Here is a 266,806-nt window from a genome sequence, read left to right as displayed (position 1 = left end):
ATAATTTTAAAAGCTTGTCAAATCGCTTGTACTTTTTCTAAACTATCTTTTCAGTGCAGAAAAATAGGGAGTAGAATCAAAGCTGGAAGCTGGCGGGTTTCGGGTGAGGGGAGGTCGGATTGGAATAGGTGGTCAGACGTCTTCACCTTCCGCAAAAAAAAGCGAGAGGGGATGCAGGGGGGAGGGGGGAGGGGGGAGGGAACAGGCTGAAGTGAATGCATTTACCAAAGAATGCTTTTTAAAAAAAAGCAAAGTAGTTAAGCATGTTGCATGGAAGACGCACGATGAAGGAATTTTATTAGGAAGATACAACACAAAAACGAAACTGCAGATGTTGGAAATCTAATAGAAACAGAAAATGCTAAAAATGCTCTCCAAGTCTACGCGTGTGTAGGCAGAAAATTAGAGTTAACATTTCAGATCAAAAAACCATTCAAATATAGCTTCTAGGTAATTAACGCCCCCCCCCAAAAAATCAAGGGTGTTTTGAAAGAGTGGTTTTATGCCTGCTGCCGACTCTCAGCATAAATTCCAGAACCAGGCTCCTTTCGCACCTGAATGGGGTAAAGGTAAAAATGTTTGGCGGGGAGAGGAAGTTTAAGTCAAAGAGAAGCCTTATAATGGCTTTGTCAAAGCCAAATCGTGCTCATAGTTGTGGTTATGAATGAGATGTGAAGGTTGTGAACAACTTTTCAAGGTGTACCTTAAGGCCACCTCAAACAGTACCAATCCTTATGTGATAACTGAAATTGGCAATCGATACCTTGCCACCCTCAACAACCATTTAAGTAAAATTTATCAACCTCCTTCCTATCCCACAGACCAATCCACTGCAGACTCAACAAGACAGTTGAAATATTGGTCCCTTTGCACCTCTCTCCTGAATTTTCATTTGTACGGCAAAACCTTTACATCCATGATCTTTTGTGGATGACCATACTGATATTATGGTTTTGATAAAATCTTGGCTTACAAATGACAACTTTGCTCTTCTGGAACTCCCCTCTTCCTGTCATTTCCAACAGTTTCTCCTACCTGCAAATTGAATTGTATCTCTTTCCATCAAATGCTACTTCCCGTGTTATCAATTGAAAATCGATTTTGTTTTGTGTGGAGTATATGTCATAAAGGGCATTGTTTTGTGTCAAGCTGGAAGTTTGATTAGGGGTTTCCTGGCACATCTCACTCTTGCATCCAAATTCCACATGGGAGTTCACATTATTCCCCTTGCAACAGTCCCTTTAGAGAAGGAGCGCCTGCTGTTGAGTACTTCGGTACAATGCGGTCTTCCAGTACAGAACCAAACCACGACATCTGCCAGATAAGTTAAAGAGCTATGCAGCAAGGAAAACAGGCCCTTTCACCCATGCCAACCAAAGTGCCAACCTGAGCTAGTCCCATTTGCTTGTATTTGGCCCTCTAAACCCACCCTATCCAAGTACCTGTCCAAATGTCTTTCAAACATCATAATTGTTCCTGCCTCTACCACTTCCTCTGGCAGTTCATTCCATATACCCATTATCCTATGTGTGGAAAAACTTTTCCCTCAGTTCCCCTTTAAATCTTTTCCCTCTCACCTTAAACTTGTGCCCTCTAATTTTAGACTCCCCTAGCTTTAGAAAAAGATTATGACCATCCACCTCATGACTATGCCCCTCATGATTTTATAAACCTCTATAAGCTCACCATTCAGCCTCCTTTGTTGCAGGGAAAACAGTCCCAGTATTTCCAGTTTCTTCTTGTAACCTAAGCCCACTAGTTCTGGCAGCATCCTTGTGAATCTTCTCTGCACCTTTTCTAGCTTAAGTACATCCTTCCTACAGTATGGTAACAAGAGCTTCCATTAACTTCTCAACGCTAAGTATAGACGAGATGTATTCATTGAAGACCTCACTTTATCACCCATGGCTTGACACATAGACAACCACATTGATCCTTAACAGGACCTTTAGGATCAGCGAACTACTTTGGACACCCTTTCCTCCCATTACCCTTCCCCTGCTGACCTTGCACCCAACACTGTGATACACTAAGGCACAGGTATCAACGTCACAGTACTACCATCCAATCAGTCCTATAGCCATGGCCATCTGGAACCCAGCTTCTAAATGGAGGACCAGACAGTTTTCTGGTTTCTGCCCTCTTCCTTTCCAGTCATGAAATGTCGGCTGTTTATTTCCCTCCATAGATGCTGCCTGACCTGCTGAGTTCCTCCAGTATTTTCTGTGTTGCTCCAGAATAAAAGCCAGTCAGTTTCAAGACCATGAAATTTTCAGTGGGGCCAATAACTGAAATGGTTGTTGGCACCCTGCCACTGTGCTTTTGTAATGCAACCATTAGCAGCTACTAGCATTCAAGGCACTATTTTCAATCACCTTCATAAGGGTCTTTCATCCACTCTCTTTTCCCACCTCAAGGGAGCTTCCAATTTTGATCAGAATAATCCTTGCAATTACATAAACTGCATAGTACAGAACCAGGCCATTTGTCCCAAAGAGCCCATGCCGGCATTTATGCTCCACACAGGCGTCATCGCATCTTTCCTCATCTAAATCTATCAGCAAAATCTCATTCACTTCTCCATCACATGTGTTTCCAGCCTTTGCTTAAAACCATCTATACTATTTGCTTCATCTGCTCTCTGGGATACAGAGTTCCAAGTGTTCACCAATCTTTAGGTAAAGAAGTTTCTTCAGAATTCCCCATTGGATTTCATGGTGACTGTCCTAAATTGAAGGCTTTTAATTCTGCCCTGCTCCAGAAGTGGAAAAATTTAAAATCATTTCAATAATGTCAAGAATATTACAATTATTTTAAAAATAATTAGAAGACCAAATAAAAAGCACATGCACAAAACAAATTAAAACATTTAAATTAACATAATTAAATCATAAAACTCCACTTATCTTTCTTCTAGCAATCAAGTTCATTCTAATGGGACAACTGTTTTTATGTCAGGTTTAACCTGGTACAGAGTTAATGGGCAGCTCTGATGTCCCTGGGCTGCCTTCCGCCAAGCTGAAAGGCTGCATTTCAGCCTTTGTTCAGAAATAGCCCAGTTACAGGCTTATCTGGCAGTTCCAAATCTATCTCAGCAGTGGATAAGACCATGAGACATAGGAGCAGAATTAGGCCATTTGGCCCATCGAGTCTGCTCTGCCATTCGATCATGGCTGATTTATTTTTCCCTCTCAACCCCATTGTCCTGCCTTCTCCCTGTAACCTTTGACACACTTACTAATCAAGAACCTATCAACCTCCACTTTAAATGTACCAAATGCCGAAGCCGTCTGTTGAAATGAATTCACCACCCTCTGGCTGAAGAAATTCCTCCTCATCTCAGTTCTAAAGGGACGTCATTTTATTCTGAGGCTGTGCCCTCTGGTACAAGACTCTCCCACTAATGGAAACATCCTCTCCACGTCCACTCTATGCAGGCTTTTCAATATTCAGTAGGTTTCAATGAGATCCCCTCCTCATTCTTCTAAACTCCAGCAAGTACAGGCCCAGAGCCATCAAATGCTCCTCATATTTTAACCCTTTCATCCTCAGCATCATTCTCATAAACCTCCTCTGGACCCTCTCCAACACCAGCACACCTTTCCTTAGATATGGAGCCCAAAATTACTCACAATACTCCAAAAGTGGTCTGACCAACGCCTTATAAAGCCTTAGCATTACATACTTGCTTTCTAGTCCTATTCTAATCCTCTCAAAATTAATGCTGACATTGCATTTGCCTTCCTTACTACCAACTCAACCTGCAAGTTAACCTTTAGGGAATCCTGCACTAGGACTCCCAAGTCCCTTTGCGCCTCTGATTTCTGAATTCTCTCCTTGTTTAGAAAATAGTCTACACCTTTATTCCTTCTACCAAAGCGTATGACCAAACATTTACCTATGCTGTATTCCATCTGCCACTTCTTTGCCCATTCTCCCAAGCTGTCCAAGTCTTTCTGCAGACTCTCTGCTTCCTCAACACTACCTGCCCCTCCACCTATCTTTGTATCATTCACAAATTTGGCCACAAAGCCATCAATTCTGTCATCCAGGTCATAAAAACATAACGTGAAAAGTAGTGGACCCAACACCAACCCCTGTGGAACACCACTAGTCACCAGCAGCCAACCAGAAAAGGCCCCCTTTATTCCCACTCTTTACCTTCTGCCAGTCAGCCAATCTTCTATCAATGCTAGTACCTTTCCTGTAATACCATGGGCTCCTATCTTATTTAGCAGCCTCATGTGCAGCACCTTGTCAAAGGCCTTCTGAAAATCCAAGTAAACAACATCCACTGACTCTCCTTTGTCTATCCTGCCTGTTACTTCCTGAAAGAATTCCAACAGATTTGTCAGGCAAGATCTCCCCTTAAGGAAACCATGCTGACTTCAGCCTATTTTATCATGAGTTCCAAGTACCCCGAAACCTCATCCTTAATAATGGACTCTAACATCTTACCAACCACTGAAGTCAGGCTAACTGGCCTATAATTTCCTCTCTTTTGCCTCCCTCCCTTCTGAAAGAGTGGAGTGACATTTGCAATTTTCCAGTCCTCTGGAACCATTCCTGACTCTAGTGATTCTTGAAAGACCACTACTAATGCCTCCACAATCTTTTCAGCTAACTCTTTCAGAACCCTAGGGTGTAGTCCATCCGGTCCAGGTGACTGATCTGCCCAATGATGTGACATTTCACTAGCATGCCAATATCTCTCAGCTCCACCTCACTATCACCTCTTGTCAACCCATCCACTGCTCCATGTTCCTTTAAACTGTCACCATTACAGCCTATCTCAGAGCTGGGCCCAGTGTGACACCAGAACAAAGTGCAGTAAGACTCCCTTAAGATTAGTGTGCACCACCTCCAACCTCATCTACTGCATTCGATGCTCCTGATGCGGCCTCCTACATCGGCGAGACCAAACGCAGACTAGTCAACCAGTTTGCTAAGCACCTGAGTTCTGTTCACAATGGCCATCCTGAGCTCCTGGTTGCATGTCATTTCAACTCCCCTTCCTGACCTGTCTGTCCTTGGCCTTCTGGTCTGTCAGGGTAGGGCCCAACACAAACTAGGAAAACAAACATGTCATATTCCGCCTGGGTGGTCTGCCACCCAGTGGAGAAGCAAAGAACTGCAGATGCTGGAATCTAGATGCTAGAATCTCTCCTTACCTTGAACCCATCCCCCAGTAGATCTGCTCTCCCCTCCTCCCCTGCACCTGTCTATCACTATCTCTTACCTGCATCTACCTATCACCACCTTGTGCCCACCCCGCCTCCCCTCTTTTGTCCACCTATCACTGCTCTGCTTTTCCCTCCTATATATTGGGCTTCCCCTTTTCCTATCTCCAGTCCTAAAGAAGGGTCCTGACCCGAAACGTTGACCGCCTGCTTTTCTCCACAGATGCTGCCTGGCTTGTGAGTTCCTCCAGCATCATCGTGTTTTTCATTTCCAACCCAATGGCATAAATATTGAATTTTCCAATTTCAGATACCCTTACCTCCTGTGTTTCCTTTCCCCTCACCTTCTGATCCACCTGTAGTCCTCCCATTTTTGTTCCCTTTCCTATACCACCATCTCTCCAGTTTAATCCCCCTCCCCCTCCTGGTTCCATCCACCTACTACCCACATACTTCACTGTATCCCCTCCTCCATCTGGTTCTGCCTGCCCTTCATCCCTCCCTTTATGGTTCCAATTATCACCTTATCAGATTCCAGCAATGGTAGCCTTTGTGTCCCCACACATCACCCTATGGCCTCTGTCTCCAACCTCACCTCCTTCCGCCCCCCGCCTAACTCCATTTGTCTTTTTTTTTCCTTGTCTGCTTCCACCCATCACCCACCTGCCTCCCTCTCCCAACTCCATATCTCCCCCTCATCCACCTAGTTCCTTCTGCCCATCATTGCTTCATTCTTCCTCTGTCCACATACCGGTCCCTCCCTCATCCCTCTCCCTCTTTTTACTGGCATCCTTTCCTTCCACTCTCAATCCTGATGCAAGGTCTTGACCCAAGACGTTGATAAATCCTCTCCCCCCACAGATGCTGCTCGGCCCACTGAGTTTGTTCTTTTTTGCTCCAGATTCCAGCACCTGCTGTCTCTTGTGTCTCCCCGAAGTTGACTATCTCATTTCACTGAAAGTTTAACATCAATGTGAACAGAAACTATTTCATACTGATATTAAACTTGAAGCTTTATGATTATATCATAAAATTATTGCAGCACACATTCAGCTCAATAAGCCAGTGCCCACTCTTTGCAAGAGAAACTTATTTCTATTCTTCAGCTTTTTTCATACAGCCCTGTAATTTTTGATATTTTGTTAAGTGTCATGAAACACATAAAAAATTGTTTAGATGCCACAACTGTTGGCTTTATCTAGAAATATTCACGAAAAGTTGAATCTATAAAGTGAAATATAAAATACGTAAAACATTTAAACCAGGAGAGGGAAGAAAAATATGTTAAAATATTATAGCAGGAAAACAGGTTAGAGCATGCAAACAGAGGAACAGGAACAAGTTCAGTGACTACCTGGCTCAAATCCAATTTGGTTGAATTAAACCATTTCTGAGTCATGGCTGCATGAACTGTCAGGGCAAGGATCGGGATATGATTAAATCACTCCATTAACGAGAGAATATATAAAGAGGTAAGTTGGCAGTGAAGACTTGAGTAGAATTAAGAAATAGAAAAAAATAATGCACCCGGGAATGTGGAAAGGCTCTCTGGCAACAGTTGTGAAGTAATAGAATACAGAAATACAAAAATAAATGAGGACCTTGGACTAGTACAAGGTGTTGCATTTTGTTAAGTTAAACCAGGGCAGGACTTACACACTAAATGGTAAGGCCTTGGAATGTATTGTAGAACAGAGAGACCTAAGGGTACAGGTTCATAGTTCCCTGAAAGTAGCGACACAGATAGCCAGGATGGTGAAGGAGGTATTTGGCACACTTGCCTTCATTAGTCAGGGTAATGAGTACAGGAGTTGAGATGTCTTGTGTGCATTCTGGTTGCCCAGCTAGAGGATGTTATTAAGCTTAGAGAGGGTGCAGAAAAGATTCATGAGGATGTTACCAGGGCTGGAGGACTTGGGATAATAAGGAGAGGCTTGATAGGCTGGAACATTTTTCCTTGGAGCATAGGAGGCTGAGGGGTGACCTTATAGGAGGTATATAAAATCATGAGGAGCATAGATAAGGTAGATGCTCACTGTCTTTTCCCCAGGGTAGGGGAGTTTAAAACTAGAGGACATAGCTTTAAGGTGAGAGGGTGAAGATTTAAAAGGGACCTGAGGGGAAACATTTCCACGTAGAGAATCAGAATCACTGACTTACATGTGATGAAATCTGTTGTTTTATGGTCGCAGTACAGTGCAAAGACATAATATTATTATAAATTACAAAATAAGTAAATAGTGCAAAAACAAAAAGGAATAATTAAGTAGTGTTCATGGATTGATGAACCGTTCAGAAATCTGATGGTGGAGGGGAAGGAGCTGTTCCTAAATTGTTGAATGTGGGTCTTCATGCTCCTGTACCTCCTCCTCAATGGTAGTAACGAGAAGAGGACATGTCCCAGATGGTGAGGGTCTTTAGTGATGGATGCCACCTTCTTAAGGCACCACCTCTTGAAGATGTCCTCGATGGTGGGGACAGTTGTGCTTTTGACAGAGCTGGCTGAGTCTACAACCCTCTGCAGCCTCTTGCAATCCTGTGCATTGGAGCCTCAATACCAGCCTGTGATGCAACCAGTGAGAATGTTCTCCACCATAAAGGCAGTTCCAATTACAATGTTTAAAAGACATTTAAACAGGTACAGGGACAGAAAAGATTCAGAGGGTTATGGGCCAAATGAAGGCAAATGATACTAGCTTGAGTAGAATCTTGGTTGGCATGGATGAGTTGGGCAAAAGGGCCTGTTTCTGTGCTATATGATTCTACGAGCAGGAAGAAAAAGCAGAATGGTTAGAAAGAATGATTTTAATGTTCTCATAAATTGGGGTGAGCAAACTAATAAGTGTGGAAAGTAGTGGCTAGAAATTATTTGAGGTGGCGTAACGTTTTTCTGAGCCACACAAAGGAATTTAATGTAAAATCTAAATATGGTTGGATGATTTGTGGGTGGGTCTTGCTGTTTCAAATTTTTGTTCACAGTAAACCTGGCAAAAATGCTAATGGATAAAATCACATTTGAGCAGTAGAGGATGTTCACAAATAAAATTTCTATGAATATGAAGCCAGTTTTAGGGGCAAAAGTTCCAGTTGCCAAAAATTAATGTCTGAGTTATGGACTACACAGATATAAAGAAAGGTGTAATAAGAGGAAGACTTAGCTTGTATCCTTCGACAGATACAAAGATCCTTGTGAGGACATATATTAACTGTTATTATTGTTATCCCGATCTCTTTGCACCATATGTATAATCATTAATGTTATGTATATTAATTTGAATTAGTTTGAAATTCAATAAAAAGATTGAAAAAGAAAAGAAAGAAGATACAAAGATAAGATAGTAAGGACTATAAAAGGAGTATGAAATAAAAGGTGCAAGGTTCATAAAGTCAACATATGATTCTGCAGTTCAGGAAAAGGCTGTTCAGGAGCAATGGCGACATGTTGAACAATTAACAAACAAACAGAAAATGCTTTTTCAATCTCAAACACTAACACTGTTTCTCTTTCAACGGATGCTGCCTGATCTGCTGAATGTTTCCAACATTTTTAATTTCAGATTTCCAGCAAAATATTTGATTTTCATTAAATATTTACATAGAGGAGTAAAAGAATTAGAGAAAAATAATTCAGCCTGGTGTGTGGATAAGAGCAGAAGGAAAGCACCACAGACACCCTTAGAAAACTAAAAACTGGGAATATGGACTCATCAAAATTAAAAACAAGGTAACAGTGATGACGAAAATAATGGCACTAAGGAGTAACAAAGGACTTGTTAAATTTTCAACAATAACTGTTCACAGTGCCAAGTTACACATTAAGATTTAAACAACTTCTTGTACTTTGTTTTAACCGAGTAAATGTTAACTGTTTCCTTAAATTGTCAATAAAATTTCAAAAATACATTTAAGTAAAATTCTGTTTCTCTTCTTCCATCCTCATTGACCTCTTAATTTGCTGAGTTAAAAAAAACTTGTCATCCACAGCCAGAGGCATCTGCCAGCAGGTGATCTCTTAATGTCCAACCCATTTAAATTATTACATAATCTGATCCTCCTGGGGTCACTCGGGATGATATTCTCATTGAGTTTATTTGCACTGCCTATTATCTCACTAAGCGTGCCTACAATTTCTTGGCTGAGCTCTCAGCACAGTGGAAAGCTTTGCAAAGGAAAGCAGGTAACAATCCTTGAGCAGTTTCCTGGGGAGTACTGCAATGTTCCCGCCAACCTGTCCAAGCAGGTGAAGCATGACATTTACACAGCAGTTGTCCTCTCCACCAGCATAGTTGCACTTCTCCTGAGCCAGATTACTGGCCTGTGAAAAGGATCATAAAGCATGTCAATAAACTTCTCAAAAATGAAAGTCTATGGTCTATTCACTTTACCAGGTCATGGCCAGTTGACGTTGAAGATACATATTTGAATGTTGCCTTCATCATCTGATGGACGTGTACCTTTGCTGCACTCTGTGTAGTGTTGCACTTATCAACAGACTTGAAGGACCTAAGTGCAATGGAACTGGTGCCATCGTCTCTATCATGGTCAATGTCAGTGTTGTGACTGACTAAACCGAGCCACATGGAAGCCTTAAAGTATCAGTTAAAGTTAAATTGTGAACAGGCTTTATTTGCTGAAGACTGGTTCTCATTTTAAGTAATATCTGCTATCCATAATTTCATAACTCCAGAATAATCCCCAACATACCCACCTCTTGGCCCCTGGACAGAAATCTGTCCCACGAAGGCCAAACTTTAAGGAAGATCTAATTAGGTAGGGCAGCGAAAATGCCTTTCACTTAGGATTCCCTCCCCCAATTACTTGGCTACCATGTCCCCATGTGGACCTACATCTACACTATCTATTGCCTCTAACTGGCTTTCTTCAAGACTCTAGCAAAGATGGCAATAAAAATGTTTCCAAGCATTTGAACACATCGTCTTCTTGGATACATTTGTCCTCTCAATTTCAACCAGTCTTTAAAATGCAGCTTTGTCGTTCATGACACTTGTTGCCTCCTTCCCTGCTGGCCCACTGCTGCACACATTGCATTCTTATCTTCCAACCATTCAATCTCTGCTAACTGAAACTATCAGAATGATCATCAGAAGTTACTATGTGGGCAAGGGGCACCAGCTGTGCAACTTATTTTGTCTCAGGACTACAGAAAACACTTCACGTTCTGTGCCATGACAGAAGATTGTCAGAACAGTGGGCAGGGGTATGTCAGTTATCGATACTGCTGGCACTGTGCCCACTAACATATCTCATTGCTGGCCCCCTAATAAACCTCTAGTGTAGATCTGTGGGTGACCAGTACTCACAACTGAGGCTGCCGCCAGCCGTTTTTCTGACCTGGATGCTGTCCTTACCAGCTCTGTGATCTGGTCGGTAGTCAGATTGGACAGAGAGGGCGCTGCTGTGGTTTCTGACTGTTTTGGTGGGTGACTCTCACACCTTCCTCCCTTATTAGGACACCGCCTCCAACCATGACCTGAGAGACCACAGCTGTAACATATCATCTCCTTCATCTTTCTATATCTACTCCAGCATTCCCTTGTTAAGTGCCCCCATTACTGGAACACAAAGCAAGTCCTCTGTGTCCTTGCAGCAGCTATACTCATTACAGCCACCTTGTGACACCTCTTCTCTCTCCTCCAGTCTATCTCCCCAGCCCATGAAACTATCGCGGGGTAGGTCGATTTCACAGCTATTCCCAAGTCTAAAACTTCCTGGTGGGCTGAGCTCAGTCCTTCCTTCAACATTTTCAGGACGACTGGATCATCCTTTCCTGGACTGTCCAGCCCTGACTAATCCTCATATGCCTGATATTTACGCTTCACATAATCGGGGCTCATCAGCTTTCTGAACCACTGACGTTATCATTCCCCAATTACTCTCACCTCCCCCCAGTCGCTGCCTCATTTCTTCCTTAAAGTTCCGATATCTCTCCTCATTACTGACACTCCCATTAGACGCCCATGTACCATCCCGCACCCCCTGGGCCATACTCTCCCACATATTCCTTGGGCATTTGGCTTTAATCAACATGTGTATATCTTTGGGGTGCATCTGGCGAACTTCAATCATTTCTTCGAGCCTAACCAAAATTCTGCTTTCTCACAAGCAACTTTAGGTGAAGGCAGCTCATTCAAAATGCTCTGCTTCTCCCCAGGGGTGAAGGGTTTATGGATGGTGGTAATCAATGTCTGGGGCTGGCTAGGGTCATCAGGATACTCAGCCTGCCTTTGTCCGACCTTAGTAGGTGCCATTCTGAAGGGCACATCAGGGTATAACCTCTCCCTCAGATATTTCCACATTAATTCCCATATTAAACAAAATTAAGGGAAGGACAGAAATAAAACAGCACATACTTAAAACCAGAGTATGTACTCTGCAATCTCCCACTTCCGCACCACTGAACTCATAATGGCTTTTGTATTCCCTTTCATATAAAACTGCTACCATAAAGTTTCAAAGTTATTCTTAACACACACCAAACACACTCACAAAGGCAGACACGGTAGTGTAGAGGTTAGCGAAATGCTATTACAGGGCCAGCGACCTGGGTTCAATTCCGGCCGCTGTCTGTAAGGATTATGTACGTTTCTCCTGTGCCTGCGTGGGTTCCTCCGGGTGCTCCGGTTTCCTCCCGCATTTCAAAAGACGTACATGGTAGGAAGTTGTGGGCACGCTATATTGGCGCCGGAAACATAGCGGACACTTGTGGGCTGCCCCCAGAACATGCTATGCAAGATGCATTTCACTGTGTGTTTCAATGTACATGTGACAAATAAAGAAATCTTGTCTTGTTTTCTGAACAAGTATACACACACCCCTGTAGCGTCCCGAACAGTCAGTAACCACCTTTTGCAACTAGTGGCCCTGTGTCACCAAACTACCCAGTGCTGTCTGATAGCTGGTCCCTTACACAAACACACAAGCACACAAACACACACACACACACACACAAAATACCACTTTTATATCTACCAGTTCAGCTCTCCGCCGTGTTCTTTGATACTTCGTGATCTCGTGGTCATTGGCCTGAACTGATCTAGGGATGGGTGCTATTCTTAAAAATACTCACCTCTTTAGACTGCTGAGGTTGCTGGCCACGTATTTGGTCATGAACGTATCCCGGATGAGCCCAAATGTTGTAACTGACTAAACTGAGCCACAGGGAAGCTGTAACTAGGAGATATAGAAGTCTTTATTCACACAGCAGATTTTCTGGAGAGAGTCTAAGAGAATCTCACTCTCCTGACACTATGCTTTTATACTGTTTAAACACAGAGATAACAATAAACAATTAACTACAGTTTGAATGGCTATAATCACCTACTTAACTTGAACATTTTGAATATAGACAGGTAACTTTGCAGAATTACATATTTACAATGGGCGCCCATCCCAACAAGCAGAACCTCCTTGAATATTCAGTACTGGTGTCTATTCCAAAAGCTTCTGTGCACAAACTCCAGACACCCAAAATATACCTCTTTTGTTACAGTGTTGACGGATGGCACCATGAATATACAATGAGCCAGAATATTAAGTGACGAAACAGATATGTCCTGAACTGTGCACTAAGTGGCAGGGAAATACCTTTAACCATGTGCTAATACAGGAGATGGCCACTTAATGCCTTCCCTGATCTCATCCTGAAGTTTTCAATGAGCACCAATTAACATGAATTGTCTTCCCCTGCGTATTTTCAATGGGACAGAATCAGAATGTCCCATACCCAATGATTTGTTTCAATAGCCTAAAGAATCAGTTAAGTTAAATTGTGAACAGGTTTTATTTCCTGAAGACTGGTTCTCATTTTAATTTTACTACTGTCTACCATATCTATGCTTCTCGTAATTTTGTATACCTCTATCAGGTCCCTCCTCAACGTTTACCATTCCAAGGAAAACAAATCCAGCCTATCCAGTCTCATAATTGAGACATTCATCCCAGGCAACATCCTGATGACTCCCTTTCCATACCAAGACTGCACACAATATTCCAGATGTGGCTTCACCAAGTTTTTATAAAGCTGTACCATAACTTCTGTACTCTAAAATTCTCTGCTCTGTCTAACGAATTTTGTATGCCTTCTTTACCGCCCCATCTATCTTTGCTGCTATCTTCAGGACTTTTATACCAAGGTTCCTTTGTTCGTTAATACTCCCTAGGGCCCTACCATTAATTGCGTATGTCCTACTCTTATTTGGCCTCCCACATTCATCATTTAATGTGGCTGAAGGTCATTCTTGGTGATCTCAATTAGATGACCAATTGCCTTTTTTTGTTTATTTGAACAATCTTACACAGAACTACTGTGGAAAAAAACAAAACCAGATATTTCAGGAGTGAGATCATAAAGACTTCTACACTCAGAGGATGGCAGGAGTTTGGAGCTCTCCTGCACTTGCTACCATGATTTTACATCTGAGATTTTTCACAAAGATATTAAAGATACAACAAAAAATTGGGTACATGGAATAGATCAAAGATCAAGCATGTTATTGCTTGCAAAACAAGCTGGAGGATTTAAATAGCCTTTTGCTTTTGTGCTTCTATGCTATTACATATATATCATTAAAAACATGGCTCTGTCTGTGTCTTTCTCACTTGTTCTCACTCCTCCATTTCCCTAATGATCCTCCTTTGCCGTTACTATATGCTTTCTACACATTTGGAAGAGACAATACGGAGCACTGTTCTTACTGTTTTTGAAAACTGAGCCTTTCCTGTCGTTGTTGGCATTGGCACAGATGCACAAAGTTACACAGAAATTGTTTTGGTTGGAGACGGAATCCAAGGCCCCATCTGACATACGGATGCTGATATTTCCAACCACAGATGGCCTGAAATATGTACATTGCTCATAGATGGCCTGATAGATCTCCACCTTTTCATGGGCTCTGTCTGTATCTAAATTATTGCAACCAGAACTGTAGATCATCCTCACATCATCATAACCCAATAACTTTTGGGTGTGGCCCCCTAGCAATTATAACCTTTACACTGAATACAGAATTCATGAATGCGGCATCTGCTAATATCAGTGGGGACTTTACAACTGGCCTCAGACTCTGGATGTTCAGCAGGTCAGATGAAGATGATAATGTATTGGTTGTAAGCACAGAGGGGAATGATTGGAGGCCTAATGGACTGAGAATCAGAAGATCATTTAGCCTATCATATCTCTGCTATTTCTTTGCCAAAATTATCAGATGAATTCCATTCTCCAGTTCCTTTTCTGTAACACTGCATTTTTATTTCCTTTTCGCATTGGTATCCAATTCTCTTTCTAATGCATAATAAGTTGAATTTACTTCAACCAACTTCTCAGGCAGTGCATTTCAGATCACAAATTGCTTTGTAAAAATTATTTCCTCATGCTGCCTCTGGGACTTTTGAAAATTATCTACGTCTTCTCATTCCTTATATTATCACTGGTAACAGTTTTTACTTATTTACCCATTCAAAACTATTCATGATCGTGAATGTCCTGTCAAATCTTCTCTGAGCCATCTATGCCCTGCAGAATCATAGAAATGTATCATACAGAAAGGAGGCCACTTGAGCCATCAAATCCATGCCTGTCAAAAATGGAGCTATTCAGGATTACACTCATTTCCCAGCTCCATGTCCATAGCTTTTCCCAGCTCCATGTCCAGCTCCATGTCCATAGATTACAGCTTTTCTGGATAAGATAAGGGTTTCTGAGGAACTCCTCTTTTAGGCAATGTTGAGTGGTGTTTTTTTTCTTCTATCCTTTTGTCGATTTACTTCAATCTATGTTTCCTAATTATTGACCTCTATGCTAAGGGAAGTAGATTCTTTCTGTTTGCTATGTCCATTCCTCTCATTTAGACTGTCAATCTTAAAATTTCAATTTAGACTGTCTCTCCTCTTAACTAAAATTCTGCATCCCTTTCAAAACTCCTTTGCACTTTTGCTGGTGTTATCTCAATTTTCCAATGGTTCTGTGACCAGAATTATATATATTACTTAACTGTGGCCTAACACATCTTTTACAGTTATAATATGACCTATCTCTCAGTATCCTGCCTGCTTTCTTAAGCACCTTACCTATCTGAAATTTTTTTTAAAAGCTGCAAATGCTGGAAATCTGAAATAAAAGCAGAAAATACTGGAGGTACTCAGCAGGTCCGACTGCATCTCTGGGAAGAGAAACAGAGCCAACGTTTCAGGTCAAAGACTCTTTGTGAGAACTGGGAAGGAGACAAAAGAACCTTGTTAAGCTGCAGGGAGAGTGGGGGAGGGATGTGTCTCTAATCAGATAAAACCAGGGTGACCATGAGGATAAGCAAACCCAAGCCTCTAAGATCCTGAACCAACTTTTAAATTCTTCCTACCTCCTCTCATTCTTCCCACCAAAATAGATCTCTTCGGATTTCTCTGCATTAGATTTTATCTGCCATGTGTCTGTACAGTACTTTTCTATCTGTCTATAAGCCTGTCTATATATCTATCCTTAAGTCTGATATTAACTCCTCATTGCTGAACTAAATTTCCAAGTTTTCTTTATTATTTACAAAATTTAAAATTTGGCCTGATATGTCCAATTCCTTTGTCAAATACCTTTTAAAAATCCAGATGTGCAACATCAATCACACCACCTTTATCAGTCCTGCATGTCAGTTCATCAAACAATTCAATTGTTAGGCATGCACTATTGCAAAAGTTTTTGATGAAAAATCATCAGTCTGAAATGTTAGTGAAAAATAAACTGCTGGAAGAACTCAGTGGGTCAAGCAGCATCTGTGGATCCAATGGGACTTGTGACATTTCGGGTCGAGACCCTGGATCAGAACTGATACAGGGTCTCAACCTGAAGTGTCAACCATCCCTTTGCCTTCACAGTTGCTGCTTGACCCGTTGAGTTCTTCCAGCAATTTATTTGTGCTCCAGAATCCTGCATTGGCATTCTCTTGTGTCTCCAACCTGAAACCTGTTAACCTGTTTCTCTCTTCACCACTGCTACTTGACCAGCTGAGTATTTCCACCATTTCTGTTGTATTTAAGTCAAACACTATCTGACTCATCTGTGCTGATTTCTGTTTATCGGGCCACACTTTCCCAAATGCCTATTAATTTTATCCTGGTTTGTTATCTCTAAAACTTTCTCCACTACTAACATTAGCCCAACTGGCTTACAATTGCCAGTTTTATCCCTCTCCTCTTTTGGCAGGGATGTTACTTCACAGTTATCTTGATCATTGGCACCGTGTCTTATTGTATCAAAGCTCCCATGTTTTGATGATTACTTCCAGTAGTAGTCCAGAAAGCATTCCAACTTTATCAGTGCAATTTTCTACTTTGAGAACTGCTAACTGTTATCTTTCTTTTTATTTGCCTCTTTCCTTACAACTTCATTGTCAGAATACTCTTTTAGTGAAGATTGACCCAAAGAACTCATTGAGTATTTCCGCAATGCTCTTTACTTCTACTTGAATGTCTCCAATTTGACCCCATTGTTCTGTTAACAGACTTCTTAAAAAATAATTTATGTGCTTTTAAGTTCCCTTTTATGTTAGCTAACAACCTATTCTCAGTTTCTCTTTGACTTTAGGTACATTAACTTTGAGCATACAACTGCATTAAGAACACTTTGATTGCACGGAAGTTAGTAATGCAAAATAAGTTAGTTTTTTTTAAATTAGTGACATAAAATGTCTGGAGCTCAGATTTTCTGGTGGAATATAAGTGACCAGAAAGGCCTTGGGTAATATGATTGGTGAATAAAAATGAAAGATATCCAATTATAAGGAAAAACATGCAGGTATTAACAAATGATGGAGAAAATTGATCAACACCCTTATATTGATGACTGTTGAGAGATTAAAGTTACAGAGATTAATGTCTAAGTGGTCATCTACCAGAATTTTATGATATAACTATGAATGTTGCTTTTGGGAGGTGATTTTAATTTGGTTTTGAGTGCAGTGGTTTTGTTTCCTGATTTATAATAAACGATAATCATACCATTACTGGAAATTTATCAAGTACTAAATGTCACCTGATTCCCATGCTATTCATTGGGCAAAGCATGTTATGAAAGGTACGTATGCAGGCTATTCCTGGGGAATGATCAAGTTCTGTTTTTACAGGTAGGTGGATTTTGTTCATGTGTTGTAAAGTACACAATAAACACTCGATATGGTGACCATACCACCACAATATTGTAATATGTGGTATCAAAAACTTGTAAGACTGATAAGAAAGAACAATTACTACAAGTGGAGAGAGAGGGAACTAGATCTGCTGGTGTAGGAATGAACATACGTATGTATATCAGGTTTTTGAATTAAATAATATTACGGGAGCTCATTTCTATGTAGGGATGTCCATAAATCAGCCATTCATAACCTGGGATGGCCTGAAGTGAATATTAGATGGTCAATACATAGAATGGTGAATTCCATTGAAAAAAAATTGCTGGATAAACAATCCCAAAATGTAAATATTAAATTTTAAATTAGGAAAGAGTGAGTTTCAGGCAATATCTGTTTCTGCATTTATTAATTAATGATACAAACTTAGCTACTTATATGAATCATATGTAGTCTAGGTAACAATACATCTTAATTAAATCTTAACATTGAAACATTCTATACAAAGATTTTTTTGAATAATTAAGTGATAATCTGAAATAGGTAGTCAATCAATATCTTCCTGAAAGTTTGACTGGACCTTTCGTTTTTTCTGAAGATTTCTGTCATTGATATCTGGCTGTCAACAGAAGAAAAAAAGTTATTAACCATCAGCTTAACTAATACTTTTATGAACTGCAAATTGCTCTCTACAGATCTACTCATTACCTCTACTATAATCGTTCTTCACTGTACCTCGGTACAAGTGACAATAATAAACCAATAATAATAATGAAAGTGACAAAAAATATGAACCACAACAAATGAACAGTACTTCTTGTTTAGTTCCACATTTTATTGGTTTCACAACTGATATTGTTAATAAAGTACAATCATATAATACCAAAAGATCCTCTGACCTCTGGTGCCTTATGGTGTTTACGCATTCTTCCTGTGACCACCTAGATTTCCTCCCACATCCCACAGACATATGGGCTGATAGGTTAATTGGTCACTATGGGTAACTGAGTGTTAGAATTTGAGAGGAGTTGATAGAAATATGGGGAAGATAAAGTGAGGTTAGTGCTTGATAATTGGTACAGAGCTGGTGAGCTGAAAGGCTTGTTTCAATGACGTATATCACTCTATACTTCTTTCAACATCACCATGGAAACATAAATATTTTATAATCAGTGATACTTACTGTAAAAGCTTGAGGACTCTTCACCTTCTCATATAAATATTGAAATCTGGGTATCTCAATTTCACCTACAATATCTTCATCATTGATCATCTGAAATTGAGAAGTAAATTTGACTAAATAACATTTTCAGGGATTGACTCATCTAAAATCTTCCACTAGAAAGTGGCAGGTTCTGGTAGCGTTATTAGGGATTGATCAAAGTCTGTGAAACTGCACCCTAGCAAGATATCCATGCTTTTGGTAATGGAGGAGGGGGAAAAAAGTTACCAAGATATAAAGGTACAGAATATTACTATGATACATTTCTAGAAAAGGAACAGTGAACAGCTCCTGACTTCAAAGTACTCCAAATTTTACTTAAGGAGTATTTTTCACATAGCAAAATGTGTGTTGCAATATTTAAGAAAGATAAGCAGGTTATTCGTCTCATTATTCTTTCTAGTACGATACTATGTACAAAATGGCTGCCATTTTGATCCATATAACAGTTGCTAAGTTAAGTCATTTTTTATGTAATTAATTATATGTGAAGAGCTTAAGATTTTCCTGAAGCATGAAAAGATTCTCTATGAATGCACAATCTTTTTTTTCTTGATATGAAGCTGGGGCGGGCAGAGGAATTTATACTTGACTTTTGGAGCAAGTCATCCACATACACTTTCTTGCATATGCCTCTGTATCCTTAACAATTATTAGGAGTGTTCGTTCATGTTCCTGTTGTCCCTCCCCTACCCTGTATTTAATTTTGCATATTATCATGGATCATAGGACACACACCTGCAACATTCATTACATTATTCATGCACAATTTAATCAATTGAAATAATCTGTGTAATTAGATAAGGTGATTGACTCAAATATCTAATGATTAGGAAAAACTACTAGACAAGCAAAAAAAGTGTTAATGTAATCAAGAGCAGCAATCCGCACAAGACCAGCTAGCCTATTTGCTTAAATGTCTTCAGCCTGCTTTAATCTGACATTTTATTTCCTTACTTATACCAATCCATACAAATAAAATGATACATAAGAAATTCACAATTGTGAAAAACATTCTGTGATAATAGTATTGTTTCTACCTGCAGGAATCTTTTGTAAAGTAAAACCTGATCAGTTAGCTGGAAATTGTTGGAAGAATAACTGATTTAGTTTCACAGACTGAACAACATCAGCTGTTTCAAGAAGCTTTACAAAATCTACGTATATATAGGGGTGACCTTAACTCTGCCCATCCAGTGGATGCCTACTCTAACTTTGTCCTGTTTGGTTTCAGGCAAGCACCTAACTGAAGGCATACAGCAGTAAAAATCTTCTAAAATTAGTACTTTCAAGGTTAAGGGAGTTTTGCTGCCTCACCTTGTGAGTACCATATGATATTAGCCGTATGGTAAATAACAGAGTACATGTGTGCATCCTTTTATGTATGGGTATGAGCACATTTCATGTGAACAGCAGTTTACACCATTCTCCTATAGGAACTGTATTACCACATGAAGTGGAAATTTATAACTATCATTGGCAAGGTCCAAGCAACAGAAAAGAATACCTGTGCATAATTTCACTCCAGAAATTCAGTGAGAATCTGTACTGAAAGGAATTATAAATTGGGTTTATGGCTCCAACCCACATCCTGGCTATCTGTTGAAACCTGGAAGATTCACACTCAAGAATGAAATGCCTCTTCATTAAGAACTTTATTTAGTTTAAGAATGCATATGAAATTTCTGAACTAGAACAAATGCAATTTCATATGTGTCAGTGAAGGGTCATGTTTGTACTGTGTGTGTTCGAGGTGGCTTGATGTTAGCCTTGCATGTTATGGCTGGAGATAGTCAAGATGACCTGGCCTGTTGAAGGTGCTGGTCAATGGATACTATATAGCAGGGAAGTTTCCTCTGTTGCAGGGACTACAGGCAGGAGCAAAAATATGATGACAGCTGCCTTCCTCCCACCCCACAAACACTTGGTTGCAGTCAGGTAAATATCTGGAGATGAAGGAAGAATTTTTAAAAAGTAAGCAAATATTTTAAATCCTTTGTGACAATAAATGTAATAAAAAAAGTTTTATTGTAACTAATTGGTAATAAATGATGAACAAATTTACAAACATCTCAAATAAGTTTTACAAAGTGGTAGGTAAAGATTATCCTGAATATGATGGCTGCAAAATTTGGTTTTGCAGTCTATAAATTTTTGGTTACATGTTATCATGTAAATCAGAATGCAATGTTGAGTTGACAGCAATACTGCAACTTTGGAGTTCAACATATCAACTCATACCCTCTTGCACATTCATCAGCATGGAGAGTCCTCCAGCAGTGTACCTAAAGGGTACATGTACTGTTTGCAGTTGCTGACTGTTTTTGACTGTTCTTTGTTACAAGCCTAAAGGTATTTAGTAGTTTCTAGTTTTCTTCAATGTTGCTGCAATACGTAAGGAAAGGTGTGCTAGGTACTAAAGAACTTAGTTTTAGTGCAAGGTTTCTGCTCAAACCAGTTCCTTCCCAGATGTGGTTAGCTCAGTTGGCATTCTTTTCAGACTACAGGACCACTGGAAGGTTGATTAGGGAAGATCAGATCAGGATAAGCTCTGTACTGGCAATGTGTTGATGAAGTGATGTGTAGGAGTGAGGCTAACAGCAGTGGTAAATATGTGAGGGTGTGATGGAGCATATTAAAACCAGGTCCATGTTGTGATTTGTCAAGATTATTGGTTAGTGAGTGACGTGAATGTGGTGCATTGCGCAGGTCTGAAGCTGGGTGTGGTACCCGTGGCACTTGATGATTCATTCTCCAATCTTGGACACTTGTGTGAGATCACTAAATACTTTGTAGCAGAGCATCTAGGTCATTGCGTCCAAAGCCCCACAATAACCAACACAGCTATAATTTTTCCCTTCTTTTGCAGTGTTTGTCTGGAAGGTTTCCTGATTCATTGCAGACTCAGGACATTTCTCCTTTACATCCCCTCCATCTTCCACCTGTGCAATGTTTGAAAACTATAGATTCCACTTGCTTCTTTGTGTTACACCTTTCTTCAGTGTGCCCTGGGCCAGAATGATTCCCGTTAGCAGCCACAAAGAGATGCAGCTGGCTTAAGTAATGCAGATTAACTTCAAGTGATACTATCCACTCACAACTCTCCGCTGAGGCAGTCAGCCAATGAAGAGTTTTATTAGTTCTGCTAAACACGGCAAACATAAACGAGGAAGCTGACATGCTGCCTGCATCGGAATTAACAGGCATGGTCCAGTCATACATTGTGACCTCCACATCTATTTTCAAGGACTATCCAATATAGCCCCCCCTTAGAACAAAACAAGAAAGCAGAGGAGTCAGGACACATCATGGGACTGAATAAGAATTTGACTAACAATCACAGAGACTAATCATGAGACCTAATGCCAGACCAGGTAAGTTAAATGGTATTGAACTTGTAGTACATTCTTTTCAATCTCTATTGATAGCAAACATACTGGGCAGCAAGTAATAAAGATTAAAAAAGCATAATAAATTGTTTGGACAAGGTTTTAGACAATGTTCAATTATCACTCAAGGACTTGTTCAGTTACATTGAAATTATGAAAATCCTACAAATTCCAAGCAGTATGATCCTTTCATGTATTCATCAAACTTAAACTACCTATGATACAAGTAACTTTCTTCCTTCCTCCTCAAAATGTCTTGTTTCTAGTGATGTCCATAAATATTTTTTTGTTCTTCCATCTTTGGTGGATTAATGGTGTTTGTTTAAAATTCAACTGAGTTATTTATTCTTCAGCTTCCTTCTCCAAAGTTTCCCTTCCTTTTCTCATTTACTTGATGTTTCAAAAATATTTTTCCTTCCCTTTTATTTTCCACAAAGGATTTAAGTTGCTATTGAAGCTATCGATAGTGTGACCTTACCAAGGGAGATTTTTCCCTTGTTTGAACCTCTGTTGCTTACTTAGTAGTTGTTTATTCAGATCTGTTACCAAAGTTTGAGGTCTACACCAAAATATATTAAAATACTCCTCTCTCACCCCAGTGCTGATATGAATCTTTCTCAGTGACAAAGGAAACCTCACCCAAAACAATACCTCTGGCTCTTAACTTGTTTTGATTGCTTGATGTTTTTTCACTGTTTGCAATTTCTCAGCCACACATTGCTGGTGATGATCATGCAGTCTGGGTATTACGAGCTACTTTACTCTTGCTGTGAGCTCCCAACATACAACTAGCACCACACACAAACACCTCACTACTCCCCAAAGCTTGCCACTCTGAAATACTTATCTGTCGGAATTACCAAAGTTAACTATTAAAAAGACCAGGGTAAAAAAATGTTTTTCTATATATATATTTATTCAGCTTTTTGTCCTTGTACTTAATGGCAAAGATTTCCAGACATCATGTCACAGCAACTTTTACATTACAAATACTGTCTGCTAGAAGCAAGTCAAATGTAATTTAATATCTGATCATCTGTTTAATTATGTAAAAAATAACCACATTGATTAGTTCTAATTGAGATTTCCAGCTAATATTAGAAATCACTCTCCCATTTTTCAACATCTTCATCCAGCTGACAGATTTAAGAGTCAAGCTGAGCTTTTAAACCTTGGTGATTGGTAGCTAGGTTCTTAATTGTGCACTCATTTTGGAAATTGAATAGAACATTTAAAGCACCTTACTAAAATGGAGATTGAATTATATTAGAAATTATGTTAGGGAAAATAAACCTAGGAATTATTGGCCTCAGTTCCTGACCTATAGTAAGTAAACTAAACACAGCCAAGATAGTTTGGTAGATTGAAGAGATCTTGATGCTGAAATTCCATGAGGGCTCAGCATGTCTCTTACTGAACACTACCAGGACACCACCAAAATTCCAGATAAATCATTCCAGATTCTGCTATTGCCTTGGAATTTGATTATGAACAGTTATAGCAAGAGGCAGGTTGTTCCTTTGCAGAATTCTAGCTCTCTCCCACTTAGTGTTTGTGGCCCTGAGGTAGATTGGGCAAAATTAGTTAGGGATGTTGTATCTATCTGTGATTTTACTGTCTAGTACATATGAGGATGCCAAGCAAGGACTGCCAGAAGCTTGGTGGAGGTTAGCTCCTTTGGTCCGCTAACTAGAAAACATACATTTTCTGAGAAAGATGAACAATCTCTGCTGAAGGGCCATTGACCTAAAGCATTAACTCATTTTCATTCTCAACATGTGCTGCCTGACTTGCTGAGTATTTCCAGCAATTCCTCTTTTTAATTCATACCCTAAGATTGCACACAATGAGAACTTGAGTGAGGCAGCAGCAACTTAGTGCTTGGGAACTGTAGTTCAACATTTTAGTGCCTTTGACATTGAAAAATTCGGATGAATTTTGTGTTTGTCAATAATATAACCAATGACAATTAAATAATGACTGGGTCTTACCTGAACATAAGCATCCATACTTACTGCATTCCTTTTACCTCCAGGCAGCCAGCCATGTGACCAGTGTTGTGATTTACAACCATGAGCAGTGAAAAACACGATGATCAAAAAATGCATGAAAATTATTTTGAAAACTTCCATTGCAAATCAGAAGAAAAGGCTTCAGAAAGTAGTAGAAATATCTCTATAACTTCTATAAAAAGAGTAAAGAAATAGAAATTAGTTCTGAAGAAAATATACATCACAAATTGTTTGCTATTGATTGATAATAGAGTAAAAAGTACAAGCTGTGAGTACAGGTTACTTAGCAAGAGGCTTCACAGAGTTTTTCTTTTCATCTGAAAATAAGATTCTGTTTGTTGCTCTTAAATATATAGCAGTTCTTTGTTGCATCAAGAGTTTCCAACAATGCAATTTCGTTATTCTTCAAAACTAATCCTACAACTGGTGTATAATCTGTTAAGTGCATTAAGATATAAATGCATTTGTTTTTAGAAGAACAATCCCTTGGTGCACAGAAGTGCACCTTAAAACATTTTAGTGAGATTTAAAGCTTATAGATTCATTAACTACATCGCTGGGGTGATGGTTGGAACTTTATTTAATTTGCACAACAGTCAATGGTAGTATTCTCAGAAGATAATATTATTTCCTATTATTGAACAACAGCAATGTCCAAAGTGCTCTGACATCAGGCATCTTACACTTTTGCAATCTGTTTTCTTTAAATTTACTATGCATGAGTCATATATATGTTTTACACTTTCTAAAAAGTTAAATGCCCTATCTCAGAGCCTGCTTATGGATATATTAGCCTGTGAGCTGTAGCCAGTCACAAACTTACTATTTTCTATCCAAATCAAAATATACTTCTCAGATTTAGTTCAATTGAAGCATTTTCACCTCTCAAAGCGTGTGGATTTAAGCTCTATTCCACGTAATGAGTACATAATCTAAGTAGGAATAATGAGAAAGTGGTGCATCACTGTAGGGGCAAGAAAAAGAAAGCAAATAGGTCAGGATTTCAATTGGTGTGTTGTACATGAGGGGTCCAAGGAGATGCCTGGGGTACTTAGGGTGGGGCACCAGTCTAGGGGAAATTGTGTCTTTGGAGATCAGGTTGGGGCATCCATGGTGGTGGATGGAAGTTGCAATCAGTTGTTGGCTGTGTTTGGTTTGTGATTGGCTGCTGAAGGTTGGTTGGGTTGGCTGTCAGAAGGTTGAGATAATGATCAAGGTAACATCCCAAGGATTTCTGCCACATTGGCTAATTTTTTCACTTAAATGGTATTTACCTGACCAGCTCCCATCACTAGATGCCAGAAATATTCCCTTTAAATTTCACCAAAGCAGACTTCACACATTTTGTGAAGCCTTCCTGTTGTGTCAGTGTCTGCGCTGTCCAGTTGGCTATTCATGCACGAATGTATTTTAGGGAAGTACTGTTCTGTGCACTGGAAATTAGTACATATGTCTGAGCTTCTCCATACATTGGTGTGTCAAAAACGTGCAGAAACCAGCGAGAAAATCGCAGACGTTGGAAACCACACAGTGAGTAGAATGTGATTGATTTTCTAATGAAGTGCTGTTGTGTGGTGCACATATACTTTGGACTATGAGACAGAATTTCTAGGCCACTCTTTTTGATGAGATTTAAGTTGAGGTCATATTCTCTCCCAGTGAAAGAAAAGGATCCCACAACAGTACTTTTTCATATTCATATTTTCTTATGAATTTGAAGGAGGCCATTCTACCCCTCAAGTCCATGCCAGCTCTCACCGATCCCATCAGTTACATTCCCCAGTTTATTTCCCTGTAATCCATCCTCTCTCACATGACCATCAACAACCCCCTGCCCTCCCTCCACATCTCTCCTACCACCAGCTCACACTATGTGTAACTTATAGTAGCCAATTAGCCTACTAGCATGTCTTTGAGATGTGGGTTGAAACTGGAGTATGCATGGGAAATCCACTCAGTCATAGAGAGAACACGAAAATTCCTCAGAGGTAGCACAAGAATTCTTTCATTGTTTACCTTGAAACAAGTTCCCTAATTGTCATGTTTTGACGATGTGTCATGGTAAATTTGCACTATGTGAGAGTGACTAGTAAATATTTCACAATTTTCCATGCTAAGGCTACGTTTTTATTACATTTAAGGATTTATTGTTTACAAGGTATATGGCAGCAATCTTCAAAACTGGACAAGTGGGAATGAATGCCACAGGAAAGGGATTCATTGAATTTTTCATCAGCTATTCAGTGCAAATCGTAATCTAGTCTAATTAAATGTCTCTTCTAAAATAATTCCACAGAAAACTAAAACAATTGTTGCCCAAGCAATAAGAGGATTACTCAGGTAAAACATTCTTTTATTTTCAAACTCTATAAGTTCCTTCAAACCATGGTCAATTTAGACAAACTTAAGGGGAAATCACAAGACACAAGAGATTCTGCGGATGCTGGAATCTGGAGCAACACACACAAAACGCTGGAGGAACTCAGCAGGTCAGTCAGTATCTATGGTGGGAAATAAACAGTTGACGTTTCGGGTCGAGACCCTTCATCAGGACTGGAAAGGAAGAGGGCAGAAGCCGGAATAAGAAGGTCGGGGGAGAGGGAGGAGCACAGGCTGGCAGGTGATAGGTGAATCCAGGTGAGAGGGAGAAGGTAGGTGGGTGGGGAGGGGGGGAGATGTAAGAAGCTGAGTGGTGATAGGTAGAAGAGGCAAAGGGCTGAAGAAGATGGAATCTGGTAGGAGAGGGCAGTAGACCATGGAAAAAAGGAAAGGAGATGGGGAATAGATGGGCAGGTTGTGAGGGTAGGGGAGCGGAAAGAGAAGGGGTGAGGAGGCCACAGGAATGAGGGAAGACAAATGGTGGGGGGGGGGGTGGGGGAAGAAAAGTTGGGGGGGAAGAGGGAAGGGGTTACCGGAAGTTAGAGAAATAGATGTTGAAGCTGTCAGGTTGGAGACTACCAAGGCGGAATATGAGGTGTTGTTCCTCCAACCTGCATCTGGCCTCAACGTGGCAGTAGAGGAGGCCATGGATAGACATGTCTGTATGGGAGTGGGACGTGGGAAAATCATAAGATATGAATGATATGTAAATACAGGCCTTCTCCCATACAGGCTGATTTTCCAAATTAGGCTTTTCTGACAAACAATGCCTAAAGTGGGCTAGGCTTCACCAAGGCAGCCCTCACTGAGATCTGTGACATTTTGCAGCCTCAGATACCATTCACAGAGTGCCTGGACTGCTTTGCCCATTGGTGTTGGGGTCATGATCGCCCTCAACCTCCCAGTCTCAGCACCATCCCAGAGTGCTGTAACTGATCTGTGCCAATAAGTTTGGTGTTTGCAGCTCTTAAGTTCACCCCCTGAACACACTCAAAGAGAGATTTTCATCTATTCCTTCAGCCTACTGAGAAGTAGAGAGAGTGGGTATGAGGATTTTCTGCAGTTGCAGCCTTCCCCAAAGGACATGTATTCATAGACTGCACTCATGTTAACATTGTTCTTCGTAGAGATTTCCATGGCAACTTCCTGCCAGGCTTGGGTGCAGCTCTGGAGGGCCTATGTAGCCCCCTTGAGAAAAGAACACCAAGTCATGTTGTCCTGGAATTTGTGGTTATAATGACAACAGCCTTATCATTCTTAGTGTTATTATTGTGCAAGACCAGAGGTTGCTGTCACTGACATCCTGCTCCTCCACATGTTGCATTATTGCAGTCTTCAAAGCATTATGACCTGGTGCAAATTTTCTTTGCACCATTCTTACTACAAGAGCCATTGTAAAATTTTAAAACATTATTGAATTAATTTAAAACTGAGAAGTTAGTGGTGTGTAAGTAAACCTTTCTGATAATGCGCCGAGTGTCATTCTCTCAGAAAATTAAACAACAATTAAACAATTGCTTCTATTAACAATTCTTTTTACTTCCTAGTTTTCTCTCTGTGAACTCTTTCATCTGACTGGCTGCTTAGACTCTTGTTGACATGGTGATACTAGATGCATAAGTCACCTACAGAAGTTGCAAATCATTTTGGAACAGGGGAAATCACACAACAGAATCAGTTTATCTATTTGAGTAAGAGCACCATCCTACTACTGTTGACTGTAAAATCTGAGCCATTTCAGCTCCACATGATGGATATAGGAAATTCTATGGAGCACCATCAAAAGGTAAATATTACTGCCTGGGACTTCCTGGAGATCCGCAGTATTTGTAACAGTGTATCTGGGCTGTGAATCCACTTTTACATCACAGAAGTGCTTCTTAATTTTGGCCAAAGTTTCTGATGCTTCTTTAACTTTAACCTTTCCTGGGACTTTTATACCTTTCTGTCACTTTCTTTGCTAAAATAGTGAAGTTAATGAACATAACACCAGCCCCTTTAAATCAATGGCAATTGTAAATTAGCCAAATTAACTCTAATTTCATTGTTACAGTGGTATTATTTATTTCTCCAAAAGTCTTTGCTGTAAACATATTATTCAAATGATTTTCACTAGTTCTGAGGAAAAGTTTCCACTTTTATTTCAGATTTCCAGCATCTGAAGTATTTTGAATTTCACAGAAATATCTCCTTCTTTACCTCTTCTCTTTACCACATCCAGTGCACCACACACTCCTTCCACAAAGAACGAGTCATTGTACTGATTTCAATTTAATAACGTATTTCACTGCCCTCAGTGCATTCTTCGCTGCATTAGTGGGAGTGATTGCAGATTGGGTGATGCTTTGCTGAATGATTTGTTTCTGTTTGCAAGCATGACCCTGATCTATCAATTGCTTGCCAATTTAATTCTCAGTTTAATTCTTAGTCCCACTCCTAGTCTAAACTCCTTGACCTCAGCTTCCTACACTCTTCCAATGAGGGTCAATAGAAGAAAGGAGAGAAACAGTACATCTACCAACCTGACACTTTCCAGCCTTTGAGAATCGATATCAAATTCAAGAATTTCAAATCATAATCACTATTGCTATTCTGTTGTTTCTATTTACACCTCCTTTAGAAGCAATATCGAATTGTTTACCTGTCCTTCAGCTTGTACCATCAACTCTTTTATCATTTCATCTTTACTCCCTTTCATCCTTTCAGTTCTTTTTTGCTCTTTCCTGCATTTCACTTTTTTTTGTCCACTAGCTTAAAACATTTTATAAATGTAACAGGTTTTAGGTCCGATGCGGTCACAGACATGAAAAAATAACTCTTTATCTGACCTGAGTTATCTTTTCCTGTTTATCTTTTAGATCCCCAGTATCTGCAATATTTAGCCTTTGTTTTATAGTTGTGAGTAAAGGTACATGCATTTTCGTAACAGAAGACTTATGTAATTTGAAAAGTAGTTTTTAACTTATCTTGCCATTTACTTAGATGAATATAACATTTCCAACTGATGCTTTGCTCAACAAACCTTGCAAAAAATTTCAGCCAACAGCAGCACCACAAACATTACAAGGTTTTGTTTCATTAGCAACAGGCTTTCTGCCACGAGTCATTGGCCAGCTCACAGGGGTATTTACCAATCAGGTTTCCAGCAAGCAAACTCTGAGAATTCAGGTATATAAAACACTTGTCCAGGCTGTCACTTTAGGAAATTCCAAACCAATGTGTAAATATGGATTCAGGTACAACTCAATCCACAACTTGCATGATTACATAGCAACTTTTGAAGGAGTAGTTATTATATATTTAAAATAGATTGATGTGATTAAATGAAAAGCACACACACAAGGATAACTTAAGATTCTGGTTTGCCATTTATTAATGGATTCAAACTGCAAAAATATTATTTAGCAAAACTGGATAAATAACATTAAGATGACATTTAGCCACCATAAACAAAATATGAGCATGCTAGCTTGCAAAAAGCCTTAAATTGCAACTTAACATAGATATTATAATACATTAATAATGTCTTCTACTGTATAATCATATTTCAATAAAAAGAAATGATTAAAACAGTATTCATATATCATTTTAGGGAAGCTATAATATTGGGGTTAATACAAAGTGATCAGAAAATTGACATTAACCTTCTTCCCCTATTCAATTATATTTCTTATAATCCTGTTAAGATGTATCAAATACTTGTGATAATCATAGCAAAGCCTTTTTACACAAATAAATTTCCAAGAACAGTAGTTTATCATCTATACATGGAACAATTTTTTAAATGATTATTGTTGTACCGTCAAAAATTATGGCAACCATATACAACACATTTTTCAAATTAAAGCTGCATGATCTGTTTTTGTATACATATGTTTTCATTTTAGGATAATTTCACATATTCAAAATCAGCACAGTGACTTTTATGTATTCTGAGCAGTAAAGAAGCATGACAGTCAGTAGATTAGTGCAATGAGGAGAATCTCAGGACCAAATACTTAATTGTATAATTTCAAAAAGAACTGTACAAAAACTCATTCTCTCATTTAAATAAAAACACAATATGGACTTATAAAAGGCCAAAAGAAAGAAATATAGCAATTTAGATATCTGCATTTTCCCTTTCACTTACTTGGACTAATCAGACCAAGTATTTATAATTGTAATTTCATGTACATTATTCTCAAAAAAACACAATAAGTTTATCCATTTGTGCCTCTTTTGGAATTTCATAAGAGATAACAAAAAATGATGGAAATGCTGACACTTTCAACCCTTACAGCTAAAACAGTGCAATATTCCTAATATTGTGTTATATTCTTCCACACTAATGTGCGGAGTTGCTCCATTGGAGTTTATTCTGGGTTCTTGGATTGAGACAGATTAGAGTTGCCAAATATAAATGACATCTCACGCCAGAACATCTCTGGGAACAGGCCAAGTCTGTCCTGTTACCAATGCTACAACATGCTGACTAATACTCCAAGCTAGACATCATTCTCACATTCTCACTTGAGAAAGCAGTGATTTGTTTGGAAGGTTTTTGATGCTTTGCTGCATTCCAAAACCTTAGCTGGGCACCAGAATTGGCCCAGATAACCTTAGATTTTGATCAATAACTGGAGATGCTTTGGGTGTCTAGCCATGAAAGATAGGGCACCAAAGGTCCGATACTGAATAATTTGCAACCAGTAAAGAGCTGTCACTATCTCAAATGGTGCTGTCCTCCTGGAACCATCTACCATGTTTATTTTGACCACAATGAAGGAAATTCTCTAAGAAGATTGGTCTTTTTTAACAAAGTTGTTTTTGTAAGAAAGTTTGAAAATAATTAGGAAATATAAAGTGCTTGATCAGGTAACATGCTTGTACTTTTTTCATTTTGTTATTCCAGAGTTATTCAATTGGTCTCTGTATATTTATCAGTGTAATACAAAACTAACTCCACCATTTAAGGGCCTGATGGTTAACAGAACCATATTTTTCCGACCTTTTGACTCCCCTACATTGTTTCTAGTCTACATTAGGTAGGTTTCCAATTTTGAAAAATTGTGTTAACACCACTCTGATTACTTTGTTACTAACCCTCATCTCTTTATATGTGTGAACCAATTTGTAAACATGTTTAGAAACAATGCCCTTAACTAATTGGCACAATGGAAATTATTGTTCTGAATACAGTCTCATTGACATTTTCACTAAGGAACTCCATGAGCTACAGTGGGTGTCACCTAAGGCAAACAAAACAGTACTCAATTCAATTTGCAATAGAAATTGATGTAGAAGGGGAGCAGATTGGAAACTGTATCCTTCAAATAGCTTTAGTCACTGAGTAACTGAAGTAGATGAGATAATCAGGTTTGACCTTTTATAAGTACTGTCCCTTATAACTTAATGTAAAATAAAGAAAGCATGTGAAATGTATTAAAAATGAACAGTATATGTGCACTTCATAAATGTAATATGAGCACAATAAAACATCCCACATTAAATCTGTATTTGTTACCATTACCACTTTAACTGTATATATTCTACAATTATTCAGTTGTGTATTTCACAGAAAGATAAGCAATTCACTGGGTAGACTAGCAGTAATAAATGGCAGTATACACATGGTAGTGTGCTTTCAGGTTCACTTGCTTGTTTGCCTGCAACTTCTCTTAAAGGTTGGGTGTAACAGTACCCACAGTTTATCAAAAATTATGGCAACATTACATTCACTTTCATGCTTAATTAATGCATGCATCCTTCCCCAGGCAACTATGGCACAGTGGAAGCAGATATTATAAAATATGCTAAGTTATTCTCAGGCATAACTATTCAAAAGTTAAATCAGTAACCTCAGCATTTTTGCAAGTGGCCATTTAATTTAAAAGGAAAGACAAAATATAGGAATTTCTGTGTGTATGTAATCTTGTTGCTTTGTACTTGATTACAGAACATCAAAGGCTAAAAATGTCCAACCATTAGAAGAGACAATTCACTATATAATAGTCTAAGAGAAGACATAATGCATATACTTAAGGTATCTAAGCTATATAAACTAAAGTTGGCAACAGAAAGAATTGTTTGGTTTTAATATTAATATGAAATATTTTTTTCTTGAAAACATTTTTAAAAATAGATTGTTTTTCAGTTGTGTGCTTATTTACATATAAAGAAATCTGGTGATGCAGCTTTTCAATTCCTTCAGTTTAATAATTTGAAGATCAATGTGTAAAAGGTTACATGTGTTCTGAATGAGGGATATAATTGCAAATTAACTTTGTATGCTCGTATGTCATTTTTAAATATAGAGTATCTAATACTGTACAAATTTATATCTCTCCAAGTATTTAAAAGAAGAAAACATATAAGGAAAGATGCATTTGGTAATAAAACGCCACTGTACCCAATGTTAAACTTTTGGATAAAGATTCTCATCTAAAATACATTGGCCAGACTATATTGTATCCTGGACTTACAATTGTCAGTCTGGTCTCCACCTACTTTGCCTCATATAGAAGGAATCTGCTTAAAACAGGCATTTAGACCTTTATGTCTAAATGAGGGGACAAATGCCAAATGAGTCTTATTTGCCAAATATTTTTGCCAGAGTGGGGCTTGTCTGCTTCACACAGAATTGTTCAAAGTTTACTGTGGCAAAAGGTGAGTTTGAAAGAAGTTATCACTACAGCTGGATCCTCTTGAGAGCTATTGGCAACATGTGATCAATTTCTATACACTATCCCTTCACCTACCTATTCACCTCGCACTCATTCCCCTTCCACCCTGGCTATTTAGTAACCAATTTCTTGCCAGCACGTTGCCAACAGGCTGCAGATGGCAACCTGCCTTTTGAAGTGCCAGATGCCAGCAGCTCAGCCACATCATTTGTCTGGCTTTTGGGGCTCTTGGTTTAGACATGCACTGCATTCTCCAGCTGCCTTTACGGTTTGAACAGAGCGGAAGATTTGTGCCTCAGGAGCTGGTGCTTGAAATGGAAAGAATTTCAGCAACTCCTGAATCACCTCCACTAATAGTACTCCTCAGCTTGATGAACAAGAAATATAACAAGGTTTTATGATGTCTCACCTCACCACAATACACACGTTAATGATAATATTTACCTTTTGATTACTAACTCACTGAGTTCCTTATGTTGGTGCAAGGAAGAAGGGGAAGGAAAGCAAGTGGTTCCAATAAACCACCTCCCAATGAGAGTGCTGAGCAGTAATGAGGTCACGAAGGAACCAAATCAATAACAATGCATATTGTTTACCGACTACAGGTACAATGGAATTTGCAAGTCGGCAAAGCATTACGAACAATGTGTTCCTTATTGATATTTAAAAATGATAGTCATTGTGGCAACTCCACAGTTATGACAGAACACAACCATGAATGATAGCTTCTGAAATAATGATATTTATGAACTAATTTTCAATTCTTTTGTACACATCCATGAATTAAGTGTGTTCCTAATGTAAAGTAAAATATTAAATGAACTGAATATTCGCTATTTTCTTAAATAAAGCCCAAAGAAAATCAGTAGTCTATAAATCTGGTCGAAAATATTTGAACACTGTATTTTAATTTTAGATTAACCTTTAAGTATTGAAAAGTGCTATTTCAAATTGTTTGAAAGATATCATTTTTTCCCCATTATTTAAATGCAAAGGTAAGTATATCGGACCAACCCTCTAGTATGCATAAGTAACAGTGAGGACAAGTAAGGTAATTGCAGTAGATGTGGTTTATGTGGATTTTCAAAAAGGAATTGGTAAGGTAATTGCACACACAATTATGAGGGAATACAGTCACATGAAAGGCAATGGTTGGCATCCAGAAAAATTAGCTTATCCAAATAAAAGATGTGGTAAGGAATATTCTTTGGGACACAAAAGTGAAGCTATTGTTGTTAACAATACAATGTCGTGAACAGGGACTAATGGAAACATAATAAAATATGAAAATGCATGACAAGAAGTGAGAAAGATGATAGACAATAGGTGAAGAGATGTGGATGAATATGTGGGCAGGTGATTTAAATGTAGAAAATGGTAAGTAATGAATTTAGTATGGGTAGGAAAAAGAAATAGAAATCAAAGGGCAAGATTTGAAATGAAATATGCAAGCAGAAGGAGCTTAGCAGTTGCAAAAGTCATGAAAGGTATCAGTGCAAATAGGTAGGGCTCTTCAAAAGACAAAGGCAATTGTTTATTTTGCATCTAGAGGCACAGACTAGAGAAGAAGAGGGAATGTTTGGCATATACAAGACTTTAGAAGTGCAGTTTATCCTGGAATGGATTTCAGGTGGATGTTTAGAAACAACACATATTTACCAGCATCAGTTCCATTCCTGGGGTATTCTACCTCCTGGGTCCTTTCCAAAGACCTCAGATCAATTTCCACTTGAAAAGGAGGGAAAGCAGCACTTAGCTTGCATGTGAGGAAGGATAATCTGCCAGCCTAGATGCCAGAAAGGATTACTAGCACACACATAAGTTATGAGGGAGGCATGTTTTTGCTGGGGTGTTGCAGAAATAGGAGTGATCAGCAAGCTTGGGAAACTTGTAGACTTTCATTGGGGAGTGCACAGGAATCCGCTTGGAATGCCACCACTGCTTTCAGACTAGGGCATTTTGATGTCAGAGTATCCCAATGGGTATTTATCTAGGAAGTTCCTGGCTGCGCTATCAGAGATGGGAAGTGCGGACAGGAATTGCTGCAGTTTCACTGATCCAGCACTCTCTTGCCTGAACACTGAGCTGGAATCTACCCTTTGAATGCATTGCAGCTGATGTACTGCACTGAGATAGGGAAACCCCACCACAGGAAGATTAGAAAGCCAATAGCAAGTGTAGATTCACCAGGATTTTAGGGGTGGGAGAAGTTAAGACAGTTCTTGGGTGGAAATGAGATGATTAAAATGTAACCAGCTAGTCATCAAGATGATGAATTAAGTAACGTTTATAATAGTTGACAACAAAGGAAAACTTAAGATATTCACAGAGATTAAAAACAATTAGGAAAATAGATAATACAGAACATTTTGCCACAAACTGCTGCTAAAGAAGAGTGCATAAAGATTTTTTTTAAAGAATTGGCAAGTTGTTTAAAGAAGCAGTGGTACTGAGTGTTGCAAGAATGGAATTAAACTTGGAACCTCAAAGAAAGAAACCTCATAACAAACAAAGCTTTTCTATATATTTTCATAATCTATGATGACAAGAGGAGCAGTTGGATTCTGAGTAATTGGGTGGTGAGCTAGATTGTGAGAAGTAACTTCATATTTTTCCTTCAATTTTATAAAGTATTCCTTTGGCTCTGTTATTCACATTTTCTCCACATTTCTAGAAGGCTAACAAAAAGGAGAATACTGACTATAACTTTGGCTTTATCATCATTTATATTCACTTGTTTGCTGAGTATACTTGCACTGGACGTAAATGAAATCCTTCACTGGTGATATCACATGTCACTTGGCTCAAGTTCAAAAAATAATTGGCAATTACACTCATTCTCTAAGTTGGCATCTCTCATTGGCTACAAATATTTCAAATTATCCTTTCACAAACATTGAAAGTGGTTGCAGCTGTTTAATAAAGTTATTTATTAGACAGAAAACTCATGAAGAAGTGTCAAACAGGAGTGACTTTATCACCCGGAGAAGCTCATCATCCTGCTGTATTTTTCACAATTTCCACTGGGAAACATAATCATTCCAACAAGTGAAAACATGGAACTTTGGATAAAAAGGGAACCACCTATACAAATTTTAACAAAGTTATGGCAATACCATTTTAACAAGCATATAAAATTTATGAGTTATTTAAAACCCTTCCAAAAGTCTGTAACAGAGGTGAGAATGTGATACACAACAACCAGGGAACTGTTGTAAAGTTTTAGATGGTTGATTGGTGGAGTGTGCTGATCGGCTGCTGGTCCATGTGACATAGAGAGATCCATGAGTTTGAGGTTTCGGCCTCATTTACATCAGATTGGCAAGATCCGAGAAGCCAAATGGGTATTCTGATGCAGTTGGCCAGATTAAGGCTGCCCAATATTGGGCTGAATTAACCAACAGCAAAAGGGATGAAGAAGACATAGTTGTGGGTTGTTGTGGAGAGAGGTGGGGTGGTCCCAGGGCTGCACCAGCCCAGGTTACGTCTGTGCAATTTGGAGCAACAGGAGTAACTTAAAATATAAATAGATAAAAGGAGCGACTTCTAAACAACAGTGTATTATCATTAATCATATTTACCAAAAAAAACCTTCAGGTAAGCCAAAGCAATATCCGAACTCATGATATGCAACTAACATTGTAACATTGTAAACTTTTCATAGAAAAATATATCTATTATATATGTATAACACCCAACCTTTTGAAACAAAGCAAACTGTAATGCACATTATAAATTCACATTATGTAACACTTAGAGGGGCTTCAGATATTGTTGGTATTTTTACAAAGCAAATGATGTTTTATCAGTAGATTTTCACTTTTATGTACATTCAAGATTCAAAATAATGTGAGTGATAATGACCTATTCTGTTTAAATAATATTCTTTCAGGAGGTTAAGAAAGACTGTAAATATATTCTGTTCACTCAAATAGAAAGATCACATGGCTGCTAATTGAAGTGTGACTCCCCAGTTACTGTAATCTAAATGCTTCCAAAGCACAGTCACAAGACAATGAAGGATTGCCCTTCAACTTATTAGTAATATTCTTCTAAACAACAAGTGCATAGCAAAATACAAAATAAATTCTTGATAATTTAATGTACAAAAAATGCTTTACTGGCCTGTCAGCTAACAATTTAAAAGGTAAAAAAAAATCTGTAAGGCAAACGTATTTATTTGAAGTTGGCATAATCAGAGTGTATGTCAAGGAAATCTTGCACCACCTTGTAGCAGAAATCATACTGCTCCTGCAATGAAAGAGTAGCACAATTTATTAAAGAAATTAAAATGTAGGGGATGCCCCACAATTTTCTTAAACAAAATATAAGGATTATGTTTTGCTTCCATTTTTTTTTGCTTTAGGAAATCCAAAACAAAAAAAATCATACCAATGTCTGCACCATATGGGGTCGTTGCATTCGTAAGCTCTTAACAGTCTGGAAAACATCTAGAAGGCCTTCAGCTTTCACTCGCTCCAGAATGTTACTCAGTGCAATAAATGTACCTGTTCTGCCAGCACCAGCACTGCAAAATAAGTGGATTCATGTCTCACTTAAACCATACAATCACATGGATCGGATTAACTTTTCTTCAGTCTAATGTATATAATGAATATCTTAGTTTACAGCATTACAATACTAAGAGCAGCATGGACCAAACACTGGATCTCGTAATTAGCAATTGTAAAACACCAGACTCAACCTTTGGTGAAAAACAATCATTTTCAACATTTTTCCCTAGTGGTTCTTCAGATCTTAGTGAATGGGTGAGGAGGGAGGAGGGGAGGGAAAAATAGGAGGGGAGGGTGGGGATTGGTTGGCTAACTATTTTGAGTCCGAAAATTATTGTGTGGCAAACTAGCATGTGGGGTAAATTGCTTTCTCCACTACTTTGTGAATGTGTTAGTCCCTATTAATTCATGGATTATATTGTTCAAAATAAAGGAGAAATTTGAAGTCATCACTCTCAGATGGAGTTTTCGATACTTAAGTGAATTTGGTTACAAGCTTCAGTGTCAGGCCAGCCCCCACACAAGTCTCTCACATGGGGGTGGAGAGATGGTGCATCAAACACTGCCCACAAAACTGATGTCCAGCTAACCATGCCACTGGCTTCGCTGGCTGCTAAAGCTGTCAAAACAAAATTGATGTTTCTGAATGTTTCTGATATTTGAAAACATTCAAAATCATTCCAAAGCTATTAAAAATTACTCAGGCTATTTTGAAACTGAAAAAAATGTTGAGAAAAAAATGAAACTAAAACCACTAGGAAGATTTATATAAACAATTAAACAGGTTTAATAGTTAACCAAATCCTTCATAACCATTCTTTTCCATTGAAGTCCCTGCACCAGCTCTATGGAGACCCAATCCCACCAACCTGACTGTGATTTGATCCTATCCCCACAGCATCTGATTGTGACTCTGATCTCCTCCTTCCCACTCCAAGCATCCATTTGTGACACCCACTTGATGCCCAGAGGTAACCTTTACAGTCTCAATCTTCCTCCTAACTGTTGGCACCATCCTCCCTCTTGCCTCCAAAACCAAGCCAGAAACCAACCTGTTTTCATCTATGCTTTTCTTCATTACAGTGTAAGTGGAGGAAAGACATTTGAGCGTATTAGATATCCAAGGTTGGTTCTTTTGTACAGAATGCATTGGACTCTGTGCATGATAGAATTTTGAAGTGCCAGGCCCCTATTGAAAATCACCTATTGGCCTGGCACTCCAAAGTTCTATCATGCACAAACTTCTATGCACCCCACATGTTTAAAACACCTTTCCAGGTGCTGAAGAATTTTTTAAGGCCATTGAATTACATACAAGTTTTTGACTATTACGGAATTTGGGCTTTTTCTCCTTGTGATGAAATAAAACACTGGATGTGACTTTACGTAGTTTGATGAATGCAGTGGAAAATGAAAATGCAGCTGAAAAGTTTTATTTTGAGAAAGGACGTCACTTGAAATAAATTCAATATATGTTTGCAGGAATACAGTGTAAAATCTGCAATCCTACTGTGCCTGCACCACATCTCACCATTGACCAAAGTGATTTAAAGGAAGCTAAATCCTTTTAAAGCAAACATGAGAGGAAGTATTCCCACTCGACACTGTAGGACTTTAAATGTTACTCAGTTCTCTAGGATGAATTGGTAATGAATGTTAACACTGGTATTTGCAGCTGCTGACCCAGTGGAAAATACGGATTTAATGGCTTAAGAATATGCTTTACATGATGTAAGTGTCCATATTTGTCTTGCACTAATTGATTTTCAATCCTACCATTTAGTAAATTAATGTCATGTAGGAACAAATCAACAGTAAGTTAACAATGATGTACTGTGCACTGTTAATTGGAGGATAGAACAAACACATTTTTTTCTGAATTATCGAATGCATAACATGGTAAGTTGTACAATTTTTGCACTTTGAATCAATTCTGTCCCAAGTAAACATACTGCCAATGATGGAGCCAATGAGGATCATGACACTCTTTGAGGGTGTCAGATTTCGTTATCAAGACTTCTCCAAGACATCCACATCATTTAAACTTCCAATTGTGATTTTGTCATTATTTTGAATTGGATGTGAACAGCAATGATCCCTTCCTCCTCTTTGTGTCAACATCCATTTGGATGCCTGCATTTCTTACTTAAATAGTTCTTAATGCCTACATGCAACATTATAGTTCAGACAGGTACAACAATTAAAAACAAACTGGAACAAATTTGTTCTGTTATTCCATTCTGTGTAGAGCCTAGATTTTGCTATTAGCATGGTAGCTATAGATTTGAATCAACCTATTAATTAGAGTCTATTGCACAGATAAGTAAATGATGAAGTGTTTTCAGCATTTTGTGTTACTATTTCTTATTTCCAGCATCTGCAGGTTTTTTTAAAAATATTTTCAATTACTCTTCATTTGCAAGTCCTAGTTCTAAACTTCAGAGACCTTCCTAGAGTGAGGAATTTCTGACTTGGTGCCACTGACAGAGACACCCTCCTTCAAGTTAGATATAGCAGGAATTCACAGCTCTGCTGCTCACAATATCTTATCAATGAAGGAAGGAAGCTCATTTGATTTTCCATGAGGTGCTGATGATATGTGATGCTCATGACTAGCAGCACGAACTTGTCTTTCTGTGCCAACATTACTTTAGAAAGCCTGTTGTCAACCCTCATCAGTGGCTATGTATTGGATCATGAAGTACCTGCAGTGCACTATGATTGGATGATTGCCGGACTTTTGTTGCTGTTTCTGGACTGCTGCGATCAGGTCTATCATCCCTTTACCTTCCGATGGAATGCCAATCTCAGGCCAGTCGTGAAAGTGGAATTGTCGAACTGTCCTCTCCTTGTTTTCCTGAATTTCAATTACAAATTCATTTTGTTTTATGGAACATTAACTGGCATTGGCCATTCTTCACATCCACATATTTTCATAATAAAAATTAAAGTTCAGAAATACTTTTAGCTTTAGTGCTACATACAAATTTTGTGGTTAACTATATGCATAAAATATAACCTTCTTGGCAGCAAACAAAACTATTTTGTTTTGTGTGCTGCCAACAAGAAGGCAATAATTGTTATTCCTGATTTACTTAATGCATGAAATAATTTTATGACTTAATGAATACACCTATTAGAATAAGTACTTTATAGGTTACTAACACAGGAGTGTGAAAGGAAATAAAGGATTTACTAATAATGAGAGATGAAGTAAGGTGCATGAAACAACTCCAGCATAGACCCAGAATAAACACAGAAGTAACTATAATACACAACAGATCAGGTAGCATCTGTGGAGAGAGAAACATTTTTAGTCTTTGGTTTTTCGTCAGAAGGTGAAAACTCATTGACTTGAAATGTTATCTCTCCTTCCATCTCCACATACTGGTCACAGAACAGGAGGTCAGATGAGTTGTTCTAATACTTTCCATAACATAGTGCATGCAGAATTTTTACATGTATCTGCTGACATATTTATTGAGCTTTAGGCTCTTACTCCCCCTTATCCCACTTAATCTGGGCTGGCACTCTGGGATAGTGCTGAGTGTGTGCACTGTTGTCAAATGTGTCACATTTACCTCTTCTGATGATCTAAACAAATGTTACTGATCCTGTACCACTACTTTAAAAAAACAGCAGGAAGTGTATTCAGTGCTCTGGTCAACATTAGATCCCTGAGTAAAGCCAGGTTGTTTATTTGCTTAACTGCTGTCTGAAGTCTGCCTCTGTTTGTTTGGACATTTCAGAAGTTATTTATGGTAAACTAACTACTTTGAGTTCTTTTTGAAGGAATTGATAAGCAACTATAAAAATGCAAGTTCTTCCTGATTCTAAATGCTTTATCATCAGTTTTCCATGATTATCTTAAAACTGGTTGGATAAGCGTCAGTGTGAATCCACATAGGAACTTGTTTACTTGTGGGTAAACTTATGAGCCTCACCCTGTAACTGACATTCCTGGGCTGGACCTTGGGCTTTCTGACTGGGAGGGAATTACTTGGTGTTCAGACCACTGAAATGTCTATCTTCACCATTTTGGATCCAACTGCATTCCACACTAGATCCACAGTGGCACTAATCTTCTGCGGTTGCACGGTGCCCAAGGACATGCCAGCATCACTGTAATGACCCTTTCATGAAGTGGAATGGTCCATGAATGGTGACTAGGACACAGGGGGCAGAAGTGATGGCACTGGGTCCAGACCCAAGCTGTCAAGGCCTCTTCCATCATTTCTAAATGTCTCCAATAATCAGAGATATGTGGAAACAGCAGAAATAAAATTATTAATAGAAAAATTAAAAATATAAACTCACTTGAAACCACATTTAATGGATATAAATTAATTAAAACATTCAAAAAGATAAAATAAAAAAAACACATATTTACCCTCATTTGCCCAGAAGTACTGAGTGCGCTGAACATCAGAGGTGAGCAAGAGATCAGGCATGCTCACTCACCTCTGATGTTCAGCGCACTCGGTTCTTCTGTGATTCAATGTGCAGCCACACAAGTCCTGGTGAGCTGATAACTGCACTGTACTGAGCCAGTGGTTCTCTCTGTACCAGTTGTTAGTACAGACCAACCTTCATCAAAAATTATAGGGAAGTGTATCAGCAGTTTTAAAATGAAACAATAGCAGTCCAGTATTTATGATTTATTCTTCTATTATGGTTAGAATGAAATCTTAAGCGATACATACAGTGGTATTTGTGACTGTGAGATCTCTGAGACTGAAAGCATCAGCGATGTTGTCACTCTTCAGCTCTATTGTGTATGTTCCATACGTTACAGAACCCTCAGAGGGCCAATACTGGGAACACTTTTCCTGCAGAAAGACATATGTGTTCTAATAGCATTTTAAACCATATCCGGGCATTTCATTAGAAAGTTTACTCTCTGTCCTATGAGGAAATGGGGATGGCAGGAATGTGTTTGCAGATTTCAGTGGTCAGTGTAAACACAGCAGTTGTTCTGGTCAATAACTAACTTAGCACTGGAGTCTAATTAATGTCTGCCTCAACATTTTGCTGTTTGTCTCAGCACGGTCATGTTAAAACTGCTCCAGTGGGACAGAGCTGCTCACTTTTAATTATTAGGTGGAGGTACTTTTTACCACCTTATCACTTCTGTTGTCTGACCACATGCTGAACAATCCTGGTTTTAGTCATAGCATTGGTTGATGGTTATTTTTATTGATGAATATGTGGTATTTGCAATGCTTCCAATATTTAAGATAATTTTGCAGCTTCATCTACATTTCTCAACTAAATCACATGTGTTATTACCTTAAATTAACACTTGAATCATTTTTTACTTTTATACACCATTCTGGCTATTCATTGTAAATTTATCTTCCAAGCACTGATAGATTTATCCTCTGTCAGAGTATACTGTACATGTTTTCTGACATACTGTATAATGAATGGGTAGGCAGAGGTGTTAAGATATGATAATGACCTTGTAGTCTTTTCAAGAAAAATACTCCACTGCATAGGTCAGTGATGTTAATTGTGATTCTATAACATTATACCTGCTCTCTTTCTCTCAGTTCTGTCAGCATTACAATTGTGTGTGACTTGCAATCCCAGACCATTCTCCAAAAATCTTCCACTGTATGAACAATGGGACCTTGAGTTGCAACAAAATAATCCTTCAGTCGATAGCCCTGTCATAAAGAAATTCAGTGACAAAGGTAACCATGAAAATTGTGCAAGTACTAATTACAAATGATTTTCAGAAAGAAAATAATAAATCGATAACAAGCAATAATTTTCATTTCACTTCTATTAGCAAGACCTTGCACATTATTGAATAAAATTGGGAGTGTGCCTGATGTGCCACCAGTGGTATTTTAGTTTTCTTACTGACGTAATCACTGTTTTAATGTCAATCACATTAAGTGAAAGTAGAAACTAAAGCCAGACCAAACTACAAATTTACAAAATAGTATACAATCTCACCACCAACACCGGTGGAACTCCTCTTTCAAACACCTGTACAAAATGATGCTGCAACTATACACCGCTTGATATACAGTTATTTTTGAAAGCTCATCTCAGTAAATATAAACTGCTTGCTGTAAAATTTCACATAAAGATCACAGAATATTTTATGTCTAATCACCCATTTAAACTACTGAATTGGCAGCTGGATGGGCAGATGGACTTCAAGATATATGTGCAAATTAGCCATTTTTGCCTGTAGCTTTTGAAATCTTGAATCACAACTAACATTACATACTGTGATATTACATAGCAACACATGCTTTGAAGTGTACTTACATCTATGTATGAAGCATTGATATAGTCTGAGAATTCTTGTCCCCTTTTCCTGGGCAGAACAACTCTGTTGAAATCATCTTAAAAATATAAAATAAAATGCAAACTGAATTGTCATCAGTTTGATAGAAGGACATGTGAAGAAGATATTATATTCCATCAATGAAAATAATTCTAGCCCTTTAGTCGGCTCTGTAAGGGAAAATACCAATTGTGAGAATTTCTACTTGTGGAATGATACTTCTTTTTACGGGTGAAGGATAGAAAAATTAATTTTGTGCACTAATAAAAGTATATGTAAATAAAGTATGCACTACCATCCAATAACAAGGATGCCACCAATAAGTACACTGAAATACAAGGTTTATAAAGGGAGTTATGGACTTAGATATCCTAAGACTGGAAGCAGGTTCCTGTCTTGCACTGATGAGGCAGCCTTTCTTAATTCAGCAGGGATACACACTTAACTGTTTTAATATGCATAAGAAATCTGAACCAAGACACTGACAATACAGGCAAAGGGATAAGTACCACTGATGGTCCCATATGAATATGAATGTCATCAATTGAAAACTAGTTCCTATTCAAGTCTATAAATAATGCGGTATTCCACAGTGTATTCACCTACTTAAAAATAAAATCAGTGGCAATGAGTTTTCTTACAATTTTAAGCCATATTCTTAAGGGGCAAGAATACGCAGATAATAATTTAATGCACGGACTAACAGCATTGCCCCTCCTCCGCACTCCCACATGCTCCCAATCAACCCCTTTGAATACTACAACAGAAGCTAATGGTCTGGAAACACAGTTACCAGCCCTTCATGCACTTAATCATTTAATTCATATTAGAAGTTTTCAGACTGAATATAATCTATTGTAAAATGCCTTTGCCAAGTTATTGGATCCAATCACGCTGTTTTTTTTATCAATGGGATCCATAATGGATCAGTAACTGGAAAATAAACAGTAGCTACCACATTTTTCTGTTTCATTTAGTACGGCACTGAAAATTTGACCAACCATTTCAGATGTATGCCGTTCATGTGATCAATTCATGAGCAAAGTTCCTTTTGGAACATTTGCAGGAAACTGAATCATGATTTTCCAGGAATGATCCTCAACTGATAGTCAGTAACTCCCATATAAGGTCAGCCCCTTGGCACACCAATGTATTCAGACCTGATCTCTAATGGAACTGAACCCTTCCCAACTCCTGATCACATTCTCCCCATTGTTGACTCCTGGTCACACCATCCCAACCCCAGTGCCTCAATACCAAGGTCTGAACCATACCCTGGTCCTGACACATTGTTTCTCCTCTTCCCTTCCTATCCCAGCTCATAATCCCCACAAAACCCATGATCCAGCTCACTTCAAGCCCAGCACCTGACATCGCACCCCCAGGCCCAGCCACTCTGATACCAAAGCACCAAGCCCTCATGTGCTAGGATCACCATCACTTATCGACAGTCATAGCAGATGGCACATTTTCAACTCTGAAAATTGTCAGCATCTCTGGGTTGAGGCAAAGTTCTGAGGCCTTCAGCCGTAGCTAAGATTACAACAATGGGTCCACAACTTAAATAGTCATAGGTCCATCATGTTACTCTCTCTGCATGCTGTCAAGACAGCATGGTGGAACCTAGGTATGTTTAATTAGTGGTGTTCCTTGAATTCTTATTTCCTTATTTTGTTATTTTCCTTATCTCACACCAACATTAGATGAGGCTGCAGGCAGAAGAGTGGTCAAAGCTATTTTCTGACAAAGCTATCTTCTAGCTCTCTCTGGGATGAGCAATGAAAAGCTCCTCTGATAGAAATCACAGACACTTTTCCACTCTCCTTTTGTGGAATGCACCTCGTTATTTATGCCTGCTGCCTCCCTCACACAGTGTGGAGCTGATGTGAGAAATTGTGAATGAGAACTGATGAGATTTCTTTGAAGGAATGTGTCCCTGGGTAACATTCTCCTGATGAGTAATGGGAATTATTCCAATATATCTGGAGATTGAACAAAAGTAAAGAAATAATTAATTAATTTTTGATTTAGGTCACTTACAGGGAATGATCTGAAGGACTCTGGCTTTCTTCATGTTTATTGGTTTATTCCCTGTTCTCATATTGTCCTTCCTTATTCGGACTGTAGTCAATTTCTGCAGTAACGACATAGAATAGAAATAGTCAAGGCAAAGTAACAATCAAAAGATAGAAATTTTAACAATCAAAAGGTTTAAAATTTTAAGAATGATATATCCTGAAAATTAAAATGAAAAAGAAGCAAAATAAAGAACAGGAAGGATATATTTTTTAAAATTTTATTTACAGCGTGGTAACAGGCCCTTCCGGCCCAACAAGTCCACGCTGCCCATTTTAAACCCAAATTAACCTACCTGTACATCTTTGGAATGTGGGAGGAAACCGGAGCACCTGGAGGAAACCCACGCAGACATGGGAGAACGTACAAACTCCTTACAGACAGCGATGGGAATCAAACCCCGATCGCTGGTGCTGTAATAGTGTCGCGCTAACCGCTACGCTACCGTGCTGCCCACAACACTACTGTGCCACCCACTCTGCTACCGTGCTACGCTACACTATGCTAAGATAATAACTGGGGCAAATTTCTCTGACTCTTTCAGGCACTAAAGAGTTTCTGTGGCAGCCAAGATTGAGATTTGAGTTAAAATACAAGGTTAGCGTGTGTTTGATGCAAGACCATATTTTGAGAAGGAAGATTATGCTTGGGTTAGGAATGACCACCCAGAGGATTATTTGGAGGCTGATGCCTGTTAAATTGCCATCCAAAACTGATTGTACTAGTTGTAGGAGGGAAGGACAGGAAGTTGAGATTACTCCACCTCCCCTACAGCTTTTCTCCTCCCCTGGGACTCCTCCACAGGACTTTAAGTGCCACGTCAGAGAGGTAGGACACCCTTCTCCTCAGTCCATGTTGCTGTATATCAGGCAACACAATCCATACCTCGTGTCGCAATGGGTTTGTGAGGGCTGCCATCAATACTTTGCGAAAATTGTTTTGATTAAGTGGTGAAGTGCAAAATTTGCAGGTGCCTGTTCCAGCACCTCTGGGAAAGGTCCAGTTTTGATAATTAGCAATTAGACGCAAAAATGCACTGCCTAATTTTCAAACAGACATACCCGAATAGCGCAACATCCACTTAGTACCCATTTCATGCTTTCAACAAAGACTGTCATTAATTTTCTTCTCCTGCTCTACTCAGATTTTAGGCGAAGAGCCACCGTATCTGCTTTCAGTGTTGCTCCACAGCCATCAGTAGAAAAGTGCAAAATCATCTGGGTTTACTTCATGCCTGGTGTAAGGTTGAAGAATTCACCAGAGCGTTCACCATGTACCCCAACGCCACTTACTCAGGGTAACCAGGGCAACAACTCTCACCTTGCCTACACCTTCTGCATTCTCATATCGAACTAAAATTTTTACCAAAAGAGGGTAGTGTAGCGGTTAGCGCAACGCTATTACAGCGCCAGCGACCCAGGTTCAATTCCAGACGCTGTCTGTAAGGAGTTTGTACGTTCTCCCCTTGTCTGTGTGGGTTTCCTCCGGGTGCTCCAGTTTCCTCCCACATTCCAAAGACGTACAGGTTCAGAAGTTGCGGGCATGATATGTTGGCGCCGGAAGTGTGGCAACACTTGCGGGATACCCCCAGAACATTCTATGCAAAAAGATGCATTTCACTGTGTGTTTCGATGTACATGTGAGTAATAAAGAAATGTCGTCTCATCTCATCTAAATTGCATAGACTCAGTAAGCGGGTGTGTGAGGCAGCAGCTTCTGAGAAGACAAACTTTCCTCGGTTCCTAAATATTCTACAATTTAAAATTTCCTTGTAATAGCACATTGCAGAACACAAGAGGATTTAAGATTATTTTTGAATGAGCGAAATCCCGAGAGTTACTTAGTTGTTCATTTATTCACTGCAATGAAAATCCCTAAGACTAAATCTGCAAGTTTCACAGTATTTTACTGTAGCATTTTAATCAATGACAGATTTATTATGACCTGGATTTTAGTGGTTTTGCCAGCAAAAGTACAATGAGATTTTTGTACGTCTGCACCTGCACAGAAGGTTAAGTTCTGCTATATTCTACATGGCAGAGCAGGAGTTTACTGAAATTCCCCTGCATCCACTGAGAAATCCTGGAGAAGATCAGACTGGCACAGGGTCTGTGAGCCCATTGATTTGAACAGGTTCTAGGGCCTCAGAGAAGAAGGTAAGAATAAGATGATACTTTTTGAACCATTTATGTTTAATTCAATGCTTTTGATTATTTAAGCACATTTTCAGAATAATTTTTAGTTGCTTATATCATTTTTAATAGCTTTTAATTTGCTTTTGAATATCAGAGACATTTAAGAAACCTTGGCAGCTGGGGGCAGGCTGTTGAAGATCACCAGAGGGCTTTCAAAAGCACCTTTGATCTGGGCCTACTGTCATTCAGGGCCTTACCCCTTGGCTCCAGCACTGACAGTGATTGGGCCTGGACTAGGTTTGAGGGAATGGAAAACAGAGGTAGCATAGTGGGCAGCAGTTTCTGCTCAGCAAAATCAGTCCCAAGGGTAATTTTTGTTGTAACACTGAATGCCTGGCCTTTCTTTAGTGACCAACTTAATGACTTACGTTAAATTCTTCTTCTAAGCCAGTGATGTCGAATTTCCCTGTTTTATTTCGGAGCTTCTGTATGTGCTTCTCCAAAGAGCTCACATCCAGCTCTGTGTCACCGTACAAGTAATGTTCAAGCAGGGCTTGATAAATGAAGGAATACTGCATCTATAAGGAACAATAAAGTGAACAAAACGACATTAATAAAAACCTCCCAGACATGTAGCACAGTTATATGATATATTACATTGTACCAAAGCCTATTAAAACTACAGGATAGTTCCTGAGACAGCAACAGAGCTGTGTTCATGCATGATCAACAGGCAAAGCAATGAGAGTATATTAAATAAACTGGGCAATCAGCTGCCCATAGAAAATCTTTACGGAACTTGAGGACTGGTTATTTGTTCTCCTTTAAAGCACTATTAATATCATTACCAAGCAGCAAAAACTAATATAAACAGAATAGTGCTTACGTCAGTTTGAACTAGCTGTGGCCGTTGATTGCGAATTCGGGACACAAAACCAAAGACATCCACCTTCTGCTCTGCATCCATCATATCAATCATAGCATCGATAACAATGAAGGTACCAGTCCTGCCAACCCCAGCACTGCAATTGAAAAAGAAGGGGCGTGTTAGGTTTCAAATATCTTCCAAATATCTTCCAAGTCTCAAGAATTGGCCATGTATCATCAGAAGCAATAAAATTCATGTTCAGTCCTCTCCTTCTCATTGAAACCCTTTGCAGCATTCCAAGTCCATGGGTGAAGAGATGTGTCACATGCTTCTAGGCCTTCCCAGTTATAGAAGGGATAATTTTTGGTTAATTCATACATGTTTCCCATTTTTCTACAAGAATGTAGAAAAATTTCTCTTCTGACACCCACATCTTTCAGACCCCTGATCTTATATTAGGAATTCACAGGTGTGGATGCTCGAATATTTATCCGAGTCTTGATTAAGTTCACTGACACATTTATATTCCACCAGGCCACAGGTTTACATTATTTGTCAGCAACTGCAATGCAATGGATTCACATAAAGGATGCCGCATGTCCTAAGTTAAGTTATTGGTAAGGTTACATGTACTTACAGACACAAGTGTTCACTGGATATCACAAAAATTTCAGAATCATATGTTCATTTTTATAACTTCATCTAAGTTCACTCTCACTCCCTCTTGTACAAAACTATTCCAGGCACAACCCATGGAAATTACTACACCTGTCACTTGAATAGATGAGATATGTGCTGAGCCATTCCCACTATTCCAAGAATTAAAAATGTATTTTGAATGATGCTTGAAAATTAAACTAGAGTGAACCATTCTCTATAACTTTAGTGCTGGAATAACAAATTGTACACTACAACAGCTACAAATGTTAAATAGAAGACTACCTACTTGAAAATAGTGGAGCAATTATATTATGCAATTAGATTAACTGTGGCATCAAAATGGATACACAACAGGAATTAAACCCATATTTCTATGGTTAATTATTTTGTGCTCTCTTCATTTGGTTCTTTTTCATTGCCAAGTTTTCTTTCTCATTCCTTTTATCTAGTTTTCTTCTTTCTCGTATTTTTCATTCTGTATTTCCAGCTCTCCGTCACAGTTAATGTACCTGAGCAGCACTCTCTGCTAATAATCTTACACCTTCCATGATGATGAAGCCCTGGGTGGGTATTTGTGGTAGCACCAGTGTCATTGTCTGTTTGTATTGTCATCAGATTCCAGAAAATGCATCGCCGGTTGACTTCCCTTCCCAAGAGAAAAGTAATGCATTCACGTCTAACATTAATTTCCTTACATTGCAATTAATTCAAAAATGATTGCCTAGTTCAGTGAAAGAAAATATTCTTTTGAGTGAAGAGATTCTGCATGTTGATCTGTAAATTGGAATTGTATGTATGAACAGCTGCCAATCATATCACTCAGAGTTTCATCTCAGCCAGAGAACTGCTACATTCTGCTAACAGGAGGCCCAAATGCCTACTTTGGAGAAAATTACAGAGATAAGTATATCTGCAGGAAAATCTTTTGCTCATTCACTAAATGTGGGCATTGCTGGACAGACCAGCATTTATTATTCATCCCTGACTGATGTCAAGAAGGTCATGGTGTGATGCCATTTTAAGCTGTTGCAGTCCATCCAGTGTTACTTCTATTACATTTAAGCATTATATGTTAGTAGAAATGAGTGGGTGGCTCAGCCATTTCAGAGGGCAGTAACGAGGCAACTAAATAATGTTTTGGAACTATCACAGGGAACAGATCTATGCCATGGATTGGGGGGTGGGGGGTGAGGCAGGCAGTGGTGTGGGGTTCTATCAGTTGCATTATTTTGTGACAAGTAGACTTCTCTAAAGTCTTCTCTTAACCTCTGTGCATTGAATATTTTTTGCACCAAAATATGACCCAAAATGGACATCTTCAAAATATTTTACAAACATTAATTCCCAAAACAACTTACAGGTTTATTCGGACAGAAATTAAAAATGCACATGGTAGTGTCATTCAAAGAGCCAACAAGAATCCTATTACAATCCATTTTAATCACTCATTATAATATTAATGTTCTAGTAAGGTGGGGTCCAGTCAGAAGATGAAAGCATTTATAAAATTTGTTTTCAGAAGGTAAGTTAATGATGCTGATATTTACTTTAGATAACATATCCATCTTGGAGACATTCTCTTAAAGTAATCTGCTGAGTTTCCTGTTGTGCAGATGGACTGACCTTTCAGGAAAGATTGTTGTCTCGTAGTCTGGTATTAATAGAGCATACACACTACTGCCTTTTGGACCAGCCTTTGACAGTAGTGTTCTCTGGAAAATTTTCAAGGGTCAAACACAATTGCTTGAGTTCCCTGACTGCAACATAAAAGAGCATCACATATCTCTGAAGTGAAGGCTATATTCCACTTCTGAAGGCAAGGAAAGGCATAGTGAGATTGAGGAATTGTTTCCTGAAACAATTGAAAAGGCTTTAGAATTGGATTAAAGCAAGCACAATCTTGTGCTACACAAGGAGGAGCCAACTACTCACATATGACTCTAAGACTTTGTTTACAGATACAACACATTTTTCAGTATTGATTTCTGAGATAGTAACTTCATAAAACATAAAAACAGTTCACAGAATTAATATATAAGGTTGTATAAGTCAAAAGTTCAAATCCCATGTTAGGATTAGCAGAAGTATAGAAATTTGATGGATCTAAAGTCTCCTCAAGAAGGTAAAAATGAAAGGATATTCAGCAATGGATTTTCCTTCAAGGGGAATGTGTATAAATAGATGTAGCTACTGATTAGAGCTGGAGTTTACACATTCTATTATATCCGAAATGAAATATCTGATATCAGGAGAGCTAAATTGGATGGCCCATGAAAATGGCGACAGGGAGAGAGATGCATGATCAACCCACAGCCACTGCTTCTGATGCAGAGAGCACATCAACTTCATTCGATCTGTTCTTTTCAAAGATTTTGGCACACACACTGATTGAGTCATGAAATGGAGGGATGCATCAGCAAGCAGAAAATATCAAGAATGGAAAGTTCCAATTAACGCTAGCCTGTAACTCTTAAGCAGAAGGAGTACCTCATGATAAGGGAAGTGAATCTGACCTGGAAGGCACTGAAGATTGCAATTGCAGGGTCAAGAATGGGAACCAAGTTTTTCTGATGGTGTACCGGAGGTGCTGGTAGAAGAGGTACATAGTAGGGGAGACCTCCTGTATCTGCAGGGGAACAGGAAGCCTTCCAGGTACATGCCCAGAAGGCATTGGGAAAAGAGAATGGTGATGGGTAACACTGGAAATCAAGGCCTAAGGATCTGAACGCAGTGCTGCCAAAAATTCAGTATCCTTACACAATTGTCACAGTCAGTGAATGCAAATTCAAATGCCCTATCATATGAGCTAGCCTCAGAACCTTCATGGATCATCACACCAATCACTTCCATGGACTCTGATTACACTTCTTGCTGCCTTGGTAAAGCAGCCAACATAATTAAAGACCCCTCCCACCCCGGACATTCTTTCTTCTACCCCATCCCATTAGGCAGAAGATACAAAAGCCTGAAAGCGCGTACCACCAGGCTCAAGGACAGCTTCTATCCCACTGTTATGAGACTATTGGACGGACCTCTTGTATGATAAGATGGACTCCGACTTCACAATCTACCTCGTTATGGCCTTGCACCTTATTGTCTGCCTGCACTGCACTTTCTCTGTAACTGTAACATTGTATACTGCATTCTGTTATTGCTTTACTCTGGTACTACCTTGATGTATAATGTGGTGAAATGATCTGTATGGATGGCATGCAAAACAAAGTTTTTCATTGTGCCTCAGTACATGTGACAATAATAAACCAATTACCAATTATCTAGCAATAAAGGCTCATACCTAAAACCGATGTGCTTCACCTCACACTTGTATAATTTGCACCAAAGTAAGCCTGGTCTGGGTAACACTCAATGACTCCCTCTCACTTGCCCACAACCAGAAGCAGCAGGAGCTGCATTGAGACAGTAGCAAGTCTTACGGCTGAAACCACAGAAGGTGATGGTATCCTAATACATAACCATCTTTCCTACATCTCACCCCTCCATTGTTCATTCTTTTCTGCAGATTATGTAAGAATATCCCTCTTATTCCTCACCTCTTCCTAACACTCTCATTCACTACTTTACATTCATGCTTTTTTTGTTCAGGTATCCAAGAATCAGAATCTGCTCAGGCAGTGGAGGAAAAGCAAGAAGATTGTTCTGATGAAGTCACCCATCACTCGATTTCATGCTTGCGGTTACCAGATCAGAAATTGGCAATGCATATAATTGAGAAAAAGGCAAAGTGGTGGGACCATTCAAGGCTATTCTCAGGACACAAGTTTCCGAGAGTCAAGGCTTTCATAATTTAGGAGGGTTAAATAACTGACAGGGATAACCCATTGACAGTCCCCTAGTTCACTTACACCATAAGCATCAACTGGAAAATAAACATCAACTCAAAGGATTTCAGGGTAGTTGGGTAGAAGATTAAATTCATACTATTTAGTGGCAATCTTGTGCAGAAAAAAAGTTGTATATTTCAGAGTATAACATTAATTAAGCTGCATCTTTTGGTTGTCAGTATGTTCTCTCTAGTCTAATGCACTAAATAATCACTAGGAATTTCCTGCTTTTGAACAAGCAGGAAATTATAGGCTGGAGAAAACAACAGTGGAAAACCCCAGACAATTTGTTCAATATCAAGGTACTTCATAACGTGGTGCCAAGTTGTTGCCAAATTATTAAGCAACATTTACAGACAGTAAAACATATTTTGGCTGATTCAGCTAAACTAAATATAGTTCATGGCATTATAAAGTCAACTAAAATGGGTCACTTGTTACTGTAGAATGATGCAAACTAAGCACAACAGTTACCTGCAGTGCACCACAATAGGCCCTGAATAGGAAGGGTTCAATGCTTTAACCTTCTTCAGAAATTTGAGCATTCCAATGGGTGCAAATGGCACGCCAAAGTCAGGCCAGCTGGTGAAGTGAAGCTGTGTCACCAGTCTTGGAGCTTTGTTGCCAACTGTTTGCTGTAATAATGCAATGAAGACACAAAAATTGTAAATTTCACACAATGAAATACAAGAAGTTCTAAACAATTCTGGCAATCACCTATATCAGTCATTCTCTCCTAATCAGATATAAAAGGAAAGAAATGTATACATCTTAAAGCTTTAAGAAGAGCTTGATCAAAATCAATTACTTCCAGGATGAAAAACACATTGAAAGGTATTACCATGTGTTCAAATGAAGCATAATGCTAACTAAAATGGGATGGGTCAACAGAATGCACTCAATTCAATCTAACCTAACAACATGACTAGGTTGTAATTCTTTCACGAAAAGCACCAAACCAAAACCTGTCTTAGAAAATCTTAACATTTTTCAAAGACTGATTGAAGTTAAAAACTTATTTGATATTTGTTTTAAAAAGGAAGTGATAAAATGGCGCTTTTGGATCAATGGGGAGGATGTGGTGAAACGTATATGGAGAGCAAGACTCAGCCTTTGGTGTGTAATGCACCAAATTATCATTTCACTGCAATTGAACTAGAAGTTAGAACAAAAGATCTGTCATGTTTATGGCTACTGAGCATCAATTATATATTTTGCCTTTCCATGCTTTAGTATCATAAATGAAAATGGCCTCTTTGGCTGTGTGCACCTTTCCTTGACTACTAATCCAGACACTCCCAGCAGGTTACATACTAACCAGAAAAATATTTAAGCAAGTGGGCTTTGCACCAAGGGGGACGTCTGGCTTGTTCGAAAGCAATCCGCACCAGTCCTGACAATGCTTGGAGTTATTAGGGTCAGCAAACACTTTGAATCCTGGGCAATTCCAGTGTCCCATTAACCTAACTCAGCATCTCCCATGAGATGCAGTCCCTCCTGCATTGGCATCAATGGTCAACCAGATTTTCAGCAGGGTTGAATTATTTGGTGTGAATGTGGAGGTTTGTTATCACTTTTATAGTGCAACCCTACAGAGACGAGGAACTGGATTTCAGATATTTGAACATCTTTCACAGATACCCCAAACCCAAAGCTTCTAATAATAGACAGTACATGGTACATTGAAATACTGATCCGAGAACAAAGATGTTACCAAGACTGGATAGGCTGCGACTGTTTTTGCCAGAGCATGGTAGGCTGACAGATGACGTTATAGAGGTGTATAAAATCATGAGGGGCATAGATAAAGTGGATAGTCACAGTGTTCTTCCTAGGGGAGGGGAGTCTAAAACTAGAAGACATAGGTTTAAGGTGAGAGGGGAAAGATTTAAAGGGGACCTGAGATGCGAGTTTTTACACAGAGGGTGGTGGGCATATGGAATGAGCTGCCTGTGGTGGAGTTGGGTATAATTACAACGCTTAAAAGGCACTTAGACATATTCATGGATAGGAAAGGTTCAGAGACAAATGAGCCAAATGCAGGCAAATAGGATTAGCTCAAGAAGGCACCATGGTTGGCATGGACAAGTTGGACCGAAGGGCCTGTTTGTGCGCTGTATTACTCTCTGACTCGAATCTAGACAGATTAATACCTTGGGGAAGAAATGGTATCCATTTTTGTCTTTTTATGACAACATATGAGTTTAATGTTGTAAACATACATTACATCTATCATAGGTCTGGTGATGCATTCATGTTCCCTCTCAGAACAAGCCAAAAAATGAATGAGATTTGACTTAATTGTTAGCTGCAGTTAATTTGGGACATCTAATAGACCAGGTCCCCAAGGAGAGAAAGTTTCATAACATTTAAGGATATCATGCAAATTAAAATTTTTATAAAGTAAAACAAGGATCTTCCTTCTGGGAACTAAAATTGACTTATTGATCCTGGAGTTACTGAATGTGGACAAACATCCTGAAGGTTGTAAAATATCTGTCAGCTACAAAATAAAATGCAATTTCTTTTCTTCTTAAATTGGATATATAGTAGACAAACAAATAATCTGTGCCAAAAGCAACAAAAAAACAAATGAGATAAACTTCTTTTCCTGCAAATAATTTGGTTCAAAAGTTAGAGGGAAAACTGGAAAATACTTGCATTTTGTATGGTGAACTTGCGTATGGTATAATCCACAAGCACTGTGACATCTTCCACTGAGACCCGTATTGCTCCATATGTCCATAAACCCTGATCAGGCCAGTACTTATAACACTTTTCCTGCAGGAATAAGTAGATATTTTGTGTTCATTGGAATATTAGAAATAAATCAAATCCTTTTAAAAATGTTTGCTACAGTAACAAGAACCATGTTAGAGGAAGTGCTTCCTGTTTATTTATCGGGGCTTACGAATGACACTGCAACATAATGGATTGTAATATTAAAGATCAGAACATGGCAATAACATGACAAATCATAATTTTATAATCAGGCAATATACTTCACAATAATCATTTTAGATTTTTGGAATGAATTAATGTTGGTCAACTTATAGCACAACTTGTAAATCTCTTCTGGTGCCATTCTAACCAGCCACAAGTGCTGTCCTTGTAGTACAACAAACTTCCTGTCATCTAAGTCATGATAATAAATCTGATTCTGATTCTGACTCTGATAACTTGTTGAACCAATTTGCCTGGATGCCAACTTCATTCATATATGTTGATTAATGCACACATTTTATGGGGCAAGATCAGCGGTACTACATACTGATGTTGATATTACCAACTGCTAGAAGTGTGCAGAGAAGGCACATGGTGGTGCTGATTTGATGTGTGTTGCCATTTCGGAGCTCAAGTGTGCCCTCTCTCAACAGTGCACACATTAATATGTGTCAGCAGCAGGAAGGATTCCAACCCACCTATTGCTGCCATCACCCCACTGGCGCTTTTCAAAAGAATCGTCAAATATTTACATTGGCTTGGTGTCGATTGACCTAAATGGTTGTCGTTTTGACTCTATAAGTGTTTGGAGTGCTCCAGAATTCTTTAAGAATGTTAAAACGTACAGCAAGTAGAGTGGGAAGTGCTGAAGGACAACAACCAAAAGGGAATTCATGCCTTCAAAGTGCAATTGGCATGTAACCACATGCAGTGTATTATAGAAGCCAACACCTGGTATCCTGCCAGCAGCCACAATGCCCTCGTTTAGCAGCAGCCTGAACTAAAGCTTCCATGATAAGCCAAAACCGACAACATGTTTCATGACTCTGATGCCCAACATACATGTGCATGCTATTGGTGAGAGTCTTCATCTCAAATCATGCCATAGCAGCTATTTAAAAAGCTTGGCTTTTGTAACCCACCTGGTTTAATACCATAGCCTCCATCCAACTCAAACCTCAGCTTGCTACTCCATCCATTTCCAAGCCCTGCTTCTAGACCACTAACACCAAGGTTACCAACATTCATATCTTATAAAAATGTCCCATACTTAGATAGAAAATTGGCTATCCCATAGTGAATCAGTATAGGGCACTCTATAAACTGTATTTTTATTCTAGCCACTAAAGCAATAAATGGAAAATGAACAAAAAGAGTCATCCGTACAGTTAGCTGGAAACAACATTCCCTCTGAAGGGAAGCCATACCTACTGGAGTCCTTTAAATATGTTGGAATGATCTCAGGAATTCACTTTGATCAAATTAATGCATTGGGGGTCTGTGTCTGATATCTGAAATGTGTTCAAAAATAACTACTTTTTGGGAGGCTGAGCAGATTTAGCACAATCTGCTTTTTTTTTGTTGATTACATCGAAATATTGCTGCCCCTAAAAACTTTAAGAAAATCCAAAATGTTGACCAGGGTCGAATGCTTTACTGTTTGGGGTTTTTGTTTTGTCCTCACAACAGATCTGATTTGAAATTTAAATGTGGTTTTGTTCAATTTTCTTTAAAATCAAAACAATATGTAATTGCACCATTTTTAGTGTGCAGTGAGGAAATCATAAAACAGCTGGTGGCCTTAACCGGACCTGATAAAATTAATGTTTTCCTTTTTTTCTCCTCCTCCCAAATTCAATTCAAAAATGATTGACTTTTATAGTACAAGATGCTTAATTAGGTTACCACATTAGGCTACATAACAAGCTGTTACCATGCCTGGTTAACATGCCTAGTTACAAACGACAAAAAAGGGAAAAATATTTTTCTAAAACTTTTCTTTTGAAGCATTCATATAAGGTGGAATTTCCATGCAAGCTTAATTATTATTTAGGATCCAAAGGTGTACTTTAAAATTTATGTTTTGATGCTGCTATTGTTTAACAGTGTACGTTAATGGAATTTGTCCTGTCTTCCACATATGATGATTTTTAAATGATTTCCTTCATTGACTAGAATAAAAATGAAACACAAGGTAAATCCTATGGGATAAAAGTTTCAGAGATGAAAATAATTGACTTTGATATCTGCTAATATAGCAGTCATCCAAGTCATGAGATTGTATTGATCATTTTTGCCACTGAAACATAAATGAAACTAGTGCCTAGAAAATTAAGTTCTTTTTGGTGCATTAAATGGCTGCTGCTTCTTACCTTAATGCCCAAATATGGGACCCATTAAAAATCATTAAATTAGTGAAATTTACAATTCATAAAATGATTACAACTTTGCAATTCCTAATACAGCTGCCTTGTCATTGTTGTTGAGGTCATGGGCAAGGACATGGAGTACATTCTCCGTGACATGCACTGCAATTGTACAAAGGAGAAGGGTAAATTTGGGAGAGGGTTTAAACATGTCAAGATTGTGTCTGGTGACCCTTCCAATCCAACTGATCCCATCAATTCCTATGTTGTAAGTTGCCCCACACCACTATAAGCCACCTTCTACATGATGGAAAACGTTGACCTCTGCAGCGAAAAGCTTCTGCAGGCAGTCAGATACATGGAAACTACCTTCAGTACTAGTAGTAGAGTGATCAGCCACACCAGTATAATTAGAGATGAAAATCTCAATGTCCCAATAGGGACACTTTAATTCACATACGGCTGATGACTTACAACAAAGTTTGTGTCTTGTTTTATTGAGAATGAAAAATACTCGTTGCACACTGTATATTCTTACACTAATTTCAAATGTTAATTGTGAAATTAGTGAAGCACACATTAATGATACCATCACATGCACAAAAGACAATGAAGAATTGACATGTTACACCAAGGTGAATTATGCCCAGAATTGCACAGTACAATTTCCTGATGGGTGAGATTTCCATTGAAAGTGACCACAATCAATTTCAAACAAGTACAAAGTTCTTTTTATGCATATTTTACATACAAATGGGTGCAAATGTGTTCTATTTCCAGGTATAAATATCTTAGATGAGATTAGATTAGATATCTTTATTAGTCACATGTACATTGAAACACACAGTGAAATACATCTTTTTGCATAGTGTTCTGGGGGCAGCCCGCAAGTGTCGCCAAGCTTCCAGCTCCACTTTTAACTTAAGTGTGTTGAACTTCTATGGACATAAAGAACTGATGCTCGTCAAAACTGGATTCAGCTTTGCAGTTGCGGTAGATGTATTTGTTTTTCAAGATCATTATTATAAATTAGTGGATGATTTGGTTTTGAACCTGAAGGACTAATTCATGAAGAAAGTGCCTTCTGATGCTTATTTAGAAATTGCAGCTTTCCACATCAAAAGGGAAATTATTAAGATCAGGAAGAGAAGTAATACTGGAATGTTAGGAGAACAGTTAATTTTTTTTAGATATTTTGTTGGAAATCCTGTTCAAGATGCTTTTGGGCCTGAATTCCCTTTCTGGCTTATGAAGGAAGGAATTGGGTACAATATTCTAAGTGCAGCAAGAACAAATTGTTCTGTGAAACTATTACTGTTTACATGGATTGGTACTACATGAACCCGGCTGTACACAAGTTCCTCCCTCAGATTCTGAAGATCATGTTGTTATTTCCAAATCTATTTCTTTTTTAACTCTTTCTACTCAAAGTTGGCACAGTGAAGCCATACTTAGCCCCACACAAACCTATTTTGCACACTCACACTTGCTTACAGTTGTCTGCCACTCACACTCTAATTCTATTGCCCAACAAATGGTGATGGAACATTTGCTCATATTTTATTTAAATTACATACTCAAGTTATACAAAGGATTTAATATTTCTGATTATGTGCAACTGCTACACCTTCACAGCAGTTTGATAAAATCTGATAAAATTGACTAGATTCCAGTTTATGAGCAATTCAATAAAAACAAACTTATAAGAAATATTTTAGAAAGCTGATTTATCAGTGAAAACATCAAAGAAATAATCTCCAGTTTAATACATGGTACATATTCCTCACAGCAAGAAGCGTTCAAAGCAGTTGTCATATTGTGGGTAACAATATAATTTTTGTATATTCACGTCCTCACCTCCTTTTTCTCTTTTACATTTGTTAACATAACAATGGTGGCAGATTTCTGTTCCCATATCATTCGCCAGTAATCAGCTACAGTCTCTTCTTTGGGACCTTTAGGGAATAGAGATAGAACTGAGTGCCTGCTTCAGAAATCATTCTGCATAAAAGACACAGGAAAAAAACCTTCTGCTTTTACTTGATACTATTTTTACATGATCCCAGTTCAAATGAAATGGTGGACAACTATATATTACCTAGAAAAGCCACAGGCACCCCCACCTGAAGTAACTCTTTTTAACAAAGAATTTGCTAAATAAATTGAGCTTTGTCTTATTCAACTTAAAGCTGTTTTTGTGTAATGCACAAAAAGCTGGAGGAACTCAGCAGGTCAGGCAGCATCTATGGAGGGAAATGGACGGATAGCCAGTATAAAAGAGTCGGGGGGAGGAGGGTTGGAGCATGAGCTGGCGGGTGATGTGTGATAGGCAGGTGAGGGAGGGGGAGAATGGGAATTATGTAAGAAGCTGAGAGGTGATAGGTGGAAGTGAAAGGGATGAAGAAGATGGAATCTGATTGGAAAGGACAGTGGATCCAAAGAGGAGGAAGTAAGGAGGGGAACCGGTGGGAGGAAGGTGTGGGTGATGGGCAGATCAAGAGGGCGGGGGAGGGAAAAGAGAAGAGGTGTAGGGGGCCAATGGGATAAAGGGAAATAAAAGGGGGAAGAGGGCAGTAGTTACCAAAAGTTAGAGAAATCGATGTTCATGCCGTCAAGTTGGAGACTACTAAGGCAGAATATGAGGTGCTGTTTATGGTTTGCAGTTTTCCAGCACACAGAATAGAGGTCAACATTTGATGAGGAAAAAATGCAGATTCGGATAACAGTTGCTGGAAGGGTACAGGCCAAGTTCGAGGATGTCTGTATATGTCATGGAGTCATACAGCATGGCAAAAGGCTCTTCAGCCCAACGTCCATGCCAACCAAGGTTCCTATCCAAGCTAGTCCTATTTGCCAGTGAGAGTTTAAGAGACCTTAAGGAATATAATGATTGTATAATTCAGTAGTTGAATGATGACACAAAAATAGCTTTGCACTAAGAGAGCACATATTAAATCTGTTCCCAATTATCACAACATGTCGTAGGTATATTCCTTTGTATTGAGGTGCAGGAGAGGCAATGGCTACTGATGTACCTCTGCTTCCCCCACTGATGGAATTACCATTTAGTGTGGTTGGGTGTCCTGTTTGAGGTTGAGAGAATAGGGACATGGCCTGGATCAAGCTTAGAGTGGTGCTGTAGAGAGTGGCAGTCTGTCTTCTGTTCTTTCATAACTTCCATTCAAGCAGAGTGCAATGCTGGTACATCAGAGCTTCTGCACCACCACTGGATTCAGCACTAAGTTTCAGGGGCAGAGCACTGAAATGTTGCGGAAAGAGGTTGCATGCACTTCACAACCAGCCCCTCACCTTTACATGAGTGTTAGATAGTACAACCCCCATTCCACCTCCATTTTATTTTTTTAATATTTTTAGCTAGGATTATGGTGTTTATCATTAAATTTAACATCTGTTTTAATTGATTTACCATTTGTTAGTTTTTGAATTGTTTCAGTATAGTTGAATAGTTTTTAAGTGACCGTGACTATAAGAGATAATTAAAATCTGTCCCAAAGGTCTTTTGACAGCCGCAAGCTGTCAAATGGCATCAGGTCATTCTGGGATATTGTGGGAGTGGAGTCTCAGCGTCCAATCACTGAAGTCTTGGCTACCCCTCTGTAGTCCAAATGAGTTGGTGCATTTGGGTGGGCACTATCACTGGGGATTTCAGGTAACAGGCCTAACATGTCTTTGTATATTATGGTAAGTTGTGTTCTCACCACAGCACTGTTGAGGATCTCCTGGCACATCTTATCCACCTACCATAGGCTCAAACTAGGCTGTTCCATCTTGTCACCATCCATACAGGACTGGGGAAGGTAAGAAGTACCTCTAGGGTTAAGGTGAATGAAGGGAACCACCATTTGTGATAGAAGTTAATGAAAAGCTCAGTTCTCCTTATCAAGCTCGTAATTTGATACATGACCCAGGCTGATTGACAATACTGCAGGACTCTGATTATGATGGACCAATCAGCCTCATTCACACATAAAATCTGTCACTGCTAACTGGGAATCTTCCTAGTTAGCTCAGCTAACCTGGGAACCAATAATTTTGCGGGTAGGGTGGTTCTAAGTATTCAAGCAATTAGCCCTGATAAATTTTAAGAGCACCCACATGAACACTTTGGAGACATTATCTTCATCCAAGCGCTCTGAACTTTAGTATTTGTGTACCTCTGGACTCCATCCTGGGCAAACAGACCCCTACTCAGGGTAGATTTTGAAACATTTTCAATTGGACACTCTTAAACATGCTTGTGGCTTCCAATAAAAGCTAGATATCTTCTCAAAGTACCAGGTACTGACTCATATACTCTAGTTAAGACTGATGTGGCCCTCACAGTATTATGAGCATATCCACGAAACAATACTCATTTGAATAATTTTTTAAAGCTGCACTTACAAATCTAATTATAGAAACTATGTATTTTTTTTCTTTTTGAACAGAAAAGCATAGGAATAGGGTGGTGGTGGTGGAAGGCTCAGCAGATTGACCATTAATCAAAATGGCATTTATATGGCATCAAAAGACACAATGTAATGTAACATGTATTGAGATGCAACAGACCTGATCCTAGCGAATGAAAGGGATCACAGTGCCAAACATTGCATTCGTTCTGTTTATCATTTCATGCTACTAATAGCAATTATTACCAGTCATCTTGCATTTATAGTTCTCCAATTACTGTATCAATAACTGGATTATACAAGAAAGAAATGACAAATGAAATAACTGAAGCTTACCTTGAGCTGCTATGAATTTATTCTTCACTTTAAAACCCTAAGGGGGGAAGAAAATCAATGTTTGTGATCAAGATACTATGATATTATGGCCTTCCATGTACACACATCATGTAACTTTTCTTCATTTGTTGTAAAGACATTCTTTGCCAATATGCTGATTAGATCTAAATGGTTTAATAAAACAAATGAGCACTTACATCAACGTAAGAGGCGTTAATGTAATCTGAGCCTGGCACTCCATCTATAGCTGTCAAAGTCACTCTGAAATTGTCATCTGGAAGAAAGTTTACAAATCAATAATGTCAGAGGTATTATAAGGCCAAAAATGAATTAATACTATTATGGTATAAAAGAACTCCAAACAATTACCAAACAAATCAATATAAACCTCTCCACAAAATACAATTACAAACAGAACATCAGATGTGCTGTCCTGATAAGCATGGATTGGTGAATTTACCCCTCATCTTTTGTTCTGGGGTGAATTTGCTACACATTCCACTTCAGACGAAACGTGATTGAGTCAACATTTCAGTTAGATCAATATCCTGTGTCTGCCATCATCTAGGAACCCTTAGGTGATAGAAATATAAAACTTCACAAGGTAAAAACAAATCAGTGTGAATCTATCCAGCATATTTAATCTATCCAGTGTCTTCAGTAAGTCCCGTTAAAATTACTTCAGATAATAACAAGATGAGTACAATATCTTCTTTACCAAATATCTTCAACACTTACATTAGTTCCCAATAATCATTACTGATCCCTTCTGTGCATGCAAATCATAACAGCATGAGGTACTTAATAATCGGCATCCACATTTCTCATTGTATAGTAATCGATTAATATCTCAACATAAATCTTGGCCATATAGCACGGATATACTCTGTGTTTTCACAATATAACTTGTAACGGTACAAGACGGAATGTAAGATCGGTCTGAGAAAATGGAAATATGAGGGAGTTACCAAGGAGTAACTTTACCTGGCAAAATGTTGGGGTATCGGTTTTTGTCCTTGTTCTCCTCCTTATTTGCTGCTTCACAGCCCGCTGGTGACGTTCCAACTGGCAGAGACTGTGGCAAAACAGGCAAAGATTAGATTGATAGAGCAGTGCATTTGAGCAGCTGGTGGTACTGCTGCTTCACAGATCTGGCAACCTGGGTTTGATGCTCGCTTCTGGTGCTGCGTGGGGTTTGTATGTTTTCCCCATGACAGTGTGGGTTTCCTCCAAGTGCTCCAGTTTTCACCCAAAGATGTGCTGGTTGGTAGAGAGTAGGTTAATTGGCTACTCTAAATTACCTCCAGTGTAGGTGGATGGTAGGAGAATTCAGAATGTGAGAGGGAGAATTGGTTGTGGGAGAATAGGATTGATGGGATTGCTATGAGAGCTGGAAACACACTCAATTGGCTGAATAGCTCTCTATGCTCTATCATCGTTACCACAACTGTGCTTTACTACAAATTTATTGTAAATCAAGAAGCCAATTGCAATTTATGTGTTGTAAAGAACTCAAATCATATTGTAATTGTAGTAATGGATCATTCAAAACCTTATTTGCAAACAAAATAATAAGGGTAAAAATGTGTAAGAGTAGCAGTGCTCAAGTTTACCAGGGTGAGGCTTTCACCCTCTGAACATCCCATTCCAAAACCTTGTAGAGGCAAACCAAAGGGAGCAGGCACTGTGTCATTTACCATGCTTCTACAGTGCGGACCAAATAGCACTCCACTTGGTGTAGTCACCCTTGGTGTGGTCTATCAAGACAAAGTTTATCTGGAGATTTCTTTCATTGTTTAGCTGAATTTTAACAACAGTCAATCTCTATTGGACCCATGTAGGACAATTATATCACAAATACGCCTGGAGTCCCTGGTTGACTTTTACCAGTTCCAGGCCAGGTTTGTGGGGGTCCTGCTGTCATCACCTTAATCAATATCAACTAACTTAAATGATGTCACTTACTAATTTATTTATTTGATAACATGAATAATTATTGATATTCAACAGTGCAAATTATTAACAGTCAACATATAAGAAGTATGCTTACACATTTCCTATGTTTCCACAAGTGAGTGGTCCCAAACTTCGATTTGCACTTGGAAATGGCATGGAAAGGACCATTCCAAACCCACATCAAGTTCTTTCCTTTAGGTTTGGGGCCTTCTTAGAGCAATGGGTCCAGGATCAATTAACAGCAAAAAGAGGATAGCCATTTAAGTCTTTCCTTCTCTTCATTGAGTTCCATTGGACCTTCAGGCCTTGGGTAATTGTAGCTGCTCATTATCCACAGTAACTGGAAAGCATTGGGATCTGAAGCTGTGGCTGGGTTCCCACTTGAAATGGTCTCTGCTAGTCTAATGCCTGGGTGAAGGGGAACAGGATATAAATTCCTACTACTATGCAAATGAGAAAATGTAGAATGATAACTTCTTAACTAAAGTAGTAAAATCAGTTAAGGTACTTTGTGTTTGTTTTCATTCTGTTTTGAGGCCTTACAGGCTACCTGGGTCTACCGTTCTCCTCTGTTGTCAATTTGGTCAGTGGTGCAGCAGGTAGTACTGTTTCTTCAAGGCTTCAGTGATCTGGATACAATCAAACCTCTTGTGCTGTCTGTAGTGTAGTTGGGTGGTAGGAGAGTCAGGGTGGACCTTATGGGCAATACTTCACAGGGAAATGAGTGGAGGAAAAGCAATTAATAAGATTGCTCTGACAGCTGGCATACACTTAATGGGCTGAATAACCTTTCTGTGCCATCAGACAGTATGAGAAGCTATATACAGAGATGTGTCGATGCTAGAGATTCACTCAGTGGATTTTCTTCCAGGCTTTTAAACAACTATCTCAGCAAGCTTTGGTGGGTTTACTGAACAAAATAGTGTTATCAGGAACCTGTGGCTTCACACTCACATTCCACCCTGTGGCAGCTTTGCAGCACTGATCCAACAGGCCAACACTTCACTAGTCAAGAATTCCCTTTGAAGAAAACTCTTTGGTGCAGAATCAAATTTCACCACTTAGAACTGCATTTCTAAGAAGTCCACAATTTAATGAAAATACAAATCTTAGAGGTAAATTAACTTTGAAAGAAGCTTTCAAAACTGAGGAAACAAGCTCTGGAGAAACAAAGCTGTCCTCTGTGCTTATGGTATTCCAGACCACAGCCAAAATCCACCGAGTCTGCAATTCCTTCATTTTATCAAAGAATCATATAAAGACTCACATTGAACTCCTCCCGAAAAAGTTTGCCCTCATCAGCTGAGCGTTTCTGGACTTCATGTTCCAAAGCTTCTAGTGGAATAGGTGGGTACCTCTTTGAAACTGTGGGTGATCTGTTAAGTAGCATCACTGTCTGTTGCTCTGCTTGATCAGAAATTGATTGAAAAGTTTAATACAAGGCTACAAACAAGGGAAGATATTACTATATTACTGGATAAATATGTTTATTTTTGTCACTCACAAAAGCGGAATAAATACAAGTACAAGAATCAATAACACATCAGAGTCAACTTTTTGACTTTATGATCCATGTGCTGTAAATTTGGCTGTACACCTCTTCTGATTTTAACTTGATAATCTTGGCAGTGCATGCTGAATTTTCCATTTGGTTTACTATATGTAAAAGGGTTCCCGCTGAACTTAAAGTCCGAAAAAAATCCATACTTGATTGAAGTTTAGACTTCCACCATTCTTAAGTACATTTCCTTCCACATGTAGAATTCTAGTCCCTGTTCAGTGTACATTCAGTATATGGCACTCAGTACAATGCCTACCTATGCTATTTGTATTTGATGGTGCACATCATTATCTTGAAATTGATGTACACCCTTTTCTGGAATGCTGAATGAGTACCACAGCAGTTCCGGCATCCCATCAGGTGACCCCCAATAAATGACAGATCTGGCTATGTGAGAATTGTTCCTAAAAGTTACTTTGGCAAGCCAGTTTAAATAAAACTGAATTTAAGAAAATGGCTCAGTGGCAATACAGATCAGCTATTGCTGGTGCTGAGGCAGTATCACATTTTTGCACTGAGAGTGCAGTGTTGCTGAGCGATTCCTGCAAATAGATCCACATATAAGGAGCTCCAATTTAGGCTATACCTTTGCAGAAACAAAGTAGGTAGCTGAAGTCCAAATTTGCCTAAACTTGACTCCTAATGATCATTTAGGGAGTCCCGCAGACAGAGGCACCAGCTGTCTAGCTGGGTTATTGGATAGCTCAGGGATAGTGTCAAATAGCTTGAACATGGAGAGAAGAAATTTAAAAAAAACGCGCTTCAATTATTTCATCCAGCTCCATGTGCTGCCTGGATAGATCAAAACATTGAAAATTCAGGAATAATTAAAGAGGTCAAAACCTGGGCAATGTGATTGCAGAGCTCATCCCCAGCAACATCTAATTAATTTTACAATCTTAACTATAAAAGCATGCCCTTTGTAGAATCCCTAATTTAGTATGTTAGTTATTTTTCGTCAAAAGAACGTAAAGAATGAATCTGAGCTTGGTACTGTCAATTAAACTTCTATGATTTTTCCCAAGAGACGGAACAAGGAAATAAAATGAAAGATTTCATTATTAGGGATATGATGATTTCATCATCTTTATCTCTGAAATGTTTAATTTTTGTCACAAGCCTATAAAATATGTAATAAAATGTTAATTGATCTCAGTCACATTTATACAATATATTCACTGACATTGATTACGTGAAATATAACCATAACAAAAAGTACGCAAAGAGAAATTTTGTGTTAACCTTCTTGGGGTAAAAAATAAGAAAATACAGCTTTGATCATTCAGGTTAATTTACAGATCACATTGTATAAGACTCAGTGTTTTTTGTCCACAAATCAGTTAGTATTCATGACCCAAGTATCATATAGCTAGAAATTTGTAAGCTCATAAGGAGGTATGATAAAATGGTGGTGAACAATGGAGATGCAAATCATGATGACTTTCCCATTAATGACCGTTAAATGTGAGTAATTTCAGAATTCTAGTTCACCTTTTGAAACTCACCAATGCTGACTGATATGTTAACAACCATACAACCACAGCAGCCCATGCACATACACACACGCGCACGTACTCACATCTTTCAAACAGCAGAGTAGAAAGCAGCGTTATTGCAGAAGAGAGTCCTGACGGTCATCAATTTGGAGATCATTAACATATAGTTGTTCCCAATCTGCCTTTTCACATTCCATCTTCCAGATGTTTCCAAAATGCCACTCTTACCTGCTCCCTTTTCTCAGCATGAACATGCCTGCAGCTTTCTCATCTCAAACTCTCAATAAACACCATCCTGGTTAGACCCTGACAGGATGATAGCCTAACATCACTTTATAAGAGCCTAAGGATGTGGGAAACAGAAACAATAATCCATTTTTGCCTTCATGCCTGCTCTGTTATTCAATACAATTGTGCCTTATGTTTTATCTGAGTGTCACTTTCTTGCACTGATCCCATATCCCTTGGTTTCCTTAATATCCAAAATCCACCAATCTCTATTTTGAACGTACTTAGTGGCTGAGCCTCCACAACCCGCTCAGACAGAGAATTCCAAAGGTTAGCTACCCAACAGCTGAAGAACTCTTTACTCATCCTAGTTGTGAAAGGCTGACATCTTATTCTCTGACTCTGTGGTCTGTGGTTCTTGACACCCCAGCCTGGGAAACATCATCCTTGCATTTATTCTGTCAAACTTCATCAGAATTTTGTTTGTTTCAGTGAGCCCAGACTGCTTAATCTCTACTCAGACAACAAGCCCTCTAATCCAGGTATCAAAGTGGTGAACACCTCTATCAGATGTGAATCCGTTCTTGGGGAGGGAGACCAGACCCATACATAATACCCCTGATGTGAATTAGTGCAGGAAAGTGGCACTGAAGTTCAGGATCAGCCATAATCTTATTGAACGGCAGAGGAGGCACAAGGGGGCAAAGGACCTACTCTTGCTTCTATTTGTAATGTTTTTACATCCTTATGTTGCAGCAACATAGCATTAAGAACATTTTTAAATGCCTGCTAAATTGTCTTATTAAACAAGTATAAAGGGGCCCTCTTCAGTGTTATTCTGAACCTCCAAAGCCTTCAGAAACACTGGTTTCACACCTCCTGTGTTTTAAGATGTCCTTGCGTGAAAATCAGACTTTTATGATCCTGAAGCCTCGAAGAGTAACTCAGCACATTTTCACTCTTTGATAATTCCTTTGGAATCAATTTTAATTAAAATGTTGTTGATTTAGGTTAAAACAAGATCCACTTAGAGAAAAAAAATCCTTTGTATCAGAACGAGAGGTGGTCTCACTGAAATGTACAAAATTCTTACAGGATTGACCGAGTAGATCCAGGGATGATGTTTCCCTTGTCCTGGGGTGGTTGGAACCAGAGGTCATACTCAAAATAAGTGTCTGGGATTCATCACCTAGAGGGTAGTGAATCTTTGGGATTTTCTATCCAGTTGGTCTGTGAAGACTCCATTGCTCTAATTTACTTTTATAACATTTTGTTTGGCACCTTATCAAAGATTTTCTGAAATTCTAGGTACAGCACATCACTGGTTCACTGTTATCTATTCCGCCACAAACTGAAAACACGCTAAGAGATTTATCAAACCCAGAGTCATACAGGTGGAAACAAGCCCTTTGGCCCATCAAGTCCTTGCAGACAATCAGTCACCCACTTACACAGTCCCATTTTATTCTCCCCACATTCCCATCAACTCCCCCCAGATGCTATCACCCACCTGAACACTCCGTCAATTTAAGTGGCAAATTAACCTGTCAATCCACATATTGATGATGTCAGAGAAAAGAGAGCACCCGGAAGAAACTCGTGGTTACAGGGGGAATGTGCAAACTCCGCATGGACAGCACCGGTTGCTGGAGCTGTGAGGCAGCACCTTTACTAGTTGTGCACTGTGCTGCCCGTCAGTCTTGTTTTGCAAGTCATTGTTGACATTGCCTACTATTATCTTCTAAGTGCATTGTTACCACTTCCTTAATTATTGATTCCAGCATTTTCTCTGCCATTGATGTCATGCAAGCAGGTTGTTTCCTGTTTTCTCTCTCACTCCTTCCTTAAATGGTGGGAGTTAGATTTGCCACCAATCTGTGTCAACAGTTCTAGAACCTGGGGAATTCTGTAAACTGACAATCAGTACTTCCACCACCTCACGACTAAGTCTTTCAAAACTTTGTGATGCAGGTTACTAGGTCCCCATTATCAAGGGATCCAAGGTTGAAATGTCAATCCTGTGATATATCCTCCAGAGTAGTGCTAGAGCAGTTGGATCTCAAACCCAGGTCAGTGCCAGTGACCTGAGGAGTATAAACCTATTATCTCTCAGGACGACAGCATTCATTCTGTTGGCCAACCCAGACTGCTGTATTCACCAAGGGAACAACTGCCCACCAGCAGGGCAGCAGTCACCAATGCTCCCCACTGCAAAGTAGGATACCAGGAAAAGCTTGGAGTGTACAAGGGTAATTAATCAATGATTGTAAGGTGCTGCTCTTGATTGCGAGTAGAAAATGTTTGCATTTTGATTTACTTGGTTCTGGCTTTCATGATTTGAGTGGAAGAGGGCAGTACAGATGGATGTCAACATGGGAACTGACATATAGGGAGAGGTTGGGCAGGCTAGGACTTTATTCCTTGGAGCAAAGGAAACTAAGGGGTGACCTTACAGAGGTGGATAAAATCAAAAGGGACATAGATAGGGTGAATGCACACAGTCATTTTCCTAGGGAAAGTGACTCAAAAACTAGAGGGCATAGATTTAGATATCTTTATTAGTCACATGTGCATCGAAACACACAGTGAAATGCGTCTTTGCATAGTCTTCCGGGGGCAGCCCGCAAGTGTCTCCACGCTTCCAGCGCCAACATAGCATGCCCACAACTTCCTAACCCATACGTCTTTGGAATGTGGGAGGAAACCAGAACACCTGGAGGAAACCCATGCAGACACAGGGAGAAACTCCTTACAGACAGCGGCCAGAATTGAACCCAGGTTGCTGGCGCTGTAATAGCGTTATGCTAACTGCTACACTACCATGCCTGCCCTAGGTTTAAGGTGAGAGGGGAAAGGTTTAAAAGGGACCTGAGGGGCAACTTCTTCATGCAGAGGGTGGTGCGAATACGGAATAGGCTTCCAGAGAAAGTAGTTGAAGCAGGTACAACAACAACATTTAAGAGGCGTCTGGATAAGTATATGGATAGGAAAGGTTTAGAGTGATACAGGCCAAACACAGGCAAATGTGTCGAGCATAGGTGGGCACTTTGGCTGGCATAGATGAATTGGGCTGAAGGGTCTGTTTCTGTGCTGTATGACTCTATGACTCTATGGGAACTATACCACCATGATGATTCAGTTACTCTTTAGTTATTAGTTCTTCTGGGTGCTGTGTGTTGGTGGGATTCAGCAATTGTTCCTCATCCCTAACCACTATTGAGAGTGTTGGGGCCCTAATTTCCAGAACATAAGAAACAAAAGCAGTAATACGCCACATGCTCCACCAATCAATAGGACCATGGCCAATTCTATATCTGAAGTCCAGCTCAGAGGGCACTCACACAAACTCAAGAAAGACTCGCAATCTTCTGCTCCGTGGATTGAAGAGAGCTCAGTTCGAATGACTCTCCAACAAAACTGCAAGACTGTATAAGATTTAGGTTAGCTATAGAAAAAAAAGGAGCAATCCAAAGCAAACATAATTAATCGGAAGAAGGCTAATTTCAATAAGATGAGACTGGATTTGGCCCAGGTAAATTGGAACCACAAGTTGAAGAAAAAACTATAACTGAACAAGGGTTTGTGATTTAAGAAAGAAATGGTTCAGCTATGGTTGATTCACACGAGGGGCAAAGAAAGAATAAGCGTATCCAGAGCTCTCTGAATAATAAAAGAGAGATCAAGAAAGATAAAGCCAAAGAGTTGAGTGTGACAAGCGTTAGGATGTAGATATCAGTGAGTACCAGCCTCATTAGGAAAGAAGGAAAGTTAAAATTAAAACACAAGGCATGGAGAGTGTATGAGAAAAAATCAGTTGTCAACACAAATGGGAATCCAAAAATGTTCCGTAGGCATATAAATAGTACAATGTTAATGAATGGAAAAGTAGGCCCATTAAGGACAAAAATGGTAACTTGTGCATGGACGTTCAGGGCAGCGTTAAAGTACTAACTGAATCTTTGCACCTGTCTTCACCAGGGAAGAGGGTGCTTCAAAAGTAATAGTGAATGTGGAGACAGTTGAAACACTGGATATGTTACAAACTGATAGCATGAAGGTATTAGAAAAGTAGGCTGAATTTAAAGCAGGTAAGTCACCAGGGCCCAATGGCACGCATCCTTGGAAACTGAAGGGAGTATGAGAAAAATTTGTGAGGGACACTGACCACAATGTTTCAATACTCCTTGGATACTGAGGTAGTGGCAGAGGATTGGGGAGCAGCAAATGTTACTCTCTTGTTCAAAAAAGGGAGGAAGGATAAACCCAGCAACTACAGGCTGATCAGTTTAACCGAGGCGGTGGGAAAGCTTTTAGAAACATTGGCCTACAACAGGATTAATAGTCACCTGAAGGAAAGGGATGAATTATGGTAAGGCAGCTTGGATTTTTTAAGGGAAAATCATGTTTAATCAATTTGGTAGAATTTTTTTTAATGAGGTAATGGATAGAGTTGATAAGGGTAATCAGCAAGGCTGATGCATATGGCACAAAAGGGACATTGAAAACATGGATCTGAATTTGGCTGAAAGAAAACAGAGGTCATGGTCATTGGTTGTTTCTTGACTAGAGACCTGAATAGAAGCAATCCTCAGGGGTGTGGCGTAGGGGCCAAATTAATAATCTACACTTGATGATGCAAGGCCACAATTTCTAAATATGTGGATAATATATAAAAACATAGTATTGTGAACTGCAAAACCGATAGTGATGGATTAAAGCAGGATACGGTCAGGCTGGTGGAATGGGTGGATGGATGGCTGATGAAGTTTAATCCAGAGAAATGCGAGGTGACATATTTTAGTGGGAAGAACAAGGAGAGGCAATAAAAAGTCAAGGATCCTGTTCTAAAAGGGGTGCAAAAGCAGGGGGGACCTGGAGGTGTGTGTGCATGTCATTGAAAATGGCTGGGCAGGTTGAGAAAGCAGGTAACAAGGCATAATGCTGAGCTTTACCAGAAGTATCAATGAGTCCAAAAGCAGTGAAGTCATTATAAAACATTGGTCGAGGCTCAACTGCAGTACTTTATTGACTTGTGGTCTCCACATTATAGGAAGGATGTGAAGGCAGTAGAGAGGCTTCAGAAAACATGTTAACACGATACTCCATTTGAAGCTGGACAAATGTTTATAACAATGTCCCTGCTTTTGTACTCAAGAATGGTTCCTAGAATTAGGGCCTACAGTGACAAGGATAGATTAGAAAGGCTGACACTTTTTTCTTTGGAGATAAGAAGGCTAAGAGGTGATCTGACAGAAGTATATAAAATTTACCACCCATTGTGAGAAGAAATCTTATGCATAGTTTCAAATGACGGTCTCCTTATCTTGTCACTATGTTCCCTCATTTGAGACTCTCCATCTGGTGAAAATATCTCAATGCCTTTGTTGTCAAGTCCCCTTAGTATCTTATATGTTTCAGTAAGATCAGCCATTGTTCTTCAAAACAGCATGGAATTTAGGTCTACCTTTTTTTTTAAAACTGTTTTTGATAAACAACCCTCTCATCCCAGGAATTAGCCTTGTGAATCTCTTCTGGACTTCCTCCAATGTGAGTATCCAATTTCTTAAATAAGGAGGCCAACAATTCACACAGTTTTCCAGCTGCAGCCTCACTAACACCCCTGTACAATTATAATACATCCTTATTTTTAAACTCCAACCCCCCAGCAAGAAAGGGCAATATGACATTTGCCTTCTTAACTACTTACTGCATCTACATGTTAACTTTTTTATGTTTCATGCACAAGAATAACTAAATTCCTCTGTACCCTATTTATTTGCAGTTTCTCTCCATTTAGATAATAGCCTGCATTTTGATTGCCCCTACCAAAGTGCTTGACCTTACACTTTCTTATATTAAAGTCCAATCAGGTTCCATTGTGATTTTCAAGAGGGAAGCGGATAAATATATAGTGGAGAAAGATCTGCAAGGCTTCAGAGAAAGGGCCAGTAGGTGGAATTAGAGAGGTGCTCTAGTAGAGAACCAGCACAGTCATGATGGGTTGAATGGCCTCCTTCTGTACTGTAATGTTTCTATGAGCTCTTTCAATGGCTTAGGTACAGGGCACAACCCTAGTGTAAAGTCTTCCTTTCTGGAGCGTGGTCCACACTAAATATTAATTACATTTCTGTGATTTAATTTTGCAGGGAAATCAGCAATTGGGTGCTGTACCTAGATGGATATTCCCCTTGCATAGTCCATGCCATGTATGGGCACATCATGCACAAGGAAGTCGGTAATTGAGAATCACATTATATGCCCCAAGGACTGCAAGAACAAGATCACATCCTGTGACAGATTTCACACTCAAAGTCAATCTCCTGACATGTGCTCTGGAGTTGAATTTCTAGACTATGATCTTTTAAAGTCGGGCAGATGCTTTAAAACAGAATGCGATTCACAAAGCAATAATATTTGCACATAAAGGCACATTTGCCGCTATTTTGTGTGGTTTACTTGATTAACTAGTCAAAAGAAATGCACCAAGCGTTGTAAATATGCTCACAGGCCATCCTTTGTGGTTTTTGAAACACAAAAGGTTATGCTGTGCATAACTTGTATCAGCCATTGTCAGCAGCTCAATGTATATCCTAATACTCCTCAGTACATATTTTAAATCCAGATTTGAAACGTGGTTGAGACCCAAACTCGAACATATAAACTGCAGCAAATTTAAGCAAACAAAAGCTGGAAATACACAGATACTCATTTGGAACACCAGTATACATCGATATAAAGAAAGGATTACAGTTTTGGATGGGAAGTTGTTTCATCAGGTTGAAAGGGCAGATTTTCAATTTGGAGAAGGGCCTCCTCCTGAAGTATTGAACCAACATTTTCTTTCTGTTTGACTGCTACTAAACAAAATTGGTAGATGTTTCCTGGTTATATTTCGTATTTACTGCACAAAAAAAACTCAAATTACCTTGTTCTTCTAAAATACCATTTGGAATCTTCTTCTCGCCTCCAATGACGACGTCTTTTTTTCTTCTTTTCAATCTTAAGAAAAACATAAACCATAAACATGTACGCAGAGATTTCCTACTTTTTTTTAAAAAAAGTAATTGCTTTAAAGCAAGTTTACCATGATTTCTTTTTAAGTTTCACACTATTTAAATTCACATTTTCTTTTTAAATTTGTTACACCTAACCCTTTTAATGTGGTGGCTGGGCACAAAATAAAACTCAATTATGGGGTGGTTTTCAACCATAGGACTAGAACAGATTCATCTCTCAGAAAGGTAGTAGATGTAAATCGCACAATCTGTTTACAACTTGATACGTGGAAACAGACCAATAAAATAAAGCCAGTTGTTCTAAGATACATGCCCAAAAAAGAAAACTAGAAATTTGTCTGTTAGGCCCAGGCGAGGTTCAACCTGCAGAAAAGGAAATGACTAATTGAGTTGAGATAGGAAGCAAGTCTCCACAAGCAGCTTAGAACCAGTTATGTTAACACTCGTTACCCCTGTGAAAGAAGCAGGAACCTTTTAGAATTCTGGTATGTCACGCTTCAAATTATTTCTGTCTTCAGTGCTGTAAAAGACCGTTTCCTCCAGACAGCTCCAATCCACCCTCCTGGGACCTTATCAACAGCATCAGTGTTTGAATTGGTGGGTTGGGCTTTGAAATTTTACATTTCCTATTCAGTGGAAACGTAATTTGAACTGCTCCACCTTTTGGCGAATGGAGATTTTAAACCAAGCTTTGCTGTACCTCTGATTAGTCATTAAGGATGTATGTGTTTCTTTTGTTCCGTGTGTGGATTTTGTTGGTCCAAAACCAGAAAAAGCAGAAAAAAACGGTGACCAGGGCATCTCCAGCACTGCCCACCTACTGGAAAAACTATGCAAGCATGTGTTTATAACACTCCATATGTATAAACAGTTTGGTCAATGTGCCATGAAGAGTTCTGTCAGTGTTCTGATCTGGTGCAGTTTGCTTATTGGCTTCACTTTCATATGGAGAGAACTATTAATAATCCATATGCAGTTTTGTATATGTACAGTTAATAGCCCCGATTGGTGTGAAAAAAGGATGGGCAATAAATGAGAAATTAGTATTTAGGTGAAACATGACAGTCCAGGTTTTTACAATCTGTTAAATAATAACATTGTTCAATCCTGATGTTCAATTAAATTGCCCACAATATCCAGCAATTTTATCTTTTCAGATTAATTTCATTCTGATGTCAGCCACTAGGGAATTCCAATGCACACAAACTTGGACGGCATCCAGCCGACTTAGCAACCAATCAGGCTGAAGAATTCTCACAGCCAGCAAATCAGGAAGTACAAAGCTGTAAGCCTAAAGATTGTGCTGTGGTGCTTCCTGGTATCACACCCCACCATACCAGTTTCAGAGTGGTCTATCCTGTCGATCTATTACCAATTCTCGCAGCTGTCGACACTTAACCTGGCAGCTATGACCTTGACAACCAACTCTGAAAGAGTCATATGATGATACAAGCAGTATTCTTCCAGCTGCAGAGGAGTGATGTTACTTAAAAAATGAATCCTGCAATGTTGTGAGGGAGTTGTGAGGGAGCTGTTCCAGAGGTCCTGGCTGTTTTTTTAACTGCAAGCTGACACTCCCACACAAGATGAATATGGAATTAATTCGGAAGTCAGCTCAAATAGGGGGAAGTTGACATCAAATTTTGGCCTCATACTTAATCTTAGCAGTCCCTTGGAGTCGAGGATGACTTACTTCTACTCTGGTTTTCTTTGGGGTTAGGAAGACCTATTTCTACTCTGGTTTGTGGGTTCTGAGCAGTTAGTGAGCCCAATGTGGGAACCTCAGGCCCCTTCCACAGATGGGACAGGAAGAGGGAGGGTGGATGGTTTGTGAAGTGGTTCATTCCTTTTGCCACTTACACAGAATCTCTGTGTGCTCCCAATGCATGGCCTCAATGCTCTCTATGCCAACCCCAAATGCTCCTTCTCCACTCGGAGCAGTCAACGGCCAGAGATTCCCAGGTGCTAATGGGGATGTTTTATTTCTTCAAGGCGGCTTTGAGCATGTCTTTGAATCCTTTCCTCGGTCCACATGCTAATGTCTTCCAGGACAAAGCTTGGAATAGAATGCTTGTTTCGACAGTCTAGCTTTGGGCATATGAATGTGGCCCAGATGACCTGCGTGTAAGCCTTAATGCTGGGGAGGACACGGACATTGGTTCATTTGTCCTTCTGTGACTTTAGAAGATTTTGTGGATCCTCCGTGGTAATTTGAGTACATAGCATGCCCCAACAGCAGCCATTTCCCAGCTCCACTAGAATAAAATGATATGGGTGGGAGGTTCAGGGGAGATGTCAGGGGGACGGTTTTTCACCCAGAGAGTGGTTTGTGCATGGAATGCACTGCCTGGGGTGGTGGTGGAGGCAGATACATTGGACAGGTTCAAGAGTGTGTTGGATAGGCATATGGAGGAATGTGAGATAGAGGGATATGCGGGAGGAAAGGGTTAGATAGTGTGAGGGTGGTTTGATGGACGGCACAACATGGTGGGCCGAAGGGCCTGTTTTGGTTGTATGGTTCTATGGTTCTATGGCTTTTCTTGCTGCACTTCTTTTAGTGGGTGTTTGCACATGAAAATGAATTTGCTGTTAAAATATTGTCCTCTGATAAGCGACGCCAGAGCATCAAATGCTATGTAAATGAATGGGCTTCATTCCTCCCACAATCCATTTATGTACTAATCTACACTAGTTCAACCTTCTGCTCTTTACAGATCTAAGTTGGCTTCTAGTGCCCTAATGCTTCAAGTGTATTATTCTCATCTTCCTCTTTAAATCCCTTCACAGTCTTCTCACTCTCTATCTGTAACCAACCAATCCTCAAATCACCTTCCTAATCCCCTACACCATGCAATCTTTCTCGTCCTTCAAGGGCCTTTTCAATACCCATTTCATTGGCTATCATGTAGGTTCTCACTCCTCATATCTCTTCCTTTAAATCAGGTCTCATCTTTTCTTTGTGCCACTGTAAAGGACCCTTTTCCAAATTAAATGCTGTGAAAAAAATGTTACTGTTGTTGGTCTAACTGTTACCCAATCTCCATTATCTGCTTTGTGCTGGACCACTAGATTCTGCATTAATATGCCAGTTCACTTGCAAGGGTTTACACACATGATTAATATAACAAACATGGGGAACTTAATACATGTAGACCTAGAAATCAAACTTCCAGTAATCGTGTGGATGATGAATTTATAGAGTCTGAAAGGGATTTTTTTCTGGCATAGATTTTGTAACAAGAAAGGGTTAATAAGGATCTGGTAGTTAAAGGGCCTGAGGGAACAGTGATCATAATATGATAGAATTTTACTGTCAAAATTGTAAGTGATTTAGGTTAATCTTAAACCTGAATAAAGCAAACTGTGAAGGCATGAGGCTGTGAGTTGACTTTGGTAGACTGGGAAACTATATTGAAAGACATGACAGTAAACAAGCAATGGTTAATACTTAAGGAATATTTTAGAAGTCACATATATCCCTTTAGAGCAAAAGAAAGGGATAAATGCTCCAGTCATCTCAATGAGCAAAAATTGAAGGTAGCATTAGATCAAAGGAAAAGCTATTCAAATGTTGTTCAAAATAAGCAGCTAATCTGATGTTTAGGAGGAGTTCAGAATACAGCAGAGGACAAGTCATTGAGCATAGAAGGGGAAACTGGAATACAAGAATATCCCAGGAAAAATAAAACAACAGGTAGTAAGACCATATTTAGAAATGCAAGGAAAAGGGTGCCTAAAATTATGTGGCTCCCATACAGAACAATAAAGGAGAAATGGCAGAGAAATTAAACAAGTAATCTCTTTGTCAGACCTCATGGAAAACACAGAAAACCTCCCAGGAAATAGTGGAGAAGAACAATTCTTCAGTAGCTGAAAAAAAAATTAACATTAGTTTAAAAAAGAGTACTAGTGAATTGATGAGATGGAAAGGGATTTTTTTCTGGCATAGTAAATCTCCAGGACCTGATGACCTGCATCCCAAGGTTTTGAAGGTAGCAGCGTTGGAGAAAGTAGATGCCCTTGGTGTCACCTTACAAAATTCTATAGATTCTAGAACAGTTCCAACAGATTGGAAGATAGCAACTGTAACCCCCACCATACAAGAAGAAAAAGAGAGAGGAAACAGGGAACAGGGAAGCTATTTTAAGGAAGTAATAACAGTGCACTTAGAAAACAGTAAGATTGGGCAAAGACAACATAGAAATACGAAAGGGGAAATCATGTTCAACTAGTCTGTTGGACCTTTTGAAGTCTGTAAAGAGCAGAGTATGTAAGAGTGAACCAATAGATGTAGTATGTTTGGACTTTCAGGAGGCTTTCAATATGGTGCCAGACAAGAGGTCATGAAACAAATTAGAAACACATAGGATTTACAATAATACATTGGCACGGATTAGAGATTGGCTAACCAACAGAAAACAGAGAGTAGGAATGTGTCATTTTATTTTTGGTTAACAGGCTGTAACTCATGGAGTACTATAAGGATTAGGGCCAGTGTCCCATTTGTTCATAATCAATTTCAATGACTAGGATGAAGGAATTAAATGCAATATCTCCAAGTTAGCAGATGATACAAAACTGGGTGGTAGGTTGGGTTGTGAGGAAAATTCAGAGAGGCTTTGTGGAGAAATTGTGGATGGGCTAGGAAATGGAAGACAGAATATAAGATGGAAAACAGAGAGAAAATAGAATCACTATATACTTCCTTAAATGGAAAGAGTTTAAAGGTGTTGGTGTTCAGAGGGCCCTAGGAACTTGTCATGCAGATACAGCAAGCAATTGGAAAGGCAAATAGTAGACTGGCCTTTATTAATTGCAGAAGGATTTAAGTACAGAAGTGGAGATGCCTTGCTCTGATTATATAGGTCTCTGGTGAGATTGCATCTGGAATATTGTGTACAGGTCTGGTCTCCCTACACAGGGAAGGATATATTTGCAAATGAAGGAGTGCAGTAAAGGTTTGCTAGATTGAATCCGTGAGTGCTGGGTTTATTAAGGAGAGATTAAACAGAGTAGGTCAATGTTCCCTTGAGTTTAAAAGAATGAGAGGTAACTTCATTGCAATGTATTAAATTCTTAAAGAGCTTGACAGACTAGATGCAAGAATGATGTTCCCCTTGGGTGGAGTTTGCAGAACCAGGTGCCTTACTCTCAAAAACTGGGATAGTGATGAGAGAGAATTTCTTCACTCAGACAGTGGTGAATCTTTGGAATTCTCCACCCAAGAGGACTGTGGGGGCTCAACTTCTGAATGTATTCAATTAAGAGATTGATGGACTTTGCATATTACAGGAATCATCGGATATGGGGTTAGCCTAAGAAAATAGCACTGAGGTAAAAGATCAGTCATGATCTTATTGACTCTGGAGCAGGCACAAGAGGCCAAATGGCCGCCTTCTGCTTCTGCACAGCAACATGGCAGTAAGAATTTTTTTAAATGGCCTGCTAAATTGTTTTATTGGTCAAGCCTTTTTATTTCTCCCCCTTTTGTTCTAAGGAAGAATGAGAGGAGGGTCAAACTCAGTGCTACTCTCAACTTCCAAAGGCTTCAGAACACTGGTCTTATGCCTCCCAAGTCCAAGATGCCCTTGCATGGAATTGAGACCTTTGTGTTTTTGACCATGACGCATCAGGGAGTAGCTCAATATGATTTCAGTCTTTGCTAATTCCTTTGGACTCAATTTTAATTAAAATGTTGGTTCCATTTAGATAAAAAAATTCTGGGAGAGTTTAGATAAAAAAAATCTACTGTATCAGCAAGTGTGAGAATGCCAGATGATGTATAGGAAGTACTAAGCTCCCTTGTCAGTACTGCAGGATTATTAAAAACGATTGGCAAAAGACTTGAGAATAATGCCTTCACCATATACTTCATAAATCTCAAAAACAACTCATTAACACTTTACAATGGGGAGCTTAGTATGAGCACGTCGTGTAATATGCAGTAACATTTAGATTGCATAAAAAATCTTGGCCCAGAAAATGCAAAATATTTTCCATAGATGTATAAATACATAAATTGTAATATAAAAAAATCCAAAACCTTACCGCAAATAAAGAATAGTTCCGATTAAAATCACTACCAGTAGTGGCACGATTACATATACAGCAATGTATGGATCTGAAGAGAGAAAATCATTTTGAAAACAAGTTTAGATGCATTAAAATCGCACACCAGGTTTTTTTTCAATAAGTACAGAACTTGATACATGTTCCAGATTTAGTGGTTTGAAGTCAAAGTGTTAGTTAATCTTTTCCCAATTGCTCCTCCCCAGAAGAACTGGGCTATAGGAAGCCTAAAGTAACATGGTCATGTGATTGTTCCTCATGTGAGCGCACATGGTGGGTACCAGTAGGCTATTTGGGCACAGAGGACATTATTATTGGTCTCTATTTTGCCCTGATTATAAGCCTACACAATCCAGCAGAGATCGTCAAGTAGTGATCTGGGGCAGAAACATATTTAACCCTGTCTGTTGACACTGCAAATACCTGTATCTCTCCTCCTTCTTCACTTAAAATCAACTGTAACAGCCCAGAAAGTTTCTGGAGTTAGACGGCAGGTGCAGTATATCATTTTTCTTTTCCTGTCACTTCATTTTTAAATGGGAACCAGTTGAGATGAAAATTGCAAACATGCTTTACAACCAACTTTCTGTCATTTCATGCTTCATGTGGTTTTGCAAGGGCTCAAGTCATCGACACCTAAACTGAAGTCCTGTGATATTTTGGGTGTTGTTAGTGGGAGACAGCACTGTGTCGCTGCACAATGGAACAGAATGTGCAGCTGACCATCAATCCTCTTTAAAGTGAGTGCATTGACTACTTTTAGTGGATCGCAGAGGAACAATATCATTTTGCCTGTTGTTAGTCCCGCACAGCTTTTCTCATAAAACTGCCTGCTCCAACTTTGTTATTTTCTGAGAAATATTGGAATACCTTCCCACCTCTAATTAGCAATTTTGTGTGAGATCTTTAGCAGTGATATTCAATTGCATGCAAGTTCCAAGATGAGGTAAGGCCTTACACATTCCACACACTTGCATATGTGGAATGCCCATTCCCTCCATTTCATAATAAAAATTCTACAGATTTTGTAAAATAGATATAAGATATTTATTTATTAGTCACATGTACATCGAAACACACAGTGAAATGCATCTTTTTGCATTACTGAAAATGTGCTGGGGGGTAGCCTGCAAGTGTCACCACTTTTCCGGCGCCAACACGGCATGCCCACAGGTCCTAACCTGTACGCCTTTTGGAATGTGGGAGGAAACCAGAACAACCCGGAGGAAACCCATGCAGACATGGGGAGAACATATCAACTCCCTAACATTATAAATATGTTTATGATATTTTGTCTTCTCTCTTAATTGCATGCATCTTTAGTTTGTTCACATACCACAGGTCAAATATTAATTGTCCAGGATCAGGGAGGAAAAGTGATTAAAATTTTAACTTTAATCCAAGGCTATTATTTCCTGGTGTACTGTCTAAGAGAAATCTTCAGTCTGATTGGCTACTCTGGTTGATTGGTTGCTTCATTGTTCCAAAATATTCGAGAAATTCTAAAGTTGATATCAGATTAAAATTCACATCAGAATTGGGGAAATCAATGGCACAGAACTTAATAAATCTTCCTGGGCAAACTATTTTGAGTTAGCTTGTTCATATCCTCTACTATTTCCGTAAAACAAAATTTGAACAAAATATTTATTACAAGATGCATACTTTACAAATTTAAGCATAAAAATAAAAGCAGTGCTGAGGTGATCTGAAATCCCATTTGAGCACCATTCTTTCATCACTAAGCACAAAATTTGGGCCATGATTTCTCCATTAGAAACAAAATGTGCAAGAACGCAAGTGGAGCCAGATTGTTAGCAGTGTCGGATCACTGTGCATTAATTACTTAATTCTTTTTTTTAGCACCTTTTCCTGAATACTTGTCTCTTTCCAACAACTGCTTGCTTTATAATATGTTTACCAAATGAATGAACTTTGTATAGCTGACTGTGTTCTTTAACAGTGCAGGGCCATTTCAGGGTGTTTTGGCCAGCTGTAGTTCTGGTGAACAATATTGCTGGGATAAACAGCCCACATGCCACCACAAGATAATGAAGCAACATGCCAGGACATGCTGAATCAAAATTCACAGATTACAGCTGTAGGGCAACCAAATGCAGGCACAACCTTCAGTTTCTAACCTCCCCTGTGAAAGACCTGGAGGTAAAGTCTGTAGTTTTATCATTGTTGTTATCCACAATGAGCTGAATTGTGCTGGCTGTGGCTGATGGTTCCAAAGGCACCCGCCAGCATTCAGGACTCACAGTAAGATGCTGGTGCATCTGTCACTCTGCTCTATCAATGGACTCCACGTGGACTCAATGTTTTCAGGAACAGCTTCTTCCCCTCCGCCATCAGATTTCTGAATGGTCCACAAATCCGTGAACACTACCTCGTTATTCCTCTTTTGCACTATTTATTTATTTTTGTAACTTATAGTAATTTTTATGTCTTCCTGTCTTGCACGGTACTGCTGCCACAAAATGACAAATTTCATGACATATGTCAGTGATAATAAACCTGATTCTGATTTTGATTCTGATCTCCCATAGAATCAGAGAGCCCATTCATCTGAATGGGTATTCCCAGTCTGGAAGTTAGAAGGAAAAGGTCGGTAATTTTTCTAAGTTATTTCTTAATATTTTAATTCATTTTGGGAAAGAAAAATTTACTTTAAATAACTGAAAGTTAAGTTTTAATTGTCTCTGAGTACGACACATTTAAAAACTCTTTAAAAGCCTTGATAACTTTGATGGGAGAAGATACTCTGCCTCCGCCCTTGAACCCTTTGAATGTTTGTCAGGGGTTTCCGGGGGCAGGGTCTCAGCAATATGTCACCTGTGGCCTACTTGCTGCTGAATGCTTGCCACACTGTGTTAGATATCTCTGGGCTGCAGTGGCTCGGCTTGTTTAGCCTTCCACATCAGTCCCAGGTAAGTGAGAATGGATTGGGACCATGGGTGGTGTGTCTGGGCAGATTGCCAAGTTCAGCCCAAACCAGCCATAGTGAAATCATAAACACTTTCATCTGCCAAAAAGACTTTCCTTATATAACACCTGGTAGTCACACTCAACTGAGTTGTATTTCTTGCAGACAGAAGGATCCTATACAATTTTGATAATCAAGGATTTGCATTATTTTCTGTTCATTTGTTTGTATTACTTTACACAAGTACAACTGATACGCAGTGGTTCATACTGGCTGACAGACAAAGGGGTAGCTTGGTACTATAACTATTTGACTCAAGAAGCAAGAATGGAAAGGTGGCATTCTCACAGTACAACAAGTTCAATCAACAGCAGTTTTTCTTTTACATGGAAATTCTGGCTTGTTTTGGGGGAAAAAAATTGTTGTAATGTTCTGTAAGTAGCAGTAAATTATCCCAGTGGTGAATTATGACAAAGAAATGAGCAAAATTAATGTGCAAAGATATAAAATGCTTCCTCTAAATATTCCTCTAAAATAGTAATGTTTCCCCCTTAAAAAAACAATAATGAGGTTTTCCCAAAGTTATTAAAAACATTAAAAATAGTAGCCTAGACAGAATGCAGGAATATTCAATGAAACAGATAGGTTGATGGATACAGGTTGTGATGCAAATGTGTATATTTTCATTTTTGGAACACATGAATAAAAAATAATCAGAGCATTTTGCATCTGAGGTTCAGTTTGACTGCATTGAAAACCCAAGGATTCCCATTTAGTTTGCAGTTACAATGCGTGCATGCACTGGCAAGCACTGTCTTGCCAACCCTCAGCCTACCAGATGGAATTCCCTTCATGTGATTGGTAAATGATTGGTAATTGGTAACTGTCAAAACTCTCAAAATCTGTGTATATCCCTGCCATTCAGAAATATCCAAAATCTTCTAGAAGTTAAGTCAAATTATTAAAAGTATTAAAAATAATTGAATATTTTAAAATAATTCACTTGAAACTCTCAAAACGAAAGCAATTAAAAACACTTGTCACCCAATTAATTAAAAATGCATATACTAACCTGGAACTCTATCCATTGAAATCAAAGGATGTGCAGTTCCTGGATCAGGTTAAATTTGCAGTTTCAGCAGGCTATATCCCCAGCATATTTGCTGGGAATTACAGGGACCACCACTCCTCAGCTGGCTGGAGTCCAATGAGGACATGTAGTCCCCATCACTTGTCAGGAAGATGGGAACTATTGTGCTCCATAAGAATTATAAATTCACTAACAACTGGGGTGGGGAACTAGTGGTATTGTCAGGTAAAGCCAGCCCACCATCACTTCGTAGGAATGCTGTCGATACAATCTTAATCTAAGAAAAGGCAAAAACATTGAGTTCTGAGGGAACCTGGTTATCGAGTCTCAAACTCCACCAACAGAGATGGTGCAGCGAGCGGTGGGGGGTGCAGGGGGGGTTATATCATACAGGAAGATAAAGTCCCACAGATAAGTGATTGATCACTGAGCAGGGATGACAAGTGTCTGGGCTGACATTACAGATGATGTCAGTGGGGGAGATGGTCGGTGGGAGTAATTGATCAATGGCGAGGAGGGTGGGGTGCCGTCAGGATTGTGGAAGCTTGGAGTTTAGGATCTAATGGCATGCGGAGGGGAGGGGGAGGGAGAGGGAGACATTATTCAAAACATAATGATGCAAACATTACTGGCCAAAGTCTGGTATGGGGGAGTTTGCTTAAGAGGGATGAGGGGTTATGTTAATAGGAGTTAAGAGGTTTGATGGTGGATGGGAGAAGGGTCAGCTGCCAGAGCCAGATCTTGGAGATAAAGGCTCAAATATGTTGGGATCAGTGATCAAGATGGTAACAACCTTATTCTCCAAATATTCGGGTGCGGTTAGGCTCGATGCAATCTGAATTTGTACTAACTGTCTCTGGGCAGAGCAACACTGACAAGCAGATCACTGGTTGTTGTTTGATCCTTTTTCTATATGTTCAAATAGCCTACACACTCATCAGGCTGGGGATAGGACAATCCTCGTTAGTGCTTAACAAATGGTAGGTTGAGAGAAATGATCAGTCACTAGTTTCTTTCTTGAACAAACTGGCCATCTACTTTGTTATCAATTCAATACAAATTCAGATTCAATTGAGCCTAACCACACCCTAACATTCGGAGATTAAGGACAGTTACCTTCTTGATCACTGATCCCAATATTTTTGAGCCTTTATCTCCAAGAGATGACCGCTGACCTTCTGACCTTCCTGCCATATTGTGGAAGTAAGAAGTAACTGCACTGACACTGAAATAAGTTGGAAAGCAAGTTCCCTCAAAAGGCATTCTGCAGAGATTGCCAGTGAAATGTTATTCATCAAAGTTTGATTCATTCTGCACAAAGCTGTGGATTAAAAATTGCTGATGATGTGCTCATGTTTGAATTTATGTGCAGAATATAGTTCCATCATGAGAGGGTATGACACAGATTTGAGTGCTGAGGTATTCAACAGTCCACAGGACCAACCACCAGGTAACAATATACAATGATCAGTACTGGGAGCATTGAATTGGTCCACAGTGAAGGAGAGCAGCTTATTGTTTCTGTTGGATGGGCAATGCAGTCCTCGATTCCAAGTCCTTAGATAATAGAAGTACGTCAACCCACTGAATGAGTATAAATGAGTTAAAATACATTTAGTTTAAAAAAATATTGAACACTGTGAATCACTTTGAAATATCATTGGCATGTGCCCATCATTATCAAAACAAATATTTTTCTTAATGAAGATTGTACCCCTATAAAACTTTTGTAATGTGGAGTAAGGTTCCAAATGAACACATTTTAATGATCCCTTCATGGTACAACTCCCAACAAATATCAGAGCCACATTACTTACGCTTAGAGTTAGCAGGTGATTTTGTTGATTTTGTGGGTGTTGGCAATGATGAACTCAAATCTCCAGATGTATTACTCATCATGGCACTGCAAGTATAAGAGCAGAGAGTTAGAACCTCATTGGAACTTGTCTTAAAAATACACTATTTAACTAGGACATAATTTTGTTAATTCCAAATATTACCCCAGTGACAGCTGATTAAATTATGCAATATCCACCTCGTCCACAGTGCATTTTCAGGCCACATCAACAACAACTATACCTTTGTATTCCATTACCTGATATAATTAAACTGTTAACTGCTGCCTGGGTTAAAACACATTTTCTTTGCTGTGATGAGAGAAGCTTTAAGTTATTAAGCTCATTAAGGTTTTGAATTAAGCTTCATCACCAGCGGAGCACACATGAGAATTCTCTTTCTATTTTCACCATATTCCCTGCCCTTTGTGGAATTCACTCTTGGAAAGTTGTATGAATTTTACTTCAAGTAACCATAGAATCTTATATTACAGGAGGCTATTCAGGCCATGGTGACTGTGCCAAGTCTTTGAAAGCCACTTTCAGCCCTGTGCTTTCAAGTAACCTTGCAAATCAATCCTCCCATTGCCTTTTGAAAGTTCTGATGGAATCTGCTTCTAGCATTCAGGTCATATATCCCAGATCTTCATAGCCCTTCCAATGTTCATCTAGTTCTTCTGGAAATTATCTTAAACTTATGGCTTCTATTGACCCACTTGTGAGAGAAAATACTGCCTATTTAAATGTTCTATCATGGAGAAACTAAACTGTACCAGGTGTACTCTTAGGAATATGCACAATATTTCTGAGGGGTACCGAGGCAAAGTTGTGCCATAGCAGATTTGTAAGGTCATGGGTACTTACCATGGGTGCAGGTATCACAGAGACAATCATGGTAAATAACTAGGCAAATGACTGATGGACAATTTGGGGCAGAATGATCAATGAAGACGGTGGGCAAACTCTCAGGGAGGAGAAGGACAGATGATGGAGTGTGGGGAGAAGTTGCTCAAATAATAATAACTGGCATATAAGGGTTGAAACATTAATCATATTATGGTAGGGATATGTAGGTAGCTGGTAAGTCTGGAGGGAATATGCAATGAACAAAAGCTTGATCATAACACGTTATAATTTGGATTTCTCTTTTCTGTCTCCCCTTACCCCTTCATTGTTCTAAGGAGATCAATCCCAGCTTCTCTATTCTCTCTTTATAATCAAATTTCTTTATTCATGAAAACATTTTTGCACACTTCTTCTGTTTCTTCTCTAAGACTTTAACGTCCTCCCTGAAACATGGTGACTAGAATTACACCAGGTTCAACTGGGGTCCAGCTCATGGTTTGTAAAAGGTTTCAACAAAATTTCCTTACTTTTGCACTTAATGCCTCTTTTTACAAAGCTGATTATTCTGCATGTTTTCTTAACTGTTTTTGCACCTATCCTCGCCATTTCAAGTATTTGTGGATTTTCATCCCGAGATCCCTTTTCTCCTGCATCATACTCAAAATACTATAATAATTATTATAATATGATAGTACAATTATTACAATATTTGTCATAAATATTAATGATTTGGTTAAGAGTTTAGGTGTCATGATTAGTAAGTTTGCAAATGACACCATTTATAGTGACAGTAAAGAAAGTTGTCTAAGGTTACAACAGGATACAGATCAACTAGGAAAGTGGAAAAGGGAATGGCAGATGGAAGTTAACTTGGACAAGTATGAGATGATGCACTTTGGAAAGTTACACCAAGGCAGGACATACACAGTGAATGGAAGGGCCCTGGGGAGTGCAGTTGAACAGAGACACCTTGGGGTACAAGTACATAGTTCCCTGAAAATGGGAACATAGGTAGTCAGGATGGTGAGAAAAGCGCATGGCACACTTGCCTTCATCGGTCAGCACATCGAGTAGAAGAGTTGGGACGTCATGTCACAGTTGTACAAAATGTTGGTTAGGCCACCCTTGGAGTATTGTGTGCAGTTCTGGTCACCACACTATGGGAAGGATGTGATTAATCTAGAGAGGATGCAGAAAAGATTCACAAGGATGTTGCCTTGTTTGGAGGGCTTGTGTGATCAGGAGAGATTGGATATGCTGGGTCTGTTTTCCTTGGAGCAAGGGAGGCTGAGAGGTGACATGATAGAGGTATATAAAATTATGAACGGCGTAGATAGGGTAGAGAGCCAGTATCTGTTTCAAATGGTAGGGGTGTCTAAAATTTGAGGCCATAGGCTTAAGGTGAGAGGGAGGATGTTCAAAGGGGATCTGAGGGGTAAATTTTTTCACAAAAGAGTAGTTGGTATCTGAAAACAGCTGCCAGAGGAGAAGGTGGAGGCAGTAACACTAACAACATTTAAGAGGCATCTGGACAGGTACTTGAATGTTCAGGGCATAGAGGGATATGTCGACACCTTTTACATGACTTGTCACACATCACCACAGCCAGGCTGGGTAACTGACTTGCATGTCAAAGACTGCTGTGGACCTCCATCGGTTTCCTTTGGTTTTGCAAGATGAATTTTGGAATGCCAGTCATGCTGGATAATTGCAGAAATCTGGCTCATTCAATAGTAAGGCCTATAGTGGTTCCACTAACAGCTGGAATGAGCTACAGGCCAGTGACAACATGCTGGCATTCACGTTTCTAACAGCAGTGGCCAGCACGAAGCCTATGCATCTGATTCAGCTGATGAGCTCCTTTTTAATCTTGCATGTGAAGTCTCTGCCAATTCCATCTCCCTTACATGCTTGTGCACTAAGTAATTTCAACCTTGGCTCAGTTTCAGCCTTGTATGTTTTTTTTGCCTCAAACAAGAAAAGCGGCTGCTCTCTGATCAGTGGATTCAGGCCAATCAGGGACCATTCTTTTGGGTGAAATGGCTTGGCTGTTACCAAATGTCAAGTGATAAGGAATTTAAATAGCTGACGTTAAATAATAGAATAAAATTGATGGGACTCCGACAGTTACCCACGCACAAACCAAACTACCATTGTTGCTTATGATGGGGTTTAACAGCACTGTAGTTACATTAATGAACTAGTAATCCAGTGCCCTCAACTAATAATCTGAGAGGCCGCAGTTTAAATCTCATCAAGGTTGGATGGAGTTAATTAAAGAGAAACAAAGGACTGTAGATGCTGGAATCTAGATGAAAAACACAATGATGCTGGAGGAACTCAGCAGGCCAGGCAGTATCCGTGGAGAAAAGCAGCGCGGTCAATGTTTCGGGTCAGAACCCTTCTTCAGGACTGAAGGTAGGAAAATGGGAAGCCCAATATATGGGAGGGAAAAGCAGAGCAGTGATAGGTGGACAAAGGAGGGGAGGCAGGGTGGGCACAGGGTGGTGATAGGTAGATTCAGGTAAGAGATAGTGATAGACAGGTGCGGGGGAGGAGGGAAAAGCCGAGCAGTGATAGGTGGACTAGCCTTGGCAGTGGGAAGAGAGGCAGTGAACGAATATGAAAAATTAATAGAGGAAGGAAGACAACATCCACATTTGCAACAATGTGGACTTTCAGTAGCAAGACAGACTTTGGAAAGTTTAGTCACAGAGGGATTACAGGCAGCTAACATGAACAACCACACATGGCCAAATCTGACTGTTGCAATTTCCTGAATATTCACATAAAAGCAACCTGACAAGCCCAAAAACCCCAGGACCATCCCTAGTAAGCTTATACTATCACCATGTATTTTCTGTATTTCATTATTCTTTATCATCAGTGCACCATCCATACCAAAAAAATAAACAGTGGAATTTGGGAATGGATGTTAAAAGTAAAGAAACTATTCTAACCATATCCAGCCAGAAACATTTCAACCTTTGCACGTTATCCTAATAATAATTTGAACAACAATGACCCAGAACTTGCTGGGTAAATATTTATAGTTCTACAGCTGATTTCTGGCATTTACCTATGTGTATGCTGATGAGTTTGCAATGGAGCAAAACTTATTGGAATTCCCCAGCATTTAAGGAATCCTATTCCAGCCCACACAGCTGCTCTTCCATGCTAAGTCTTTGTGCCTTTCTTATACTGCCAGATTTTGCTGATTCAGACTGTGAGAAATGCAACAGCACAATCAATTATAAATTGATAACATTCCCCAGCTGAAAGAAAAAAAAGTATCAGGGTCCTTAATCTGCAGCTACTGAGCACTTCAATTACACAGTGTTCAGTACAAAAGATACGCATGTTCCTGTGATATCCTTCCCTGCCACAAGAGACCCCTAGCTACATTGCTGGTTCAAATAGTACAGATGTAAATCAGTATGTATGTGCCTGCACAGAATACCGTGAACAATTTCTTTTCACTTTACTGTATATGGAGCCCACAAACATTAGGTTCATCCGTTTGATCAATGTTCCACTGTAAGGTTCAAGCTTTGGAAGGTGCCAAATGACATCTCATGGTGAATAATTAGAACTGCAACCAGATTACCTTTTAGAAATTTGTAGCCTAGAAATTGCACAATGTATTGTGAGCGCCCTGACAAAAATAAGCATGCTGTTGAAAATCAGTTTAACCCAGAGTTCATCAATTTTGCTTACACATCTGGGAGTCAGCACCTATCGGAAATTTGTCTCCTCCTTTCCCTGTATCTTTTTTCCGGCATTCCACCAAATGACATAACAGTAGTGCAAAGTGCCAAGTTCAGTAATGCAGTAAGATTTTCAACTAGGTTCTTACTTACTCACAGAAAAAAAATCAGGTGTTACGACCCTGCTTCCCTGAAATTGTAATCTTTCCAGGGTCAACATTTGAATGGCATTCTTTGTCCTCCAGTGCAATCTGTGACCCACAAATACAGTCTTCACACATGTGCCTTGACTACTTTGGCCATGAAGGTTAGGGCAATGGTTGCTCTCAGCTTCCTGGGATAAGAATCATTTAAGGCTGCTGATCTCTGCCACATCTCACAGTTTACTGCTCACTGCTACATTAAGGAAGTCATCCAAATGCAATACTCAAGGAGAGAATACTTCATCTACTTTTATTTTGGCCACAAGAGCTGGCAGAGTAGGCAGAGGCACTTGTTTGCAGTTGCAGACTTCCACAGGGTTGGTAGGTTAATTGGCTGCCTCTTAACTGCCTCTAGTTCCAGTGGTGAGTGGTAGAATCTGGGGGCAGTTGATGGGAAAGAGGGGAGAGTGAAATGAGGATTACTGCAAATGGTCGTTTGATGGTTGGCTCAGAATCAGAAAGTTGAAGGTCCTTTTCCTGCGCTGTGTTACACTATGACCTCTAAAGTGCAGACATTCACAGATTCTACTCATGTCCTTTGAGACTTTCCTGGCAACTTCCTGACACGGGATTGGTTGTTGACCTGAAAGGTCTCCCTGGCCTCTGTGAAATTTGGGAGCATTTTTTCCACCTCACTCCCGTCATTGCAACATCCACTCATCCCGTAGCAACAATTCCTAGTCGCTGGAAAATTGTTGCCTGAATATCCCTCTAAATATTGGCTGAAAAGATGATAGCTGCTGTACTATATGCTGACAACTGTAAGAACTAGCAATAACTCAATAGAAAATTCTGCACTGAAACCAACACCATTGGTTTCAGCAGATTATTATATGGGGACAGCTGGCAGTCTAATGCTAGAAACCTCAAAATCAAAGTCTTGCTCTTTACGTAACTTTCATAAATAGCGTCAGACACTGTTTCAATGGCAAAAAAATCGGCACTGAGCAATTTCCAGAGCCCAGGTTATAGAACTGCACTACATCTCGACATGTTTTAACTCTAGCAATTGTGCAGCAGCAGAAGGGAAGGAAGTGGACTGTTGGAAAATGAAAGGGTGGGAAGACTAGCAACTTCCTTTTAAGATGAATAGATATAACACATTACCGATATAAAATGAAAACAGAGAATACTGGAATTAAGAAAAACAAGACACAAAAACTGGTGGCATTGAGCTGTTACTTTTGAGAAAAAAGCAAAGTGATGTAAGATGTTGGTGAAGAACAAGAAAAGTACAGAAACAAAAGACAAATCTGAATCGCCACCGAGTTTAATGATGTGTTCTGTCAACAACCAACTCCAGCTAAACCATGTGAAAAAAGTGGTCAGGTTAGTCCTCAATAGATAATCACGGTCTGAGTCTTTCAATTAAAAATTGGGACAGTTCAGAACTGTTGGCTTTTCCCTATGTAACTTAATGGGGCTCCTAAACAAGATGTAATTGAGACCTTACAAGCGTACATAGTGTTGATAAACCTCTCTGACAATGAAAATTACTTTTATGATAGAATGTCATTTCTTCTGTTCTACCATAAATTACATGTTTATTAAAAGAAAAAAAGTTAATTTTTAATATTTTAGTTTCCACCTTAATCCCTTATGATTCGTAATCAGTGTGTTCTTTGCTAAATGTGAGAATTCTTCATCTGATTGGCTGTTCACTTTGCTTGATAACTTCATAATTTCAAGACATCGTGAAGCATTGAAAGATTACACCAAACTGTTAGTCATATTAGAATGGGGGGTATCAATGCCACAAAGCCACTAAAACTTTTTTTTAGTGAATGGCCAGTGATAGCCTTTTGCTATTGACTATATGTGTTTTGGAGACCTCATTGACCAAAGAAAAAAGAATGTTAAGGCTGTTCAACCAATCAGTTTGAAGAATCTTCATTGAGACTGTCTAAACTGGGAAGAATACGCTAGGAAGACTAAATCATGCACAGAAGGCAAAATAAAGAATAGGAGAGATGGCACTAAGAGGACGAAAGAAACAAAAGAAAGTGTAAACTTTAACATTAATTGGCTTCTTAAGGAACATCACACAATTTATTTAATTAATTTACTCCTGAAGGCACCAGCCTAACAATTTACTGGAACATTTAATAGGTGCAAAGTGGGTGACCAACACAATGTTTTATTGTTGTGTTGTCCACCATATTAAACCTATGAAGTGATGTTGTAGAACAGATAGTGGATGAACAGGGTAACTCAATTCCCATATTCCATTTTTAACTACACTGGAACTATTCCAGAGGTTCTCTTACTTTCTCCATTGTAAAGGTGAGTTTCTCCATGTTACCATTATTAGTAGTACAATAACCTGGCCAACATATGTCAAAGATTGTACTCAGAAAGCTAGGTTTTGGGAAGCTTGAACTTGTTCATCATTTCTTACGTATGCATTCACAAACTGAGTGATCCCTGTTATGAAGGATAAAGGTCCTGATATCAGGGATCAAGTTTATAATAAATTAATAAATCACTTTATTCAGACCCGAAAATGCAAAGGGCATGCTGTGCTTTTACAGGCATTGGTATTGGTTTATTTTGTCACTTGTACCGAGGTACAGTGAAAAACTTGTCTTGCATACCGATCGTACAGGTCAATTCATTACACAGTGCAGTTACATTCAGTTAGTACAGAGTGCATTGATGTAGTACAGGTTAAAAACAATAACAGTACAAAGTGTCACAGCTACAGAGAAAGTGCAGTTCAATAAGGTGCAAGGTCACAACAAGGTAGATTGTGAGGTCATAGTTCATCTCATTGTATAAGGGAACCGTTCAATAATCTTATCACGGAGGGGTAGAAGCTGTCCTAAGTCTGGTGGTACGTGCCCTCAGGCTCCTGTATCTTCTACCTGATGGAAGAGAGAATGATCCAGGTGCGTGGGGGTCTTTGATTATGCTGGCTGCTTCACCAAGACAACAAGAGGTAAAGACAGAGTCCAGGGAGGGGAGGCTGGTGTCCGTGATGCACTGGGCTGTGTCCACAACTCTCTGCAATTTTCTTGTGGTCCTGGGGAGAGCAGTTGCCATACCAAGCCGTGATACATCTAGATAGGATGCTTTCTATGGCGCATCAGTAGAAGTTGGTGAGAGTGATAGGGGACAAACCAAATTTCTTTAGCCTCCTGAGGAAGTAGAGGCGCTAGGTGGGCTTTCTTGGCCGTGGCTTCTACGTGATTTGACCAGGACAGGCTGTTGGTGACGTTCACTCCCAGGAACTTGAAGCTCTCAATCCTCTCGACCTCAGCACCATTGATGTAGACAGGTCCGTGTACACCGCCCCCTTTCCTGAAGTCAATGACCAGCTCTTTTGTTTTGTTGACATTGAGGGAAAGGTTGTTGTCATGACACCATTCCACTAAGCTCACTATCTCCTTCCTGTACTCCGACTCATCGCTGTTTGAGATACAGCATGAACTGATTTATGCACCAAAGCTTTGCTATTTTGACGAAATCTGCCATTTTCCTTCAGGAACCTTTTTCCTAATTTCAAGGTAGGCAGTGATTCAGATTTCCCAGCATGTCACCGCTTAGTATGTCTCTTCACAGATTTCTTCCTACAAATCTTTGCAGGATTCAGCACTACTCCTCCTCACAGTGAGATGGAGCAAGAGACTGTTAATAGAAGATGAAGCTATACAGTTTCTCCAGTGGAAGGCAGAGCATATAAGCAACATTAATAACAGGCTGATATTTGGCATCTTGAGGCTGGGCAGAAGATGGTGTCAAATATATAATGAAGGATTGAGAAGTAAGGGGAGATAGCAAGTGAGAGAAAAAACTACAAGTAGATGCATGAAAAAGGAGAGGTGTGGAGGCACACTGAGGAGAGGCAGGAATTAAAGCCATAATTCAGAAAGACTGAACTGCTGGAAGAGTGCATTTTCAGTTCCATAAAATAGATGTGGCCAGTAATCCGTCTCTGAACACAAGTTATCTATGCTCTGTCCAAATTGAATGTAGGGCACAGGCTGACATATTCCAGGAAGGCAGAAGAGGGACAGAAGCCAGGTGAACACTGAGAGTCCAGCTGCAGGGGTAATTGGCAGAAGTCTTGAATCGGGATATGTGTCTTCTCTTTGGCACAGATTTAAAAAGGCAAGCAACTACAAAACCTAAAATAGGAAAACCTACCAAACACCTCAAAAAATAATACTAATGCAGACAACAGGGAGAAACAGAAGCAGTAAGTAGACACAGAGGTAAATATCTAACTTACTGTTCTTTCTCATTTCTGCATTAAATCTAATTAAATATAATGATCAACAATAGAAAGATGAATTCCAACATAAAGGTGAAGGGTATATTTTTCTGGTCTGTAATTCTGAATGTAGTTTACTTTTCTGCGTGTAATTTTTGTGGCATTAATTCTGCGAATTAACAAATTTTCAGTTCAGACACAAAGTCAGGCCAGAGATGAAGCACAGCTTACAATAAGTAAATTTGCCTCCCTCCCAGCAGTGCAAAGTGATTTCCCAATGTGTTAAGTGGACAAAATCAGAACCCAGTTTTAGAAATGGAGTACAATGTGCAGCTGCCACTGTGTACAAACAAGACAAGTTTTTCACTGTACATCGGTACAAGTGACAATAGTAAACCAATACCAATACATGCTTGGTGCAAGTGACCAAGGACAAATTGGATTTTGCTAAACTTTGCACCAAGTAGAAAAGTTCCCCAAACTTCAGAACAAGTACTTCCTATTGCACATTCTCCACTGGCCACACACCATGCTGGCATCTCAGTGACATTACCCATGTAACACTAGCAGCCTAAATTGTTACAGCTTTAACCTATTAGCAAAATTATAGGTGGTAGTGGAAGAATAATTGAAGGATTAATTCTTCATTCAAATTTCAGAAATTCTGTGGGGATGACTAAGTAACAGGTTTTGGAGGAAGATCTTTGTTTCTGTAGTCCAAAAGGGAATCTGCCTTTGGACAGTCTACAGTACAGAGCCAATTAAGATTAATGCTTTTATTTTTCTTGTCTATCATTGGTGCCATATTTTTGTGGTGGGCAGAGACAGAAGGCTCACAGTGCCTTCTATGTCCCACTAAATTCACTACTGAATGACAAGAGGCATGCTTCCCGAATGTAAGAGTACAGCTTGCCACCTCCCTATCACAAGGAATCACCATAGCTTAGTTTTCTCTGTAATGAGTCTCCTGCTCCCACTGTGTTCTTCTCCCTGCCCCCACATTCTCCCTTACTTCCTCGCCACTGTCCTTCATTCTTGGTCCTCCCCCAATGACCTACTCCAATAGTCCTCCACATGGCTGCACCTTCTTGCTGCACCTTGGTCTCAGTGACCTCCAGTTCGGCTCTACTTGCTATCCACCTCCCACTCTCCATTACTTCACAGCTACTCAATTCACATTTTTGCCTAGCTTGGAATTTGTCTGCGCTAATGAGCGTAACTGAACTATGGACCACGACCCACCCATAAGCAATGACACGGGAGATCAGTCAATGATTTTATCTTAATTACATGGAAATTGCAGAGAATTTGAAGCATTTAAACAGCCACTGGACCAACAGGTTAAAATTACTTAACTAATCACTGGCACAGCAAAGGTGGGGGTCAATCAGTATGACATACTTGCGAGTTGACTTCAATATAAAATGTTTTAAACTAAAAAAAACCTATGCCTAGAATTTGGATTACACCCATTTTAGGTGCACTAAAGGAATGCTGCATTTTCCCCAAATGTAAAACAGTCCAGTCACAGGAAAAATCATCAGATTGGGATTTCCTTGCTTTAAGAAATCATAATTATGGTTTTTCTCCTATATATAAATGATTGGACCTGACATGTGCATTTGAAGGTGGTAGTTGTTAACCAAGCTCCCAGCTCACTGCTGCTATCCCATTCTCAGTCTGCCCCTGGGAAGGGGACGGGGCTGTTACAGTGAACTCCCCACGACACCAATGGAGATGACGAAACATGGAGAGAAGGAAAATGGTGTTGGGGAAAGTGGACAGGAGGTAAATGGAGAGGGAGAATATCAAAGGCAGGGAGGGGGAAACTGGGGGAAAGGAAAAATTGGCGATGCAAAATGTTAGTGTGTGATGGGTTGCCCTCAATCTATGGAGTAGTCCAATCAGCTCCCATGCTGCAATTGGTCCAATGTCATGTTCAAGCCACTGCCACTGCATTCATAGATCACAGCATATTGCACTGAGGTACATAGATGCCACAATCTTTGCAGGTACTGGAAAAGGGCACCATGTGGAAAATATTACAGGGAGACTGCACGATGATAAAATCAAAGTCTTCATGGGAACCCTTAAACAAACTGAAGTTCCTCATTTACTGGCTGATTTGCTCCTTGTTTAACGGTGGATAAAAATCACAGGAGATTGGCCATGACCTTCTGATCCAACTCTTGTCTGTAATGCATGTTACTGACATCATCATGTGTGTGAAAGCTGACAAGAAAATGCTACCTGCATTGTGGTGATTTGTGTCAGAAAGTGTCTGGTCCAATTTCCTGACAGGTAGGGCTTGCATTGGAAATGGGTCCACCATCTCGACTTAGCACACAAAGTAGGCATGATTTATACATTAAAATAAGGGCACAGTGTTCTTAGCAATCCAGATTCCAGGATACAAGTGCTACTGTATTGATGTGGAGCGATCCTTTTACAATCCTCCTCGTGAAACTTCTGAGGTCTAGGATTGTTGCACCTGGCAGTGGAATTATGGAGCAAAGGACAAGGAGGGGCGGGGAGTGGGAAGATCTATTGATATCAGACAGAATTTCCTGGAATCCAACAGATGAAGCAGAAGCAGGGCCAGGAGCGACTTTTTCCCAGGACGTAACTGGAACTCACAATTATACCATGAAAACCACTTTTCAGGTTCCATAACGTATCAAGTCTTGCTTAAAGTATAATTACTGTCAGTCATATTGGTCACTGTTGAAGCACTGGGCATTCAGGTTAATTAAGCAAATAGTGCACCTTCAGAAACAGCAATTGGAATTCACAGCAATAAGGTCATAGAAAGTAAATTTTACTAACTACAAAAGATAAATAAGAGGAGCAGAATCAATACTAATCCAACAATTATCAAAATAGTTTTACAACTTATTCACTAGCTCTTTTCTGGCCTTTAATCCTTATCAATTAGTTTATTTGGTCCTTTTATGCAACATCACTCACTAACACTGTATAATTAATACTGCATACAACCTATCTCAATTCATCTTTCATTTCTGGCCGGGGTATTTGCAAACATTTTTAACTTCTCACTGCTTCGATCTGAGGTTCGCATCCGCTTTAAGAAGACCACTGTCATCCCGGTACCTAAGAAAAACTAGGTAACGTGCCTTAATGACTAACACCCAGTGGCTCTGACATCCACCATCATGAAGTGCTTCAAGAGGCTGGTCATGGCACACATTAACTCCAACCTCCCAGACAACCTTGACCCACTGCAATTCACCTACGGCTGAAACAGGTCCACAGCGGATGTCATCTCCCTGGCCCTATACTCATCTCTGGAGCATCTTGACAGTAAAGACACCTATGTTAGACTATTATTTATTGACTACAGCTCTGCCTTCAATACTATAATCCCAAGTAAACTCATCATCAACCTCCAAGACCTGGGACTCAACACCTCCCTTTGCAACTGGATACTTGACTTCCTGACCAACAGACTGCAATCAATGAGAATAGGCAGCAACACCTCTGCCACTATTATTCTCAACACTGGTGCCCCACAAGTCTGCATCCTCAGCTCCCTACTCTGCTCCCTATACACTCATGATTGCATGGCCAGATTCTTCTCCAACTCCATCCACAAGTTTGCAGATGACACCACTGTCATGGGCTGTATCTCAAATAACAATGAGTTGGAGCACAGGAAGGAGATAGAGAGCTTAGTAACATGGTGTCATGACAACAACCTTTCCCTCAATGTCAGCAAAACCAAAGAGCTGGTCACTGACTTCAGGATGGGGAGCGGTGCAATGCTTGTGTCTACCTCAATGGTGTTGAGCTTGAGAAGATTAAGAGCTTCAAGTTCCTAGGAGTGAACATCACCGATAGGCTGTCCTGGTCCAACCACATAGACACCATGGCCAAGAAAGTTCACGCTCGCCTCTACTTCCTCAGGAGGCTAAAGGAATTTGGCATGTCCCCATCGACCCAAACCAATATTTATCGATGCACCATAGAAAGCATCCTGTCTGGATGCATCACAGCTTTGTATGGCAACTGCTCTGCCCGGGACTGCAAGAAACTGCAGAGAGTTGTGGACACAGCTTAGCACATCATGGAAACCAGCCTCCCCTCCATGGACTCTGTCTATACCTCTCGCTGTCTCAGTAAAGCAGCCAGCAAAAGTAAAGACCCCACCCAGCCCAGATATTGTTGCTTCTTCTCTCTCCCATCAAGCAGAAGATACAAAAGGCTGAAAGCATGTACCAACAGTCTCAAGGACAACTATTCTGCTGTTGTAAGACTATTGAACGGTTCCTCAGTATGATAAACTAGACTGTTGACCTCACAATCTACCTCGTTGTGATCTTGCACCTTACTGTCTACTGCACTGCACTTTCTCTGTAGCTGTTATATTTTATTCTGCATTTTGTTATTGTTTTACCTTGTACTGCCTCGATGCACTGTGTAATGAATTGATCTGTATGAACGGTATGCAAGACAAGTTTTTCGCTGTACCTTAGTACATGTGACAATAATAAACTAATTCTAATTTCAAGTGCCATTCAGGAACAAGCAAAATCACACATGCAGAATTCTTAGTCGTTCCCGTTCTATGAGCAGTGGTCCAGTTTTGGATTCAAGTTGTATGAAGTATGTGCCACAGGGAAACAATGTTGCACTGGACAGGCATCAACTTACAAAGAAAAGCTGCCTTTGGACAAACAGAAGTGTTTAAAAATGATTGGTCTTAAACTTGAAAATAACACTACATGTACAATGTTCCCTGGTATCTGTTTTAACTTGACTTGGAACCATTATTAATGAGTTTACTTAAAGTGTTTTGCAACTACCACAATGATTTTTTGCAATTATAATTTTTGATGCAAAGTTATACATTTTAGGCAAGGTCAGAAAGGACTGGTGTAGTCTTGCATGCTTAGCCTCTGCTTGGAGCCGATTTGTTGAATGCATGTGGCAAATGGGCACAGACTATGAGCTGCATCTGCCATTGCACTGGATGCAGGACGTATTCTGTGTATCATTAGCTTAGTCATCTGAAGAAAGAAGGCACAAAAACTCCCTTTTGTGATGTAATATCTTAATCTGTGAAAAGCATTTTTGATTTGTGAAAAATCGTTCCCTTTATTTTTCTGAAGTGGAATTGAAATATTAAAAATTGAGAACAAAGCTTCAAACATGAAGGAAAGTAGTATTTAAACCAAAAGTGTACAAAATTGCAGGATTTATTTAATTTTGGACACCAATTAATTCAACAGGTCTTTTAATGCTACAAGTCAATGTACAGAAAGCTTGGGTGATCTAAGGAATGGCCACAAGGTAATAGTCAACACTATCGATCCTCGCAGCACCACAAGCTGGACACTGAAAGAAACCTGACTCTATACATATAGTTTCCTCTCCCTGGTTTCCCTTATCCCCAGTTCCATCTCAATCTCTCAGCCCTGAATTAACGAATGTGATGCAAGACCAGAGTTGCTGCCTTTGTTCTTGGAGAACAATTTAATTTTGGTTTGTCAATCATACTAGAACTAGTTAATAACCAACAAGAACAATGGTCAAAATTTGCTTTTATGATGCATTGATTTATCATATTCTTTCCTATTGACCCATTATACATAACCAACATGGATAGTTTGGTAGTAGTTGATACTTTCCTTTCTCCACCCAAGGTCAGCATTGTGGTAGATTGGTGTTAGGCTGCTCCAGCCTCAGACCCAATGTCCAACAGGGTCATTCAGTGTGAGAAGTAGCATTAACTTTAAGCTAAAATAATAACATGGATCACCAGTACTTAGTGCAGCATTACTTTTGAAAAGATTTTGCACTGATTTAACATGGACAGAAGATGAAAAAGCAGGAAAACTTTAATATCCATTTTTGCCATGAAAATTTATTCCTACCTACTAATCAAGCAATAATATGGTTACAAGATACAAACATAAAAACGGAAGCAGGAGGAGATCTTGTGACCCCAGAGCTTGTTCTGCTATTCAACAAGATTATAGCTGATCCTGTACCTCAAGCCCCTTTTCCTGCCTGATCCCTGCATCCCTAGATTTCCAATAAAAAATGTTGGTCCCGATCTCAATCACTGATATCATCATTTTCTGAGCATCCAACAAAGTATGGAATTCTGATAATTTACAACAGTCCAAGAGAAAAAAGATAATTTTACTTCTAAATGGCTGTTACTTTATTCTGAGAAAATACTTCCAAGTTCTGGACCTTCTAACCAAAGAAAACAGCCTCTCATCATTGATTCTGTCAATCCTTCTCAGAATCTTTTCTGTTTCTGTGTTATCTCCTCTCATTCATCTGACATCCAGCAAACACAAGCCATCTTTATTCAATCTCACCCCATAGTAAAATCCTCTAATCCCAGGAAATAATTTAGTGAAGTTGTAATGACTCTGCAGGTGGTATTTCATGTGTGGTCTCACCAAAGTCTTGTACAGCTGCAGCAGGACTTCCTTATTTTTGTTTTCAATTGCTTGCACCACCAACATATTAACTTTTTAAATTTCATAAGCCAGAACACAAAGATCCAAATATACATCAATTATTAGTTTCTTAATTTTTAAAAATTATGATGCTATTATTATATTCTTCCTAATACAGTCAGGAGACTGGATATGTCCGTGTTGAATTAATACTATTAGGAAGTATAATGCTATGAAGGAGGAATCAGTGAATGTAGTATAGTATATCTGTATTTTCAAAAAATGTTTGATAAGATGCCAGGTGTTCGTGGACGACCAACTGTTGGTTATTATACACCTGTTCATAACTTTTCCCAGAGAAGTTTTGGTTTCTGCCTGATAAGTAGATATCAAATATGAATTTATTTTGATATTTATCCTTTCACAAGGACCATCCTTTACATAAGATTGACATTGGAGATTAAAGTTAATTAATTAGTTTTTATTTTTATTTCTTGTTAGTTTTTGAACCCCATCTGGCATCTTCTTGCACCTCTTATATTTCCTATTTATATCCCTCTACAGATTCATTGAACTTCCCCTTATAACAACTCACTTTCCCTCCCAATTTTATACAGTTAGTAAACTTGGAGATAGATTGTAAATAGCTAAGCGCCTAATAGATCACTCAGCCATAACCAGAAAAAACACATTAATTCTTATTCTGTTTTCTGTCCTGCAAGTCAATCCTCTATCCATTCTATTATCCTCCAACCCCTGGCATCTTACCAAATATCTTTTGAAAATACAGATATACTATACTACATTCACTGATTCCTCCTTATCTACTCTGCTAGCTACATACTCAGTATATTAGCTTAAATTTGTCAAAGATAATTTTCCTTTCATAGGACCATATTCACTGTGCCTAATTACTTCTTATTTTCTTAATATCCTGTTACCACATCCTTAATGACGGTTTTCAGCAATGTCTTAACAGTGATATCAAACCAGTATTTTCTTTCTTCTTCCTTTCTTGAATAGGGTCACTACATGTGCTGCTTTCCAATAGCCTGGGACGGTTCCAGAACAAAGTGAATTTTTGGAAGATCATCACTCTCCCTTTTGCCACCTCTTTTGGAACCTCAGATGCAAGTTATCATGCTCAAGGATCTGAGTACCCTTAATTTCTAATAACAGTGAAGAAAGGGAAAATACTTTTAAAATGGAAAGAATATGAATGGGACTAAAGTATTTCATGAAATGAGATAAAGAAAGTTACCATTCTGATTTTTCATATATCACTCTACAAATTGCATGGTTTCCAAGATAGATTTGTATTTTTTATTTTGATATCATATTTTTTACCAATGATGACAATTGAGATTAATGTCAATAAATAATATTTCATTTTAAAGTTCTAACAGTTTTTAATTCTTGTGCTCTGATTTCACATTGTGATGCTGTTTGGTGAAGATTGGACCACATCATTATATCTTTGCCTGTAAAGTGGATAAACACTACCTCGATTGCTTGTTGACTTTTGACAGTAAACCAGAAACAGAGAGCATATTTTGAAACCTTTGAGCTAGTAGCAGACTCGTTGTTCATGGGTCCAGGGGAATTTAACATTGAAATTCATTATACCATCAAAAAACAATCCAGAAATAAATCCTTGTCTCTTGTTTTCTATAACTATCAACACATGATGAAGAAATACATCAAGGAGCAAATTGATTCTCAGAGGAGGCTGAAATGATCTCAGACACTTCAATGTAACTCGTAAATTAAGTGAGTGCCATTAAGCTTCCCCTCCCACCATCCAGTAAACAGTTAAAATAACCTCACTTCCTTTTCCTGCTCTACCCTTTGGTAAAAATATTCACCTTTAGCAAAACCAAGAAAAAATGTTAATTCCCTTTTGTCAAAAAAATTAACTAACAAAATTAGTGAGAACCAGTTGCTCTTCTAACAAATGAGAATTTACCAAACCACTGGAGTCATAACTTCAAACTTTCTTTAAATTGATACTTCACAATGAAATATTTATTTTCTTTGAGCTGTTGAAGTATGTTACATTTTCAAGTGTGAGTCACCCAGATTTCTAACTGCAGTGTACACTCAACTTGTGAATGGTACTCTAATAAGGTATCACATGATAAGGTGAAATTTCATGACCTGAGCTTTATGGCTTTTGTCACAGGTAGACCAAGCAAGTATGGTCAATGAAGATAGAATTTGTGGTTGCAAATAAGATCAGTGTAGGATTTTGGATTCAGACTGCCTTCCCCGTTTGCACATTTCATCATTCCTAAATAATTACATTCAGCATTGCTCTCATTTCACTTTCTTCCAATTTGGTCGTGAAATGCTTCAATGGGTCATCCATAATTTCTTTATAGTGATTCCGGAGATTAACCCCTCTTTGTGAAAAGAAATTCCTACACTCCTCAGTTTTAAGTGACTGCCCCTTACCTTGTCACTATGTCTTCCATTTGAGACTCTCTGACCAGTGAAAGCATATCAACATCAACATTGTCATGTCCCCTTTGTATCTTATATATTTAAGTAAGAGCACTCCTCATTCTTCTAACTCCAAAGAACATTGATCAAACTTTTTTAGTTGTTTGTGATAAGTCAACCTCTCATCCCAGAAAGTGGCCTAGTGAATCTCTCTGGACCACCTGCAATGATAGTAAAACCTTTTTTAAACAAGGAGACCAAAATTATATGCAGTACTTCAGATGCAGTCTCACCAACACCCTATACAATTCTAACCTTACTTCTCTGATGTTCGATTCCAATCCCCTGGCAATAAATGACAATATGGCATTGTCTTCTTACTTACTTGCTGCAGCTGCATGCTAGCTTTTTGTAATCAATACACAAGAACACGTGGACCCCTTTGTATTCCTCATTTAGGTAATAGTCTGCCTTGTGATTCTTCCTACAAAAGTATATGATCTCAAACTTACCTACATTAAACTCCATTAGCTAATTTTTCACCCATTCATTGAACCAATCTAAATCCTGCTTCAGAATCCAAATATCCTTGTCACAACATGCTCTCCCACCTATTTTCATGTCATTGGTAAATTTAGATATCTTACACTCTGCCCTCTCTTCCAGATCATTAATATACATAGTAAATAATTGAGAGCCAAGAATTGATCCCTGGGATACTCCTCTAGTTATATATTTCCCCAGTCTGAAAAAGTTGCATTTATTCCAACTCTGTCTTCAACGTGATAACCAGCTTCTATTTATGTTAACATTCTCCCCAATACTGTAAGCTCTTATCCTATACACCAGCTTTTGTTGTGGAACTTTACTGAATGCCCTCTGAAAGAACAAATACATTACACATCCAGGTTCATATTTATTGATTCTGCTTGTTATATCGACAAAAAACTCTAGTAAATTTGTCAAACATGATTTTCCTTTCATAAAACCACATTGAATTAGTTTGATTGCATTAAGCTTCTCAAAATAACTAGTTATTTTTTTCCTACATTGTAGACTCCAGCTTAAAAGCTGTTAAACTAACTGTCTATAGTTTCCAACTTTTTGTCTCCCTCCCTTCTTGAGCAGTGGAGTTACATTTGCAGTTTTCCAATCTACAGGTATCCTCCTGGAATTCAGTGAATTTTGAAAATCTTCAACCAATGGCTCTACTATCTCTGCAGCCAATTCCTTTAAAAGCATTAGCAGCAGGTCAATATTCTTTCCTATTGACCCATTATACTTAACCAACATGATGTTTAAGGTAAAGTAGGCTTCTGCTAATCTTAGAGGCACACTATTCTATTGTTCATCTTTAGTTTCCTTTTGACCTTATTTCCGATTCAGTCTTTAAGCAAAGGTGACCTTTTACCTAATTTCTTCATGTGAATGGTGATTGTTTGGCTTACAGAAATATAAATTAAATTGTGATGTCAAGGAAAAGTCAATTGATGTGAAGTGATTTACATTATAAACTATCTCTTGTCATCCATTTCATATTCCATGAAAATAAGTCTGAAGTCGGTGTGGTCATTCCATTGAGTGGCATGTCAAGAAGTAGGATACCAGCTGTTCCTTGCTTTACAAAATTGATGTGTTCCTGGCAAACATTATGTTAAGCAAGATTTTGAATATCAAAAAGGCTGAGTGAAATGCTTTGTGAGTATTTTGTTACACAGTATTCCTATGAGCAGAGGGTGGTGCACTATTCGTAATGGTGGAAGACAGGTTTGTAACAAGAAGACCTGTAATTCAAAAATCAATGGTATTATACTGAATTTTTAAAAGCTTGAATGTTGGTACATTGAGGAATACCTATATTCAAAGAGGAAATCAAAATACTTGCAAGGTGAGATTAGATATGGGGAACATACCAATGTTGACAAAACACAGGCAGGCTTGTGTGGTGGTAAAGAGTTCTCACTGCTACAATGTGATCTTAATTCTGAAGCCCAACCCCCAGCTACACAAAACCCCTTCCCTTCATCCGTACCCACACACGCATACACATACATGTCTAAAAAGGAAATAAACCGATACAACCAATTGAACTACTTACACATGTGAAATTATACAAACAATTACATATTTAAATTAATATGCGGTCACACATTCAACCAATCCTGAATTACTTCAATCTCTTGGTCTCCTTATTCACCAAACTCTTCACTCCAGGCACAGGTAATTTCAGTCAATCACTTTTCCATGTAGATCTTATATACATCAAGTCTCACATCCTGTTCTGCAATTGTTCCCTCTATATAATTGTCTTCATATTGCATTCATATCTTTGAGCATATTCTGTATCATCATCTTCTTGGTGTCAACTGACTTTGTAAGCAAATAACAACAATAACCCATTACCATCTGTATGCATTAAGGCATCCATATAAGACTTAGAGTCCAATAACTCTTAGCAGCAACAACTGTAGTTGCAATTATACATGGTGTCCAGCAATATAAAACACAACAAACTCAGCACCAACAAAGTTTACCATCATTGATTGTTAAAGCACTCCATCTTATTGCCTCTATTTTCACATCAACTTGCAGCCTAACTCCCACTCTAACCCACTGTAGACATGGGACCTTTTATTTTTGCTGTGACCTTTGACGTCATTTCCTCTGACTTTCGCCTTTTGGTTTGTTTTCAAATTCTCAACTCTGACATGTGTGTTTTAAGTCTGTCCTGTCGCATTCTGGCTATGCTGTCTGGGGTTGATATTAGAAAATCCATGCATGCTGTAATGTCTTTCACAAGATCTCAGAGCTTTGGGACTGCCTCCACATTGCAATGAAATCCTCTTTCAAGAAATCCAACATAATCTGTCCTTGATTCAGCCCATTTAGCAATTCTGGAAGTAGCAAGGATCTCATAGACACTCAACTCTTTTTCAAAACTCATGCCATCTCTCTAATTCCAAAAGTAGCATCTTCACTCAACTGATGTTCCTTCACTGCAACAGCCTGTTGATTATCAGCTTGTTTGTAGACTCCTGTAGTGACACAGCTGCTTTCCTATACCTTCTGTGAACGGACTCTTTAATGCTGTTCAAACAGACTACAAACCCTTCCTCTGAACTTCAAGGTTTGTGTAAAGTCCCATTATGCTGAAATTGCCAAGCTACTGTTACTGAGTTGCTTTTGACTGAAGCTACTTATCAAGGGCCATCCTTCACTGATCTGGACTCAGAATATCTTTTCCTCTGGGACACCTCATGCTGGTCCAACTATCTGATTAATTAGTTACTATGCCTTGGAAATCTGTTTCTCAACCTCATGGTCATCTTCGCAGCTACTAATCAATATCTTTTGTACTAGTACTTCGCTGCCATCGTGATGAAATACTTCTTTACCTGTTGACAAGTGGCACTATATATATCTCCAGCGTTCACTATCTGCCACCTGAACAGTGAGCACTGTGAATCCATTATACTCAAAGAATGCCTTCAATAAGCTCTTTATGGCTCTGAAGGCACACCTTTTGTTCATATTGCCCATTCCATTTGCTTATTCCCATTTACTGCCATGAGGAGTTTCTTCATTTCCCTCGGGGCAACTCCCACCCCCGACACACACACACACACACACACACACACACACACACACACACACACACACACACACACACACACACACACACACACACACACACACACACACACACACACAGACAGCATGGCCAAATCACTTGCTTAGCTGCTCCCAGGAAGGTCTCATATTCAACTGCTTGGCTTTCTCCTCAACCCATGCTTCACAATCTCTGTCATATGGACTGGAAAAACAATTAACGCCAGTTCCAAGACAGGTCTTGTATTATGCTGTTCTGAGTCTGGCATTAGGAGCCACATGTCCTGTTCGCAGCAACTTTCCTTATAGCTCTGACTCAAAAAGTAGCCCTTAAAGGGGCAAATTACCAGCTACTGGGGAAGGTTAGCAAGGAATGAGTGCAGCTACAATGATGTGAAAGGGAAGGATTGGGGTTGGGGTGAGTATAGTGGCAATGTCCCTGCAGGTGGACAGAGAAACCTGCACAGGCTTCTGAAGAACAATGCACATTCATGGCACCTTCCTTGTGCAAAGGACACTTATGGCAGGAAGTTACCCAGCCTGGTGTCTAGAATGCCAGAAGTCATTTCTCTGGGACCCTTGCAATGTAGCCAAATGTCTCTTCTAGGTGTGAATGCAAAGGCTGTTTATATCAAAAATGGAAGGTTCCACACTTTGCAGTAGAGCTCTTTTTGATTTCTGCATCCTTGAGACAAGCCTTCCGAGAGTGATAGCGACCCTGGTTTCCATCATGACTGCAACATAAACACTTAAATGTCTTTGCTACTAGAACTTTTTCTATCAGGTGGAGATGGGAAGGATGCATTGGGGATTGGGAGGAGAAAGACGGAATGAAAATCTAATGAATCTATTCATTGGTCTGAGTTAAGTCTCAGAAGTTACTTGGATGTGACAAGCACAGCAGTTACAACGATATGAAACTCCAATATTAGGAAAATCAAGAATGATATGAATGGAAAGCTGACCACAATCAAACAATGTTTCATTTGTCATTCTATAATATTGTTGTTACACAAACCTTATGATGAAGACATGTTCAATTTTGACCTATAAGTGGATCTATAAATGTCTAGGTACAACTAGCACATACAAATACAAGTAGAAGGGAGAAAGACAGACACATGTATGGTCTATCATTCACTAAGACACACTAATTTTTTTGTTACTGCACGTTGAAAACATTTGCCAGTCAATTAAGTCTACTTTAATAGCGACAAAAATCTTTAACAGTGACTAATGTGAAAGTAATTAAATGAGTTCGAAATGCCCTGAGGCATTCCTGTGCAAATGTAAATCCTTTTTAGCATTCAAAATGATGGTCACATATAAATTATGAAAATGTTTTAGAATGTAAAATACCTCAAAGTTTGCAAATGACGGTTTTGCCAGAATGAAATATTTTAACCATTCGCTCTGCCCTCCATTTCACCCCACCCACTGTCTGCCCATACTCTGTTCTGCAATTCTTAGCTGTTTTGTGGTAACTCAGTCAAATAGCCATTCCTCCCCTGTAAGCCTAGATATGTACACAGTAAAACTGCAGAGGATGGATGTTATCATAGCAGTGACATTGTGTAGTGTCAATAGTGTGAACAGAAAAATGAAATAATTTATTTTATTGCTATCTTTCTCAAGGATACCAAGTCCCAAATTAGGCACTTCAGATGGGGCTGTTTCAGTTGAGACCAGTTCACCCAATGTCAAGCAGGATTGAATGCAACACCTTCTGCTCTTAGTTTAATGCAATAGTGCCAGTATAACCTTCAACCAAGGACAGAAGCTCTGTAAGTATCTTTATATTGTGTTTGTTCAGACAAGATAGAAGTTTGCTTCAAAGCAATTTGTTAAATTACTGTGATATAACCAGTGAATAACTTAGAATGCCTTTGAATTCAATTCATTAGCAAGGCCTGGATTTGTACATAGATATAAATGCATGATACATGATTATATACAATACTTGGGCCCAGGAACTAACACACTGAATTTAGAATAACTCATCTTCTGAACTAATCATTAAGTCACCAGACAATTTTGAGAAAATAAAATCCTGCTTACTACAAGGATTAATTCCTTCCACTTTTCTTAAATAAAAAATAGAAAACTCTATTTTATCTTCTGCACAGAACTCTTCACCTGATGTAAAGTTTTGGAAAAATATTTCCCTGAAATTGTGGATTTAGAGCAATAAAGGAACAGCCTTTATTCACCAATTAGAAAGCAAGTTTCTTCAATCGTCATCAGTAGTCGGAGAAATGTCTTTGGGGTATCCAAGGGAAGCTTCAACAATCACCATAGGGGGTGAAAAACAGAAGAGTGGACTGGGAGTTAAGGAGACAAAGGTTACAGAGGGCAGTGAAACTCATTGTGGGTGGTTACTGTCACCCAGCTCCAACATGTGTTCTTTCCTGACCTCACGTACTGTCTGTGTAGAATTTGTACCCTGTCCCAATGACCACAGGGGTGTCCTTTGGGTGCTCCTGTTTCCTCTCACATTCTAAGAATGTGTTGCTTGGTAGGCTAATTGGTGAATGTAAATTATCCGGTGTGTAGTTAGGTGGCAGGGAGAAGTTGACGGACATATGAGAATAGGTTAAAGGGAAATACATGAGGGAACGGGACTGGTGGGAATGGTCCGAGGGCTGGCGTAGCCTCCATGGGTCGATCGGCTTTCTTTGATGTAAGAAGTTATAAGAAATATGAGAAATCTTTGAGAAAATAAGTTTGATGCATTTTATGAGGATAATAACAGAGGATTAATGCAAAACCAACATCCTTATACACTGGCATCTGGAAATGAACACTGGTGCAGAAAAATTACAAAAAGGCCAATGTTATCAGAACTTCCCAGATTATGTTCCTGAAGATTTTGCAAGGGACCGTTCACCTGAAACAATGGTGTTCTTCTGGCATTTCACATATCGATCGCAATACTGTCAATTAAAGCCCAGCTTAAACAATTTGGGAAAATAATATGAACAAAATTCTCAGTAAAGAGTGGGTCAATGTGATTCACAAGCTTCTTGTAGAAAGTCCATTCTTCTCCTTTAAGAATGCTTTGGGAATGGTACATAAATTCTGTTCATATTGTCATATACAGCTTCCCCTTCCTGCCCTTTATAAAACCATTTACTGCTTCACCTTCAGTTTCCTCAGAACCCACAGTCTGTGGTGCATTATTACGACCTCACAAATGGTTGATTTGTTGCCATTGAGATTCACGAGGAATTGATGATTTAACTGTTTCAAGAGCTCTTTAGACAAAGCATGCTACTGGCAAAGGAAATTGCACCAGGTAGAGTGTTATTTTCTAAGGCTCCTTTGCCTTCTTTCTCAACATTTAAAAGAGACAGTAAGACCATCCAGTGTGCTGCCTCCATTTTTTCACAGGGACAATCTTCTAATATTTCCCACAGACCTTCATCTAAATTGGCATGTTTCTTTAGCTTCTCCTCATCTTCACTCGTGCCCAGGGTGAATTCATCTCACCTTCCGCCCACTCAATCCTGCACTATCGTCTTACTACACAAGTACCTAATCTAATTCATCTCTTATCATGTCCATATACTTTCACCTTGCTTTTGAAACAACCATCAAACTCTCTATTAGAATGATTTATGGATTCTGTTTCAACAGTAGATTTTGGCAGAGGATTTGGCAGAGATTTTGGCAGAGCATTGCAACCATCCTGTGTATATTTTATTTCCAATCTCCCTTTTGAAGTGATTAGTTGTATGCTAAATGATAAATTACTGACTAATAGAATTTCTGTCATCATAACTTTGAGATGATCTCCCGTGATACAGTCTAAATTACTCATGTCCTTCAGCATTACAACAATTCCTTCACTCCTGGTAACATCAATACGAATCTAAGTTGCACTTTTTCCAATGCTTTTATTTTCTACATTTAAGGAAGCACTTGATGAAACATTATGGAAAGTGCCTAGATTTCTTATCTGGAGACTGTAAAGTTATCTAAAGATCACAAAGAAGGAAAGCTCATCCATTTAACTCTGAGAAGAGAATTGTTTTCATCCCAGCTTCACAGATAGAGCACAGAAGTACTCCTCTCGGTATGCTATCACTCTAACAAAAAACAACTGCCTTTGTATGTCAATAGCAAAAATCTCAAAACTCTTAAAGATAACTTTGCCAGCAATCCTATTTTACAACCTGCATACAGTATATACTGCAATGAATTATTCATGATTTCATGAATATTGGGACCATTCCTTAAATACTTTCACTACATTTTTTGAAATAAATTTACTCCAATTGCAGTTCTTTTTAATAAATTCTTAGCTTTGGTGTTTGATTGTGCTTTCTTGTTTTTTGTTGTAGTGTTTTAATGTTTTTTTTCTGAATATATGTGCATGAGTAGGTGTTGTTGAGGGGACGGGGAGGTGGGGAATGGAGTTTAGGCCAGACTCACCGTACACATCACAGTGTGCATCATATTTTTAGAGCAATTACTCACCTACAAATCAATCTGATTAACAAATGTGGCTCTGTCCATCTGGGGGAGTGGGAATCCTGCAGGTGAGATTTCAGACTAGAAATTTGAAGGAAACCTGCAGCTGGGACTTGGATTAGTGGCGGAGTAGGTTTGGGCATGGTTCTTGAGGATGGAGGGAGTGGGTTGGTAACCCTCCCATATTTCATCACCGTTAAAAGCACAACTGGGCAGCTGGAATCAAGTCTGAGACTCTAAGTCTTTAAACATCCCACAGAAACAAACGCCCATATTTTTGGGAACTGAAATTACCACCATTGTTTCATTTCTTACATAATGCAGAAGTTCACAAGAGATGCTGGGAAATTATAAACTGGCATTGATTGACAGCAAAGACTTTATTCATCCAATCAATTCTCAATGTCTGCTTTAAAACAATAAATGGCTTAACTGCCCCATTAAAATAATACATTAAGTGCTTCAATAATAACATCAATGACAGTACTTCTCAGGCTTAAATCTATTAAAAGGGTCTGAAGGATAGATGCAAAAGGTGCAGAAGATTGTCAGGCAGAGTAGTTTAAAGTATACCTTGGTTTCTAGCTCTTCTATGAAGCTCACTTCAGTTAAGATTGTGAAACATCTGGATTTTTCAAACACCCAGTACCAAGCAATAATATATTTAGGTTCTCGTGATTTTAAGTCCTGGGCCCTCAGGTCTTTTACTATGATTTGTATATATTCCATTAATATCTCTCCTCAGGCTCTAAGTTTTAACTTAATTGTCACCTTTGTCTCTCAGCAAGCAATATACAACTCAGAAATCTAATTTTCCTTGAACTGATAACCAAGTCAAAGACCAAAATCTAATTGGGTAACACTTCAATTGCTTTTCATCCACTCCTCACTAGCTCTTGGATCAAAGTGCAGATCTCTTGATGCAATAGGCTGCTATCAGATTGTGATATGTAAAGTTGTGCTGCAAATCCTTTGGGAATTAAGCATAGTGATTAACTGCTTAATACTGACCTAATGTCTAATGTGGGTCAATGCAAACAACTGCTCTCCCAAAGTGGGTACATAAAAACATAGTCTATGTAAAGTTCTCCTATTTAGAGAAAATGACTCGCTGCAATTTTTATGAGGCACCTAAATAATCAGAAACAATTTCATGAAGAACGACATCCTAGATAATCAGATCTTGATAGGAGGTCGTATCTTGGTTGCTGCAAAGCACAGGGAAAGGTCTGGGACCAGAAATAATATCCATGTTTCTCTTTGCACGGACACTGAATGTCCTGCTGAGTGTTTCCAGCATTTTCTATTTTTATTACATTAAGCTGACCACTGTTTTTCAAGATAGTGATGTCATATGTGTCCAGTTCAGTTAAGCGATAATCAACACCTTGAATACAAAATCACCAGTTATGTTTTTATTAAAAATATCACCTGGAGTGTGATGTACAATGCAAACCATGAAAGTATTATACACTACAGTACCTTAATTACAGATGAATTATGGTAAGTCAGCCCAACAAAAATAGTGTCAATACATATTTAAAAAGTTATGCTGTATGGTAATGAAAATTATTATCATTAGACAGAAGTCTGATATTTGGATGAGCTAAAAAGTGAAAGTTATAATTCATGTTACTACAATAATTAATGGATGTTAGTCACCTCAATGCTCCAGAGTTCATTTAACAGGTCACAAAAAGATTTCCTTGACCATTCATTCTTATAAAATTAAAATAAAACCTCACCAGGCAGCAGGATCCAAGCACACAGGTAATCTTTCAAATTTCTTTAGTGTCCTGCATTTTGAAAACTGGACCTTCACACAGTCCTATGGCATCAGTGGAATAACATTTTTTAGTTGACTGACTTGGATATTAATAACTAGACTGCAAATTAACTGTTTCTCTTGGGGCGTGCCACTAATTTTGACTGGTATGTTAGAGCCAATAGCTTTAAATTGGAGAAATAATCAAATTTATTTAAATATTTCTTATGCCTGTTATTTAAAATATTCAAGTTATTGGATCGCATCTCAAGACAGCACATTCAATATATGGGATAGGATCCTGCAAGTCAACATGAGGTATCAAGGCAGAGGGCTTTGCATGGTGGTCTCATCACATGGCTGTGAAATGTAGTGATGTAGTACAGAGAGACCAGATTTAAAACTGGTGTTGAAGTTCAGAAATTTCCAGAAATTGCCCAAGATGATAATTTCATTGAACTCAATAGAAATGAGAACAGTTCGATGAGAACTAATCCGGAGCACTAGTTACGTGCCTGGTGACAACTAAAATCTGTCCCCTAGTCTATGCTTAGGAGATGAGAAAATTAAATGCTGCCTTCCTACTGAGCTTGTCCTGCCTTCAATTTCCCACTGGCACAGCAAAATCATGAGGGCTTGGGGAAAGCCACCACCTTTAGAAGGTGCTCACAGAGGCATCTGGCCCAGCAAAACCTAATGGCAGGATATGCACTAAGGGGATGCAAGGAAGGGATATGTCTTTCTGGTGGGTGTGTGGAGTGGGTGAGAAAGTACAACGATCTTAAGATCACCCATTCAACGGTCAGAAAGCCAGTCTTTTTTTGTGTATCTCTGCTGGGTCGTGGTTTCTCCAAGGGATGGACTGTTTCCTGTGCTTTGCTTAGAGGCTATTTATCTGGTGGCAACCCAAAGACTCCAGCATAAGGCAATGCAGAACACTCAGAAAGGTAAATCTGGCTGATTTTCATTTACCCAGGCCACGTTGGCTGACGTTAACAGTTATGTGTTCGGATGAGAAAAATGACCCAGAACCCACATGGTGGGCCTTTGTGGAATGCACACCTCAGTTATAGACTGAGTACATTCACCAAAATGGGGAATGTGACAGAGATACTTCACAATGGAAATTAGCTTAGAGCAAACATTCCAACAGGACAAAGTGACTTCAGAGCAGTTTCAGATTTAATTAGGCAGCGATACTAATTTAAACACTTTAATTTATTGAAGCTAATTTAGATTACACTGTTGAGGCTTGATTCATCATAGGGAAGTTCAAAAATGGAAGTGGTTCATCTTATCTTCGTGAATGCTTCTGAATATGTGCTAGTTAGTGAATCTATGTCCCACATATGAAACTGCACAGGAACTTCCTCAGTCCAAATAAAGACAGCATATCCAATGCGATGCTTGCCTCTAATTTCCAAATTTGTCTATGTATTGCATTGCGATGAAACAGCTTGCTCCTGAAATTCTCTGGGGAATGCTCTGAGATGGAGCTGGCTGCTTCTCCCCAATATTGCTCACTGCTGGATTTTGCTGGAGTAGGTCTCACTTGCACAGGGCAGATGATCTCCGATGTTACCTCATTTGCATCTATTGACCTCTGTGTCCCATACACCTGGAAACTGAGCATTTTTATCCCAGTAGGGAGAATTTTCAATCTCCAAGATTGCCCAACCTGCTTCTATCCAACCAGACCCCTGTTGATCTGATTCATTAAATCATTTCAGATGTCCAGATTGTTTCCCAGTCAAACATGGAGCTTATGGAGGCCTTGGCCTGGTCTGCCAGCTGTCTCTACCATGCGAGTCCACTTCCATGGCTAGGACTGTTTCATCGTATACTACATTCCACCCCTTACTGATCAATGTGGAGACACATAGGAACCTCATTTCCCATTTCAGCAAGAGTTCTCCCAATCTCCTTATTGAAGTAGGAAATCCAGAAGAATTTGCTGGCCCCTTTCTTGCAATCAAAACAAAACCACATATGAATAATTCTTAACTAAATGTTCACCCCCAATTCCCAATCCCATTTACTTTTCCGTCCTTTCCTGGATAACTTGCAAAGTTTTCCTGCTTAACTTCTTCACATGAATTTGGTAGCAACAGCAACTCAGTGGCTATGTCATTGGAGAGGTGAATTCAAAGCTCACCAATGTAGTTCACAAATTCAAATTTACTTAGTTAAATAAATCTGTAATTAATAGTTGGTATTAGTAAAAGTGATCGTGAAGCTATTGGACTGTTGTAAAACATAATTTATTCAATGGTGTATTTTAGGAGATAAAATATGCCACCTTTCCCTGCTCCAGACCCAAGCAATGTGTCCACTTACTCCTCTGATACATCCTAGCAAGCCACACAGCTACATCAAACTGGCATAAGGAGACTTAAAACCAGATCATCCAGCAATGACCTAGATATTGTACTCAGACGTAACAAAAAGCACATCCTACATAACTGAGCCAGCAAGGCCCTCCTCAAAAACTCTGGACGTTTGTGTCAAAATTGATTAGCTGATCTACTGACCATGGCTTAACATAATCAACCTCACAGAATCATATTCAACAGCTAACCTCTCAGATCACATTGCAGTCCTTTGGGTGACAATATCCTGCTTCACATTTCTGTTGTGTACCTCTATCATTGCTTGAATGGTATCGTTTCAGAATAAAACCAACAGTTTAAATCAAGGAAGCCATAATGCACTTGGGGCCTTCAACAGCAGAACAACATCTACCACAACTTAAACCGCACATATCTCGGTTGTCAACGGTACTTTTTTTAGTTATGGGATTTCTGAAATGTTGTATCCTGCACGATTTTGAAAGAGGATGCAAATTCCCCTGTATCATCAACAGAGTTGTAGAAGCTGGAAATCCCCCAATCAGTCCAAACACCATAAAAGGAGTGATGAAAAACACGATGATGCTAGGGGAACTCAGCAGCTTCCGTGGAGAAATGTAGGCGGTCAACGTTTCCGGTTCTTCAGGACTGAAGATAGGAAAAGGGGAAGCCCAATATATAGGAGGGAAAAGCAGAGCAGTGATAGGTGAACAAAAGAGGGGAGGTGGGGTGGGCACAAGGTGGTGATAGGTGGATGCAGGTAAGAAATAGTCATAAGGAGAGAGAAAAAATGGGGAGGGAGGGATAGAAAAAAGAGAGATAGGCTAGGAAAGGGAAGAAAAGAAGAGACATGGTGGGGGGGGGGAGGTGTGGGGATTACTTAAAGTGGGAGAATTCAATGTTCATCCCATTAGGCTGCAAGACTCCAAGATGAAAATGAGGTGCTGTTCCTCCAGTTTGCGCTTGGAATTCTCCTGGCAGAGGAGGAGGCTGAGGACTGACAGATCAGTGATAGTGGGAGGGGGAGTTGAAGTGACTGGCAATGGGGAGATGCAGATTGCGGTTACGGACAGAGTGCAGGAGTTCTGCGAAACGGTCACCATGTCTGCATTTGGTCTATTAAATGAGGTTCTGGTGATGTAACTATACATTTTAACTTTGAATCCCTACTAGGATTACTTGTGAGGAGTGAGGCTGTGTTTGGAAATCAGAGGTGGGAGGACTTGTTCTTTTCAGTCATACAGTCAGAGTCATAGATCACAGAGCACAGAAACAGGCCCCACAACCCACTCTGTCTATCAAACTACCTACTTATTCTAATTCCACTTACCAGCACTTGGTCTATTGTGTACTTTGCCTTAGTAATTCAAGTGTTCATCCAGATGCTTCTTAAATGTTGTGAGAGTACCTGCCTTACCTGTACTACCTCAATGCACTGTGTAATGAATTGATCTGTATGATCTGTATGCAAGACAAGTTTTTCCACCGTACCTCAGTGCAAGTGACAATAATAAACCAATACCAAGACCATCACCTTCTTAGGCAGTGTGTTCCAGAGTCTAACCTGAGAAGAGGTACCCTCTCAGTAAACCTCTCAACTTCTTACTTCTCATCTTAAACCTATGCCTCTGGTCTTGGACACCTCTGTTATGGGCAAAAGTTTTGTACTATGCCTCTCATATCTCTGTCAGGTCCCTGCTCAGCCTTCTCTGGCCAAGGAAAACTGTGTGGTGTGACTCTATGAGCCTCTCCAGTCTCTCCTCATAATGGAAACACTCCATCCCAGGCAACATCCTGGTGAGTTTTTTCTCCATTGCAATTTTATCCTTCCTATAGTGTGTCGACCAGAACTGCACACAATATTCCATCTGTGGCTGAACCAATATTTTATAGTGTTGTACGAAGAACTCCAAGCTCTTATACTCTATGCCCCAGCTAATAAAGGCAAGCATCCATATGTCTTCTTCAGCACCCTGTTTACCTTTGTTGCTATATTCAGGGATCTTTGGACTTGTACACCAAGGTCCCTCTGTTTTTCAATACTCCCTAGGGCTCCACCATTCATAGTATATGTCCTACCTTTATTAAACCTCCCAAAATGCATCACCTCACACTTGTCAGAATTAAATTTCATCTGCCATTGCCCTGCCCAATTTATCATCTGATAAATATCATATTGTAGCCTAAGACTATGTTCCTTACTACCAACAGCACCATCAATTTTCATGTCATCTGCAAACTTACCAGTCATACCTCCTACATTCACTTCTAGATCATTAATCTAAATAACAAACAGCAAGGGTCCCAGCACTGAGCCCTGCGGTACACCATTGGTCACAGGCTTCCAATCACAAAAGCAACCCTTCTCCTTTATCCTCTGTCTCCTATTATTAAGCCAATATTGGATCCAATTTGCCAACTTGCTTTGGATCCTATGAGCTCCAACCTTTTGGACAACCCTCCCATGTGGGTCCAGTCATTTATTCTTGGGATACAAAGCTGACAACCTGAGCATTATCCCTCATACCCATCACCTATAAGCCAGACAACCAATCCTGGTTCGATGCGAAGTGTAGAAGATGGTGCCAGGTTCAGAACCAGGCATTTATAAAAATGAAACACCAACCTATCACTTGCTAAAGGCCAGAAACAAAACGATCTCTCAGCAAATGAATTGGTTCAAAGATCTAAATTTCCCACAACTGGCTAACCCAATGGTTAAACACACAATACAAATATGGTTTCAATTTCGTACATTTTTTGGATTCAATAAATTCATTTTATCAAGTCCTATCCAATCTAATATTTTTCTTTCAACCATCCAAAATTGACTTAGCCTTTTCTTTATGGAAAATGAAGAGAATAACATGCTTTTGTGATTTATTCATTGATAACTGTTTTATGTCTTTTGAACAGCTGTCTAATAAATACAATTTGCCAGGATCACATTTTTTTTCTCGATACTTACATATTAGAAACTTCTTAAAAGTCACTTTACCTTCTTTTTCGATACTATATAAAACTGAAATTACGGGAAAAATCTTAGGTTTTAATCCTTATCAGAAGGGCTTGATAGCAATAATTTATGATCTGATTATGAAAATAAGTCTAGAGACACTTGATAAAATTAAGAATGAATGGGAAAGAGAACTCCAGATACTCTTACCTACAGAGACATGGAAGAAAATTCTCCAATTAATTAATACATCTTCAATGTGTGCTAGACACTTTTTGATACAGTTTAATGTGGTTCACAGGACCCATATGTCGAAGGACAAGTTAGCCCGTTTTTATCACCATATAAATCCTATATGTGACAGATGTAATTCTGAGGTGGCATCCCTGACACATATGTTTTGGTCCTGTCCTCTTTTGGAAAAATATTGGAAAGACATTTTTAATATTATTTCAACTGTATTGAATATTGTTCTACAACCACATCTTATTACTGCATTTTTTGGGTTACCAATGATGGATTCTGGCCATCTATCCACTTCTGCTTGTCGTATGATTGCTTTTGTTACATTAAGAGATCTATTCTATTTAAATGGAAGGACCCTATACCCCATACCACATTTCAATGGTTTTCTCAAACTATAACATGTTTAAACTTAGAAAAAATTAGGAGTGGTACTGTTGATCCTTTGCTTAAATTTGAGGAAGTTTGGAGTCCATTTATTCAATATTTTCATATGATATAAGTTGACCTTTTTCGAATCCCTTTCAATAACCTTTGAATATAGAGGAGCGGAGCTGACGACATAATAATTTTTTTTTAACCGAAGAAATATCAGTCCAGTTTTTTTTGAAGTTTTTGGTTTGCTTTTGTTTATTATTATACTTCTTTTTGATTTGGGGGTTTTCTTTTCATATAATCAAATTTCTTTACAATTTCTTTTGTTTTGTATCATGTTCACTTAGCAAGAGAGCGGGAGGTCCAGATTACATATTTTACTCCTTGTGAGTATAAATTTACTGTTATTATTGTTATCCCAATCTCTTCACATCATATGTATAATTATTAATGTTATGTATATTAATTTGAATTAATTTGAAATTCAATAAAAAGATTGAAAAAGAAAGGATTCTGCCAGGACAGGAGGACGTGAGTTATGAAGAGAGATTGTTTAGGCTGGGACTGTTTTCCGTGGAGCAAAGGAGGATAAGGGGCGACCTTATAGGGTAGGGGAGTCTAAAACTATAGGTCTTAGATATTAGGTTTAAGGTGAGAGAGGAAAGGTTTAAAGGGGACCTGAGGGGCAGAGGGGTGGGTATAATGAAAGAGCTGTCAGAGGAAGTGGTAGAGGCAGGTAAAATTACACCATTTAAAAGATATTTGGACAGGTACATCAACAGGAATGGTTCAGAGGGATATGGCCAAACGCAGGCATTTGGGTCTAGCTCAGGTAGACATCTTGGCTGGAGTGGTCAAGTTGGGCCGAATGGCCTGTTTCCATGCTGTATGATTCAATCAATATTCAACTGCTGGTGGACATTTAAAAAGCTAATAGATATCTAATCCCAGAGTAATACAGCAGGGAACATGGCCTTTCAGCCCACTGAATCCATGCTGGCAATTTACACTAATCCCATTTTATTCTCCCTGCATTCCCTTCACTTCCCCCACCCAAGATTCTATCGTTCGCTCATACTCTAAGAGCCAAGTAACCTAATAACTTGCATGTCCTTGGAGTCCAGGAGAAAACTGGCACAGGCAGAGGAAATCCACATGGTCACAGCATAAAAATTCAAACTCCGCACAGACTGCACCAGAGGTCAGGATGGAACCTAGGTTGCTGGAGCTGGGAGGCAGCAGATCTGTTAGTTGTGCCCCTGATTGTTCCTTTGGATACCCCAAATGTGCTGAGTGGATGACCCATCTCAGACTTCCTCATGAGACATCCACCACATTGGAAGCCAGTCTTCAGTCAATTCAGCTCACTCCATGTGATATCAAGTGCACTTGATCCCGCAAAGACAAAAAGCTCAGACAACATCGAGGCTGCCATGCTGAAAACCTACTAGTCGCACCTCTGGACAAGCTGCTCCAATACATCTGCAAGATTGTTCAGATGTGTCCAGACCATAAAAAGGCCATAAAAATTCCAGCCAGTCAAGTTGATAAGCCAACTGTCACTCATTCGCAAAGTGATGGAAATTGTGGTCAACAGTACTATCAAGTACCAACGACTCACCGATCAGCTCCTTAACAATGCACACTTTGGATTTTGACAGGACCACTCACCTCCAGGCCTCATTACAGTCCTGGTCCAGACATGAACAAAAGAGTTGACTTCCAGAAAGAGAGGTGAAAGTGGCTGCCTTTGACCTCAAACCAGTCAAGTTGAGCTTCAAGTAGCATTAGTAAAGTTGAATTCAATGAACACCAGTGTGAAAGTCTCCACTGGACTGTATCAAAGGAGATGGTAGCAGCTGTTGGAGACCAATTGTATCAAGCCAAGGAAATTACTGCATAAGTTCTAGGGCCCACCTTTGCACACCAACTTCATCAGTACCTTCCCTTCATTCTAAAACCAAAAGAGGGATGTTCATTGATGATTCAGAAATGAATAGTGTCACTTATAATTCTCTGGGCATTTATTGATTAACCCTAACTATTCTTGAACTATGTGGCTTGCTAGGTCATTGCAGAGGGGCAATTTAAGACTCAGCAGCCCACCAATTGGCTCCCCATCAATTTTGTTGAATACTCGTTCCTGACATGATTGGTGCAACATGGCTGCAGTTATGCATTGCCCACAAAGAGCATTGCAACAGCTCATAAACATTTTTTGACAGCATCTCTCAACCTATAACCTCGGGAGCAGCAGATACATGGGGGTAGAACCATGTTCTCTTCCAAGTGACACATCACTTCGGCATACATATTCATATTTTTATTTTCACGCATCTAAATCTTGGAACTCCCCACCACCAGTATCACAGTATAGCACCACCAAATGGAATGCAGTTCATCACCACAAGGGCAAATAGGAATAGTCAATTAATGCTGGCCTATGAATAAACAATTACGTAAATGTGAACATGAACAGCAGCAGATTATTTGCTTATGGATAAAAGTGTTTCTTTCCACTGAGGTCCACCTTTTCCATACACATATCTTATTAGGTAAAACCTTTTGATGTGCTCTCTGAATTTATTGACAATGGAGATAATCCCCATTTTTAGCAAAGCACCTTATATGGACTATTTGACAAACAATGAGAGAGTAAGTATTGTAATTAATCAGGATATTATACCGCAGCCACTGAAAGAGATGTCATAATCAGAATAAACAATTCCAAATGAACATTGAATATTTTCAGAGCGAGGCTTATCATAGTATTACACAATCAGAAAATCTTGCCCAAGTTATCTGTTCTTCGCAAGCTATAATATCCAAAGAAAATTCTCAGCTTTCTTTCTGTCATTACATGGCCAGTGTCACTGTGGCCGGTTTGAATAAAATAAGTTTATTCTAGACCCCACAGAGAAAAATGTTCTTCATGAATTTACGAATTATTTCTCTTATGTACAGGTCATGCAGGCAAGTAAAAGCTTTACAAAAAAAAAAGAAAATTCATTAACGGATCTTGATAAATTCATTAACCTCTTAATTATATATTTAAACAATTCCAAAACAACACTCATTTGAATACTTTAAGATATTATTTCAAATTAAAACAGAACAGCCTGTACTTACCACAGTAAATGCATGGAACAAAGGAGAACAACATTTCACGGAATGCAAACAAACCAAGATCTATCGTTTCTGTCAAGACTAATTGTCAATGGATAGGTTCTCAGAAAGCAAACACAAGCAGAGTTTAGTACCTTCCTGCAGCTCCGTTATCTCATGCATATCTCCTCAAATGTTGCCACTCTTGACTGAGCATATTGGTCGGTGGACTGCCTTCATAATTCATTTAGTCACTGCTCATTAGATAAGACGCAGGCTAGTCGATGTGTGTACATACACAGAAGTTACGTTGCAAGAAGTACATTTGAACTGGCAATTGAATCCCGTGTAGATACTGTATGGAATTGGACTAAAATCAAAAGCTTTGCCATCCAAATGCCTCTCTTATTGAACCAAAAGCCAGGACTGTAGGATTATATTGCAACAACATCCACACTGCTATGCTGTTTATAATTACTGTCACTTTCCTTCAGGCTTCCTTCAGCCCGAAACCGCTGAAAAAAACTTTAACTTGAGGGCATGATGAGCCCATATTTCCACTGCTTGTTTCTAACAAAACAACCCACATTTCTGTGACATTTAAAAAATGTGAATCATAGGATGAATCACAAAATATATTTGAAAAATAAACAATAATAAAAAAGAATCACAGTTATAATCAATGAGATCCACAGGAAGAAACTGGACATCAATATATTTGGCCTTCAGGCACTAATTAGGCAAAGCAGGGTCTGAAATCTGCTTGAGTGTATGCTGACCCCATTGTGCTCTTCAGGCAAAACTGAATCAGCCTTAAAGGGACCGTGGTAGATTGCTGGTTTAAAAAAAGATTCAAAGACTTTGTAATCTGTGGATTGGGGAAAACAAAACATAAGTGCTTTTCATGACTTCACAAAACAACAGAGGGCCATTGCTTTTACCCTCTCAACCATCTGAGAACTTATCCAAGGTTTTCCATGGATGCCTCCTCCAGCTCCTCATTTGCATGATCACTGAATATGCCCAAGGACGCTGTTGACCAAAGTTCACCTCTCCACCCCTACAAGAAAGCCCCACTGCCTGATCTCACACACTCCAGCATATTCCCATCACTCTCACTAGATATATCCAGTGCCTGAGAGCTCACTCCTCTTGCACACCCTCTTCACCTTCACTGGATGTACCCAATGCCTGAACTCACTCTGCCTACACAACCTCTCCACCTTCACTGGATATATGCAGGACCTGAGCTCACCCCATCCACCCTCACTGTACTTATCCAGGGCCCAGTCTCACTCACTCCAGCATATCCTTGCCATCCCTCAAGAGACATATGCCCCAAGTTCACCACCTCCAGTACATCCCCAACAACCCACCCAGAGTGTCATTCCTGACAAATTAGTGGCTCAGATTAGTGCCTTTCATATCAGTGAGCTGTTTCTGGTCAGCTATAAGCACTTTAGTTCACCAATTAAATGAACAAAGTATCTAATTCCACACGTGCTGGACCCTCATACTGGCATGACCTCTCCTACTGGCATGACCTCTCCTAAGTTGCCAAACATTTCAGTTGTATCTGCACCATGTCTATGAACTCACTAATAACTGCACTGCTGTTGACACCAGAGACAGCTATGTCTATCACTTTACAGTATGAGAAAGAACCATCCATCTCAACAAAAGTCCTTGCCAGATTGGTTATGATGGGCTTCCTTTCCACATCATCTGAGAATCTCCCTTCGTTAATAGCTGCTATGTTCCTGTCCTTGAAAACAATGTCTGGTATTGTTATAAAAAGCCTATACAGTGCTCACTCCTCCTGATGATGCTACAAGTGCAACATAATCAAAAGGTTCTTCAAGAAAACCATTTTGATTTAAACTTGTGTCTGGCACGGGGTAAAGAATCCCTCCCACTGGGAACTAATGTGTCCATTAGTGAGGAGGAAGCTTTCCTTCCAGACAGTCAGCACTGCCAATCACTGAGATCATGGCTGCTTTATCAGTGCCATTCTCTAGCATTATCCCTGCATCCCATGATTTTGTTAATGTCCAGAAATCTATTGATCTCCGTTTTGAATGAATACTTTCTACCCTCTGGGGTAGAGAACTCCAAAGGTTCACCACCCTCTGAGTGAAAATAATTCTCCTCATCTTGGCCTATCCCTTATTCTCAAATCATGCCCCCCCACCACCCCCCACCATCCCCCCGCCCCGACTCATCAGTCAGGAGAAACATGCCACATGTTGAGCCCTTTAAGAATGTTGTTTTTTTTGATGAGACCCCCTCTCATTCTTTTAAATTTAGTTCTGTCTACTCAATCTCTCATAGTTCAGCAAACCTGCCACCCCAGGAACTAGTCAACTGATAATTCACTGCTCTCTTCTGTTGCAAGTAGGGGCACAATACTCCAGGTGCACTCTCACCAAAGGCCTACACAATTACAAAAAAACTTCTTCATTCAATATTCAGGTCCTTACATAATAGGGACTCGCACACCATTTGCCCTCTTAATCATTTGTTGCACCTGCATGTTGGAGTGACTTGTGTACGAGCAAACCTAGATCCCTTTGAACATGATCACTACCCTATCTCTCACCATTTAACAAATACTTTGCTTTTCTTGTGCACCAAGGTGGATGATGTCGCATTTTTTGCACATTATATTCCATCTGCCAAGTACTTGCTTTTTCACTCAGCCTGTCCAAATCCCCTTGAAACCTTTCTACATCTTTCTCCTCACTCATAATCCCGTCTAGTTTAGTATTGACATCAAACTTGGAAATATGCAACTTGTCCCCTCAGCCAAATCATTGATATAGATTGTGAAAAACTGGGCCCAAGCATCGATCCTGTGGTACCCCACTATTCATAGCCTGCCAATCTGAGAATGATTTGTTTATTCCCACTCTTTGTTTTCTGCCTGATGAGGAATTCTCAATCCATGTCAGTATATTATCCCCAATTCCACATGTTCTAACCTTGTTGCAGAACCCCATCCAATACACCACATGCACAGGTTCCCCCTTGTCTGTTTTACTTGTCACATCTTCAAAGAACTCCAGCAGATTAGAAAAACATGATTTCCCTTTCATAAATCTTTACAAGGTATTTTGTTATCCTTCATTATAGATTTCAGCATTTTCCTACCACTGTTTGGTAGTTGTCCATTTTCTGTTTCATTCTTTTCCTAAATAGCAGGGTCACACTTGCTACCCTCCAATCCACAGGAACAGTTCCAGAATCTGTAGGATTTGGAGATGATAATCAGAGCACCCATCATCTGTTCCAAAACTTTGGGATGTAGATTTCAGGTTCTTGGGATTTATTGGCTTTCATTCTCACCAACTTTTCTTTTTGTTTTGCTAATACAAATTTCTTTCAGTCCTTTATTCTTTCTAGACTCTCGGCTTTCTAATATTTCTGGCAGGTTTAACATGCAGGTACAGCAAGCAATTAGGAAAGCAAAAGCTATGTTGGCCTTTACTGCAAGAAGAATTGAGAACAAGATGTTTTGTTCCAATTATATAGTTTTCCTATTGTGACCCAATCCAAGTGACCATGCCTATACACACTATCCTACATTAAACCCATGTCAAGCAAAACCTCAGCTATAAGATTCTCATCCTCGAGCACAAGTCCTTCCATGGCCATAGTTCATGTATCTTTATAGCTCCTTCCAACAATACTGCCCTCTAAGAACTCTAATTACCATCCTCCACACCCCCCAATACCGTTTTATTGGGCATCTCTGACTTTTTTTGTCCTTCAAGTAATGTTTGTACCTAAAGTTGGTCAAGCCCTTGCGAAGACATGAATAAAATGTTGCCTGTATCAAAGACCAGAGCGCAAAGCAAATGAATCATAAGAATAAGCAGTTATGCGAATTGAAGGTCCTTGAATATCCCAGTCTCCTAACCACTGCATTCCCACCCACAGAAAGCATCTGGCCCGATGGTGTCCCTGGCCATGTCCTCAGATCCTGTGCAGATCAGCTGGAGGAGGTATTTGCAGACATTTTTAACTTCTCCCAGCTTCAATCTGAGGTTCTCACCTGCATTAAGAAGACCACTATCATCCCCGTACCTAAGATAAACAAGGTAATGTGCCTTAATTACTACTACCCGGTGGCTCTGACATCTGCCATCATGAAGTGCTTTGTGAGGTTGGTCATGGCACGCATCAACTCCAGCCTCCCAGACAACTTTGACCCACTGCAATTGGCCTACTGCCAAAACAGGTCTAGGGCAGATGCCGTCTCCTTGGCCCTACACTCATCTCTGGAGCATCTGGACAGTAAAGACACCAATGTTAGACTATTGTTTATTGACTACAGCTCCACCTTCAATAATATAATTCCAAGCAAACTCATCATCAAACTCTGTGACTTGGGACTCAACAACTCCCTTTGCAACTGGATCCTTGAATTCCTGACCAATGGACTGCAATCAGTAAGGATAGGTAGCAACATCTCCGACACAATTATTCTTAATACTGGTGCCCCACAAGGCTGCGTCCTCAACCCCCTTCTCTACTCCCTATACATTCATGACTGCGTGGTCAGATTCTGCTCTGACTCCATCTACAAGTTTGCAGATAACACCACCATGGTAGGCCATATCTCAAATAATGATGAGTCAGGAGTACAGGATGAAGATAGAGAGCTTAGTGACAATGGTGTCATGACAACAACCTTTCCCTCAATATCAGCAAAACCAAAGAGCTGGTCGTTGACTTCAGAAAGAGGGGTGGTGCACATGCTCCTGTTTACATTAACAGTACTGAGGTCGAGAGGGTTGAGAGCTTCAAGTTCCTAGGAGTGAACATCACCAACAGCCTGCCCTGGTCCAACCATGTAGGTATCATGGCCAAGAAAGCTTACCAGCATCTCTACTTCCTCAGGAGGCTAAAGAAATTTGGCATGTCCCCTTTGACCCTCACCAACTTTTATCAATGCACCACAGAAAGCATCCCACCTGGATGCATCACAGCTCGGTATGGCAACTGCTCTTCTTGAGACCGCAGGAAACAGCAGAGAGTTGTGGACACAGCTCACCACATCACGGAAACCAGCCTCCCCTCCATGGACTCTGTCTACACTTCTCGCTGCCTCGGTAAAGCAACCAGCATAATCAAAGACCCCACTCACCCCAGACATTCACTCTTCTCCCCCTCTTCCATCAGGTGGAAGATATAAAAGCCTGAAAGCACATACCACCAGGCTCGAGAATAGCTTGTATCCCACTGATATAAGACTATTGAACAGTTCTCGGATGGACTCTTGACCTCATAATCTACCTTGTTATGACCTTGCACTTTATTGTCTACCTGCATGGCACTTCCTCTGTAGCTGTGACACTTTACTCTGCATTCTGCATTGTTTTACCTTTTACTACCTCAATGCACTGTGTAATGAATTGATCTGTACGAACGGTATGCGAGACAAGTTTTTCACTGTAACTCGGTACAAGTGACAATAATAAACTAATTCCAATTCTAATTGCTTTACATGTGGCAGACATCACGCTGGGAAGATACCACCAGTACCTTAATAAAGTAAAATGGTTGGATCGACAGTCTTAATACTCTGAAATCTGCATGGCACTTCAAAAATTCATTGACAATTGTCAAAATATCGACAAGTCATTTGTAAACTTGTTTCGATATCAAGGTATGCTAACAAATTATCTTGAATTCCTATTGAGCAAATTCGTGAGATGAAAGAAAAGTTTTTTTGAAATTTAGGAAATGTAGTCCTACTTTTAATATGTGGAACAAGCAGAAAACCTAGAAAGCTACTAATTATAAATACTGTTGGGAATGTCATGTGCTGCAGATGTGATTTTAAATAGTTTTGAGAAATGGGCTACATATTGTAGGTAAAAATAAATGGAAGTCCTGAAGCATTAACCTTTTCATCAAAAGGTTGTGCTTATTGAAACTGGCAGTGGGTTCAGGGTGGTCTGCTGAGTTACCCTGAAACATAATTGCTCCAGTAACTCCAATGCTCTTGTTAGTCGCTGCAATTTCTGCCCTATGAAGCCAGGTAAATGGGGGAAAGAAAATCTTAATGACATTTTATGTTACATTCCTCTGCATTAATGAAGGTTGCAAAGGCATTACCTGTCAATTATAACTGTGCGGCTTTACTAATGTAAAATGATCTTTAGCTAAGGCATGGGGGAAGAGATGATGACAAATAATTTAAATATGAACAACAATTTGTATAGCGTTACGAACACAATAAATTATCCCAAGGATCTTCAGAATTCAGTCTATTATCAGACAATATCTGTTGCCAAACCATACATGAATATATTGAGGCAGGTGACAACAAACATGGCCAAACAGCGGGTTTTCAAATGAACATCCTAAATGAGGACAAAAAGATAGGAGGGCAATGAGGCTGAGAGAGAGACTTATAGGGAGTTTTAGATCAGCAGGCATCATGCAGGTTCTGTATGCTCAACATTAGGCCCTGGTATTTTGTTATAAAAGTGAAAGACTTGGACTTACATGCAGGGGCCATGATCATGAAGTTTGCTGATGATCTCAAAGCTGTAATTGTGGTTGCTAATGGGGAAGAGTTCAGAAGAACATAGAACATTAGAGCACAGTACAGGCCCTTCGGCCCACAATGTTGTGCTGACATTTTATCCTGCTCTAAAATCTATCTAAACCTTCCCTCCCACATCACCATTTTTCTATCATTCATGTGGCTATCTAAGAGTCTCTTAAATTTCCCTAATGTACCTGCTTCCACAACTTCTGCCAGCAGTGTGTTCCACCCACCCACCGCTCTCTGTGTAAAAAAACTTACCTCTGACATCCCCCCTGCACTTTCCTCCAATCACCTTAAAATTATGCCTCCTCGTGTTAGCCATTTTTTCCCTGGGAAAAAGTCTCTGACTGTCCACTTGATCTATGCCTCTTATCATCTTGTACACCTCTATCAAGTCACCTCTCATCCTCCTTCTCTCCAAAGAGAAAAGCCCTAGCTCACTCAACCTATCCTCATAAGACATGCTCTCCAATCCAGGCAGCATCCTGGTAAAGAAGGACAGGAGAATATTAGTGGACTTGGTAGCTGGACACAATGGTTGAAAATAGAAAATAAGTATTGAATAAGGAAAGTCGAAATAAGATAATATATAATGTATAGCAGGAACAACAAGCCAAGGCATATGATGATAGAAGTCATGACAGAGCAGTTTAAACACTTTTTAGGCCGCACCTTGTGTACTTCTGGAGACCGCGCCACCAGAAGGGTATAACACTGGTGAGGATGCAAAGGAGGTTTAGAAGGAATGTTGCCTGAACTGGAGAATTGCACTTATGAGGAGAGACCATCTAGGTTTTCTTTAGAACAAAGGAGACTGAGAAGGGATTTAATTGAGGTGTATTTAGTTTTGAGGCCTAGGTAGGATGAATGGTAAATATCTATCTCCTTTGGCAGAAAAACTATTGAGCACAGATTTACGTTAATAAGTGGAACCATAAGAAGGAAATTGAGGATTTTTTCACCCTAAAAGTACTGGGTGTACAGAACTCACTGACTGAAATTGCTAGTGGAGGCTGACACACTCTTCACATTTAAAGGAACCTGAATGAACAACACAGGTCAATGGACTAAGAGCTGGGAAACAGCAGTAACCTCAATACTTAAAATGAACATGACGAGCTAAGAGGCCTCCTTTCATGGTGTAGATTCCTACAGTTCTAAAATTCTATGGTTTTGCATAAAACAGAAGAAGAAAGTGAAGACTGCTTCTCCAGATGTAAAAAGGCTTTTAAGAAGACAATCTGAATTTGGTAGTTTGCCACTCAATGTTCTGCACTGAAGAGGTCCTGTATGTAGTATAACTGTAACTGAAGGCTAGTGCCCATTCCTTCCCCTTTTTCTTTCTCAAAGAATGTTTCTTTCACCTACGCATTCTGCTATTTGGTTACTAAGGAGGTACCACAACCTTGTATGCTGAATGCGTACTTGCAAGGAGAATGTTGCTGATTTCAATGGATGCTTTTTCTATCGTACTTGCATAGGCAGCCTGCATATCTGACTTCCCGAGGCCAGACAATGGTGTCTGTAGTGCTTGAGGAAGGGAAGCAAGTTACAATTCCATTAGAAAGGCACTAGCTTTGGTGGAGCAGGGCAAATTGCCATTATATTATCTATGGGATAAAACAGACAATAGAGCAGGGGCAATAAAGTTACTTCTATTTAAACATTGGTTGTGCTTATCACTGTCAAGGAGAACCTTGCATATCTACCTCTAATTGCCCCTGAGAAAGTAGACATGACCTTCTTGAACCATTACCACAATTCTGGTGTAGGAACTTCCACCATGTTGTTGGGTAGAGAATTCCAAGAAGACCAATTGAAGATAAAAGGATCTTCGATATATTTCAACCCATGATCTTGTGCAACTTGAACCTTTTCCATACACCTGCTGCCCTTGCCCTACTAATTATTAGTGATCTCATGTTTAGGAGGTGCAGTCAAAAAAGCCATGGCAGGCTGTTGCAGTCTATTTTGTAGATATACCCTCTGCAGCCACAGCACAACAGTGGTGGACACTGAATGCTCAGAATAATGGGTTGGATGCTAAACGAGGAGACTATTTTGTCTTAGATGGTGTCAAGCATCTTGTATGGTTTCAGAGCTGCATCTACCCAGGCAAATGGAAAGTGTTCCATGTGCCCATGACTATGCCTTGTAAATAATGGAAAGACTTTAAGGGCCACCAACTGTAGAATATCCAGTGGAAATTATGAAAAAAAATTATAATGAGTCACTCACAGTGACCCAGATCCTGCCTTTTTGTACAAACATTTTAGCTTATTAGGTTGACATCAGATTGTCTGAAGATCGTTGTGCAAAATGACAGAATTAACTAAAGTATGCTACATTGTATTAGAAGCCAGCATTAAAGATATTTACGTTCAATGTACCGGTTAGTTTTAAGGAAAACTAAACAATCAGAACCTTAATTGTTAGTAAGAAAATGGCATACATTCTGATCATACTGTGGCATCCTATTGAAATGTCTGACTTATTACTCTAGCTGGCCCCACCAATGTAATTTAGATCACAGTCCAGATATGGCTCAAATTGGCAGACACTATAAACCTCTCTATTAAAGACTGAACTATTTTGTTGTCTTCTAGCACAGATGACTCCAGATAAATATGCAGATCTGATAAAACATCAATTTTATCCAAGTACAGAGTTCTAATGTATTCACTTCTCAGTCCTGAAAAATAACAGTACAATTCTGTCCAGTAGTATAATTCCAAATTATTGATATTTTCCAGTTTCAGAATATCACAGATTTTTAATACAACATATATCAATCTTGTTCTCACTCTTCACAACTTCACATCCAAGGTCAGATGATGTAACAATAAAGGGAGCTTAATTTGTTGTTGGCAGACATATGGGACAAGTGCAATTATTGCAAAACAGAAATGCTTGATGCAAAGAGAAGATGAAATGGACTCAGAATTTAAATCCTATTTTTTGGTACTTCAGCAAATATCTACGTACAACAGACCTTGCTGTCTTTTAGTTATAAATTACTGTGTGAAGTGCAGGGTTTTATTTATTTGTTCACAGGATATGGGTGTTGCTGGCTAGGCCAACATTTAATCCCAAATGCACCCATGATGAGTGTCTTACTAGGTCACTTCAGCAGGCCATTAAGAATCAACCACACTGCTGGCGCTCTGGGATCTGGGTAAGGATGGCAGATTTCCTTCCCTGAAGGATATTAGACCAGCTGTGTTTTTATAACAATACCATCATGCTGATGCTAGATCTCTACTTTGCTTTATTTAATTATTTGAGTTTAATTTCTCCACCTGCAATGCTAGGATTCAAAATCATGTTACCAGAACAATAGTTCAAGACTCCAGATGCTACTCCATTAACTTAATCGCTAAGGAAAGTTATGGTGCAGAGGATATGTAGCCTCCAGTTTAATAATGTGCCCTCACTCAAGATGCCTCAGTTCAAAACTCAAGGGATATCTGCAGTGCACCTTAGAGGAGGAAAATTAAAGACCTGGTATTTATCCCTGTTACTTTTCTTCTCTGATATCTTCCCCCATTTCAAGCGATTGCTTGGATGGCAGAATGGAGAGTAAATGGGACTGAGGTCTTCATGTAGGTTGATGGACCAAATGTTTATTTTCCTTGTCTATAGATCTGTGCTTTACTGCATATGAAGTTTGGAGACTCGTTAGAAGCTGAAAGCACCACAAAGAATCTGAATGGCATCTAGGAATAACTAAAAGGAGTTCACAGCACAACATTTTTTACAAGACTGTTTCTGTTGAGAGGCGAGGTCTATTGTTTGTGGCAGGCAGATAATCTCAAGATAGTCTCAAACTAGTGCTATGTTCTTCATGACAGTTAAAATTACCACAGTACTAAATTATCCTGATTCTCTAGTCATCCACTGGAGAGTATCCTGGCCAAATCTCCATTCAGTCTTATGTTCCCTCATTATCAGAAGCTATTAGCAGCAAAATAAGTAAACAAATTGGTATTGCTATGCTAAGTTGCTTAGGTGACTTAAAAATCAATGATGGGACATTTTAACATAAGGCATACATCAACTGGATGTGAATTTGCTCCATGCATTCACTAAGCTCTGTGACAACTACAATAGCATCATGTACAGATGGGTCAGGACTAGGCTCAGTGCCCAGGGATAGTTTGAGGGAGATGTCAGTAATTAACTGGGCAAGGTTGGTAGTGGTACTGGGAGTAGAATTTGGAAAATGTAAAATATCAGGTAATTGGAGGAGTGGTGTTCAAGTGTGGCTGGTGTTTGGTTAGGTTGGGCTGTCAGATCAGTGATCAGAAAAAGTGGTGATTTGAGTAGGGTTTCATATCAGTGAGGAGGGGAAGTGATAGGGGTTGGATTGGACTGTCAGACTGGTGGGTGCAAGAAGTAAATGCTGTGGGTTTGGCTATAAATCACCCTGAAACAGGCTTCACAAGAAATCTCACAAGTGGTACCCTGGATGCCACAGCACCTACCCTGTCTCCTCTGTTCATTAGCACATTAGATGCACAGAGGACAAGGAAAGAAACAAAATGTGGACGCTGCAATTCACAGGAAGCCCCCAATTTTCCATCATGTTTTATTTATCACTGAAATTGAATCCTAGGCAACAACATTGAGCTTTTAGGCACTGGTAGTTTCTCTGCACCGCTGGCTTATGCAATTACATTGTTAAACATAGACCAATAGAACAGCAACATTTTAAACATTCAGACTGGTCTGGGAGATAAGTATTACAATATTTACTGACTGTGTAATACACCATGGTGTGTACTGCATGCTGTATAATAAAGGTTTCACTTTGAAAGATGCTGTGGAGCTGGGCAGAGTACCCTGGCAGAGGACAGCTCTTGCCTTGGAGCTACAGCAGCAGGAAATCTAGTGCAACACTGCAGGCTGATCTGTGAAGCTTTAATTGCCACTGATTTTAGCTGAGAAACATACATGTTCTTGGATAGCTCGGATGTGAAGCTAGCAATTACATAGGGACAATGATACAAATCACTTCCTTCTGTGCTGAAATTCCAATGATTAAGTACTCTGCTCTACAGAGCACCTGATTAGTATCTCCCACGCAATACAAAATATCTGTTCTTTGTATCACCGTTAATTTTTCTAACATGACAACGAATAAAAGGAAGGATTAATCTTTCTTAATATTATTTCTGCAGTACTGCATGCAGTCATTTGGATTTTCACGATGTCTTGCAGTGTTGTCCTCTTGAGAATCATAAAATGCCACTGATGTAACTGCCTCGTAAACCACACTAAATGCATCTTCAGTAGAAGCTACAGCTGTGCTAGCCACAAATCTGAAAGAAGCCTCTTCAGATCAGGATGTCCTTAAGATATAGGACAACAAAGCCCTTACTGAGCTATTTTAATCCTTTAGAAAGAATAACACCAGCATTGCAATAACATGATTGAACCAGGTAGACGAGAAGCACCAATCGTTTGGACATAAGCAATGGACTGTTTTGCACCAGTGGAACATGGTTTATTATTTTCATGCCAGTTTTTCAGAAGCAAGTGATGGTGCAATGAGTTGACAGACCAAGAGAAATAAAGGACTGCAGATGCTGGAATCTAGACGAAAAACACAATGATGCTGGACGAACTCAGCAGGAGCATCACTGAGTCCTGAAGAAGGGTCTTGACCCAAAACGTTGACCGCCTGCTTTTCTCCATGGATGCTACCTGGCCTGCTGAGTTCCTTCAGCATCATCATGTTTTTCAGTTGACAGATCTATATTATAAGCACACCAGTACAAATTGTAACCAATATAAACAGCATAATAAAAACAGAAAATGCTGGAAAAACCTAGCAGGTCATGCAGCATCTAGGAAAAGAGAACAAGAGCCTTAGAGAAGAGTCTCGGTAGCAAGAGATTCAGAAAAAGACATTACAGTTAAGGCTGACTGTAACTTTGCACTGATATTCATGTATTCTTGCAAAACTTGTTGCAATATGTTAAGGCACAAAAAATCTGGCAGATTTTCCTCCCCCTCACTCGGGTACTTTCTGGCTACTACTCATGTGTTACTTCCCAAGGTTAGATCAGCTCACAGGCTTGTCTTTGCATGGTTCATCTGTTCAGGCAGCATTTATTCAAATTCCAATTAATAAATCCACTGAGTCATCAAGGATACCTATTATACTCAGACTTACTGTAGTATGAACCACTTGCCTTCAACTGAAATATTTGTGAACCCCTTTTTTACTTCTAAATTCCTTATCGTTAAATTCCTGATCAAGTTCAGCTGTTTCACTTAACACTACCTTTCCCTTCAGCTGCCATGCTCCCTGGGGAATGTCACCAGTACCTGTTAAAATATGCATTAAAGACCCAAGCACATAAATACAGCTTTCAGAATGTGTTAAATCTATCCACAAGTAATATTTTATCTTTATCTCACTTGCATAAAATTGTTCTGTTCTGCAATTTCACCAGCAATTAATTGTCAATGCCTCTTTAAGTTATTTAAGTGAATAAACCAAATAATGGACTATGTTCAACTCCAGGTGAAGCAATAGCATTGCCATTTACAACCTTGCAGCACTGACATAAGGGACTAACTGGCATACAGTTGCCAAGGAAACATCGGTGTAACTGGCTGTTGTATAGTGACAGTGAGAACAGTGTGTATTATTTGTAGGCGACTTACAGGACATAGCACACGTACTGAATAAAATAAAAATGCAAATTGAGAGTCGTGCTTTGAATAACAAACTGAATTGTGGAGGCATTTAAGAATCTTAATTACACTCCGTAACAGAAGCTTAGATAGTGCCCGTGTTGGGTGAATATTGTCCATAAGACGATTCCTGATTTCAGTCTTTTGGCTGAGCATGTTTCAAGTATTGGCCACACATTCATAACTAGGATTTCCATTTACTTCAGTCTTTGTGTCCCGTCTCATTAGTCCTTGGCAGCACAAAATAGTGTATCACTTACAAAGTCTCATTTAGTACACAATTTTAAGATCTATCCCAGACCTGTCTTTGTGTAAGCACAGTTCCATGGTACCAGCAGGAAATCACAAATTTGGCTTACAAAGCTTTACAATCATTTTTGTGACTTATTTTCTCTCCTACCTTCCTGACTCTTGCAAGGAGATGGTATCATGGTTGCTAGGGAGATGGCTTGCAGGGAGATGGTATCATGGTTGGCCTTGTATCTATAACAGCAGCAGGTTATTTGACTGAGGACCTTGCGACTAAGACTAGTTCTGTCCCCATTCAGACAGGAATCAGTAGAAGGCAATCAGACACAGATGCCCCATCTCAGCCTTAATCGCAACACAGAGCCACCAGTTTCAGAACAAATTCTGGCTTTACAAAGCAGAAGTATGTTAGTGATATAAAGTACAAACAAACACAAAAGGAGCAGGAAAGTAACACCGCAAGAAACAAAAGCAAGGCCTAACCATATCAATAATTTCCATTTCAATTTGAGTGTTAGGTTAAGTAAACAGAAGACCAGAATGAAAGAGCAAAGAAGTAATAATGAATGATCAGGTCACGGCAGGAATACAGCATAATTTTGGGTATCTCATTATAAAAAGCTATGAAAGTGCAGAATTGTAATTAAACTGAGGAAGCTTTTTTGAAGAAGATAAAGTACATTGTAAAATCAGTACAGAGCAGTCTTGGAAGACATCCTCATTTTCTACTCTGTGCACCCTTAAGAAGAGTGATGGGATCGAAGGAAGGGGGTTGGGATAACCACTCATGCATATTTGGTCAGGGCAGTCCTGACCTATTAATATCTAATCCTAGGGCCATGCCAAATGCCTAGGGACAACACATCAGCAGGGGCTACTGGGGTCTGATGGCTGCATCACTGACAGCCGATGGCTGGAGATGGTAGTTAGCCGGCTGAAGCAACAGTATCATGGGGTGAATGGCAGAAGTAGGGGTGGGGGGAAGGTCAAGGGCAGGGGCAACTGCACTGGGGCAGAATCCATTATCCATCCTACCTCAGCCCAAGTTCACTCCTAACTCTGAGTGAATGCCCTGCCTTCTTTAGTTATGTGTTGCTGTGCCAGGTCAGTCATTTGATGTGCAAAAGTGCCAGAAACACTCAACAGGTCAGGCAATATCTGTGGGACAGAAATAGAGTCAATGCTTGAGGTCAATGCCCCTTGTGATATGGTGGAGAGCAAGGTTGGCCAGGTTACATAACTGTTAGAGAATCATGGACTGATTAGGGACAGCCAGCATAGCTTTGTGAAGGGAAGCCTGATAGGGTTCTTTGAGGAGGTGACCAGGCAGATTGATGAGGGTAGTGCTGTAGATGTGGTCTACATGGATTTTAGTAAGGCGTTTGACAAGGTTCCACATGGTAGGCTTCTTCAGAAGGACAGAGGGCATGGGATCCAGGGAGGCTTGGCCCTGTGGATTCAGAATTGGCTTGCCTGTAGAAAGCAGAGGGTTGTGGTGGAGGGACTGCATTTAGATTGGAGGGCTGTGACTAGTGGTGTCCCACAAGGATTGGTTCTGGGACCTTTACTTTTCGTGATATTTATTAATGACTTGGATGAAAGGGTAGACGGGTGGGTTAGCAAGTTTGCAGATGACACAAAGGTCGATGGTGTTGTGGATAGTGTGGAGGACTGTCGAAGATTGCAGAGGGATATTCATAGGATGCAGAGCTGGGCTGAGAAGTGGCAGATAGAGTTCAATCCGGAGAAGGGTGAGGTGGTACACTTTGGAAGGACAAACTCCAAGGTGGAGTACAAGGTTAATGGCAGGATTCTGGGGAGTGTGGAGGAGCAGAGGGATCTGGAGGTTCATATCCACAGATCACTGAAAGTTGCCTCACAGCTGGATAGGGTAGTTAAGAAAGCTTATGGGATGTTAGCTTTCATAAGTTGTGGGATCGAGTTTAAGAGCCGCGAGGTAATGATGAAGCTCGACAAAACTCTTGTTAGACCACACTTGGAGTACTGTCCAGTTCTGGTTGCCTCATTATAGGAAGGATGTGGAAGCGTTGGAAAGGGTACAGAGGAGATTTACCAGGATGCTGCCTGGTTTGGAGAGTATGGATTATGAGGAGAGACTAAGCGAGCTAGGGCTTTACACTTTGGAGAGGAGGAGGATGAGGGGAGACATGATAGAGGTATATAAAATATTAAGAGGAATAGGTAGAGTAGATAGCCAGCGCGTCTTTCACAGGGCACCAATGCTCAATACAAGAGGGCATAGCTTTAAAGCAATGGGTGGGAAGTTCAAGGGAGATATCAGAGGAAGGTTTTTTACCCAGAGAGTGGTTGGTGCATGGAATGCGCTGCCTGGGGTGGTGGTGGAGGCAGGTACATTGGTCGAGTTCAAGAGATTGTTAGATAAGCACATGGAGGAATTTAAAATAGGGGAATATGTAGGAGGAAGGGGTTAGATAGTATTAGGCGTGGTTTACAGGTCGGCACAACAGGGTGGGCTGATGGGCCTGTATTGTGCTGTATTGTTCTATAGTTCTATAGTTGTTTTTGGTGCCATTTAGTTAATGGATGACTGAGGGCAGTTGTAGAAACAAGAGAACATGTTGGAACTGTAAGAGGTAGAACACAGCACTTGCTGGAAATCTGAAGCAAAAGAGAATGCTGCAAATACTCAGCACATCAAACAAGACCTTTGGAGAAACATACTTAGTCAACACTGCAGGTCATAGAGCCATAGAGTCATACAGCAAGGAAACAGGCCCCTTCGGCCCAACCGCTCCATGCCGACCGAGATGCCCCATCCAAGCTAGTCCCATTTGTCAGCGTTTTGCCTATAACCTTCTAAACCTTTCCTATCCATGCACCTGTACAACTGTCTTTTAAAGATTATTATTGTACCTGTCTGAACCACTTCCTCTGGCAGCTGATTCCACATAGATACCATCGTTTGTGTTAAAAAGTTGCCCCTCAAGTTCCTCTTAAATCTTTCCTCTCTCACCTTAAACCTATGCCCTCCAGTTCTTGATACCCCAACTCTGGGAAAAAAACTGAGTGCACTTACCCTATCTATGCCCTTCATGATTTTATACACCTCTATAAGATCACCTCTCAATTCCCTACACTTTAAGGAATAAAGTCCTAGCCTGTCCAACCTCTCCCTATAACCCAGCCCCTCAAGTCCTGGCAGCATCCTTGTAAATCTTTTCTGCACTCTTTCCAGTTTAATAATATCTTTCCTCTAGCAGGGTGACCAAAACTGAACACAATACTCCAAGTGTGGCCTCACTAGCGTCCTGTACAACTGCATCATGACCTCCCAACTTTTATACTCAATGCCCTGACTTATGAAGGCCAGTGTGCCAAAAGCTTTATTCACCACCCTGTCTACCCGTGACTTCACTTTCAGTGAACCATGTACTTATACTCCAAGGTCCCTCTGTTCGACAACACTCCCCAGGGCCCTGCCATTTACTGTGAAGGTCCTACCTGGATTTGGCTTCCCAAAATGCAACATCTCGCACTTATCTAAATTAAACTCCATTTGTTATTCCTCAACCCACTTACTCAGCTGACCACTGTCTGTAAGGAGTTTGTACGTTCGCCCCGTGTCTGCGTGAGTTTCCTCCGGGTGCTCCGGTTTCCTCCCACATTCCAAAAGACGTACAGGTTAGGAAATTGTGAGCACGCTGTGTTGGCGCCGGAAGCATGGCGACACTTGTGGGCTTCCCCCAGAACACTATGCAAAAGATGCATTTCACTGTGTGTTTTGATGTACATGTGACTGATAAAGATACCTTACCTTACCTTTCTACAAACATACTAACCATGCCTTGTACATTCTTAACCAAATCGTTGACATAGATGACAAACAATAATGGGCCCAGCGCTGACCTCTGAGGCACACCATGAATCACAGGCCTCCAGTCCAAGAAACAACCTTCCACCATCACCCTCTGCTTTCTAACATCATGCCAATTGTGTATCCAATTAGCCAGCTCTCCCTGGATTCCAACCTTCTAGAGCAGCCTACTGTGTGGAATGTTATCAAAGGCCTTACTGAACTCTACATAAACCATGTCTACTGGCCTGTCCTCATCAACTTTTTTGGTCACCTCATCAAAAAGCTCAATCAATTTCGTAAGACATGATCTCCCATGCTCAAAGCCATGCTGATCGTCCCTAATCAATCCCTATCTTTCCAGATGTACGTATATCTTATCCCTCAGAATCCTCTCCAGTAACTTATCTACCACAGACGTGAGACTTACTGGCCTATGGTTCCTGGGTTTTTCTTTGCCATCCTTCTTAAATAAAGGCACAACATTCACTACCCTCCAGTCCACCAGCACCTCACCCGTTGCTAACGATGATGCAAATATCTCAGCCAGGGTTCTCGCGGTTTCTTCTCTAGTTTCCCACAGTGTTCTTGGATATACCTGGTCAGGTCCTGGAGATTTGTCTACTTTCATACCTTTTAAGACATTCAGCACCTCCTTCAATGTAATGCAGACTATCCCCAAGACCTCCCCATTTACTTTTCCTAGTTCCAAAGTCTTCATGTCTTTCTGCACGGTAAAAACAGAGGAGAAATATTCATTAAGGACCTTGCCCATCTCCTGTGGCTCCACACAAAGGTGTCCCCTCTGGGCTTTGAGGGGCCTATTCTCTCTCTAATTAGTCTTCTTTCCTTAATATACAGTACTTATAAAATCTTTTCGGATTTTCCTTAACCTTCTCTGCCAAAGTTATCTCATGCCCCATTTTTGCCCTCCTGATTTCCTTCTTGAGTACATTTCTGCATCCCTTATACTCCTCCAGGGATTCACTTGATCCCAGCTGCCTGTACCTGACCCATGCCTCCTCCTTTATCTTGGCCAGATGGATGGCTCTCCATCAGAAGTGGTATGTTTCGAAACAAACAGAAAAGGTTGGTTACCTTAACCTGATGAATTCAAAATTGAGTCCCCAGTGAATATCTATTAACCACACAGAACCCAAACCAAATACACTACTGCAGAAACTCATCTCCACCCTACCACAGACATTCCCTTTGTTCCCTCCACCTCTCCCCCTCTCTGCAACTTGAAGCACACATGTTCTCAGTTTCTCTGTTCCAACGAAGTGCTATCAACCTCAAGCTCTGTTTCTTTCTCCATGGGTACTGCCTGACCTGTAAAGTGTTTCAGGCATTTTCTGTTTTCGTTTCCCATTTTCAGTATCTGCAGCTCTTCGTTTAAATTACCGGCCACCTGGTGTAATCATTGTTCACAGAAACTTTCTTGCTGTGCGACATACAGGTCCAATATAATATGAGGAAACAAAAAACCTAAACCATTAAATTGACTACATTGTGACCCCTAATTTTTTAGTGCCTTTATCATTTTGAAAAGGTGGCCACTCTAATTATGCTAAAGGCAACTATGTCTATGAATGATTGTGCTAATTGGCTCCTATTACAGAGTTGGACTCTAAGCAAGTTTTGAGGCTGACATTGAAAATCAAAACAAAACTGCAGATGCTGTAAATCCGAAATAAAACCAGAAGATGCTGGAAATACTCAGCGGGTCGGGCCACATCAGAGCCAATGTTTCAGGTTGCAAACCTTTCATTAGAACTGCAAAGGAGACAAAAGAAGCTTGTTAAGTTGCAGGGAGAGTGGGGTAGGGAGGATGTCTCTGATAAAGTAAAATCGGAGTGGTCATGGGGATAAGTGTAAACAAGGTCTCCTGGCCAATGAGTGAATGGGAGTAGTTTGAGAGTGAGAACACTGACAAAAGAACCTGGACAAAAGAGTGCAGGAGGTGCAAATTGTTGCACAGGAAGACATACAGAACATCATTGGAGGCTGACATTATCTGCTCTGAACACTGTCTCATTCAGTAACACAGAAAGCAGAAGATTATGGGTTAACCACATGGAGTGCAGAGTTCAGGAAGTCAGTTGACCAAGTTCTTTCTCACAACAATTACTGCTGGACAATACACTCAGTCATTGTCAGCCACACCTAAATCGCAAGAATGATTTTTTTTAAAAGGCATCAACTTAAATCAGTTCCAGGATAATAGAAAATATCTAATTTACTCTGAAGCACATGCGCTAAGTTACCACCAGGTTTCCACATATAACAAGAATTCAGGTAAATTTGGAAAAATCATCCATAAAAATATAAAAGCTACAGAAACAAGACTTTAAAATGCTTTCTGCTTCAAGAAGAAAAGTAAGGAGCAGGGGGAAGGGTGGAGAGTGGACCAGTTTACTTTCACAAAGGGAATAATTTTGCAGTGAATTCTTTATAGGCACTCATTGCAACAATTTTGCAGGAAGGAACTTCTGTCAAGAGCTTGTCATCAGATATGCAAGACATCAGGCGCAATATATCATATGTTACATATCAGAGCAAGGCTGGAAGCAATGGAGGTAAAGTGAAAATCAGTAGCACACAATGGTATGGTCTGTGCATGAGGCAGGAACCTGAGGATTACATCTTTCCCAGGCTTTTAATTCCATTCTTTAACCATTGATGCAGCAAAATCCTTGTGGTTTTGAATTAAGACATGACCTGTCAGAGTTTGCCCTGAACTCTAGGGTTTACATCTGCCTCTATGAGCACACAATGCAGAAGTTACCTCGAGCATCCAGTTACTTTACTCTGATTGGGGGGTGGGGGGAATAACAGGGGCAAAGTCACCCCCACAATAATCTTTAAACATACTAAGGATATGCACATTTCTACAATATGCACACTTAACGTGCTTCTCCAAAGGCAGTCAAATTTAAATTTATGCGCTATCTTCAGATTTTAATACACAGAAACAATGTATATTTTCATTGTTTCACAATTTATTCCGATTAAAAGTACAGCTCAGGATGTATACCAACAGTGTAATACATTTATCAACACCATTTATCAGTGAAAAGCCTTGGCATGATACCAAAGGATTCCTAAGATTGTGACAATGAAAATCTTAAATAAGATATAAAACCAAATTAAGCAATTCTACAGTGAAATATACAATTAGATTGGAAATGGGTTTTCAGAATTGTTTCCAGTCACAATTCAGATTGCGACACTTTAAAAAGTTGGGTATATTTATCAAAAGTAATCTTTTGTGGGTGCAGTAAAGTGTGATTTGGTTTCACGCAGAATTGCACAACTTAATACTTGTTCTTTGAGTCAAAATATTTTACAAAATGGATGTATATTTATCCCACATTTCTCTCCTGCTCCATAAATTGCAAAATTTTTGCATAAACAGTCTATGTTTCAAAGGGATTCCTGGTGAGCAATCACTGAACATTGTTAACTTGGTAACATAAAGCAAACTGCATAGTGTGCCACAATGCTGAGATGCGTCAACCAAGTCATAGAGTCATACAGCATGGAAACAGGCCCTTCAGTCCAACTGGTCCACGCCGACCAAGATTCTCATCTAAGCTAGTCCCATACGCCCGCGTTTGGCCCATATCCCTCCAAACCTTTCCTGTCTATGTACCTGTCCAAGAACCTTTTAAATGTTGTTAATGTACCTGACTCAAGCACTTCAGAGCAACCTTAATCCTTGTTCATTTAGGAATTGTTTGAACTCAACCATTTTAGTTATGGACATCTAGAAGTGGACATAGGATTAAAGAAAAATTATCTTAATGTCGGGAATTGCTCATTGTATTCAATGTAAGTGCCTACATGCATTCTACTCCTTGCGCTATCACAGTAAGAAGTTACCAGGTCAACGAGGAAATAGATTCAAGGATGCTCTCAAAACCTCCTTGAAAAAGTGCAACATCCTCACCGACTCCCAGGAATCCTTGGCCCCTGTAAGGAGCTTGTATGTTCTCCCGTGTCTGCGTGGGTTTCCTCCGGGTGCTCCGGTTTCCTCCCACATTCCAAAGACGTACGGGTAGGTTAATTTGGGTTTAAAAAAAAATGGGCGGCGTGGACTCGTTGCGCCGGAAGGGCCTGTTACCACACTGTAAATAAAAAAAATGTAAAAAAAATAAAAAAAAATAAATGACCACTCAGAGTAGAGAAAGGGCATTCACGATGGCAATGAGAACCTTGAGTCCATGTTTTGAATAAAAGCCCAGCATAAATAGTGAAAGGAATGCACCACTTCCCACACTATCCACCTGTCCATGCATTTCTTGCTCCACTTGTGTGTGGGATCCACATTAGCCTCATCAGTTACCTCAGAACCCACACTCATCCTGAGGAACTGCCTAAGTCATAAGTAAACAAGTCATCCTCAATCCTGAGGGACAAGTAGTCATAATAGTGAATGCAGTCATTGGGCAGGTATTGAATTAAGTTCTGTTGTGAGGTGATTACTTTCCAGCACTCACTCTCTTGGCTCTTGTAAAGAATGAGTGTGCTTGGCTGAGGATGATGGGGATTCAGGAGAGCATTTTTCTGTGTGAAGGGGGTAAATTGCCACACTAGGTGGTGTTGCTGCCATCCCTAACATCTGCTAGAGACATATTAATCATTACAAGCTAGGAAAGACTGCTGATGTTAGCAGTTGAAGGTTTTAAGTATTCATGCGATGTTCTCCCCTCTTTGCTATTTTATTCCATGCTTCCATTTAATTTAAATGAGGAAACAACTAATAAAGCAAGTAATATAAACATGCAAAGCAGTTACTCACCAATATCAATGATAGGCATCTCTAGTGTATTTATAATCTGTTGCTGGCCATTACTAACATTCAGCTGATGAGAGTTTAACTGATTCACAGTGATGTCCTTATTTTAATATCAGGCAACGCATGGGTAAGAAAGGCAGATGATTTAAAAGGTAGGAAGAAGGCTGACTTTCAACTGTAAGGACAGCACGATGCAGCAAAAGCCAACTGACATTTGCTTGGATTTTCTGGCAAGCTGCCGCATCTTAAAACGCCACAATTCTCAGGTGAATGCCATATTAGCATTCACCTTGAAAAAGCATTTCTTTCTTTGCAGAAATCAGCACTGAGCAGGAAAAATCAGGTGGAAAGAAATCCTAATTTTTGCTTTAACTTATTCGCTTGATAACAGTCCTCTGCGGTACATTTCTCAGCCAACTTAGTAATAAACCACATCTGACTTGGGATAAAAGGTATACCTCTGACCAGCATATAGTCTGTGACCTCTTTAACCTTTAGCACTACTCTTGTCAGCAAATCAATCTATGGCGTACTTTCAAGAGCTACACAAAGATAAATCAGTCTGCTGTCCAGCCCAAGACTTGCCAAAGCATGTTATTGTTCGTGATATTGATCCCTCTCCACAGGAAGATTTTAATAAACAGCTCCAAGGTTTTCTAAGAAATTGTAAGGTTTTTTTTTGTTTAACATTGACCTTAATCAACGTAGTTTAGACAGTCATTAAGTTGAGGACACAGTGGGAAACTACACACAATGTTTTGGGAAGCTTCAACTAGCATCAGTATCAAATACCCTTGAATTCGATACAGCGTTGCTAAGGTTTTGGATCCATTACACCATTGCCAATCAACCTTTTAGACCACCCCTTCTTCCTATATTTCAGCCTACTTTTTGCCCATTTCTCACATCTTTGTGGTACGTCAACAAGAGGTTTCTAGAAAGCTATAACTTTGCTCCAACCTGAAACTAGGAACTGCATTTCAAATAGCTGAACCTATTTACTTAAAACTCTTGCAGTGAGCAGAGAAAGAGTGCGCTGTGCCATCACCATGGAGATCACCTACCACAAGTTAAGTGATGCGGATAAGATCAGGACCTATCACTTTAGGAGAGCTGTGAACATTGGACAAACATGTGGTTATGAGTCGTTCACAAAGATAGTGATATGGTTAAAAACAAGCCAAGCCTCTCCAATTGGCTGCAGGGACCAGGCAGGTGGCATTAATACCATTTTCTTTTTTATATCCTTTTATCTAAGCTCCTCTTTTCCCTTTTTCTATCCTTTTCTTCATTCCTCTTCCACAAATTACATCAAGCCTACCTGGAATGGTTTCTTAATAAAGTCTCACATGGCAGACTATGGATTTAACAAAAATCTTAGTAAATCTGCAGAACACTGGGGTTCAGGGAATTCAAGCCAGAATCACTGAGCTTTGTTGAACGTTACAGAAGACTGAAAAGAGAGAGATTAAAATGACTCAGGGGTAGAGAGTTTACATGACTGATGACTGAAAAGCAAGGGTCTTGCTTGTGGATTGAATAGAAATGTTTGACAGAGCAATACTTTAATCTACATTTGACTTATCCAATGCACGATGGAACATAGTGTGAGCAGCAGGTGCACGATACTAACTTAAAAGAAGTACAAGTGAAGCACAGTTTTACTGTGCGCTTGTCTTTGGAACCCTGGCCAATAATAAAGGGATAAAAAGATACAGATTGGATCTCATATGACTGCATGAGGAGACACCCAGTGACTTGCACCGATGACTACCATCCAGTTGCGCTTACATCAACCGTAATTCAAGAGGTTGGTTATGGTGCGAATCAACTCCTGCCTCAGAGATGACTTGGATCCACTCCAATTTGCCTACTGCCACAACAGGTCAACAGCAGATGCGATTTCTCTGGCTCCTCACTCTGCAATCGACCATCTGGACAATGGGAACTCATACATCAGGCTGCTGTTCATTGACTACAGCTCGGCGTTCATCACAATCATCCCATCCAAACTCACCATCAAGCTTCAAGACCTGGGCCTCTGTACCTCCCTCTGCAACTGGATACGCGACTTCCTCATCGGCAGACCTCAATCAGTGAGGATTGGTAACAACATCTCCTCCTCGCTGATCATCAACACAGGTGCACCTCAAGGCTGCGTGCTTAGACCCCTGCTCTACTCTCTATACATGCATGACTGGGTGGCTAAGCACAGTTCCAATGCCACCTTCAAATTCACTGATGACACTACTGTTGTTGCATGAATCACAGGTGGCGATGAGTCAGCTTACCTGAATGAGAGAGGACACTTGGTTGAGTGGTGCTGCAACAACAACCTCTCACTCAACATCAGTAAAACTAGAGAGCTCATTGTTGACTTCAGGAAGGGGAAGGAGGACAAACATGCGCCAGTCTACATTGGCGGATCGGATGACCTGTCCTGGGCCCAGCACATAGATGCAATCATAAGGAAAGTGTGCCAGTGTCTTTACTTCCTTGGGAGGTTAAGGAGGTTCGACTTGTCACTGGACACTTCAACAAACTTCTACAGATGTACTGTTAAAAGTATTCTGACTGGTTGCATTATGGTCTGGTACGGCAATTCGAATGCACAGGAATGTAAGAAGCTACAGAGAGTAGTGGATTCTGCCCAATACATCATGGGCACATCCTTCCGCACCATCAGTAGTATCTACAGGAAGTGCTGCCTCAAAAAGGCAACATCTATCATCAAAGATCCCCACCATCCGAGCCATGCCATCTTTTCGCAGTTACCATCGGGCAGGAGGTACAGAAGCCTGAAGTCCCACACCACTAGGTTCAAGAACAGCTACTTCCCTTCAACCATTTTGTTCTTGAACCAACCAGCAAAACCCTGAACACTACAGTTTAGCAACACGATGACCACTTTGAACACTTTGCACTAAAATGGACTTTTTTTTCAGATTTTTTTTGTTCTAATTGTGTCCCTTCTTGTAAAAATTGTGTATAATTTATGTTTAATTTATGGTTTTTTTGTGAACGCTGCTCATATGATGCTGTGTGCAAGTAAGTTTTTCATTGCACCTGTACATACAGTACATGTGCTTGTGCATATGACAATAAATTCAACTTTGACTTTGACTTCGATGGAGAGTGTTGACAATGATTCAGAGTAAGTCAGGATGCTGAAGAGGTAACAGTTGCTTCGGATGCTGAAAGGCATGGGAAGAGGAAGTGATGACATTATTCTGCATGAGTTAGAGAACGAAACATTGAAGGTGGACATTCTTGGGGTCGCAGTCAAGGAGCCAACTGAGGCTCTGGGAAAGGAAGTGTTGGAGCATGGAAATAACTTTGATACAGTCAAAGATCCTATTGACAAAAAAACAGTGAGCGATCTGCACCGGCGGGAGAGGCATTTCTCCACTCGTGTGCCGGTCATGCCCTGAACAGTATAAGCAGCATTCAGGAATTAAAAACAATAGTTTAGAAAGATATTTATTATAATAATAAAGAAAAGAAACAAAAAGATCCTATTGACATTACTGAAGGAGAATACTTCACTGAGGAGAAAGGAAAACATATTAGAGTCTTTAGATTGGAAGGTTGCAACATCAGAACCAGCGTGAAGGAGATATAATCAAAGCAGCAGTAGGAGTCAGTTGGCTTATAGTAGAAATTAGTTGCTGGTCCTTCCCCAGAGGTGGAGATAGACTCAGGGGGAGGGAAGAGTTGAAGATAAACCATGTAAACACTCTTGGATGAAAATATCTAGTTTGGTTGAGGGAGGAATTGGCACCATTACAATTATCAATGCACTGGTCAAAAAGATAGGGTGAGGACCTGAATGAAGTTAGAATAAAGAATGTGCCTCATAATCGTACAAGACAGCAGCCAGAGCTAGGACCCATGCAGAAGCTTTATCTGCAGGAAAATAGTGACATTAAAGGTCTTCATTGCGAGACCATATTCAACCAGGCATGGGAGATGGTGATGGATGGAAATGGCTGAGTCTTTATTCAAGGGAGAAGTGGAAAGCTTGCATTATGAATTGAAATGTAGACAAAATTGACGCCCATGCTGATAAAGGCTTGGAAACTGGAACTTTAGGAGGCAAAAGGCATCATTAAAAAATTGTGGGAAGACATGGGGAAAAAGGGAGAATAAATAGAAATACAATAGGAAGAAAAGAGTTTCATGATGCAAGAAAAGGATGAAGTGATGGATCCAGCAGGTCAGATTAAAGCATTGCCTAGAAATTCGTCCCTGGTTACTAACGTGTATTGTAGGAGCAGCTACATGCTTTATTTCACTCTCACCGTTCAGTTCACTGACCAGAAATGGATTTCAAGGCCTCTTACCCCTTCCCATCTGAGTGAAAATATAAAGACCAAAAGCAGTAAACTGGTGAGACTGTGTTAATGAATGTTCTTCTATATCAAACCATAGCTAATGTTTATTCCCATACTCAAAAATGTATAAAAGGAGACGTATTTGTGTTTTCTTGGAATTCTCATGTTCAAAGCATAGGGAATGCAGCACTAAATACAAGACCTAAAGTATTGCAAGCAATACTTTAATATTACATTGGTGTAGTACATATAATAAAGAATGTAACATGTACCGAACTGTTCCCTGAGCTATAACAATGTTTATAGAGAAGTCTGTAAACTGAATAAACTGTACACACTTTGAGTTCCTTCTGTCTTGTGAATACAAGTCTGGAATTCTGCAATAGACTTCATTGGAGGTTAAGAACTCATGAGCACACATACTTTATAATTAGTGTCCTATTTCAAAGAAAATCACTGATCTCATCTACTTTTGTTAACACTCATGTATCTAAGAATTATTTTTGTTCTTCCTCGAATCACGAATGAAGAAACAAATAGAGAAGTCACGACACGAGCAGATTCTATTATTACAATGGGCTTTCTAATCTTCCACAATGCATTGCACAATGTTAGCAGCAGCCCTTTTTTTCCTGCAGGGATTAGAGCAGGAGCTGTGTTCATGCTGACTGATGTTTCTCTCGCAATACATCAAGCTCCTTGAAAGACAGCAAGATCTAAACCAACCAAGTTTCATGTATCAAACATGAGAATCACCCACTTAAGCTCGACACGCGCTTTCTTCTATAAGTGCTCCAATCTCATGTCAAACTATTCTTGCTACTGAGAAATTCTTTTTTAAGGATGAAGAAAAGAAAACAGGGACAAAGCCATAGTGAAAATGTCAGGGGATGCTTTAAAGAAGCCAGTATATTGCAGGAAGCACAGCGTGTGTTGCACAGGGATGTGCTTGAAAGTAAGCAGTGTTAAATAACTGCCTGCTCCCTCCACCTAACATGCGGTAACATTTATTTTGAAATCAGAAATATAAAATGAAGAGCTCTGAGAGAGGATGGTGACATTTTCTCTTGGATCTCTTGTAAAGTGTTGTGACACCCAGGCATGGATTTGCAGCTGTACAATAACCTCATCATCTTAACCACAGCATTGTGGCAAAATGACAACAGAGAGCAGACACTTCCTCTAGAGTGGAGCTGTGGTGGGCACGTCACTCTCGCACTTATGAGGGATGGCTGAGCTGGACTGGCCAAGTTCTGGAACAGGATTTGTGTTGTGGATACAAGGGAGAAAAATATGGATTGTCACTGTAATAAGGAAGAAACAGCATCCTGCAAGGTAACTCCAGAGTTCCTCATATAGAGTCACAGAGATGGACAGCACGGAAACAGGCCCTTTAGCCCACTGAGTCTGTGCCAACCATCAACCCCCCATTTGCATTAATGTTCCACAAATCTCATTTCTCTCCCACATTCCTGTCAATGACCCATGGATTCTTCCACTCACCCACACACTCGAGGCAATTCACAGTGGCCAATTAACCTATTGACCCGCATGACTTTGGGATGTGGGGGCACCTGGAGGAAACCCACGCCATCACATGAAGAATGTGCAAACTCCACACAGACAGTACTGGAAATCAGGATTGAACTTGGGCAACTGGACCTGTGAGACATTGGCTCTATTAGCTGCACCACTTTGCCGCTCCAGCTGGGTTATTATTTGAGCATGTTCTGATCTGCTCCATGAGGTTGCAGATAGCAGCATGGCTCTCATTCTGCTCCCATGCTTAGGTTTTGGGCTGGTGTTGAGTGGCAGGTACTTAGAGGGTGGACATTCTTCCCACGTTCTTGTTTGGTAGTTCAATGACAGAGGCACAGAGTATATCTGCAATATAGCTGTGTCAGAGCTGGGACCTGAATACCTGTCTGGACCACTTCCATTCTTTGGATTAAATAACATACAAGGCGCCTATTCAGGGAGTGACGTCATGTGTGTTTGAAGAACACCTCAGGAATCAAATGTAGATCCCACGGGATAATGGAAGTTAAGTCAATAGCACCTTGAATCATCACCAAACCCATGATCCTGGTGCCTTCATGTGTTCTTGGTGCCTTTGAGGAAGGAAGTGAAACCCTCTCTCAGAGCAGGGGGTGTTCCTAGTGCAGCAGTGTGCTGCCAACTGTGAAATGTTGCAGACATCCCCTGCTCCACCCTGGAAAGATCCAGAGGTTTTGAAGCTGATGTCACTATGACCATTACAGGTCCTGGCAACAATCATGTTTATGAAGAGAATAGAAAAACAAGTCCCTAATCTGTGCTCAATTTCCAGTTATGGAGACAGGTCCGCAGGCTACACTAAATTGTAAGTTTAAATTTATCACCACCCCACATGCAACAAAGATCTGAGACTGCAAAAATCTTTCTTCAATTGTTGATAGGCCTGATATAAATCTCTGAGTTTTATTTAATAATTACCATGGCTATTTTTGTTTTACAAAAAAGTAAGAGTTTTTTTGTCATTACTATTTTTGTTTTACAGAAAAATAAAGAGTTTTTTTTGTCATAACCTGACTAGTTGCTTCAAGTTAAATCACAGGGTTCATATCACACCTACTGTAAAATCAGTTTTGCCACCCACACTCACTCCCCCTTGCTTCTTCTGGATCTGCTCTTACTCTCTACAGCCCTGCAAGAGAGCTGAGTGTCGCAGCCATCCTGTGTGGCAGAACAGCCTATTAATGGTGACTAGGCCCTCAGCCATCATACGCTGAGACCCTGCCTGTAGACTACCCTAACAGCCTCTCAACTACTGTCAATAGCATAGCAACTTGTCAGTGGCTCAGATACAATGGACCCACACAGGTTTCGTTGAGCAACGCTCAGGATGGCAGAGAGGAAATGCATGCTGAGGGGTTGCTGTTGAAGAACAAAGCAATTCATTTCCATCTGCATTGCAATCAGTTTGTACTGTTTGAATATCACATCTTTCTTTAGAACTCCAGATGCACTAGACATTGAAGAATTTAAAAAAATGCTGAAGTCCACTATAGCTTTTCAGTTTTGACAACGAGTCTCAAACCTAAGATATTAAGTCTGTTTATTCTCTCCACAGATGCTGCCTGACCTGTTCAGTGTTTCCAGCAGGTTCTGTTTTACGTACTTTTTTTAGTAGCAGAGAATATTTTAACCTTAGCTAGAGCCTTCCATGGCTTTGGTAAGCTCACAAAGTTTGATGTTCAATTAACATCTGTCTCAATCAAAGCACTGGAAATTAAACCAATTTCCCAAAATATTTGGCATGTGAAACAAAGGATGAACTATAAGATTAAAATTGTCTACCTTTGTTAATTTGTTTAACTATTCGTATGAATGCAGAGCTGGATCATCCAAGAAATGCTATAAAAATACTGTACAGCTGTGTGTATCTACAGTCAAGTCAGAAAGAGGAAGTTACTTCCATTCCTCTGAAAAACAAAAATAACCAAGAACCACTGTACCACTGCTGAGTTTCAAGTCTCCAATGTATTATACTTGCAACTTCAAAGGCAAACACTATAATTGATTACGGGGAAATAGTCCATTTTTTTGTGGTAAGGTTTGTTATGTCATCATGGGAAAGACCCAAACAATATTGATTACTCAGAAGCATAATACAATTTGTGCATTCTGTTTTAAAAGGATAAATTTGACTTTGGGCAATCAGTAAGAAAGTTGGCTGATGAGAGTCCATTGTATTTTTATAAATCATGTTGAATGAATTACCCTCTTTTATTAGTCTGTTGCCTTCAGGTGATGGAGATTACCACCTGTACTGTGGTTGATAACATCAATACTAAAACCAAAGATGGAAGGCAAACAAACAAAATGAGGCTCATTAACTGAACTGAAAGGGCTCAGTGGAGCTTTGACAGGATTCTGCAATGCATTCCCCCAAACCGTTGCCAGCTTTTTGTGACTTCTCATGCACCAGGTGTCACTTCTAACTGCCAAAGGATTAGTGGTTCAAGTGGAGGTCACACAGCTTATATTTAATCATGGTGAAGATTTAAGGAAAGCTATAGTTCAACAAAGGACTGGTATTGTATGATATGCAAGAATACAAGAGATTTCTGATTCCTATTCTGCTGTAGAAATTCTATTAATCATAATTAATTAAATATAATAAAATACAAAATGCAGCTCCATTAATTTTAGAATAATGAGTGAAGTAATTCTAATGCAAGACATCAGTGAAGCAGTTCCTCTACTTTATAGATCACATTCATTTTTTCAAATATTGTGACATAGATTCCAAGACTTTTATTCATTGGGTCAGATCTCACTTCCTGTGATCAGCACTTGCAGTCAACCTTACCAGGTCCAGATCTGAAGACCTATTTAACTGGCCTGATTATGCCCAGAACTCTAGCTGCAGGGCCTGAGCTGTGACAGGGCCTTCAACTGCACAGCAGAGAATGCTGATCGTTGAAACGTCCAAGAAAACTTTGACAGCCAGCAAAGCTCTGACTGCAACTTTGCTGGCTGTCAAAGTTTAATGGTTTATAAATGTCCATAAGTGTAATTGACATTCAGGGACTTGACAGAGGTGTACAAGATAATAAGAGGCATAGATCGAGTGGACAGTCAGAGACTTTTTCCCAGGGCGACAAGGCCAACATGAGGGGACATAATTTTAAGGTGATTGGAGGAAGGTATAAGGCGGATGTCAGGGGTGAGTATTTTTTACACAGAGAGTGGTGGAGGTGTGGAATGCACTGCCTGCAGAGGTTGTGGGAGCAGATACATTAGGGACATTTAAGAAACTGTTAGATAGACAAATGAATGATAGAGAAATGGGGAGCTATGTGGGAGGGAAGGGTTAGATAGAGCTCGGAGCACGATAAAACATCGGCACAACATCATGGGCCAATGGGCCTGTACTATTCCATGAATTTTAAAATTAAAAATTAAGTACACAATTAAACCACATTAGAAATTGGAATCCCCCTGGCAAGATGCAATTTGCAGGGAAGAAATAATTCCAACAGTGTCTTCCTAACAGAAAGTTTGAAATAAAGTCTTGTCATAACCAACATCTTGCTTCACCTCATACCAACACCTCTGACCCAGGCACTGGGATCCATTTGATTACATTGTTGAGCAAGTGACTTCAAGGATGTTTGTGTCACCTGTGCCACAGTAGGTACTGATGACTGTTGGACTAACTTGTTTCGAGTTCACTCCATATTTTTTATTACCTGGACCCAAAACAACAGTTACAATAGACATGCAAGACAATCAATACAGAAGGTCTTAAGAACCTCAAAAAGGCTGCTCTTTTCAGACAGCCTCTTGGTGACTACCTGATGATCCCCAACGCATAGGAGTTGCAGGGTATCCACAATAAATGGGTGGCCTTGTAGTCCACCAGAATAAACACCTGTGAATAGATTCTTGGCTTCTCTACTAGAAAACAACGGCACAGGTTTATGAAAATGAACAGAAGATCCAGGAGCTAACTGCCACAATGTGAGGCATTTCCTGACTGGAAACTATATTACACCTCAAGGGAAGGGCAAGAACTCTACAGGCACTAAAGGGTAGCACCAAAAGAAAACCCTGTGATCTAAAGAATGGATAATGGGTGGAAAGAACAGGAGGTCAAGCAGCTCACTGAACACAAGGAAACAGGAGCATGAGTAGATCACCAGGCCCCTCAAGCCGTCTATTTAATATGATCATGTCTGATCCGTGCTGGCTTCAACTCCTCTTCTGTGTCAGTTTTCCATCACCTCAATTCCTCAATCTTTCAGATATTTATCTCCACAAGTATATCAAATGACCTGGCCTCCACCACCTTCAGGGACAGAGAATTCCAGAGATTCACTACCCTCCGAGAGAAGAAATTTCCGTGCATCTTGATTTTAAACAACCAGCTCCTTATTTTGGAGCTACATCCCCTTGTTAATGACTCTCCCAATGCTGAAAACATCTCTCTGTCTACCCTGTTAAGCCCCTTAGGATCTTATATGTTTGAATAATGTTACCACTCATTTTTCTAAATTCCAAGGAATACAGACACAAATTGTCTACCTTTTTTGATAGGACAACCCTTACACCCCAGGAATTAGCCTGGTGAATTGCCTTTGGACTGCCTCCAATGCTACCAAGTGCTTTTTTAGGTAATGGGGCTAGAACTGTGTACAGTATTCCAGATGTAGCCTTAACAACACTCTGTACAACTCTAACAAAACCTTCCTATTCTTAAAGACCAAACCTTTTGTAATAAAGGCCCACATGTTGTTTGCCGCCTTAACTACTTGTTGGACTTGCCTGCTAACTTTTCGTGATTCATGCACTAGAAAACCTAGATCCCTCTGAACTTCACTCATTTGCAGTCTTGCACCATGCACGGATTTTTCAGCATTGTCCAATCTATCTGCACCCAAGGGGCCACACTGCTGAGAGTTGAGAAGGTGAGCTTATCAACGGCAGAGAGGCAGTCATCCATTGCAGGAAGGAACATATTGAAAAATTTCTTAACTGCGATTCCTTCTTGGAGTTGAGTGTACTTGACTCCATCATACAGTAATCTATCCAGTTCCAACTTGCTGCCACCCATGACTACAATAAGTTAAAAAGCTCATGTGCCAACTGAAAACCAGCAAGGCCTTGGGAGCAGATGGCCTTCCACTGTCTGTATGAAGCTGGTGAAATGGAATTTCAATCACAAATTCACAACCTCATTTTCCATGTCTGGAAAGAGAAGGAAAAGTGAAGAAGTGAAGTTATGAGGAACTGGCACAGAGATACCAAAATCATGACCATCCTCAGGAAAGGAGGCAAATCCAATTGCAGTAACTACAGAGGAGTCTCGCTGCTGTTTTTCACAGGTAAAGTCATCGACAGAGTCCTTCTCAGTCATCTTCTCCTTGTGGCTGAAGAGCTTCTCCCTGAATCGCAGTGAGGATCCTGTTCATCTATAGGTACGACCTTCATTTCTCCATGAGAAATGCAACGAGCAGCACCAGTCACTATACGTAGCCTCTTTTGACATCATAAAAGTCCTTGACTCTGTCAATTGAGAGGGATGTGGAGTATCCTTCTTAAGTCTGGCTTCTCAGCTTAGTTCTGCTTCATGATGGCTTGCAAGTCATAGCCCTAATCAATCTCAGTGCAGATGTTAAATTAATAATGCACTAATTTTGGCTAGTACAGATTTTTTAAAACCTAACTAGAGGTTTGCAGCAATTGGTAATAAGACACATTCTTCTGTATTTTCCTGGTCTTAGACCTATTTCCTTGACCAACCCCACATAGACTTGAAAAGACCTGAACAAGATGAATATATGGGCTTTGGAAAGGTAATAAATGATCCCTAGCAAGCGGAAGGAAACACAAGAATCTGATATTCCTGAGAAACTGAACTCACAGTGTCCGCCAGACAGGTTTAGTGAGAAAGCCTTGTACTTCATCAGGTGCACCCGAGATCCAAGCATGAAATATACTGCTAGCAGGGTATAGGCATCTGTCAAGGCATTCCCAGATCATACCTACTGCTCAGATTTACTCATGGATATAAAACCTATCAAGTGAATCTCAAACAAACTTCTCCAAATATGTAATTACTCAGCCTGGCCTCAAGACTAAAAAGAGGATCGCATTCAATAAGGATTACAATTAGGAGCTGGGGCACAGGATAAGTGTTAACAGAGGAAAAGTGTTCATTTTTCTTTAATACAGTTGGGCTGTTTAGAAGTAAACACAGAAATATTCTATACCAGTCTTAAAGGAAACACTGTCATTTATATTGTGTCTTATACAGCTTCAGGTGTGCTCCCAAATCTGTTGACTGATGTGCTTTTAAAATCTATCTTATAGACACCATCAAATGAATCTCAAAAGGTATTATTGAATTGGTTTGGCCACAGCTAGAATATTGTGTCTGGTTCTGGGCATCACATTTTAGAAAAGATGTGAGGACCTTGAGAAAAGTGTAGAAGAGATTTGTCAGAATGATTCCAGAGTTGAAGGACTTTAGTTATGTTTATACATTGGAGAAGCTATGAGGTATTTAAAGCCACGAAGGGTCTAGGTAGAGTAAACAGAGGGAAGCTGTTCCCATAAGTGTAAGGATCAAGAACCAGAGGACAGAGAATGAAAAATTGGCGAAAGAACCAAAAGAAACTTGGGGGAGCAACTCAGCGAGTCAAAATCTGTGGGAGGAAAGAAATTGTCGACATTTCGGTTCAAAACCCTCTATCAGAATATATTTTTTCCTGATTTATTTATCAGGAAATTAATTACAAAAAAATTTTATTATAAAAAAATTATCCAGAAATAAATAAAAAATAAAATCAGAAAACTGATTTTACATTGAGAATGATTAGGATCTGGAATACACCCGGAGGGGTGAGTGAAGTGGGGACCATATTGAAGGCAGATTCAATGGTGATGTTCAAAAGGATACTTGAAGGACAATAAATTTAGACTAGTTGGGACCAGCTGAATTGCTCTTGTGTAGACCTTTTATTGGCTTTATGGGCTGAATGGACTTCCATGTTGCGACCCTGTGATTCTGTAAAACGCTTCTAATATTAAGGTGTCCTTCTTACTAATGATGAATCTACAAATAAATTCTGAATGTTGTAGCATGACCAATTTATTAAATTCCTATCCAGATGGACAGTAGAACGGATTGGGCTTCCTGCCTATTCAGAGTGATGGTCATATTGTCAGTTTCTTTGCAGAAATCATATTTTCTCATAAAGGCTAATACAACAACCCTTTAAGACCCATTATGTTTCTGACTGAAACCCTTACGGTTGAAGGGTTTTGCACTGTCACTGCTGACATCAGTACAAAAATAGCAATGAAGGCAAAACTGAAAACAATCCTATTACAGGGGGATGACCTTTGGTATTCCACTCTTAGACAGTGGTGAAGGAATCCAACCATGAGCAATTCCCAAAGGTAGAAAAGATTGAGACACATCAGTTGCATTACATGAATCAGGTCCTCATTCTAAATGCATAGAGTCATAGAGAGTCATAGAGTGGTAGAGAGAAACAGGCCCTTTGGCCCACTAAGTCCACGCTGACTGTCAAACACCTGTCACTTACACTAATCCTTCCCCAACCTATTTTATTCTCCCTACATTCCCATCAACTTCCCCCCCGATTCTACCACCCATCTACACGAGAGGAATTTACAGAGACATACCAACCTGCACATCTTTGGGATCTGGAAAGAAACCACAGCACCTGGAGAAAATGCAAAGGGAAAATGTGCAAACTTCATACAGACAGCACCCAAGGTCAGGATTGAATCCGGGTCTCTGACACTGTGAGCCATGGCTCTACTAGGTGCACCCCTCTGCCGTCCCAAAACCCAAAAGGAACTTAGGTTATTGAAGGTTGGCAGAGCATTTCCAGCATTTCCTGTTTTCACCTGAGTAGTCTGACATTGGCAGTTATTTTCCTTTTAAACTCTTCCAAATCCAGAGTGACTCGTTGAATTATAAAAAAATGGCATTGATATAGGATTAGTGTAAATGGGTGGTTGATGGTTGTCACTGACTTGTTGGGCTGAAGGGTCTCTTTCTGTGCTTTATCTCTGTATGAATCTATATATACTAGTTAGTGGACTAAGTGAACCTTGCATATCCTCTGTTTTGGACAGATTTTCTGGAAGATCATAATAAGCCCCAGCTTTTAAAATGATCTGGGACTCCTCACTCATCTGGCTGCACAGACCACCTACTTGCTGGGCTACATTCTCGCAGGGTGTTAAAATTGGCCCTTGGGATTAAATTGTATTGTTAGTGATCATTTCAGTAGCCTGTGCATAAAGGACATCAAATGCACTTAAGGAAACAACTGACACAACTGTACTCCTAGAAGTGCAATGTCAAGGATCTACTCATTCAATGTTTATGAAATCTGCACAAGCTCATACCCTCCAATCATCTGACCTCTCTTGATACCTCGCTCCTCCCCCCCCCCACCCCCTTCCATTCTACTATTGACAGCAGAAACTTCAACAATCTGACTGCCACAATTTGTAAGGTTCCCTAAGGCTTCTATTTTGTAACTTCGAAGGTCCCTCAAAAGCTTCCTCTCTAATTGTGTTGATCGATCTGTGCTCCCATTTAGCCTTAGCCTCTGCCCTGTGAAATACAATGGGTTATTCCACTAAGTTAAAGGTGATAATTAAGAGCAAGTTCATTTACAAAAAAAAGATTGAGCAGATTTATAAAGATGTTTTTACTTCTTGACTGACAGAACCAGCAATTCCCTTAGAGGAAGGAGATAAAAATGTAATTAAATCCAACTTAAAAAAGGATTTGCGGCTTGCAGAAATGCCAATCCCTTTACATTTTATGGTTCACATGGGATGGACTTTTATTAAAATTCCTGTTAAATTTTAATAACCTTTTCAGTGAAATAATGTCACAGGGCATTTGTATCCAAACAAGATTGCTGCTCTCCCTCTCTCTTGATGATTGAGGGACACCCTAAATTTATCATATTGGGCTTTAAATAAATCCAGGCGTCAGTTTCAAGTCCTTACCGTAAAAAAAACCTAATAATAAGATCAACATTTTATGTTATTTTTCATCTGGTTTTGATCAATGGAGTGTAAAAAGGGGTCAGAGCAAACCTTTGTTTAAAAAAAGAACAGAATGTTTAAAACAAAAAAAAATTCAATGCACATTGTTATAAAATTAAGAAATATACTTTAAGGTTTAATGTTAAGAAGTGTAAATGTTTTTCCATTATTATAAAGAGACCAAAATTCTGATCTATCTGTATAAAAAATTTGTATGGGAATAAGTTGGGCAATTGATTGGGCATATTTCAGATACACCAGTTACACTGGTGCTAAATTAGCTCCTGGCAGAAGATGGATCACTCCCAGAACAACCCATAGGTTCAAATGACAGGATAATAAAGGACAGAGCTGTTGCCTCAGAAATTCCACTTCATCATAACAGAGTCAACACTTCAAAATTATTTCATTGGCTTCACAACCCATTGGGAAGACCTAATGCTAGGAAAGTCACTAACTAAATGCAGTTCTTTCTTTCTTTTACACAAAAAGTACACTGACTTAAGCCTTGTAGAAAAGAAACATGAGGGTCAAAAGAAGTGAGTGAGGTCATAGATTTTAAATCTAAAATAATGTTTGTCCTCAGCTCTGTAAGTATGGGTTAAGCAAACATCATTTACTGACTCTAGTTGATAGTCAGCTGACATGTAAATAACTACAGCTACAGAGGCAATCTACACTGAAATGACATCTTCAACATCATAAAATATCCCAAAGCCCTTCACAATGGCTTTATTAAACACAATCTGACACTGAGATGCACAAGAAGCTTTTGGCCCAAAGAATGGGTTTGAAGATACTTGGAGAAGGAGAGGGCCCAGACCGTTGCTTGCACATCCACTCTGCATAGGTGCAGCAACATAGAAGTCTGGTCATGCTAAGAGGATAACCCATTCAGATGGTCCTTTAATCTCTAGCAAATTTCCCAGGGAGTGTCCAGGCTATGGCTGGAATTCTGCTTTGGATCTCAGCAGAGCACTGAAAAGGCACAGGCAACTCTGCACCTCCAGAAATTCAAGGTAGGTGCATCTTCAGTGCTCTTGCTGTGCACCCCAATCAGACAATCAACTCAGCTTGAGGATTGACAAGGCCTCTGGCTTGGTCTTTTCTGGAGGGGGTGCTGCGCCAACCACAATATGTACAGAGGAATTGTGGGGTCCAAGTCCATATTTATTGAAAGTGGCCACACAAGTAGATAGGGTGGTAAAGGCAGCATATGGCATGTTTGCCTTCATTGGTCGGGGCATTGAGTAAAAGAGTAAGGAAGTCACGTTGCAGCTTTATAAGTCTTTGATTGGCCACACTTGGAGTAAAGTGCGCAATTCTGGTCGCCCCATTAAAGGAAGGATGTGGAGACTTTCGAAAAGGTGCCAAAGAAGTATACCAGGCATCCTGTTTGGATTAGAGGGGATGAGCTATAAGAAGAGATTGAAGAAATTTAGGTTGATTTCTCTGGAGCGTCAGAAGTTGAAGGGAGATCTGATAGAAGTTTATAAAATTATGAGAGGCATAAAAAGGGTAGACAGTCATAATCTTTTCCCCAGGGTAGAAATGTCAAATACTAGAGGGCATGTATTTAAGGAGAGAGGGGGAAAGTTCAAAGGAGATGTGTGGGGCAAGTTTTTTTTACACACAGATAGTGGTAGGTGCCTAGAATGAGCTGCCAGGGGTCCTGGTGGAAGCAGATGTTATCACGGTGTTTAAGAGTACGTTAGACACGTGCAAATACAGGGAATGTAGGGAGATAGATCACGTATAGGCAGAAGAGATCTGGTTTAATTCCGCATTATGTTCAGCGCAGATATTGTGAGCCAAAGGGCCTGTTCCTGTGCAGTATTGTTCTATGTTCCTATATTTATCGAAGTATATATTAAAATAGGTTTGTCCTTGAATGATTATCTTGGATAATCAGCAATAGCATTAGAAAATATGGAAATGAACATCAAATGTTTTAGCTTCAGATAAAAAGTGACTTAAATTTCTTTTCTGTTCAATAGTTTCATTAACATTGCAGATTTTACCTACTTGTACTGATTGTGTTGGCCATTTTCTTACAATATGTAATATTAGCTCATATCAGCTTAATTTTACCTTTGACCCTGTCACAAGTGGGCAGGAGGTACCTGACAGAACAGAAGGAGGAAAGTTTAGGAGGTTGTGCATTCCTACAATGTACCAACCTGCCCATCTCTAACAATTAAAATCTATGATGAGCCACTGGAAAATGTAGATCACATCCTACGCCTCAGCAGCCACCTTTCAACGAAGGCAACTATCAGTCATAAAATTCACCATTGCTTCAGTGTGCCAGCACAACCAAGGTCAATGTCTGGTGGAAACACACGGCGAGTATGTCTTCCTAATGCAGGATATTTAAAAGATACAAAATACCTTCCTCCATCAGAACTATTGTGGTTGACAATATTTTGGTACCTAGCTGAATGAAGAGTTTAACATTATCATTTTCATAACAGATGTTTACATATAAATTATGTAGTTCAGTGCAGATGTGCAGACCTGACAGATTGCTCATTAGATCCTTTCATTCTAGTGCTCAGAGCAATCCAAAGGATACAAAAACAAGTGGTGGTGATCTCTGGGGTTACACATAGGTTGTAATATATGAGGTTAAAAACATATAAAATTCTTTTAATATTACACCTCAGCTACCAGTTATCTACATATGCAAATGATTTTCAAGCCATCTATGTATAATTTAGTTCTCAAATGTCAATAGATATTCTCACCAGCAGGAGCGAGAATTTGCAGAGCAATTCATTGTCAGTAGAGCAAAAGATCCACAAGAAGGTTTCACCGTTCACAATGCTGAATTGATTTCATACAAGGCAATGATTTTCAGGCAGCATTATGTGTGCACACATCCTGGATAGACCCAGAAAATTATTTACGAGGATAGATCCCAAAATAAATTCCATGCACTATTCTGCAATGCATCCCTTAATCACTGGATGTCGGAATTTTTGCAACCTAACCAGCATATTACTGTTTCAAACTTTGATTTCATTTTCAATTGGATTGTCAGTTGACAGCAGTTTAGGATTGTTAAACTACTTAGAACATAGAACATAACAGCACAGTACAGGCCCTTCTGTATTGTACTTCTTTTGCACAATTGACTTGGAGCAATAAATATAAGAATGGTTTAAGATTAGTTATCTTATTGCTATTGAGAAAGAGGAATGCATCTCTGCAATGCCACTGACAAATCCGTAAAGAGGGCAGAATGTTATGTGGTTTACAGTTTAATCAGTGTTTCCATAGTCACATTCTGAGGAACTTCCAAAACACTATTTATGCATCAAGTGATCACAGCGACCATGTCCAGTTCCGATTCAGCTTTCAGGGAAGGTCAAAAACAGAAAGTTTCTTGATAAACTGAACTTGCATTGGAGTTGGTACATTTATGTGTTTTTTGCTGATTGCTGCTTTTTTTGAAAAAAATGAATTCAGCAGTTATTTTCCTGGCTTGCTGCCACTAGGCTCTGGAGGGTTTATTTTCAGTAGACTTGCCAATAGCTGTGTTGTATTTAGAAGGGGAGGTGTAAATACCGTGGCACAATGGACATGCAATATCCACAGGTGGACAACCCAGGCAGAATTATTTGGGCACATTAAAGAAACCTGCTGTTGTCACTTATGATTCAGAAGTCAACAGAGTTAAAGCTTTCAGACTGTAGTCTACAAATGAAAAGTCCAGGTCAGAGCCACCACAACATCAGCAGTTGTCAACACATGATGCATTGATCAAACGTTGTTTGTGAAGGTCTGTTGCTTTATCACTTCACTCATGGAATGGAAGAAACAACTCAAGATTAACTAGGCTGGAACCTACAAAGATTAATCAGTTTGAACACAAAATGATGCAGATACTGGAAATACAAAATAAATATAGAAAATGCTGGAAATATTCAATGGGTCAGGCAGCATCTCTTGGTGTTTTAGATCAATGATCAGTCAAAAAAATACCATGACAAATAGAGTCACTGATGATGGTGTTCTATATCCACATTAAAGAATGTTATGCTACTCTCACCCTCCTCTTGACAAAGCTTTACAAGTCCATAGGAACTTCTAGATTTCCAAACTTAACAGTGCACTTGCCTCCTCCAGATGTTGCTGTCAGTTTCATTGTGCAATACTGACAGTTTCACCATAATTACAACTGCAAAATCTTAAGCTTTTCTTTCAAATTCCACTTGAATTCCACTTTAACTGCTTGTCTTGTGCTAGAAGATAGCTGACAATGCTGGCACATCCCTAACGGGGGAGGCAGTTAGCAGTCGACTGCATTGTTGGGTCTGGAATCAGACATAGGCCAGACCAGGTCAGGGGGGCAGATTTCCTGTTCTGAAGGACATAAGTGAGCCAAGTGGATTTTTAGGAATAATAGTAATTTCAAGGTTACTGTTACTGAGACAAGATTTTCTTTTTAATAAAATGTAAGATTTATTCAATTAGTTGAATTTAAATTTTCTGGCAGTCATGGGGAGATTCAAAATCATGTTGTTGGATCAATGGTCCATAGCTGTGACTGCTAAACCAAATCACTAAATTAACCATTACACCACCATAGCCTCTATCAGACTGAATATGACGTTACATTTAAGCAACTATTTTCCTCCTGTGAATTCCACTGTCTGCTTATGAACTGAGCCAAGACAGTTGTTTGCATTAATCCTACAGTACAGGGATGCCTGCATTGGTAAATCACAGGATTAAGCAATTGAAGCATAAACTTTGACCACCGCTGAATGAAACACATAGAATTTACAGATCGTGTCACTGTAAGGCTGCTTCCAATATGGTAATCTGTAATTGTACAACAGTCTGCCACAGCGCCACATGGAAGAAAACTGTGTAACTGGCTTCCATGAATATTTAATGGATTCTTGCTGTTATTCAACAGATAGCATGGGAATCAGAAATACCAGTAAGACCAGATGGAGCAGCAGGGTGTGTGTTCTTTGGTTATGCACAGATGCACATGATACTGAATAAACTTTAGATGACCAATAAACATAAATGTTCTTTATAACCGGTTTAAGCAGACCTCAATCTGAGGATGTTGGAAATTAAATTGACAATTCTACTTCAATTCTGCTTTAAAAAGATAGCTTGAATTCCACTTTAATTGGTTGTCATGTGCCAGAATGTCCTTTTGTTTTCCTGCTTAATAGAGAAAAAATGTGGTTGAGCATTGAAATAATTAAGCAAAGATTAGAATTTGAAATCTGTTTCAGAGAAGATTTTGCTGGAACTCAATCAAACAAATTTACCAATTGCTCTAATGGGTGACTGGTCAACCAATTATGCTAAAACTGTGTAAAATGTTCTGACTATCGTCTATGGAGACAGTTCCTTGCTAGAGCATTTTCTATTTTATCACTGCACAACAAATATGTGTAAAAGTGTCTGTAGCTGCATGTCAGTAGTACAATAATAAGGCAAGCAGTGGATTTGCTAGTAAGTAATCAAAGCGCAGAATGCACAACAAGGTGGAAGTACAAAGTTCAGAATGGGTCATCTCATGGCATATCCTTTTAGCTGATATTTTTCATGCACCCTTCAACTCAAGCATATTTTGTTCAAAAAATTGCTAAGAGTGTGTGGTAATACAGGGCGGCTGGGCCAACAAAGAAATCTCTGGGATCTTTGTTAATGGCAGCAACGCACACGAAAGGCTGGAGGAACTCAGCAGGTAAATACAAACAGCATGACTGGTTTTTAAAGATAACGAAACAAAAGGGAAGGGTTGAGAAGGAAGTGAATTAGAGTTAAAAGTCTTCAGAAACATGGAAAGTAGGAAAAATTAATTCAGAGTGAGAAGAAACAGAATGGAGAATAAAATATATTAAAGTTTTAAATGTTTATTATCTCTCACAAAGCTCACTACTTGAGGAAAGGAGTTTACATGCTTAGAATTGTTCACTCTTTGGACCATAGGGCTTGATTGGCAGTCACTAATAATTAATACATCATTAGGAGAGCATTTACAATATTAATTGCTTGACTTAAATTGCTACAATGAGTTTAATGCCCAATCCACGTAGAAGTGCAACTTCACGAAAAACCAATTGGAAGTTAAATGAGAGTGTATTCTTGTGAAGCTAACAATGAACAACATAAATCTACCAGCAACATTCACAATTCACTGGGCATCTCTTCCTTGGTAAAAGTTGTTGACTAATTTTCCCAGGGAACATGATGTACACAAACATACTTTGGCACATATCCTTGACCTGTATCTTTGGTGTTATAAAGAAATTAATAAAATGAGGTCATAACTCTTGCAGACAGTGATGAGTCAAGTGAAGCTTATTGAATTCTGATCTGCATCCCTCACATGTATATGCCAAATTAAACCTTCCTTTTTTTTCAGACTAGAGACTGCAGTTGGAATTAATTAAATGCTGCTCATTAGCTTTTAATACAGAAGTCTGTGAAATTAGTTTTGTCTCACATCATTGCTCTGATTTCCATTGATTATAACAGCAGTCTGCTGACATTTGTTTGTCTAATATTGAGGCAGATGTGAAGTTCCATTTTCACTTGTTTAAAAGCATGCTGAGAAAGTGAGGCATTAGCCATATGGAGACTACAACTGGCAGCACATCTGCCTTTCAAACCAGCAAAGATGTCACACTTAACGTAACACAGAAAAATAAGGAATAGAAGCAGGAGTAGGGCAATTGTGCCTACTCCGCAATTCAATAAGATCATGACCAATCATTTCCCTCAGCGCCACTTTCCTGCACTAACTCCAGATCTTTAGATTCCGTTCTGTCTTGAAGATATTCAGTGACTGAACCTCCAGAGCCTTCCTAGGCAGAGAATTCCAAAGATTTACTACGCTCTGGGTGAAGAAATTTCTTCTCACCTCAGTCCCAAATCATCAACCCCTTATTCTAAGACTGTGAGCCCTAGCTCTAGCCGCCCCAGCCAGTGAAAACATCCCTACTCCATCAGCCAAAAAAACATTGTATGTTTCAATTATTTCTCAATCTTCTATATAACTCTGGCAGTCAGAGTATAATTATTGCTGAAGAAAGCAAATTTTGAGTGAATGTGAGAACAGCAAACATCTACAGCTGAGAATAGTACAGGTAGGGCTTTTAGTTTATCTCTGCACAAGTGAGCCCAGCAACTTTTCCAGTGGTGACATTCCAGCTTCAACTAACGTTACTGAGGAAGCACTGGAATAGATGATGTTGCAAACCAAGAGATTACCCACTTGTGTTCAACAGTGCTCAGAACTCAACAAGATAAAAATTCATCAGGTCTATTTGCAGGCCTAGATTCAAAGCTGCAACAGGAGCATACACCTAAATCAAGAAGCCTGAAGCCAACCCAAAGTTAATCTTGGACCTAATTAAAACTCCAGGCAAGGTGTTGGAGTGTCCTCACAAGCTGCTGACCCTTGAAGACCAAACTTGGGGTCCCTTGCCTTTCTAGAGCATTGCAAGCAAGTCCCAGGACATGTAACAAGCACAATCAATGGGGCTGTTCACAGACAAGAAAAAGTGCTGTAGAGCTGGGAGGATTTACAAAGACATAACTATTCATACATCTGCTTACATTAGATATATTTATAAACGTTGCAATGAATCAATCTAAACTTGCTAGCACTTTCATCTTAAAATGTTTCTACATCCGTTGAAACTGGCATGACTATCTGGCTCCAGTAACAAAGAGGCTCAGAAATATTTTAGCTTCACAGTGACAAAAGCTATAAAACAGCCAAAGGCCTGCAGAAATGTCAGTGCAAACGATGCTGGGAAATATAGCAACAGAGCTTTCTATATTTTTGGTGGATGAATACAATTGTGCAAGAACCTGGGAATTATCTGTATTGTAATCCTTCTATTTCAGGCAAGGAAAGTACTTGAAGGTCTATGAATCAGACCCTTGTCATTTTTTTGCTGCTCTGTAAAATGTAATTAGTGGTTAATTGTGGGCTATTAGGCTTCTCTCTTTCCCTGTGGAATTTAATCTTCAAAGTCAAAGGAGATAACAAATAGGCAGACATAGAAATGATGCTCTTCTATGGGATAACAGCCAATAAAAGTAAAAAAAAGAACAATACAGATTTTTAAATTAATATAAAGAAGGAAATGTTCATTAGGTTATATGTTCATGTAATTGGTGTGTTTTTCTTTTAATACATGGGATTTAAAAAAGTAAACATTGATAAAATTAAGTATTGGAATTTATTTGATATTTGTACAGTTGTGTTACATGTTGTAAGATTTTGTATATTAATTGGGCCATTTGAGGGAAGAACTTTTTGATCAAAATCTTCATTCTAACACAAACTCTAGAAACACTGAAATAATTGAAATCCATAGAGTCTAGAATTCTTTGTTTAAACAAAGAATCCTAGACTCTATGGATTTCAAATTAGATTCAGTAACACTATTTATTACAGCACTACACAATTGAAAATGCATTTACCATGTAGCAAAGTGCAAAAATGATTGTTTCCAGGTTGCATTGCATCACACCAGAAATTCAACCAGGTCCTGAATCACCCTTCCAGATCCAAAGTGATTTCTGTGCCAAGGGCACACCATCACTTTACTCCTGATGTCAATGCTCCTTTTGAGTCGTTCTTGGTAACTTCAAAGTCGAGTTCATTGTCATATGCACAAGTACATGTATGCACAGGTGCAATGAAAACCTTACTTGCAGCAGCATCACAGGCACATAGCATCATATAAGCAGAATTCAGAAGAAAAACATAAGTTATATAAGTTAAAAAAAAAGTTCAGTCACTTTATCCCTGAAATTATTATTTATGGGGAGACTAGGAACAATGAGGTCTTTGCAGCTGAGCACCAAATCGTGACTTCAGAAGTCCCATATTTGTCTTTTGTTTTATGGAACCTCATCCTACCCTCTTCCATAACAGTGTTCCACACCCCTACCAACCTACCTCAACCACCAAACTTTCAACTAAACCAATACCCCCACCACCCTCGACTGGATGACACAGACCTCAATCCCTGGATGATTCCCTGACCCCATCTCCTCAGATACCTAAATCCCGACAACCTCAATTGCCTGACCATCCAATTGTCAATTCCCTGACAGAAGCCCCAGTTATCATCCCTCCCTATCAGGGTACAATTACCTAATTCCTTATCCCTCCCTGCCATCCAACATCTCCCCCACCCCTCCAATCACACATCCAATGGCTAACTTTACTAATCCCTCCTTCAAATCCCTTTTTGAATGGGTATAGGCGCAACCCAAATCCCATGCTCATCCAAACTCCTAAATCCAATTGGATCTCTAACTACACAGTGTAGCTCCCATTGTCTTTCACACGACATAGTGCTGTACAGTGCCTGTTGAACCTACATGCCAGAAATAAGGAGAGTAGGCACTCTGAGATTCACACAGGGATACCTGAACTCACCAACAGGAAGACACTGACCTCTGTCTGCCTGTGCTACTCAAAAATCCTCAAGTGGTTTCAGGTTTATTGGGGATTGAGTAAGCAGTCGGACCATTTCCCAGAACCATGCTGTTACATTTTTCCTCGAAGAAAAGAAATTCAAGATGCACCAGTGTCCTTCCTCACCTCCCAGCTTCTCACATTATTCCCACTTCCCCCCCACCCCCAGCCACCTACCTTCCCCACTCACCTGGATTCACCTTATCACTCACCAGCTCATGCTCCTCGCCCTCCCCCACCCCTTTTATTCTGGCTTCTGCCCTCTTTCTTTCAAGTCCTGATGAAGGGTCTCAGCTCAAAACGTCAACTGTCCATTTCCCTCCCTAGTTTATGCCTGACCTGCTGAGTTCCTCCAGCATTTCGTGTGTGTTGCTCCAGATTTCCATCATCTGCAGTCTCTCTTATGTCTCCAATTGGAAAAAGAGCAGTGATATTCGGCTAATCAGGACAAGAATTTTTGAGGAGCAGTGGTAATACGTCCACTGGAAGGAGAAGCAATGTCACTGACAGCTAAAGGTTCTCCAAGAAGGTGGTCACTGAGTCAGCCACTTCCTGCAGGTGTATCTGTGGCTACACTTCACCCGTGTTAGTCAAGGGACGTGAGCTGAACGGGAAAGCAGAAATAATATGGATCGGCTGAGATCTTATTGTGTGCTCTATTCCATTTCTGTTTCACCTGTTCTTAATACAACTCCAGGTTTAAGTGTAGTGCTGTGAAGCTACCATTATTTGACAGAAGTACTTAGCTGACACTTGGTGCATGAAGCAGCCACTACAGCAATACTGCCTGCAGCAAGTTATTTATCTCATTAACAAAATAGCTGAACAATTTAAAGAATAACTAAATTAAGGAGTGGGAAGTGTGGAAAGTGGAATCAGATGCATCAGTTAAAATGTATACAAATGAAACTGGTCTCCATGGATACCGGCAAGGCCAGCAACAATAGAGTAAATGTCAGCACCATTCCTTCATCATCACTGGGTATAAATACTGGAGCTCGCTACCCTTGAAAAAAACAGTGCAAATACCATTTCTGTTCAGCAGTTCAAGAAGATGGCTCACTACCAGTTACAGAAGGGGAAGAAGTGTTGGCCTTGTCAGGAATGTGCACATTCCGTAAATAATAAATAGAGCACAGATATATATCCAACATTTAAAGGGACTGGGTGAACAAATTGGCCCAGTCTTTAAGAGTAAATGCACAATATAGTTGTGTCAGTACTTTGTATTCACCTTCTGAAATTTGAACATAGGACATAGAGCAGTACAGCACAAGACAGGCCCTCCGGCCCACAAAGTTGTGGAGACATAGTTAATCCCTCCTACCTAAAGAATGCCCATATCCCTCCATTTTCCTCTCATTCATGTGCCCTTCCAAGCCCCTCTTAAAAGCCCCCAATGAATTTGCCTCCACCACCCTATCAGGCAATGCATTCCAGGCATCCACCACTCTCTGAGTAAAAAAACTTACCCCTCATGTCTGTTCTGAACCTACCCCCCCTCACCTTAAATGCATGTCCTCTGGTATTGGATCACTCAATAATGGGAAAAAGATATTGTTTTTCCATCTTATATATGCCCCTCATAATTTGATACACTTCCAAAAGATCACCCCTCAGCCTCCTCCACTCCAGAGAAAAAAGCCCAGGTTTGTCCAGCTTCTCCTTAAAGCACATGCCCTCTAATCCAGGCAGCATCCTAGTAAACCTCCTCTGCACCCTCTCTAAAGCCTCGACATCCTTCCTGTAATGAGGTGACCAGAATTGCACTCAATACTCTAAATGCGGCTGAACCAGAGCTCTATAGAGATGCATCATGACTCCTATATTCAATACCTCGATTAATGAAAGCAAGCATTCCATAAGCCTTCTTAACCACCCTATCTACCTGTGTAGCCACTTTCAATGAGCCATGAACTTGCACCCCAAGGTCTCTCTGCTCTTCAAAACTGTTAAGGGTCTTGCCCTTAAGAGTGTGCTGCTTCTTGACATTAGTCCTACCAAGGTGCAACACCTCACATTTATCCAGGTTAAACTCCATCTGCCATTTCTCTGCCCACATCTGCAACTGATCTATATCATGCTGTATCCATCGCTAGTCTTCTACACTATTCACAACTCCATCAATCTTGCAAACTTACTAACCCACCCATCAACATACATATCCAGGTGATTTATGTACATCACAAACAGCAGAGGTCCCAGTACAGATCCCTGCGGAACACCACCACTCACAGGGCCCCAGCCCAAATAAGTTCCTTCAACCACTACCCTCTGTCTTCTATAGGCAAGCCAGTTCCGGATCCACACAGCCAATTCTCCACTGACCCCATGCATCCAAACTTTCTTGATTAACCTGTTATGTGGGATCTTGTCAAATGCCTTACTGAAGTCCATATAGGTGACACCCATAGCTCTACCTTCATCAGTCTCCCTCATCACCTTGTCAAAAAACTCAACCAGGTTAGTAAGACACGACTTGCCCCACACAAAGCCATGCTGGCTTTCCCTAATCAAGCTATTGGATTCCAGATGCTCATATATCCTATCTCTAAGAATTTTTCCAGCAATTTCCCTACAAATGACGTGAGACTCACCTGTCTATAGTTCCCCAAATTTTCCCTTGTTCCTTTCTTAAATAGAGGAACAACATTAGCCACTCGCCAGTAATCCGGGACCTCACCCGTGGTCAAAGAGGACACAAAGATACTGGTCAAGGCCCCAGCAATTTCCCCTCTCGCCTCCCTCAGTAACCTGTCCCATTGGGCCCTGGGGACTTATCCACCTTAATACTGTTTAGGAGACCTAACACTACCTCCTCCTTGACTTCTCAATGCCCGAACATGTTTACGCCCTCAGTTCTAATTTCTGCATCCTGCATGTTCCTTTCCTAGGTAAATACTGAAGAGAAATACTCATTCAGAACCTCACCCACATGCTCTGCATCCAAACATAGATTTCCTTCTTTATCCTTAAGTGGTCCTACCCTTTCCCTCATTATCCTCTTATGGTTCCCTGGAATGCAAGGAACTGGATTTTAGAGGTGGTGTACAATGCACAGCTGATACCACATTGCACATCTAAGTATTGGTGACAAAACAAATTTCTAGGCAGCCATGTTTCTTGTTTCTGATGGAGGCTGGAAATCGACCAATGCAGTGACAATCCTTGCCAGCCTGAATTATAGAACAGAATTTGTGTCACCATCGCGCAGTAGGAGCTGAGGGGTTTGCCCTCCAACAAGGAGTCTTCTTCATGAAGATAACAAAACCAGTTGAAAATTCATGGAGCTGCACAAGTTTTTCTTATAAAGCTTTATAGTTAGACAATTTTATTCGTTCAAACCAGTAGAGAATTTACTTTCCTGTTGTATCACAATGACAGTTTGGAAAAAACATGAGTTTTTCTTCCAGGGTTCGGTTGGAGAGTTACTTTTTCTTTAAGAAAAAACTGTTGGCAATACACAGAAAAGGCTTGTGTCTGATTCCTGACATCTAAACTGGATAATGAGGAAAGAGTTTAGACACTTGATTGGAAGCACATCAAACAACAGTAACAGAAACTTCCATTAGTATTGTGCCTTTAATGCAGTAAAATGTCCCGAGCCACTTCAGAGGACCATTGTGAAATAAAAACTGGCACATGCCACATATTGAGATATTAGATTTTGGGCCAAAGGCTTTAAGGATATCTTAAAGGAGAAAGAAGTGTAGAGCAATGGAAAGATTTAGGGAAGGAATTCAACAGCTTAGGATCTTGGTTGCTACCAATTTTTATTTTGGAGATGATCAGAACACCAGATTTTGAGCAGCTGGTGTCCCAGGGTCTTTCAGGGTTGGAGGAGAATATGGTAATATGGAGGAGTCAGATGTTGAGTGGATTTGAAACCAAGAATGACAACTATGACATCAAGGCATTGTTTAGCCATGAACCAATGTCAGTTGACAAACACAGGGATGATGGATGGACAGTTAGGATGCATGCAGCAGTATTATTGATGACTTCACATTTATGGGGGGGTGGAAAGAGGGAGGCTGATCAAAAGTGCAATAGTCAGGTCTCGAGGTGAGGTATATAGACAGTGCAAATGCAAGCAATGCTTCCTGGATGTCTGCACATGAAGACAAAGCATCATAGGTTCAAATTTATAATAGATTATTTTAGGATAGATACCCATTAGAAGTTTCATCATAGGAATGTAATGTTCTTCCACAAAGTAGTGTGGGCAAAAATCTTAAATTCAAAATACAGTTAGGCAATGGTGGAGAAAATGAACCAAGGCTTTCTGAATGGTGGTATTAGTATACCATATTTATCTCATGATCTTGTGGATTACAAATGACAGGGAAAAGGAATGCAGGATAATTATCCACTGCTGTATCTTCCAATATCAGTTTCAGCTCTCACTGAACTAACTGCTTTATGGTGGGAAATTGCACCTAATATATATCTTTTGATATGAATCTTCAACACAAACTATAATGTAATTTGTGGAAAAAATTCATGTTTAACTTTAGCGAATAATGCATGGTTTTACACTCCATTCTTAACTTTCTGACACATTGAAGCTTGTTTACCAGAAAATCAGAAGGGGTGTGAAAAGCACTGAAAATTCACTATTGCCTGTTTTCCCTGTTGCCCAAGTCAAATTTCCACCTCCATTGAACCTTGGCAGCTTATCAGAAATACACCTTAAGGAAATGGAAGGGCAAAAAGATTTGTACAGGAAGTATTAAAATTAATTATAGACTCAGGGGCACGATCAGTTATTTATCCAATATGCTGATTAATAACTAAATAACACATACTATTGCTGCACCTGTGTTTGCTGGAGCAGTTTCCTTTCAAACATCTGTAAGCATTTTAAATCAATGTCTGAATTAAAGAGCTTTGACTTTTCAATTTACATGAGTCAAGTCACCAGGATGAATGAACATATTATCTTCACTGGAGCTCACCATTTACCCTGTTATTTGATAATAGTAACAGATTTAGTTTTTCCATTTTCATATGAGTAAGGGACAATTTATGTTTTGCTGCATATTCCCATTAACAATCAAAAGGAAGATTGTGTAACACCTTCTGTTTTGTAAAATTCACCAGGTTAAAATTTATGATATTAAGAACCTCTTTTCTGTTGGATTTATACAGTTTTGCATCTGTGAGCATTATTCCGACCAGTACCATGCACTGCTTGTGATATTTCCAATGTATTGCTAAGCATCCCAAAATAGAAAATAATAATGGCATTAATTAAAAGCACTTACAAGTATCTGTGGGTTGCAGAACATGAGATTCAAACAGAGGCTTCTTTTAAATTCATAGTTAAGGAATCTTCTTTACAGATCTTTCCTTCTCAGTACATAGGCACGTTTTGCACTCTCAGCAATCCTTTGTGAGAGAAGACGGAAGTTCGGCTGAAACAGGTATCCCTGTTTGCATCCTCATTATGAAGAATGTAGCATCAGCAGCACTTTTCACTGTCAGGCCAAGCTCAATACCAGAGCTTTGTTTATTACCCAAAAGCAGCAAATGAATCTGAAATTAGTAGAACCATCTAATTGATTGTGAATTCCACCTGAAAGAAAAAAATACTTGGTGATAATTAATTAGTTTACAGTAACTTCTGCAAGAAATAAATACAATCAATTTAGATCAACTCTAAGCATGACTGGTTATTTTGTACTCTGGGCTGTGAGCTTATGCACGTCATTAAAACCTCCTACTGATATATGAGCAAACTGCAGGCAGTGGCTGATGGAATGGACCAGCTGATTTCCTGAGAGTTCTGGTAGAAAGGGCTTCTCAAGTTTGAGGGTCCCATTAACACAAGTCACAGGGCTGGAGGCCCAGAGAGAGTGCTACCCATCATAAGCTGCAGGGTACAGTTCTGTGGAGAATGTGAATGGAATGATCTAGGGTGGCTTTGTAGAGCTTGGGGTTATGGTGGGTAAGGGTGGGGAGTGGAGGTTGGGCAGATGACTCCTCTCCCAATTATCCGCCAGATGATATTGGACTGTGCTTGGGTTCCGTGTGTTCCATCCAGTTCATTCCTTAAAGAGCATCTGAGATCTCTCCATATGTACAAACTCTGATTAATCCAAGATTAATCCAAATTCCAGGGTCAAATTTTAAAGCCTCTGGCAAATGACACTCACTGCACTCTCAACAGAATTGGTGGGGTGGGTCTTTGGCTGCAATATTCATGGCCCTAGGCTTCCAGTGGCACAAAGGCCTAAAAATGTTGCCTTTGACTCAAATAAAGAAAGCAACATTGGTGAATCTATGCAAGGTCTGACAGTACTTTGTCTACCAAGAGAAAAATAAACCTCCAACAGCTAAAAACAAACACAGGAAAGGCAGAAATATAGCCTGTTTGGGAACTTGATATTCTTAACTGTTTCCATGGTGATGTCGCAGTACAGTGACTGTTATTTTGGTCCTCTCTGCAGTGGTAATGAGATTTCTGAGAAGTGGTGATTTAAAACCATCATTCACTTCATCAACCAATGTTCTTTGTTCATCTGCAAGAGCAGTTTTCCCCGCACTTACATTGAGCACATCAACAAATTACACATAGTCAGAGTGCAGGCCTCAATCACTGCTTCAGCTTACAATTGTCATACTGTTAAGGACCAAATCTACATTTCGCACTTCACGATTGCCAGTACAAATTAATGTAGCTGTATAAAGAATGAAAGAAATACAAATCAGCAGGAAGTGTTGCAGAAGTATTCAACTGAATAGGTGAATCAACATCAGTCCCCCTTACTCGAACTCACACATTCACATAATGCTTCATTACTGTTTGTTTCATGAGATTTTATTTCAAAAAAGCACTCAGAGGTGCTGCTGGAAATTTTATGAAAAATACAGCCCTCTATCCTGGAGTTAAATTTAAATTTGGTGGGGTTTCAGAATGGATTGCAGCCAATTTTCATGTTTTTTACATGGTCTATCTGAGCTTCCTTTCCATTAAAGTCAATAGAGACCCAAAGGTTACAAAAATAAGTCAAAGAAACTCACCACAAGCTGGCTTCCCAATTAAGGTTGCAACCTTTTGAGTAGGTTCAAATTACGAATAACTCCTTGCCTTTCAGTGCCTCCTAAGCTTAAAGGATGGCCCTTTGTAATTGTTTGTCTCCCCTTATCTCTTGAAGGTAGTGCTTGGGGACAACAGACCTTAGCCAAGTGCATATTCTCCAGTTGTCGGCATGGATGGAGAATATCTGCACTTACTCTGGCTGGCAAGTATCACAGCTTACCCTGAAATCATCATTCAACTAACACCCACTCATCTGCGCTTTGCTGCAATTGGGTCACGAGCAGGAGTTGAAGCAATTCAACCAGCTGTTTAAAAATAAAGATCAAGGGTAAGACAAGTTGATGTAGGGAAATACAAGAAGCAGGTGTATGGCACAGTGCCCTTTAAGCCTGCACTATCGTTCACTAAAATAAAGAATGATCTAATCTATGCTTTCAACTTTTTTTTAACCCAATTCATCATAACCATTGATCCTCTACTGTCCAAAAATCCATCTATCTAAGGTAGGGTTAATGATTTACCATCAATGGTTTTCCAGGTCAGAGAATTCCAAATATTCACAATCAGCTATGGGAAATTCCTGCTTATTTTCTTCTTAAAAGACCAAATCCTAAGACTGTGTCTCCCAGTTTGATTTTCCCCTTGCCCTACGGCCCCAAGGGAAAACATCTTCACATCATCTACCGTGTCAATTCCTTTCTAAATCTTCCATGTCCCAGTGAGATCATCTGTCATTCTTCTGAAGGCCAACCTGCATAATTTTTACTCATAAGACAACTCCATTTTTCTGCACAAGTATCTGCATGCACAAAAGGGAAATGAACTTCTTAGGTTTTGAAAAAATGTAAGAAAAATCTTGAAATAGAAAGTCGATATACTAAAACAGCAGTAAACAAGAGAATCATGTCAGTTTATCCTGATGCTGTGTGTGTAATTCTTATGCCTGCTCTTCATATATGGAATCAGAAGTTCAGAAGATGCCATTCACAATTTCTTCATCAGGAGCAAATATTAAGCACAAGTTATTGGTAAATTGATTTATTATTATCACATGTACCAAGGTAAGGTGTAAACTTTGTTTGGCATGCCATTCATACAGATCATTTCATTACAACAATGCATTGAGGTGGTACAAGGGAAAACAATAACAAAATGCAGGATAAAGCATTACAATTACAGGGAAAGTGCAGTGCAGGTAGACAATAAAGTGCAACGCCATAACGAGGTAGATTGTGAGGTCAAGAGTCCATCTTATTGTACTAGGGAACCATTCAATAGTCTTATAACAGTGGGATAGAAGCTGTCTTTGAGCCTGGTGGTATGTACTTCCAGGCTTTTTTATCTTCTGCCAGATGGGAGAGAGGAGAAGAGTAAGTGTCCAGGGTGGGTGGGGTCTTTGATTATGCTGCCTGCTTTACTGAGGCAGCAAGAAGTGTAGACAGTGTCCATGGAGGGGAGGCTGGTTTCCATGATGTGCTGAGCTGTGTCCACCACTCTCTGCAGTTTCTTGTGATCTTAGGCAGAGCAGTTGCCATATCGAGTCATGATGCATCCAGATGCTTTCTACAGTACATCGATAAAAATTGGTGAGGGTCAAAGGGGACATGCCAAATTTCTTCAGCCACCTGAGGAAATAGAGGCGCTGGTGCGCTTTCTTGGCCGTGGTGCCTATGTGGTTGGACCAGGACAGGCTATTGATGATGTTCACTCCTATGAACTTGAACCTTTCAACCCTCTCGACCTCAGTATCGTTGCTGTAAATTGCAGCATGTGCACCAACCCCTTCCTGAAGTCAATGACCAGCTCTTTTATTTTGCTGACATTGAGGGAAAGGTTGTTGTCATAACAACATGCCACTAGGCTCTCTATCTCCTTCCTGTACTCCAACTCATCGTTATTTGAGATTCCACCCACTTACAGTGGTGTCATCTGCAAACTTGTAGATGGAGTTGGAGTAGAATCTGGCCACACAGTCATGAGTGTATAGGGTGTGTATCAGAGTGTATTATGTCAAGTCCCATAAATCTGCTGCAATTAACTAAATGACCTCCCTCTCATAAGGGAAGTGACCATTCAACCACAACCAGTGTAAGTCATTGTGAACCTTTAAATGCACTGACAGAGATGTTTCTGGAGCACTCAACGGGAAAGTGGAAATACCTTTCTGTGTCTTTGCAGCTGTAAGAAGTTTTACCCACATGGTGGAACTACTTTGCGAAGTCAGCAGTTCAGTTCCTCAGCATATGCAGCTGACACGAATTCAAAATTCAAGTAATTTTCTGGTGATTGGTGATTTCCAGGATATTGTGGGGAGTGGTGGGGGTGGGAAAGAATAATGATAATATTCTTAAAGGTCTTTAGAGGAAGGGAGATGGAGTACAAAAGTAGGGAAGTCTTGCTACAACTGTACAGAGCGAAGAAAGGATATATTTGCCTTGGAGGCAAAGCAAGTGGGATTTGCTAGATTGATTGCTGGGATAAAGGAGATGTCTTATGATTAAAATTATGTTGTTTGGAACAATACTCAAAGGCATTCAGAAGATTGAAAGATGATCTCATCATGATATGTATTACTCAAAAAAGGATTGGCTGGGTAAATGTTGTGGAGATGTTTTCCTGGGTAGATGGGGGCAAGTTAGAAATGGAACTGGGAGGATTGGTGGTGGTATTGTTTCAAGGTAAGGTGTTGGCCGATGCGCCATGTAGGATTGAGATGTAAAAGAGCTTCTCTCAGATGAATGTGAATCTTTGGAATTCCCTGATCTAGAAATCTGTGGATATTAAGTCATTTAGCAAGTGAAAGATAGGTTTTGGGCAGTAGTTGTCATGGCAACTGGGCAAAAACTGGAGCTGAAGGCACAGTTCAAATCATTCTTGATCTCACAGAATGATAGTGCAGGCTGAAAGGGCAGTGTGCCCTACACCTGCTTCATATATTTTTATGTTGAATATCAAAGGGAAAACAGTGAGATGAAAAGGCAGATGACCTTTGCCAGGTACTACTATAGCACAAAGTAATGTTAGTTAGCAATTGTACCACTAAATGACTGCAAGGTCTAGCTGTATCCAGGCAGAAAAGGTCTGTGTGTGTGTGTGTGTGTGTGTGTGTGTGTGTGTGTGTGTGTGTGTGTGTGTGTGTGTGTGTGTGTGTGTGTGTGTGTGTGTGTGTGTGTGTGTGTGTTCCGGGTAGTGGAGTGGGTCCTTGGGTGGATCATAGCACGAGGCACAGCCTGGCGGCATATCATGAGGGAGCCACCTACTGCCTTCCTCCTCCTCTTCTTTCTCTGGTTGCCCAACAGACTAGGTTTGCACCATCACAACAGCTAGTTTTTGCAGGATGCAGCACACAGTGACAGAGAACAAGGTCCTCCCTGGAGTAGTGCAGCCATTCTCAAGCAGGCCACAAAGTGGGGTCGCATGTTGAGGTCACTGGTAGTTTCATACGGTCACATGACTGGTCCTACTGAGCTCACCAATTCAACCAGATGAGAAGGAAGGAGGTGAGGATGGAAGTGATGAAATAAAAATAGAAAATTCTGCAAATGCTCACCAGTCAGGCAGCATTTTTGGAAAGAGAAACATATTAATGTTTCAGGTTGATAAGCTTTCATCAGATGTCTGATGAAGGCTCTTCAACCTGAAACGTTGACTGTTTCTCTTTCCACAGACGTGGCCTGATCTGCTGTGTTTTTATTTCCTGTTTTTATTTCAGATTTCCCATAGTTTTTGTTTTGATTTTCACAGAACGTGTAACCTTTGCCCTCAAACAGCCATCATTTTATCTGCATCCACAGCAGATATACGGTGGGCAACTCTATTTACACTTTGAAAGAATTTATTTTTTAAAACTTGTCCCAATGCGACCTGCTTTGTCTCGTACCAGTTGGATGTAGAACGTAAACTGATATTATTAATGTGCTGCAATAGTGTCTGGCAATGATTAGCTGCCTTGTAGAAGTCTCACTGTTTTCCCTTCACATCCCCTTCTCATTTAATCTGTCCTGCATTCATCCCATCACAGGCCTTCTCATTTGATATTTATTCTACCCTGTACTTTTCCTGCACCTTGCATCATCTAATGACTTACATTTCTGATGAAAAGTTAACTTGAAAACTTGAAAGGTTTGCCTTAATTGATAACTGTTTCTCTATCCAGAGTACACTATTTTCTGTTACTGTTTTAATATGTGAGGAACTGTGAATGGAGCTGAACACAGCAGTCATCAATATAAATCCCTTGTTCCAACATTCCAGAAGAGAGAAGGTCATTGTAAAGCAACCGAAAATGGCTGGGCCAAGGTCATTGCCCCAAAGAAGTCCTGGAGCAATACTTGGGTGCTGTGATAATTGGCCTCTAGATACCACAACCATCTTCCAGTTCTGAATTGTTCTCAACTAGGGGAAAGGGATTGATGAAATGAATTTAGATTGAAGCAGAATAAGAAGAAATGGCTTCTAAATGACTGTAAAAGGTTAGATAAGCCAGCATAAAAGGAATACAACATAAATAACAGATCGTTACAATGAGAATTTATGGTGCCATCCTCACAGCAGTGCTGCTCTATCTCAGCAGACTGCAGTCTTATGAAAGTAGACTGGCAATTAAGTAATGCTCACGGCCAAAATATTGAGTTGGCTTAATGTCAATAATCATAGCTAGAAACTGTAAGAATCTAGAAAGAGGCTACACACACTCCTAAAACTCACATGACAGTTGTAACCTCATCAAAGTTCATATGGTCATGCAGGAAATTACATTACCATGAAAGAAGAACTGTTCTGCTTGCAAGATTCATCACATTAATTGGACCCAGTTTTCTGTAGCACTGCATTTTCCAAAGGATTGGGTGTAAATTAATACTGCAACCCAAACCATCTGTTACATTCCCCCAGCGATGCTCAAGTAAAGAACATTTGACATTTACCTGTACATTAAATGAAGAAAATTACACTGGACAGAATAGGAAGCCAGTTGTTTTTGTCTTCATTTTTTACATTTTCTGCAGCCACGAAGGAGTGAGTGGCAAAGTTCTGCTTCTATTCCTTATGTTGTGTTCAAATTCCACTCCTATCCATGGTTCACTTCCTTGTCAGTTGAATGAATTTATATTTACCAATATTAGATGTGAAAGTTTTCCTGATCTAAAGTGTTTCCACACATGCAGGTCCATACATACATTTATGCCCATGGTCATGACTGTGGACCAGCTGTAGTTTGTGTGGCATAAATCACTATGACAACAATTTGATTATCTTAATAAATGAGAGTTGACTCTCATAACCTGATAAGTATAATAGCGATCTTTAGCATACGTCTCCTCAAATGTGGATGAAGCAAACACTAGATGAGACAAAACTTTATTCAAATTACAAGCTCAACTGTAAGGAAAGCACTGAGTATAATCAATCATTTACTTTACCCAATGAATCTTATATTCATGTAGTACAAGTACAACATGTAATCCTCTCCACCTTCAATGGGTCATCGCACTTAGTTTGAATGGATTTTTCCACATATATACTTAACTCATAAAATTTGCAAATGTATAACAGAGTACATTCACATGTTGCCATTTACAGGTCAATACAGATCCTTCCATTTACAAATTTCACATTATATCAGCATGACATTCATTTTACTTTTCCATTGTTTGAAAGTTTTGTTTTAAACACAGGTTCCACTACCATCATGTACATAGTCTGAATTTGGAAAAAGCACAGTCTGAAGCCCTCTTACTACGTGGAAACTATACCAAGCTTATACCACACATAGTCCTGGGTCTTGGATTGTGTCAGCATGAAACATTTGGTCACAAGAAGCACTTTACACTGTAAGGAAAGCAACTTTTGGGCAGACTAAAGGATGTATTGCATTGAGTTGTCAGTCCTGCACCAGTAGCAGATGTTTCTCTCAGAGTGTGTCCCTGAGAACTGCCATAGGACGCAGCTGTTATGCAGCTGTTCGGGATGAATCTCAACTGCATCCTTTTCCACACCTTCTTGGTAAATGTGCATTCCAGAAGGAGATGGGTGTTGGTCTCTCCCCACCATTCCCCCCACCCCACCCGAGGAACCATCTGGAGGGCAGGGTGCAGTGTGCTGAAACTCCAGCTGGACATGAGTGATCTGACAGGGAGGGCCCTTCACACGACCTGCCAAGTGAGATCATCATGCTCATTTGAAAATTTTGTTGATAAACCATTTTGCCAAATGAGCTTGTCAGTCTGCAAGGGAACCACCCAACTGGATCCACCATCTCTTTTTCCCGCAGGGCCTTGAGTACATTCTACGAAAACCACTTCTGAATGCCTTGTGATCAGTTGTGCTTCTCTGCACAATTTTCTTCAATGAAGAACAGAATGGAATACTCTGCAGCAATGTGGCCAAATGTTGAAACATCTGGGTCATGTACATTCTCAGGGGGTCTTGGCACTTGGTGTTTGCATTTCAGCGTCTGTACTCCTTTTTCATCCTGCCATACACTGCAGAGGAAAAGAGCACATAGGCCACTGTTGCTCACCTCTGTCTCACAACACTTCACTTCACTGCCTGACTAACTGTGAGATCCTGTTTTCAAGAGGCAGAGGGCAGAGACACCACATGAGCTGTCAGTTTGAATGACCGAAAAACTAATGTATCATCTGCTCTTTGGTCATTGGTTCGACAGGACAATCCCCAAAATTCTGCAGTTTAAAACTAACATGTTGCTCTCATTCCCAATCCTGACAAAGGGCCTTCAAATTGAAACATCAGCTTATCACAGATGATGTCTGACCTGCTGAGTGTTTCCAGCATTTTCTCTTTTTTGTTTCAGATGTCCTATACCTGCAGTATTTTAATTTTCGATTATGGGAAGTTTTCTGCTACTGGAGGTGAATAAATACCCTTGTTGGAAGCACCTCTATTCCTAAATTACTAACACCCAAGCGACATCCAAGATCCACCCAAAGATGAATATAGTTTGGATTTCAGCCAACCACGTTGATTCCTTTTGCTGAGCAAGAGACAGTTCTGCCCATGCATGCTCATCGACATGTTCTGAATTCTTCTGTCAATATTAGCATTCAGAACACCAAGGCTGTGCATTGTCTTGAAAAAAATAAATTAATTGAAGCTGGCTTAAAACAATGCACAGTCTACACTTTCTAAACCTGCTGATACCTCCCACTGAGATATCCTAAGCAGAATTCTCAGAGTTCTGCATGACTCCTTTGTAAATATTAAAGTTGTATTGTAAGGCAATCCAAACTAAAAGTGAAGATTTTAACTATATTGTTATAAAGTCATCAGACCAGATGAATTGGAATTGGTTTATTATTGTCACTTGTACTGAGGTACAGTGAAGAGCTTGTCTTACAAACCCATCGTACAGGTCAATTCATTACACAGTGCAGTTACATTGACTTAGCACAGGGTGCATTGAGGTAGTACAGGTAAAAACAATAACAGTACAGAGTAAAGTGTCACAGCTACAGAGAAAGTGCAGTGCAATAAGGTGCAAGGTCACAACAAGTAGATCGTGAGGTCATAGTCCATCTCATTGTATAAGGGAACTGTTCAATAGTCTTATCACAGTGGGGTAGAAGCTGTCCTTAAGTCTGGTGGTACATGCCTTCAGGCTCCTGTATCTTCAACCTGATGGAAGAGGAGAGAAAAGATAATGTCCCAGGTGGGTTGGGTCTTTGATTATGCTGGTTGCTTCACCAAGACAACGAGAGGTAAAGACAGAATCCAAGGAGGGGAGGTTGGTGTCCGTAATGGGCTGGGCTGTGTCCACAACTCTCTGCAGTTTCTTGTGGTCCTGGGCCAGTTGCCGTACCAAGCCATGATACATCCAGATAGGATGATCTCTATGTTGCATTGGTAAAAGCTGGTGAGAGTCAAAGGGGACAAACCAAATTTCTTTAGCCTCCTGAGGAAGTAGAGGCGCTGGTGAGCTTTCTTGGCCATGGCTTCTATATGATTTGACCAGGACAGGCTGTTGGTGATGTTCACTCCCAGGAACTTGAAGCTCTCAATCCTCTCGACCTCAGCACCACTGATGTAGCCAGGTGTGTGTACACCGCCCCCTTTCCTGAAGTCAATGACCAGCTCTTTTGTTTTGTTGACATTGAGGGAAAGGTTGTTGTCATGACATCCATTCCACTAAGCCCTCTATCTCCTTCCTGTACTCCGACTCATCACTGTTTGAGATACAGCCTACAACGGTGGTACCTTCTGCAAACTTGTAGATGGAGTTAGAGCAGAATCTGGCCACACAGTCATGAGTGTATAGGGAGTAGAGTAGAGGGCTGAGGACGCAGCCTTGTGGGGCATCAGTGTTGAGAATAATTGTGCCGGAGGTATTGCTGCCTGTCCTCACTGATTGTGGTCTGTTTGTTAGAAAGTCAAGGATCCAGTTACAGAGGGAGGTATTGAGTCCTAGGTCTTGGAGTTTGGTGACAAGCTTACTTGGGATTATTGTATTGAAAGCTGAGCTGTAGTCAATAAACAATAGTCTAATGTAGGTGTCTTTACTGTCCAGATGCTCCAGAGCTGAGTGTAGGGCCAGGGAGATGCCATCCGCTGTAGACCTGTTTCGGCGACTCACTTCACTTCACTTGGACTTGAGAAGAACCCAAGACATAGAAGCAAGAGAAAGCTATTGGGCCGCCCATGCCTGCTCCACCATTCAATAAGACAATGTCTGATCTTTTACCTCAGTGCCACCTACTTGCATGGCACACATCTTTTGGTTCCCCTAATATCTAAAAATCAAAACAAATGAAACTTTTCTGAACATCTGCTGGTCATAAAGAGCTTTAGAAAGCTTTAGCCAGAGAAAAGTTTGAGTGTATAGATTTCAGTGAACCGTGAATATCTTTCATATTGAATTAAATGCAACTTTAAAGTAGCTTTTTTCATTTTTCTCACTTCCAGCATATGTTTAATTCCTCAATGAATTATCACATTTCCCAATTAACCAAAGCAATTCTGCACAAGGTGTAGAAGAAAACATTAGTGCAAAGACGTAAATTACCAATAGTTCAAAAACAGAGGCTTATTTCCTACCTTCGCTGATGCACTACTCTCAGATCCAATGATGATGTACTAAGACCTTGGTGAGATTCAGACTTAAATCGCATTAAATAGCAAGCAACCGCTCCTTCCAGTTCAAAGTGAAAATGAAAATATTGTCTAATATTCCTTAAATTGGAAAATTATTTGTTTATTACTGTTGACTGGGGAACTGGTTGGGTCGTGCCGTACATCCACTGCAATTTGAACTGTATTTGTTTACTCAAGGCCTTCACTTGGGACCTCTGTGACATTGTACTCAGTAATTCATCGGAGTCAGTTCCTTCAATCATCGTCTTCAAAGACTTCCTGAAATTAGCCTCCCGTCTTGCACAGCAAGTTGCTGCGAGACAATTACTTGCACTTTACAATAGTTTAGAGTTGAAAGATTTAAGTGGATTTCAGACTAAAACTGCAAGTCTATTTTTATACAAGATATGTTTGCTTAAACTGGATTAAAAGATCATAACCTCTACATTTTTCACATTGCCCTGGATCTGTTAAAACTTGTATTTAATGAACTGCATTTAAAACACTTACAGGCAGCAACAAAATGCTTAAATCGCTAAATTTATTGATGCAGATTGCCTAAAAATAACCCACAGTTACATGCACATCATCGCTGTGACTAAGTCAGGCTGGAACTGTAATTTTGTGCACACACACACACACACACACACACACACACACACACACACACACACACACACACACACACACACACACACACACACACACACACACACACACACACACACAGCACTTAAATAAGTCATAGATGTAACTTGACAATTTGCAACGTATGACACATCAACCTTTTTCTGCCTGGCTACATCACTGCATTTATAGACAATGCAAAATATTTATTAAAGGTGGATTCTAGATTAAGATAACACCTCCCTGAGCTACCATCCGTCCGGTCAAATGATACTATTTCTGGACATTAAAGCAAAGTATACGCTGCATGCTTTAATTGGTACACATTGTGGTGAAAGTTTTACACTGCTGGAAAAATATTAGCAAATTAAACATAATTAGATTTGTAAATTAAAGCTAATAAGGTTATAAATTCTCAGAAATATTTTTTATTACAAAAGCAGACAGAAAGAATTTAAACACCAGAGGACATGCTTTTAAGGTTGGGGGGGGGGCAGTTTAAAGATGACATGAGGGGAAAGATTTTTTTAATGAAGAGAGTGGTAGGTGTCGGGAATGGGTTACGAGGGGGTTGTAGTGGAATCAAGCAGTTTGGTGGAGTTTAAGAGGCTTTTAGATAGACATGTGACTATGAAGGGAATGGAGGGGTATGGATAATAAACAGGAGGACATTTAGTATATATCGGCATCAAGATCAGCACAACATCATGGGTCGAATGGCCTGTCCAGTGCTGTACTGTTCTATGTTCTATATTCTATGTCAACGGACAATCCTTCATCTAACCATCATCCAATGACATGCAGCTAGCACTTCAATATATTTGTTAAATCTACTTAAACTTAAATTCAAAAAACAAACTGACAGTACGATCAACTCAGGAAAGAACCAAATTTGTATCAAAGCTCCAAAGTAGATGATCTCTCTGGACAAATATCATTGAAGTGAATTTGTTAATTTATATCCTCTAATACACAGACCTAACAGATAGCTGTTGTGTGAAAATTGGGAGGTTTGAAATGCAACCTGTCATGTGTGAGCACAGAGTACTCCAACATTAATAGGCTGGAGTATTCTAATGCTTCAGCCACAGTAAGAACATAGGAAATGGAGGTAAACTATATATTTCATTGAGCCTGTTCTGACATTCAATAAGATCATGGCTAATCTTGTACCTTGAATCCTCTTTCACACCTGATATTTCATCTTCCTTGAACCCCCTTATGCCTAGAAACCTTTCATTCTCACTTTGTATGTATACAACAACTGACCAACAACAGGTCTCTGGATTAGAAGATTTATTTTTATTCAGAGCATTATGTCTCCTCATCTTGGTACTAGAAGACCAATCCCTTATCCTAAAACTATGTCCCCTCTTTCTTCAGTCTGAGAGAATCATAGAACATAGGAACATAGTATAGCATAGGACAGACCCTTTGGCCCACGATGCTGCACCGAACTGATTCAACTAGTAGTTTAATAGTTAATAGTTAACTATTAGTTCGATAACTAGATGTCATCTGTCAACACCTACCATATCAGAATCTTTTACATCTCAGAGCTCACTCTCCACTCTTCTATATGCCTGTGAGCACTTCCAGTCCTAATTTCTCCTCGAAGAAGCTCCATCGCAGGCAGGTGTGGTACTGTAGCGGTTAGTGTAACACGATTAATGCACCAGCGACCTGGGTTCAACTCCGGCTGCTGTCTGTTAGCAGTTTGTACGTTCTTCCTGTGTCTACATGGGTTTCCTCCAGGTCCTCCAGTTTCCTCCCACATTCCAAAGATGTACGGGTTAGAAAGTTGTGGGCATGCTATGTTGGCGCCAGAGGCATGGCAACACTTGCGGGCTGCCCCCACAACGCTCTACGCAAAAGATGCATTTCACTGTGTGTTTCAATGTACACGTGACTAATAAAGATATATTATCTTATCCATCCTACGAATCAATCTGGTGCTACAAACCTCAGATTAAGACCTGCTTCAGTATTTGATGATTATGCTAAAAGGCCGCCTTGTAAATGCAGAAGGATTTCTTGCAAGTGAGAGTTGCAAGATGTTTGAACTTGCTGCATTTGCCCATCAACTTCAGAGCATTCACGCATCATCTACTTGCCGTGTGCAAATCATTATCCATCTTGCTGCCCTTTGTCTATTTTACAACTGCACTTCAGGAGAATTAGATTGAGAAGCTATATGGGATAATATGAGAGGTGTTATGTACTTAATAGTTTTTTTCTTTATGTCATGATTGTTTCTTCTTCACTTACACTTAGCCCTCCCCTTTTCTCTGTCATCTCACTTATTCTGTCCCATTTTAGTTTCTAGGTGCATACCTCACATCCTGGGCATGTACCTCTTTCTACTCAGGGACTTCTCTAGTGTTGTTTCATCCACTTCCTTTCAACCCCTGAAGTTGCTATCAAAAGGATACAGACTTTGTCTATAGACGTTTCCCAGTGCATATCCGATTCTATCACAACTTGGCAGATCCCCATGAACTACAACTCATTTCCATAAAGGAAGCATTTAATTAACATTATTTATTAAGCTACAAGTGAGTTAAAGGAAGGAAAAGGGTCCTAGTTTTGACAATTTGACTTATTGCACTTCTGTGATACAGTTTATTTAGTGTATTTAGTGGTAGGGCTTTAAGGGCATTACATCACATTGTTCCCTGTCCTGACATCATGGGCTACCTGTGCCAAATGTATTGTTTCTTTCCTCATAACCTGGAGCAGAGTCTTCTGCTGCAAGCCTTATTCATTGGTTCAGCACAGCGTAACACAGCATGATTCTCGCAGCGTGACCACCTCTTGTGCTGACAGAACAGTTTTGAGGCCCCACCCCTAGATCCACCAGCTATCAGTTAGTTTTTAAAAAATTAAGATTATTAAGGAAAACTAATAATGAACATTAAAATATATGGTTAAAATCAAGTAAAAGCATTTAAATTAACAATTAACTCAAAAAAACAGATATGCTTAATTTCTCGGCATCTGATTTCTCCCATTTACAATAATACGGCCATCGTACGTGCACCAGGTTTAACCTGACAAAAGCTCAACAGGCAGATTTCCCAACCGAAGAGCTGGCAAAGCCAATTGGATGCCATGAGTAATCCACCAGCTCAATGGAAGTGTCTTGGGTTTGGCCTTGGCTGAGCAGGAGGTTGCACTTCAACTAATGCAAGGGAACTACCCAGTTCTGTGGTCATCTTCTGCAGATCAAGACAGATCTTGGTGGAAGATCTGCCCCATTATTGCTCTAAGTGAAGTATTTCCAGTCATGGTTCAGGGTAGATCATTATTCCATTGATCTGTTGCTTCCTGTGCCCATGTCAACAGACTTAGCAGGGGACTATTATCATGGATTGGAGCTTTGCATTCCACTGAATGCTGATTCTACTTTTTTTTAAATGCGATGATACAATTATAGTCATCACTGACTGACTTGCACAACTGGAAGAGGAACTCCAAGCCATCTTCACAGAAGCAGAACTGTTTCACAAGATCACTTCTGTTTCCTAAATTCTGAAAATGAAGCAATGATGTAATCGTCTTCAGATAATTGAAGAGGAAACTGTACACTGGCTGTGATATGTGATTACAAACGTTCTGGAGCAAAAATAGAATCATTTTCCTCCACATTCATGCTGGTTGAGATATCAACAGTATTCCTGTTCCAACTTGAGTTAATACCAGCCGTTTGCAAATTCAACAGAGTTGAACCACAGCAAATCTTTTAAAAAATTAACTATGACAGCATTGATCAGTTTGGCACCTCTCTCATCACTCAGTTTGTAATACTAGTTAAATAGTGGCTTTTGTGACATAATTGAGTGTACTGGATTGTAAAACTAGGGAGCAAGAGGGAGTTTAAACATATATATCTGCCTTCTAGGTTACAGTATTCAACAATGGATGATAAATAAAGAGAAATGTAGCTTCCCATGGGATGTTATTCCACTAAAAATGTGAATTCCTGAAAGCAAGACACTTTGCACATTAATGCCTTGGTTGTTTTATCCCATGAATACTGAAGTTAACTAGACCAACTTCATCTCTGGTTCAATAACCATCCTGTTGCATTTCAGGTGGGGCAGTGAAAAGGGTGGCATAATTATAAGATATCTTATATACCTGAATGAAGGTTTGTTTTTGTACTGACATGCTGGCCTCTGAGGTTATTTGCTTGCTCCACTGCACCCACGGCTGTGAATGTAAAGCTACGTATATAGCCATTGGCTCTCTCTATGGCATGGTGGCCGTATTGTGTAGTGATCACATGGTTAGGCACTCTTGTTTCATAGATCTGATACCTCACTGGTAGAGAGGACTGACATGCCTCCTCTCATGCTCCCCCATGTTCCTCATTTGCTGGTGATAGTTTTCCAACTCAGGATAAGATAAGATATTTTTATTAGCCACATGTACATTGAAACACACAGTGAAATACATCTTTTGCGTAAAGTGTGCTGTGGGCAGCCCGCAAGTGTCACCACACTTCCGGCGCCAACAACCTGTCCACAACTTCCTAACCCGTACGTCTTTGGAATGTGGGAGGAAACCGAAATACCCAGAGGAAACCCACGCAGACACGGGGAGAATGTACAAACTCCTTACAGACAGCAGCCGGTATTGAACCCAGGTCACTGGCACTGCAATATCATATGAGATAGGATCTCAAGATAATGACGGGGAAAAGTTAACCAATTTTCCACTTGTATGTGTTATTTTGAGATCATTGGTTTGAACGCCTATTTCAGAGTAGGACTGGAATCAGATGAAATGCTTTCTACGAGCAAACATTCTGCTGGTTCCTTGAGCAGAATTACTGCTGGATGATGGCTACATAAAACAAAGTATTAGCAGCTGTTAAAACAGATCCCAACGAGGAGATGAGGCCTTTAAAAAAAGAGTTGGTGAGGGAAACCAATTCTTGTAGTCTCTTTCACTGTGGCTCATCTGCTATTTAGAAAAATGTACTACATTTTAAAGAAAGTTCCCATTAGGCCAGTTATGGGCAGCAGGGTGGCACACCTCATAGAACTGCAGCCTCACAGCACTAGAGACCTGTGTTCAGTCCTGACCTTGGGTGTTGTCTGTGTGAAGTGCACCCATTCTTCCTGTGACCATGCATGTTCCTTCCAGGTATTCCAGTTTCCTCCCACATCCCAAAGGTGTACAGGTCGCTAGGTTAATTGGCCACTGTGTATTACCCTTAGTGTATTGGTGAGTGGGTGAATCTGGGGGTAGCTGGTGAGAATGTAGGGAGAATAAAACGTGGGATTAATGTAGGTTGAGCGTAAATGGGTGGTTACTGCAGACTCAATGGACTGGAGAGCCTGTTGTGTGTTATATCTCTCAGTCTATGACAATTATAAGAATATGAATTGTATAAGGACAACTGGAAGTGTAATAGAGTCAGAGTTGTACTGCACAGAAATGGGCCATTGACCCCAACATGTCCCTGACCTTGATGCTCATCTACAGTAATCTAATTTGCCCATATTAGGACTGTTTCCTTGTATGCCTTGCCTACTTACATGTCCATCTGACTGCGTCTTAAGTGGTGCTTCATAAAACTTCTTGATATTATTGTTATTAGCAAGTAGGGAAAAAGATGCCCCACATTGTTGTCACTAGGAATGCAAACCAGGAATTTAATTCCAAGTATATAAACAGAAAAATACAAGTTTGGAAACAGCTGATGCTGCACCAGACACAGACAACAGGGTTAGGAAATGTCGCTTGTAGTAACAAAGCTGGCTTGTTTACTCAGAACTTTACTGCTGGCATGGAAAATGTGGACTACATCTTCAAAATATTGAGTGACTTAAGAAGAAGCAATAAGCCTTTTAGCCTGTCATAATGCAGTAATACTGTACGAGTGCACTTCTAAAGAAGCCGATCCCATTTCCTGTGATTCAGACACTGGGTCAGGTACAGTTACAACAGTAAATTACTCATTACTTCATATGATATTAAAATTGACTCAGGAGACATTGGTATCTCAACAGCTCATCACAATTGTTTTTAGGAAGGAACCAAAGGGAGTTTAGTTTCACATGGTAATCTACAAAATTGTCACCAACTTAAAAATAATTGCATGTAAACATGTGAAATGTTAAAAAAAACCTGCTGCTCTACTTGAAGAGTGTTAATTTTTAGCTGCTTTAGACCATGTTTAGTTAAGGTACAACGATTTCAATCTTTAAAATGTTAAAAATAAATATTTTGTTGATTAAACTTCCTTTAGGGGAAAAAAATCAAACTAAACATTAAATTTCATGATGTACCATCATTCTGAGAATATTTTGGGTTAAAAACCCAAAGTATACCACTCTAGTTTTAAGTTTATTATTCAATAGACAATAGCCAATAGATAATAGTTAAGCTTAAAAGCAGCAGTGCTTCCTATAGATCCAATGGCTGTCAGTTTTTATGCAGTAGCCATGGAGCTTAGAACTGCAAAATACCTTCAAGGGATTGCTTCCAACCATGGGAAATTGCACCATCTGACCAGACAGCACATTCCCATTGGCAGGTTTCTGCATTCATGTTTAATTAAAAAATATATTCACTGAACAAAGTCCAAAATGAAACATACTGAAATGAAGTACTCAAACTTAAAGCTCAAGTGTAAAAATAATGACCTTGAATTTGCTCCAGGCTTAGGTTCTGGTTGGAAACAGCAGAGGGGATTAAAATGGGCAAAGACCATCATTGATGAAACAACTTCTGACAGAATCTGGAAATCTTGGGTCCTTGCCCAAAACAGTTTTGGCAGTGAAATTTCAATAGTACCTGGTTTGTGAGAAAGGGGAGGGGTAGGGTGAGAAAGAAGGAAGACTGCAGAGATAGGGACTGGGGATGATGGAACAATTCCATGCATCCTACACAACTGCACTAATGTTTGTCCTTTGAAGATTCCCATGGCAGCAGCCTCCTTTCTGCACACTATTCTGGATTGAGGCAGTTATCTGAATCCAGCTGGAATGCATTATGACCTGTATACTACATTCTTATAATGGGGGAAATACTGGTCACTGGTCTACCATGCTTAAAGCATAAAGAAAGTATTGAATATCTTTTCATTTAAGAAAATTTAATTACATTATAATAATGTGTTGAAAAAATTGAAATTAAATATCAGTGAGCACAGTGTTCTATTATCAACAGAACGGCTAGTGACTCCTCGCCCACCCCCTCCTGAAAAGCTTGTTAATACACCCTTCCAAATAGGACTCAGCAAGTCAATGCCTCCTTCGACAGCCAACACACAATGTGGGAGTGACACACAATTGTACTTTTGTTTTTACATAGAAGTACTCTTTTATATGCAAGAATTCTTGGTATCAATGCAAAATATAATGTCTTTAAGAAGAATTGTTTCTTTGAATATTTGTTTTTGTAATTACACTGTCTTATAGTTTGGAAACATATAGCTGGACAATGCTGATACTGTCATAGTTGGTATACCTTAAAAAGATAGACAATACTGTTAATACAGCAGTGTTTAGAACAGGCATAATATTGACTATTTCAAAGAAAAGAAATTATATTATTCCAGTTAGCTCATCAAATTAAAAACAAAACATAAAAATTGAAAATCCTTGAGCATTGGCCTCTTGTGTTTTGTTGTCATAGAATCACAGATAAAATTCTGAAACAGGAGGGATTTGGCCCACAGTGTTGGTGTTAGTCAAAAGAGAGTTTGTCCAGTTAATCCCAGTTTCCAGCACTAGGTCTGTGGCTCTGCACATATCCAGTACCTTCTTAATGTGATGAGGGTTTCCACACCCCTTCACAGGCCCCTACTACCTACTGAGTAAAAAAATATATACTCATCCCCCTCTAATCCTTCAACTAATTACTTTAAATCTATGCCCTATAGATTTTGATCCCTCTGCGAAGGGAAGTAGATTCTTCCTTTCCAGATTCATTCTGTTCAGATCGCTGATAATGTTACTCCCCCCAATTAAGTCTCCATACAGTTACCACTGTTTCAAAACAAAAATGACTGTGGCTTCTCCAATCTTTCCTCATAGCTTCCATTTTCATTTTCCAGACTTGGCAACATCCTCATAAATCTGCTCTGCAACATCACCAGTCTAATCACTGCATTCTCTCATACTTTTGGATTCAATTCCAATTCCACTTTTCTGCCTAACTAACCAGACTATCTAAATCATCCTCAGCCACTAAGTCAACTTTGGATGCAAATGGCTTTACTTTTTTGACCAGCTTGCCATGTGGGACTTCCCTCAAAGACCTTGCTTGTTACATCCCTAAAGCATTCAATCAAATTAATTGGAGATGATCTTCTCTTAATAGATCATTGCCGACTGTTCCAATTAATCTGTGTCTTTCTATTTGAAGATGTACACTGTCCTTCTAATGGATTCCAATATTTTCCCACAATCAAAATTAAATTAACTGGCCTCCAATTATTCGGTTTATTGCTTACTGTCATTTTTAAAACAATAGTACAATGCAGGCAGTCCTCCAATCTCTGGCACCACTGCTGCAGTCAGTGCAGATTGAAAAATGTCAGAAATTCTGCAATCTCCTTCCTTGATTTCATTGAAAATTTAAGCAATTATTCACACTGTCAGATATTACCATAAATATTTTAAATATCCAAGCTTATTTCTTGAATAATTAAGGATTTATTCATTGAAGGTTATCCCAAGACTTGGAAAGTAAGGGCCAATGACCATCTAAATGAAATGAAATGCTTCAGACTAGTAATGAGAGTACAAATTTTGCAAGTACACCTCTGGGGCAGTAAGTACAAGAGCGCTGTCTTGAAACAACGCTAGTGGTACATTGGGAAAATGGTGAACATTTATCCAGCCAAGAGCTGTATGCCGCAGAACAAAGAGGAGAAGTGCACTGAAAAGAGGAGCCCTCCATAATGGACAACAATGTTTACAGGAAAAATTAACATGAATAAGGGCCAGTTGTAATCAACTCAGGGAACAGAGATGCAAACAATTTACCATTACAAAAACCAGTGCTTTTTTTAAAGATAGAACTTCTGATGGCTGTGGAGTTGATGTTTACCATAGCTGGGATATCTAAAAACAGGGGCGGGGGGGGGGGGGGGGGGGGGTCACAATCTCTAAATAATGGCCATTCAAGACAGGGATGAGTCTCCTGAGAAATATAAAGGGTGTAGCAAAGAATTTAAAAGAAATTAGAAGGGCAAAGAGAGGTCTTGAATTGCCCTTGGCAGGTAAGATTAAGAAGAATCCAGACATTCTTTAAGTTCATCAGGAGCAAAAGGGTAGGCAGCGAAGGAGGGAGTCTCCTTAGGGACCAAAGTAGTCATCCACGTGTGGAGCAAGGGAATGTGGATGAGGTCCAAAGTAAATACTTCCCCTCACCTAAAAAAAGGATGTGCATGATCGTGAGTTTAGAGAGGAGTACCTTGATAATCTGGAATATATCAGCATTAAGAAGGTGGAGTTTTAGATGTCTTGAAATGCACAAGGGTGGATAAATCCCCAGGACCGAATAAGACTTATCCCTGGATGCTGTAGGAAGCAAGGGAAAAGATAGCGGGGGCCATGAGGGAGATTTTTTTTTCATCTTCATTAGCCACAGATGAGGTACCAGAAGACTGGAGGATAGCAAATGTTATTCCTCCATTTAAGAAAAGCAGCAGGGATAAGTTAGGTAACTAGATAATTATTGGAGAAAATTCTAAGGGATAGCAATTTTAGAATGTCTTTAGCTTCTCCTTGATGTTACTTGCCAAGGATATCTGGAAAGGCTGGTGCTGATCAGGGAAGAGTCAGCACGGCTTCGTGTGAGGGAAATTATGTCTCACTAACTTGAGATTTTTTGAGGAGGTAACAAAGAAGACAGATAAAGATAGGGAGGTAGACATTGTCTTTATGGACCTTACCAAGGCATTGACAAGGTCCTGCATGTTAGGTTGGTCTCAAAAGGTTACGGCAAGCTGACTAATTCGATCTAAAAGTGGCATGGTGAAAGGAGGCAGAGAGTAGTGGTGGAAAGATGCTTTTCTGATTGGAAGTTGGTGACCGGTAGTTTACCGCAGGGATTGGTGCTGAGACCTTTGTTGTTTGTGATTGACATTAATGGCTTGGATGTGAATGTAGGAAATATGATTAGTAAGTTTGCAGATGACATGAAAATTAGTGGTGTTACCTAATATGGGCAAACAGTTACCTAATGTCGATAAGCAAAACGTTTGGCATGGATGTGTATTGTAAGGCTGTATGACTCTGAGAAGAAATTTCTTCACCAAGGGAGGCAGGGAACCTTCAGAATTCTCTACCAAATGAGTTCCAGGGGCTTGGGCACTAGGCACATACAAGACAAAAATTAACAGATTCATAGGTTGTCTGCAAATTAATAACTTGCAGTTCATACATTCATTGATCTGTGGACCCCATTGCTGCTAGTGATCATTGAGGCTTGTGGCCACCTGAAACCATGGGGTGTGATCAGCCCATCCCAAGCTCAACGGGTTGTCTTCTCCACCATGAGAGCTCTCTTTAAAAGCACAGATGCATCCCAAGCCTCAGTCTGAAAGACCTTGTAGCTGCCTTTCTAGGAAACATCTGCCACCAAATTGGGGTTTAATACTCATTAAGGGAGAAAACCACAAAGATGATTTCTTAAAATAATGATGTAATTGTTTTCTGGCCTTTCAATCTGGCCTTTGCATTTAATGCACCAACCATTTAGCTCACCAAAAATGCCTGGTCCAATTTCAATGCAACAAAGTATTTAAGAAATATAAATTAATAAACAGAGAAAAGAGAAGAACCACAACAGGAAGCTGTAGAAACAAATTCCTTCACTTTTTTTAAAAACTGTTTGAAATTACCTACAGAAAATCAATCCTGTTTTTGCTACATGTATATGCTATTTGACCTCAGTCATTTGTCAAATTGCCATTTGGCTTTACACTTTTTAACCAGACCTCTTACAGTGAAATTATAAACAAGAGTTATGAACTAAATACTACACTTCAGCTCCATATCACAGTTACTGTTAAAAAGGTAATTAAAGGACTCATTAAATTGAAAGTGCTACTAAGGAAAATTCTGGTCTAGATTATTTCTATTTTAAATGCTTTGTCTATAATCACTTTGAGGCAGCAAAGATTGAAAGCATGAAACTTGAATCAGAGTCACGTTATTCCAGAACGGAGAGAAAAAATTCTAGTGGATGGCCTTCCGTCAGAAATGGAGATAGAGCAAACATTTTAAAATGCAGAGAAATTAGAGCAAGGAAAGAAAGAACTAAAGCAATGCCTTTGGTAGGGTGAGGGGAGGAGTGATTAAATGACAAAGGGGACAATAGTTCACGATGAAAGTAAGTGATGGAAGTGTAAGGTATGTACTTGCAGAATAATTATCTGAAATTACCAAAGGAATGTGAAGGAAGTGCTGGAATTCTAATATGCGACAGTGTAAAATAACAAAATTGTCATTCCTTCATCAGGAATGCAAAAGTGACAATTTCGATATCCTTCATAAATTGTTGCATTGCAAGATTCAAGTTTTGTAAATACTGATTAATGTAGCTACCGGGATCATACTGTATGATAACTGAAGGGGAAACAGCAACTACCTGTCTTGTGAGAGTCCATGCAGATGCCATCTTCCCAAGGAAAACCAGGTGTGACAAGCACTTTTCCCCATGAAGAAATGTTTATTCAAATATCTCCAGTTAGTCAGAGTACACAAGGTGTTAAACTTAGTTACAGCTATCTATACAAAACACCACCTCTAAAATTGGCTGATATGCACACACCACAGGATGAGAGTGAGAAAGAATACTGCAATTTCCTTTGGTTAGGAATGTGTCGTGCAGAACATTGAAAGCACTTGGAGGTGTTTAGTGCCAAGATGTATTTATCTATATTTAAAATTTCACTGTAAACGCCAAACAACACATATCACTTTGATGGAGAATCAGAGAGCGAGTTTGGTATGTATTTGTGAACATCATACCTGCCCAATGCTGATCTTATTAAGTTTCTGGAAATCAGGACAACATCTTTTTTTTAAATCAAGCTCCTTGCTGGATTGAGCAGTACAACATGGTTACTTGTAAACAGCAGATATCTATAATACAGCAGGACATCGGTTTGGTAGCTTTTTTTCCTTAACTTATTCATTTTTCAGGATCTGGAGATCATTAGCAAAATTGCATCCTCAATTGTCCTTAAACAGTGTGGCTTACTCATTTCAGACAGGATTTATTACTTTGGAAGATCTTAAGTCACATAGGCCAGCTAAAGATGGCTCCACTGAAGGGCATGAGTGAACCAGACTGGTTTTTGACAGCCACAGTCATCAGTACTAATAACTTTTCTTTGGAATTCCGAACTATTTGTATTCCACAGTTGTCCTGGTCAGGTTGGAATTCAGGTCTCTGGATTGTTAGTCCAGGTCTCTGCTCCAATTGCCATACTGCCACACACTTGAACCAGCATTTAAGAAACTAAATTTGCAGGGTGTAGGATTGCACTCCTGAAGGGGACCTTGAAATAGTAGAATATTTTGGACACCAGGCTAGATCTCATCATCAGTTATGCCAAACTAAGTCAGTGTGTCTGCAATCAATTCTGCTTAAGAATGCTTTTAAGCAAAATTTCTGACGTTTTTCAAAATTATATAACCATCTTGCCCGGAAAGATTAATCATGTATTCGTAAAGTATGCATTTACTTTGGCCAGTTAACAAGCAAGCAGCATCTTAGTTTAAATATTCCATTGATCAGCAACTTAGTGGCACGAATCTATCTTATTATTTCAGCACTTGACTTAGAATTGTGTGCATCACAGCAAAATCCTGCCTTTATAATACCCCAAACAATTTCAGATGTGAAATTTGAGAAGAACCAGTGCACTAATTGCAACATGATTCATTTATACTTGGGCATATCAGTTGCTAAAATAAAGCAGAAAATGCTAGAAATATTCGGCAGGTTATGGAGACATCTTAGGAGGCAGAAACATGACCTGAATCAACCTGAAGACTGATTCTGTTTCTCTTTCCACAGACATTTCCTAACCTACCAAGTATTTCCAACACTTTCTGGGTTATTTCATTTTCAGATTGGGGGTGTCTATTTTATTTTTTTTTGCAAATAAAAATAACAGGTGAGGGTGGGGTTTGGGGTGGAGATGGGGACAAACATGTAACTGCTAGTTCAATATGGAACAGTCTAAAATTAGAAAAAAACGTTCCTGTCATAGAATAAAACTAACAATCTGCTGGAGGAACTTAGCAGGTCAAGCAACATCTGTGGGAAGAAAGGAATTGTTGATGTTTCGAGTCCTGATGCAGGGTTTCGACCTGAAATATCAACAATTCCTTTCCACACAGATGCTGCTCAACCTGCTGAATTCCTCCAGCAGATGGTTCGTTGCTCGAGATTCCAGCATCTGCAGTCTCTTGCATCTGCACTCCTGTCATCAATGTAATAGTTTTTTTTGCATTGCTTCCATTTTTTGTATAATTACTTCCAATTTTTAATCAAAAAAAGGAGTGGAGTTTCCTCATTTTGTGAACATGTACAACCTTGTCTGGGGCTTTCAGATGCTGAAGTTGAAATTCCAAGTTAAATTTACTGCAAATGCCTGATGTAAAAAAACATCTTTAACACCACTCACCTTATCTGTATCCATCATTCTTTCCCTTGCTTGTTCCCTTTTTCCATTGACAGTGATCTTCTTAATTAATCTATGTGGAGAAATTTTTGTAATATTATATTTCTGGATGACATCATGGAAAATGAGTCGGAATTAAAAAAAAACACTATGTACATTGCTTATACAGATTAGGATCAGGGCCAATCCTGAGCCAGAAGATTGTGCAGAGAGTTTATCAGACTGTTGTTAAATCACTCATTCACTGTCCTTTGTAATATTACAAAACTGACTTATTCACAACAAGTACTCTGATATTCAATTTAACTTTCTGGTAGCAAATGCAAAAATCACATAACATTACATAAACAAGATACACAAATTGATTCCCTGTTTAAACTATTCTGACTCTTCACTCCTCCTCTTAAAAAGAAATAATTGAAGGAGAAAAGTTTGCAGGACTTTGAGAAAATTGGAGCGCTCTCACAATCATGGTCCTAAGCCCTATGACCATTCCATGCTTGCTTTGACGCCTGTTCTTCATTTCGAATGGTGGAGCACTTTAGAATGTTACGTTGACAATAAATCGAAGGTGTTGCCATTGGTTTACTCATTTATCCAAAAGAAAGAGTCCTCTGGCTTTGCACATTTTTGGTTGAATTTGTATGACAGAACTGCCATAAAGTTGTTTTTTTAAATAGTCCTGGGCTTCTGCATAGATGAAACTTGCACTGTTAATATCAGGGAATACCAGACACTGACAAACAACTGCTGTAAACTGTACTGAAGTCGGAATTCATTACTTTGTATCTGAATATTCCATGGTGAGTGCAGGAGGCATCCAATAGAACTGAATGAAAAACACTATGATGCTGGAGGAACTCAGCTTTTCCTTCCTATAAATTGGGCTACTCCTTTTCCTATCTTCAGTCCTGAAGAAGGGTCCTGACCCGAAATGTTGACTGCCTGATTTTCTCCACAGATGCTGCCTGGCCTGCTGAGTTCCTCCAGAATTATAGTGCTTTTCTTCTCGATTCCAGCATCTGCAGTCCTTTGTTTCTCTGGTTATCTAATAGGATGGCACCACTATCATTAATCCATGAGGGTAAGCCGAGAATTATGACCCCATCTGTTGCTAGAAGACAAGCAGCCATGGGTTCTATCATCTCCAGAAGCAGTGGCAGCCCTTCAACATCCCTGTATGATTATTGCAATCAAAGATGGCAGGTTCCCTTCAGCACCCAAGTCGTAGAGTTAGTATTTCTGGATGATTTGTATAAACAAGATACACAATAATCAATGCTAAAGGGATCTTGGAATGGAACTATTTCAAACAGTGACCTAGTTGAAAATAGTAAACCAGGTAAAATGTTAATTTGCATTGGGCAACGAAGTGCAGTGGAGATCTGTTGAATGGCCTATAGTGCTGAGAACAACCTAAATTGGGAGAGGGAGAAAGAAGCTGCATTTAAAATACAAATCATGATGTTATTTTAGCTTGCCAAGATGCTGAGAAGGCCATCCAGAAGCTGAACATCAACTAGGCCTCAAGGGCAGATTACATCATGGCTGAAGTACTAAAACCTGGAGCAAAAATGAAGAGAATTAATTCTGGCATGAATCCTTGACCTTATCTGCCATAATCATGAATACCTTCAAGAAAACAGACAGAAACAATTGTGATAATTACAGAGTCTCTGCTGTCTGCCACAAAGAAAATTATCACAAGGATACTCTTTAAATGCCTATTCCTCAGGCCAAACATCTCTTGCTGGAATCACCATGAAAATTCCACCCATCTCAAGAGACACAATGAACATGATTGTTCTCACATGACCAATCCACAGAAAGTGCAAGGAGCAGCATCAAACACTTTACATGCTGTTTCCAAGCTTCACAAAAAGTCTTCGGCCCCATCAACTGAGAGGGATTATAGAGGATCCTTCTCGTATTTGATTGTATTTAGAAATTCATCATCATTCTATGTTTGCCACATCAAGATATGCAAACCGTGATTGTAAACAATGAGCCCATCACTGACCCAAACCCAGTGGAGTCGAGTAAATTTGTGACATCAGACTTACCTCCTCAAAACTTCCTCAGAGCAATTCTGCTCCAACAAGCTCCCTCTAGAATGAAGATAATCTGCAGAACAAGAGGGGAAAGTGTTTAAGCTACATCACTTCTGCTCCAGAACCAAGATCACATGGTTTCATTGATCAAGTACACAGACAATATTTTTGTGTGGGTACACTTCCAAGCACTAACAAAGTATAGTGCAGTATGTAGTATATTCAGTTCAGAGAAGTTATTCATAAAGGTGTTGGGCTTGACAAGTGACAGGCTGACGTCAAAAGAAGAACTTCAAGTCTTAGGCCACTGATGACTGTTTGTCATATCACTAATATTGGTAGCACTTTTTCCCTCATTATTGAATTTTCAATTTGAATTTACATTATTGAATTTTTTATTCTTGTGAAGCCATTTAAAAGAATGTCATACTGAAGCTTGCAGAAGGAGTATGTTGACTTATCATTTTCTTGTAATTGTACCAACAGTGGGAACATTTATTTCAGGAATGGACAATGCATTTGTTCAGTAGTCTCTCAAGATAAAGAGAATTTTGCCTGTACATGAATCTACAGTTAAGGAATGAGTAGATTAATTCCTTTAATTTATTTGGGAGCATAATGCATGATATTATGTGCGCACCATCAGTGACTGGCCACGTATAAGAGGACAGAACATCTTTCCCTTTATAGGTGCACAGCCAAGGGAGAAAACAAATAAAACTGCAGATGCTGGGATCTGAAACAAAACCAGAAATGCTGGAAGAACTCCACCAGTCAAGCAGCATATGTGGAAAATAAACCAGTCAATGTTCTGGGTCAGCAACCCTTCCTCAGAACTCGGAGAAGGGTGGTGGGTTTACAGTTTTCAAAGCAGAGCTTGTGGGGAGGAGTGAGGTGCAAGACAAATGACAATATGGAGATTCTGTTTTTATTTTAGCCAGAGAAGAAAGTGAATTAACAGAACTTTCCTTAAAATTAGTCTCTGACTGTAATTGAAATTTTGAATGTTGATGTGTTGTCTTCTCAGCACTTTGCTAATGTAGTTTTATTGGCTGCTATTACACATCAGATACAAACAGTGATAAGAGCGATTCTATACCACAGTGACAGATGAGCTCAAGATGTTATTTAAATAGAAATAATTTACCACAAAAGAGTTATCACATTTTGGAGCATCATTTTTTTGCAAGGTTACTTACTGATGGAGCCTTGTCTTTTGCAATAAAGTACACCAAATGATTCCCTGCTTCCATCAATCTAACACAAGTATTGTATAATTCTACTGAAGTAAACAGCAAGAGAATCAAAACAAAATCTCATCAGCAGTGAATGCAGCTGTTTGTGCTCATCATTTATTAAAGCAGCATCATTCTTCTTTTTCATCTACATTTTACCAGAGTTGAAAGGAAAGTGGTTTCTTCATACTCCAAACAGAATCAAGATTGTACAGGGTTTGCTGTGGTTTTCGTTAAATCTATTCTCTGCATTAACACCCTTAACCCAGGAGTACTGTATTCAGTCACCTCACAAGGGATGGGTGTTTGGTTAGCATTCTAACTCCAACGCACTGTTTTTAAAAACTATTATTAGAAATGCAAAACGGTTCTAGTGAAGAACTGTCGTGTTGTGAAAAGGAAGATTGGGCAGAGGCAAACTGATCCAGTCAGAAATCAGTCCAAACAACACTTCATACACTTTACAAGGTCAATCCTTCTTAAAGTTCTTTATAAAAGTATTAAGAAATGCACTTTGGGCTTTATCAGCATGCTTGGAACCTGCAAAATGATGCATGTGTGGAGCACAAAGCCATTTGAATGCCTTATTACCATATGGGGTTTAGTAAGCCAGAGTCAAGGTGCAATAGGGTATTTGAGACTGGATTTAACATAGCGTTCAGGAGCTATTGGGGAATTGGTGAGCTCATTGTGAAACACCACAAACAATGTATCGAATGCAGGATGTGATGGACAATGGACAACAAGCAGAGAGTCACAAAATAGAGGAAACTTGCTATTTTCACCTATGTTCCAACTATTAGCCACCATGCCCAAGCTCAATACTCCAATTAACCCCCTACAACAGCATAAGGTGGGATCTGCTCATGGATCAGTGGAAGAAATTGGGTGTGGGGCTGGGGTGGATTGTGATGCTGCGCACTCATTGTACTGCAGATTGACATGGAAGGACCAGCTACAAAGGAAGGCTAAAAGGCACGCAAAATGTAGAATGCATCAAGCATTTCACTATTAAGGTGTCACTTTTTCTGTAACTTCGCTGTTTACTTCAACATAATATTGTTGGAAAATAGTTTGCATGACAAACTATTTGCACTATTTGAAAAATAAGTCACATATGCAAGGGAGCAATTTTCTCCATATAGTATAGGTGGAAAAGAGCCTACAATTGGCCAGTCTATGGTCTTAAACTGAAACTCAGTTTAGCCTGCAATTGGTGCATGGCAAGGAAGTCAAAGATTCCACTGGGAAAGACTGCCCTGAGGATTGTTAACTGCTGATTTTTCCTTAAAATGCCTGTTAGCTCTTATTAAGAAGGCTGCATTTTGGTAGTTGGCACTTCCACTCACATAATTATGACTAGCTGATAGGCAATAAACCATTTGTGCTGAGGGCCACACTTTTTATCCTTTTCTTGCTGCTAATGGCTTGAAGAGAATTTTGAAACACATCTGGAGAGTTTCTGGGACACTTCGTCAAGGCTTCACCAATACAATCAACATTTATTCTGGCAGCTCTGTCAGGAAGTCACCTTGAACAAATGTAAGTGGAATGCTATTCTACATTATGATACACATTAGAGAAGTCACCAGAAAAAAAGGAGGAGTACTTAGCAGGTTGTTGGGGTCCTGTTTGGTTTATAGTTGGAATGGGTGAAGGACAGAGAGAGCAGCTCCAGCAGCATCCATGATTGGACCCATGTGTTTTATTGTTGGCCACAGGATTACTCTGCATAACAAATTAACATGTGTAAACTATGAGGACTCAAGAGTGAATTTGTTCAGCACATACTTTTCCCAAACAAAAACTCAAATCCATCTCAAGTTGCAAGTACCTTTCATTTCTTGATAATAAAAATGAATCCCACCCACCCCCCAGGTCAATTAAATTGACAGAGATTTCTGAGCTTTGTAACAGATGTTTGAAGGCATCTATTGGCACTTGATCTCTGTAATTTTGCAATAAAATATAATATTCATATCTTTTTCAGCAGCACACTATACCTTGAGTGGAAATTGAGCCAATAATTAACCCTAATCATCTCAGAGTCTCCGAATCATTTATTGATGTACTTTCCCCCTTTAAAGCCTGGCAGCATGTGGCCTTTGGCAAGCCAGAGTCAAGGTACAATAGGGTATTTGAGAATGGACAACACAGGGTTCAGAAGCTATTTGGGGAATTGGAGAGCTCAGAGTGAAACACCACAAACAACGTACCGTATCCAGGATGTGACTCTGTGGTCAATGGACAAGCAGCAGACAGCCACAGAATGCAGGAAACATGCTATTTTTACCTATGCTGCTCCTACAGCAACTCTAGTTATTTACCACCATACCTGATTCACAATTAACTCAGTTACAAGGCGGCTGACCTCCAAACTTGCCAGCAATGCCCATATCCTGAAAGCAAATTAAAAGTGTTCATGCAGTGTATTTTTTTTGTAAAATGTTATTGATTATTAGACACTTCTGACATTACTTTGTTTGTTACAGCCCTTTCACCAGCCACCAACTGCACCCCACCCCCCAACTCCCTGCAACAAAAAAAAGACTTCTTTTATTACAATTCTGATGAAAATTTATAGAGTCATAGTCATAAAGTCAGAACTGCACAGCACAGAAATTAGTACTTTGGCCCAATTCATTCATGTAGACCATGATGTCTAACTATGCCGATTCCATTTGCCTGCATTAGACCCATACGAGTCTCCTCCTTTCCTATCCAAGTACCTGTCCAAACACCTCTTAAACAGTGTAATTTTATCTACCTCTACCACCTTCTCTGGCAGCTCGTTCCATATAACAACCACCCTCTGTGTGAAAGATTTGCCCCTCATATCTCCTTATTGACATGCGAAGGTAGCTCTGATTCTCTCTCTCCTCAGAAACTGCCTGATCCACTGGGTGCTTCCAGTATTTTCTGTTTTTAATTCAGATTTCTTGCATTTTTTGTTACTGTTCACCTTTAGAGACTGTTGAGATCTGATTTTGTTCTGGTTCTGTAATCTATAAAAGGAAACTGAATAATAGGACAATAGCTTACCTATCAAAAAAGTTGGTTATTGCAAATAAACAAAAAATCCTGGAAATACACAGCAAGTCAAGCTGAATTGGAGAAAAAGAAACAAAGTTAACATTTCAGGTTGAAGACCCTTCATCAGAACAGGGAAAGTGAGTAAACAGTTTTAAGTTGCAGGAAGGCTACTAGAGAGATGGAAAAGAGAAAACCTCTGACACGGCAAGGCCTGGGCTGCCAATGTGATCCAATATTTACATAAACAAAGAATGATGAGAGGCATTTAGAGAGGGAGGCATGTTTAAGCTGTGAAATGCAGGCCAGAGCTGTGGCTGAACCTGATACCAAAAGGACAATACTGTAACTACCCAACACATCAGGTAGTGTCTGTGAAGAGAGAAAGACTGAGTTAATATTTCAGATTGTTAACCTTGCATCAGTACTGGTCAATTCTGATGCAAACAGAAGAAGCATGCTATATGAAATGGTTGAATTCTTGATTGGAAGAAGTGCAAGTGTATCACTGTGTCACTTGGAAGAAGTGTTTATGTCTCTGGTCAATGGGAAGGGACAAGGTAAAAGAGCAAGGTTGCACAGAAAATTCTGTGACAAGGGGAGTGATTGGTCGAGATAAAAGAACAGCAGGGAGTGGTGAAGGAAATGGTCCCTTCAAAGTCCTGAAAAGAATAAGGAAGGGAAGATCTGCCTTGTGGTAGAATCCCATTAAAGCTGATGGAACTTATGGAGGATAATCAGGTGGATGTGAAGGCAGGTAGACTGGATGGCTAGGATCAGAGGAACCCTATCCTTGCTCTAACTGGAGAAGAAGAGACAAGAGCAGATGGAGGAAATAAGTGAGATGCTGTCAAGGGCTCTGTCAACTATGGTAGAACAGAAATCATGGTTAAGGGAAAAGGAACACATCCGAGAGGTACCTGTGTGGAAAGTCTTGTCGTCAGTGCAGTTATGGCAAAGACAGAAGAATTGGGGGAACAGAATCCTTACAGGAAGCAGGGTGGGAGGAGGTAGTCAAGATGGTTGTGGTAGTCTGAGGGCTTGTAATGGGTATTGATGATTAACCCTCTACTGAGATGGAGATGGAGAAATTCAGAAAGAGGAGGGATCATGTCAAATTGAGAGCAAGATGGATATTGGCAGCAAAGGTAATAAAATTTGAGTTCTGTATGAATATAGGAAGCAGCACCAATACAGTTGTCAATGTACCGGATAAAGAGTTGAGGGAAGGGACCTGAGTCGAAATGAAGCAAGGAATGTTCCATATATCTCACAAAATGAACTTTCAAGTTGACCACTGTTTTTGGTTATTGCCTGTGCATTTTAATTGAAGAGAATCTGTAACATACGATTTTGTATTCGCACATAGTGTCTATGCCAAAAATAAATTATACCTAATGAACAAATAAAAATCATTGGACAGCCATAAAAATAATCTGTCAGTTTGTTATTCAGTTGATTAAATCTGTGAAATCAGATTCTTACTGGTTTGGACTGTAATTCTATTTTCTTTTCCTCATCATTATTTGATACACGTTTGCAGAGGATCATGAGCAAATATCACTCGTTGGTTATATGTTTAAACTTAGATCTATTTGCCTTGCAACCTATTAAATATTTAAAAGACTGAGGCCTTTAAACTGGCACAATTTAAACAATAACAGCTGGATTAAATATTAAGATTTTCAAATGAGCAAAGGATTTCCACTACTCAAAGAATGAATGAATTTATGTAAATATTGTTATTTGGATGATGAATATTAGGAGTGTTTAAATGACATTGGATAACCAGCACCTTCGCATAATTTATTTAATCCAGAATTTCCCAGTTCATTGCTATAGCAAACGCCAACTTGGGCACAGAAGTAAAGCTAAGTATCTGAATTAATTGAGTTGATGGATTGAATGGCTTCTCTCGATACATTGTTATATGGGAAATTGCTCCTGACACTATACTACCCACGACAGACACAAAAAATTCTGCAGACACTGGAATCTGAAACAATACACAAAAAGTGCTGGAGGAACTCAGCAGGTCAGGCAGCATCAATAGAGGGAAATAAGCAGTCAACATTTCGGGCCGAGACCCTTCTTCAGGACTGTTTATTTCCCTCTGTAGATGCTGCTTGACCTGCTGAGTTCCTCTAGCACTTTTTGCGTACTACTATACTACCCATCTTGTGCCAATGCAGTTCAGGGCTTGGAAACATTTATTACCAGTTTCTTCAGGGTCAGACATGGAGAGAAAACTACCAATAACTATAGCTTCACAAGGATGGCAGTCTGTTACACAGAAATAGATTCACTTCTTACATTATCTCAGTCTGGTAGCACATTAATTGTTGTTGAATCAATGAGCCATGCGTTCAGGAACCATCATGGCAGCTGGGGAAGTTAAAATTAAACAGTCATGTATAAAAATCTGAACTAAAAAACATTCCCTTGTGAGATAGGAGGCCAGTTGGCCCATTAAATCTGTTGCTGGCTCTCAGAGCAACCCATCAATCCCATTCTCCTGTTTTTTTCAACCCCTCCACTGTCCCACTTTTTTCCCTGTATCATCCACCATCCACAATGATGGCTATAAAACTACTAGACTGTTAGTAAACATTGACTAAAAATGGCATTTCACTATTATTTTGTGTGCTAAACATGTTCATTTAGTGCTAACATTCAGTGAAAAATTGGGAACATTTACCTTAATAAAATCAGATTCAGAATATGGTGAACTCTTAGCTGCCCCAGAAGTGGTTCAGCAAACCATTCAGTTGCATTGATTTGCAACATAAAAAGTCAGCAATAAAAAAAATCAATTGGAGCAGCTACAAGATTTAACAAAGTCACACCTTAATCTGCTGATCCTGCTCTTAGACATATGGGACAGATATGCCACAGGTTAGTCAACAACAGACTGGGATTCTCACCCTCATGGAATCAGACAGCCAACATCCCAGCTCTCTCCACCACCATCCCAGACCTGTTCCATTGACAATAGTGAGCAGTCAATCTCATGGCATCAGCGGGCAGGGAAACTTCCTGCTGATTACCAAGTATTACCATCCTGTACCTGATGAATCTGTACTCCTCCATGTTAAGCACCATTTAGAAGATGCACAGAGGGTATCAGGAGCACAAAATATACTCTGGGTGAGGGACCTCAATGTCAATCATCAAAAATGGCTTGGAAACTTCACTACTGACTAAGTCTTAAAGCCATTCCAAATTTCATCTACATCAATCTGCCGGTTGCAGATCCATCCATTTCAGGGCAGCATAATGGTGCAGTTAGTAGAGCTGGTGCCTCACAGTTCTAGCTGCCCAGAGACAATGCTGACCTCAGCTGCTATGTGTGTGGAGTTTGCAAGTTCTTCCTTTGATCGTGTGGGTTTCTCCCAGGTGCTCCAGTTTCCTAGTTCCAAAGACTTGCAGGTTGGTAGGTTAATTGGTCACTGTAAATTGACCCCAAGTATGTAGGTAATGGCAGAATCCAGGGGAATAAAACAGGATTAGTGTTAATGGGTGCTTTATGGTTGGCACAGGCTGGGTTAAAGGGCAAATTTCTGTGCTGTATGACTCTGTGACTCTATCTATCCTACAAAGAATTGGTAGGAGGAATCACCACAGAGTCCCTGTGGAAATCTCATCGTCACATTGATGATTCCTTCCATCGTTCTCCATGCCATTACCACTGTGCAAGATGGAATAGATTCAGAGCATATGGAGCAGCTATTAACTATACATCAAGGTGGCGCTGTGGCATATCAGGAGCAGCTGCAAAATCTGCATTTCACAATCTGTAACCTCTTAACCTGGGATATCTGTAAATCCATAATCACCATAATACCAGGATCTAACCTGCTTTAATGAGGAGTGAAGAGGAGAATCCCAGGAGTGGCACCAAGTAGTCTGTTGGCTGCAGTACATGCTAATATCAGAACCAACGTGCTAAACACAGAGCTAAACACTCAACAAGTCAACTCAAAGCTCTGATATCATGGTCCATTACGGTGAACAATTAAATACACATCAAGAGGAGGCAGTTTCATGATCAACCTTATCAATGATGATGGCAGAGCCCAATTTGGAAGGACACTAAAGAAGCATTTACAACAATTTTCAGGCACAGTGCTCAGTGGATGTTCCATCTCAAGTCTTCTCTTGACATTCCCCACCCCCCACCCCGCCCCCCCAATTACGGTACCTAAATTCCAGCCAATACAATTCACCATTCATGCCATCAGTGCACTGCATACTATGGAGCTGATGATAACCCAACTGTCATATTCTCGAACTATCTGCCTCCCCAACCAAGCTGTTCCAGTACACTTATTGGTGGAATCTTGCCAATCTTGCTTCATTATGGGGTAAAAATCCTGGAACTCCTTATCCAACAGCATTGTGGGGAAAACAAAAACTGTAGTGGCTCATATACATCACTCATAATTACTTCTCAAGCACAATAATGGGTGGATAATAAATGCCAGCCTAGTTAGTGGCACCACCCACATACAACAAATTAATGGAAAAGCATCAATTACTTGTCTTCGTTTTCTCTTAAAGTTAATGAAACCTTGTGGGGATTTGTCTGTAGTCACCAGTGATTAATGCTTGCAAGAGTATATTGCCAGTTGGTTGTGCTAATCCATGCATTCATATCCATTGGAGCCAATGGATCTGAAGGTGTGGAGGGGAGAATATCCATAGCCGATATTCTCACACCCACACAACACAAGTAACCAACAATTAATGTCTCTCTTATATGTTGTAAATGCTCACAATGAATAGCCCCAAATAATAATGAGTTTATGACAACAACTGATTAAAAAGTCTTTTGCACAAGGATCGTTACACCTTGTAAATCATGGTAAGTATGATTGCATTGTTCCTTGTCATTCCAATGAGAACGCTGACGTAGTAATTACCTTAATGTGTTTGTCTGCTGAAGTTTTCAAGATGAATGTAGTGGCAAGTTTATTAATGAGATAGCAAACTACTGCTATTTCAAGCTGTCCAATTAAACTACAACTGGGTCAGAAAAGATTTTCCATCTGGTTGATGATGCTATCTGTGCTCATGTCCACAAGCTCAATGTCTTTACATAGACTTTCATCAGACTCAAGAAAGTGCCACCTGAAAGTGCCAGGCTCCAATTAACAGCAGGAATTTGCTGCTCCAGCCAAACTCTCATTAACAATACAAATAACAACTTTAACTAAAAAATGAAATAATATCTTGTCACAGTTCCAAATGTGGCTGTGGATTAGGCTGGCCAAGCATAGGGTTAAGTAGCTGAGCTCATGTTTTTAAACCTGGGACAACAGCAAGCCCTGGAGATAAAAACAATCTTGTCTTTCCTTCAGCAACACACAAAATGCTGGAGGAACTCAGCAGGTCAGGGAACATCACTAGGATGCTGCCTGACCTGCTGAGTTTCTCAGGCATTTTGTGTTTTGCTCCAGCTTCCAGCATCTGCAGTTTCTTGTGTCTCCATCTCATCTTTCCTTCAGATTAAACCAATTATTTGTATTTGAAGGATTCATAAGACAGGGCCCATATGAATATTCCATGAAACTGCAAAATAAAAATTATTTCTTTTTCAATTTATATAATTAAACATACAATTCTCTTCTGGAATTTTATGAATAGTTTGTGAATGAATAAGCCACTAGTGTAGTACAAAAGATTATAAGCTCTTCCATACATCAAGTTCATTCAGGTTGGGTGTGTTCGCTACTGGGAATTGTTTTGTAAAGTATTTACTAATTTTAGTTTGAACTGAGCAGCAAGTGAATTTGATATCACCATCATTCATTTTTGTTGCTGGCTTTCCTCACTTTAATTTGATGGTAACACCCATTGTGCAGTGCAAAGTGGCATCTAAGCATCTAACATGGCAGACACAGCATGCCCTCAATGCATGCCACAGATGTGATGTGCTATTTGCCACAATGATAAAGGAAGGGAAACAGATGTGCTGGATATGGGCATTAGGCCTCTAAAAGTAGACGAATAGGAAACCCAATGCAGATCGAACTGCCCTGTCCTGAACATGAACTATTCACAAACAAAAGGGGACTGGAGAGTGCAAAAGGCAGCGAGTTCTTTAAATAACACTGAGCAGAATGCCAAGCTGCAGAGTCAGGACTGAGAACATTGCTTTTCCTCTTCCTGATCATCCTCCCCTTGCACATTACTTGTCTGCCTCTGGGATCCATGACGACTATCAGCAATGGCTGCAAGTTATTGATACGGAAGGGTTTTGTGCCTACTTAATGCAGCACATGGATCTTTCCCTAGGCACGGTTCTACAGGTACAGGCTGGCGTGAAACAATTTCTAGTGATAGCTCCATCTTTGATGTGGTGTCTATCTTTTGACTATGTCTCTCTGAAGTACCTTGGTTTTCTCCTCCACCTCTCACTGGTGCTGAGTAAATAAAATAGGTCAATCTCACTTGCTCCAGAATAGAAGGAGCCCCATTAACACTTTGAGGTGCTGGAGAGCTTAGGCAGAGCCAGTAGCAGAGAAAACAGAATGAAGGACTAAATAATTACAAGATGACAGCAAGGAAAAGCAAAGTTTAATGAGTGAGACAGTAGATAAAAGAGTCCATTCGGCCCCTCCAGAATATTTCAGCATTCAGTCACATCATGGCCGAGGAAACAAGGAAGTGAAGAATTGTAGTTTTGGTGCTGGAGATTGTGACAGCCAACAAGTGCATTCCATTTCCACAATAAACTATGTCAACTAGTATAGTATCTTTGTTTTAGGCCACATCCCCACACACTGAAACTAAATCACAAATCATTCAAAATACCAGCAATTGTAGAAATCTTGTAATACACTGTGCCTGAATCTTTCAAAATCAGAAACATTTTCTGGTGAGCTGTCCAAGGCTGACGTGTGGCCATGCCAGTGAACTTGCCCTCACCCACACAGACATAGCTGGCATTCATCAGTCCAGTGAAAACAGCATGGCATTAAAGTCAAAGTCGAGTTTATTGCCATATGCATAAGTACACATATGCACTGGTGCAATGAAAACTTATCTGCAGCAGGATCACAGGCACATAGCATCATATAAGCAGCATTTACAAGGAAAACATAAATTAAACATGAATTATACACAATTTTTACAAGAAAGAACACAACAAAATAAGTCAATTTTAGTGCAAAGTGGTCATAGTGTTGCTAAACTGTAGTGATTCATAACCAGATAGGGAGACTATGTTTCCTTACATGACCTTGGCATTCTAAGAATTGTGCCAATCAGAACATTGCAGCATCCTGCAGTAACACGTGAAGTAACACCACTTGTGTTAAGTCCTTGCAGGGCGTACAAACATCTGGTAAGAAATCAATGGTAGACAGTAGCTGTACCAGATAACATCAGCTGGGAAAAACATGTGATAAAGAAGCTGTGGTAAACAGTTTATAGCTTAATCAGTCTCTTGACTGCAGAGTAATGCCAGCAGCAACTTTCTGTGAGAAATCCTGTTTGCACCTCAAAGTGTACTGCAGTAGAATTTTAATAAAACATGACAAATTGCAAAGCAAACAATCCTAATTTACCTTTATCCATTTTTGTCTCATGATACTGCACTTTTGTCACTACATCCTTCTCAAAATAAACTTCCTGATGGGTTCCTATTAGTCATGTGACTATCACAAACTCACTGCGATGCAAATAATTCACCGGAGTTTCCTTAGAGGGACATTAATCTTTTTTTAAAAAAAAAGTGAGTTACGTTGTCTAGTTAGAAACACAAAATAACTCAATAACTGTTCCATCAGTTTTCCCAAAAATAAATTAGCAATAAAGCACTGTGAACTGATATTCTACAAATCTTTACCAAATTTTTAATGGATTGTGTTCTGACTGGCCACAGAGGTCATTTAGCCTAAAAGCATTTTAGCAGTGCACGTCAGGAACTGTATTTGCTCTCTGTTTGAAGCAGTTGAGCAGCGTGACAAACTTTTTGCCTCTCAGTTAGGCTACTGTTAAACTTGAACCCCATCTGATGGGGTCATGCAGTTAAATTCAGCTTTACATTCCTGAAGCCCTTTACTCCAGGATTCCCTCCCTGGAACTCACCTCCAGGCATTATCACACTGATGTTTGTGTGCAAATTAGCACCTATGTTTCTTTACATCATGATGGTAACCATACTTTAAAAGTACTTCATTGGCTATCTTCTCCCAACATTTCCTGAGCCTGCAAATGGCTGTCAATGAGCCTCTTGGATTCTGCTCCTGCTCTTGTTTTCCCACATACAAGCCCGTAATGGGACATACCTCCTTAATCCATCATTTCATGCCTGCTTTCAACTGCTGTGTTTCCTGAAGTTTAGGAATAGCAACCTGTCCCTATGTGGTTAGGACAAACCTGGCTGACAAAGATCCAATCCCTGTCCTACACTGAATGACAGCTGGACAGTATTACTCATGCAGTTCCTGAGCCCTGCCAGATACTTCCCTCTAAACCAGGCAGTGGTTCCCTCTGACCTCAAACTGCCAGGAGTCTTCAGGCTGTCTTCAAACCTGCACTACCCTGCTCATAGCCAATCAACAAATCTGTTATCCACTGAGGCTAACTCTGATTGGCAGTTATAATGGAATAAGTCACACCCACTTTATCACCAGGAAATTAAAAGCTGGGAGACACAAGGCAATGGTTGCAATGGGAATAGAGGGTATAGTACAGGTGGCAGCAGTGGGAAAGGAGGCCACAGTGAGGGAGTGATAGGAACAGGGATCTGGAGGCTGGAGCAGCAGGACCATAAACAGCAGTAGCAGTAACAACACACAAAAAACTTTCGGGCTGAGACCCTTCCCGAAACATCAACTGTTATTTCCCTCCATGAATGCTGCCTGACCTGCTGAATTCCTCCAGCACTTTTTGTGTATTGTTCTATGTTCCAGCATCTGCAGAATTTCTTGTGTCTCCAAGTAGCAGTAGCAGTAGCAGGAGGAGGAGGGCTGGATGCTGCACCAGGGGAAGTTACGGGCCTGAGGCCACTGTGAGGTGGAAGTGGAGGCTCAGGGGAATGAGGGGAACTGAGGCAGCAGCAGGATCAGTTACCGGATCCACCTCCCACTGCACCTCAGCCAGAGTTTACACCCCTGCTTTGAGTATGTGCTGTATGCCAGGCAGGTCACGTGGAGTAGCCAGTTCTGGCAGAAACTTCCCTGCAACCTGATTGCTCGTTGGCAGCCCAAGTGCAGTGTGAACACCGCTCCATCCTTGCCACCATTAAATATCATCAGCAGTAGAGCTTGCAAAAAGAAAACTTCTATTTGCAATTTTAAGCACTCATCAGACCCAGAACTTGGAGTCCACAGCCAGCTCAATTACTTGCAGCAAGACCCTGAGGCTCAAAAAAGTCTCCTGTGCCTCAAAACCATCATGGGCATGATCAGCCTCGCCCATAAGTACTGACTGGGCCACTACCTTATATATTTGTTAATGATGTGTGTTCTGTTAACTGATTTTGAAAAGATGGCTCCTATACCTGGGAAACCTGAGCACCTCTGCTTAAAACAGAACAACTAATAAAATAAAGGATGGCAGCCTAATATAATTTTTAAAGATTGACCCACTCTTGGTGAATCATCTACACAAGATTCTTCGATGTTGCTAGAGTCCAGCTTCCTGCCACTGGTGCCAGTAACACCCTGCTACTATATTAATCAGGCCATGCAAAAATTGCAGTCGTGCTGCTACTTAGGTTTGACACAGAGTGAGCCTTAAGTTAAACACAATCCAACTTCTAGGTCAGCATATTTAACATTTCAAACCACACAATGATCATAAAAAATAGTCCACAGAATTATCCAGATATAGTCATCATATTTGACATAATAACCAACGACTCTGTCCATCATTATGTTCTCTTACAACAGAACCAGATATTAGTTCTATCAATTTATAACATGCATTATTTTGAAAAAATAAAAGTTAAATAAGCACTTCGTTGCAGACTTTTTCCAGATTTGAGGACTGCATAATTTTACCTGTTTGTTCATTTTAGCTTCCAATGTTGGGTTCCCTGCTTCATTCAGCTGAATAGCAGGAAATAGGTCGTCAATCAGACTCTGGTTATATGGTTCATTTTTATCAATTTAAGAAAATTTTAACATGGAATTCAATACATTCAAATGTCAGGGCTTTCTTGGTCTTTGTAACTAAGTCCTAAATCAGGAAGTCAAATTGTGAAGAATACAATGAACCGTTTTTGGGAGTGGGTGCGTTCAAGGCTGCCATGACTTCCTGCAAACACCAATGAACTCTGCACAGTGCAGGCTTCACAGGTGGGATGGACAGTCAGACTCTATCAGAGTAGTGGTGTAGAACTTAGATCTGAAGTCTCTTGAAAAAGATTTGAAGCTGGAACCTTCTGAATCAGTGAAAAAAAGAACTACCCACTTAGTATCTGCTGGAACTGGGACTTCCTGGGCCAAAGCAGACCAGCTTCACATTAGGTAAACTTAATGAGCTGAACTCATTAGAAGTAAAGAATAATGACAAAAATAAGTTAACAGCCGGATCTTGTAGAGAAATGTTCTTTGCTGAACTGCTAGCATTTATCCCTTAACACATGTCTAGTTCAGGACTCCCAGCAATCTATTGACTGTGCTCCAATGCTGGACTCCACAAGGAGCCCAGCAGCAGAACATGGACTTGTTGAACTGCCCAGCTGTTCGAATGGGAAATTAGCCTTCTGAACTTATGCCTGGTTAGGCCTGGTGAACAGTGAGTCCTTATTTGCATGAAGAGGAATGAGGTTAGGTAGAAAGTAAGTTACAGTTCTAGAGTTAATAATGATTACTTTAATATTTTAAGTGATTTACCTTTAAAAAATCAATAATTTTAATATTTTTGTAATTTTGAAATTGATTTTTAACAGTTTTTTTTAATGCTTCTAAATGTTCAGGATATTCAGAAGCATTTGATTCCTTGACAGCTTTCACAACTGACAAAGCTATGGAGGTGGCTTTGATGACTCTCAAAGTCTTTTCAGCTGCTTCCTGGGCAGAGTTTGTTTTGGCCAGCTCTTGTGACAATATTATACCCCGCAAGGCTCTGACAATGCTTGGGACCTTGCCATTTACTTATGTGCTAGTCAGCATCAGGGGATCAGCAAATGGTACAGTATGTCTGTTCTTTCTCTTTGTGACAGTGCAAGTGCACCACCAGCACCAAGTTCTGGCCCACTGAGACTTTAGAGGGGCACTGCTTCATGAAACCTGACGGTCCTCATTTAAACTCATCCAAACACAATTCTATTTAGCAGTTGGCCTGCAAACAACTCCAGATTCAATGCAGAGAATCTAATTTATCTATTGAACCTATATTAAATTTCTGAGATGGAGGTTATGGAAAAAGAAACACATCGGGAAATAAACGTGAGATAACCAAGCAATGGCACTGAAATGCTCGTGAAAACTAAGTTTTCGTAGCTAATTTGATCCTTCAGCATTTAGTTGATCACAAAAACATCTTTAAATAAATAGAACTGAGATTATTCATTAGAACAAATCCACTTGCATTTGTTACAGACATTAACAGTGCTTTGTCTTTGAAGATGTAGGTGGCCACTGACATCAAAATTGGCAACAAGGTATTTATAAAGTCTGTATTATAGGTGGATTAAAAGTGGTGATGTTAAAACTCTAAACATATGATATTGCCCTCTTTTTCTATTGGAATAAAAATTCAAGCCACCTATTAAAGTGCAGACCAACATCAATTTCATTCAGTGTCTCTGGGTACACTCTGCACCCCTACAAGGTTGTAGCTGTCAAGTGGCATTGTGCCAACTCTAATCCTATGTGTCTTAAAAATACCTTGTGGTGAAATATATACCACACATAGTATCATTAGGTTACATTTAATCTTTGCTGCACTTCATTTTTGTTGCAGGTCTGATTGAAGAAAAGGTAACAAAGATGAGGTAGGAAGATTTATTGTATGTTGTAATATCATAGAATCATAGAAAAAAAATTACACACAGAAGAAGGCCATTTGGCCTATTGTATCTGTGCCAGTCAAACAAAAGCTACCAACCTACTCCCATCCTCCAGCACTTGACCTGAACCCTGTCGGTCACAGCTGTTCACATACACAACCAGGCACTTTTTAAGTGCAGTAAAAGCTTCTGCCTGTACCATCCTTTCAGGTAGTGAATTCCAGATCCATGCCAGCCAATGTGCATAAATATCTTTCCTCATGCCCTTCCTAATCATCCTACCAATTATTTTAATTCTCCGCCCTGCTAGGGGAAATAGGTCCTGCTCTATTTAGACCCCTTGTAATTTTATACACCTCAATTAAATCTCCCTGAGCTTTTTTCAAAGAAAACAACCTCCGTAACTTCTCCAATGCAATCACACCTTTTCTGTACACAATGCTCAGGGTGTTGCCTGACAACTGCAGTACTGTCTCTGTATTATGTGCCTGATACAAATTGAATGCATTCAGGTTCATGTTTAACTCCACTGTTTACAAGCTGGTCTCACATGACTACTCACATGATCACATGAGGCTGATGAGCTGGTGGAATGCACAGCAAAGCTGCAGGAGCTAACAATATCTCATCTACAGTCCTCAAGAGCTGCGCATCAGAAGTAATTGCCCTCTAGCCAAGTTAATCCATTGTAATGATGACAAGTATGTCTACTCAGCTCCGTGAAAAATTGCTTTGGCATGCCCTATCCACAAATGGCAGCATAAATCTAAACTAACCAATCACTGTCACATTAACCCTTCTCCCAATCATCAGTAAAGTGCTGAGAAGTCATCAGTAAAGCTATCAATCAAATATTCACCAATAACTTGCTTGCCGCATCTCTTTGGATTCAGTCAAAGTAACTCAGCTCCTCACAACCTTGAGAAAGACACTTACTTCCAACCTTATCCCTTCACTATATTGCTAGAGAAAGTCCTTGAATTACTCATTGAACAGATGATACAAGCACCACAGAACAAGATCACAATAGTTCCAGGAAGCCAGCACTTTTCAGGCTATTAGGGATGGCAATTGTCAGTGTTGTTCTCAATATGAGAAAATGATTGACCCTGTCTCATTGTGATGCACTTTGCTCTGCCCTATGAAAAGAAATAAGAAAGAGCAGAAGTAGATTGTCTCAGAGATTGAGATTTCATTTTCAAATGACTAATAACATTTACTCCAATGATCCTGGTACAATGACTGCAAATTGGCTTCAGGAGCTAGGGTAGTCCCTATCCCTGAGAATCTATCCCTCCAGAAAGTGTTGACCATGGGAAATGTGTGGGAGCTCATTCTCCCTGGGAATAAATACATCATGCGTGCTTCCTAGATACATGCATCCATTATCAGGAAAATCTTCTGATGATACATAACCACCTGCACATTTAGGGAGTAGAAACCTTTTCATTTGAGGAAAGAGCCTATGTCATTAATGGGAACCCTTATGGGCACATGAATGCAGTCAATGGCAGCCTGACCTCATGGGATACCAGCAATACTGGTAAGTCCCAGTGCCCATGATGTCAACACCTCTTCATTAAAATTGAAGTAGACGAAATCATCGGCTGGGTAACTCTGATGATGCATTGAGCAGCAAATAGGGGATGTGGCAGAGATCTGTAACGCGTGCTCATAAAGCTCCTCTGGCGAGGAAGCTGAGATTCAACATGACCTTAACCTCCATAGAGAGAGCAGTCCAGGATAAAAGCATGGCCTTCCCACAACCGGGGAGTAGGCTAATCACAGCTGGGCATGTCTTTGCCTACTGCTTCAAGGTCCCTGATACTTTGTGAGGCCATGAATTGCCATAATGGCACCTCCAGTAATGATTGCTGCTGGAGGAAACACCTCATATTCATCAATCAAATAGCAATCAAATGCTAGAGAAACTCTCACTGTTAACTGCAGAGCACTGTGTGGACTATGGGCAGTGTTTGAACAGCTTTCTCTCAGTTCTGAAGCTGCTTAGTCAAGCCTTCTGATGTTGGTGAAGTGTCCCCTTAAATAAGAGTAAAAGAGCAAAGTAGTAGAATGTACTCTTTGTTGTACTGAGACTGTTCTGTGTAAGGAGTAGATTACACCCAAAATCTCCAATTTACACCACTAAGGGCTAAAATAGGAAATACATGGACAGTGACATCTGACAACAGAACATCATACGCATCATGTTAATAGTGCATGGCAATGCCTGGTTCAATTTCCTAATGGACACTACTTCACCTGGAAACAATTGCTGGGGTTAACTGGGTATCTCCGGGTTCACTTTATTTATGTGATTTGAGCATGAAAAAAAACATCTGCCATGTGATCCAATTTCTAGACACAAATTTAAAATACATGCAAACATATGAATTCCTTTTAATGAAAGGATGCAGCTTCTTAAATTCAGCCGCTACGCAACAAGAGATCACAGTATTCATCCCACTAGATTGAATAAAGGAAATCATCAGCATTTAGTCTTTAAAACAATTTCTAAAAAAATATAAAAAATATTTTAACTTTTGCAGCCATTTAATTTTAGTTTTTCAAATTGGATTTTGATTACAAAATAGGAATGGTGGTACATTAATTGTTGAAGGACCGATATCCAGGGGCCAGGAATAATGAGTGCAAATCTCACCAAGCTGGCTCTGGTATTTAAATTCATTTAATTAAATAAATCTGGAATAAATAACTTTTAGCAATAATGGTGCAAAAAACTGGTGAACTATTATTAAAATCTTATTTGGTTCACTAATACATCGTATATGACTCCAGGCACAATTTGTTTGACTCTTAAGTGTCCTCTATAAAAGCCCAGCAAACCAGTTGTATCAGAAACTGTTATGTTAAAACATCGTAAAAATTAAACCAGGTACCTCTTGGCATTGATCTAGGCATTAGACATGGTGATGACACTTGCAGCCTAGTCCATTCTTCTTCACAAAATTCTGGGGATTGATGTAAGTTAGGAGAGAAGTCTCACACTCTGATCAAGCAATAGGCTGACACAGGGATACTCACAGAATCATATCCTTCAGCCAACATCTCAACAGCAGTGAGAGATCCACCTATCGCTTGTCAGCTCTTGCTCCACCCCTGCCCCTCACCTCTTTATACTGGCTATCTTCCAGGTCTTTCAGTCCAGATGAAGGGTCTCAACCCGAAATATTGACTGTCCGTTTCCCTCCACAGATGCTGCTTGACCTGCTGACTTGCTCCAGATTTTGTTTGTTGCTCACAACAGCAGGATAGACACACTAGAGATAGCAGCACAGCAGGAACTGACTCTCGACCTCAAGCTTTATGGAATCAGGTCAAACGTTGGCAAGGAAACCTACAGATTACCACCTATCATCCTCCCTCAGCTGATGAATTAATACTTCTTTGTACAACAACACTTAAATGCAGTAAGCGCACAGAAAATACATTGGCGGAGGGACTTCAATGTGCTCACCAGCTCAATAGCACCAACCCAAACCGAGCTGGCTGAATTCTGAAGGATGCAGCTGTTAGCTTGGCCCTGTGGCAGATGGAGGGTGAGGTAATGAGAAATAAAACTTTTAGACCTCTTCCTCACCAATCTACAGGATGCAAAAGTATATGTCCATGACTTTATTGAAAGCCCAGCCAAACCCGACCTGACCATAGCCATGAGTCCAAGTAATCACTACTTTTTCAATACCCGACCTCACCCAATCCCTCCACTGCCATAAATATAACAATCACAGACACGAGATAGAAGATGAATTACCAAATACTGTTGAAAAACAGAGGTCACGTGATAAAAGTAAGCAAGTCACTCTGTCCTGAATTAAATACTGAGGCCCAACCTATTCCTGCCACTGGAATAAGTTCCCTTCCTGCTAGTCCAATCGGCACTGAGATTTATTGGCACATTGAACAGAGGGAAGGATGAGAACCCATCACTTCCTAATACTGAATTTTTTACACGATAGGTAGATAACCTCCACCATATGCAGAAAACTTACCCTTTGCAGAGTCTGAGATATTCTGAATCCTGGTAAGATTTGAAAATGCATTTCCTATTTCTATATTTTCTGTTCCACTCTTCACCTGATCTCGTTGATTTTAGATTGCATAGTATGACTTCTTCATTTTGCTTGCTCAAATATAATTTATTGAAGATATAATCCTCTTTTATTGAAGCTTATTATCTTTTGGTTAATGGCATTAGGTTAGAGACAGATGCTTGTTGGTGCCTTAAACTATTGAAAATACCTTTACCCCAGTAAATGAAATATTAATTATATCTTTGTGCGTTATAACCTAAAGTATTGACCTTTTAGGTCACAAATGTGATCTTGAGGCACTGGAATCGATTTAGTTTGTCACTAGGCAATATTCTCACTTCATGACAAACATTAATTACCAACTCTCTTGGATACAGACTGCAGATTATTTCACCATTAGTCATCAGTCTTATCTGCAAAATTGGCAGAGTCTGAGTTCAGGAGATTACTGGAGAAAGGATTTATGTTTTAGCATGTAAAAGCATTTCAGTAAAACAAAGTTACACCCAATAATATCCCCTTGCTAGGTAGCTTATAGCTACCTAGCTTGTTAGGTAGCTTGCCAGGTAGCCTGCCAGGTAGCCTGTTGACAGACACAAGTATACTTTGATGAGTGACTGTTAACTTGAAAAACATGAGGACACAGGTGCTCAGTAAAAGCAACTTTCTTAAAAATGGTGTCAACATAAAAGATATATTTCTGATACACTCAAAGTATATAAATGATGTTTTTTCAGCACATAGCTGGAAGGAACCAAGCCAGCGAGCAGTGAATTAAGATAGCTGGTCCATTATCATCACCAGCTGCCTTACCAAAAATTTCTTGTATTGCCATTGACCAAAAACTTAACTGTATCAGCTGCATAAATTCTGGCTGCTACAAGACAATGTCAGAGTGTGGTTATTGTGTGGCAAACATCTCACCTCCAGTTTCCCAAGTACCTTTCCACCATCTGTAAGGTGCAAGTGAGGAGCGTGATGAACTTCTTTTCACTTATCTGAATGAGTTCAGCTCCAACACCACTTAAGAAGCTTCACGACATTCAGGTTAAAGCTGCCCACGAGACTGGTGCCCCACCCCACATTCTAAATGTTCACTGAAACCACATAGTTACATGCTAAGGTTACCTTTACAGTGCCTCCCAAACCCATGACTTCTACCATGAAGCTGGTACACTGGAACATCACCATCTATACATTTCCCTCCAAATCACACACCAGATTGGCATTCCCTCACGGACATGTCGCTGTGCTGGAAGATCAACAAGTTTCGGGCAGACCAAAGGGTGTCCTTCACCAAGTTGATGACCTTCCAGCGATACTTGATGTCTGTCTCAGTGTGTGTCCTTGGGAACAGCCGGTAGATCAGTGAGTTCTCTGTTATGCAGCTGCTGGGGATGAACCAGGACATGGACCCTTGCATCCGTCTCCACACCCTCTTAGCAAATCCATAGTCTGCAAAGAGGTGGATGACCATTTCTTCCCCACCACTGCCTGATGGACTTGTGGTCAAAGATGCTTACTTGGAAGAACTCTTCCACAAAGGACAGGTAGTGCGGCAATGTCCAGCTGACTGGGACGTTGTGCAGTAGATCGGCCAGGCCCATCTTCCACATAAGCAGGAACAGGTAGAACCTCAGCACATAGTGTGTGACACTTGGTGCCCACATACTTTGGGTCTACACACCACCTGGTGCAGCCACACAGGAAGGTGGTCATCAGGAGGAGGGCAATGTTTGGTACACTTTTGCCCCCATTCTCAGGGGACTTGTGCATCGTGACCTGTCAGAATCCCTCCATCTTGGACCCCCAGATAAACTGGAAGACATCCCACATGATTACTGAGGCAGAGGAGCGAGCAACAGGCCACACCTGCGCCAAGTACAGTAGCCCTGAGAGCATATCGTGCTTGATGACCAAATTCTTCCCAGTTATTGACAGAGAACACCATTTCCACAGACCAAATCTTTGTTTGACCTTCTCAATCCACTCCAGCCAATTCTCGTTACACGCCTCAGCCCCTCCGAACCAGATCCTCAGCACCTTCATGTAGTCAGATCTAATGGTGAAGGGGATGTCGGAATGGTCAGGCCAATTACCAAAGAGCATGGCCTTGCTCTTCCTGCGGTTGACTCTGATCAATCTGTAAACTGACCGTGGATCCAAGCAGAAGACAGCGACATTGTCCGTGCACAGGGAGGTTTTGATTGTGGGCCTCCGCTGCCTGGCAATGTCACCCATCTTATGCTCTCGTCCTTCCTGATGGATTCGGCAAAGGGTTCTATGCAAAACACAAACAAGACAAGGGAGAGAGGACAACCCTGCCTGACTTAATAGAATCATAAGTTTGCTTTTAGGAAGCATAAACACATTGTTGCTTCTTATCTAGAATGGTCAGGAAGTCTAGAAATCAAGTGAGTCACATGTGTTAAGGTTTGAGTTATACCACTAAGCCTTCCTTTAGTTGACAAATGGGGAAAAAACAGAGGCAGGATGAGTTTGCATTGTGAAATGAGTGTTCTGACTTCTAGTTGCTGATCTAACAATCACATGTTTATTTGCAATTTATTTATAGTCCTTACAAAATCTATGAATTCTTTATATTAAAATTAAATAAAAGAAATAAACCATAATAACTGCCAACCAAGCCAAAAAAACTATCTGAGTGAATAGTGTGAGGCTGTTCCCTTTGGTGGAGGAGTTGAGGACTAGTGGTTACACATATAAAAGGGAAGAGAGTTAAGAACAACTTGAGAAAAAGTCTTTTCTGCAGTGTGCGTTTGGAATCTGAATGCACTCCCTGCAGATGTAGTGGAGGCAGGTTCCATTGTAGCCGCCAAGGGGGAAGTGGATAAAAAGTAGTGGAGAAAAATTTGCATGGCGATGGGGAAAAGGTGGTGGGTGGAACTAGAGACTTGCTTCAGTGGGGACCCAGCGTAGATATAATGAGCTGAGCAATCTCCTTTGCTCCAACAATTCTATGATTCCATGTAACTGAAACAGTATATTTCAAAAGTCATCCAACAAACCATATTTGGAATTATTCTCCGTAAAATATAAATGGACCTTCATCTACAGTCTGTGATGAAAGTTATAAAACCCTCACCTTATATTTAATTATGCTGTTGAGTTTGGAATTGTGTGCACTGTTATACATATATGGATTGGGAGGAATCCCTTAACTAATGAGTTACAGAATGTTGCCAAAACAAAGGCCCACAGTAGTTGTCAGCTAAATGACTGATTAATGATTTAACGTTTGTGGATTGCAGTCTCTGTGCAGTGTGGGCAAAGGACTCTCCTCTATAACCTTATTCTGAAGCAGGGCCTCAGCTATCTGTTTACCACATTTGCCTGTGCAACTGCCCTGTGTAATCTGCACTGCAATGATAAATGGGTCTTTCACAAGTTGAAAAATTATGTATCATACAGCACACAGCACCAATTTAAGATACCATTGCCAACTGTACTGGAGGCTCCTCAATTGATATCAATGTTTCTGAAGCATGTTTTCTGAATACCACAGACTGACTTAATTAAACTCCCGATAAGACAAAATGCTTTATTATTTCTGATGGACTTCCCTGGATCCCAACTGCAATGTATATTGTGTGATTGACAGACTTTGTTACATATGTAAAAAATCTGAGTTGACCATCAGCATTAAAAAGATGAACGCCATGGCTGAGAATGCCTTGTGATGTGTTACTGGAGGTTGTTAACAGCTTCACATATCTCAGCTTCACAGTCACCAGCAATCTATCATGATGCTGAGGCCTGGACAATATATGAAAAGCCATGAAAAGGGTTAGCAGCTTCCACCTTTACTGCTTCAATCAGATTCAGGTATCTGTTGGTGGGATGAGGTTCTGCACACAGGGTGCTAAAAATCATTAACATGAAAATTAGCTAAAAGAAATAAACTATAATAACTACCAAATATGCAAAAGAAACATTATCAAAGTTATTGAAATAATATACCCAGCAACCCATAATGAGCATGCATCCCTGCAAAACGTACAGTGAGTTTACTTTCATCTATAATCTAGCACTAGAGTACAACTGAGAGGTCCTGGAGTCTATTAATACTGTATATATTCATTACTAAGCCAATAACTTTTGCACTGAATCGGCAATGCTCATTAGATGAATGATGTCATATTTCCAAGGACAAATGAACTGCCCATTGGATCAGGACCTACTGGTCATCCATAACAAGGAACTATACATGAGATACAAAGAGAGCAGCCATTGATATAGATAACTGGGAGATAGTTAACCATTCAGAAGGGCACCGGAAGAAGTGGAAAGAAACAGAAAGCTCACTTGGCTAAGAGAGCCCGGAGGAAACAGCAATTAGCAAAGTTGTCACCTTCTCGGCTCACTGAGTTCATTTGCAGCAAGTACAGCAGGAACTGCCATACCAGAGTCAGGTTCCAGGGCCACAGCAGATGACATTCAACATGGACTTAACTACTAAGTCAAAAACCATCATCTTGCCACATATATTGGGCAGAGTGCACCACATGGTATAACTTTGATACATTGTTGGACCAGCCTTTGCTGTTATTGTTGAGAGTTTACTGCCCTTTATAAAGGAAGTTCTATTGATAGCTTTACCTTTATAATCACCTATGTAAGCAGCAACATGATAGAGCCTGGAGATATTGCACTAGCCAAAGTCATCAGCATGACTACAGAAGGTAATCACACAGGCTCCTGTCTTTCAGCTGTGAATTCGCATGGTATCATAGACCCTCTTGAAATAAAACAAGTTAATTTCCTTGATTTGAAAAATTAGTAGCCATTATAAGATTGTGATGGTTTCAATATTTCAAGAAAGCCTTGTGTCACCAATTGCACCTGAGAAAATTCAGTTCACAGTCATCTCAACTAAGGTGCACTGGATCCATTGGAATTATTATGAACTGGGCAGCTCAAGTGGACAATGGATCAGAAGACGAAAGAGACTGGAGGTGCTGGAATCCAGAAGGGAAAAACAGTATGCTGGAAAATCTCAGCAGGTCAAGCAGCATCTGTGGAGGCAAAAGGTGTACGTTGAATTTTCTGCTTGAGGCCCCCTCATCAGAACTGAGAGGAAGAAGGAAAGTTGAATCAGATGAGGTGGGGGGGGGGAGGAGTTGTAAAAGGTGAACAAAGGAAAAAGACACCTAGGTGGACAAGTGAGTGTGTCTGGGAGGTGGACAAGTGAGTGTGTGGGTTACCTGAAATTGGACAATTCAATGTTCATGCCATTGGGTTGTAAGCTACTCAAGTAGAATATGAGATGTTGTTCATTCAATTTGCATTTGACCTTATCCCATTAATGGAGAAGGCTGAGGACAGACAGGTTGATGTGGGAAGGGAAGTTAAAATGACATGCAACCAGAAGCTCAAGATGGTTGTTGCAGGCAGCGCATAGGTGCTCTGCAAAACAGTCACCTAGTTTCTGCTTGGTTTCTCCAGTGTAGAGGAGGCCAGGCCAGGAGACAACTCATTAACTGATACTTCAAATGTTCTTCAAACCAAATGGCATAGACATTAATGGCCATGGTGACTTTCACAGACACTGCCTATATGCTACCTCTGGTAGAGGTGGAATTCAGATGCCTTTAGAATCTCAGAGAGAATTATAAATTTGTTACTTAATCTACTTGAGATATAAACCATTCTGTAGCGACTGGCAGGTGAATTCCAAATGCCATTTTACAGTGTTCCCTACATTAACTGAAATCAGGAGAGGCATAGATAGGATGAATGCGCACAGTCTTTTTCCCAGGGTTGGGGAATCAAGAGCTAGAGGACATAGGTTTAGGGTGAGAGGGAAGAGATTTAATAGGAACCCAGAGGGTGGTCAGTATATGGAATGAAGAAGTGGTTGAGACAGGTACATTAACAACATTTAGAAGGAACTTGGACAAGTAAATGGATATGAAAGGTTTAGGGGGATATGCGCAAAACATGGGCAAATGAGATTAGTTTAGATGGGAATCTTGGTCAGCAAGGATCAATTGGTCCAAAGGGCCTGTTTTCATGTTGTATGATTCTATGACTCTATTTACTTTTCCCCTTCAGTGGTATCTACCAATGGGAGCTTTGTTATCCCAGGGACTATGCCAATGCTCCAAAGCAATACTGAGAGAGTGCTGCACTGTTATAATTACCTTGTTAGCTTGATAGATACGGAAGATCTCATGACACTGTTTCAAAGAGCAGAGCAGCTCTCTTTGGTCTTCTTGCCAACATTTAATCCTCAACCAATATTTAAAACTGCATATATAAGACCACAAATTGATTGCTGCATATTCCCACATTACAATTGTAACTACATTTCAAAAGTACTTCACTGATATTAATGCTTTGGGATATGAAAGGCACTTTTAAAATGCATGCCTTTCTTTCAGTTTCCTGCCACTCTCCTGGTTTTACTGCTAAACACAATACTATCCTTTGCAAATGTTCTTCCACTTCCATGTGCATCTGTATCAGAACTGCTTCCTGTTCTCTGGGGCAAAAATTAATGGATTCCCTATAAAATATCTGGGCAAAATTACCTCAAATGTGGTCTAAAATTGGAATACAAGTTGTTCTAATGAAGGATCAGAATTGGAACTGCATTTCTTAAAACAATTATTTTCAGCTTGTTTAGGGGATTAAATCTGGTTACGAGCAGCCTCTGATCTTTGAGGAAGTTCGGATTTAAAGTCAATGCCAAGAATTGGGTACAATCAGCTTGTACCCAATTCTTGGCAGAAAATGGAATTAATACTTTAACATTGCTCAAATGTGTCTGCATTCACAGCTTGAAAATCCCTACTGCTTGTTACATGTTGTATGCATGCTGTGCTGCATCGATAATACTGCATATGTTTATATAATGCCCTAGAGAATTTGACAAGCAGTACACAGTTAGTAGGAACATGCAGACAATCCTAACTGCTGGCATTTCCTGTGGCGTGCTTGAGGGAAGTTAGAAAAAATTGAAGAGATATGATTGGTAGAGTTGTTTAAATATTGCTGGCAATTTCTTTTTGTTGGAATGGTTGTCATATGCCATCCCAGTTGAACATTCATGCTTGTGTCGGAAGTGCTGTTAATGTGGTTTTCTTTTGGGAATCTTGAAGAATTTCTCATGATTCATTTCAGAGAAACAAGTGAATTTTCTTCACATTAAGTCATCTTCCGCATTGATTTTAATTCACTGGAAGATAAGCAAACCAACATTAGCCCCCTCACCCCTTCTCTTTCCCCTTCCCCCACCCTCATGACCTGTCCATCTATTCCCCACCTCCTTCCCTTTATTCCATGGTCCACTGCCCTCTCCTACCAGATTCCTTCTGCTTCAGGCCTTTACCTCTTCTACCTATCACCTCCCAGCTTCTTACATCTTCTCCCCTCCCCCACCCACTTGCCTTCCCCCTCACCTGGATTCACCTGTCACCTGCCAGCCTGTGCTCCTTCCCCTCCCCTGACCTTCTTATTCTGGCTTCTGCCCTCTTCCTTCCCAGTTCTGATGAAGCGTCTCAACCCGAAACGTCGACTGTTTAATTTCCCTCCATAGATGCTGCCTGACCTGCTGAGTTCCTCCAGCATTTTGTATGTGTTGCTCCAGATTCCAGCATCTGTGGGATCTCTTGTGAAACCACGTTGGTGTTGTTTCCCTGTTAAACATCCCCAATATTGACAGTAAGCTAAATTGGGCAGCCAACATTGTTTCATGCCAAACACCAGACTCTTGAAATAGAAAATCTATTCCAAGCTTTGTTGGGGCAAGAGAGTACAAGACAGACAAAGAAAATAATTCAAAGGTATGCTTAAGGTCTTTGAGAAACACAACATCCTCACTGACTCCTGTGAATCTCTGCCCCATGATAACTCAAGTGGAAAAGGAGTATTTGGAATGATATTGAGAGCTGGAGTCCCCGCATTGGGAGCACATTGAAGCCCCAAAGAAGAAGCACACTACCTTAAAAGCTACCCACCCATTGTTCCGTCAGATGCTTTCCGCCCCATTTGTGGAAGAATCTGCAGTTCCCACATTGGCCTCATGAGCTCTCTCACAACCCACAAAGCCAGACTGGAAGCAAGTTATCCTTGATCCCAAGCAACTGCTTAAGAAGATGATAACAGCCTTTATAGTGGCTACCAACATTTTCATCCAGCATAGCCACATAAGTTTTCCTGAAAAATATTATTATGTTGCAAATATCACTGATTATAGTCAAGCATGGAAACTCTAATGAACTTTTCCTTGGTCTGCTTTACACTAGTGTATTGTTTGCATTTGCAACACTGACATGTAGCAGTGCTGTCATTGAGGGTTTAACTTCAGTTCTATTTTTAAAAATGGAGCTGCAGCTGGTTGTTGCAAAAATTTGTTTTTCACTTACATTGGTCGCTAACCATGTAAATGCATATGTACAAGGCTCCATTCACCAGCCTACAGCTGTCAGTGATATAAGTTGAAAGATAGAGCTGCCAACACAGCAGGTCTTTTGCAGTATTACGAACCCAAAAAGTAAGTACTAAAACTGACTCTTTGTACTTTCCATGCAGCAACACAGCCCGGAGTGGGCTCAGCAAGTGCAAGGATACCTTTCCAGATTTAGCAACATCTTAGCAGCACCAAAAATGTCTTTATGAAGATTTATGATATATTTGTTCAAAGGTACTCAGTAAGGACTGTTATATCTTGACATATAAAAAGATGGAGGCTGAGTTTTGTCCTTTAAGAAGTTTATTTATTTTCTTCACGTCTGCTAGGTCAGCCCATACAGAGATCAACAAAAGTAGTCTGCCAAAACCAATACTGTGACACAAATTAAGCCCCCAAAAGCAACATGACCCCTGAAGGCTTGGAGGAGAACAACTATCAATTTACACATTTTATATACTGTATATGTTGTATATGTTATTTGTTAAGTTATATACATTCATACAAACTACAACCCTCCAAGGTGTGCAATTTCAATTGCAATTTAAACAGCCTGGCAAAACCATATTAATTGCCTTTTTTCTAAACTTCTAGTTGACAGAGACAGTGATGATACTGTAGGTGGGCTTCTTTAAAAGCAGTTCACAGTGATTCTGTTATAAAAGTATTTCAGAGATTTGTATCCAGTTTGGGTGAAGGAGTTATGACTTACGTCCATGAAATAGGGGACAAACATTGAGGTAATGCTGTTGCCATAATACTACTGTTCTGTACCTCATTAATGGTAGAGGATATGGGGCTTGGAGATGAAGTATGAAAGCATGATAATTAGTTGCTGCTGCTACTGCTACAAAAGGCTCACAGTACCTTATGGAGCATGGTTTTGAGCTGTAGGATCTGTGCTGTGTCTATTTCAGGCATGACTATTTCTCTGTGAAGATGTAACTTTGTTCTTGCAAGAACCACGCAATGTCAAGATCAATAGAAATGACACATTTTGCCAATGTGATCAGTTTGTGACCTTGACGTAACATGAAAACTGATTAAACAATTTTTGCATCTAGCCGGTCATTGCCATTCTCTCTTACAGGGATAGTTACAGATATGATTAATCATGCCATGCTGTTGTGGCTTTCACAGCACCAGCGTGTTGTTATCATTGGAAAATTAATTGGAAATTCACCAGTGGTTTTAATATAGTAACATGACTTTTCAATGGAAGTGCTAAATGCAAGCCATGTTTTATACAAAGTTCTATCAATATTCAGTGGCTGAATTGGTGTGACTGTGGAAAAATGTTATTAATTCATCAGAACTAAAATTCAAAGCTCTAAACCCTCATAAAAAAAGAATTCTTTCATCTAGTTTTGTTGATGCCATGTTTCTTTCTACTCTCACCCAAACCTTGCATTTGGATGTAATATCTAGTTAGAAATGGTTTCAAAAATTTAAAACACGTTAAAAGCTAGAGTTGCATGAAAAAAATGACAAGAATAGCAGATTACTCCTTCAGAGATGGTTTACCATGGTGATTGATTTTCCTGTATAAAAACACATCAATAATATTTTCATTCTATTTCTACAGTGTTGTTATCAGTCAAGAGAATATTGAATTTTGCTCAAATTGACTCCCAGGTCATCTCAGGTTTTAATTTAAGAAATTTGTGTGCATGTTCTTCTTGCCTTCCTTGTCTCCCTGCCCAGCCCCCCTTCCCCAACTGTCCTCCCTGCAGCCTAGTTTCTGAGCTATTATTTGAGGACATATCCATTCTTCTAAAGCTGAAACTGAACAGCATCTGAACCATGATATGCAAATTAGAACACAATCACTGGGAAATTATGCATATTGTTTGTATTGCAGAATAAAAGGGAACTAATTGCATTCTTGAACTAATCAAGGATTAGTATATTAATTATGTTATCTGTAGAAGACTATTGGAGCAAGGGAGGACTATTAGTAGTGCAGTTTAGCAAAATAGCGACACTATATTTAGAACAGTAATCATTTATAATTTTTAAAGCATTTAGTTGGAGCTACACATCAGCGAGACTGGGGATAATGACTGCAAATTCTTCATCTTAATGAGTAAATTCAGCAAAGAAAACATTTTTAAAGCCAGAAATGGGATGATTAAGCTGTGCTCAAGCAATAGTTAACATACAATCACCCTCCATGTCTTTCAGTGCCAAATCTTTTGATGAGAAACTGCTGGAGCAGAACTTGTGGAGTGAAAATAGTACAACTACTTCTCAATTGCTGCTTTAAATTGCTGTACAATTTACTCAATGATAGTGGCAGTTGGTGGCAATTACTTGATTCTTCAAGTAAAATACAGTTCATCATCTTTCCCACTGAAAGACATGAAGGGTGTGAAGCTGCAAAACCTACACAGTAGATATCATGTTAAACACAGCAGGGAAAAAGTTGGAGCTTGTCTATTCAAGGATGCATGAATTTTCAATGGCTTGATTAGTCATGATGACTGCCTAACAAACTCATTGGCAATGGAAATGAGCTTTGCTGTACTTGGAGTCTCTTTCCATCTGATACTAATTATTGTAATAGATTTAAAAAGAATAAAAAATACTTTCATTCTCTCTTTTAGTTTCACTATCCTTCCTTACTTCATTTCTGTACGTGATTTACAGAGAGTTGTAATTTAACACACTTCCTGGTTTAGACACCGTGTAACTATTTTGAATATCCCCCATAAAACGGATAAGAATCACGACACACTGACACAAGTGGATTGCAATGCAGGCAGCATGTCAAGTTCACACTACCTGCTGATTGGAATAGTTTTTGTCTGCAGCAATGCTAACTAAGCTACTGACTGACTATACACACAGTGGAGTGGGAGAGGGGTTAAAGGTTGTAGGTTGTTCAATATCATAATTTGCCACGATTAAAGCTAGCCAGCATGGCTTAATATTAGCCTGCATTTCTTAAATGGGAGGCATTCCAGCTGCTGCAGGTGCTGCTAGTTGTTCAAGAAGTTAAACTGGAGAAACCTTAAAGTTTTGCACTGCAGAGCGGAGAGCAGGTCCCGTATCCACAGGGGCCTGGAGTCCTCCAGAGAAGTGTCCAGAAAGTTTGCATGGTGTCACAGCAGTCCTGCAGGGTGAAATCCTGGGGGAGTTGGCAGTAGCTCGCTGGAGCACCAATCTGCCGTCCCGTCACAGAATGACAGTACTCAACCCCCCTCCCAAACTGCCATCTCACCTGGGCTGTTCCTATTGCCAGTCAGCTACCCATCTAGTACGTTGTCATTCCTGCTTCTCTCACTCCTTTCACCAGTCATGTTGCAGCCATTAGGGTAGATCTGGGAAGGCACACGACACACCGAAGACAGGCACTAAACAAATGTGCAACATTGATTTATATGGCATATGGCATGAATTGATTTGTAAATTTGGCCTGGAATGCTCATTTTGTGTTGGTCTTTGTTTTTGCCTTGTGACTGTGCAGATATTCACTCACAGAGAGTGACATGGGAGAGCTTCAATTATCTGGGTCTGCCATTGGAGAGCAATGCATCTTGGAATGTCTCTGGAAGCTTTGGAAATGGAACCAATTATACCAGCTGATTAGTATACACCTCCTACTACCTACAACTTGTCAAGACTCTACTCCATTCCCTTAGAGTTTCTGGATCTGTCGTATGTGTTCAGATGATGACACCTTCCACAGGGTATTCAACCACGTCAGTTCCGTTTTCCTCTTTCCCTCACCTTCCGTCCAGCACAAGGATAGGATTCCCCTTGACCTTATCTTGCACCCTACCAGTCTCCACATTCAAGAGTTTGTTAATTTCTGTAACTTCCACCACCTTCAATACAGTAGCACCACTAGACACATGTTCTCCTTCTCTCCCCTTCTGCTTTTCAAAGCGACCGTTCCCACCACAAACACCATGTAACTGCAGCAGGTGCAGTATCTTTCATTTTACCACTTTCTACCATCCATACAGTCAAGTACTCTTTCCAGGCAAAGAAGCAGATTACCTGTCCCTATTTCAATTTAGTGGACTGCATTCAGTGCTCACTGTGTAGAACCAAACACAGATTGGGTTATTTCTTGCAAGAAATCTTCATTTTGTCTGCAATGATCCTAAACTTCCTGTTGAGGAGGAAGGCAATTGGAAGCTCAGGATTATGCCGCTACAACTCTGACACCTCCATTGTTGGCCTCTTGTACTGTTCCAATGAATACCGATGTAAGCTTGAGAAACAACACTTCCAAAAATGCCACATTACAGCATTCAAGACGTAACAATGAATTCAACAATTTCTGATAGCCAGCCTTTCTAATCCGTACCAGACCTGGTGAGTTCTGATGCAAGATCATCAATTTGAAATGTTACATCTGTTTCTCTCTCCACAGATAGTGACTACCCTGGTGAGAATTTGATCATTTGTTTTGCTTCTCCAGTGTGTTTCTTTCTGTTCTTTGTTTTATCATTTTTTTCTCTCTTCTCCTCTGTTCTCATTCATCTCCTTCTATTTGCATTTCCTCCGGACAGATCAGCTACAACTAACAAGACTTCCCCACCCTCTCTCAGTCTGCACCAATATCATCCATGTTATTCAGTGTCTCCTGGTTTCTTCCCTATCAGAGACATTGCCTTTATTCTCTTCACCCCTCCCCATTTTCAGAGAACTAAAATACTTGTTTGATTTCTAAGTTTCCTCAGTTCTGGTAAAAGGTCATGGACCTAAAGCATTGACTTTGTTTCTCCCTCCGCAGATGCGGCATAACCTGCTGGATATTTCCAGCATCATCTGTTTCTAGATGAGAAAACAACAAGATGCTGAAGGAACTCAGCAGGCCAGGCAGAAGGCCACATCCGTGGAGCAAAACAGATGGTCAACGTTTCAGGTCAGGACCCTTCTTCAACTGTAATGACTGGCCTGCTGAGTTCCTCCAGCATCTTGTTTTTTCATCTAGATTCCAGCATCTGCATTCCTGTGTTTCTCTATTATCTGTTTCTATATAACTTCCATCAACCATGTATGTAAGTCACAAACTAACTGAATCAATGAGGTGCAATTATCTTTACCAGACTCCAGTCCAGTTTGTTTACATCCTTTGAAACGTCTTGACTTTTCCTTTTTGAGAAGGGAAGCCAACAATTTCATGCTGATCTTTCTTGAATCTGTACTTGGTGGAGTTCAGAAGGATGAGGGGGGATCTCAGTGAAACCTACTGGATACTGACAGGCCTGGGTAGACTGCTCATGGAGAGGATGTTTCCTTATGTAGGAGAGTCTAGGATCAGAAGGCACAACCTCAAAATAAAGGGACGTCCCTTTAAAACTGAGATGAGGAGGAATTTCTTCAACCAAGGGCGGTGAATCTGTAGAATTCATTGCCACAGAAGGCTGTGGAGGCCATGTCATTTGGTGTATTTAAGGCAGAGATTGACAGGTTCTTGATTGATAAGGGGGTTAAGGGTTGCAGGGAGAAGGCGGGAGAATGGGGTTAAAAAGAAGATCAGCCATGATTGAATGGCAGAGCAAACTCAATGGGCCGAATGGCCTAATTCTGCTCCTATATCTTATGGTCTAATTAGTTACAGATTTGATCTAACTGCATTAAAAAATCTGCATGTGCACATCCACCTCTTTCCCAGATTGTTATTATTTTACTTTCCACGTCAAAGTCTTAGCATTCAACTGACAGAATATCACAAGTCTGTTTTACCAGCTGCAGAGAAAGCCCATTGTGAGGGCAGCCCAAAGCCATGTAAACAAACCAGTGGATGTGATGAGAAAGGGCTGCTCTATATCAGCTTCTAACTTCTAATGTGACAAGTGTGTAGTTAGGCTCTTTACATAACGTGTACATCAACAGAATAGGTGAGGCCTCCAATTGGCATTATTTTAATGCCAGGTTAACCATTTCACTTCAATGGGTTAACATGAGTGTGAAAATAACTCTGATCTGTAAAATCCAGATGAAAAGTTCAAGATGAGAGAGTTCAAGTAACAACATTTCACCTCTTCTACTCTCTTCTGCTTGTGAATCTATTCCTGACTTATCCTTTATAGTTCACCAAGATTTTGTACATAAATTATTAAATAAAGGTCAAAAAGATTACTTCTTTTCTTAAAGGTGAATTGCCTAATTAAAATCCAATTAAAAGGGTAAAAGTACAAATTTGAATTAGAACAAGTCCTTGCGCCATTATGTCCCAGGATAATATGGCAAGTGTATACTTATGCTCTAATTATAAACTGACAAGTAGACTTGGAGGGCTTTTTGAATGCTTGATTGGGCTTTTTTGGAGGGCTTTTTGAGTTTGTAGTTTTTTCAACATACAATTATTTCACAAGTGAATAAAGTAAAAATAGAGTAAGACATTGTTCTCTGTGTCTCTAGGAAGCATTCTGGTCTCTGTGGTGCCCACTGATCATGGAAGGCCTCAAGTGAACACTGCATGTTCCCTCTTCAGGGACACATGGGCAAGAACATAACATCAGAAAATGAGCAGGCAGTAGGGTAGGCCCCTCGATGGCCCATCACACTGACTTGTTAATGGTCAGCCTGCAGTACTCAAGGATGGGCTGACAAGGAGGGTCCCCGAAGTACACCCCACACCACCACCACATACCCTCTCTGCACAGATGGATGCGTTCAATCTGACACTGCTGTAAAGTGAGCTGAGGTACGGGAACATTCTCACAATTTGACATTATTTCAGAATGTAAAGCCAATGTGAAACAAAAACAGAAAATGCTGGAGGTACTCAGGAGGTCAGGCCACATCTGTGGGAAGGGAAACAGATCCAACATTTCAGGTCGAAGACTCTTCATCAGAACTGGAAAGGAGAGAAAAGGAGCTTATTTAGCTGTAGGGAGGATGGGGGAGGGAGTAAAACCCGAGTGACCATGGAGATAAGCTGTAAACAAGGTGATCTGGTCAATGAGTCAATGGGAGCAGTTCGAGAGTGAGAACATAGACAAAAGAATGTAGGAGTTGTGAAATGCAGAGCAAGAAGACATGCCCGGCAGGTCAGGTTGGGCATGTCCTCCACTCTCAGAGTAAAAAAAGGAGAAAAAAAAAACAAACAAGCTGAGCCAATGGACAACTGATACAGACAGAATTCAAGTTACTGGAAATTGTAGAATTCTATATTGGGAAGAAGCCAAAGGCCCCCAGACCAACCTGATAGGAGAAGGAGGTGTAAAGGGATTGTACATTCATGGTAAAGGTGAACCTGTTGGGAGTGGACCAGGGAATTGGAGACAGTCAAAGTGGCAGAGGGCTTTTTGAATGCTTGATTGGGGCGGTATTTTGGAGGGCTTTTTGAGTTTGTAGTTTTTTCAACATACAATTATTTCACAAGTGAATAAAGTAAAAATAGAGTAAGACATTGTTCTCAGTGTCTCTAGGAAGCATTCCAGTCTCTGTGGTGCCCACTAATCATGGAAGGCCTCAAGTGAACATCGGATGTTTCCTCTTCAGGGACACGTGGGCAAGAACATAATATCAGAAAATGAGCAGGCAGTAGGGTAGGCCCCTCGATGGCCCATCACATGGTGTAATCGTGAATGCTGATTGGGTGAAAAGTTGTGTTCATCTGAACTGTAAAATCAATATCCTTCTGGTGGTTAATTTCATTATCATATTTACATTTTCAAATAATCACAGTGTGGCAAAGCAATAAAATTTTGAGAGGATTTTACATAGTGGATAAAAATGGGTTTGAGGCTCAAAATCTATTACATTATGATCAGGAAAATTCAAAGAAACTTTTGGTACTGTTACCATAATGTCTTTACTGAGATGTGAAAGCTTTTGCCATTTATTAGTCAGATAGAACCCTCCCTGCCAATGGACTTGAAAGTCCCTTTTCCAAAGTTTTCCCTCCCTGCCAATGGACTTGAAAGTCCCTTTTCCAAAGTTTTACATGCTTGATGTTCTGAAAATGACAGAATAGCCAATGTTCACAAAGAAAGAAATGAATGGAACAGCACTGTTTTCAAAAGGGGAGAAATGGACACAAAATCAATTGAACAAGAAAAAAAGTAAACATAAAAACCATTTTTAATGCAAGCGAACTTCACTATTTTAGTTTGTCTATCATTGTGCCTGACACTCACTAAATTACAAACAATCTGCTGGAGGAACTGAGTGGTTCGAGCAGCATCTGTAGTGGGGAAATGAATTGTTGAGGTTTTAGGTTGAAACCCTGCATCGGGGCGTTTTGATCCGAAACATCGACAATTCCTCTTCCCCTGCAAATGTTGCTTGACCAGCTGAGTTCCTCCAGCAGATTGCTTGTTGCTCCAGATTCCAGCATCTGCAGTCTCATGTGTCTCCATTACCTTTTCACTCAATTACCTTTTCTCTGCTTTTGACATGCAGACATTTATTCCCGTAATAAAGGGATTTTCACAGCCAGATGTGATTTTAAGCACTTTCAAAAATGGAACAAAATTGCATTCAACAACTTCATAAAGTATGCTATTTTGTAGGATATATGCGTGAAGTCTCTATGCACGTATTACAAAATACAGTGTTGACTGAGTCTGGTCAGCTTTATTGCCTAGTGCAGACTGGATGTCTTAGCACTGCAGAATGGCCCTGGGCAATTATTGCATCACTTCTGAAGTCATGAATTCCTATCTGATGATGGAAGGAAACACATTGCACAGAGTAAGCAAGTTATTGGGATATAACGTTAAATCAAGCCTATTTAGGCAATGTTTGTGGGAGATCAGTCAATTTACAGTGACATTCCAGAATACTTAGGGGAAAGCATTCCAAGGACGTTTCCATGGTTACAGTTAGCATTTGCAAACAGGTAGAGTGTGTAGTGCTTCAGTTTTTAAACTTTCAGTAGCTGAAGGATAAATATTGATTGGTCAGCTTGGAAACATTGACTAATTTTCATACACCATTCTGATAAATGTTTGACACATAGTGATATTTATTTAGTACATGCAGGACTCGAATTTTTTTGGTTTTAACTGATAAATACTGAAAACAAAACTCAGCCAAGAAGGTCTACCTGGAAAATACTTCCTCATTTTCTCTCTATGCCAACAACAAATACCAGCCACGCTAAATTTACATTTTCATTCATTTTACTGTAAACATGCCTTTTATCATTAACCAGTCCTATTTGTGAGATGTGCTGGCCAGTGGCTTGACTCTGATGAAAAGGGCTTTAAGAATAAAAGTGGGGAGATAAACAAAAGGAATTTGCGATTACATGAAGAAAAATGAAGCTTTTTGCACTGAAATAATTAAAAGAAATCCTGAACTAACCTATCATTGTCATTACCACTTATTTTCTTTTAGTTGCACCTTATAGAGATAGAACATTGATACATTTCTTGACAACTGAAAATGCCCTATGTTGCTACTTATAAGAATGATTAAAACCCTATCCAAAACTGAACCAGACATAAAAACTAAAAAAATCCCCAATCATAAATAACATTTTCAATCCCTCTCATAGCAGAGATGTCTTATCAAATGACAATATACTGAGTTAGGCTAAAATCCCAATGCAAATTTTGCACAGCAGCAGGTTGGGTTAATGAATCAAACAAAGAAATAGTAGTCAAAATTTGTAGCACACTCTGTTTTCCAATTGTCGAGTCCTCCGACTTTCATACTTGCTTCTTCTGTCCATATAGACAGCAGATATGGCTCTGCCTGGGAAGCATAGGTCACTGAACTTGCCCTAAATACATACAAGAGCGCAGTATTCCTAAGTGGAAAATTACACATGTAAAACTCATATTTCCAGCTTTAGCCAAGAACATGCTACAAATCTAATTTGAATATCTTTTTACGTTTTTGCATATCTGTCCCCATAATGACAAAGGTATACTCCCTGAGAATTGCAAAGCAGACTTATTTTGTCAGCAGGCTTTTGGGCAGGCAAATTAGTGATAACAGCAACTATCGATAAATTACCAAATTAAACAATGGTTTTGTCTGTGAAGAGCTAGTAAATGGTACTCCCAAAGACCAGCATGCAAAATTCTTCAGGATGGATTTTCCATTGCACAAATGGAGGCAGAAATTTCAATTGGGATCTGTTGGACCTGGTTCTGTCAATTTCTGATGTCGTCTCACTTTTCATTGTTATTTCCAACAGGTAAATTGGTGAATTGGTAAAGTAGGTTGGTAAATTGGTTTACTATTGTCACATGTACTGAGGTAAAGTGAAAAACTTTGTTTACATGCCATCCATACAGATCATTCATCACATTAGTTCATTGAGGTAGTAGAAGGGAAAGGCAATAACAGAATTCAGAATAAAGTGTTTCAGTTACAGAGGAAGTGCAGTGCAGGCGGACAATAAGGTGCAAGGCCATGATGAGGTAGATTGTGAGGTCAAGGGTCCATTTTATCATACAAGGTGACCATTCAGTAGTCTTATAACAGCGGACCAATTAATTACAATAAATATCACATTTATCATTTGCAGTTATAATTTTAACCAGTTGTGAATCACTACAGAAAAAAGTGACAGTGAATTAAAAAAGAGCCTTTGGTGTACTTTTTCAAAGATTTAGTGATTAATAGATTTTTAGATTTTAGGATATTACAGGATATGGGGCTGATAAAAGAAAGTAGCTATGATTTTACTAAATGGCCAAGAGGCACATGCGGCTGATTAGCCTCCACCTAGTTTGTGTTTCTTATGTTCTAATGTTCAAAGATCTTCCCAAGCAACATTGTCAACTTTTCTTTTGGTGCTGACATTATTTCTACTGGCAGCCTAGCCCAGTCCAATTTACCAATGAGCTATCAGTTATTGTTCCCTCACCCAGCTGTATAAACAACACAATTATCTAGAAATTAAATGGCAATCACTGTTTTTTAAGTGTAGCATAAAAAAAGTACTGATTGTTGAGTGAAATGTTATGACCATTTTCAAGTTGCTTCTGGTCACTTGGCACGTCCCTACGTACAATGCGCTTTCATAAATGACACAGTTTATGCATCAGTTGTGTGTCAATTTAGATCTTTGCCCCGGCAATACAGCTGAGTTATCCCAGGGCTATCATCATTAGCAATCCTGAGACAACTATGTCTTCACTGCACTGGAATTCCACTTATCTTTTATACCTCAGGCCTTCCTCCAAGTGGTACCAACTGCACCTGTCTCTCCTTCCCCAATGGATCATCCCACCATGCCAACCGATCCAGACCTGTGACTCGTGCTCCTACACCAACCTGCCACCAACTCTCTAATCCCTTGAGAAGGCTCCAATCCTCTCCTACCTCACAAATTTCTCCATAAATTGTCTGATCAGCTAAGGGACCAAATTCTATCCTCCACTTATCTCAACTGAACAACCCCCTTAGACACCCAGTTACCATCCAGCATCCCATTTTCTTGACTACAGCTCCAAAATGCCCCTCCTTAGCCATCGATCTGATGAACACACCTCTCCTGTCTACCATGGCCTTCATTTCATTTATTTATCTGTTCACCAGCCTCACCCCTCTCTTCACTCCTGGTCTCACTTCTGGGTGGCACATTTTAGTCCATGAAAGGTACTTCATCCATTAAATAGTCCCTGTAGCTTTGGCCCTTGACTATCATTGAAGTCTACAATGAATGGCCCATGACTGGAATGGTCAATACGGCACAATGCTATGACCATCTGGAGCATTCATTAGGGCACAAAGTAATTTTCGGCCTATAGCTTTCCTCTCGGAAATGCTTTGTGGCTCTGGGATTTTCGGTATGGGAAGAGAAGAGTAACAGAAGTGACAGGTTGGTCAAAAGGAGCAGGGTTCATCACCCACCTACCAATAGCATCTTTTCCTCTCAGATATCCACATAGCTCTGCACTAGGTATTTTTGAGTGAATATGCTAAATTATGTAAGTAAAGAAACACTGTCAGGTGAAAATAGCGGCTTGAAATTAAAATCACACAACTCCTTTTGCTCCAAATTTCCACATTTCTTTAAACATTGGAGGCCATTTGGCCCATTGAGTCAATACCCGCTCACAGAGCAACGCCATTAACATCAAATTATCCATGTAATCTATTCTCCCCATATTCCCCAGTTCTACCACCTATCTAAACTAAAGGCAATTTACAGTGGCTAATTAACCTAGCAAACTTCTGTTGGAAAGCTCTTTTCACTTGATGGAGCATTTGTGATTGGTAAGGTACCTTTTTGGAATAACGTTACTGGTTTCTCTTAGCTGGCTTGTCTTGATAATGTCCTTAAATATTTGTTGCATTCACAGGTCAAGCATTATATATGGATATTGACACTGAGAGCTCTGGTCATCTCCTTCTACATCTTGGAAGCCATTTTTGTCCTCCTCTTATCCATTCTGAGGAGGATTGTGCCATAGTCTCACCTTCTGAAACACTTTCAGATGGGTCATTGGATACTGCATAACCCATTTATGAACAAAAGCGCTATGGTGGGTATAATAAAAAGGCCCTGTGTTCTGCAGCAATCGCCTCTAACGTTTTCAGATAAAGGAATCTGTTATCTGCATTCAAATGAACTTTTGAAATGTAGCTCCTTTATGCAGCTGCAGACATTTAATTCACACTGTAGCACACAATATCTTGCCCTAAGCATTCCCTAAATTTGCAAGTTGTGCCAGTCATGAAAATTACGGAGGAGGTTATTATTTAAACACCTCCTTTTAATCTCCTAGCTTCTAGGTCACTAAGCGGAAAGAAGTAGTAAATTAGAACTGAAAGTAACAACAATAATGATATGGCTTTATAAAGCACTTTTAATGTATAAGAAAATATTCCAAAATAATTGCAGGAGGGTTTTACATGTTTTTTACAAGCTCGACAAATCCCTTGTCATTCTTTTTTTAGCCACCTAACTACACAAAGAGGACACTTACAGTAGGCAATTAACCTACATGGGTGGAAACCAGAGCACCAGTGGAAACCCACATGGTCACAGGGAGAATGCACGAATTCTACACAGACCACTCCCAAGTTAAGGATTGAACCCAGCTACCTAAGGCAGCAGCACTAATTGCTGCACCACCTCACTCATTAAATAAAATTTAGTATTGAGACATGTCCAAAAGATTGATCAAAGACCGAGGTTCATGGAGGAAAAGGACATTGGGAGACATGGGACTTTCCAGAGGGAATTCCATAGTTTATGAACGGCTGCTGTTGCTATGGCTGCCAACAGCGAAGTGATTATATTCTGAGAATGAAGAGACCAAGGTTATAAGGCTGATGTATACAAATATAGGAAAGACTGAAACATTTTAAAATGAGGATGTGAATTTTTACTCAGGAGACCATAAGGGCCAGCAAGCATAAGGCGATGAGTGAACAGGATTTAGAGAGAGTTAGGACATGGGCAGCAGAGTTTAGGTTAATCATGATAGATTAGATAAGAATTGAAACAAGCTTTGTTATAGAACGGTGTGATCAACCATGTCAAAGCCACAGGCTTTCACTATCCAAACTGTGTTCTCCTTTGTCCTGTGGCATTCCTCCATTTGTAAGCTAGCTGGAGGGACGGCGGAGCAGAAATGGAAGGAATTTCTACAAGTAATAAGGAAAATGCAGGATAGATATATTCCAAGAAAAAAGGTTTTGAATGGAAAAAAGGCACAAATGTGGATAACGAGAGAGGTGAAGGCTAAAATAGAAGCAAAAGGGAGGGCATACAAGGAAGCAAAAATTAGTGGGAAAACAGAAGACTGGGAAACTTTTAAAAACCTGCAGAAAGAAACTAAGAAGCTCGTTAGGAAAGAAAAGATGAATTATGAAAGGAAGTTGGCAGATAACGTTCAAAAGGATACTAAGAGTTTTTTTAAATATATAAGGAGTAAAGGAGAGACACGGGTTGATATAGGACCAATTGATAACAGTGCAGGAGAGATTATAATGGATGATAAAGAGATGGCAGAAGAACTAAATGAGTATTTTGCATCGGTCTTCACTGTGGAGGACATCAGCAATATACCAGTTAGGGGTTTCACAGAATGGAACTGAGTTCAGTTAAGATTACTAGAGAGAAGGTGCTAGAAAAACTAAATGAGCTAAAGACTGATAAGTCTCCCGGACCAGATGAGGTGCATCCCCGGGTTCTGAAGGAGGTGGCTTTAGAGATAGCGGAGGCATTGGTGATAATTTTCCAGGAATCGATAGACTCCGGCATGGTTCCGGAGGACTGGACGGTCGCAAATGTAGTGCCGCTGTATAAGAAAGGTGGGAGGCAGCATAAAGGAAATTACAGACCTATTAGTCTGACGTCAGTGATGGGAAAGTTATTGGAATCGATCCTCAAGGATGAGGTTATGGAATACCTAAAGGTGCAAGGCAAGATAGGTCCTAGCCAACATGGTTTTGTGAAGGGAAGATCCTGCCTGACCAACCTATTGGAGTTTTTTGAAGAAATCACAGGTAGGGTGGATAAGGGAGAGGCGGTAGATGTTGTGTATTTAGACTTTCAAAAGGCCTTCGACAAGGTGCCGCATAAGAGGCTGATTAATAAGATGAGAGGTCATGGAATTACAGGTAGGATAACAGAATGGGTGGAGCATTGGCTGGTTGGCAGGAAGCAAAGGGTGGGAATAAAAGGATCCTGTTCTGGTTGGCTACCGGTTACCAGTGGTGTTCCACAGGGGTCGGTGTTGGGGCCGCTTCTTTCTACCTTGTACATTAACGATTTAGATGATGGAGTAAATGGTTTTGTGGCTAAGTTTGCAGATGACACCAAGATAGGTGAAGGAGTAGAGAGTATTGAGGAGAAGGGAAGGTTGCAGAGAGACCTAGATAGTTTAGGAGAATGGGCAAGGAAATGGCAGATGAGATTCAATGTTGAGAAATGTGCAGTTGTACACTTTGGAAACAGAAATAAACGGGCAGATTATTATCTAGAAGGAGAGGAAATTCAAAGTACAAAGGGACTTGGGGGTACTCGTGCAGGATACCTTAAAGGTTAACCACCAGGTCGGATCTGTGGTAAAGAAAGCGAATGCTATGTTGGCATTCATTTCGAGAGGTATAGTGTATAAAAGTAAGGAAGTGTTGATGAGGCTCTACGGGGCACTAGTGAGGCCTCATTTGGAATACTGTGCACAGTTTTGGGCCCCATATCTTAGGAAAGATGTGCTGATGTTGGAAAGGGTTCAGAGGAGATTTACGAGGATGATTCCCGGAATGAAAGGGCTTACGTGGGATGAGCGTTTGTTGGCTCTTGGACTGTACTCACTGGAGTACAGAAGAATGAGTGGGGACCTCATAGAGACATTTAAAATGTTGAAAGGACTGGACAAAGTATATGTGGTCAAGCTGTTTCCCTTGGTGGGTGAGTCCAGGACCAGAGGGCACAATTTTAGAATTAGAGGGTACAGGTTTAAAACAGAGATGAGGAGAAATTTCTTTAACCAGAGGGTGGTGAATTTGTGGAATTCCTTGCCACGTACAGCAGTGGAGGCCAGATCATTGGAGGCGTTTAAGGAAGAGATAGATAGATATCTAAATAGTCGGGGTATCAAGGGATATGGGGATAAGGCCAGAAATTGGGTTAGAATAGTGTGGGGTTTTTTGCGCGCCCCCCCCCCCCCCCCCCACAAGTTCTCATTTCTTTTTCTTTTTTCCCTTTTCTTTGGAGCAGACTCGATGGGCTGAATGGCCTACTTCTGTTCCCTTGTCTTGTGATCTTGTGATCTCGGTCCTACTGAACAATCATTTGAAGGATAAAAAAAGCTCAAAGAAAGCTAGTGTGTAAATTTTCCCCAGATTTTAGATATGCACTGGATTATATGTACCTACATTAAAATCCAGGAAGATACCCATACAGTCTGTCATTGTAATCAAGTCAGGGCTATCCTGAAGTGACCAATTCATGAAAACCTCTGAAGATGCATCTTAAACCTATCAGGATCAGACCATCTCAATGTAATCTTGAGGTACATAAGAGCTTTGGAGTAAATAAAAGTAGATTTGGTAAAAACACAGTGGACCTGTCAGCATTTTAAGAGATAAAACATAGCCTATCATTTTGAGTAGTGTTTATTCAACAGATCTGAGGCATGAAAGCATCTTTGAAACTTTAACAACTCCGTTGTGTTTGTCCAACACTCCCAGTTATTATTTTAGATCACAAACATCTCCTCTATTTCCTCTTTAAAATGAAATTGAATGCTCTGCATGCAAGTGTGCAAAATGTTAAATGCCTAATACATGCTTCTTACTGAGGTATGCTAGTATGATTTCTCCCTTGTTATAACTTGTCCCATGAATTGCTGCAGACTTTATGTTAGCTGATGAAAACCTACCGGTGAAGAACAGCAAGTAGTGCTCTTCCAATTAATTACTTAAACTCATGTTTTTTTTTGAACTGGTTAAATTGTCGTGCAAATGTGGTGCCTACAAAATCTGTAAACACACACATTTTACCACAGCCAGTCAGGAGAGAGGCCCAGAAAAAATGGAGCAGGGCAGGTGTAACACCTGTTCATAAACAAGGGATGTGACAGTAACTCTGGGAATGACAGGTCAGTCAGCCAGGCATTTATACTAATTAGGAAACACTCCCAAGTTGGTTTAAAGTTATAACCGTGGAAATATGAACATAATAAGAGGGAATTGCATTACTTTATCAAATTGAAACCGTGTACAACCAGGAGACTGCAAACAGCTTGAAAAAATTAGATTAAATATTAATTGAATGGCTGAATGAACAATATGAATACACAAAATGCTGGATGAATGCAAAGGGTCTGAAGAAGGGAGACAATTAGTAACATTGTAAACTGACATATTTTAGTCTAAAACACAAAACCCAAGGAGGAAGATCCAGCAAATGGTGAAAACTTCATCAAAATTATCAGCTTCATGTGGCCAACCAAGAACAAAGCAAACAGGTCCTTGGTTGTCTGGGCAGAAGGACAGGAAAAGAACTCCTAGAAATGAACTTGCCTGGACAATTGTGTGCACTTCTGGATTTATGCATCCTATTGCTGATGAAATCACAACAATCACTAAAATGATATATCGGACCAGATCACACTGACCCCAGTGAAAAGATTGAGGTCATGCCAGATGGACCAGTGTAGATGGTGTAAAGTTGAGAAGCCAGATTAAAAACTGTATCATTTAGGTTGGTCAGGAATGCCCGTGAACACAATGGTGAGTCAACCAACAAAAAGCAAGTTCAGATGTCCTTGCAACTGACCTCCAGCATGAACTGAATTTCTGCACTGCAAAGTGTATGTGTGTAATTCAAGAATATGCTGATGCATAGCAATGAGCCAATGGTTCCAGATGGACCTGCCTAGAGCAGTCAGTGCAGCCTGGTCCATTGACTTAGTCACTTGTGCTTACAAGCAGAATCTATAGAAACTGGAATATTTGCATTGCACAAATCTACGATGAGATCTTATTGAAGCGAAGGAACTGGATAGAAAATATGCAGAACAAATGACTGAGAATTATAAGGGCAAGTGTAAGATATTTTTGAAACCACAGCTTGGGCTAGGTGAACCACAATGGTCATTATAAACCCTCTTATGCACTTAAACCAATCAGAACAGATAAAACTGCTTGTTATGTTTACTAACCAGGAGAACTGGTTATTTTTGCAGGGTTTAGTTCATTAAATGCATTGCCAGAAGGTCAATGTCTGTCCCTGCAATAGTCATCTTACAGATTCATTCATGTCGCTTGCTCAATTGTGTGTTAGGTGTAATGTATCCAACCTCACAGAAAGTGCACAGAAGAAAGTGGTGGTTAGCAGCCAGTGCACTTGAAAGGAAGTAAAATTTAACTTCATTTAACACTCCTTTTGAACAAAAAAAGTGAATCGATCAGTCAATAATTTGAGTTCAAAACCATTCAGCTCTTCTTCGAATAGCAGGACTATTTTTAACTGTCAGTATTTAAGTTTGCTGGACTCTAGATTTCAAACTCTTGTGTCACAGAACAAAGATTTAAAGATGGCAATGTAGATGTATAACCAATGCTGTATTACTATGTACACATCTTTCTAGGTCACTAGCTACAGAACAATTTAAAGACAGAAACAGATAATTTCCATCCAAAATGTATTTCAATTCTTAAAAGCATTGCTTTCCCTGTGTTACTGTTGCAGTTCACCTAGAAGAATAACACTAGTAGTAAATATAACCAGAGGTTAAGCAATGGGGTTGGGTGTTTTAAATTGAATAAAATCAAATTTAAAGTGTGATTTTCCTAGTGGTGAAAGATAAGAAAAACTGTAAGCTAAGTTTATGAAGGTCTCTTCAGGGAATTCTTTATTAAAGTAGCTACAAACTAGGACTATAGCATTATAACTTTACACCAATAGATCCAGGTAGCATTGCTACCGGTTTCCTCCCACATCTCAAAGACATGCTAGTTATTAGATTAATCGGTTACAATAAATTACCTCTGGTGTGTTGGCAGTAAATCCTGTCACATAACGTAATGTTCAGTTATTATTCTCCTGTAAAAAAATATACACAAATAATATTGCAATATTATTATTTAAGAATTTGCTTTCTCACACTATTGCTCATGGGCTCAAAAGGAATAGCAATTGGATGAACTGAACCTTAATCTTTTCATGAGCTATGGTTTTACAGTCCAGACTAGTACTTGGCACGGTCATTAAAAATAGACATGGAGAATCTCAGAAGTCCAACTAAGCAACCTGAACCTTATCAAAAATTCAAAGCTAGAACCTTTTGGAAATGCGAAAACAGCATCAAAAATGGAATGAGGATGTCCTCAGCCCTCTACTCTACTCCCTGTACACTCATGACTGTGTGGCCAGATTCTGCTCTAGCTCCGTCTACAAGTTTGCAGATGATACCACCGTTGTAGGCTGTATCTCAAACAGCAAAGAGTCGGAGTACAGGAAGGAGATAGGGAGCTTAGTGGAACGGTGTCATGACAACAACCTTTCCCTCAATGTCAACAAAACTAAAGAGCTAGTCATTGACTTCAGGAAAGGGGGCGGTGTACACGCACCTGTCTACATCAATGGTGCTGAGATTGAGAGGGTTAACAGCTTCAAGCTCCTGGGAGTGAACATCACCAACAGCCTTTCCTGGTCAAATCACGTAGATGCCACAGCCAAGAAAGCTCACCAACGCCTCTTCTTCCTCAGGAGGCTAAAGAAATTTGGTTTGTCCCATTTGACTCTCACCAACTTTTACCGATGCACCATAGAAAGCATCCTATCTGGATGTATCACGGCTTGGTACGGCAACTGCTTTGCCCAAGACCGCAAGAAGCTGCAGAGAGTTGTGGACACAGCCCAGTGCATCACGGACACCAGCCTCCCCTCTTTGGACTCTGTCTTTACCTCTCGTTGTCTTGGTGTAGCAGCCAGCATAATCAAAGACCCCACCCACCCGGGACATTCTCTCTTCTCTCCTCTTCCATCAGGTAGAAGGTACAGGAGCCTGAAGGCACGTACCACAAGACTTAAGGACAGCTTCTACCCCACTGTGATAAGACTATTGAACGGTTCCCTTATACAATGAGATGGACTATGACCTCACGATCTACCTTGTTGTGACCTTGCACCTTATTGCACTGCACTTTCTCTGTAGCTGTGACACTTTACTCTGTAGCTGTGACACTTTACTCTGTACTTTTATTGTTTTTACCTGTACTACATCAATGCACTCTGTACTAACTGAATGTAACTGCACTGTGTAATGAATTGACCTGTACGATCGGTTTGTAAGACAAGCTTTTCACTGTACCTCGGTACAAGTGACAATAATAAACCGATATCAAAAGAGCATCTGGAATGTAGGATTAGTAGACTAAAGGTCAACCATGTATAATTGACAGCAGTGATAACTAATATAAAAAAAACAAAACCCCCCACAAAGAAATGATCAGAAAAACTATTGTACTTAACCAAATAATTTTGCTGAAGTACAACTTGTGTTAGTTTCCAGCAGTACATAGCTTGAATTAAAGGCTAGCCCCATGTCAAAACTAACACCTAGAAATATCCCATCAATTGATTACATGGATAATAAATTAGAACTGGTCATCCCAATCTGCCAAGTTAGTCTTCTAACAATCCAAAACAATTCACAGAGTATCTTGGTCTCAGTCCTTTCACTCTCTTCAGTGCTATCTGTGTGGAGTTCATCTGTTCTAGCTGAGACCGCTTGGGTTTCCCTGGGTGTTTCAGTTTCCTCCCACATACCAAAGCATGCTGATTCTTAGGTTAACGGGCCTCTGTATATCACTTCTGTGTGAGTGACCAGTGGGAGAATCGTGGAATATTAAAGGACATGTGTAAGAGAAGGAAATAATTGGGGAAATGGCTTTGATGGAATAGCTCTGAGAACTGGCACGGACTCGATGAATTGACGTCAAAAAATATGACAAGGAAATTAAATTGATTACTGGAAGTTGAACAATTCACGGTGAAGCAAAATATTCAAAGTACTGATTAATTGTGTTTTAATGAGTGGAATGGATATATGAGGTCTTTTTATGAATACAACTTTTTTTTTGCATTAGTTGATAAGATACAAAGAAACATACTGAACAGTATAGATGATATTTAACTTGTAATGAAAATTGGATGTCCTGTGAATCCCAAGATGCAACAAATATTTATATTTATTATTTTTCCGATAACTGCACCCATGGTAAACTGGTGAAAAGGTACTGAATGACAGCGAATGACATCATCTTTGTGGTCCTGACACAAAGGTGACTTGCAAGAAGATGAGCTCTCTCAAATTTTCAGAGTGAAGCAATCCAGACAGTCATTAAAACTTAGGGTTGGGGAGTGAGGTGTAAGGTTAATTGGCAAACATATAACAATCAAGCTATAGGCTTATGAGCAATGCTTTGAAGACCCACTTGTGAGGAATGCTGGGTGTTCAACATTAGTCAATGACATTTCAAACCATCCAAAGTATAATACAAAAAGATAAAAATTGGCCTGTTATTTTATTGTCCTCAAAGACAGGAGCTGGGGATTTAAATGTAACCAGTAATCTGCAGAACTTTCTTCCAAACTACATTTCTATTTCCTTTTAAGTGCTACCATGAGCAGCATTCTTAAGGGAACAAACCAGTTAAGCATTGCCTATCCTTAGCATCACAACCATGTTCCAGAATACCTGTGAGCAAAGCCAGAGATTAGCCAGCCAGTCAACAAATTTTACTTTTGCTTTTGTATTTTCAGATATGTCATGCCATTATCATTCATGTGATATGCCACTGAAAGTGTATGATTCATCTATTGAATAAGACCCAGGAATTGTGGATCAATTTGTCTATTGTCCACTGCTGAGGAACTACGAATATCTAAAATTAAGCAGAGAATGACCAGATAGCTTAAATATTTTCAGCTGATCAGAGAGAACCAGTTTCAGATATGTAATCCAAGTGATTGTTCTGAACAGATAACATTTCAAAGATGTTAGTTACAAAGATTTTCAGAAGGCATTTGACTGTTAAGCTAAAGCTGAAGTTCATGGAATTAAAGGCAAATATTGAACTGATTAGAAAAATAGCTGGCAGGCAATACTCAGTCAGTGGGGACAATGGGCAGGTATTAAAACTGGCAGGATGTTACTAACTGCATCCAACAAGATTCAGTGTTAGGGCCATTGCTATTCACCATAGATGCTTACTATAAAGTGAACACAACTATAAGCTGTGGAAATAGATGCATTAAATTACAGAAGAAGATAATAATAGGTTAAGCAAATAGCTAGACTGAAAAATTGATTTCATATAAGTAAATGTGAGCTCACCCACTATGGACCTAAAAACAACAGAACTAAATACTTAAAGCTAAACTTATCAGAGATCCAAAGTGCCTTGAGAAAAATTCAGTCTCAAAGATCATTTTATTGTCATGGACAGGTACAAGAAATGATGAAAAAGATTAAGGGAATGCTGGGCTTTATATATAAGACAGAGTTGTTTTCCCTGGAATTTAGAAGTTGAAAGTGTTCAAAATATTAAGGGAAGAAATAGGGAAGTTGGAAGTGAATTATTTGTGCTGATTAATGATTATAAGACAAGGGAGCATGGTCTGAAAAACCAGAGCTTTCAGTGGTGTGAAAAAAAAAACATTTCTTTATGCAAAGGATGAGCAGAATTCAGAACTTTCTTCCACAAACATCAACTAATACTTGATCAATAGTAAATCTTAAATCTAAGATGGTTAGATACTGGTTAACCAAAGACATTAATGCATATGGAGTAAAGGCAAGTATCTGAAGTTAGGTCAAAAGATCAGCCATAGTTTCAATGAATGATAGAATAAGTGAAATGATATAGTCTTGTTCCTACCTTCCTATGTTGCTGTGCCTGTAGATTTTTGGCCCAGACTTTGTGTTAATAATAATGATGCTAGTAATCATTATGGAGTAAAACTGAGAGCAACTTCTGGCGTCTTCATACGTAATTAAATTCAGAAATCCAGAAACTGCTGTCAGAAATATCTTACTCCAGGATATACTGCAGCTGCCCTCACTGACAGTCTCCCCATTGAAATCAATGCAATGGTATAAATTTAAAGTAGTTTCTCTCTAAAGATACCAAAAAAAAGTCAGAATTATGCACAAAAATGAACAATCTTTCTGGTTGTCTTACACGTGTGGTCTGATTCTTCCAAGGTTAATGTACTTTTTAAAAACTCTTTCATATTTTCTATAGGTCTCTCTTATATCTTTATTTCAATCTCTTTACATGATTTGAATCTAATTTATATTTTTGCTTTTGACTCAATGTATCTGACTGAGGATTCTTCAGACAGGTTGGTTGAGAGGCCTTGCTATTTCTTGCTTGGTTGACAGATGCCCTGGTACACTGGATTAGATGCAGGATTAGGGCAAGAGCTCAAAAGGCTGCAGAGACCTGCAGATAACTTCAACAAAGTGAATAGCAAGCATCATTTTTTTGCGGCTGTTCACAGATTTTAACACTGATGTCGTGCATATTTTAATATTTTATCTTCAGAAGGATGGACACAAATCATACAGTAAAAATTAAAATATTTCCTTCATATTAATAAAGCATGAATAAATTTAAGGTAATACCCCACATCTATTACATGCTCTTAACATTTAATTTTTAACTTTCTGTGGTTATTCATTATTTGTACGCTGCTTGGGATTGCAGTTACACTTAATCTTATACCAAGAAACTAACCTTAAAATGCAAGGAATTTAACTAGCTTCCTTCAGGCATTAACAGGAAAATACATTGTAGGATTAGGCCATAAAGATTTGAAGGTTACATGCTAAGTCTTCTATCTGTGCCATCTTACCAAATGAACTTGACCTCCACTGTTCCTGTCAACTGCCATTTCTTAATTACATTACGAACTGAGGACAGAGCTACCTGAAAACACTTTGCTATCTTCTTATAGCCTTCTCCTGCTTTGTGGGCATCATTTATTTTAATTTTCAGAGTGCTGGGCAGCTGCTTAGAGGAGCCCACGGCTGCTGATTGTTGGGACAAGGTTTGAGGAGTCAGGGTATTTATAAAGCTTTGAAATTTGCATCACCTGGCCTTTCCTAACAATGACTGTGAACAAGCCATAGCCCTAACAAGCTAATGAAGGTCTGAGACCTTGGTAAAAGTTATCTGAGAGCTCAAATCTCTTGGGGTGCCCAAACTTTTGCATGGTGCTCCTTTCCTTTTTTCACTCTACAAATGTACAGAACAAAAATAATACACTAATCTTGCTTAAAGTGTTGAAGGGAATGTTTCATCTTTAACTTTATGACTTCTGGCGTTGTGTTCGTCTTCTGCTTGCTTGGCTGTTCACAGTGGCGGAGGTTTTGACCAGGGGTGCCCAAACTTTTGCATGCCACTGTATGTTACTTAATTATATTCATGCAATGACTCATCTGGGCAAGGAGGGAATGGTGGGAGTGGCACTACAAACATGGTGGCACCCTAATCTGAGGAAGGAGGCACAAAGAAAGGCACAAGAATATAATATTTGCCAGAAAAGTAATCCTGGTAAAGCAGATAAGTGTCCTCCGGGTAAGACAAGAATGCCTATGGCCCTGTTTGAATGCATACAGATTGATTTTATAGAATTGCCTAGTGTGCATGGCGACAAGTACTGTCTTGCAATCATTGATCTTTTTAGTAGATGGATAGAGGCAATACCAACAGCACTGTGAGTACTGTGTCCAGTTCTGGTCACCTCATTATAGGAAGGATGTGGAGGCTTTGGAAAGGGTGCAAAGGAGATTTACCAGGATGCTGCCTGGTTTAGAGAGTATGGATTATGAGGAGAGACTAAAGGAACTAGGGCTTTACTCATTGGAGAGAAGGAGGATGAGGGGAGACATGATAGAGGTATACAAAATATTAAGAGGAAATAGATAGAGTGGACAGCCAGCGCCTCTTTCCCAGGGCACCAATGCTCAAGACAAGAGGGCATGGCTTTAAGGTAATGGGTGGGAAGTTCAAGGGAGATGTCAGAGGGAGGTTTTTCACCCAGAGAGTGGTTGGTGCATGGAATGCACTGCCTGGGGTGGTGGTGGAGGCTGATACGTTGGTCAAGTTCAAGAGATTGTTAGATAAGCATATGGAGGAATTTAAAATAGAGGGATATGTGGGAGGAAGGGGTTAGATAGACTTAGGTTTGGTTTGAAGGTCGGCACAACATGGTGGGCTGAAGGGCCTCTATTATGCTGTATTGTTCTATGATTCTATGGAAGTAATACAACACTGTTCAGCACATGAGGCCAGGGAGGACAAACCCTCAGCTAGAATCTCTCTCTGCAGCAGGATGAGCATTTCATAGGTGTCATCTATGAACAAAATCTATGATGCTTTCATGGTAAGTTAGGCTGCTGGCAGTACTTATGCTTTTACATGAAGTATAGCCACTTGTCAAGGAACAAATGATCTATAATTCCTCATGGAACCATAGGAGGTGATGGCACTATCTAAAATTCAAATGGACAATCTCAGTTCCTTCAAAGCAGGAATGAAAGAGCCTCCAGCCAAAACTTTCATATCTGTCTTTGTCTCAGAATTCAGGCTGTACTGTAACATTGGCCTGCTGACTTCTATTTGTAGATCTAGACATTCAATAACTTGTGAATGATCTTGAGTGCTGAGTACAGAGATGTGATTGCCATTGGACAAGGTGCAGTGGAGCTTTATAAGGATATGACCAGGAATGAAAAAAAAAAGTATCTTTTTGAAAAGATTGGATAAGCTAGGCTTATTTTCTTTGGAACAGAAAGGATCTATTAACCATATGGAGGAATTTAAGATAGAGGGATATGTGGGAGGAAGGGGTTAGATAGTCTTAGGTGTGGCTTGAAGGGCAGCACAACATGGTGGGCTGAAGGGCCTGTATTGTGCTGTATTGTTCTATCGACTGAGGGGAGACTTAATTATAGAGTACTGAGAGCCCTAGATAGAATAAATAGGAACGATTTGTTTCTTTAGTGGAGGGGTCAGACCCAAGGGCACAGATTTAACATAACTGGTAGAAGATTAGAGAGGAGATAAAGAAAAATATTATACAGTACAGTATAAATAAGCAATTCTCTGCCTGAAAGGATGGTAGAGGCAGAATTTACATTGATAAAGTACTTGGATGTGTACTTGATTGCCAAGTCTAAAAGTGGAAACTGGAGGAACAGCGCCTCATTTTCCATCTTGGAACCTTGCAGCCTAACAGCATGAACATTGAATTCTCCCACTTTAGGTAATCCCCACGTCCCCCCCCCCCCACCTCCCTCACAACCACCCCTCCCCCCCACCATGCTTCTTCTCTTCTTCCCTTTCCTAGCCTCCTTTTTTCTCTTGACTTACCTTTGACCCATCCCCCAGTGGATCTGCTCTCCTCTCCCGCACCTGACTATCACTATCTCTTACCTGCATCTACCTATCACCACCCTGTGCCCACCCTGCCTCCCCTCCTTTGTCCACCTATCATTGCTCTGCTTTTCCCTCCTATATATTTGGTTCCCCTTTTCCTATCTTCAGTCCTGAAGAAGGGTCCTGACCCGAAACATTGACCACCTTCTTTTCTCCACGGATGCTGCCTGGCCTGCTGAGTTCCTCCAGCATCGTCGTGTTTTTCATCATGTCCTAGAAGTGGAATTTGTCTGGGTTGCCCTTTTTCAATTGGCACAGACATAATGGGTTGAATCTGCATGTAAATTTTCCATATTTATTTTGTTTCTTTGGTTAACTTATTTGCCTTGATCCATCAATCCCTTTTCCATTGAGTGGCCGTTGCTTTGACCCCAGTATAAACCCACCCTTAGGCTCTTTCCTCCACGTACTCCAACCATCTCCATGATGTCCCCACATCCACCCAAGGCCCCCTCACAACCCTTCTAACACTTTCTTCATACTCAGAAACAATTACATTTCCTACTCTTTCCAGGTCTGAGGGTAGATCAACGACCTGAAACGTTAACTGTGAACCGTTGAAGCTGCTTGGGTTTCTCTGCAGCTTTTATATCCTGTTAATATTTACTATGGGGGCTTGTCCTCTGGCCCCTTAACTAATGTTCCTCCTGCTGAAAACAACGTTGAATGCCGATGTAACCAGCTTAATTGCAGAAGAATCAAAGGAAACCGAAGCGGTACTAATGCAGACGTGTAACTGACAGAAAGTCAGATGTGCGCCAACAACGTTGATTCATTGTTGTAAATGGTCCAATGTGCTTCTTTATTTAGCGCTGAATAAATGGGCCTGTTTATCAGCTATCAGCATGCAACATCGAGCACATCAACCCACCGAGGTCATGAAACAGGTCAAAACTTCATTAGCGCGACAAATTCGGGATATTAACATGTCTTGGAGTGATGCACCTGCAACAGCGTCATGTAATGGGACTTACTAATAATGGGAACCAGTGTTGAAAACTGCACCAAGGGGAAATTCTTTGTTTTCAAAAGAAATTCCAAACCGAATTCTATCCGTATAGCAATGCAGAACGGACAGCCCCCAAGAACTAAGGAACTTCCTCGGCGGCAACACGCTCGCATTTTTAACATGCGAAGATTATCGTTCCTCGTTCCGTTGTAATGCAAGGGGGGGGGGGGGGGTCAACATGCATCCATGACGTCTCGAAGTAACTCACTACACTGCAGGATTAAAACCGATCTATTCAAGATCCCCATGATATAGGTGGATATCCCTGAAATATGTATGCAGCATACTACATCCGTTATCCCCAGCTGTCTCCGCCAATTTCCCCTAACATCTCAAACCTGCAGTCGGTACAATTTTCCCTTGAAACGTTAACTCCGTTGTTTCTCTCCACAGATGCTGCCGGACCGGCTGAGCTTTGCCAGCATTCTCTGAGTTTATTTCAGATCTTCAGCCTCTGCGGTTTGTTTTTTTTTTGCGTTTGTTCTTCATTTTCGGTCAGTGCAGTCCCGTTTAATACACGGAGCAAGTGCCAAGTCGGAATGTAACCTCCCTGATCAATCAGCCCAGTGACAGAATTAAAATGAGCAGCTAAAACTTAGTGCCGTGCCAGGAGAGAGACGGACGGAGTCAGGTACACCAGCTTCGTAGTGTCATTGAGCCGAGGGATCCCGGATTACCATCCCGAGCGGGAGACACGGGAGACTGCAGGTACTGGAATCCGGAGCCACAAACTGCTGGAGGAACTCAGCGGGTCAGGCAGCATCTGTGGAGGGGAATGGACAGTCGACGTTTTGGGTCGAGACCCTTCATCTGGTGAAAGAAAGCTGACCAACCCATTCAGTACAAATTGGTTAAAACGACAATATTACTGACACGACCCTATCGGACAGAAATTTAAAATACTTTCACCCCTGGTCTCCAACCTTGCAGTTTAGAGTTCATGGCTTTCACCAGAGCTCGGTACACGGATTCAGTGCGGTTACTGAACCGGGACTCCTGCATCTGAACTGCGCTAGACCCGGTGCTCTATAATCATTAAACCCCTATCACTGCCTTCATTAACCCGGATCAGACCTCGATACTTCTGTCAGTGCGCCGGGTTAGACCCTGCCATTCCACTCACGTTAGACCGGCGGTGCCGGTTCAGACCCCGGTCACTCCCCAGTCTACGAGCTATCTCTGGGCCAGGTAGATCAGGGTTAATCTGTCCTCAGAAAGGTTTGCACGGGATCGGGGCGGGGAACTCACCGATAGGAAGCGGGTGCTTTTTCGCCGGCGCGGTTGACAAGCGGAGCTCCACAGCAGATCCACTTCCCTGAACAAACTGCTAATAAACAGGCAAGCTGCCCGCTCGCATTGCCGCCTCTCACCTTCACCCTTGCGCTCAGACAGCCGCCTGCTGTGGAGAGTAGGAATTACCGCTCGCACCACAATGCAGCTGCTTCTAGCCTCTCCGTGCGCCGGCGAGGAACAGAGAATACACACCGACCAAGCGCCTGCTGTCTCACGACTCCCCACCTCCGCGGCTGTCTGTGCGGAGTTTGCACGTTCGACCTATAACCACATGGGTTTTCTCCGGGTGCTCCAGTTCCCTCGCACATATCCCCCCCCCCCAAAAAAAACTTGCGGGTTGGAGAGATAATTGACCCCTGTAAATTGTCCCTACTGAAAGGTTGAATCCAGGGGATAGTTGATGAGAATGTGAGGAAAATCAAAAGAATGTGTCAGGGGACAGAGGGGACTGCAGGTGCAGGAATCTGGAGCAAAAGTAAGCAAACTACTGGAGGAACTCGGTGGGTCAGGCAGCATCTATAGAAGGCCCAACAGTCCTTTCTAGGTGACACAGATTCACTCCCTTAATATCATCTACTGCATCTGGTGCTCCAAGTGTGGCCTCCTCTACATTGGTGAGACCAAACGCAGGCAAGGTGACCATTTCGCAGAACACCTGCGCTCTGTCCGTAACTGCAACCTGCATCTCCCCGTTGCCAGTCACTTCAACTCCCCCTCCCACTCCATCACTGATCTGTCAGCCCTCGGCCTCCTCCACTGTCAGGAGAATGCCAAGTGCAAAATGGAGGAACAGCACCTCATTTTCCATCTTGGAACCTTGCAGCCTAACGGCATGAACATTGAATTCTCCCACTTTAAGTAATCCCCACCCCCCTTCCCCACAACCACCCCCCCAATGCTTCTTCTCTTCTTCCCCAACCTCTCTTTTTTTCCCACCCCTTTTTTTCCCCCCCTTTCTCTCCTTACCTTTGACCCATCCCCCAGTGGATCTGCTCTCCCCTCCTCCCCCACACCTGCCTATCACTATCTCTTACCTGCATCTACCCATCACCACCTTGTGCCCACCCCGCCTCCCCTCTTTTGTCCACCTGTCACTGCTCTGCTTTTCCCTCCTATATATTGGGCTTCCCCTTTTCCTATCTTCAGTCCTGAAGAAGGGTCCTGACCCAAAACATTGACCACCTGCTTTTCTCCACAGATGCTGCCTGGCCTGCTGAGTTCCTCCAGCATCATCGTGTTTTTCATCAGGATTTCAGCATCTGCAGTTCTTTACTTCTCTGTAGAGGGAAATGACAGTTGATATTTTGGGTGGACACCCTTCGTCTGGCCTGTCCATTTCCGTCTACAGATGCTGCCTAACCTGTTGAGTTCCTCCAACAGTTTTGGTGTTGTTGAAGAATGGGTTAGGGTAGGATTAGTGTTTTAAAAGAAAAGTGTACTTGATAGAAGCAGACTCAGTGGGTTGAAGAGCCTGGCTCCGTGCTGTCTGACTATAAGCATTCCACCCCCTATTCTCTGTTGGATCTTGGGGCATTGATAAAATGAACAATTTTGAAATAGTTTCATTTGCATTTTATCAGTGTCCAGAGTTTCCTTCTGATGTGGACACTGAATTTCCTCCATCCCCACTGATTCTTCACCCAAGTTAAAAGACATTTGGATAGGTACATGGATAGAAAAGGTTTAGAAAAATATTGGCCAAACACAGGCAAGTGGGACTAGATGAGTTAGACATTTTGGTCAGCATGGATGAGTTGGGCCGAAGGGTCTGTTTCTGTGCTGTATGACTCCAAGCACCCTCTATTTCTGTCAACTGTTTGCTAGTGGACTGACAGTCATCACCGCAAGGTTCTGCCACCCACTCAAAAGTCAATAACAGTCAAGGAGTAAAGTGGCTCATTGTTCCCTTCTGAGCAAACAACAGAAAATGCTGGAAATATTCTGCAGTCAAGCGACCTCTGTGGGAGAGAGAGGGACAGAGGTGGTAGTTCATGTCTAGGACCTTTTATCAGAACTTGGGCAATGAAGTCAACAATAGCATTTCCAACATTTGCCCTGTTTCTGGAATCACAGCTGTTGCAAACTTCTTTATATGCCCCCTACAGTTAAATTATTGATATATATTATTTGGAGCAAGAGACTGAGTACTGTGTCTGTGGAACCCATTGCTAACAACTGCCAGTCATAAAAACTCCTGTCAATCATTACGGGAGACACGAGAAGGAGGAGGAAAACTTCTTCAGGGTAGGCATACCTTGAAGAGACTTTGTAGTGGGGCAGCAAAATGGAGACACAAGAGATGTCCTGATGAAGGGTCCCAGCCCAAAACGTTGACTGTTCATTTCCCTCCAAAGATGATGCCTGACCTGCTGAGTTCCTCCAGCATTTTGTGTGTGTTGCTGTCAACCATTACCCTTTGCTTCTTGCCACTGAGGCAACATTGCTTTCAATTTGCCCTTGGATCCCATGCACCTTCATTTTTTGACCAGCTCGCCATGTGAGATCTTGTCAAAAGCCCTGCTGAAATCTCAGTAAATTAAATCAAACACTGCTTTCAGTGAACCCCCTCATTATCTCCTCAAAAAATTCAATTAATTTAGTCAGACATGCCCATCCCTTAAAAACCACACTGTCATTGATGAATCTGTGCTTTTTGAAATGAAGAATTGTTCCATCCCTCAGAACTGTTTCCAATAACCTGCCCATGACCAAAGTTAGTGACCGGGCTGTAATCATTTGCTTTATCCCTTGCTGCTGTTCTTAACAATGGTAAAAAACTAGCAGCCCTCTAATCCTCTGCCACGAATCCTGTAACCAGAGATGATGAAAAAATAATTGTCAGAGGGAGACATAGGAGACTGCAGATGCTGGAGATCTGGAGAGACAAACAAACAATCTACTGGAGAAACTCAACAGGTTGAGCAGCATCTGCAGGGGGAAAGGAATTGTTGATGTTTCAGGTCAAGATCCTGCATCAAGACTGAGAGTGGAGAGGAAAGATAGCCAGTATAAAGAGGAGAGAGGGAGGGACAAGATAGGGGATGGTAGGTGATTGGTAACCCCTTAGTACCAGTTTCCTGTTCTAAAATGCTTGGCCTATCCATTACATCACACAATTCCTCGGTAACTACAACATAGACCCAATTCAGTTTTTTTTTGTAGTCATTAAAACCTCTACCCACACCCTCTGCCTCCACACACATCATCTTTTTGATCCCTAATATACCCTAGTATTTCCATAATAGTCTTCTTTAATGTGTAAAATAAATGTAGGATTTTCTTTGATTTTACCTGATAGTGTTTTTATGCCTTCCATGATTATGATTACCATCACAAATGTGCTCTCCTATTGATATTGCTCCCACTGGCCAGGCTCTTTTTCTAAAACTCAATCCAGAAGGGGAGGGGAAAGAAGCTAGCAAACAGAAAGATGGAGGTGGTGTAGGGGCAGGTGTTGCACCTATGGCAAGGGTAGTGGAAAGTTCCCAGGGTGGGAACAGGATGGGTGGGGGTGGTGGTGGTGGAGGAGTGAACTAGGGAGTCATACAGAGAGTGGTCCCTGGGAAAGGCAGAAAGGGGTGGGGAGGGGAAGATATGCTTGGTGGTTGGGTTCCATCCGAGATGGCAGAAGTGGCAGAGAATGATGTGTTGGATCCACCTCCATCCAGGGACCCAAACAGTTCTTTCAGGTGAGAGATTCACCTGCACCTCCCTTAATATCATCTACTGCATTTGGAGCTCCGAATGTGGCCTCCTCTACATTGGTGAGACCAAACGCAGACAAGATGACCGTTTCCCAGAACATCTGCGCTCTGTCCGTAACAGTGATCTGCATCTCCCAGTTGCCAGTCACTTCAACTCCCCCTCCCACACTGTCACTGATATGACAGTCCTTGGCTTCCTCCACTGTCAGGAGAATTCCAAGCGCAAGCTGGAGAAACAGCACCTCATTTTCTGTCTGGGAACCTTGCAGCCTAATGGCATGAACATTGAATTCTCCCACTTTAAGTAATCCCCACACCCCTCCCCACAACCCCCCCCCCCACACCATGCTTCTTCTCTTCTTGCCTTTCCTAGCCTCTCTCTCTCTCTTTTCTACCCCCTTTTTTTCTTTCTCTCTTTACCTTTGACCCATTCCCCGGTGGATCTGCTCTACCCTCCTCCCCCGCACCTGCCTATCACTGTCACCACCCTGTGCCCATCCTGCCTCCCCCTTTTGTCCACCTATCACTGCTCTGCTTTTCCCTCCTATATATTGGGCTTCCCTTTTTCCTATCTTCAGTGCTGAAGAAGGGTCCTGACCCGAAATGTTGACCGCCTGCTTTTCTCCATGGATGCTGCCTGGCCTGCTGAGTTCCTCCAGCATCATCATGTTTTTCATCTAGATTCCAGCATCTGCAGTTTCTCTCAATTTCTCTAACTTCTGGTAACCCCTCCCCTCCCCCCCTTTTGTTTTCCTTATTCCTGTGGTCCCCTTACCCCTTCTCTTTCCCCTCTCCCCACCTTCATGACCTGCCCATCTATTCCCCACCTCCTTCGCTTTATTCCATGGTCCACTGCCCTCTCCTACCAGATTCCACCTTCATCAGCCCTTTGCCTCTTCTACCTATCACCTCTCAGCTTCTTACATCTCCCCCTTCCGCCACCCACCTACCTTCCCCCTCTCACCTGGACTCACCTATCACCTGCCAGCCTGTGGTCCTCCCCCACTCTCCCCCCCCCCCCCCCCCCAATCTTCTTATCTGGCTTTTGCCCTCTTCCTTTCTGGTCCTGATGAAGGGTCTCGACCCAAAACGTCGACTGTTTATTTCCCTCCATCAATGCTGCCTGACCTGCTGAGTAACTCCAGTATTTTGTGTGTGTTGCTCCAGAATCCAGCATCTGTAGAATCTCTTGTGTCTCCTTTTCTATTCTTGGTTTGCCTTGCCTTTCATGCTTATTCAGTAACTTTCTGCCTTCCATTTCTAGATCTGCTTTTCTCCTTGCTTTGCTCAGCTTCCCATCTCCTTTTCAAACCAGTTCACACCCACTTGAACAGCACTAGCAAAACCTACCTGTGTGGAAATTGGTCAAAGTCCGTGAGATGCAATACATGTGATCTGTACATGTCCCACCTTCCCCAGAACACATGCTTATAATGCAAAAATCTAAAACTCTCCCTCATGAACCATCTCTCTAATCATGCATTTATCTGTCCTATCCTCCTATTTTTGAACTCAAATATCAGTGGTTGCCACTTGTGACAGTGTCCAGCAGACAGACCATGAGCAAAATCCATCCAATACATCATTTTCATCCAAATCCATATGTGAAAGAATCCAACCACAAATATGTGTACTTAAAACTATTGATATTATTTGAGGCATGATAGTTATCAGCCATGAAATTAAAAGGGATAAGTTTAAACACCCAAAAATGAGTGGCTGTAGTTCAGGTGTAGGTTAAAAATATAAAAGTCTGAAACAAGATACCAGTTAATGCTCCGGCATTAACAGAGAGGAAATGCAGGATGTCTGTTTATATTTTACTGCCTTTATCCTCCATCTCCACCCTGCAGTGAATTTGCTTCCAAAGTAATATTGCAGCCAAACGGGAATACGAATTTCCAGTTGGGATGTGGGTATTATCAAAGGAAGGAGGAAAATAATTTGGGAAATAGAATGGAATTAATAAATGTACAGCACTAAAACAGGTCATTCAGCCAAATCCATCCATACTGGGATTTATGCTCCTCTTAAGCATCCTTCCCTATCCAGCTCTTATCGAATTAATCTCTTTTCCTTTATATATGTAGTAGTTTTCCTTTAAATCCATCCCTTCTATTCTCCTCCATCTTTCTGCATTGTCACCACACTGAGAAAAGTCGTTTCTTCTGATTGATTTGCTTTCTTGGTGACAATGTTAGATTGACAGTCTCTAGCTTTGCCCTTCCCACAAATGAAAATACTTTTTGTCCAAAAATCTTTCTTAATTTTAAAAGAGGTAATTAGGTAACATTCCAGTTTTCTCTTTTCAAAAGATGAGACTAGCCTGCAAATCTTATCCTAAAAGATAAAACCTTGCAGTTCTGAAATAATTGGAAATATTCTTAATACCTTCTTCAGTACCTATATAGGTTTTTCTTCTAATATAGCAGCCAGGACTGTACACAGTACTCTAAATGTGGCCTGATTAAGGCTTAAGACAAAGTTAAGCATACAGTTCATTTCCAACCCTCTAAAAAAAAAATCATACTGTGTTGTTTGCTTTAATCATGGTCGTATTAACCTGCATTGCAACAGTCTGTATTTTATGTGTTTCTATTTCTACTTGTTTTTCTACTGCATTTTGCTTCTTAATTCACAAGAAAAATTTGATCCTTTTATCAAACAAATGCCTCACATTTGTCCATGTTGGAATAAGTTTGCCAGCTATAGAACAATCCTGCACACCTGCTGTTGTGAGAAAAGGTTCTTTCAGGTCTTAAAGGCAGAGGGCTTCAGACAGAAGTCTTTATACTTTAAAAAGGAGAATTTTATTTACAAAGACAAACACGGGGACAGAATGGATGGGAATGGATGCACACTCGCAGGAGATCGCGAACGTGAAGGGAATTGCAACAGGGGTGAGGTGCGCACACACACACACAATAACTGGTTACAAATGATCAAGGAATAAACAATACAATGTTTGAACACCCTGATTCTGGACAAACATTGGCTCTTTGGTCTCGGGAGTCCTTAACTAACTGCCCTGGAGTAGTGCACAGCTTACCTCAACATCCTCGGACAGAGAGAGAGAGAATCAAACATGCAGCACT

General features: G+C 40.0%; 1 protein-coding gene across 8 annotated transcripts; it reads right to left on the bottom strand.

Moving 5' to 3' along the window:
* Positions 1-29,674: 29,674 nt before the first annotated feature.
* ptprea (protein tyrosine phosphatase receptor type Ea) lies at positions 29,675-260,129 on the bottom strand. Of its 8 annotated transcripts, none has more exons than XM_052027001.1 (25): positions 259,963-260,076; positions 250,240-250,296; positions 205,983-206,101; positions 203,151-203,211; positions 201,091-201,160; positions 175,933-176,243; positions 87,375-87,460; positions 81,518-81,590; positions 75,379-75,452; positions 66,436-66,575; positions 64,197-64,287; positions 63,410-63,486; positions 63,213-63,249; positions 60,325-60,422; positions 56,039-56,158; positions 53,852-54,012; positions 48,894-49,029; positions 48,436-48,585; positions 45,837-45,930; positions 43,778-43,854; positions 43,027-43,161; positions 42,196-42,321; positions 40,198-40,349; positions 37,371-37,506; positions 29,675-37,229 (listed from the first exon to the last, which is right to left on the bottom strand). In XM_052027001.1, the coding sequence occupies exons 7-25, from the start codon at positions 87,454-87,456 to the stop codon at positions 37,155-37,157; spliced, it is 2,034 nt and encodes a 677-aa protein (XP_051882961.1). In that variant the 5' UTR covers positions 87,457-87,460; positions 175,933-176,243; positions 201,091-201,160; positions 203,151-203,211; positions 205,983-206,101; positions 250,240-250,296; positions 259,963-260,076; the 3' UTR covers positions 29,675-37,154. The 8 variants fall into 8 exon arrangements, with proteins under 8 accessions (XP_051882961.1, XP_051882965.1, XP_051882962.1 ...); XM_052027005.1 differs by having other exon boundaries at positions 66,436-66,572; XM_052027002.1 differs by lacking the exon at positions 205,983-206,101.
* Positions 260,130-266,806: the final 6,677 nt, after the last annotated feature.

Source organism: Pristis pectinata, chromosome 12 (assembly GCF_009764475.1).
Source record: "Pristis pectinata isolate sPriPec2 chromosome 12, sPriPec2.1.pri, whole genome shotgun sequence".
NCBI lineage: Eukaryota > Metazoa > Chordata > Chondrichthyes > Rhinopristiformes > Pristidae > Pristis > Pristis pectinata.
Note: the sequence above shows the minus strand (reverse complement) of the source record. Positions and strands in the feature narration are given on the sequence as shown.

Coding starts and splice junctions, on each gene's coding strand:
- ptprea (XM_052027004.1), bottom strand. CDS start 87,456: ATGATGAGTAATACATCTGGAGATTTGAGTTCATCATTGCCAACACCC. Junction 63,487..64,196: donor ATACCCCAACATTTTGCCAG/GTAAAGTTACTC, acceptor ACTTTCTTCCAG/ATGACAATTTCAGAGTGACT. Junction 43,855..45,836: donor AGTCCTTCAGATCATTCCCT/GTAAGTGACCTA, acceptor TATATTTTTAAG/ATGATTTCAACAGAGTTGTT.